The 288358-nt window shown below is 36.9% G+C and overlaps 7 protein-coding genes and 1 long non-coding RNA gene across 19 annotated transcripts; all 8 read right to left on the bottom strand.

The window, feature by feature from the left end:
* Positions 1-17867: 17867 nt before the first annotated feature.
* Positions 17868-21181, bottom strand: LOC117964220 (anti-apoptotic protein NR13-like). Of its 2 annotated transcripts, none has more exons than XM_034907035.2 (3): positions 21068-21181; positions 19653-20063; positions 17868-18051 (listed from the first exon to the last, which is right to left on the bottom strand). In XM_034907035.2, exons 2-3 carry the CDS (start codon positions 20058-20060, stop codon positions 17938-17940), a joined length of 522 nt encoding a protein of 173 aa, XP_034762926.1. In that variant the 5' UTR covers positions 20061-20063; positions 21068-21181; the 3' UTR covers positions 17868-17937. The 2 variants fall into 2 exon arrangements, with proteins under 2 accessions (XP_034762926.1, XP_058854698.1); XM_058998715.1 differs by having other exon boundaries at positions 21063-21121.
* A 3142-nt stretch (positions 21182-24323) lies between these two features.
* On the bottom strand, positions 24324-44200 carry LOC117964228 (guanine nucleotide-binding protein subunit beta-5). The gene is made up of 13 exons (XM_034907067.2): positions 44118-44200; positions 43250-43397; positions 42106-42217; positions 40244-40380; positions 39272-39313; positions 37897-37973; positions 36867-36999; positions 33874-34017; positions 33306-33397; positions 31419-31467; positions 29943-30039; positions 28594-28760; positions 24324-27691 (listed from the first exon to the last, which is right to left on the bottom strand). Exons 2-13 carry the CDS (start codon positions 43373-43375, stop codon positions 27680-27682), a joined length of 1188 nt encoding a protein of 395 aa, XP_034762958.2. The 5' UTR covers positions 43376-43397; positions 44118-44200; the 3' UTR covers positions 24324-27679.
* A 546-nt stretch (positions 44201-44746) lies between these two features.
* Positions 44747-69851, bottom strand: LOC117429044 (unconventional myosin-Vc-like). Of its 2 annotated transcripts, XM_058998716.1 has the most exons (41): positions 69616-69851; positions 66029-66139; positions 65342-65513; positions 64440-64584; positions 64079-64235; positions 63303-63446; positions 63012-63093; positions 62596-62703; positions 62281-62387; positions 61356-61621; positions 60790-60871; positions 60563-60703; positions 59748-59873; positions 59521-59604; positions 59135-59266; positions 58924-59021; positions 58109-58195; positions 57688-57799; positions 56819-57030; positions 56545-56710; positions 56197-56343; positions 55285-55449; positions 54935-55028; positions 54485-54548; positions 54014-54194; positions 53540-53633; positions 52938-53001; positions 52638-52718; positions 51855-52035; positions 51533-51626; positions 51295-51358; positions 50792-50960; positions 50048-50132; positions 49555-49653; positions 49150-49304; positions 48313-48402; positions 47948-48098; positions 47119-47404; positions 46489-46663; positions 46248-46328; positions 44747-46125 (listed from the first exon to the last, which is right to left on the bottom strand). In XM_058998716.1, the coding sequence occupies exons 1-41, from the start codon at positions 69640-69642 to the stop codon at positions 45973-45975; spliced, it is 5232 nt and encodes a 1743-aa protein (XP_058854699.1). In that variant the 5' UTR covers positions 69643-69851; the 3' UTR covers positions 44747-45972. The 2 variants fall into 2 exon arrangements, with proteins under 2 accessions (XP_058854699.1, XP_058854700.1); XM_058998717.1 differs by lacking the exons at positions 51855-52035; positions 52638-52718; positions 52938-53001; positions 53540-53633.
* Positions 69852-70656: 805 nt separating this feature from the next.
* LOC117427768 (unconventional myosin-Va-like) lies at positions 70657-137868 on the bottom strand. Of its 6 annotated transcripts, XM_058998718.1 has the most exons (42): positions 137646-137868; positions 116207-116317; positions 114745-114916; positions 113714-113858; positions 111868-112024; positions 107542-107685; positions 106327-106408; positions 104872-104979; positions 104361-104467; positions 103910-104175; positions 103405-103486; positions 101786-101926; positions 101119-101244; positions 99736-99819; positions 96023-96175; positions 95244-95341; positions 94692-94778; positions 94239-94347; positions 93002-93213; positions 92752-92908; positions 91589-91828; positions 90726-90974; positions 90246-90339; positions 89908-90056; positions 88749-88862; positions 88497-88634; positions 88064-88120; positions 87261-87488; positions 85541-85641; positions 84027-84083; positions 82636-82716; positions 81085-81283; positions 79857-79931; positions 79025-79118; positions 78677-78826; positions 78086-78240; positions 77605-77694; positions 77363-77513; positions 76576-76858; positions 75972-76146; positions 75512-75592; positions 70657-75187 (listed from the first exon to the last, which is right to left on the bottom strand). In XM_058998718.1, the coding sequence occupies exons 1-42, from the start codon at positions 137670-137672 to the stop codon at positions 75035-75037; spliced, it is 5682 nt and encodes a 1893-aa protein (XP_058854701.1). In that variant the 5' UTR covers positions 137673-137868; the 3' UTR covers positions 70657-75034. The 6 variants fall into 6 exon arrangements, with proteins under 6 accessions (XP_058854701.1, XP_058854702.1, XP_058854703.1 ...); XM_058998719.1 differs by lacking the exon at positions 84027-84083; XM_058998720.1 differs by lacking the exon at positions 79857-79931.
* Positions 137869-141132: 3264 nt separating this feature from the next.
* On the bottom strand, positions 141133-147283 carry LOC117429178 (cAMP-regulated phosphoprotein 19). Its single transcript, XM_034048415.3, has 3 exons — positions 147115-147283; positions 144424-144546; positions 141133-142116 (listed from the first exon to the last, which is right to left on the bottom strand). Exons 1-3 carry the CDS (start codon positions 147172-147174, stop codon positions 141946-141948), a joined length of 354 nt encoding a protein of 117 aa, XP_033904306.1. The 5' UTR covers positions 147175-147283; the 3' UTR covers positions 141133-141945.
* A 2414-nt stretch (positions 147284-149697) lies between these two features.
* LOC117429043 (atos homolog protein A-like) lies at positions 149698-176568 on the bottom strand. 5 transcript variants are annotated; one of them, XM_058998726.1, is made up of 13 exons: positions 176076-176568; positions 175622-175763; positions 158515-158699; positions 157878-158080; positions 157165-157290; positions 155373-156960; positions 154576-154701; positions 153893-153981; positions 153254-153353; positions 152580-152738; positions 151805-151873; positions 151321-151520; positions 149698-150731 (listed from the first exon to the last, which is right to left on the bottom strand). In XM_058998726.1, exons 2-13 carry the CDS (start codon positions 175635-175637, stop codon positions 150578-150580), a joined length of 3015 nt encoding a protein of 1004 aa, XP_058854709.1. In that variant the 5' UTR covers positions 175638-175763; positions 176076-176568; the 3' UTR covers positions 149698-150577. The 5 variants fall into 5 exon arrangements, with proteins under 5 accessions (XP_058854709.1, XP_058854708.1, XP_058854707.1 ...); XM_058998725.1 differs by having other exon boundaries at positions 175966-176568; XM_058998724.1 differs by having other exon boundaries at positions 175622-176568.
* A 6878-nt stretch (positions 176569-183446) lies between these two features.
* Positions 183447-199444, bottom strand: LOC117429081 (hepatocyte nuclear factor 6-like). The gene is made up of 2 exons (XM_034048254.2): positions 198139-199444; positions 183447-189929 (listed from the first exon to the last, which is right to left on the bottom strand). The coding sequence occupies exons 1-2, from the start codon at positions 199214-199216 to the stop codon at positions 189634-189636; spliced, it is 1374 nt and encodes a 457-aa protein (XP_033904145.1). The 5' UTR covers positions 199217-199444; the 3' UTR covers positions 183447-189633.
* Positions 199445-201426: 1982 nt separating this feature from the next.
* LOC131700656 (uncharacterized) lies at positions 201427-208833 on the bottom strand. Its single transcript, XR_009308464.1, has 2 exons — positions 208282-208833; positions 201427-202136 (listed from the first exon to the last, which is right to left on the bottom strand). It is a non-coding gene; the product is annotated as an uncharacterized LOC131700656 (long non-coding RNA).
* Positions 208834-288358: the final 79525 nt, after the last annotated feature.

A 288358-nucleotide genomic window follows, 5' to 3' on the forward strand; every position in this document is an offset into this window, starting at 1 on the left:
TGGATGGAGATTTTTTTTATTAAGGGTAATAACACTGGAAAAGCATGGATAATAGCATATGGCTGGTGATGGATCGAGATTTTTCCACATGGCAAATATTTTTTATTGTCCACATAGTTGAATCATTTATTTTGGAGGGGGGGGGGGGGGGGGGGGGGGGGTTCAAACCCCTAAAACCACCCCCTAGCTACATCACTGCCCATGCTGCCCCCTACAGGTGACAGAACCCTGCTCTGGACTTACCTTTCTCTTGCAGGGTCATGGGGACCAGTTCATATTTAATTTAATGGTTAAGTCCACCTGTCTGTGTAAAAGTAGTCTGTTTGACTGGAACTACAATGAAGGAAAATGTGAAACTTGAATACACTACTGCTACTTGTGCTATATTGATAGACAAATTACATTTATCATGACATCATGTTCTTCAAAACTTTTATTATTTATGGGTTTTCCAAAATATCATTTCTGGTTACCTTTGCTTGAAGTAGGTCAGTAATGTTAATGCCCTTCTGTTGATTTCAAATCAAATAGATAGTAGATACGATATCATTAACTGACAGCAATTTTACACACGCATTCCATCCATTTTCAACAATGATGATGGAAAATGTCAGTTAGAATCAAGAAACAACATATTTGAGAGAAATAACATGTTAATATTTAGTATTGTTTGGTTTTAGTTTCTAACATGTATTCTTCTTTAAAAAAAAAAAAAAAAACACCCTTGCAAACTCAGTCATTACTCATTAATACCCTGTAAAGGTTTTCCTTATCACAGCTACCTTTAAATGTTGCCTGCAGAGCTCAGTGTATATGTGATTCTACACTGTGCAGTATAGTTTCCTGATTCAAATTTGCATTGTTATCAGATGAAGCTCGCTTGAATCTCAATTTCATTATTATTCAAATTTTCCACTTATTGAAGCAACTTCTCTTTTCTGACATCTGTTCTTTTAATATAAAAGGGTATTAAAATGTTCCACTGCATAGTAGCCTAGGAAGTCATGTGTCTATATATATATATATATATATATATATATATATATATATATATATATATATATATATATATATATATATATTTAAAAAAGCACCTACCAGGTGCTGTACTCTCTTAAAATATTTCTATTTACATCCAATGACAATGTCTAGACCTATATATTTTTTTGAAGATAAAAGCTTGTTTGGGGTGTCACACTTGCTAACATGTATTATTTTGATATTTGTTTTGAATGTTTTTACCTTCATGGAAATGCCTCAGTTAATGCTTCCTTTCAATACTTGCTTCAGTGTTTTGTATTCTGAAACAGCTTGTTCTGAAGCTGGGTTTTGCGGCTCACCGCAGGGTTATCTCAGGTGTCCTGTTCTGAACAGGACGGTTCTGATTTGAGTCACAATCAAGACTGATATCATAAAAGAAAAAAAAAACTGAGATGTGTGGTAACATGAAAACCTGGACTGAAAAGGCTCTGGTTTTGGTATTTCTGATTTAGGGCCACAGCAAATCTTATCATCAAATTATAACTCGTTTATAACTTCAGATACTCCTAGTAATTCTTTGTCAGTGGCCCCATTTACCTACACAATCTAATCGGATTCAGACTGCCTGTTTAAGGAATTGGTTTCAAAATCCTACATGTAATGGTTGACCTGTTTTGCTAATTTTGGCAATATGTTTTTTTTTTTGTTTGTTTTTTTGTGAATTTATTGTCAGTCTTTAATCTAATGAGGTTTTGAACCTGAAACTGCATGGATGAAAAGGTATGGCAATACCTTTAAGAACCTCCAGGCAATGGGGTTCTATTTCAAGATCAGGGCTGAGGTTCATTAGACACATGACTGTAGGTGCATTCTCCTGTATAGTATCGGCAAGCAGTTTCAGTTAAATACTTAAATACTTGACGCGTCAAGCTGAATCTTTGTTTTCTTTAAGTTCCAGGAACAATTCCCTGTACTGTACATAGCACAGTATTCAACATGTCTTTCAAACTGAGGCCTTCAGTCATGACGTTTCCAGAGCCTGAGGAAAGCATTGCATTCCCAAGACCAGGAACAAAATACTTCTGCTTCTAGATGCTCCAAGGGGCATCAAAGAGGAAATCATTTACACACATTTGATATCTCAGGTTTTGAACAGTAAGTGATGCCAGGAAGATTACATCATTATGATAGGAATCTGCCAGAAGGTAACAATAAACTTCCAATATTAACTGCAATAGGGGTTACTTGCATGAATTGATGCTTGTCTTACAGTAAGAAACGGGCCATTGACTATTCAGCTGGGATAAAGATGCAGGGCCATTTCAAGTTGAGGTACTTTCTAACTTCTGGGGGGATTCCAGATGCAGTTTCAGTACTTTAAAAAAGGAAGTAGTCGAGGCTGTTTCTCATTCTTCACTAAAATAGTTTCTTAAAAGACATGCACCATTTCATTATATTGTAGATTGCACACTTCATGTATTTAGGTGAAGTTTAAAATGAAATACAAGAAGATTTTGTTTTTGATGCTTATTTAATAAAGTACCATGGGTTTCATTCAACTGACAACATTCGTTTTTTTACAAAGAGAGCTGAAAGGAATGTGTGTGAGGTATTCAGTTTGCAGTTGAAAACAATTGACTGTAAAGTAGAGAAAGTGACCAACAATGAACAAAAAAACTCTCAGCTTCTGGAATTATATCTAACCCCATGTTCATTTCTCTGGCTCTTGATGCAATTGTTATCCCCTTAAACTTTTATCTACACTTATTGAGTAAGTTGGATAAAAATAAGTTTTATAAATGTTTTAAACATTTCTCTTACTATTTTATGAATGGTTCTGGCTTCTGCTCTGATTGATTTTACCCTGATTTGAACTTATTACATGAATAGCCTTTCTCTTTCCATTCACGCCATGTGACAGCATGACCTTTCACCTATTCTCTCTCTATATATATGTAGAGTAAGCAGTGTTGGCAAAGGGGAACGGTCATACTGTCACATGATTTGAATACAATGAGGATGGCGGAACTTAGGATTCTCCAGAAAAGCTCAAAGCAAGATAATGGCAAATTTAGAAAAAAAATGGTAATAACTCAGCATTGATGCAAAAGAACCCAGCCACTCAGAGTAATTGCGGACACCATCAAATAAATAAAGGAAGACAAGAGAATGATACCGACTTCCAGTATTCAGTGGAAGAGTCTTCCTAATAATGCCTTAATAAGGAAGTTACAGTTTCAAATGATACTGGATTTGAAAGTGACATTGGAGAACACAGATGAAAAGTCTTCCTTTATTTTAGAATGATATTAACCACATCAGACCATCCAATTAAAACACAGTAATGAGGGATTACTCACAAGCTCTATTGAATGTAAGGGCTACTGTAGGAGTTAAATCTTCAGTTAAATATATAAATGACTAGCTGGTGCCCAGATGTTGTCAGCTCTGGGTGGTAGCTCCAGCAAGCGGAGGTATTTGCTCTTTTCAGATCCTGTCTGGTGACTTAAAAATAACTTTGCTTACCAGAACAGACATGGCAATTACTTGTCTGGCTTTCAGTCCTCTGAATGCTGTAGCCATTTCCGAACAGAAAGGGGAAATGCACACTCTTGTTGTATGTACTGTTACTGTTAGAATAGATGCTTTTTGTATCAAGACAGGCCATTAGTATATTTCACATTCCAAATCATATTTCTTCTATTTAATGCATCTTATGAAACAGAATGCATTTTTAAGTGAAATCTTTGACGTGCACAGTTTAATTTAAAGGCGCTGGGTTATTTTGAAATGGTAGCGTACCACACTGGCTTGCTGGTGTTTTACTTTGGCTGTTACTAACCTTGAAACCAAAAGCTGTTCATGTTTAATCAATAACATTAGGTCACATTGTGTTCAAAGCCTGAAGGAGATTTGTTTTTTTCCATTACACCATCCCATTGTGATTCACCCCAGAGTCATTTATAGGCCTCTCTATTAAAATCTCTAAAACCAATAAAGACATCCCAGTGAATTAAATGATTAAAGGCAGCAAAAGATATCAACATTAAGTTGTGTTGAAAATGTGTTTATAAATAACACTATTACTCCTGGCTCTCTATGGGAGGGTCAAGTTCACCCCCAAAGCTTAAACCACAGAGACCACTTCTGAACTCAAACCACTGATATCACTGATAAAAGCAACTCATTGAGACATTAGATTCTCCTATACTTTTCTTGTAGTAATACTGCAACTCTTGAAATGTGCCTATGGTATATATTTTTCAAAATGTCAAAAGAATTTTGAGGACAGCATGAATATTCTCAACACTGACCATACCACAAAAGTACATTGGAAGCAGTTTAGCCACTCGGCAGTACATTAGCCAATCAGTAGTAGACAGTAATGTGCCTTTTTTTTACCCAGTTTAAAAAAAAACAAAACAAGCCTGGCATTGTATTACACATTACATAGCAGCTAACAAAACAAAAGCTGTTCCCAGTGAATATATATTTCAAACGCTTTCCAAAAGAAAGCTCTGATTACATGATCTTCAAATACTTTGGAGCTGAGAGAGCTCGATGTTAAAACATCTTCAATTATCATTTTACACTAAACGCTTGACCCTGTTTTTCTGTTATTGTTCTATTAAAGAATAACTCCCTTGATGGTTTTCTCTGCAGCTGAACCTCCCTAGTCAAAACACCAGGGTGAGAGAGCCTGTGTGGGAGTTGAACTGCAGTGCCACCCCCAGTATCAGCTGCTTTCATGTGGTTTAGAAATATGAAGAGCCGGAGTTTCTACAATGAATCACATGACAGTCATGAACTTTGTTCTGATCTATGGATTGTGAAAAATTTATGTGATAGCCATTCAAATCCTTTATTTCCTCAGAAACCACTGCTGTGGAATACTCTACCTTTAAAATAGCAGCTCTTTATCGGTTTCGAACAAAGGCCGCTTTTTTTTTGCAGGGGAGCTGCTGTTTGGGAAAATCAAATGCTGTTGATCTTTCTTCAAATTCCAGGTCAACTATTATTATTATTATTATTATTATTATTATTATTACATTTAAATGAGGTCTAATTTTATATTTAGAATACTGCTAGAAATTCACAAAGCCATTTACTTTCTGGAAAGAGAATGTTAAAAAACTAACAATGAACAACTTAAGAATCCATAAAAGCCATTCAATTTCATTGTCGTTCATTCCCCCTTATAAAGGTTTACCACAGTGTATTTGCACAGAATTTGAACAGTTTCCCCATGCTTTTCTCATGTTTTATACTATGCATTTACCATAGTTCACCCTAGTTTGCCTTGTTTCTTATTATACTTTACCATGCTTTCATTATGCCTTATTTCACTTTGCTATGCTTTTACTATGGGGAAACTTTTATAAGGGTCACTTCAATAGCAGTTTTTCTCCTTTCAAAAAAAAAAAATGATTAATGCTTTTAGAATTTCATCCAATTATGTTTTATTGACAACTTGGAGCTTTTTACTAATTAAAATCATATATCACCTGGTATTTGCTTTGGGAAAAACTGCTGCTGTTGCTTAGCTAAGTGGTTTTGTGAAGAGGCTTATGGTCATCCAACTTTTATTAAAAAAGGAGGTTTGTCTTTCTCAGGTGTTGCCAAACCACTAATCCAGGTGTTTATACAATCTTGAAAAACATTGAAATGCACCAATGACTACACGTCCCTTATGGACTAAATGATGTAAGGCAAGTCGTTCTTGAGCAGGCTTGTTTTAAACGCTGCACTGCACACCCTATTAGTATCCTAATAGCAAGTCTGATTTTCCAGACACAGCCGCTGCATGACTCTGTGTCCTGTAGTAACCTTATAACAGAGGCACAGAACAGCTGACTCTGCCTCCATACACATACTATTTAATTTCTAAGTTGCCAATCAGTTAGGAAAAAAAGAGAGATATTAACATTGTGCCTGAAGCAGTGCATGTCAGCACTAATGTCCAGCCAGTCCTTTTAACATCTTATTGAAGTAGATTTAAAAATTCAATGTTAAATTCCCATCTATTCAGTAATCTCTTTAATCCATTCCAGCCATGTGTTCCCATCCACCCCACATAAACAAACAAACAAAAAAATAGTACAGTTGTTTTCTTCACATTAATCTTAATGGGTAAAGCATTAGAAAACCTCACCACAAAAACAATGTAAATAATAATCCTTAATCTGCATTTTCATTTTCACATAACATACATTGAAAATTAACAGGACATCCAGATTGCTTTGGCATATTGGACCTTAATCTTTAGTTCAGTCGGTGGTAATCCCTGTCTGTTGGGTTATTAAAATCATACAGTATGTATGGCTTTCTAGAAATGAGTAAACACTTCAGATCTTGGGGTGAAATTGCTTCCCTTTGTCATCGTTTACCTGATTTGAATGGAATTTCTACTTGGAGTGGATTCAATCCACCACGACGGCACATGATTTATTCTAGTTCTATGGCAGCATCAAATACATCTGTTCATAAATGAAGGGGTTATTGAGTGTCTATTGTTTATACAAGTAGTTGGCATTTTCTGAAACTTAATACTATAGTGGCGTGTTTGAATCAAGCCTTCTAATGTCTGCTATAAAACTAATGTAACACTATATCTTTAGATTGAGTTTATTGCACAACATGGTGACAAATGTCATTGGTTTGGCTGAATTGATACTGAAACTGCATTGGTTCCAAAATCCTGGACAAGAAGTCTTAAATATGAAGCCTTCCCTGCCTGAACATGTGAAAGAATGTCCTTGGCTACACTAACAGAGTCTATTAAAGGCATGATCGTTGTTTTGAGATATCTCTGACTCATATTTCTGTGGTGTGACGATAAATAAATACAAGACGGACAATAGTAATGGAAGTAAAACAATGATTATACAATTCGTATAATTATAATAACGTGTTTCTAATGGCAGGGCCAGTGTTCGATTCACAAGGAGCTATGGGAACTTCATTTTTTTTTCATCAGGGATTCCCACAGTATTGCAACATCACCTCTTTGAATGCTTACAAATATCATAAAATAGAAAGGGAAAGGAAAATAAAAGTAATTGAAAAATGACTTACTCTTTAAGTTACTCATTCACAACTTCAAGCAGTCATCAAACATCATAAATTATGAGGTAGAACTTGTAACTAGCACCAAATATAGAAAATAACAAAACCAAAGACTAATTCTCAGATAAAGTGAATATGACAAGCAGTCTGAAGTCATGCCTGTTTCTCCTTCACTGTGAGATGTTGTTTTTTTTGTTTTTTTTTTTCGCTGATTCTAACAGCGGAGCCCAGTTTCTGGAAAATATTTCTCTCTTGCAGATCTTGTGACAACTGCTTTGTATTAATTCATGCAAGGAAACAGTGCAGGCAAGCATTTCAAATGTGAAAAGCGCTGACAGTGGAAAAGTAAAGAAAGAACTGGTGAGTACAAGCAGGTTGTTGACAGCAAAAGGCTGGTGGAGATTAAGACTGCAGGGCCAATCACCTGACAGTCACTATAAAGACAGTAAGGACAGGTCATATGAGGGTGACTGCCCTGTATCGCTGCTAGGAAATGTTTATACACCATAATCCTCTGAGCATATTTACTTGTTTCCACAGAGATTTATTTTTTTCATGCTGGAGTTTAAAGAGGATCTACCTGAAAAATGACCTAATATACTTTACATAGTGTTTTAAGTCTGTTGAAATTTTTATATAGGTTCCAAAATGTTTAAATGTGGAATGGGAGCTCTGTTTTTTGCAATATCCCTTTCTGTTGTTTTCAGTCTTTCTGCCTGATAGAAAGAGATCCACACTGGCTCTAATGTAGCGAATCAAGATGAAAATGAACACTGACGTTGTTTATCAAGTTATGTGGTAACCATGTTTTCATTGCTCAGTACCAGGAGTGAAGAAATGAAACCTAACAGAAGACTTGCTTAGAACCTCTCCTCTAACCAAGATCAATTTCATTGGGCCTCTGCATGTCTGCTGTCATTAGTGTCCCCCGGAAACCTCATGTTTATGTCTGACTCTGTAGGTAGTCCATCTCTTCCAGTACTTCACAAGATTCTACAGTACAACCACTTTAGTTATTGACGGCATCAGTAGCTTGTTTTATTTCAGCAGCAACTTACTTAGCCCTTCCAGGGTAAAAAATAACCCCATATCCACCTGTCCCAGACATGTCGTCTCCTGTAGAGGCAAGTTGTCCACATGTATAAGTGATGTCATGGCAAAGCAAGTCTTCTGTTTCACTTTCTCAGTCATGGTTGTGAGAAATGAGAATGTGGGGTGGGTGGGGGGGTCTTTGTCAGCATTTCTCATCATTCAGACTCACATATTCCGGAAAGATGTTGTATATGAAAAAGGTGGGTGTATTGTTTCATGAGTAATTCCTCTATATTTAAGGAGGTTGTTACCTTATTCAAAATAAGAACTCTAACAGTATAACACAATTCTGGGTTACACATTGAGTCAGTCAGTGGTAGAGATGGGAGTGGAACCGGTGACCTTCTGGTTACAAGCCCTGGACTTTAACCACTGGACCACACTACCTAATCTTCTTCTTCTTCTAGTTGTGCTTGAACATTGTAGACATCCATTAACAGGACAGCATGGTACCCCCTGGTATGTCCATTGAAAACTCCAAGGACTAGTTATTGAGTCTATTTAACCTCCTCCAGCCTTACTCCTCTTGTCAAAATCCCCATAGCCCACATTCTTGTCATACTCCCCTGCCAGATTTGGACACAATCCAAACTCCCCTGGTGGAGTTGCCCACTCCTGATCTACACAATGCTGTGCTATTTGAGCTTGCAATACAGTCCCAGAAGATGGGTTGGGTTCTGACCACACCAAGACGAGCATTACATCATCTTTTTCAGTCACAGTTTTTTTATGCTGAAAGTATCCCAGGATTAGACATCTGTTTTTTCATTTCTTTGCTTGATGTAAATTCTCTTCTTGTTTTACTAAATGATATACACATTTGAATAATAAAAAAAAAAATATGAATAATACAAATACAATAACCCTTTGTCCTACAAAGTGGTCCAGACAACACTTTTGAAAGTGCTGATCTGTTCAAGAACTCTATTCATGTTTATTGTATGTTTCTCATTTAAAAAATACTGATTTATTTTTGGACAAAAAAAAAAACTGAAAAAAAGGAAACAATTTCTTTTGTGTTTGACCCATTTTGGTATATTTTTCTGTGTTGGTTTTGTATTATACAATATAGAGTTAAAACCCAAGCATGGCTGACCAGTAGGAGTATGTCATATTTGTGTTAAAATTGATGCTTCTTTAGTCTGATTGCATCTTTCCAGTGCGTCTTAAATGTCAGAGCTAAAGATCATTAAGGCTGATAGACCAGATATGAGATCATAAAAGGGCAGCTTGCACTGGCTTGACTGAGATAAACGACATTTCTTAATACAATTGTTAAAACTGTAAACAGACTCCTTAGCTGTTCAGAAGCTACCCATTTCAGTTCTCATTTAATTTTCAGTATATGATATTTACCTGTTTTAACAAGGACTGCTTCTTTTTTTCATACTATATATGTAAACAGACACTTAGCCAAATTAATGTTTTTGTGAATAGGATGGTGGTCTAATGATAAAATACAATGGCAGGCAGCTATTTTGATAAGTTGAATATTGTGGCCTTTAAGCAGAAATTCAAAACATCAATTCAAAGTGTATACACATGCTTATTATTCTCCAAACAGTTTGAAAGCTGCACAAAGCCCTTCAATTATAAGTGTAATCTACAGATAGATAGACTGAAAAACACTTGGTTAAACCAAACAAAAAGAATAAAAATAAATAAAAGGTGCTGCATCAGCTTGTAAAGCAATCCATAAAAGGAGGACAAGCCAAACTGCTAAAGCTGCAGCAAAAATGAATGACGTTTTTGTTTCACAAAACTTTATCACAGTCATTTCTTTGAATTTTACAGGAAACAGACTGAATGGAGGCCTGACCTTGGCAACGTCAGTGCCTGTTGCTATGCAGTGTGATCCTTGTTTTTTTTTTTAGCCTTTGAAAAATAAGGGGCCCCTCACTTTTCATACAGCTGCATCCCCCCTTCAAATACTGAAGCCACTCTTTAAGTGAGGGCAACGTGATGCAAACCATTTTGCTTTTTTTTGTGAATGGGGCTGATTACAGTAATAGATTGGCTTTATATGGAACCGCACCCCGTTGAAAAAGTTTACAACAGCATTTTGCATGTTATTTTTGCAGTTTTATCTTGCTTTTCATGTAGTTATAATGTGTATTTACCATAGTTTACCCTGGTTTGCCATGTTTGTTAATATGTGTTACTATACCTCACTATTCTTTACAATGCTTCTTGCTCTTCCTTGTTTACACTAATATATTAATAATTCACTAGGCTGGAGCAATGGCTGTGTCAGGGGACCTCGACACTCCAGAGCTGCTGTAGAGGTGCTGGAGGGGTGTAGGTAGTAAAAAACATACCAAAGTGAATGCTCAGACTGGGTATAAATATTGGCTCCAATTAATGAAGTAGAAAAGATCACTGACTTTTCAATGGATAAAATATTCTCTCACAGGTTCTGTAAGATTTAGAAATAACTGAATACAAATGGTATACTGTATGTCTGTGTCTGTTAAGCAGAATTACACTGACCCTTTTAAAAGAAGACGCTTTAGATAGATAATGCTCTGGGTTTCTGCCAACCACTTGTTTCCTGATGTTGATCAGTATATCATTGCTTATCAGTATATTACTGGAGTGCAACTCTCTCAAGTCTGTTGATGAGCAGATTATTTCTGCTCATCAACAGAGATTGGCATTGCTTAAGATCTTGTTGCAGACTTAACTTTGCACTTCAAGTGGAGTTTGCATTTACTTACCAAAAGCAGCTGTTAGACATTATCACAGGATGTAGATCAGATGTGCTGTTAATCTGAATTCTAAGAATTTGTAAAGCTAGAGGAAGCTGCAAAGCCAAAGCCTTTCTTAACAACTCGCTCTTGTTTTACAACTGTGAGGTGGCCAGTATGCTGAAATCATGAAGCTACACAACTTAAAGATATGGCACAAGGGTAATGTCTTCTGCAGCTGCCTGCCTTCAAAATACTCAACTTGTAATGCAGGTATTGCCTTGCCACTTGAGATCTGATAATATTCATAAGAATGAATACAACTGCATGATTAAATGCAATCTTTGAATAATATATTCAATACCTTCTAGATAATATACAATATACAGTACAAGCATCAGTCAAATCATCTTAAACTATACAACATACCTAAATGACTAGTAAGTAGAACTGCAACATAAACCCAGATTACTGTGTTGCCATAATTAATGCTTCAGCGTTCACATTACTGTGTGGTGCACAAACTGGTATAAACTTCTGGTCACAATCAAAACGGCTGTCTAGAATTGTGGTGTTTTTTGATGCGGTATAATATATACTAGGAGCTAGGCTGTTGGGTGAAAACAAACCCCACCTCCCTCTCACCTTGCATGGCCCCCCTTACATTGGAGTCTTTATTATTCAAAGGCTGAAAGGAGATAGAAAATAAAGACAACCCCATAGAGGTGATGTTTAAAACAAAAGCACCTTTTTAAATGCAGTCTAATTGATACAGTGATTTTGACATTTGAATTATTTTATCCACGGCCCACATACTGTATGTAAAACACTAATGATGGAGGCAAAAACCTCATTCAGTGGTACAGCCCCAGCTGACTCATATTGAAGCTGTTATCACTCTGGAAACCACATCACCCATATATTAAAAATGATAATAAATGAAGAGAGCGCTGCGTTTGACATGCAGGGTGGAATCCCGTGATATATATTGCCAAAACATTTCACGCTTATAGTCTAATAACATTACTCGATAGGGTAATGTTCCACTGTTGTTTCTAGATGACTAATTTGCAGTTTTTTTGCTGATCTACCAATTGCATTTCGCAGGTTGGCCACAAGAAACAAATGAGACCTTGCACTGTTGTGTATTTCTCATGTCACTCCCTGATTGGTTAATAAGTCCTCCAGGTATGAAGATCTTTGGAACTAAGTCATTGCTCTGAACATGTGCAGTGGAAAACTGTCAAGGGTCTATCTCCATCATAACAGTTTATAATTAGAAAGAGCTTGAGTCTTGGCCTCCACCCATGGCTGAAACAGTTTGCTTTCTTTAAGGACACTGGAGTTCCCTGCTGGAGACCAGAATTTATATTGCTGTTCCTACCATCAATGTGTCAGAAGCATGTAACATTGCCATTCAGAGACAATAGTGTGTGTGTGCGTGTGAATGTGTTGTCAGTGTTCAACAGTTCCATTATTTGCATATACAGGAATCCAGAACAAGGAGGGTTTGTTAGATTGTATCTCTAAGAGAAAAAAAGTCACCTATATATATGAGAAAATGGACCAGTATACTTTTTTTGGAATAAACTTAATATAAGTGAATGTAGTTTATTTTTTGTTTGACTAATATATCATTTATGACTCATGATCCACATCTTTATCAATCCAGTTATGTTTTCCTCTGTTTATCCAAAACCCCATTTAGTATGTGACAGTTTACCATGTTTATGCTATCCTTTAGCTCATAGGCAGCGCGTGAGTCTTTTGTTTTGGGAGGCTATTCCATACCCAACAGTAAGATACACACACACACATATATAATTAAGACTTGCATCATTTGTTTGTATTACTCTGTTACTAGTGAGTCTGAATACTAAATTTAATTAATTGTGCTGAGTTTGAAAAATAGACAAATAAAACAGTGGTGCATGAAAACAGACAGTATACTACGAAAATATTTGTTCTGTAAAATCAGATTCGGATCAAGCTGTTTGTATAGATAACAGCAATTTGAATACATCTAGAAATTGTGAAGAGGATGTTCCAGGCAAGGGAATGAGCGAAAATGATTCCGTTTTCGTCTGCTGCCTCCTGCTGCGGTATGGGGGGCTCAGATCAGTGGGAAGAATGGACGTTAAATCAGCCAAGCATTGTCTCCTTGAACGACACGGAAATGCAACTAAATCTTGTATCTGTACTACAGTGTTGATTTTGATATCCCAGCTACCCTAGCGGTCTGGCGGTTGAGCAGTAGGAAAAGGATAAATATGCCGCTTTGCTCGCTTGCGGGAAAAAAACAAATGACCTTCTTCACTCACAAATATTTTTTGTGTTGAGTCGGAACAATTTCTTGGGAGGGTTTGGGCAATTTATTTTGGCTTAGCCTCCCCAAGCCTCTTATACGCACCGCCTATGCTTTAGCTTGTTTTTTTACCAGACTTTACCATTACTTACCTATGCTTTGACAAGTTAGCTTTTACCACTGTATAGCACAGTAAACTCTGATAAGCTGAATGTCAGCTCATTAAAACTCTTCCCTCTTCCTAACTTCTTTATTGTAAGATGACCTTTAAACAAGGACATAACCCTAAATGTCATCAAGTAAGTGGATAAAACATCATTAGATACGATACAGACTTTCATGAAGACAGATTTCTTTTTTTCAGAGCTGTATTTGAATGCTGTCAGCAAACCAATGACTTTTGGCTCCTACACAATGGAATCTTTTCAAGATGAATATATCTGATGCATTTAAATGTTAGTATATCAAATGAAGTTGTTATTATTAACAAAGAATAATGTGCTCCAGAGTTTTATAAAGATATGTTAATGCAGCGAGCACCCATTATTATTTTAAGAAATGGGCCTTATTAACACAACATTCCTCTTTAAATAATCAAAACAGATTGGAAAAAAACAAAAACAAAAATAAAAACAAGTGGTTCCTGGAATCTTCTTTAGCTGCGTGAGAAAAATAACCATGGGATGTGAATGCTGGAATCAAGTCACAGGTCTTCTTGTGACTCCTTTGACACATGCTGTATAACACACACTTCCATGGAAAAACAAGTATGTTTTTAACCATTTTTAGATGTTGAACAATTATCATTTTAAATGTTCTAATTAAATGAACCAGTTTGGACTGTATGATCCTGTAAGTTGTTCAATTTTAGTTTAACCAACGTTTATTTATAGTATGGTATGTATAGTACTGTTCTGACTGACGGCGAATTGGTTCATTCTTCTTCTTCTTCTTCTTCTTCTTCTTCTTCTTCTTCTTCTTAATATATATATATATTATTGTACTGCTGCTATCAGTGAAGGAGTAGGGTTCGAGACCTTATTTTTTAAACAGCTTTAATGGATTAGATATCCTTTTTTTAAACACTTTTATTTGTCTTTTTTATTTAAAGAACATGCTACAGTTAACCTTATTATGAGTCATGTCTTGAGTTCAGTTCTTAACATACAATTCATTACAGTTATGAAAACTGTGACCTGATGAAGTACTTGTACTGATAAATGGAAAACACATATGAATTACCAGTTGCTAATTTAAAATGGCTTGCGTGGTTCAAGATAAAGTTCTGATGTTGTGAGGGCTCCTTGTTATTGAATTGTGCTAATTGTTTAAATCATTCAGAACTATTTTTAACTTGCGGTTTACCAAAGCCTGTAATGTGATTTGGGGTTTCTATGGTTGGCTGTTCTTGCTCTGAACAAAGCTTTAACTGCACTCCCTGGCTCTATTTGGATGATACCATCCGAATCACAGTGGACTATCTGTGGTGCAGAACAAGAGCAAGACTTGTCAAGATCTTAACCCTGCTTTCATCCTCTAAACCCTCATGACACATCACACATTACAATACACTAGAAAAATGGATTAGAAGCTAATGGTTTCAAAATTATTAATAGGAATATCCAGTGTCCCTATGAGGGGTGGACATTTAGAATAAAAGGATATTTGACTACTTGGAGCGCTACAAATTTCAATTACAGGATACAGGATCATAATTGTGGGTTCTCCTTGCTGCAGCCAGTGATGTATTTAAGATTTTTTTTTCTGTGAAATTAATATATATATATATATATATATTAGACAGTAGATCCCACAAGTACAGTGGCACCTCAGATGTTACCCAATTCCAGTTCAGAACGACTGGGTTAGATACTTGTTCTGCATGGTGACCAGCAAGACTGGTATTACATCATGGTATATTTTTGGAATCAAGAAGTACACACTTTGCCAGGTGGATTGAGAAAAAAATAAATGACACAATTCAATATTGAAACAACCGAACTCAGAATGACTGTGAAAAAATAAGAACATTATAACTCAGAATGACTTGTGAAAAAATAAGAAAATTATACTATTTGCTTACACTTTAAACAGGATTGACAGAGTGATGGTATTCCTGCCATGGCAGTGTAACAGTCACATGCTATTTATATGACTCATTCCAATGTGACAGCCTAAAGTGTTTCCTTGTAAAATATACACTACTGGATACCCTGCTGGAGGGTGTCTTGTGCTTATTCTATGTCACAATAAAAGGCATCAGTACAATTACATACCGTATCATCTCGAGTTCTGAAAGACTTGCCAGTGTGAGGCTTAAATAAACTTGATGTTTCATGTGTCACTTGACCAGAGAATTAACCCGTTAACTTCCACAATCACGTCCCTTCAGCTACATCCAAAAATGTTTCTGCTTTAAAAAAAAAACATACATGCACCGATGGCTTCAATAGTCTTAATGGACGCTCTTCCTCTAATTCCAAAGTGCATTATCTTCTGATCTACACATTTTCTTATAATTACAATTCTTCTTCTTTTCCACTTTCATATTGAGCATTTTGAAAATGAATTCATTGTTGATTCATATTGAATTATGAAATTACCAGGTTGTAACTTTCTAGTTATACAAGTTCTATTATTATTAGCAACCCTTCCGATGACACTTCTGTCCAAATGCATACTACTGTACAACAGTTACCCATCAGCCAGTGCCACATTTCAACAGCCCTGTCTATTCTTGACTACTGTTCAACTGGAATGAAGATGAATAACATTCCAATGGTCAATAGAGTTACAATCTTATTGTATTGTAAAGAGAATTCACCAGCTTTTAGACGTTTGGTTTATGCATCCCTGGAGTTAAAGTTTTATTTTTGACACCACGTCACACTGTGACGATCTCCCATATGGCTTAAGATCAGACATATCCCTTAATTATAACCACCACATTAACTTTGTACAGTTCAAAGATCAAACGCATAAGTTCACATTGTTATTTTGCAGAGGTGTGGTATACATAGCACAAAGCATACCTTCTAGCCCTACTGTTTGATAACACAGTAAAACATGACCTGCATTGTAAGGAATTTTTAAAGCATAACTATTCGTTTACATGCATAGACTAGCTTTTATCATGTACAGTTCCACGTACCAGGAATAGCTTACAAGCCAAAGGCTAGGGTAATGAGATCTCTGGCCATAGTTACTGATTTTAAATAACTTTTCACATAAAAACTGAAACATAAACCACTGTCTGGTAGCACATTAAAAATAACAGCCACAAATCCATATGAATTTCAAGAGTTTCATAGGATTGCATGGAGTAACATCTGACTAACAAATATTTTGCAGTTATTCTGTAGTTATATTTGTAGTCCTGAAGTGAATGAATTCAAGTAGAACGCCGCAGGAATAGCAGCTAATGCATTGAGGTCTTGAAAGCTTGCGATTAATTATTGCTTAGCTAGTCCAATTTAAGCCATCACATCTCCTTCTCTTTGTCTATCATCTCTGAACTGTTATGGCTACCATTTCATCTATCAAAATGTAACCTACAATTCTCAGCCCAAACAATACTGTGTGGCTTTATTAAAAAACATAAATTAAGGGGGGAGGGGGGTGGTGGCAAGAACATGGCTGCTGCATTTTTTTTGTATTCAATTTGGATTATTTACTGTGTGCTTTACAACAAATGAACAAACAACAGTGATTGAAGTTTTCGATGTTTTATTCTATTAAGAAAAAGACAGAATTGTATCAATAAATAACTTGGTGGAAAATAGGGGCTCTGTATTAAAAATATCCAGTATTCATAAAAAAAAAAAAAAGTTTCAAAATATAAATAAATATCATAGTGAGAAAGACAAATTCATTCCAAACAATTCTAGACAGGTTGGGTATGTTTGGTTTCTAAAGCGCAGCCATTCAAGCAGTTTAATGCTGTATTTAACAAACAAAAGTACATTAAGGGATTAAATAGGAAGGTTCTGGATATTAAATCAATGTTATAACCTTCTGTGTTTTTTTTTTGTACAGTAGCTAAACCATGGCTTTGTAAAATAGAAACTGATAAGAAAATGACATTACAAATTCAGACCATTAACACCAGTAAGCCAAATAGAATTATATTCCATTTAACAGACACTTTTATCCAAAGTGACTAACATAGACTTGGGGATGAACTGTGCATCACAACTGCTGCTGCGTATCAGGATCTGGCAGTACTGGCTGTAGAGGCACCGTGTTGGTCTTTCTATAAGTGAAACCTACCTGTACACTTACACGTAGTGGTCAACACTGTCATGTAATTGACGACTAACTTTGAATTTAGAGAGTAGCAGGGGACGAATGTCACCAACATGCTTGTTTTAAAGTGTGACTAAGTTTCTTGGTATCATAGTTACAGATTGCAGAATAGCCTAAAATACTACTGTACTTTAATACATTTCTTAATGGGCATTCATGGAGGAAAACTAAAATTAGACTGCTCCCAATAACCTTAAAAGTGCATTTTCTTTTACTTTTCAGCACTGATTTCAGGATCTGTATTAAGATCTGTGACCACTCATGCCTAAAACTGGGATGCGGATGCCAACTTTACCAAATTGCGTGGCTGTTTTGTGCAGTGCTATGGTTTTGGCCTGAACTTCCTTGACGCCCAGTGTTAAAAAGCCAGACTCTACTGCACAACCAACCACCAGAGTGTGTTAAAGAATAGAACACAAAAAAAAAAAAAACACAGATGGAAAAACATTTATTGCAATTTTTTTGTATTTAAGTAAGTAATATCATAATGGCAGAACTGGCCTATCGGACCAGGAGGATTGCTATCCCTGCTATTCCAACCCCAGCCGCAGCAAAAAGTGCAGTCTTCATTGAGGACTCATCTTTGGGAGTCTGGAAAAACTTGCAGAACCCATCCTAAAAAGAAAAAGAGGGCACATGTAAAAACATTGAACTAAAATACTATGGATGTATTTCACAAGCAATGTACATTCCCAAACCAGAGCAACACTGTATTCTTGTCTGACGTATTTTAAACAGCTCACAAGTAATTTATATGGATTCAACATGCGAGTACACTTTTTTCATTCAAACCCCAAATACAATAGAATGAGACAAAGGTATGCTAAAGGCCTACGGCAACGCCCTCCGATTTCATAACCGATTCACAAAGTGGATTTAGGCAGCTGCCCATTCACTGCAGCCTGTGCAGTCGTTAGGAGCCCAGCTGGTAGTATTTGCACTGCGCTTGCCAGATGTCAATGTAAATAACTAATGTCTTTTATTTCTTCCGGAGCCATTATACTTGATCCAATTCAAACAAGTGTTAATATAAAACTTCCTACTCTTGAGTTAACGTTTGTTCCACTTGTTCATTGGTGCTGCTTCTATTCTCCTTTTATATCATACACTCCTAGCCTATATTCACTTTTTTATGTCACGACTGTAAAGGCTTCAGTACACGTTTAGACAGGCTGGCAGCAAAATGTAATGCCAAGCTGTTACTGCAGACAAGGAGAAACAATTGGGGAGGAAGCTTTGAAGTCCTTTTAGGTTATCAGTTATTTTAAAAGTGTAGGATTAAAAAACAGCAGCCAAACAGATGTCCTGAAAACATCCCCAGTGCTGTGATACAAATCAGAGGTGGGATGCAGAACTGGTTTAAACAAACACAGTGTTCTGTTTTCTGGCCAACACTCCCCCAGAAATATCCTCACACATCATCTTTCCCCAGTCTTAAATGCAACTTCTCTTTAAAGGAATCACCCAATGCATGTCATTTTAAGACTGCAAGGCGGCCACAAGAATGTTGTGTAGTCTGTAATGCACATTCTTGTGGGGCACAGACTTTTCTGTATTTCTTTTTTTTTCTCCCCAGAATATTTAACTAGTAAATCAGCACATTTTTTCAGAAAGCTGATGTGAGAACTACAGAAGGGTCTGGTATCCATCTATTTATACAGCTGATCTAGCTCACTATAGCAGAAACTGGGGCATCTTACAGCTAAAGATTACCAGTAACCCAGGATAACAGAGGGTCTCAATTATATGGCTGGAATTCTTTGTTCTGTAATATTAAAGCTCCATAGATGCGCATCTCATCTCAAAACTGTAGTGGTCACTCGCATATTTCAGTTCCTGATCTACAAGCCAGATTGTATTTTATTAATGTCATGCTTTGTTAAAACCAATTCTGAATCCTCTCCAAACCAACCCAACTCATAATTGTTACACAATACAGGGTACACCACAACCAACAGACTGAACTGCAAAGATTAAACACTCTGTCCTATCTGCGGCAAGCAGAGGTTGTCTCATTAAATCAAAGAGAAAGGTTAATTTCATTAGGATTTAGTTCTGAGAAAACTGCAGGAAGGAAATGTAACCCTCTGGTGTCTGTTTTGCATATTTCTGACCAGTTTGTTTATATAGGCTACAAGGTGCTGTAGTTTAAAGCACACACTCCCATTAAAAACTAAACTTGTCCCTAGGTCACCAAAAATATAAATAAATCTTACCCAGCCTTCATTTTGTGCCAGCCATTCTTGTTTTTCACCCCCTAGATAATCAGCAACTGTTTTTGCCAGGCTTTTACAGCAGTCCAAACTTAAACCTTGTGAATAAAGTTCATTTGCCAGTAATCCTGTGAAAGCGAATAGACTGACAATCCGTCCCCAGTTTAACTTTCCATCTCCTACTAGCTCCTCAATGACCTGCAAGAGTGTAGAACAGGGATCAGATCTACATTGGGTAATAAAACTCTGCAGAATGGAGTTAAACCGAGGCTGGTACTGCTTCTCCATGTCTTCGGCCAGTCTGCGCATCATTTCGGCTTTTTTGCTGGGAGGCAACTGTTGGATTCCAATACGGTGAAGAACGTAATCCTCTGCCAGAACATAGGTCTGATCCCTCAACCTGAAGCCCATTTTCTATAATAAATAAGTAAATAAATCAATAAATATACACAATCCGGTAACACTTTGTCTCTCACCAATTGTATCGGGCTGCTTTGCTTTTAAAATACAGTTATTATACACTTTTGCCATGGTTTATAATCATTTATAACAGATACCTAAAGTGTTGCCTATAATCCTTAGTTATGGTACCCTAACAAACGTATATATAAACTATACTGCACATCATTAGAACACAGTACTGAATGAAACCCGGAGGACTGTCAGAAAAACAAATGGAAATTTAAGCCAAGTGGCAGATCAGTATTAGGTGCTGGGTCTTCAAAGACACACTGACTGGTTTAGCCTATGTGACATTTGTCAATGGCAGAAAACGAGAACTGAAGAGCAGCACCTGAACTCAAATGGAAAGCAGCTTAACACAAATAAAACACAGTATTTTAATATTTGCTATAAGAATAACTCTGAATGAAGCCAAACATGGTAAGAACAAGTTAAGCGTATGACACGAACAAATAAAATGACATTCGACGCGACATTACACTGAAGTTATACTAGAGATATGACGTTTTAAATACCAAGATATATCAATACGGGACACTCTACCTTTAAATCTCTCTGGTTAGTAAAATACTGAACTCTACTGGTAATTCTGTGAAAATGAATGAAACAAAGCCACAGGAATTCAAAATTGCCTAATATAGGCTTGTGCGGTACTCACTGCATTCCAGTTAAACGTTTTGAAAGCAACTGTTGAATTCATATTGACTAAAACATTACAGCAACCGAACAGAGGTGTATGTTCATACCGGCATGTCACTGCGAATGAATTTAGAATTAAATGACCACAAAGCCTTAGACAATATGTATGACCGGAGACTCGTGAATTTACCACAATCTAGACGTTCAATCAACATTGAATAAAAACAACACTACACTATGTTTTAATATATTATTATCTATGTGTTTATTTCACATTTCTATTCGAAATTTGATCATTTAATAAACACAAACCTTACCCTCCCAGCAACAGCAACCCTCGCTCCCTGTAGAAAGAACAGAAAAGGATGTCCTCTCTAAAAAGCCTCACTTCCTGTTCTTAGGTCGTTTTTTTTTGGTTTTTTTTTACATAATCTGACTCCGCCCCTAAACCAAAGCAAGTAATGTATTTTATTTAAAGGGCCTGTAATGGAACAAAACTGCACAAAGGTTTGTCCATGTGGATCAGCACAGTGTAAAGCCGTTTAAAGGGAGACCTTTGGTGAAAAATATTTTAAGCTACTGGTAACACATACAGTATCCACAACATGTTTTTTTTTTTTTTTTGTTTTGTTTTAATATCGCTTTTGATGAAAAGCTGAAAACTGTGCTATAGCTGAAGAAACTGTAGAATTTATATTGTACAGTATTGTACAGTCCAATGGTGTATCACATCTGGAAGGAATTGTGCTCCATACAGTCCTCATTACATAGACTGTGGTCCACATGTGGCTCAGGGGCCCAAATTGGCCTCTTACTATTTTGTTGATATAAATGTGGCACAGTACGATATCTGATGTCACAAGAACAGAAAATGATTCAACTCCTGCACAAACATGTTTTCATTGGAAACACACTCTGTACTAATTTTGTTAAAATGATGTGACAAACAAACTCTTTTTAACTGTAGAACTGGTCGGATGAATAGTGTCCATTCAGAGTGAGCCTGTAGTCTAAATATTTAGCTTCCTATGAAAATGCTTACTGCACACGAATGGAACTGTTGATAATAGCTGGAGTTGACAGTATCCTGACCCTCTGAGAGTGTTATTTTGACACAATTCTGCCAGTATAAATAACACTGTTTGGTTCATAATATTGTTTTATTTAATCAATCATCATGCTGGGTAACATATTTTTTTAGTACATAATGTTATAACCTTTCTGTCAAAACAAAATATAATAATAATAATAATAATAATAATAATAATAATAATAATAATAATAATAATAATAATAATAATGTTGGAGTGCTTTATTACATTTTTTAATTTTTTTGTCCAAGGTGAAGCAGCTTCAATGTGACAGCATTTTCCCCACTATACTATGTTATGCATTTCTATTTAAAAAATAATGAATGCTACCTAGATACTGTTGTCAGTAGAAACAAAAACAGGACACAGGGATAAATAATATGCACAATAATATAAGTAAAAAGACAGAAACGTACAGTACGTACATTGGAGGAGTCAAAACTGGTGTTATGGTAACAGAACAGAAACACGTTGCAATTTAGGGTGTCAACTGGAACATGTCTTAATAATACGTTGCCGGGCAACATAACACACAATTTTGCATCTATTTGGCTGCTGCGCAGTCACAGTGTCCTCTGTAGAGTAAGATTCTTCATCATGTGTATAGTGATAATACATCCCCTATACCAAACTTAAAATAAGATTAGCACATTTTCTGTGGGTGAAGAATAACAGAACTGGATAAGCATGTTGTAAAGAGGAGTACCACACGTATTTACAATTGGGATGCTTTACTCCATAGCAACGCTCATTAAGAGGCTCCCTTAAGACTTGAACTCCTTCAGTGGTAAAAAAAATTCTCCTTCCAACCTCACCCCAGGTATCGGGCAAAAAACACACACTTTTTTTCTGTAAATGGGTTTCAATGAACACGACTGATTAATTTATTATGCAAATGATAATCCTTACATGTAATTTGTAAAACAAAACAAAAAATTAAATAAGATTAATCCGTTTCAGTCATGAGGGCAAGAGAGAAGATCTTATTAATAATGTTTTACCAGGAACTAAAGTTATGATTCAGAATAATGACAGGCTTGTCAAGTTGAATCAGTGCTATCCTGGCTGCCCAACACCTTATTGACGGTGCTATGGCAGGAGGTTCATGAGCAACACACAAAACATGTCAGACTGCCCTGGTATAGAAAACACAATCAACAAACAAATTCACCAAATTAAAAAAAATCCCCTTGAAGATGTATAACAATGGCTATATTTACAATATATTATGAAGCTGCTCTTTTTCACAAAGGGAATTTCCAGAGTTGTTTTTTTTAAATATTCAGTAGATTCTCTGTCTATTAAAGTGTTTGAACTGACAGCCATGAACAACAAAGATCAGTTTTTATTAAAATTGTATTTATATTTTAATAACTATATATAGAAAGGTTTAAAACTCTGATCTCAAACAGAAAACGTCAGTTGAAAGAGTCATTTTGTTTGATGTTATCTTTGAACAATAGATCTCTTGCTTCTGTTGACTGAACAACACTAATGTCTTTTTTTTAAATTTTATGCGCTTGGAAAGATAACAGAGACAAAACATGAATGGGGAGCAAGCAGAAGTGAGACTGAGAAAACCTCCAGAGATCCCAAAATATGATCTTGTCTAACATTTATACAAAAGCTTTTGTTTGTCTGAGTTTTTTGGACCGTACAGTTGAATTCTAGTTTACACCATGATTAAATCGCGTATGTCTCAAATGATATCTACATGTCCTTTGTTCCCATACCAATAACAAACACTGAATATGTTGTAACAAATACAGTACATATTTTGCCAATGCAATGGTAAGAATCAATATATACTGGTTATCTGGATTTATTCCGATACTACAGTGCCATACCAGTGTGCAATATTTGTTCCAAATCCATTGTGTTCATAGCAGGGTTTTTTTCCTTATGATAATATTCAGGTATATTATAATGGTTTCTCAATGGTATTTTACAGACTTTTTAGTAAGGGTATTCCCAAAGGATTTTCTTAAACCTTGTATTATTATATTACAGTCCCTCTAAAATATAAAATACTTTTTGCGTGTGAAAGCACTTATATAAACACACCTCAAAGAGCTACTATCCCTTCCCAGAAGCACCAATTGTACTAACATGAGAACACTAATTTCGGGTATGAAGATGGATACTGTTCATTGTAAATAATGAGTACCGTGGTTTTTTTTAGCAGTTCTAGCACACTGACTTCACCAAAAAAAGCTTTACTGGACCTAAAAACACAAAAGGGCTGATTCCCTTGTAACCAAGATATTCTTTCTCCTTTGGGAAAAGTATTTATTATGCATACAATGCAAACCATACATCTGCAAAGATGGTCTTCATTGATTTTTTAAGAGCAACTTAAATCCATTATAGAAATACTTTAATAAAGAAAATCTTGGCTGAAAATGGAAACAATGTTATCATAAATACTGCCCATCCTATTTAAACAACTTACTTTTATTGAGAAAAAAAAAAAAAACAGAGGTTTAACAATATTTAAAATACTATTTTTATTGTACTTGGGTATATGTAGGTTCCAGTGTACTGGTTAAATATATACACAAAACAATTACAGAAAACCAGGACAACGTTACAATAAATACAACAATAAATGCGTTTACAGGTTAACCACAGCCTATTGTGCTATTGCATATTAACACAGTATTGCACATTTTACCAGGTGAAGTACAATATCCTAAAGTTTTATGGTGCGTCACATTCTATAGAAACCATATCATTCACACAAATAAAGAAATCCTTTTACTGTATATCATAAACAGAGAAGCGGGTAATGAACCAGTGTGAAACCTGGAAGGGAACTCTGTTCTATGGGGCAAAAGAGATGTACCATGGCAATTGTGCAAGCTATTTGGTCAAGTAATTAAGAGTCTTGAATAAAGTTTAATAACTCATAATGAGTGCAGATGCAAGTGTGTGGTGCTTTCTTTGGGCCTGCTATAAAACTCTTTTTTTTTTTTTTTTTGAACACTGTCATAGCAAATGCTACATAGCAGTGGATATCTACATGCATATTGTCTTTATTAACCAATTCATGATATTTGCTACAGACCAAATGTACTGGTACTGTAGTTGTACATTTCTGTGACGAAGCCATTAACATGTGTATTTTCATTATTGAGATCTATTAAACAATATAATTTTGTAGCATTCTAGTATGTGAATACTTGTATGCACATGTTGTCAGTTTTCAAAGTGATATGAGGAGTATTATGTACAGTTTCACACTGTTCAGTCCAATTCAGTGTAGATGTGGAGCAAAAAAATATTTTAGTTGCGTTAGCACAACACTAAATAATGCTCATTATATTCACTCTTTGAACTTAAAATGTCCAAGATTTTTTTTACCCCAAAGTTAAAAAAAAAAAAAACAGGTGGCAAGCTACATACTGCATAATAAATATACACGTATAGATAGATTACATTAAACTTGTTCCTTTTTTAAGTTGAACTCCCTTATCAATTTGTTATTTTCAAATAAAAACATGTACCTTTTTATCCCTGTTCAAATTTCTAGTAGTTTTGGATTTCATCTCTAAATAATTTAAATCATTTTTACACCTACATTGTTTTTGACAGTTCTGACACTGAATCTGTACACAAAATCAGTACCATTAAAGTGTATACGCCTGTATACCATAACAAGACAGTAGCATACTGTATACTGTGATAGAAGTAGTACTTGGGTTAAATAAAATGTCTCTAACTTAAGAAAGGCTAGAGGAGCATTTCCCTTATACTATTATGATCAGGTAACTTCTTCAGCAATGGGCAGGGAGTGGGGATTTCTTATTTATTTATTTTTTTTAATTATTTTTTTTTTTTAATTTAGTCGTTGCCAATTAATTTTTTATTATTTTCTTCCCAATTTGAAATGCCCAATTATTTTTAGGCTCAGCTCACTGCTACCACTCCTGCGCTGACTCGGGAGGGGCGAAGATGAACACATGCTGTCTTCCGAAGCGTGTGCCGTCAGCCGCCCGCTTCTTTACACTCTGCAGACTCACCGTGCAGCCGCCTCAGAGCTACAGTGTCGGAGGACAACACAGCTCTGGGCAGCTTACAGGCAAGCCCGCAGGCGCCTGGCCAGACTACAGGGGTCGCTGGTGCGCGGTGAGCCGAGGACACCCTGACCGACCTAACCCTCCCTCCCCCCCCCCCCCCCGGCAACGCTCAGCCAATTGAGCGCCACCCCCTGGGAGCTCCCGTCCACGGTCGGCTGTGGAATAGCCTGGATTCGAACTCGCGACATCCAGTCTATAGAGCGCATCCTGCACTCTAGCGAGCGCTTTTACTGGATGCGCCACTCGGGAGCCCCGGATTTCTTATTTTTAATTACGTATTTGTCTTCGGACAGACAGATTCCAAAAGCCATTTTTTGCTGCATCAATTCCAATCTCTAATTTGATATAAACATCGTTTGTGGAAATCCCCCCATTTCAACTGACCTGAACAGTTTGGAATGCATTCAGTTTTGTGATATTGTTTTCTATGAACACCATGAACTGTATAATCAGGCACTCAGGTAGTGTTTCTTGCCTGATCAGTAATAAAAACAGCCTGCTCCATTCATAAGATTAGTAACAAATTACTGCTTTGAATATAAAAAAGCTTGAGGGCACAAAGCAGCAGTTGTGTTATATTAGGACAATCAGCTACAAACATTGTTAGCTTTGTATCAGTAGTGTGATATCAGAATAACCCATCCCTCTACTTTAATCAGATCTTAAACATGATCTAGCACACACAATGGGGTTTTTTTCACCCGTTCTCTATGCCTTTATTTTAACACTCAATCAAGATTTATTTTCCTATAAACATAGGATTATTTCTGAATAACAAAATTCTGCTGTAAAAAATAATTTCAGCATGGAGAATCCGCAATGAATGAATGAATGAATGATTGCAATTGCAAATAATTTAATGAACTGTGATGGGTGCTCAGGGCCCGAGTGAAAGATAGATTTGGCCGGAGACCTCGTCCGTGGGTGCCCGACGGCTACCTGTGTGAGGCCGGCTGGAAAAACATGAACAGTTACATGCATCCCAGTGCCGCAGATAGGAAGTGGCTATGGGCCACCTCCCCCCAAAAAACAAGGCCGTCAAACCATGAATGGAAAATAATAACAAATGATTAATGCACCCCACAGCGGCGCACTGCCACCTGCCCCCCAAATATTGAAAAAATGAGTGAAAATGAGCAGCTGAGACATGGACCATCCCCCAGAGCGTGACTGCACTGGAGGAAAGAGCCCAGCCTCTCCAGCCCGACCACACACCCCGCAGAACTAAATACGAACCGCTCAGCACTCAGGTAAGGAAAAACTCCCTACTCACATATTGTTTATTTTTTTAGGGGGAAACCTCAGGGAATCCATGGCTGAGGGCAGCCCTTCCTCCAGGCTCTAAGCGGTCGACTCCCATTTCGGCTTCCCAGTGCTTGACTGAGCAGCCGAAACAAAAGAAGCGACACAGGAGAATAACACACAGAGCCTTTAAGTGCTTGCTGATGACGTGTTGGGTATGGGCGGATTCTCCTGCAGAAAAGCAACCAAGTTTACAATTCCCGTTTTAATGTACACTATTTTATGTTTTTTTGTGTATTGATTATTGAATAGCATCTCTGAACTGAAGCTATGTAAACAGTCATGTGAATGGTATAGTTGATGCCAGGGTATAGTTTAACCCATCTCGTACACAAGGAAACACATCAGTTGCAGGGGAGATAATAAATGCCTGTACAATAAGCATGTGATTGGATTGAAAAACTGAAATGAAATACAAGGGGATCTTCTCAGGCTTGATGGAAGGCCGAAAGACATTTTAGGCCCAAATCTGAAAAAAAAAAAAATAATTACATTTTGAAATCACTTCAAGTCACATGTAGGTATATAATTTATTATATTATTGGAACTAGTCAATAGTATTAACATAACTGAGGCTCTGTAGCTTGCATTCATCTAACCTTATGAAAATCAATTCCCAGTGCTTGGTAAGGGTTTTAATTACTGAATGGGTAGCTACTGTAACAGAAAACTATGTAATTGATCAGTGCAGAGGCATGGAACAGTAATGTGCTATGCAGTGTTACCCCATTGCATCAGCCATTGGTTTTAAATTGTGGAATGGAATCAGAGATCATTTTGATAAATAATTAATAAATCCTCCTATAATTATTTTGCATATATAAAAGATACTTGACAGCAAAATGTCAGCATATGTCATCAGTTGCTTTATGTAGTTACAGTGTTATGTAATTGGAACACACCTTAGAAACAATATCTGTAATAGTTTTACTGTTGCCAAAGCTGTTTGGAAATCCCTATTAACCCTGGAATGTTAAAGTTAAGTGATTCTGCCTAGCAACTGACAGAGGCTTTGCAAAGCCTTGGGGATGAGCCCAAGAGCAGAATTAAAGACAGCACTTTAACTCCATGAAACAAAACATTAAAAGTACATTTTTATACAGTAGCTCAATAAGAGGAATTGTAAAATGGAAAAAAAAAAAATGTGCAAGTACAAATGTAATTTCATAAAAGCAAAGCAAACCCATTTACAATTTTACTTCTCTAAAGGAAATAAATTGACTGAACTTCTAAAATAGATCCGGAAACCAGAATCACTATCATTTGGAATTGGACCAACAATGCCCATATAAGGTCTGATTTTGTTCCTCTGTAACTGACAGGAATTCCCCGAACCAGCCCAATGTTGACATACATCAGAAATCCCCTCACCCTCAGAGTGTGATCCCATGAGCCGGAGCAGAATGCTGTGCCATCCGGTGAAACTCGCAGGGTGCTGACGCGATTCTCATGGCCAAACAGAATGGACACCCTTGTGCCCTTCAGGACATCCCAGACATTGATAGTGTAATCATTGTAGCCAGTAAACAGCAGACGACCTACAGTATAAGGAGAGCACATGAAAAGCAACAGTGTTAAAATGGGAAAACATATGGAGGTCTATTTATAATGATGGATACAGGTGCAACTATACGGCAATTATATTAACACCCCTGCTTTTTTATCCTAAGGGGTGATTTACTGATCCTGTTAATAAATAACTGAATACAATAAATATTAAGAGGCATGTGTTTGAGAAGGTTTACAGGTTTTACACAGGCAGGATATAGAGAGGTCGCTGTTCCCTTCCATTCACATACATTTCTTTTTACTTGGTTGGGCACCCACATGACAAAAACTACACAATACCATCTTCAGACAAAATTTTATACAAAATTGTTTTTCGGTTTCTTTCTTGGCAATCATTAAGCAGGTAAGACTCCGCAGTACAGAATAGTTTACATAGAAAAGTTTACATAAAATTCCCCAAAAAGGATTCAGTTGAATTTGTTTTGAGGAAATACCCGCATGGATGGAAATTTGAAAGAATTACTGCTGTGCTATATTTAGTTGTGGTCATATGCCTTTCTGGAAATTAATAATGCATATCATATTGGCAAGAACAGTATTCTTTTGAAAGACATGTCTTATATTTTTGTTGTATTATTTTAAATCAAAACCAATCTTATTCTCTTTCAATAGTTCATAGAAAGAGCTATATGTTTTCAGACTCTTTTTAGAAGCCGGGGACTTGGGTTAGACTTTCCACACTTTACAGATCAACTAAACAGGAACAAACATCTTCATTTCTGCTATCTTCAATTTCTTTAGACACCAAAATACCATTCAAATATAATGTGTGCTCCTGGTTTAAAATTATTTTACAATCTTGCTTCCTTAATTAGAGTTGTTCAGTTATACGAAAGACATTAGACGTGCAAAATCTAACATCTTTTAGATTACTCATTACACTGGATAATCTGTTCACCATTCACGAAGACACTAATAAAGACTTCATCATAGAATTTTACTATAGTTGTTGCTTTTCTGGTATTTCTAAATATTATATTTAAATTTTAGAGAGAATCACAGTAAACATAAATCCTTTATGAATTACTTTAAATGACAAACGACTACATAATAACCACATACAATATATAAACACCAGAGGAGTAAACTAGAGGGGAACCTTGTAGGATTTAATTACATTTTGTGTAATGTTTGACATTGAGCATACTTACCACTGAGTGAGAAATCAACGCTGGAGGCTCCAAATATAATGCTTTCTTTGGAGTATATAGCTACTTCTCTGTCTGCTCGAAGGTCATAAAGACGACACTGAAAAACAAGACTTGTGTCTGAGGGTATAACGGGGGTGGAGGAGCCATACAGAATCCTAAACCAGAATAAAGTTGCTTCTATAATTCAAAAAAAGATCTATTGAGATCACTGTCGAACCAACAATCAGAACATTGTATCGATGAATGTGACAAGATCTAAATTAGGCAGCTTAATTTTCAATGCAGTTGATTCTTCCCAGTCTATGATGTGTACTAATAAAGGTGACTCCACAGAGAACCATCCTAGCTACACCACTGTATTTTCACGTAATTAACCGGAACATGCTATTAACAGTAACAGCTGTGTTCATTTGAGGCAACGTCTGAGCAACATAACGTCAGCAACTTATTAATGAGCCAGGCTGATCACAGAATGTCTTAGTCATGTTTCATCACCCCACAGTATGTACTAGATTGCTGTCAATTCCAACAAAACAGCTTGATCGTGGATTTGTCTCAGACTTTTGTTTATTAAAGGCTAAGCTGGGGTATCTTTTTGAGATTTTCTCCCCTAATTGTATTCATTAGAAACACATGCTACCAGTAGATACCTAGCTTCTGCTACCAGATTGTTTAAAATGTTTTTTTTATTTTAAGTGGAATATGAATAATTGTATTATTTTGACTTGCTGCCTTATCCGCAATTCTTTATTACGGATACATTGTTAAAATAAATAAATAACAAATAAAGGAAACATTGCTAAATAAAATGATATTTTCCAGAAGCAGCTATTTGAAACCTTTTATTAGATTTTCACATGACTTGTGCTTGACTTCTCTATGAATAGCTGACCAGTTATTACAGAATAAGTGTCTGCTATTCACAGCAAATTAACAGAATGAATTAAATCACTATTTGTCGAGAAAACTCTTGAAATAAAATCTTTCCATTGATATTATTCATTTTCTGAACTACAATTCTTATACCCTTTTCACAGTGCATGACTAGCTGTTTCAAATCCATTAACAATAAACTAATTTGTCTGTTTTGTACTAATTATAAAAATGAAGTTATACTGTAATTCTGGCACCAAATACATTTAGAATAAATGAATAAAGCATACAGAATTCCCTTTGAATTATTCACACTTATATACTGTTGTGATACTTGCAAGTCTATTTTTTGCCTGGATTAAGTACAATTAATATAACAAGATAGTTTCATTTTTGTAAGGCATAGCATGCCTAAAATTACTTCTTTAAAATGACAACCTTGAGGGGTCTACAGACTCAAACACAACTTGTCAATAATACTTCCTTTTCTTGCCTTGTACTTATTGTAACCTAGATATCCCAAATCCTATCATGTAGTGTTTAATTCTTGGATAAAGGCGTCTGCTAAATAAACAAACAATAATAATTCCAACAAACACTTACAGTTGCATCATCAGAAGCGGAGGCGAAGGCATCTCCACTGGGGTAGTATCTGCAAAAAAATTAAAACAAGTCTACATACAGCCTAAACTGTTGACTGATTATGAGTGCCAATTCATTATACCAGAGGATGAAGAGAAAGGCAAGTCCCTGCTTGAATTCCCTTCATGCTTTTACACAAAATACTGTAAAATAACAATTTGTTATAAGACTCAAAGGTATACAGACGTGCTCAAATTTGTTGGTACCCTTAAAGCTCATTGAAATAATGCTTCATTCCTCCTGAGAAGTGATGAAATTAAAAGCTATTTTATCATGTATACTTGCATGCCTTTGGTATGTCATAGAATAAAGCAAAGAAGCTGTGAAAAGAGATGAATTGTTGCTTATTCTACAAAGATATTCTAAAATGGCCTGGACACATTTGTTGGTACCCCTTAGAAAAGATAATAAATAATTGGATTATAGTGATATTTCAAACTAATTAGTTTCTTTAATTAGTATCACACATGTCTCCAATCTTGTAATCAGTCATTCAGCCTATTTAAATGGAGAAAAGTAGTCACTGTGCTTTTTGGTATCATTGTGTACACCACACTGAACATGGACCAGAGAAAGCAAAGGAGAGAGATGTCTGAGGAGATCAGAAAGAAAATAATAGACAAGCATGGTAAGGGTAAAGGCTACAAGACCATCTCCAAGCAGCTTGATGTTCCTGTGACAACAGTTGCAAATATTATTAAGAGGTTTAAGGTCAAGAGGAAAATCGACCCCAGAGTGAACAGAAGGATAGTGCAAATGGTAGAAAAAGAACCAAGGATAACTGCCAAAGAGATACAAGCTGAACTCCAAGGTGAAGGTACGTCAGTTTCTGATCGCACCATCCGTCGCTTTTTGAGCGAAAGTGGGCTCCATGGAAGAAGACCCAGGAGGACTCCACTTTTGAAAGAAAAACATAAAAAAGCCAGACAGGAATTTGCTAAAATGCATATTGACAAGCCACAATCCTTCTGGGAGAATGTCCTTTGGACAGATGAGTCAAAACTGGAGCTTTTTGGCAAGTCACATCAGCTCTATGTTCACAGACGAAAAAATGAAGCTTTCAAAGAAAAGAACACCATACCTACAGTGAAACATGGAGGAGGCTTGGTTATGTTTTGGGGCTGCTTTGCTGCGCCTGGCACAGGGTGCCTTGAATCTGTGCAGGGCACAATGAAATCTCAAGACTATCAAGGCATTCTGGAGTGAAACGTACTGCCCAGTGTCAGAAAGCTCTGTCTCAGTCGCAGGTCATGGGTCCTCCAACAGGATAATGACCCAAAACACACAGCTAAAAGCACCCAAGAATGGATAAGAACAAAACATTGGACTATTCTGAAGTGGCCTTCTATGAGTCCTGATCTGAATCCTATCGAACATCTATGGAAAGAGCTGAAACTTGCAGTCTGGAGAAGGCACCCATCAAACCTGAGACAGCTGGAGCAGTTTGCTCAGGAAGAGTGGGCCAAACTACCTGTTAACAGGTGCAGAAGTCTCATTGAGAGCTACAGAAAACGTTTGATTGCAGTGATTGCCTCTAAAGGTTGTGCAACAAAATATTAAGTTAGCGGTCCCATCATTTTTGTCCATGCCATTTTCATTTGTTTTATTATTTACAATATTATGTTGAATAAAAAATCAAAAGCAAAGTCTGATTTCTATTAAATATGGAATAAACAATGGTGGATGCCAATTACTTTTGTCAGTTTCAAGTTATTTCAGAGAAAATTGTGCATTCTTCGTTTTTTGTGGAGGGGTACCAACAAATTTGAGCACGTCTGTATACTCAGGTAACTTTTCATATTGATGGATCTGCTGAATACAGCTCTTTGACAAGATGAGTGCACTCACCTGACACTGTTAATGTCTGAGTCATGTGTTTCAAAAGACTGGATACACTGCCCGGAACGCAAGTCCCAAACCATTGCCTTCTTATCACAGCCCTGAAAGAAAACAGAATTCAGTAAATCATTATAATTATTATCCTATACACGGGGGTTAGGGTTAGGGTTAGGGTTAGCCCTAATTTTTTAGCCCCATTTTTTGGAAATTAGCCCAGTTTTTTTAATCGATAGCCCCTCTTTTGGAAATTACCCCAGTTAGACCCTTTGGTTATGCAGATTCTTAAAAAGGAATGAGTTTATTACAATAAAAAGAAGGTGCTAAAAGAATAGCGGCACAATGATTAAAATTCTAGTGTTGGCTACATGTTCTTATGACATTGTAATGATGTAGAATGTTATTAATAATAATGGTCTAATGTTGTTTATAACTTCCTTTATAACACATTTATAGAAGTATTAAGCGTTACCTACATTTTAACCAGAGAAAAGAAGCCACTGATTGTTGATCTTATAACAAACCCACTGTGGTGCAGCACTCACCTCCAAACCAGGAGAGCACAACAATGGAGCCTTACCCCAGACACAAAGGTGTTCCCTGTCTCTGAGGGGGCCAGATCCAAACAGAGTACGTCAGCGGCATGGCCATGGAAGCTCTGGAGCAGCTGGCCACTCTCCACATCCCACAGAGCGCAGGTTCCATCCCCGCTGGCAGTCAGGATCTGAGGGGACAAAACGGGTCAAACCATGGCAGACACAGGACCTGGCATGCAACAATATTATTAGGCGGATTTTAACAAGACTGGGATATCAGTTAAATAGGTTATATACACTACACTTCCTGGTCTGCTCCAATTTTAGTATCGCAGAATATATTGATGCACACTGCCCTCTTGTGGTAACAGATGCAAATAGACTGAAAGCAGGGCTGAAAGTGTAATTTTGTGCAGAGATTTTCCATTGACTAAGCCACTGTTGCAGAGGGTGCAGAAATTACATTTGTGCGGTCATTGCTAAAACCTCCTCACTGCTGATATATGTATACCTTATCTGGCATACCTAAAGTGTATACCTAAAATGACAGAAATGTGCAGCTTAGCAGTAGGGCAAGACTCCTTTTTTTAATCAATGTTTTAGGCTTCGTGTCTTAAGAGCCATGTCTTTATACAAAAAAACGAACTGCTCTATAACGTTCATTTCAACCCAAATTTCACCTTGAAGTTTGCTCACCCCGGATACTGCTAAAAACATTATTGTAGTTGATATCAATGAAGGAAAAGACATTTCCTGTTAATGATTAAGGAAAAAAAAAATCAATAAAAAGGTGCCCCTGTTTTGACTCCGTTGATAACAACACCTGACACTGGTGATAGTGCACACTACACAGTGTTCCCTTGTTAGTTTGCTATCTGTCTCATTGTTAAAAAAAATCATAAAATATTGAAACTAGTGAATTAATGAAGAACCCTTATACAGTACAGTGCATGTACAATTTACTGTCAACATGGCCTAACCATGAATGAACGAAAACGTGCGTGTTAGTGAATTATAAATCGTAAAAGTACTGCACTAGACTGGAGTAACAGCTAAACAGCACACAATACCCTGCCCCTTACAGTGCAGACAGTACCAGCCCTGTGTGTGCAGGCTTTTATTATCACATGCATGTTTACATACAGTATTTATATTGTGAAAGTGTAAGGATTTCATTGCTGATTGAGACTGGAAACCAGTATTTATAACGGTCAGAGAATGTAAAACAGGGGCCAGACTACTGCAACCAAAAATAAATCTAATTTGATGTGTGTACAAAGTGGCTGACACAGACCTGGTGGCTATACTGAATGTTGTTATCACTGTAAATGTTATTATAACACCTGTAAATTAAAATCCTGCATTTATATACATCACAAACTGTCTTATTTTCACTATAAATGTTTGCATAGGAACAGTGGGAATTCATTTAGGCACACTGTTTCCTCTGCCTTTAACAGTTAATGCAAGCTAGCATGAATAACTTCAGGTTTCTATGCTTTTATTAGCATGCTTTGCCACACTAGGGATTGCCTGAACCACAGTAATGAAATCAAACCACCCCCCTCCACCACACAAAAAAGCACTGCAGAGGCCTCTGGGTATCTCCTCCAGGATGCTGTGTTGCCACGGCAACACACCTCGATTTAGCATCTCTCTGCTAAAGTGTAATCTCAGAATAAGGAACACCAGCCTCAAGGATTTTACTGTCAAATAACAAAAGGCTTACAAGAATCTCTGATCCATGATGAGCAAATCACAGTGTGGATAAATGTGATGCTATATACCAGTAATGATTTCATTTTTAGGGTAGTTTGTAGATTTCTCTAAATATGGTGCCTGGATTTAACTTCTGTACAATCCAAAAACCGTAACAGTTATTCCTAGGAGAGAAGGGATGTTTCAGGTGACCATATCAATTATATTAGCTGAGTGGCCCATATGGTTGTTACACATTTCATAAATGTAGTGCCTTATAGAACCACAGTGCAAATACATGATTTGTTGATGTTTCCTCTATATAAAATATCATAGAGGGTGCTATATGATATAGGCTGATATCATCTCCTCAAGATAAACCAGCATGTGGGGGGAAAAAGGGATTGATTGTTGGGTCCCTGAGCGACAGTGGAGCTTGCTGGCAATACTCATAACCTACTGCTGTTGAAGGTACAGGAAGTTAGCAGGCTAACAAACATGAAAGCCAGCTTATAATTGTAAAGATGGGTAAACTCTGGAATAATGTTTTAAAACAATGGCCAAGGAATCAGTTTTATGTATAAATTTGAACATGATTGTGGACCTGCAGCTTTAAGTCATGGAGGCAATGCAAGCAGCTATGTGATCTGATCAAGGTGTTTCACAGCCCCTGCTCCTATTTCATCTTGATTAGGTTTGGTGTACTGTAAGTATTTCACATTTCGCAAAGGTGCCTTTGGGTTGCAAGGTCACAGTAGGTTCAGCCACCAATTTCAATTACTGCTACTTTACACGAGTGGGTAATTTATCAGTGCTGTTTTAGAGCAGCTTCTCCTGTTACATCTTTATTAGGTTTGGTATTGAACATTTGCTGTTAGCAGAGTATTGACACCTTGGCAGGTAACAGGTATGCAACCCACATCAGGTCTTTTTTCAGCTAGTTTTATTGTTTCAGTAATGAAACAAAGACCATGCAACTAAATCTTTTTTCTCCTTATTATAATTTCCTAAGCCCTGCTGAGACATGTTCTGTTGGTGCTTTGCTGCTGTGAACTATTAATAGCTGTACTTTATTTGCAACATTTTCAAGCCTTTTGTGTATATGTTGATATTTTAAGGAAGACTGTTGTTTCAAGCTCAAATGTAGTTCTTTAAATGTTTATTGCTGACTTAAATCCAAACTGCCCCTGTGACCTACAGCACATTGTTTGCTTGAAAAGTTTTAACAGTGTTTCCAGTGTGCTTGCTGAACAGCAGCAGACCTTTGCACACTGTAGGTCCCCAATCAATGCAGATTTTTTTCTTTAAAACAGCACTCATTCCTACATTATGCTCTTACCTGCATGTCTGAATTTGTGAAGCTGCAGGCCGACAAGTAGTTAGTGTGCATTGCCACAGATTTCTTCTTCGCGGCCATGTTCTCATTTTTATCAAAGGTGAGGGGATACACTGAACACTTATTGTCCAAACCTCTACAAAGCAAAAGCAAAGGATATGCATAAGACAGTGTGTACTTTCAGTTACAATCCTTCTGTAAAACATTTTATACAACATTGCTTTAATGTTATTCCTGATTGAGAAAGCAATGATAGTAGTTGCTAAAGTCATTCTATCAATGCATAAGGGACTTACTGTATTGGTAACATAAGGGGTTTTAAATGCGTGCTTTTGTACAGAAATCGACTGTTAAAGGGTTAATTTGGAAACACATTTTTGCTACTGCACTGACCCTTCTTATCATAACTGCATAAAGTGTGACTGATTAGCTTCTAGTGGGCTGCACTGGATATCACAATCATGACTAATGAGGCAACTATGTCCAGAAGATCATAACAACTGGGCCCTTCGTGTGCCAAGGTTTATAAAAATCAACTCCAAAAGTGCACATGCAGGGATTTTTGAAAGTATGAAATCCTTGGGATATTGTAGAATACAATCACAACCCCAAACTGCTGGACAGCAGATACATATTTTCCCTGGAAGTTTTTGCTGACACCGTCTTAATTCGGTGTAAAAATTAAAATAACTTTTTATGTTTTTGTATTTATGGCTTTTTGGAGTTTTCTTTTTTTTCTTCTTCTTTTCAATAAATATGAGACACCACAATGATCAGAAACGCTCTTCTAATAGGCCACCCTCCTGGCAAAAATCAGCAGCAACTATGCATCTAGCGAGCTGTATTGATTTATACAGCCTCCAGTTAGAGGCTAAGAAGGACCTTTTAATGGCTGCCCTGTAATGAAATTCTTATTTTGCCTCCATTTGATCAAAAGCTTTCGAGCCTGAAAAGGTAATGAATGCAACTGCCCTGCCATAGACATCATATACTGTCATTATTCTGAAACTGTAGCAAACGTCACATGACTTACCCACAGGCAATTGCACATCCAGAGGGCGCATACGCACAGGCCATCACCCAGGTGCATGGCATGGTAACTGCATGTTCCTGAAATAAAAACGCAACGTCATTTTGGGCAAGGAAGTTTGTCATAAGACTACAAGTCAAATCAACCAATTGAGCAGCTCTATAAAACACACCACAAAGATTACTGTAAAGAGCTTTATTATAATGCATCTGTAACAAGCAGATCAACTAATGAAATATTCCAGTTTAGTACGGTAAAGGAAGTAAAACATGCAAGATGTACATGCATTGCATGTAAAACTATAATATTCAGTCATTATAAAGTGTTTTAGAAAGGGCCCAGGACACAAGATGTACATTTTCATAACATGTCTGTAAGAACTATTCCTGGAATTCTGAGAATAGTGTTCAGGGAACTGCTGATTTAAATTAGACACTATTCTCTTTGTCCTTTCTTTCACCTTCCTGTCTAGCCCTAAATGCATGTAGAGATAGTCCATGTTGGCTTGTTTTAAAACCAGACACAATTCAGTTTAATTTGAAGAACTGATTTCATATAGCAGGTGTCAAACTACTAACTCACTTAGTTTACTGCAGTGAAAGTTAACTATCACCTACATCATGATGTAATTATTCACCCATACATCTACTTTGAATATCTCAAACTTGACTTTATAAACGAACATCTGCTGAACATGATTCCTATTCTTTTGTTACCCATAAAACAAATAAAACTGAGGCTTAAAATAATAAAAAAAAAGATGGTGTATCAGGTTTCTCAGGTGCAAGCTAAAAACACCTGTTCTGATAAAAATGTTTTCCTTTTTCTGGTAACTGAAGGCAAGCTGGCATTTTAAGCACGTGTGTCCTCTTTCAGAGTCAGGTTCAGATTAATCTTATCTCCTTCCCTATAGTGTAATCTCTTGACAGTTTAGCAACCATACAGAGTACATGGATTTCAAAAGGTGTCCACTTTAAAAGAAACTACCCATAAATAAATTATGCATGGGGCAATAATTAGATGAACCATGCGAGGTTTCAAGTCACATGATATAAAAATTAGTAGAAGCCAAGATTGGGGCAGGGCATGAAGCCCAACTGTATCTCAGACTGTATAGAACTGGGAGAGCAACAACTGCCTATTCACAGATCTTTAAGGTATGGCAAACTTTCATAACGTGTTGACGATAACAGTGTGTAGGTGGTTACACAAGCTAGACTTTCACCAATACATACACGGTTTATTTTACTGCAATAAAGAGGCATTTTTGCTAGTTAGGTAAGTTAAATTTAGGTCTATCTGAAATAGTGATTGTGATTAATGTTTGACAATTCTGTATTGTAATCATAATAATTGGCGAACAATACATTTGTTTTACCTTGTTGGTTGTGAAAGCATCCCATACAATCACTTTTCCATCCTGTTGAAATAAAAAGACAGGTGAGACCTCTCAAATATCGGCCAATTTAAATAACTGAACTGAAACAACTAAAGCAATTTGATCAGTATAATGAAAATAGAGTAGATGAAATGCTGTCTGTCAAACACTTTTTGATATTTTTTTAATAAAACCTCATATTTACGTAACAACGAATACTGATTTCTTATTCTTGACATCAATACACCTAATGTACACTCATTTAGGTATTAGAATTGCTAATATATACAACGTTATTTTTTTTACTTGATCATGTGCTTTAGTCTTAAAGATGATTTCATTACTTCAGCTCACCATTTATAATTTAAAAGCCCACCTATTACTCCCACTTCCTTTTTTAAATCTCCTTCCATTTAAAGGCTGCACTAAATGGATTTTACAGCTCCAGTACAACGATTGTGCCAACACTTTATTGTTGTGCTATCATGTCAATTAAATCATGGTCTAAAGCAGAACCTAGCTAATGAAAGCTATGTTATAATGTATATATTTGTATAAAATAAGACTGCTTTCAATAGCAGATCTTAAACAGATTTTTGGCATTCAATTTCTACCCCAGGCTTCTAAAACAAAATGTCTGTGAAAAACAAGCAAGCATTTTTCTCATTCCATCAAATAATCAAAACCATTTTAGAGACTGCTCCATCCTCATGAGGCGTGATATAATTCATTTACTGGGCCAAAACCTCTGTTTTTTGGTTGTTTGATGCAATTAGTGCATCTTTTTATTCAACTTAAAAGCTGGAGTCAACAGGAAAATGTTTAATCTATGTTGTATTTACAGCCCTTGCTGAAGAATCAGCTGGGGAAAGGGCAGAGTGCTCCATGTCAAATTGCCTTAAAAACCCGATCAAATTTCAGACAGAACATTTTAAATGTGTTTAGCGGCAGGAGATTGTTTGTTGTCTTTACCTGGGAAGAGCTCACAAGCCTTCTCTTGTCTTTACACCAATCCATACACAACACTTTGTTGCCATGTCCTTTCAGAGTCCTTCTCGTCTTCATCACAAACTGACCAAGAGCGTCCACACGATCGGCAACTTGATGCACTGAGGGACAGGGGGGGCGAGGGGGAGGAGTCTGTCACTGTGACCTTGTCCGCAAACAGCATATCATTGTTGATCACACAATAATGGTTGGAATTTGTTTGTTCAGAATAAATAAATAAAAAATAATTATCCGATGAGGGAACCTGTGGCAATACCTTTTGGTCCAATTTACACGTTTACTAACACACTTTTTGGGTTTCAAAAATGGCAATAGAGTCTGTATAGCATTGTGCCTGCTCCATGTGGGATTGGAAAATAATGTTTTGTAAAAAGTCTAAAGTAAAACCAAATATAATACAAAGCTATAATAATGAACACATTATATTATTTGCATATGTTGGATTAATGCTGGATTTTTAAAGGATCTTTTTTTTATTTGTGTACAAGTTCAGTAACTTTAAGAGCACAAATTCCATTACAGGTGCATTTTTTTTCAGTTGACTGCACATACAGTAGCCCTACAGTAATCAAAACGCAACACAAAATAAATGAAACAAATTGATTGCAAAGATTCTTGCAGAAATCACCCCTAGATTTAGGTGCTGCAGCATCAATTAAACTGTGCAATTCAAACATAAGAAGAACATAAAAACACTGACGTCATAGGATATATATATATATATATATATATATATATATATATATATATATATATATATATTTAGCTCAAAGAGCCAGCTGCCCAACGTTTCGATATGTTGTACATATCTTTCTCAAGGGAGCCTGTGTTTGAATCCAAACATTGGAGGTATTTATAGGTTTTTGACGGCATGACAACTACTTGTTATTGTTTACATTCAAATTCATGATTTATTCTTACATGATGTAATGGTGTTCTATATATTGTGACATCATTTTTACTTCTATCTTTGAATCTGTATTAATTCTAATTAACACTACTTTATATAAACTTATATTTTTATTATATCATGCAATGCTGGCTCTGAGGATCAGTCTAGATTTGGCCTCCCCAGCGCATCAGCATGCACAACTTTTGAATGAATTTTGTTTATTTATTTAAATGTTATATATTTATTGAAGTTAATTAGTTCATTCTTTTCTGTTGAGTCCCGCTGGCATAATCGTGTTCAGTCTATTTATCCATTTACTTTCTTTTATTCTTCTATATGTCGCATTGTCTAATTTGAGCTGTTCTAATACTACAAACTTCACATCATTTATGTCATGTCCCTGACTGGGGAAGTGCTGTACTATTGGTTCATTCATTTTTTTATTTCTAATTAATGAAAGGTGGTTCTGAATTCTTTTATATAAAGTAGTTCCAGTCTCTCCAACATACTTGATTTCATCACATTTTTCACAGGCTATTCCATAAACAACATTGCTATATATATATATATATATATATATATATATATATATATATATATATATATATATTAGCTCATAATAATAATAATAACCAATACCAAATTCCGCTATGTTTTCCTAAACGTTCTGCTCAAATTACACAGTTAAAAAGAATGCTAGGTGATACCGTAACTTCCCTTTTCATTGAACAAAAGAATTTCTAATAATCTAGTGAATAAACGCACCGTTCACATGCCGTGTTTAGTTTCATTTTGAACGCTACACAGCAGGGTTTATCTCAGCTGCGTCCATGATACGATTACCATAGCTCGGCAGTACTGACGTACAGTACGGTATTCAGCCAGCTGGGTGTTGTGATTTCTGAGGGCCCCAGTCTCATCCCCAAATACTCACGTTCCACATCGTGCAGCTTAGCTCTCTCCTCTTCCAGCTTGGATTTGAGGGTCTCCGACTCGTTCTTCAGTGACGACAGGGTCTCATTATCACGCAGCCCCTCGTTAGCCATCTTCAGATGAAAAAGGAAGAAGCTGTTATTGATGGTTTCGGTGAGGTGCCCGACTGTCGAGGCTGAGCCCAGAGTTTACAGCTGATGCAGCTGCGGCTGCGGTGACGTCACGCGGAAGATGCTCCCTCCGGCCGCCCGAGTGCATTAAATAAACCACGTTAGCAAAACCACTACTTCTTGACTTGTATTTTTATTTTTTTTAATCTGTCCTTTATATTGTTAAATTTAACATGTCAATACACTTTTACTACTATATATTTCATTGTGCAAGGCGGTGATTGATAGCATTATTTCCAACATATCTTAATGTGTAGAACAGCTTTGTATGTCCACATATTTTCTCTTATACATTGTGTCTTATATAGTTTAATTAAAAATATAAATATATAATATAAACCTAATGTCCATTGAACCATGCCAAAATCATCTGTACACTAGCAATAGGGCCACGTATTATATTATTATCACAGTATTAATAATACATTATTCAAAATAATGCATTAAAAACACACACACACAAATCCACAAATGACATTCCCTTGAATGCAAAAACAATATTCATGTTTAGTGTGGTTGTAAAAAAAAAGTACATAACTTTCAATTGGGAAAAAAACAACAACAACAAAAACAAACCCGAAATGATTTCGTCAGGGTCTAGCTACAATCAGTAATACCGGGCTTCCCGTGGAATGCAAAGTGAATTCCCCTCCCTTGCTGTAAAGCCGCATGGGAGCTCCACTCATCATTATCGCTATACCAGAACCTGCTGCACGTCAGTGTGTTTAACTATGTATGTAAAAATTGTGTGACCAAATTGTCTGCATAAGAATGGTAATAATCTGTGATCCATAACTCTGGAAGTCAGCAGGGGTGTTCTCTCTTTTTTATAGGTAAAACAAAATAAATTAATAAAAAATAGATTTAAATTCAAATCCAGAAAAGTGACACTGGGCAAGATACTACAATGTTCCATTTCTTTTTTTTGGGGGGGGGGGGGGGGGGGGGGTTCTTTGTATAAGAATATTGCCACACCATTTCCACACAGAGTGAACAGTAGTTGATCGGATCGGTTTTGATGTAAATGTTCATCAGCGGTTTTGTCTTCCCACATTTCTCACATGGGCCAAAGTTGATGGCCAAAAACGTTTGGTCGCACATCTTGAAGTCTCAGACGATGAACCTGACAGAAAAGAAAAGCTACATTCAACATTTTTTCTCAGGTTTGATCAGCCTCTGCACAGTGTACTTGCTTGTAAAGTAATTAGACAGCTGTATACTAGATAAGCAGTGGGTAATCCCCAGTGCTTGATTCCAGATCAGTGGCAGTGAATGCAAGAAAGAGAGCGCCAGCTCTACTTAGCGGTGTCACCTTCCAATGTCTAAAATACTGTAAATGTTGCATAAGTTATAATAAGTAACACCAGACTTAAGTTACGAGCTTTTGGTCACATTGAGTCCTGATGACATCATTCAACACGAAGGGCGCATTGCACTGCTGCTGGTGTTTTGGAAAAATATGAAACAAGCACCTGTATTTAGCACCATGAAGGCAAAAGAGACCACAAAAGCAAAGCCAGAGGATGCGAGGCCAATCAGGCACATACTTTGTATATTAATTTATAAAATCTCAGCAATATTTTAATGTATTAATTATATACTGTAATTAAAATGACAAAATTCCATCTTGACCGTTTTGTTCAAAGTGTTGAATTGGTGCTGGTTCACAGATTCAGCACTTTTTGTTCAGGTTTTGTGCATTCTTAATGTTAAGATTTAAAATAAATCTAAATTCTAATTTCATTAGTATTTACGTTTGATTTTCAAGAATACCAGTACAAATGCCTGGAAAAAAAAAATATCAATGATGGAAGATGAATAGGTTTTAATAGTTTTAACATACCTTGTTTCAGAGAAATTCCTTGTGTATGTCTGTAGCAGACAGAGAGTTGTGCGTTGTCTTCACAGAGGTGAAGCAGGTTGAATCTGAAGGACTGACTGGTAATCCACTTAAGAAGGTATTATAGTTTTGTACAGCTATATAAAAACCTGTATGCTGCATGCTGTAGTTAATAGCGACAGGGCTAGATTTACCAAGCTCTTTTAGATCAATCTGTTCCATGTTTTTATAATGTTAAACAATTAGAATGCCATTTAAATATATGTAAAAGTCTACAATAAGCAAAGCTGGTCAATTCTACTGCACAAGGGCAATTCTAAGGTGTGGCTGGTCTTCAAAGTAAACATACTGCAAAATACCTGTGATGCTACTAGCTGGCAAGAATCATATTGCTGTATACCATTATAGGGCAGTCCCTGACCAATGTTCAGGGCAATATTTAAACCATTCTGTTAGATATGCAGCGTTACATAAGTAGAAAGGCATATATTGTATATTAATAATAATATTAACTGAGCACAATAGCAAATAACAAGGACATAATAAGATTGTCAGACTGAGCCCCCATAGCAAGATGGAGTTCATTTACAATTAGATAACCTTGAATAAAGACAGTACACGTTTAAGCCAGTACAATACTGTATATGTTTGAGAACTGAATTACAGCACAATGGATTGGAGAGTGAAAAAACAATCCTTTTGGATTTAATATTTGGTATATACTGTACAGTTTGTCATAATAACTATTAACATAGATATTTCTTTTGTTTCTATGTTCAGATAGTGGCTAGTTGTGGTATCCAGTGGCAGCACTAGCTGTGTCTAACACATTGTTTCATAAATAACTATTAGGACACAATCTAGAACAAAATACAGTTAATGCATGAATAGTTTGCAAGTAGTGCACCCAGACACCAGTTACTGCCAGTTATTAAGGTGCTCTTATTTTGTATTAAAACAGTGTGTACATAAAGACACAAATAAAACTGCAGTTATTTTTTTTTATCTTTTCATTAAAATGTTATACTATTTAAAAACAATAGAACACTGTGGAGTTCGTTTTTTGATCCTACCATTCAAATATGTTACATTTTTTTAAAACAATACAAAAAGTTAATTAGTTTTTTTTTTTAACAATGTTACATTTGGACTTACATTACCTGTCTGTCGGTGTTCAGCAGCATGTTATAATAAACACATCCTTTGCAGATTACTTGTGGTCCTCACAATGAATGTCAATGCAGTTTTTGTGGTTGTGTTTTTGCACCAACAGCATACAGTACTATGCAAAATGTATAGCTTTAGAAGCATTTTTCAAATGAACAGCCTGAGCCACAATAGCCAAGGTCTGCTGGGTGAATTGGTCTCTATATGGAAATATATTTGTTGTAGTTCATATCAACATGCTTGAAACACTTTTCTTTGGCATGAACTGCGATTGCTGTGGGTAGGCATGTAAAATCCAGTTGTAAAACAACAACAAAAAACACACTAATTACTTTGTATTTGCACTGCAATTACAGATGTAAATACGACAATCTAAATACACAACTACAGCAAAAACCTTTAGCAACTTTCTAAAAAGTGTTGTAATTACAGTGCGTTATTAATGCAATTTAATATAAAATGTAACTTAAATAGCAAACAGAAAAACAACTTCTAGTTAAATCAATAGTACAAATTTGCTGTACAAATGGTTCACGTATTGTATTTTGGTCCTATCATTATAAAATACATTGAAAGTTCATATCTGCTTCCTTGAAACCAGAGGGTTGTAACAAGTGAAATGTTGTATGTTTACAAAGTGGCACAAGAACACCCATTCCTTTTCTGATATCCTGTCTTTATTCCTGGTCCTTCAGAGTCGAGTTAGGAATCCCACTTTGAGACTGCTGGGAACCTGGATCACTTCCAGTGCTTGTGGGGAGGGACTGAAAGGAAAGGTGACTTGGAAGAGATACTTGCTGTCCAGCATCAGCTGTGAAGAGCCCTCATTCCCCTGCAAAATGGACTACAAACAAAAGAGAGGAGTTTCAAGACATTTGCAAAATCATACTGTATTTTTCTGTACATACTTAATGTATTTTTCTGAACATACAGTACATGATTTCTAGCATAAGCTAAATGTCTTACCTGAACTTTGCGTACAAATGATGGAGCTACCCTCTTCTCAAAATCATCTATAGGTGTGTACGAGTTGAGAATCTTTACTACCTGTGCGAGATCAACAAGAAAGGAGGTTACATCTTGAGAGGGGAAACTATTTATACATTATAATAATGTATATACAATTATGGATATTGAAACTTAGGGTAATTGTCCGAATAATGTTGGGTGCCACTGTATCACATTACAGTCCAGTACAGAATGTTACCTGGATAGCAGAAAGCCCAGAACATCTTTCACATATTTCCTTGGCATCCTCGTCTGTTGATTTGTTGACCTGAAGTAACCAGGCCGTCTGACAAAGAGGCTCCATTGTGTCTATGGCACAGCTGCCCTGAAGATTCTTCTCCTTTAGCCATTCTTCCAGGTAACTGATGTTACACCTGTGAGGGTTATGGAAAAGAGTTTAATATATCTATGGGTGGCCTTATTGATGAAGGATACATTAACAACCCAAAATAAACTACGCTTGACAAAAGGAAATCTAAATTACTCAAGAAAATCTGATAATGCTAAATAAAACTACAGTAACATGAAAAAACATGGCACAGTGAATGGTATCCTATTTATAACGATTAGCGTGGATAACGTCTGCATTGTGTGCAAACATTTAAAGCAGAATAGAACTTCCACTTCACCTTTTTGTTTAGGTCTAATGTAATGCCGGGTCAAAGCAGTGAAGACATTAACCACCCAGTAAGATCCAGGGTCCTCTGCTCAGTCAGTTTCTTGCAAGTGTCTTGTCCGAATGCCTTTACCTGATCTGCATTCCCTTTCTGCAGGAGCACATGTCTTTACCTGATCTGCATTCCCTTTCTGCAGGAGCACATGTCTTTACCTGATCTGCATTCCCTTTCTGCAGGAGCACATGTCTTTCCGGAGGAAGATGCTGTTCAGCGTGACGGCTGTGATGAGATAGAAGAGCTGCTTCACAGCCTGCTTGATCAGCTCTGGGTCCATGCCGTGTTGACACATGGTGCTGTGGAAGTAGCCCAGCTGCTGCAGGATGCTGGAGATGGTGTACACCTCCGTGTCTTCATAGATACTGGAGGAGCGCTTGCGGAAGCCTGTGGGTTTCATACTGGAAATACCTTGGAGACTCTCATGCTCCAGCATTCCTGGCACTGGTGCATTCAATTAGAAAAGAAAACAAGAAGATAAGCTGCAGTTACAGCTATGGCCACAAATTTCGCATCACCCTATAGAATTAACACATTTTGCTTCATAAAGTCGAATGAAATCTGCTGAATAATGTTACGTTAACATATTGGATTACATAACGCTTTGTAGTTTTCCATATATATAGAACGAAAAACTGACATCATTATATGATGCTAAATAAAATATCTAAATTATGTCTATATATATATAGAGAGAGAAATTTGGCATCATTAAAATGTTATTTAAAAATATAATAAAAAAGTAGTAGCTAAACCTGCATATTCAAGAATTGTTCCTTCCATATTATATCAAGGCTTGAAGGATACTCAGTATTTCCACAAGAGGGAGCACTAAGTCTATAGCATCCTATTTACTGCACCTTGCACAGCTTCATTTGGTGCATTCATGAGACTAGAGCTCAAATCTCTGCTATAAACTGAAGAACGTATGCATTAGGCCTATAGCCCCTTCTGGGTTATTGTAAAGCTCTCACTACAGTTTCTCACCAATCATTGGCTGAATGCCGCTCTCCATGATGTTGATGAACTGCTGATAGATGCGAATGGCCAGGTCACTGATAATCTGCCTGTGCTCAGACAGGTCGAAGTTCTTCAGACAGTTCTTATTCTGACGTGGACTATTGTGTTTCATGAATTCCTTAAACAGAAACAGACACAATTAAGAGGATTACAGGTTGATATTTTGTAACAGTATGGGTGTCACTCCTTATACACTCCAGTGAGGATTAGGAGTGTACTACCAGCGGTCAGTGGACTGTCAATTATGCACTCTGGCAAGTGGCAAGATTTTTCCTTTGTTAGTTTGCGAGCTGCTTGTTTTTGTGTGGATCTTCTGATCAGATGAGTCTTACCTCCTCCCCACTGTATTGCTTTAAGCAGTTCAGCAAATGGCATATGTTGGAGAGCCAGAACGACAACGTCTCAAAATCCTCAGGGTGATCCTAGAACACAGTGCAAGAGTCTTTCAGGGAAACGTGTATGGTAGTGATGCTCTTAGAAGATTTCTGAAGATTCAAAGCTACAGCCAATAATGCCTTTACCGACTACAGCAGTATTTTAGTAACCACTGTATTGAATGTCAGAATAATAGAATAACCAAACCAAAAAATAGTAAGGTATGGGTGGGCAATGAAAGGGGTACTAAATTCAGTCACCACTTTGGGCCACTAGGTGGCATTATGCACTATATCTCCAATAAATTCAACCATAGCAACACCACCTCAAAGAGGGAGTAATAGTAAATGACATAGTTATTTAGAAATGCCTCCTACCACAGACTCTTAAATTCAAAGCTAAATGTATATGTTTTTTTAAACCCTTTACCTTCAAAAGAACACCTTGTTTGTAATTCTTATCTTCCACGAGGTGTTCTGTTGAAGGTTAAGGTACACAAGGAATTACGCGGTTGTTCAAACGGTTTCTTCTTAAAATACATTTGAGAGTGACTCGGGTATAACGAGAAAACTGAAAATTTGGATGACCAGGTGAAACCTGTCAGCAAATTTCTAACCCAGTTTCCTGCACCTCGTTGCAAAAAATAAGAAAGTTTGCATCATTTTATTTGTGGGACACGTATGTCCCTTGTACTTTAAGTTTCCATACACTTTATGTTCATGATTACACTCAGGAGCAGCTTAACCCATGCATTACTTGAAACTCTGTCTCCGTTGTTCCCAGAAGCAGCTTACCTGAATGACTTGCTTAACCCCGTTTATGATTGAGTTCATCAGTGACTTGAGCTTGTCGGCGTCGTTGAGGTAATCAGCATGCCTCACACACATGAACAAGATGTGCGCGGGCAGGCCTGGGATCATGTTCACCACCACGCCGCGGGGCTTCATATCTGAGACACAAGGGGCAGAACTCATGTCCTAATGAAACAGTGGCTGCACTGGGCTCAGAGCCACATTGAGGCACTTTGAACTTCTAGCATTCAGCATCATCATCACTGGGTTAGTGAAGCTAGTTTATAAATCACACACCTTACAGTATATCCTTTCAGAGACAATCAAAAAGTGAACAAACAATCCATGATAAACAGTATTGTTGGGTAACTAGCAAAATAATAATAATAATAATAATAATAATAATACCCAGAATGATGTTTTTAATGAGCCTCGATTCATCATCCTTTTTGTATTCCAGCATTCCAAGGTATTCCTTTGGTGCAACTGGTGCTTGGACTTGATTTACTATTTTAGAAAAAAAATAAAACATACAACATGTTATTGAGTGTTTTCAGTTATGAACATCAATTAACTTTTTAACAAGACAAAAAGCAACACTAGCCAGAGAACACAGACACACGACAAGAGGTTTCTCCTTGATTATGTGTGAACATGTTCTTATTGTCCTGTGCCAAGAAGTCAGCTGAAACACAGCATGCTGGGTAAGGGAGTAATGCATGTTTGAAGGAGATTGTTGTGGGGATGACAAGCTGACATTTCACTATCAACCTTAGTATGGAGAGTCTTTCGTGTCCGTGTGGCCCAGCCAGAGTTAAAAACAAGCTGCAGAACAATGCAGCTATAGCTTAACAAACCCAGAAACATAGCATAATATTAGAAACAAGTGTGCCTGTGTTACCTTTCTCAAGTGTCCGGAAGGCCTGGATTTGATTTTGAAGTTTCTTTATTAATCTGTCTTTCATATCAACCTGTTCTTCAAAGTCCTGAAATCATGAAATCATTACAGCATTACAAATAACAACAATAAAACAAATGGGTGGTCCATGTAACCTATATTGACAGTCTGTGAAAAGGGATTGTCCATTAAAATTGGTTGAATCACATCTGAGCAAGCTGTTCTTAAGCTCAACCAATAAAAGGTCAGAGGTAGATGAAATTCTGACACCCGCTAAAACTTAAAAGAAATGTCCATACCAAGTTTGATCCCACTTGAGTGTATCATGGCATAGTAAAAAGTACAAACTGTACGTTTACAATCCACTCCAGCCTTGTCCCTCAAATACATTTTAAATAGACTACTATTTGAAAAAAAAAAAAACATTTAACTGGGACAGCCCTTAGAAATGTTTCCCATAGTAAATGCATAGCAAAGTGTAATAAAGCATAGTGAAAGAATGGTAAAGCGCATAGGTAAGCATTGTAAAGCCCAGTCAGGTATGGTAAAGCATATTAAAAAACATGGCAAACCAGGGTAAACTAATAAAATGCATACTATAACCATAGGTAAAACTGCTAACATACAATGTAAAAATACTATGATAAACTTTTAACAGGGAGAACTGACTGTTGTGTATCTTAAGGCTGTTCTTTGAATATCACAGCAAGTAAGATCAAAGCCAGGCAGTCATTTATTAACACTAACCATGTTTTCTGCAATCAGTCGCGAGGCCTCTTGTCGCAACTTGTTTTTGGCTTGGCTCTCAGCTTGGAACTGTTTCTGCAGCTGGTCGTTCTCATCCTGTTTCTCCTCAACCTTCTCCTGCAGCTCCTGCACCTCCTTCTCATATGTTTCTTTCTGGTGCTCCAGTATTCTTCAATTGAAAACAGAGCAGATATGTTTCATTTCTGCTCATTCTGATTTATAAGGTAGCACTTACTGATGGCTGCGTGCCAGTGAACCAAAATGTGATTTCCCTTGTGGTGATGGGTGCTCCATCTTGTTAACATCACTAAATACAATTCAAATAGAGGAGGTCTATGAGATTTAAAATCCGCTGCTGTTTTGATTATTAAATACTGTCATGAGAACGGTGGTACTGCATTTTGTTGTGCTGTCTTGTCAATCAATACATTGATTTTCCTGTTAAAAATAAAACAAGCAAGTAACTTAAAATGCATTCCAAAGCATCGGCACTCGTACCCTACCTTCGCTGTGAGCCTTCTTCTTCAAGGTTATTGCGCAGCTCACAAGCGATTACTTCCATGTTCCCTGAAAAAGAAAGGTATGACATAGAACAAATATGTCTGTGCTGGTCTTTACAAGAGCTCTTAATATATAAAGGGCCGCATTTTATTACACATCTGTTAAAAAAAAAAAAAAGAACGAACAACTTTCAAGCCAGCATATTCAAGCTGCAACGATGTCCAAATTCTTTTGTTGTACCTCTCAGTTCTATAGCCTGGTCCTTCAAGCGGTTCTCCAGCTCTTGGCTTTTCCTCTGCAGTTCGGATATTTGCTGTTTATACTGCGGAATTGCCTTCAGAGAAACACAAAATATACTGGCCATTAACCTACCAAACAGTAGCTGTTACAATATGCTCTATATTTATGAGATATTTTAGGGCTAAAGGGACGTATTGATACTAATGTTTTATAATCAGGGCTCACAAAGTGTACAGTACATTACAGGCATTTTTTGTTCTTCTCTCAAACAATCCTTTAAAAATAACAGCTTCAGTGTCGACTGTTAAAGACGGCCTGCTACCATGTTTTCAGAGGCCAGCCGCTTGACCTCCAGGCGGATGTTGTCGTTCATGTTGTTCTCTTCTCTGAACAGTTTTTGCAAATGATCGGTCTCATGCTGGAGATGCTCGGCCTTGTAGTTTAGGCTCTCGATTTCTTTTTCGTAGCCCTCTTTCTGTGCTTGGAAATGGTTCTCCATCACCCTAAATAGGAGACAATAGTAACATTTGTTGAAATTGAGCAGGTTGCGGTCACACTGACACGTGGTTGCCTGAACTACCTCTTAATCCTGGAAGAACAGGACTTCTAGAATAACTAGTCAGTCGTGACTGCTCTATTTAACCCTGCTAGTGCCCAATACAAATTTGTCACTGCAGTATTCCTTAAATAGGGCAAGCCAGAAACTAACATCTTAACCCAGTCAACATGAGGTCAACAGAGCTGCAAGTTGACAGTGTCACATGACTTCTCTGGAATCAGGCAGTAGACACACAGTCAAACAATAAGGCTTCCAAACAAAGTGAATCCATTTCAGTATTGGCACAGCATGTTTCCAAGGAAACAAGGAAGAGTAAGGGGAATAAAAATACTGCTCTAACAAAAAAGGACATCAGCAGTAAGGAGACTACTCATGTTTTAATGACATAGATACACTTTTACTTGTGTCATTGTCCAAACATGTTCCATTCATTTTTTAAAAGCATACAGCAACCATTTTCTCCTTAAGCAAATTCTAACTTATGTTCTACAGCACAAATTTGCTAAGAGAGTGGCAAGTTAAAAATCAGCAGCCTGAACTATGGACCTGATAGCTTTCTTCAGAGCTTCATAAGCAAACAGTAGCTCTCCGTCTTCATTGATTTGTTCCAGATCCTCTTTCGATAACCTGAAAAATTAAAGGAAAGGTTCTTGGTATTGTCTAAGCTACTTTATGTATAAGAAGCAATACATTTTCAGACTAAATAATTTAACAAAGTCTTGTTAAAACATGTTGCACGTGTCATTTAGTATTTTGCCATATGTGAACTCATATATTCTACCAGATCGCTTCAAAATTGATATAAGGATGCAGTACAGAATGCAGTTCTAAAAAGTGGCTTTGTACCTGGAAAGCAGCTCTTCCTCGTTCAGTCCTCCAAGAAGCTGTCTTGTCACCTCTGACATTTTCGCTGCAAAAATATACAAAATCCAGTTACCATTTACTGTCCGGAAACAAAACTATTATATAAGGTTTAGCCAAATAACAAAGGGGCTACAATAATGAATGTGACCACAAGGTGTCACTAGGACAAGGAACAGCAACCCTTCTCTCTCTAGTCTGGGCTGTAGTATTTCTGTACCATCCTAATACCACCACACTGAAACGCATAAGCCTGCTCTATCACAATTAATTGGGCATCAAAAAAGAATCTCATAACAAACATCATGACTATTTAAATACAGCGAAACCTCGGTACAAAGGCCACTCCACAATTAAGGCCATATTTTTGCAATCCCAATTCTATTGGCTTTCCCTGTTGGTTCCTTGTCTGGCCCTAGTAGAGAGGTTTCACTGTAATATAAACATAGAACAATTATCAGAAAATGAAAAAAAACATTCTCATAACAATATAATTAGTTTTAGAAAACATGATCTTTATTTATAGGATATTCCTATTTGAATTTTGAAGCTTGGGATATGCAAAACAGTCGATGCGTCTACTGTACCTCTGGTTTCCTGCATTTGTTCCTTGAACTGCTTGTCTTGCTCTTTTTTCTGTGTCTCCAGAACCACAATCTCTTTCCGCAGCTCTGGGATTACCTGTGTTTTTCAAAGCGTTTTTAAAAAAAGAAACTCACAGGGTTCTTGAAGTGCCACTTGCAATCGAGAGAATCCGAGACGCATGTTTGAGTTTACTTACGGCTGCAATCAGCAACCCATTTCTTAAAGGCATATCGGAAAGGTATTTAGGTGGCACTGTACAACTGAAAACATGCGTTTGCATGTTATTATATGTAAAGGACTGTTTGATAGAAGAACAAATAATGTAGACAAGTCTGTAATGTACTACACACTTTGTGAGCCATTTTAATGAATTTCATTGCAAAATAAAAGCCACAGCCATCAAGAATAGATTAAGTGTTGCACCTCTGCATTGCATATATCTAGGGCTGACTAGGAGAAACACCTGCAGGGATTACCTTGGCCTGGTTTGTGAGCTGGGTGATGTCCTGCTTGAGTCCGTCATTAATGAGGAACTCCTCTTGGACCTGCTGCTGCAGCTGAATCTTCTCCTCTCTCAGACACTTCATCTCCTCTTTCAGGGCCTCTATCTGCTTCTCATAGTCGTCTTTTTGAATCTCAAAGCCATTCTCCAGGATTCTGAAAGCAGGCAAAAGATGTACTAGAACAGTACGGGCAATATCTCTCTCTCTCTCTCTCTCTCTCTCTCTCTCTCTCTCTCTCTCTCTCTCTCTCTCTCTCTCTCTCTCTCTCTCTCTCTCTCTCTCTCTCTCTCTCTCTCTCTCTCTCTCTCCTTATTCCACAATCTACAGTATAACAACAACATAAATATAATAAGTTATATATATATATATATATATATGTTTTTGGAAAATCTCTAACTATAGACAACCAGCGTGGGAAGTCAAATAAAGCTATTTGAGCCGTACTTTCTTTCCCGTTCCACTCCCGCCAGATCGTCAAAGAGTTTTTTCCTGATGTCATCTACGTTATCTAAAAATAGAAGCAGACATATGAATGACTTGCACAAGATCCATGGCTGTCATTAAATGTTGGTTTCACAGCCCTCGATGACCATTTTGCACTGGCAAAATAATGGATGTGTCAAAATGTAGCACACAGATTCGGATATGGTACTGCAGTGGACTACATCAACAAAATATTGCACTCTGAGCACGGACAGGTGCTCCCAAAGCTCCCAACAATTCAAAAGGACATGGCACACAATAAAAAAGCAAATGGATTTATAATCAGCTAAACAGCAGTGTGTACAGGTCCACTGTAGTACCATTTAATAAAGAGCTCATACAAGTGTAGCCATAGAGTGCCATTGTAGTGTGGTAAGTAATGAAACACAAAATACAGTATGCTGCTCCTACCTTTCATTTCTTGAGTCTTCTCTTGAAGTTTTTTCTCCAGTTTCAGCTTCTCTTCAGTAAGGTTGGCATTGTGGGTTTGCAGCTGAGTTATAACCTTTGGTGAAAGACAAATACTGTTAAGGCTTTTGAGGCATTCTGAGTGTGTTTTGGATGCTGACAACTAAGCCGTCTAAAAGGAAAACGGAGGCGATGAAACGATGAAAAAGCAGTAGAGAGGTAGAGATGGAGATGGAATCAGCCAGCAATGAGGTGTTGTAGGCGTGATAAGTTCCTCAAGGAATGACAGGGAATAACTTGTTTTCCATACACGAAGAGGCAAGTGCAGATCACAATGATGTTATATGCAGTACCTGTTTGGTTTCCTCCTTATGTTTCTTCAAGTCTTCCTCAAACATCTTCTTCTGTGCCGTGGATTTCTTAAGATTAGCCTCCAGTTTCTGCAGCTTGTCTACATCGTGAGAGTGAGCGCTGGCCAGTCCTGTCAGTCTCTCCAGTAACCCGTGGTTTTCTTTGTTCTGTGGGTTCAAAGAGATTTTAGATTGAAGTCGTAAAAACATCCCTCGGATGAGACGTAAAACCGAGGTCCTATTGTAAGTGACTCTGCAGCAGCAGTTGTGATACATAGTTCACCCCCAAGTCTCCTCAAGTCTCTGTAAGTTGCTTTTGATAAAAGCGTCTGCTAAATTACTGAATAATAATAATAATAATAATAATAATAATAATAATAATAATAATAATAATAATAATAATAATATAGCAACTACACAACCACACATTCAGTTACTAATTCTAGTGTTATTAATGGCATTTAAAACAAAGTGTTGCCCCTCAGACATATAGGACAACTAAAGTACCTTCAACTATTACCAATGACACCTTGAATATCTAATGTCACTATTTAAGTTACAGCCATTGACACCACCACCACCAATCCATTTAACCAGTGACCCCTAAGAAGATATATTGTAAATAATTGTGTGAAACTTCAATTTTCAGGCCTGTCCACAAGTAGAAACATACAAATAGATGTGGCAGTCTTTCTCTGAGGGTTTGAAGTATAACTACTGTAGATTCAAGCTTATTCTTCAGTTTCAAAGTAAGTAAAGTGAACATTCATAGGATAACATATATTTTTGTATGTGCTGTACACTGGCAAATAATTCTGCTAGTTTAGATCCAACAGTAAAATATTTGTGGCACAATGGCTCAGTTTACACAGCAGCAGTCTCCGGTTCAATCCTTCCAGGCTGTTAGTGCCTCACCTGGTCCTCCAGTCTCTTCTGCAGTCTCTGCACTCTGTAAGAGAGCTGCACATTCAGCACCACCCTCCGAATACTCTGAAACCTGCGTCTGGCTAGCCAGGCTCGCGCATGCTTCTGCAGGATTGTAGCCTTATGTTCTTTAAGAATCTGTAGGGAACAGAAAACGGGTTGATAAAAATGGGAGTCACTACCTGAACTGACTGTCCTGTACTGTCCTGGACTCTTGCACTAGAGGCTGTGAAATGGATTCCATAAAAAAAAAAAAAAAAAGTGGTTGTCTTCTCAGACCCCTGATAGAGTTAGGAATATGCTTCATTAATATCCCCTCCCTTCCCCCAAAAGTCTTACCTTCTTGAATCGTATTCGTGCAAGCCATCCCCGAGCATAGGCCTGGATGGTCACCGTGGCAACCTGAATAAGCTGCCAGACCCGGCGTACCAGGAGGCCTCGACAGTGCTTCTGGATAACGATGGCTGCCCAGCCCTGCTTCAGGGTAGCGGCACTCACCGTTTGCCTAAGGCAACAAGGAAAGACTTGAGCTAGTTCAGCTCAAACACACCACTGTAAAATGAGTGTGTAAATGTAACTGTATTGGGTAATGGTTTACCCTAGTTTTGCTTACCGTACTGCCCGCTTGCCTCGCACATACTGCTGGATGATGATGGCGGCATTTCTCATGCGGAGGTACTTCCTGCGCTGGGTCCAGCCGCGGAGGTTCTTCTGGATCGTAATGCAGGCTCCTCGCAGCCGGTCTGATCGCAGCTTCTCTAGGTACGCCACCTGACCCGCTCGGAAAAAGATCTTCGTTCTGCCAAACTTGTACTGGTTGGGGTCCTTGGGGAAGAGAACAGGTTGCCAGCCTCACTCATGATCACCACCAATAATCTACAGCAGGGCTGGGCCTGATCTGTAATTGGACTAGAAGTGCTGAGGGTAGTTGTGTTGGTAACTCAGAGGTTGGCACATTCCAGAACTCAACTAATGCCAAGCCATTTTTGTTGAAAGTACCATTTCATAGCACGTTTAGCATGAAGAGCTGGGATACCCTTATAAAAGCGTGCCACGATAAATTTGCATGGTAATTTTCCACAGAGCATGCTTTTTCCTGGTTATACTATACATTTATCACCGTTTACCATGGTTTTCCATTTTTTGTATATGCTTTACCATAACTTTCTGGACTTTACAAATGCTTACCTATGCTTTATCATGCTATCACTATGCTATTACTATGGTAAACTTGTATACTGTACACAGCTGCTCTTTCATGTATACTTTTATATAAACAAATTAACAAAATGTATTACTAACAAAATATAATTAACCAATCGATAACCAACAGTAGCCATTACTCTTCATAAGCTACTATTCATTACACTGATGAAGACCTTTTTTTACCATATGTTTTATGCAGTTGGAAACAAAGATCGCATTCTTTTTTCCTGAATCTGAATTAAACAGTAGAAGAACAAGGCTGATCAGAAGACTCACGTGAATTAACCTCTGCAGCACAGTCTTGCATGTCTGTTTCTTATCGTTCAGTGTAACCTCTTGCTGTGTCATTAGAATGCTGTAGCGACTGTAAAACTCAGTATACGTCCACCTGCAAACGGAAATACAAATTCTGAAACTGCGCGATGACAGACATGACAGAAATATGCCAAAACCATTCAATTAAAGCCCCACACCAACAATATTTACAAAAAGATCCTGACTTCTGGTATAGAGTACAATACAAGAAAACGAATCTGGATAGTAAATGAAGGTTTGTTCGATCTGATGCCAGAGCATAACTGCTGCTTTCTGTACTTATCTGTACTGCGTTGCCACTATGGGTAGCAGAAACCATCTCTTTGGGATGTGTTCCACCCCAACACTGAACAATAATACGGTTAATAATATGACAACTTACCTTGATGGATAGCTTTGAGCACTAATACGAATGGTCTCAAGAACCCCACAGGCTCGCAACTGCTGCACCACCCTCTTTGAATCATATCTATAAGATAGGATACATTCTAATCAGGTGGTTTCACCCGCCAACAAAAATACCCTCAAACAGTAGCGCAAGACCTTTATTTATGTATATAGTTGTCCATACTGCAGACAATCAACTGCTTAGTTGCTCAAAATGACATAACAAATGTCACCTAATTCAGATGCCACGATCCAAATTGCATAGAATTAGCAGATTTGCTATTGTCAGGATTATTTATAAATACATAAACAAATGCATCCCCCTTTAAGGTGTTACTATTAATCTTTGATTTAAAGGGAATGCTTTAGATAGCTTTCTAAAATGTGATGATGTGCATTGCACTTTTAAAGAGTAAATAACAGGGCTCCAAAAAATATAGTGTACTCTAGTGCACTGGGGGTTTGAGATCTGTCCTCTAAATCACTGCAGGAAGAGCGATTAAAAGACATAACAAGTGCTCTGGCTTTTCTGTCCCGTACCACATCATGGATCGTTATTACTGTGTTACCTGTTTGACAATGTGGGCAATAATGCTTACACTATCAGTGCACTAGAGCAGACATTTTGAAAAGAGACTTTAAAGTTATGAGTGTAAAAAGTTGTCAGGATGTTAACAAAATAAAAATTACAGATATGTTATTTAAACAGTTGTAGCAACACGTGGGGACGTGTAACGTTATAGTTTTTGGAACCCCGCGTTAAAACAAATTGAACAGCCATGCTGTGGCTGCACAAAGAGGTGCACTTACTCGAATGGGAGTTTTTCTTCATTTGGTTTTATGCATCGTACATAGTGAGGCGTTGTGGCATTCAGAGTCTCCATTAACAAGTACAGAGAGCTGCGGAACTGAAATAAAATATATGTAACTGTGTACAGATGTACTGTGATATACAGCTGTTTGAAATAAAATACTTGTAATACAGCAAGACTATCATTGGTGTAAAGCCTTGTTTCAATACCTTGTTGCCAACAGTCGTCCGCAGCTGTTTGTTTGAGGGCTTTATTCCAGGTGTGGCAGCTTTGAAATTAATGCTTTTACTGAAGGGAGAAGTCAGTTCTTCCTCTTGAAAGAAGTTTGCAAGGAGATCAAACTGAAATCGATAGAAAAGAAAAGATGCAAATAGGTTGCTGTTATATTGTACAAAAGAAGGGGCAGAAGGAATTAAAACATAATCACATACTAACTCAAATTCTATTTCCTATTGAAATCCAGTGATGTAGGAACCACTGAACACTTTCATCCACCAATCAGAAAGCTCCACTAGAGGGCACTAGTTCATGGTGGAAGATTTCTATTTTTAAATAAACAAAAGCATCTCCACATGGGGATAATAAGTGGACCTACCTTACTGGCCTTCAGTATGTCAATCAGCTCTTCATACATTGTATCTCTGTTCTTCTCCAGAAATCCATGGCATCTGTATTCCACCTGTTCAAAAAAACAGCAAGACAAGAACACATGCTGCTGCTTAAAGACATCAAGGGTACATTTACAATACTTGAAAGCCTTCAGTGCACAACGCTCGCTACTGGTTTGATTGTTTCTTTTATTCACAAAGTGTGTTGTTTTACCTTATCAGCAAAGTGCTGGATAACAAACGACTGGTTTGACATCCTTGGCTTCTCAAACAGAGGGTTCTTGTTCAGATAATTGTTATACAGCTTCTGAAGCCAGTTCTCATCTTTGCCCTGTGGAAACTGGAGAAAAGGGAAGTGACAGTCACTACAAAAGGGTTATCTGCGTAGCTAGGAGCTGCTGAAGTATTTATAAACATGACCCACAGTATTAGTGTCTACAATCCGAATAGGTAAACCAAGGACAGATTTGTGCAGGTGCATTTTATTTTAAGAAAAAATAAAACTGAAAAGCTACTAGTAAGGTTAATAAAAAGAGTGTCAAAGGTGTGCCTAAGTTAGTTACTAGTTTTGTAACATTTAGGGCCATATTATAAAGCAAACTAAAAGTCAAATTTTAAATACATGAAACTAGCAAGGTAGAATTTAGTAGCTGGAAGTATTGTACCTAGTCTGTTTTTTTTCTGCTAGTCTTTGAAATCACTCTTTGATGAGTGACCTTGATAAATCCGGCCTATTATTTTTATGATGAACTGAAGGCCAGGTTGACATTTTGTGTGGTTAATCTGTACCTTTAATTCATTTACAGGGTAAAGCACAGGCAAGCACAGTGAAATATCTGTATAAAGCGGTACAGTAAAATACAGGGTGATTAGAAAGTAAGTTTAACACATCAATGATATGGTGCATTTTTTCACTTTTTCATCAATTTGAGCCTCACACAGTCTTTATTGGTCTACTTTATGGTTCTGGTAAGAACTAGTTCCAAGCCTTAACCCACAATGTAAGGAGGTATTAGAGGAAGTTCATACCAGGCATTCTTCATCTAACAAATCCAAGATGCCCATCTTAGCTTCAATGAGGTCAATGACAGGCTGGTTGTCATAGAAATCAATCAGCGTCCAGGGAATGTCCTCCTTCATGTACTCTTCTTGTTCCAGTTTAAACACGTGCTGCAGTGAGTGTAACCAGGATCAGTCAATGCACATCAAATGTAAAAAAGAAACGGCCACGTTGGGAACAAACCCATCATACATACCAGGTTAAATTGCTGTTGCAGTTTTTCATTGGCATAATTAATGCAAAACTGCTCAAAACTGTTGGTTTCAAATGTTTCAAACCTAAAATACAGAAAAGCGAAATACGTTATTTGAAAAGAGTAGATGTTTGTACTTCTTTATTAGCAACACTAAATAAACCCTAACTATAGTGTATTATATTAATATACTACACACCACTTAGTTTGTTACAAGTTGAGCAAAGAGACAAGAATCATTTCAAAATGTCATCCTTTGTCCCGGTATACAACATGCATGAATGAATGGACTGTGATTACAGCTCTTGTATAATGCACACCTCTTGTAAAATCAAATAAAAAAATACCATAGTGTGATAAACAGAATACTATTACCGAGCATATTACATCTTATATATATTACACCTTGTATATAATGCTCAACCAGTATATAATAAGATTTTCCTAAAATCTGTAAAAAGGTTTATTTTCTGCATTGCTCCTGTATTGCAGGATGGCACACTGCTTGACGCTTCTAGATTTGAAATCCTTTATGGAGATATACTGTATTTCTCTAAAAAAGGCAATACCCGTAAATGTCCAAAACTCCAATAAAGGTATGCTTCTTCCCAGGAAACTGAAGAGCCTTGTTGATTCTGTCGATGATGCAGTTGAACAGGTGGGCATAGATCTGTTTGGCCAGGGCATCCCTGGCATTGACGGCTCGCAGCTTTGGCATGGGCTTCACCACAGTCTCAGAGACCGTGATGATTTTCCGATTGCACAGCCAGCGGGACACTCCATCAGGGCTGATGTTGAGAAGACCACAGAACACAGCCAGGTGTTTGTCACTCGGCTGTTATAACAGGAAGAAACAGGCCCCATCAGTGCTTAACCTGTTACTGCCCTGGGTATGTTACCCTACCTATTTAATGCTCTCAATGTCAAATATATTGGACACTGGGCAGCAAAGGGTTAACTAACAATGTTAACATTCAGTGTTTAATTATTCTTTCTTTTATAACATTAGATGAACAACACATTATCACACAAAAGACACTGACACACTTTTTTTTTACAGCTGTATATTTACTGCATGGTGAGTGTTTAAGTAATGGATGAGCTATCACTTCTCAGGGTCCCAGAGCGGTTAACTCTCTATGCCTGTTAAACCTGCTATAGAACGACCTCAGGGCCAGAGTCGCTTACTCCTACTGCTATATTATTTAATACTGTCTTCTTTTGTTCATGCTCTTACAACCTCGAAATGTAATATATACTGGGACGTTTTGCACTATATTAAAAATATGTCAAGTTACAAAAATACATTGTTGTTACCAAATACCAAATACTATGAAAGGGATTACTCTACATTTAAAAGAAGACTTATGTAATCTACTTTCAATTTATAAACAACAACCCCTCTAAGTAACATCCTGACTTGAAACAAAGAAAATCTTAATTCCTACAATAAGGGCTACTTTAGCAGCAGTAAACGATGCCCCCTGTACTCACATTGACAGAAGACCTGTCGTCACCGATGCCTTTGATTTCTACATTGCCTAAATGCAGGACTGCTGCCAGCACCTTAAACACGTCCATCTGAAAGTCCTCTTTTAAACCTTACAAGAAAGATGAAAATGTTTTAAAATGCACCCATTGCTATAAAATGAGTTTATGCTCCTCGTTCAAAGGTCAAAATGACAAATCATGTTTCTTACTACATTTCGAAATACAGTAATCACCTGCTATAGTTATTTTGATCAAACTAACAATTAACATTACATCCTACATTTCTATCTGAAATACACATGCATTGTAATGTCTTACCTAGTAGCGAGAAAGTCCTCTGGGTTTCAATCATGTCAGCCCTGTCATCCACTCCATCAATGTACATTTTGCCACCCATGCAGGTATATCTAAATTCATCAGCACTAACTGTAAAAATAATAAAGACGATTGAAGCCAACTTCGATAGTAATAATGCAAGATCTGCTTTTGAATGCCTAACAACACTGAGTAAGGTATAAACACAATACAAGTAAGCTCATGCGTTTGTTTTACAATTTCATGTTTCAAGGTATCAAGTACTTGCACAAATGTTGACAGTTGCTTTAAGATACATGTTTACTTTTCATTGTGGTCTTTACATAACTATACACTGCATCCTTAGTAAAGGTTTTTCTTTTTCTTTCTTGCACTCACCACTGTAATCTGGAATGATGGTGAGCTCAGCACACACTTACCCAGCTTCAAATTCTTGAACTCTGGTTGGTTTGCAGAGGCGCAGAGCTGGTAGAATATATGGTAGTTTCTCTCATTCTCTGACTGAAGAAGACATCAATTAGAAGAAACATTTGCAGTTTGAAGTACATTACAGAATATCTCATTTAAAGCTATTTTTAAGTGTAGTAAGTATAACAGCTCATAAATGCCATACAAAATACATGTTTAAAATTATAATTCAGTTTGAAACTAAAATCGATATATTTAATAAGGCTATCTGTGTTCATTGTAAACAGTTTCATGCACCTTACCTGAAAAACGACTCTTGATTTTTCCAGCAGATACGTTCTCATGTTTGCTCCGATGATCTGATAGCGTCGGTCAAAACTGATTTCAGTGTATTTTCCAAATCGACTACTATTATCATTTCTTGTTGTTTTAGCATTGCCGATAGCCTACAAGAGATCACAGAATAAAACTGTTATGGTCACTGATGGGCCCTGTTCACATCACTTCTCAGTTATTTCAATATTTCTCTACAGTGTGATGAATTACTTTTAAAAATGGAATTCATGAAACATTTCAAAGCTGTTGTTAAAGAATCCAAGAACAATGTACAACAGTTTGGTTTTCTCTTTCAACCCTACAGACCGGTATAGAGGTCTAGGAAAGACAACTCAAAACTGCAGAGTGCTACTGTGGTCCAGGAAAGACAACTCCACTCAGAACAGCAGACCAGTAAAGATTCTTACAAGACACTTAAACTTTTAAATAGCATCTTAGGGTTATCTTTCTGCAGTGCTACATAGCGCTGAAATTCATCCAAATAGACTTAAAAAAATATTGTGATTAGTAACATATATTGCATTTCCCAAATGTATATTTTTTATTAAAATGTTCACTATGGCAACCAATGATACCTAGAAGTTCAAGCTATGCTCTGTTATTGGTCAGTGAATAACAATGTATGCTGTGTTCTACCACCCTTTTAGTAAATAATGAAATCTTTCATCAAAGTACAGAACACAAGAAATGCAAATATATATTTAAGCAATGTCACAAAGACAACTTTGTTTTTTTTGCATACCTCTGTTATTGGGTTTGATGCCAGGACTTTATCTTCCACGTGCGTCTTACTGCCAGATTTACTAACCGTGGCAAAGTATCTCATGGCATAGCGAGCAGACACTGTCTTTCCAGCTCCCGATTCTCCACTTACTATAATAGACTGGTTCTTATTGTTCCTAAAATCATATAGAAATACATGCTAAAATATGATCAAATGCATACAGTAGTGCTGTAAGTCCTGTACCTGATAGTGCCACTAAAACCACCACTGTACATTTCAACTTAAAACTGGCTCTTGTGTTACCCAGCTTATCTTCCAATTTCTTACAGGTTTAAACTCTGGTGCTTGATGTGCAGGTGATTATATCTTAAAAACTCACCTGGCCATCTGTTTGTACGCCTCCTCTGCTACAGCAAATATGTGAGGGTCCATATCTCCCATATTTTGGCCACTGTATGCATGTATGATGGCATCTCCATAGATTGGTAGTTGTTTGTACGGATTAATGGCCACAAGTATAATACCTTAATGTGAATAGGGGAACACAACGCGCACTGGGATTACTGAAAACACTAAACCATTGAATAATGTTGTAAACAGGCACCAAGAAATGCTGGTTTTGTATTAAGCTGAACACAGGCATGAGCCACTGCTTCATTAAATCTTCATTTTGTCACACAGTAATCCAAACAGACTGTAAAAGAAAAATGTTCTCTTTTACCTTGAGCTGTCAGAAATGTTTTTAATCTGATAAAAAAAAATGTTTTTGAATGACGGATTTCCTTTAAGGGGAATTAAAAGGCCACTTGTTAGCTTTACATGTTATTTGCCTTTTATCATGCATTATCTGAATGAGGTAATAGGGAATGAAGGCACATTCTACACATGGAGAAAAATCAGCTGTTTGCTGGCTGTCTTTAAATGAACAGTTTATTCATTACAAACCATACCTTATGCCTAACCTCCATCTAGAAAGTGAATTAACTGTTTTATATTTATTTTTATTTTTTAGAACAAATATTTTTGTTCTTCGTGCAGTTTAGAATTACTAAAAGAAACGTAATAAATTCAGCGACAAATGTTTCGACTAAGTCTTTTTCAATGTCTTCAGTGCTGAAATCAGTTTTGATGTGGGGACTCCACCCCCAAGTGGTAAAGTGTGAAGGATCTCTAATGGTCTCATTAAGAGGAATATGCTTACTGTATGCTGACTTTGCACATATTAGATTTTAATTGCAGATGTATACATGGGCTGTTTAACAGTTATGGATGAATATTCACCACAGTAGGTGTAGATAATCTTGGATTCCACGAAGCGCACTTTGAGGTTATGCAGGACCGCAGGCTCATGGAGGTAACTGAGGGCTGTGAGGTCATTTTCACCAACAAGGATGTCAGGGTTACGTAGATGGGGCAGGTCCTTGGTAACTGAATCAAGGGGGTATTTTAATTCCTAGAAGAAAATGCAATTGGGTAAAGCTAGTAGCTGTGATGCAATCATTTTTCAAAACACAGGGATTATACACATTGAGGTTCACCCTTTTGTTTTTATTAACAGCAACACCAGAACATTTTACACTGTGCATTAAAAAAGCCAGAGGTCTACTCCTTGCAGGAATAAAGATGCATGCCAAAAGACAGAAAGTCTGGCAATTCAGATGTTAAGAACTGTTCTGGGAACAAATGCAGTTATTCTTTGTGCACAATAGTAAATACAAGCTTAAAAGTTTGCTTAGATTTTTTTTTTAATTAGCAATTCTCTCTAAACAACTAAGAACATGTGGAGGTCAAATGTAGGCACTGTAAATATTGACAATAGTTTTAAGTGTAAGCCCCTATTCTTAGTGCTTTAAAACAACAATTATTAACATGCATATTCGTTATTTTGTTTAGATTCATTAACTTTAATTAGCACAAACATAATTTCTATTTAGGAAAATAATTATGAAATAAAAACAGGGCACTTACTGTGCCTTCCTCCAATAGCAGTTCAAGCACATTTTCCCCTGGTTTGTAATCTTTGGTGATCTCAGCTGATTTCCAGACATCTTCTGGATCAGGGATCCACACTCTGTTGTACTATAATACATAAAAGAAGCATGAACAGGCCATTTAAGACAAGGTTTTTCTTGTGTTTTTATTAATCAACACTTCCACAATAAACCAACATTTCTGTTTATTTTTCTGTTTCTATTTGTACTGATTTTTTAATTAATTTTTTGTAAAAATCAAAACAAAAAACAAAACACTGGCCTTGGTTATCAATGTAACAAAATCAGCTGATGGAAAAAAAAGATATGAGTTTTGCTTCCTGAAACCACATTACACTTTGCAGAAGACATTCATACAGTAACCTCTTCATGACATTCATACAGAACCCTCCTGAAGACATCCATACAGGACCCTCTTCATGACATTCATACAGGACCCTCTTCATGACACTCATACAGGACCCTCCTGAAGACATTCATACAGGGCCCTCTTCATGACACTCATACAGGACCCTCCTGAACACATTCATACAGGACCCTCTTCAAAACACTCATACAGGAACCTCTTCATGACATTCATACAGGACCCTCCTGAAGACATTCATACAGGACCCTCCTGCGGTTCAAGGTAGAAGCAAGAACATGTCTGTTTAGTTCATAAAGTGGCTGAGTGGCAGGAAGGCTTGAATATGTTCTGTTGCTGAATGCAAACAGGATCTGATTTCTGAAGTACAGTGGAGTGCACATGAGGGTAAACTATGAAAAGCAGTCCGATGTCATACAGGAATAATGATTTAGTGATTGTGGGAGCTTCTTCTCATTCTTTTTAACAGACAGTAAAATGTTAAACAACTAGTAAAACCAGTCCATTATCTGAAACCTCACAATGAATTGACTCACAAGGGAAGTGAATACTACACTGAAAACAGACTTCCTTGGTAAAGGGAGCTTTGCTCCAATGCTTTCAGTTTTAACCACTTTTTCTTTTTCCAAATGGAGACCAATGCCATTTTTAGGCTTTTATTTAAACTGCAAACCACTTGCAAAGCTTCCAAGTGTAATCTTCTTTTGTGGCCCAGATAATATTCAGAGGAAATACAATCCCTACACAGTTTTATGGACTGGCACACATTCATTTTTACTTATATACTGTATACAGGAGCATAGTTAATTTTTATAAATAGTGGTGGGCATTCTAAATGTATAAATCATGTTGCTAGGAAACAAAACATTTTGATTGTGTATCTAAATAAGTTCATGCTGTAGGGTTTTTTCTGCTTTACCTTGAGTGCTGAGTTGAATACTTCTTAAAGCAGAAAAAACCAAGCCCTACAAGCAAACATAGGAAGTTTACTTTATGATAAGTCTATTACTGTGTACTGTTCTAAATATATCATTTTAAATGTATGTCAACTATTAAACCAAGAAAAGTAAAAAGCAAGCATTATTTTGCTATAACTCACGCACACACATTATATATATATATATATATATATATATATATATATATATATATATATATACACACACACTACCGGTCAAAAGTTTTAGAACACCTCCATTTTTCCAGTTTTTATTGAAATTTACGCAGTTTAATGTCTCAATGTACTCTGAAATTAAAGCATAGAACAAATAAACAATTGGAGATAAAAAAGAAATCATGGAATCGTTTTGTTTAACAAAATTTAATCTAAATTTTTGACTCCATCAAAGTAGCCACCTTTTGCAGATATAACAGCCGAACACACTCGTGGCATTCTTTCTACAATGGAAATCAAATATTGTTCGGAAATGTCACACACCGAGGAACCATCCTTTCGCCTACTCGACGGCGTACAAAAACCCTGCGTGATGAACCGAAGATTTCAAATTTTGATTCATCGGTCCATAAGACCTTCTTCCAGTCTTCAGTAGTCCACTGGCGGTGCTTCATGGCCCAGGCAAGCCTCTTTTTCTTATTTTGCCATCTTAGCAATGGCTTTCTTACTTCCACTCGACCTGTCAAACCTGCAGCTCGAAGTCTTCTCTTCACAGTTGAAACTGAGACTTGCTTACTTCGACCAGTGTTAAGCTGTGCTTGAAGCTGTTGTCCTGTGAGCCGCCTATCACACAAGCTGTTGACTCTCAGAAACTTGACTTCTGATTCTGTTGTGGCTTTGGGTCTGCCAGACCTCTTCCTGTCAGAGTTTCCTCCAGTTTCCAAGTGCCTTTTGATGGTGTAGGAAACTGTACTCACTGACACCTTGGCTTTCTTTGCAATTTCTCTAAAGGAAAGGCCTACACTTTTAAGGGTTATAATGGTCTGTCTGTCTTCCTTTGTTAATTGCCTTTTTCTCGCCATTATGAGAGCAATATACTACTTCCTGCAGTACAATACTGTCCAAATAATGCTTAAGAGGGTGTAGTAACACAGTCTGTTCCAACACTGCTTTTATACAGACAGAGGGTTTGTAAGTAATCAACAAAAGTTGGGACACCTGTAGGAATTGTTAGCATGAACTTTCAAGGCTTAATTTACTTCCATTGCTGCAGAACAGCTGTAAGTTGTTAACCCATTACTTGTTCCCTGAAAAAGGCCTTTTTGTATAACTCTGAAATGTACATTATTTTTCAGTTTTTGGTAACCTAAACTTTTTTTTTTTTAACCTCTGGCAGTTTACCGCTTACCTTTGTAGCATTTCAGGTTATTCACTGGACTTGAACTGCTTAAATTTCAATAAAAACTGGAAAAATGGGGGTGTTCTAAAACTTTTGACCGGTAGTGAATATACACACATATAATTGTGTGCGGATTTGTGAAAGAGGTCCGATTATAAGATTTTTTTTGCTTATATTGTTACAGTATTTGCTGTCCTTCTTGAATTCTGTTTTGAACAATGTAGGAGCTATGCGATTTTTTTCTGTAGAGCAGCAATTATTATTATTATTTATTTCTTAGCAGACGCCCTTATCCAGGGCAACTTACAAGATATCACATTATTTTTACATACAATTACCCATTTATACAATCTACCTTGCTCAAGAGTACAGTAGCAGCGTCCCCCACCTGGGCTTGAACCCACGACCCTCCGGTCAAGAGTCCAGAGCCCTAACCACTACTCCACACTGCTGCCCAATTGTACTACATTTAATAAAAAGTGCATTGCACAGCAAGTAAATAATCCAGGACCATAATACGAATTATTTATATATTTTCAGGGATTTTTCATATTTACAGTAGGCTACTTTGAATACATGCATCTATTTTTAATTAAATAACTTGATGTCCAATTCTCAAATTAAATACTGTCTCGTTAAATTTCGCACCATATGGTGCTGCATTCCTTAACGGTAGACGAGGTAACTTGTCAACGGTTGCATATTCCAGCAACTTCAAGTTTTTTTCTGTATAGCAACATCAACAGAAACTGCATATAGACGTTGCAAAAATAAAAATAAAAACTCTGTGAATCCCCTTTAACAGACAGGTAAGTTCCGGGTGACATTTCCGACGTCCATATTCTTGCGACAGGTGCACATACTTCCCTTCAAGCACTTTATTCCCAAGACAAAAAACCGTCCTACCTTGGTGTACAACTCCGCCAGAGCCATGGTAACGGGTCGCAGGGCTATAGAAAACACAATTATCCGTGTAATGTCCTAAAATCCAGATTTTGAACTATATGCTGGTACAAGCGTCTTCCTTTTTAGTTTGAATGGGAAGGCTTCCTGGTCGATTCGTTTCCATTCCACTAGAAGTTCAGGTTACAGTAATGTTGTTTACAGTAGGAGGGAACTCCCAAAAAGTTTCTACTACATTTCCCCAGTCAGCTCCCGGACTTTGGAACCTCCCTCTCTCCGCCCATAACCCGTCTTGTGACAATGGCTTAACCGATAGGTGTGTTAATTTACACATGGATCGAGAAATTGAAAGCAAACAAAATGCCATCGGAAAAATAACTTAATGTCTGTTACATTACTGGCGCATCATCTTTGTATATATAAACAAAACTAAACTAAAATATTCAGTAGGTTACCTTTTACGTAGGTATGCATTTTGTGTAAAAAAAAAAAAGTGTACAGATACTGTACACTACCATTGAAATGTAAGTAAGCCTCAATCCTGAGACCACAATGATAGGATGGAAATATGTCACTTACTGTACATTACATAATGAATGTGGGAAAAAAAAAAATCTTTAACAATACTATGAACCATACATTGAATTTAAATATCATTTATACATAAACATAAGATATATGCTTTACTTATAGTAAATGTTTTCTCCTAAAACATCACTAACATTTATATACAATTTGATCTGCATTAAAAAAAAAAAAAAACAGATAATCAAGAGACCGATAGATACATATTTTTGGTTTAAATGAAATGGACTATCGGTTCTTCGCATTTTCATACTGTGCTTGCTAATTGCTGAAGGAATCTGCTTCAGTTCTTGGGTATTATTTGTTGTAGGATTTCAACTGTGTATAGAAATTGAACATTTTGTGAAATTAGACATTCTTCCTCTGGGGATGGTACATAATATTCATTGTCTTGCTAGAACACAAAACTACCTGAGATGTTAAGAAGGCACACTGAAAAAAAAACACAATAACTGTATATACAGTGCTGAATTCCTTTATTTGTTTATACAACTTTGACATTTGTTCATACCTTATTACATTTTTATGGTGCACAATTACTTCATTACAGCTACCAGGAACTAAACCAGTTTAGAGCTTGACTTAAGCACATTAGTCCTTATTTATGGGTTATTATTTGAAGGTACACACGAGTTAGTTGGGAAAATGAGTCTGTCGGGAGCAGATACGTTTCTACCAGCTCCAGTTTGTTCCGCATTCTGTTAACCACACGAAGAGTTACAGCAATATTATCATTTTATACATTCAGCCTCCAAATAAGAGTGTTTGCAATCTCCATCATGTAAAACAGTACCTTTAAAAGATGAGCATGTATAAACCAATTGTCAAGGCAAATAACATTGTATTAATTAACCAATGCCTGCTGTAATAAAAAAAAAAAAACACAGCTTAATTTTTACTTTTCATTCCTAAAATTGGGAAGCACAGTCCGATCATCAACATCAGTCATACCATTTGCTTGTAGTGAACAGCTGTAGTGTTGAGTCTAATATCACACATTCACCATATGTCATAAAAACCTTTAAAATATAAATTACTTGAACACCTTACAGACTAAGTGTTTGATGTAACATACAGCAGCATGTATTATTTATTGGTGTCAACATAATATATGCAAAGTAAAATGCAGTTTTAAAAACAAAAAATAAACACAAAAACCACATTTTACATGTACATACTGTGCGATCCCAGTCATGAAAGGGTTAATAAGGTGTTTTGGATATGCAGTAGGGGTTATCATTTTCTTTGGCAGTTTCTGAATGCCTCTCGCATCAAGGTTTTCAACAGACCTGTAGATACAAATAAACCTTGTACTTATGGTGCCAGCAAACACACCCATTGGAAGATGAAAGCATACACTTTTCTGGGGCTAGAACGTGTTCACTATTAACTATTCAAATAAGCAGCAACACATTTGAAACCCAAGCAAAACACCAATTGTAGTGGTAACTGTGGAGCACAATTAAAATCTCTTTATCTAGCGGAACTGCTCTCTTGCAAAGTCCTGATATGATTCCAATAATGATATATAATAAATATTTGTGTCACTGGACATGTTTAAACACACAAAAATTAAGCTGTACAGAAAACATGCAAACACATACAACTTAAAGGACATATGAAGAAATAAAAATACACAGCAAATATCCCATACAAATAACCCAAGAAGGTTTGTGTCTCACAGACCTCCTTCTCTTTCATTTCTGAAAGGAAAAAAAAAAATACTGTTGCTGGTAGCGCAGTGCCCAGAGGACTGCACTTATTAGCTGTTTATTTAACAGATATAACAACATTTGAGAATTACCCTTTAACAGAAACACATAACTATCTCAAAGACGCACAAACACTGTATCAGCTGCCAACTGTTGTACTTGACGTGCTGTTATCAGGTAAGGCTTTATAAAGACATTTACGGAGTGTAAATAAACCAATACTTTTATAAAAATATGAACATGAATAAAATCAAAGCATTTAGGTAGAGAAGACTTTAATTTAGTTTCTAGTATAGTCAGTATTTTCCAGTTCTGTGGATTGTATCAGAACACCATCAATCCATTCAGTCAGTAGTTCCGAACGCAATATTTCATTATAAATATGTAGAGTTCCGTTGTGACAATACACAGTAGGGACAACTTACAATGTGCCTGTGCTGGTCCCAGTGGCCTTGATATGTACCTCTAAAGGGATTGAGCAATAAAAATATGCATGGATCAGAACCTTTTTAGTTGAAGTTCAGTAGCCAATTTTACTTTACAATGTTTTGAGCACATTTTTTTTTTGTAATCAGTTTTCTTATTGTAGTCCCTGGAGCTCAAGTGCCGACAGTGAGCAAATATCTGAATATCAGTGAGGCAGCCAGGTTGCCCCTACAACCAGTCCCTAGAAAAATGTACAAAGCCTTGTCGTGATAGTGCAAACGCAGCTGACAATTAAGGTGTATAGTATAAATACAGTATGTTCCAGGAGTGCTTCACTGCTAATTACCATTAGTGTGAAACTGTCTGCATCAGCTTGGGAGCAATCCATGGTACCAATGCTACTGAAATACATTCTATAAAAAAAAAAAAAAAACACCTTGCCAATATTACAGGCATTCATGCAGTGTACAGTGACCCTGGAAAGCAAGATCATGAGAGTGGCTAGGCTGCTTTCTAAGCTGGCAGTGATCACTACTTTGTCAGCTTTTGTCATTGTATCTGCAAAAAAAGGTCATAAGCAATGTCAAGTTTTATTATTATTATTATTATTATTATTATTATTATTATTATTATTATTATTATTATTATTATTATTATTATTATTATTTATTTCCCACATAAATCCTTCTTTAATTGGCACACAAATTATACCAGCAAAAAACTATCTATAAAAAAAAGAAAGCTTGGGGGCAATTGGTCAGAGCAGCATTCACTGTGCAATTGAAAGAATGCAGGCAGCATGATATCAGCTATGCTGTACAGTCAGGGTTATGTTTATATTCTCTTAAAGAAATGTCTTCTGTTACACACAACCTACTAACAATATCCTTAAATCAAACATGCTAGAAGCGGAGAAGGTCCAGTGTAACAGAACTCATGTCAATACTGAAACAAATAACTTAAATCTGTCCATACATTTTTAAAGACCTCCATTAAAAAAAAAGTAACCTTTATCTTATACATGAGACATCCAGTGTGCTTTTGTGCTTAAATGAGGCTTACTGTACATGGTAAAGGCACCAAAGAAGTATCACCTGGTCCTTTCAACACTGGATCTGGTTGTGAATAGTTCAGCATTAGATTACTGGTATAAGGCAAACCGATTGAATGATTTTAGCAACAGCATTGTATTTCAGTGTAGACTGTGCATTGTAACCCTATGCATTTACCCTTAACGTTAAGGAGTGTGCAGTCGTACTACTCTCAGCACATTACAATAAATAGTATTGGACAATCAATATTATTTCTTTGAGCCTTTACCATGGAGAAAAAACTTTTTGAAGTGTTACAGTGACACTCACATAAAATCAAGCTAATGTTTTAATTGTAAACAATATTGATATTCAAGAGATGTCTTAATACTCTACACTGCAGTGCTAAATTAGTACATTGTTCTAGCTATGCAAGTTACACAAGACACAGCAGCTATCTAGGCATTCTAAGTAAACCCACAATACTAACAAATAAGCATCTATATTAAATAGTAGGCTAGGACCATCTGTATTTCTACATATCTTAGTGACATAAATAAGAAAGCTATTTGACAATGTATTCTATATATTACCAGTTTACTTTTCCAGTTGATACATTGTTTAAAGCATAACCAGTTCCAGTTCCTGTTCTCCTCCTCCTCCTCTTCTTTTTTACAATTATTTTTGGGTGGGAAATGGGAGACAGCCCCTCAACCAAATCAATAGATTATATTTAAGTCTGCCTTATCATGTAAGAGAAATTTACAATGTTCTTAAATGTTTTACGATTTGAGCATGACTTTTCTACATGTTCACGACTCAAATCTGCGCATACTGTACTCTGTAACCTACATGCTTTAGTTGTCAGGTCTTGACCTGAATCGGAATAAGTGGCTTTCTTGAGATCTATGTTGCAGGCAGTGTCTACAATGCCCGATCCAGTCAGGCAAAGTCATATTTCTAAATTCAACATTTCCAATTTCCCACAATGTGTAACTCCTTCCATGTGAAATTATTGACAAGAAAACACAGGCTGATTAATAAAAAAGGAAAAACAAGTCACCAAAAATGATGAGGTGTTGGAAAAAATGCAAGACATACATTTGCTATTGTAAGAGAAGCTAACTGTACAGGTCAGCTTGCGATAGAGATGGGAGGCCACACTTCTCCCTAATAATGCTTTCTCCACTGCTTTCATTTAAAATAACTAATAGACATACAGTTTAGTATCCTTGTTGTTTTCAAGTTTGGTAACATTCACCCAAACTGTTTAATTTGTAACTGACTGCCTGCTTAACATCCATGCATCATTTGGAGTGAGTGTTCAAATGACCATTGTAAAAACAAAAGCATAACCATAAAAGTATTTTTTCAGATACCGTACATTACAATTTGTGCAGCCAGTCTCAGAAATGATGCCAAATACTCATTAAGGTGACATATCTGGCATATCTAATAAAACTTGTTACATGCATTAGATTGGACTGGGCTTATTTTGTTATTCCTCTCAATTATCAATTTTGAAGTGCATGATTTCACAGCTTCGCCTGCTGCTAAATCCAAAATAACTCCAAATACTGAACTCTACGTGACTGGATGTAGGGCTGTTCCTGCAACATATACATAAACTGGCTGTCAACCAAAGCATGAGTTTAGCAGTCACTTCCTTTAGACACGAGTGAGGAATAACAGGTTGAGGCTGCTGGGGATCTGAATGGTTTCCAGTGCAAGGGAAGAGGGGTTGAATGGGAATGTAACTGGGTAGATGTTTTTGGTGTCCATTAGTAACTGGGGCGATTCTTTCCGGTCTCGTAAACGTATCTGCCAAAGAAGAGAGAGAAATAATGATTTACTTTTCTAATCTGTGTTCCTGTCCACAATGGAATGTCTCAATAATCCTATTCCTAGTTTTAAATATACCTTTTTTTTCTCTGAAAATGTATAACCTGGTGGCTAAATGTTACAACTGCATGTCTTTTTTCTTACAGTCTAATTTCTGTACCTTGCCTCGGCTATGTTCCCAGGATTGAGCATTACTCATTGGAAAATCAAAGCATTAGAAAAGCATGGAAATGGAATTAAAGGAATATACAATTGAAAAAGCAGGTGAACTGATGAACTCTACAGAATTCAAAATGATCTTACCTGTATGGTACGTATAAACGCTACAGAAACCCTTTCTTCAAACTCATTTACTGGAGTGTACAGATTCAGCACTTTTACAATCTGTTGGAGAAAAGCCAGTTACAGAAATGAGAAAACACAAATCATGCAACTAATATACAGTACTTCCCGGGAAGGATATAAATATCACAGTATAGGTATTGGCGGCTGAAAAATGTATGCCTGCATAACACTTGCAGCATACAAAATATAATTTTTTAAAGCAATTTTTAAAGAAGCATAAACAAAAATTTAAAAACACATTTTCTAGAACTAAACAATTAAAGGTCTTTGCCCTGCTGTGTTATAACATTCCTTTCTCCTGCCTCGAAGCATTTATTTGAAACAGTAAATAAAACATATTTACGTTTTCCAAATGTCATGGCAACTATTTCTAAACTGAACTTCTGCCTTCTACTAAAACTAGTTTAAAAAGGTGTACCTGTGCAGTTGAAAGAGCATTGCACATGGAGCAGATCGCCTCCGCATCCTCATCGGTCTTCTTCTTCACCTGCAACAGCTGAGCTGCTTGGATCAAAGGCTCCAGTGTCTCCTTAGCACCACTTGTCATTAGATTCTTGTCCCTTAGCCATTCCTCAAGCTGGCTCACATTGTACCTGAAAAGGAAAGCAATGGAAGTCCTTTATACAGTGTTCTTCCTACTGTTTGAAGCCAAACGGTTTATCATCTAGCCTTGGAAATTACCCAGACTAGAAACATGATTGAGGAGCCACAGGTTAGAGCCTGCATACTTCCCTATCAAAAACACCACAGTATACTGTTTAGAATCGTATACCGGTACCCCAAGTATACTGTGCACTTTGTATATACTGTAACACTGCTTGAGAATGTATGTCTTGCTTCAACTGTTTTGGAACAAGCCTTATGGAATAAATGCCTAAATGCAGGTCCACCAGAAATAAAAAAAACAGTTCAAACTAATGAAAGCCTACAGAAACCAAAATACCCCAATGTGAAACCCACAGCAGCTATTGTATGCTCTGCTCTGGCAGTAAAATGACAGAGAAAGTCAGACTGGAACCCACCTAATCTGCATTCCTTTGCTCCAGGAGCACATGTCCTTGCGTAGCAGTAGGTTGTTGAGGGTGACGGCCCCAATGATGTAGAACATCTGCTTGACGACCTGCTTGATGAGCTCCGGGTCCGTGCCATGCTGGCACATGGTGGAGTGGAAGGAGTTCAGCTGACGCAGGATGGAGTCCAGCGTGTAGGTGCCTTCATCCGCAATACTGGAGGTCCTCTTACGCAAGCCAGTGGGCTTCACTCCCGACACACCCTGGATCGTCTCATGTTCCAACATTCCCGAAACTGCAAACATACACAGAGATGACACACAATTCGTCTGGGTACACAGACACTGTATCTCATTCTAGCCCTCACTTTTAATCCATTAAAATGCATGCCTGGCTCATCAATGACACAAGTAGATTTCATCCAAAAGAACTTAATCAAGTAGTAATTTAAAAACACTGAAGAAGTGTCTTAAAGCACAGACTGTAATTTATGAGAAGATCAGCTATTAAAAAGTACATTTGATAATCAATCAGTTGAACCAAAAAATACTTTGAAAAAAAGTGCATGAATTATGCAAAGTAGAATGCAATGTGGTTATACCCACGGAGACCTTAATCACCATCATCATTAATATGCTGGGAGTGTTTCGACCAATCATATTGCAGCGTTTCTGTGCTTTACCCAGAGCATGCAAAACAGTAAAGACATTCCCTTCTCAAGACAAAAAAAAGGAAAATGTTCATGTGATCACACGCTGTTGAATTCTTAACGACAGGTGTATATGTTATTAAGTCTCACCTATCATTGGCTGAAGGATGTTCTCCATGACCTTCACGAGTTGCTGGTAAATCTGGATGGCCAAGTCGCTCAGGACCTGCCTGTACTCTGCCAGGTCGAAGTTAGAAAGGCAGTGTTCATTCTGTCGGGGGGTGTTGTGCTTCATAAAGGACTGTGGTAATCAGAGAATGTGTCAATGTCAATTACAGTAGAATACAGTTAAACCACAGAGCAACTTCCACAAATGTACAGAATGGTTTTACCTCTTCTCCGCTGTATTGCTTCAAACAGTGCAGGAACCGGCAGGTGTTAGACAGCCAGAATGAGACTGTTTCATAGTCATCGCCTCTTTTCTAGATAAAATACAAGAATGAACAAATAAGCAGCTTGAACACTTTCAGCACTAAGTAAATCACAAAGAAAACAACACATAGTTTCAGTTTCTTACATGGATAAAGTTCAATATAAAATATCAAAGGGCACACCCAAGACCTAAACCTCTTTACAGGTCTGCAGTGTTGAAAGTGCCAATTCTATAGATCACTACACCATGCCATTTCAATACCACACTGTTATGTATGGTCCCCATTATAAAACATACAGGTACAGTATGGGGTCTTGATTCATTCAATTTAAATTGCTTTTACCAAGATATTCCAACATTTACACTTTCAGTTTACACAAACCTTATTTAAGAATTATTGTACCTAGACTTGACTTGGTAATATTAAAACAAACACTTACCTTTAAGATCTTCTTGATGCCATTAATAGTTGAGGTCAACAAAGTGCGCACTTTCTGGTCATCGTTCACATAATCTGCATGCCTGAGACACATGAAGAGGATGTAGGCCGGTAAGCCAGGAATCAGGTTTACAGCCACACCCCGTGGTTTTAGCTCTGAAAAATAAATAAATAAGAAAAGACAAATACTGACAACAAGCTTAATGTCAAATACGATTTGCTCTGCTTTCTAATGTCTGCCACTTTCCGACTAAATTAACTTTAAGTCGTCACTATTTAGCTGTAAGAGTTGTGACTTTTGAAAAACTTTTTTTTTTTTAAATATTGAAATGTCAGACTTAGGCCAACTATCAACCGGAATTATCCTAACTCAAGTTAGAAATAATGCTGACATTTTTAGTGGTAGTTTTACAGTAGTTAAGCTTTTGACTGTGAGGCAGACATTTGGAGATGAGGCATTTAAGAAACGGAGAAACCAATGCCCACAACAATTCGTGACTATGTCAGTAAAGACCAGAGCTTTGACTGGTCTGGTCATCTGTATTAAACGCCAAATGTACTGTTTGCTTATCGAATGCCTGTCTTCACTTGCCTAGGATGAGGTTTTTCACCAGTTTGGATTCATCCTCCTTCTTGTACTCCAGCATTCCCTGGAAATCCTTCTCCTTTCTGGGAATGTTGACCGGGTGGATCGGCTCGTCGATGATCTGGCCTGGAGACACGTTCTCCATCTGACCGCTTACTGTGGAGAAAACAGATGACAACATAACACTGAGATGCAAAACACTAAGACTAGTCACTGTAGAACACGGGATGCTCTTTAAATACTGTATTTAGTACATTACTCACCTCCCACAACAACCAGTATATCTAAAAACATCTTTAAAAAGGCACATCTTTCCAGCTTTTAGTTCAGGACCCAATTCAAGCATGTACGTACCTTCTAGCTCCCCAATCTTCTTTGCAAATACTTTCAGCTGCTTCTTTAGTTTGCGAACAGTCTTGTCCTGTTTTTCCAGCTGTTCCATGAGATCCTATAAGTAAGAAGGCAATATATTATTCTCATTTAAGAAACTATCCAGGGCAGACTTACTGGGGATTTTCAGCTGGGATCGGCAACAGCACAACAGGAGGGGCATTAGTAAATCTATCGTAGCATAAAGATGCCATTTTAGAAAGGGTGGAGGTCGGGGGTTGCCATCTTGTTAAAAGTTTAAAAGCTTGATTCAGAACAGCTTTCAGCACTCTAAAAATGGATGATGGAAACAAAGCGTTTCAAAAACGGGTATCATAATATAAATAAAGTTTTCTAAAATAAATATGTAGTGCTATGTTATAAAACTAGAGAGCCAGTCCCTGTTAAAAAAAAAATTAAAAGACTGACTAAACAGCATAGAGGTTCAATACTTGGTTTGAGAAGTTGCAACAAGGAAGACTTGCTTGTTTATTCAAAATAAAATGCCAACTCCATTCTGTAAAATTCCAAAAGAAAATACATATAAGACATAATAGAAAGCCGACTGTGCTTCCATCACCCTGTGACGGTGTATTAGTAAAGCGCCGGGTGCTGAAACAACACGAGACGTGAACAGACAGGACATCGTCGCTGTGGGGTGAAAAAACAAACAGAATCACAGTGTCTTTAGTTTCAGGGAGATTCTTCCAAGGAGTGCAGGCAGGCCGCTCTCCGGTTAGTGCATCCAGGTCAGAAAGAGAAGAGAAGAGAAGAGGGAACGACAGGGAGGACACAGAGTCCAGTCAGCTCTACATACAATGATCCGTTTGTAAAGCGAAATCCGGTAGAATTGATACTTCGTGGGGTCATCTGCATATAATTCCTCAAAGTACTGCAAAATAGGGGGAGATGTCTGCTGTTGTATGTTCTACTAGGCACTGGGGCAGGTCTTGTTGCCAGGTTGTTGATTGTTTATTCTTTATCACCACCATCCAGGATAACTTCTAAATTGTACATTGTTTTGTGTGTGTGTGTGTATGTGTTGTTTTTTTGTAATTGGCCTTCCCCATAGGCTGCCCCCATGGAGTACTGCCTTGGTTAATTTATAATTAATTATTTTATTGATAAACTTTTAAATCATAAAATAAAATAAGCAGGCAACAAAACCACTCTCTAAATCAACAAACACATTCTGTAGCAAAAAGACAACAGCACGTGCCTATTCATTTGATCTAAACAGCATCAAACCTAAAACTACTCCAACAACTGTCATTGATTAGATTAAAAAGGTGCTTTGTGTAGCAAAATGTACAGTTATACAATGCAAACACAACAGTGCCTGTGTTTCTCTGTAACGCCAGGGAGGGACGTATTTTAATGCTTTAAATGATTTCTGTATTTAGATACAGTAGATCAATTGAATAATCTTGTATTAAAATAAGGTGTAGTAGTTTGACCAACACTCAAATAATAGATTTGATCAAATATCTATTTTTAACTTTAAAACAAAATCTGTACTGTAGGAAAAATAAAAGAAGAAATTAGTTTATAGAATTGATTTTTATTCCATGAAAATCAAGAAATAGCATCTGCCACTGGACAGACTGTTTTCTTTTTGCATTTTATTTATAAATTAAAAAAAGACTATGAATATACATACATACAGCTATGGCCAAAAGTTTTTCATCATCTAGATTTTTGGGATTGAGACACAAATATAAAATGATATGATCATAATTTAGATATTTTGTTTAACATCATGTAATCAAATAAAACTACAACATGATATTGCCATAAGTAGTAGTACAGTACTTCATGTTAGATTTTGAAATGTAACTCAATATGTTAACCTGACATTATTCAGCCAGTTTCATTCGACTTTATGAAGCAAAATGTGTTAATCCTATAGGGTGATGCAAAACTTTTGGCCACCGCTGTGTATATTCCTACTATCGCACTGGTATATTTCTATTGTAGTGTTGCAGTCTCCCTCATACGGGATGTCACAGCAGTGTCAGTGCCCGTGGAAGGGCTGCTCTACCTACCAGGTTCTCGTTGGTAAGCCTGGTGATCTCGTGCTGCAGGCTGGCCTCGATGCGAGCCTCGGGGGGCAGCTGGAGGTTCTGAGCCAGGAGCTGCTGCTGCCGGTTGTTGTCCTCCTTGACGCTCTGCAGCTCCTCGCGCAGCACCTCCGTCTCGTTCTCGTGGCTCTTCCTCAGAGTCTGGAGCTGGGACTCCAGGAGCCTGCACAGCAGCAGGGGCAGAGAAAGAGACAGACACACACATTGAGCGCAGCGTTCACAGCAAGCCTCCCGGGGGCGCGTTTTAAAGCTAGCAATAAAAGAAAGCACAACTCTGAACCCTCCTTTGTGTGTTTGTCTAAATTAGTTATCGCTCCCCCCCCCCCCCACCCCACCTTTATCTACGACTTGTCACTTAGGCATGACAGGCCATCTCTCAAGCTGAGTGACAGCCTAAAATCACCCAGTAATTACGATTCTTGATGACTGTATAAAAAGGCCACTGTTGGCGTTTTTGATGCTGTAGCAGGTTCAAAGAAGAAAAAACTCCACTGGTAAACGTGGCAGAATTCACAACGAGAACCCATGCTACTGTCTATTAGAGTGCAGATGCTGTTAAGAATCCTTTTGAGCACCCTCCCTTTGTAATTTTATGGATAAACAACAATATACACTATTAACATGATACCAGATAGCTTGCATGTGCCATTCCTATGCTTTGCTGATAGGAATTCCTTTTCTTTAGCATACAATGAGAAGTAATAATCTGCTTTCTAGTTGAAAACACAATTGAGGGTTTAGAGGAATAAGGCTGAAACACCACTATAAACTTTTTATTAAGCAAGTGAAGGTAAATTGGAATATTTACCTTTACAAATGAAGGCATTTGCTCTGTTTTCACCACACAAAACAATTCTACTGCACTCATCTACAGACTATAAACTATATACCTGTATGTATTATTTGAAATTTATTACGTTTTTTTTTTTTTTTTTTTATCCTGTTAAAACTTTAACCTAAATAGGTTTCAATAAACCTGAGCTGACTGACTGTGATTGATTGACTACATGCATATAAAATAGGTTCTGGTACAAATGGGGATTTTTAAAAAAAAAATTTAGTGTATATTATTCAGTACAACACCTTAAAACCTCTGGATATTTCTGAATTGGAAATATACGGTTACATGACAAGAACTAGTAAAGCAACTCTCTAGTCTTCCAAAAAATGTCCACAAGAAAATGGGAAGTGATATTGTAGAAACTTCAATTATACTTAACAGAAGTTTAGATCGACAAATGTGTTACTGAAGATAATGTGGTGCGATGCTTGAAATTGTGGATTGATATTGTGAGAGAACGTTTCTAATGTGGAACTACAATGAAACAAACAAAAAAAAACATCCAGTACAGAAGAAGGTTCTATGCTGCAGGCGAGCGAGGTCCTGTACCCTCTTCCTGAGTTCAGCTGAAGCCTCTCTGGGGCAGTGCAAGGTCACGCTGGAACAGTGCGAGGTTAGTAAGAGACACACAGCAGACAGGGGGAAAAGCCCCATGCTTTAAAAATTAGGTTAACCTGTTGGTTTCCTTTAACCCTTCATAAACCAGCCAAAGCTCTCCGTCCTCATTCAGCACATGGTAGTCTTGAGGGGGTGATCTTCCAAGCAAACGAAAAAACAAACAAAAAACAAAGCAAAATAAAAACACAGGGACACATGAAGGAGGTGAGGTGGTAGGGAGATGAGAAGGACAGGGATGACACATGATTGCAGAAGGGGAAGCTTCTCTGTATTAAACCTGACTTGTATAAAAACCGTCCACAAAGAAGAACAAGTAGCTTTCTTCAAAGATGCTTTATTGTATCCATTTAATATGCTCACTGCTCCGTGATGTTTGCAAATGAATTTAGAACTGCAAATAAAAATTGATGACAAAAATAAGGAAAAGTAAAAGGAACAGTAAGGTGATCGACAGAGTAATGTTGGTTTTTTTTTATTGCTGATGCTAAAACACTTACAGTATAATGAATACGTGTGTTAGGTTGACATACCTTCATTCATGGTCACTCCTGCTTTATATAAAGTGTTACCATTAAACCCCCCCCCCCCCCCCCCCAATTACTTGTATTTAGTCAGTACAACTTTTAAACACAGCGGTGTACAACTTATGCAGTACCTAAACCTCATATTACTACATGACATACAGTATTGCATAACCTGCCACTATAGCAAGTTATTCAGTGCCTTACATTTTGTCTGTATGTAGCAGCCATCATTGAGAAAGCTTTGATAGGTGGTTTAGTGTCACGTGGTAAAATTGAGGCCATCATGAATACTCTTGCTATGTAAAGGGCTGTTGAAAGCGACTGCTTGACACAGTCCTCTTGGTGTATTCTGTTATCATGCTCCTTCACTCACACTGATGTAGTTCAGATACTCAGACCTTCCAAACAATGTCAAACCATGCTGCCATGCAATAGGGTAGATGCCTTTTCAACACGGTACCCTCCCTGAATTAATTATCTTGCAAAACAGTGCCACAAAAGCACAGGTTAAATGTACACAGGTCCTTATTCTTAACTTGTTTTCAGGGGACTCCGGATCGATTAATAGCAGGTTACAGCATCTGTGTCTCCGTTATTATTTGTAATTTGTTACAATACAGTATACCCTTGTCTACAGGTAGAGCTATTGTTTTTTCCCCCTTCAGAATCCCATTTGTTCTTACACCACACAAGGGGGGTTAGAGTCTAGTACATTGGCAAGGTTTAAAACATCCGAGCAGCCATTCTTAAAGTGCAGCCTCATTTACATTTCACTCAAGTCATGCATGTATAAATGAATGGCCTACTCCTCAAAACAAACCTGCGGGGAAAACAAAGGCGAGAATGCACTTGTTTCTTTCCCTCCTTTAAGAATGTCATGTTCATGCACAATGCACTGACACTGGTTTTTCTCAATGTGTTACCTTATCCTACTCATGAGATCACTGACTGCAACAGGCTTAGAGGTGAACTTTGGCGATCTGGACGAAACAGAGAATAAGATACACAATGTGTTTAATGGAACCCCCACATACTACTACACTGGAAGTCCCCACTTCCCAGAAGCCTGTGATGTTCCAGGTGTGAGCATATTGATTACAGTATCTTATCACAAAGCACCTGTAAAGAAACATTAGAAAGACATGCTAACCTCATACTATTTGGACATTAGGGAATTCAAATATTGTAAGGCCTCTAAAATATGAATGGATTAAGCTTTGCAAGTCGATGATCCTTCCTCAGCAGTTTCATTTTGGCGCAGAGATTTCCTTAAAGTGGCCATAATGACTCTAGCATGGCATTCTTTCTGATCCAGTGTAACTGGTTGTAAGGGGTGTGGCTATGTTTGGAAGCCCTGCCTCTTGTATGTAATATTAATGAGCTGCTTTAAACCAGCAAATCACAAAAGACACCAGGAAGATCATAATCCTCATTCAGATGAGTTTAGCACAAAAGTAGCTGAGGAGGCTACTGGTTTGTCAAATTGTAAATGAAAATCATTTTAAATTAGGAGAATTTAAATTACATTGGGTGCTAAAAATTGCTATAGGTCGCATTACAAAACGTGATTCACGATTTTTTTTTCCATGACATGAGAATCTAATTAAATTTTACATCCTCTGCTGGGGACTTACTGTTTAGTTAAAGCGCTGTTTATGTACAAACTGTACAAAAATGTAGTTCGTTTACAGAATTATTGACTCTGTGGTCATGTGACCAACTTGATTCTTTGGAATGTGGAAAAACACATTTCATGGGACAAATAAGATTGGAGAATTACCGAAGAAATTGCTCATTAAACCTGAAAGGTCTAACGGATATTGCTCGAGTTCTCAAATAAACACCTATTAATTCTAGATATGACTTGTGTAGATACGATTTCAAAAGAATCTGAAAGAAGCAAGGAGAGTTAAAAGGTTTGCATGTGACCATCAGATTGTGAGCTCTGTTTTTGAGCTACAAACACCAGGACTGTCATTCTTGAAATTTGCCCCCTTACTAATTTTAAGAATTACAAGCATGAGGGAAGAGATCATTAAATATGGAGGGGGTTAAGTAAACTTTGCATTATTTTATTACTGTTTGTATTCTCATCATTTTCATGCTCAGATTAGCTGTCATTGTTTGTGCCGGTGTCTGTGTTGTGATACTCTTCTACATAATGTAGTTTATCGTCCCAGAAATATAATCTTAAACAAAGCTCTTTTTTAAATATTAAACCCAAGCACTATAGTCACTTTAGTGCCATGCGATGGTATGTACACACAATGGCTCCAGGCCTTTGATAAATGAATGAATTCTGAAAGAAACAAAAGAGTCACTCAACTAAAATAAGCACCACAATGAAAATGGTTGCTCACATGTCATGCCAAATAAAAACAGACATGAGCATTTCATCGAAGGCCTTGCACTAACAAAAAACAAGTTGAAAGTGTACCTGTTGCTCTCTTTCAAGGCTATGTATGCTTGAGTTATTTCTCCAGCATCCTTCATCTTGCGTACATCCTCCATGCAGGGCATGGCTTCTGTCATGGTTTGCTATGAGAGGAGACAGGAATGAGCACGCTTTCTTTTTCTAACCACATTACAGGTGATTTCTGGTGTAATAAAGATTGAGAGTACAGAAGGGAAGTGTACAAAGGTTACAATCTTTACTATCCCAAGAGAAACGGCTGCACCAAAGCAATGACAATTTTGCAGAACTGTTGTAAACATAAGTAGCAGATAAAACAACCAATCAGGAACGTCATAGTGCAGCGGGGGTACAGCAGGAAGAGAGGTTGAAAGAATTGGGAATAATGTCATTTAAATGCATATCAGTTATATGCCCATGCTGCAATATTGGAATCTGACGGCATTGTGTAACATAATCAAGAACAAGCTTCATGTGAAACAGTCTGGCAAGTCTTAAGACAAGAACACAACTTAATGATCATGCCTGCCTTTTTTCTTTAACAGCAGGCAGTTGACAAGACAAATGACAGCGAGGCAGAGATACAAATACAATGAAAGGGCTCAGTGTGGCCAAGCAAGAGAAAAGAACGAGAGTGTGATAAAACAAGGAGCTTTTGTTTTCCCGTAAGAGTGGCATACTTATGGTACACAGTTAAGAGACTACAGGACTACTAGTAAAGAAAAGGGACATTAACGGTGCTCACTCATTTTCCTTTTGACATTCACAGGTGTAGCTTGTTAGCTTCATATTTACACTTAAATAAACTGGAAGACTTGTTAGGAGATGTAACAATCATCAGGTCAAGCAAAAGACAGCTGCTACTATGCCCACTGAAAGCAACTCTGGTTATTAATTTCCTGTTTCTCAAGCTCGAACAACAGAGACTGGGCTGCACATGCGTGACAGTTAGCTAGCTCATGCAGAGTGGAGAAAGCACAATTCCAACCAACGGTTAAAACATCAGCACGAAGAAACGGATTTACCTTGTTCTCCTGGACGCAAGGAATTGATGGAAGGAAAGAATAAAAACATAAAAGCAACAATTAAAAGGTATCACCATACAGCACACCAAGGTTCAAAAAGCATTTCCACAGGCCTGATTTTAATGTGAAGCATCCTATAAACTCCCAACAGCAGAGAAGTGGGTTATTATTATTTGTTGTTAATATTTGTTTATTTAGCAGACGCCTTTATCCAAGGCGACTTACAGAGACTAGGGTGTGTGAACTATGCATCAGCTGCAGAGTCACTTACAACAACGTCTCACCCGAAAGACGGAGCACAAGGAGGTTAAGCGACTTGCTCTGGGTCACACAATGAGTCACTGGCTGAGCTGGGATTTGAACCAGGGACCTCCTGCCCTTTTCTTTAACCACTGGACCGCACAGCCTCCTCCTAAGGGTTCCTATTATCTCATCTTAAACAGTGCTTGGCAACTCTAGTTGTCAACAGCTGTTCCATTATTTAATTAATCCTGTTCAACTTCAAAGCGGACCAGAATTGCCTATCTTTAGTTGAACAGTATTTGAACACTGACACATCGTAAAAGACACAGCACAGTGGATCGTTTTATTTTATTTTTACTTTTGAAAAAGATCTATTGAAAAAAAAACAAACATATATACTATAGTCAGTATGGTCCCAACCCCTATGATCCATTACGATGATAATGTGACTGCAGCATTTCATTTCCTTGGCATACCTTCTGATGAATGGCTTCCTTCTGGCTGACCAGCTGGGAGCGCAGGATGAGCACCTCCTCCTTGCGGACCTCCAGCTCCTCGTTGGAGGAGTTGAGCTGCTCCATGATGACCTTGTAGGCAGGGGAGCCTGGCGCTGTGACCCCCGGGGGAGACTTCTCAGACAGAGCTTTACGCAGCTCGTTCAAATCATTCTTCAGCTTCTTGTTCTCAGAGTCCAGTTCCTGACGCTACAGAATGAAGCAGAACGTTCTAACGAACTCCATCGCTAAAAGTCCAGATTCACACCATCTACATTTCTTAACTCCTTATTATCCTGCTATGTGTGTTGTGTTTCATTCACCAGTGCTGTTTCAGCTTAGAAAGCTTCCTAACTAATTTCCCTTTTCGTCCACGGGGGTGCGTCTTTAAAAAATACTTTTAAAAGCGGAATTTCAGAAATGACCACTAGGGTGTGCAACTGTAATTCTTGTCCCTTTGCAACTCTGACATTTTCATACAGATTTCCCATTTACAGTTTCAGAGGGGACAGAACTCACAGCTGTACACCCCTAGAGACAATGTACCTCACCTGTTCAAATCCTTATCTGGTTAAAGAATGTGCTGCAGTCAGGATGCATTTGTGTTGTCTAGACTGGACTACTGTAACTCACTTTTTATAGATCGACCTCAATCTTTGATCTATAAATCTCTGGCTGGTATTAAAACATCCTGGCGCCGGTCCTCTGAGTTGTTTCTGACTATCACATTATCATGTCTACCTAACTATCCCCCACAGAGAGACTGAAGTCCCCACCCCCTTCACCTTGAGAGACTCGTATTCCAGCTCTGCCCCTCTCACCCTGTTCTGCTCATCTTCCTCCTTCAGTGAAAAGAAAAACAGATGAGGAAAAAGGTGGAAAACAAACCCCTGCACCTTCAAACATGATTAATCCTCATCTCCGGGACAAACACTTTTATAAAACCAGCAGTGGTTTCCTCCAGCATCAATAAAGTTAGATTATTTAACTCCACAGCCATATATCACTACTGACTATCAGTCACCCATTATTAAAAAACAAAAACGGACACAAGTTCTTCTTCTGGTTAATGCAGCAATCCTTGAATTTATATTACATGCCTTGGGTGAACACTAGCATGAAGGCATTAAACCCCCAAAGGCGCAGGCTCTCATAGGGAGGCGCAGCCGGTATTTTCTGCAGCCTCTCGGGTTGTCGCCCCCGGATGTCCATCCTTACCCTGGCCCTGGCCCGGTAAGCCTGCTCCTCTTTCTTGTCCAACTCGTTCTGCAAGGACTGCTTCTCCTGCTCCAGCTCCGTCACCCTCTTCTGCAGCTTCAGGAACAGGGACATGTCCAGAGGAGCCTTGGTAACATCCTGCAAAATCACCCCGAGAAAGAGAGGTTAGAAGCATGCCACATGAGGGGAAACGAGGTGGGATGTCAGAAAATGGAGGATGGTAACTCATATAAAAACATAAGTATTCCTTACCTCAGCTCCCTGTGCGTTCTCCTCGGGCTCAGCGAATTCAGAGTTGTATGTGTACTCAGACTCATTGCTGCTGTGAGTGGAGTCTGTCCTCCTGTGGCCTGGCTTAGGAATGTTCTGTGAAACAGACCAACACATTTGATACTACATACAAAAATAGTCCCACAGCAGTTCACAAAGTACTCAAAGTCACTGTGTCCTTGAACAAGTACTACAGAGGAGTTAGGAAACAGCTACAGAGCAACAACAGAAATTACACTACCTTACAAATCCAAACCACATTGGCGAGAATCGTAAAAGTATTTTTCGCTAGAATTCTGGGGAGGGCACAACACTGTTTTTCTACAGCTGGGATTTTGAGAAGCAGAATGATTTTTATCACCAGAAAAGAAACAATTGAGACCAAATTCTTTTTTACAAGGGGGTCATGACATGACAGCAACACAAAGAGCAGCAATTAGTTCATCAGCAGATAAAAAAAAAAAAACATGCTGCAGTTCTTAATGCAATTCATACGCTACTTAAACTGATGCGAGACAATGAAATGCAATTCAACACATTTTCTAAACCACGGCACAAACAGTGCCATACATGTAGATGAATGCAATGATTCTAGAGTCAAGGGATGTTATACTGTTAAGACCTATATATATATATATTTTTAAAGCCTCAATTCTCCTTGTTCCTACCCTGAATACATTTTTCATTTTTACACAATTCTAACTAGCTTCTCAGAACTCAGTCTTGACAGTATTATTATTATTTGTTTATTTAGCAGACACCTTTATCCAAGGCGACTTACAGAGACTAGGGTGTGTGAACTATGCATCAGCTGCAGAGTCACTTACAACTACGTCTCACCCGAAAGACGGAGCACAAGGAGGTTAAGTGACTTGCTCAGGGTCACACAATGAGTCAGTAGCTGAGGTGGGATTTGAACCGGGGACCTCCTGGTTACAAGCCCTTTTCTTTAACCACTGGACCACACAACCTCCTATGCATTACTTATGCACTGCCACAGCCTTGTACAACCTTTCTGAAAGTTTTTTTTTTTTTTTACTACGAATAAGAAACAGAGTGGCTATGAATTCACACCTTTGGGACCAGTACAGAATTCTTTATACATTCCTGATCCAGCAGGGAACTTATTTGGTTCGCTCACCACCATGAGCGTCATCTCCTCCTTGAGGTCGTCATGGCGATCCTCCAGGCGCCGGTGCTCGGTCAGGAGGTTCTGGTATCGGGAGCGCTCTTCATTCAGCTCACACTCCAGCTGCTTGGTTTCCTCTGCCAACGCCTTCTCCATTTTCTCTGTGAGGGATAGGGAGCACAGCCAGAATCAGCAAGGAACCGAACCACAGCCCCAGGGCTTGCTCACAGTCCAGTATCTAGTCGATTTTTTTGTATTTAATCACCCAACTTTGCCGTTTTAAAAACAAATTTAGTTAGCAGCCCTTAAATTGTATAACAGTCTGACCGTGCTTTATATCGCATTTGTACCTGTCATCTCCTGGTTCTGCTCTTGAATAAGGCGGTTCAGGTCATCTTTCTCTATCTTCAGAAGCGAGTTCTGCTCCTTGAGCTCAGCCACCAGCTAGCAACAGAAAAGAACAGGCTGCCAAGTTAAACAAATGAATTAAAACAATTAGGTTTCACATAAGGGTTTTGCAAAATTCCAAATATTCAAGAGATGCATTTCAGTGGAGCCGGACTTGCTTAATAAGAAACTGGAACTAACGTTTGTTAAAAGGTGCCAAAGACTATTTGCTGCAGAACTATATTTGACCACATGCTTTAAAAAAAAGTCTTAATTCTATTTATTAAAATAATAAGGCTGTTCAGAAGGGTTAAAGGGTAATGTACTGTTAAAAGACATTATTACTTTTGAAGAAGCAAGTTGTCTCCAAGAGTGTCCTACAATTTGAACCAAACAGCCTTGGCCAAGCCCTGAAACTCCAGGTTCTGACACAAAGCTCTTACCTGCTCAGTTTCCATTTTGTACGTGTCGGCCCACTCCTCGATGATCCTCTTGTCCCTCTGCGTGTCGCACAGCTCCTTCTTCAGCCTGGCCAGCTCCTCCAGCAGGGTGTTGATGCGGTTCGAGTTGTTCCTGGCCTCCTCCTCGGTCAGTCGCAGCCGCTCCACCTCGTTGCGAAGCTTCTCGCTCTCCACAGAGTACGAGTTCGCCAGACTATTCAGACGCTCCGTCATGGCCTTCTTGTCTTTTTGCTAGAAACAAGGGCCGCATTCTCTTTACCAACCACGTAATAACGCATACACAGGGGAGCATGCTGCTGAGTTTCAATCAGCCACAACATTTCTGCAGAGTAGCTGAACAAGTCAGGAAGACTATAAATGGACACTGCTGTGATTGGGTTGAGTTATATAAAAATTTGGATATTAGGGAATTTTAAATTCTGTTTCATATTGTATCTGATTCAACAGTTCCTAAATAATTCAACCTCTCCCTGTGAAAATACATTAATTATTAGTGTTCTTTGTGTACCAAGCTCATTTCCATTTGAGATTCATTCATGAAAATGCCAACATTTCATATAAAACAGTTTTCTTATTTCACACTCTCATAAATGACAATGATGAAATACTTGTTCTAACATAAAATGTGTATAGTACTTTTCAGAATATTACACTTTCCTTTTTACAAATATTGGGAAAAATATGGATTGTAAGTTTTGTACAAGGTGCACAGAATAAAAATTACTATCCAATAACTTGTCTGTCATTGTGTCTTTCAGCTCCAGATAGCACACGGTGTGTACGGCAAACATTACTGTTGTGGGCCACAGCGACCCGCTAGGCCCTGTTCCCATGGAAACGCTTACCTGCTCATCCACCTTGCGCTGCAGCTGCATGATCTTGTTCTCCATGCCAATGTTGAGCTTCTTGAAGTGCTCCACCGAGCGGGCCTCGATCTTCAGCTTCTTCAGCTCCCGTCTGGCCCTCATGCGCCGGATGCAGCATTGCAGGTAAACAACAGCTTCCAGGGACCTCTTGTAATACAGCCGAGCCAGCCAGCCTCGTACCCTCTTCTGGATAATGATAGTTTTGTGCTCCCGCAGCATCTGTAGTAGTGGAGGGTGGATAGTACACAATAATATTAGTATTTAGGCACCTATAAATTACTATACAGCCTGTTTTTTCCCTGTTTTGTTCCAGAGACAGACCTATCAAACTCCATTACCCTCACAGTGACCTGTTAGAGAGAGTTAGGACTGGGACAGCTGTCGTTGTTTCTCACAACCTGCCCAAAGTTAGGTTTGCTGGCTCAACTGTTATGGGATACCTTAAATATCTGTCCTCTCATCCAACACACGTAGACACATAAATACACACGAGGGTCCGTCGCTCTCCCTGCCACTGTGCAGTTTATATCTGACCGACCTTGCCTTATTTATACCTTAACTCTCAGCTTCTTAAACTGTGATAAAAATCCCAGTAATTTGGAATGGTTTAAATGGACCCTATTGTATTTATTTAAATAAAGTAATTTAGACAAAGTTATTTATGATAGTGTTTGTACCATATTGTAGTTGACTGCTTATTCTGGCCAGATACTTTAAGGCTTAAAAAAAAAATTAAAAGACAACAGTCCTTATTTTAAAAGATGAATAATACAATTTAACTAAAAACTGTGGATTGGTTCAAACTCACAGTAACTATAGCCAATTTGATATAAGTGACTATTCTCAGGCAATTACCAAGTAGTCAACTTTATAAATTGGGCTTCATCAGTTTTAGGTTATCTTTTGGAGAAGGTCAACAGTTTATCAGACACTGGCACCTTCCAAAAACTCCACTTAAACTGTTTAATATCTGGGGGAAACTAGACACCTACCCAGAGGGCAAACAAATTCAACAGCCATGCCTTCCTAGACTGGTAGAAGTATAATGCCAATACCAAGAACAGCATGCAGATTATAGCTAGGCCTCTATACAGTATTGCTGAAAAAAAAAAATGAGAGCGATCGAGAGAGTAGCTTCTTACCGCCTGGTACTTCTGCCGGGCCATGTACGCTCGCAGCATGCACTGTACGACGAGAGATGCGGCCTGCATGCGCCGGTACCTCTTGCGCTCCCTGTACATGCGCTGAAACTTCTGGATGGTGATGGCAGCCTGGGTCCGGCGCAGGAACTTGGCAAGGCTATAGGAGAGGGAGAGGAAGAAGGCACAGCAACATCAGCAGGCGAAACAGCCGATTCGAAGGTTCTTCTATAACCACTTCAAAGTCCCTTACCATCGTGCCTGGTAGCCGCGGACGTATCTCTGGATGGTGATTGCTGCGCTCCGCATGCGCAGGTACTTTTTGCGCAGCAGCCAGCTGCGAATGGTCTTCTGGATGCGGATGCAGGCGACGCGCAGTTTGTCAGCTCGTAGTTTCTCCAGGTAGGCCACTTGCCCGGCCCGGAAGAAAATCTTTGTTTTACCAAACTGATACTTGTCTTGATCCTGCAAATAAGATAACATTTAGTGTAAGGCAATCCTTAAGTAGGACTCCACAAAAAGACCCAATAGCGACACCTGCTGGGGGTGTTGGGAGTGGTGCAGCCATGAGCTCACCCACAGCCACTAGTTTTCTCCTCCTGGTTGGGAAGCTGGCTATGCTGCGGCAGGATACCTGCAAGATACCTCACAATCTATTTTTTCTTTCCCCAAGGGACAACCCCCCTCCTTATGACTGTAGAGGACAGTACCAGAATCATGTGCAGCTGAGATACAGAAACACTTTCTATCCTTATTGACTTTTAATACACTATTGTACGCCTGGACTTGGATGTCCTACTGGATGTGCAACTGAATCTTCATCCAACCACCTCTCAGATTAACTATGAATAGCCGTGTCCACAAAAATAAAAAAAAAACATCCTGTCACAAATAAAAACATGAATGTAAATTCATAAAAAGTACCTGAAGACTGAGATCTCCAGCGCCTGCCCAGTTGACAAAAATAGATGAGCTTTAAAAAGATTCGCAGGCTATGAATTGCTCTCCGTATTCCCAGTGCTAATTACATTTTAAAACTCCCCTGCACAGAAGCAGAAGCCATGCACACTAAAAAGAGTTAACCAGCAAAATGGACAGAGTATTGCTGCCAATTATGGAAAGGAAGGGGAAGGCAAAATGTAATTGCTTGTTAAGCCCAAAGGCCTTGAATAATAAACAGTTTGATTATTACATTTAAAAAAGCACACAAAAAAACAAGAACTACCTGTTTTTTTATTGCTTACCACAGCAAACTCGTCCATAAACGCTGCTTGTAGCAAGGTAGCTATTGAGGATTGAAATGCAAAGCTCTGAGATATCAAATCTTTGCCCTTAAGGGTCAAAGTTTTAAAGCGTCTTCCAGCAACGTTAATGAATAACGGATATGAAAATAAAGGCCCTGTGATTCCCGACTGGAAGACTGCTCCTATACACTCCCATTCAACGTCACTGTGAAGCGTCACCCTTGTTTTTACAATATTGAGGTTTACCTTGATCAGTTTCTCTAAGACATTCCTACACGTTAGCCTCCTGTCGTTCAACACATCCTTTTGCTTCATAAGAACACGGTAGCGGCTAAAAAACTCCTGATACGTCCACCTGGCAGAGAAACAACACAGGGTTAGGCGAGGAACCGGAAAGCTGCGGTAGCTTTACACACAGAGGACCAATCCCATTAGAAGCGCTCCAAAGAATCAGGTCCTGTACTACAAAACACTCAACGACAGGATCTGTAGTAACACCAAAACAAAATTCAAAACCAAAAGTAGAAAAAGACTTCTGATCAAAGAATTTCCTTTTGGTATCGCTCTATACTGAGAACAGCTGGGGGAGTTGGGAACGCATGGAGCTGGGGAATGGTTCTCTCACTTCTACAGTTCATCAGTCATGTGATCACTAGTCAGTGAACGCACCGAGCACAATTTAATGTAACCACACTGTACCTGGATGGGAAGCCTGCAGCAGAGATCCGGATTGTTTCCAGGACACCACAAGCTCGGAGCTGCTGCACAGCTCTACTGGGATCAAACCTGTTTGAATAGAAAAACAGGATGACAGTTCAGATTCTATTTCTCTTTTTATATACTGTACTGAATACACCTTCATGTATTTAGACCTACTCAAAAACCCTACAGTGCTAGCAGCCGTCTTGCCACCGTGTTTTTCTTTTTCTAAGTAACACAATTACTTTTGTTTTCTGTGCAAAACCATTTGATTTGGAATCAGCTTTGTGGTATTGTTTCTATTAAAGAGAAATGCAAGTACAAAATGTAAACAACATCAAAATGGCAGGTCCACCATCTATTGCAATCCACCTTGAGTACTGTCCGTAATCACTGAAACAGAAACTATTTGGGGAATTATCAGTATTGAAAATGAACTATAACTGGACATGCTTCTTAATGTATACAGCTTTAACCCAACGACCCATTATTCCTTACTTGGCAGTACTGACTGTCACAGCAGAAGGTGAAGGCAGCATTAGATTAGCTTACGTGAAGGGGTGTTTGTTATCATTCGGTTTGATGCAGCGCACATAGTGGGGGGTGGTAGCATTGAGCGTATCCATTAGCAACTGAAGAGAATTACGAAACTGCAAAAATAAATACAATAATATTACATTTGGAATTGTTAAATGCAAACAAGCTGTCTGTAATTGTTTAAGAACCCTGCCTACTTTCTCTCCCTCGCCTTTATTTAGTGCTGATGCTAATGAACAATGTGTTTAGATTAAACACTGGAAAAAAAACACTGCAGGAGAAATAAGTGATATACCTTTTAAATGGCAGGAATAATTAAAAGTGCAAGAATAACTGTACCGGTAATCATCAGGTCTATCACAAACAGCAGTTTTAACAGCAATACCTGGCTTTCTTTTAGCCCTTGAATTCAGTGAAGAGTCAGTAGCTTCAAATGTCATCTTCATTTTTTTCCCCTTTACTATTTTATTGTGTTTGTTCGGAGTGGTTCTGTTTCTCCATGACTGAGTTGGTATCCTTGTGTCTCTAAAGCAGCATTTACCTGCTCTCAGCTTATCTGGAGAATCCTAAGTGCCGGGACTTCCTCATTCCATTCAGATCACATGACAATGTCCCAGCACTTCCAAGGATTCTTCAGACAAAGCCGCTCAGAGCAGCTAAAGTCAGACATAGAGAAAAAATGATACTAACTCAATATTGGAATAACAACTCCAAACCACTAAAAAAACATGAGGGGTGAGGGATAGTTTCCCTATCCAACACAGACACATTTATCACTAACTCAATGGCCTTACTTGAAGCCCCACGGTTTTCTTGTGGTCCCGGCTGGTTTGTCCAGGGCGTGTTTTGGTCTGTTTGATGCTGAGTCGAGTGCGACCGCCTGGGGGGGGCCCTGTCGGGGTGGTCGCCTTCTCCTCATCCTGAAACAGCTCCACTAGTAACTCAAACTAAAAATAACAAACACAAGTTACAACAGGTTTATGAGAATAATAACCGATATTCTACAGTATAGCAGTTGAGTTATCCCATAGTGTACATGAATCTGGGAAATCTGTTTAGGGAGCCGAATGTCTTGGTGATTCGTCCTGGATGCCTGCGTCAGTAAAATTCATGTTGTATTTTTTTTTTTTTTTTTAATGAACGAGAAAGGGTGCATGCTTGGGGTTGCTTTTTAATTAACTGTACTTATGCTTTTAGTCTTTTATGTTTTTGGGGTTTTTTTTGCACCTAAAATGCACCAGACCATTCCCTCTTATCTGTCTGTTGAATATATACATACACCTAGCAAAAATGTGAATGTGAACAGAAAGGTGCTCTTCTATGTAACAGACAGGCTTGTCGCACACAATTTATATGAATAATTTTTAAATATTGTGCACATGAAACTTGATGCAAAAGATGCATAAACTATCTAAAAATATTTGTTAGTTTTCTTCAGAGACCCATGCTGATTATTAAACTGTTTAAAAATAATGTTTTATTTATCTTCCCTTAAAGCCTTCACTGCAGATCATAGCCCTAGCTTCTCTTGCTGAGGCACTTGGTATTATATAAAAGGATCCATCAACAAAATAAACACAGTTTGTGATCCAGGAAGGAATGTATTAATGTCATCAAGATTCCTGGAAAAGTTTCAGAAATGATGCTGTGAGCTATGTGACTGACAGTTTTTGGGTTGATGACTAATTCGATACTGTTAATCAATGTTCTCATTTAATTCTGTACGACCAATCCTAGACTAGACTAGACTAGACTAGACTAGACTAGACTAGACTAGACTGTCTCCTTGAACAGGTATGACAGCGTATATAACTGCATTAATTAGAACTTACCTGCTCAAATAGAGATCATTTAAAAAAAAACTATTTAGCATGTTAAACTGCTGTTAAAAAGCAAAACAGAATCCCTTTTAAGCACATTTAGAGAATTCCAATAACCTATGGGGTGCCTTATTCTTAACAATGACATGACCAGTATTAAAACATGAAAATGTGTAAAAAATACACTTTTAAAAACAATGTGCTTTGCCAAAAAATCATATTTTTTGCTTTGAGAACCTTCTGGAAATGCTAAAGCAAATCTTTCATATTAAAAGGGATACTGTATACTTAGCATGTTGTACAATTAGCATATGAGTCATGTTATTCACACAGGGAATAAATTAATTGATACAATTGACATTTTCACAGCTAAAGTGTTACCCTTGCTGTATCTCCAGGACGCATCAACTGCAGCGTCCAGTCAGGAGACGGTATAAAGTCACAATTACTGTGTCATTATTGTATAAATCCATACTATATTGCTCATAAAGAAAGCAATACAGAACCGGAAATCTAAATTATTCCCAGTTTTCTTTAAGGTGTATATTAAAGCCAAGTTTATAGTTAATAGTTACTAATTTACAGCCCATGCTTTAAGTGAATATGGTCAACAGCAAAAAGCCTACAGAAAGCTAGAACATGCTGCAAAACAGTGAGGTATATTAAAACTAAAACAAACCTTCCGCACCCCCACCCCCCTCCCCTCCTCCCCTCCCCTCCTCCCCTACCCCCCCCCCCCCCCCCCCCGACCAGCTGCTCACTAAGCTGCTGTCATGCATATTACAACAGGGCACAGCACCCAGACTGGCTGCCCATGTACACATGTATGCAACTGCAGTGATGCAGCAGACGAGGTATTAGACATATTCCAGTGAGTTGGTTAAAAACAGAATGTGCAGCTTGTATGAACACTCAGGTTTACCTTCTGTAGAACAAGGAATTCAAGTTGGAAGATACAGAACCAAGGAACACCAAGTGGGAAGAAAGATTAATTAAAAGCATGAATCTCAAAAGATAGTTATATAGTATATATTGTAAATAATACATGCTCTGTTCAACCCCTTATAACCCTTAAGCCACCAGCCACCAGTTCCAATTCAGATAAATGGTGTCAAGCATAACGATTAGGGCTGCCCAATGAAGGGAAGCAGTGAAGGGAATCACAATGAAATGGGCTGGATGGCAGCAGCACATCACTCATTCCCAATGTAAGTGAAAAGTTGATGAAGGGTTTTCTGCGGGAGTCCGATATGACCACAGAACATCACGGCAGAAACACGGGACATGGATGATTTACCCTCAAGGACTGGTTTATAGAGTTACTATTATGCATGTATTTAGAAAAGAACACAACAATAACAGTTAAACAACGTGCTGTAAAGCAAACATGTCTCATGGAACCTACACAATGGAAGTCACACGGGGGTCTAGGGTCAAAGGTCCTTCCTCTTGATGGCTCTGTTCTTTTTTGCAAGCCCCAGTTTTATAAGAGCTTTTTAGAGTAAAATATATATCACTTTGATCCCATATTAAGTTTGGAGTGAGCAAGCTTCCCCTTCCATGAGTTTATTAAAACAACTGTTTACAGAAAACAAAAGATGATTTCAGTCTGTCCTTCATCTTTAGACGACCAACCAGTGCAGGGATCAAAATAGTGGATTTAAAGGCTTATGCCTGTTTCCTGGTAGATATATAAACCTGTGTGTATAGCTGGAGCCTGCAGAACAACAGCACGAAGGCTAAAGACAAGAGTGCAGGATCCCAATAATTGAATAAACAATTTGAGCTCCTGAATCGGAATAACAGTATAAATTGAGGGTCTACTGTTCAGTAACTGTAGTATGGATGATGTTTTAGTAAACTAGACCTCATCCTTCATTGAAAAAGGGATATACTAAAATAGAATATGCCATCACTATAAGTTGACATATTTTTCCACCTTGTGTCAAATAGACCAAATATAACCAGACATGCCCTCATAGAACTGATTATATATATATATATATATATATATATATATATATATATATATATATATATATATATATATGCTCCTTATATGCTCCTTTATATATTAAAACACATGTATGAGAGAGTTCATATCAGGCAAAACATACATCCAGTGAACCTGAATGAACCGTTCACCAAAGGGACCGTCCATTTTTGGCTGCTAAAGACAGGTGGCTGGCTATTCAAGGGGTCTCTTCCATTCACTTGCATTAGAACTGTGTAACAAACACACACAGTTCCAATAACCATCACGTCTGTGAGACAAGTGTATTTTAAGCATAGCAACAATTTTATATGTATCACAATGACACCTGTCACATTGGAGTTTTCAATTATTTACATTGACCTCAATGCATGCTTCTCCCTCTAGTCTACAGTACATAAACCTGTATGACTGAATACGTCAATGCATCACATAACCAGCAGGCGGTGCAATAGTACTTGACCTCCGTGAGACAGCCCTCACACTGGAGGTTGTATCAATACTTCAAATTGCACAGGCATTAAATATAATTACATCTCAACAGGAAAAGCAGACATTCAAACCATTTTAATAATATACCGCTATTGCCTCTGCATGCTTAATAGTATCATTTTTTTTCCTTAAAACCAAATCCACCCAGTTAAAAACTAGATGATCAAACTGTGATAAAGCAGACCACTCTGGGGATACAAACCTTGCTTGTTTTCAGCACAGTAATCTGCTCTTCATTGACCGTGTCTTTATTCTTCTCTAAAAACCCATCACATTGGTATTCAACCTAGAGTGGGACAAGAAAAAAAAAACAACATTACTATTTATAGCAGGGGGTCAAGAAGTCAGTTCTGTGAATATCACTTCATTGACATTAAAGCAGACAAGTGGGTCTCTTAAAGACACAAGGCGTATAGTGTACAGTGTTTGAGGGTTTGATTGTAGAACAGATCCCACAAGGATTTTAACAGGTCTCCATATCAGCTGACGGAACAGAAGACAGAGACAAATCTCTCCAGGTCAGAATGTTTCAGACTCGCTTCCATCAGCAATACTTCGAGATCAAATCAATTTCAAGCCCTGGTTAGGACTGTAGGATGGCCGAACAAACCTTTTGTTTTCAACTGTATTTTGTATAAGCAGCAAATTTAGGGGCTGACAATACCAGCATCTGAATTCAGGTGAGGTCCCTGTGTAACTGTGTGAGGGTGAAGTAACAGCAAGGGCAACATTAAATAAGTAAGTGCAGTATAAAAACCCTTATTTATTCTACTCACACACACACATTACCTCAACGCGTACGCATTAAAGATTCATGTAATCAGCACTTAAATCATCTCTTGTGCACACTAACATCAGCAATGCTCTAAACTCAAGCTGACAAGTAATTCAGCAGTTTAGAATAGTAATTCCACTTAAAGAACTGCAGTATATTTTGTAAAGGCCATCTTAGAACTGACTAGATGAGCAATGTTTTTGTCAAAAAAGGTTCAAAACGTATTAGAAGTTTGCTAGCCTTATCAGCCAGTGTGGTCAATGCCCCCATTTACAGTGTCACAAACCAGGACTTGATAAGCCTTACACATGTGAAAATGTGATACGAAGCCAAGCTAAAACAGGCTTGGGCACAGACTGTTAGCCATGCAAGTGTCATTATTCTTTTCAAGTTTCACCTTGTCAAGACCAGGAATACAAGTGTACTCTAAAGCTCTAGGTTGTTTGGAGAATCACTAAGGTTATTATCTTACAGCCACCGTATATCAGTGTGTTAGTAACATACATTTCTACCACGGCACTACAATGAAACAGACCCCCAGATTCTGATAAACTACAATAAATAAAGAATGCCTTGAACAATTTTGTGTGGTGGATGTACAGACAGACGCCTCCATTACAGAATGCCCGGTCACTGGGGACATGAATCCTCTACTGGGCCTATAAGTAAATCTATATACTGTATTTGACAATAACCTGCACAGAAAACCCTAGTTAGTGCAACTCTTCTAGCTTCTTCACAAACTTGCTACAGAAGGAAGAAGCACTGAATAGGAAACCTTGAGGCATGTCTTAGGAGGAAATCCCTTACCTTGTCAGCAAAGTGCTGGATAATAAAAGCTTTATTTGAGAGGCGAGGTTTATGGAACAGAGCACACTTGTTCAAGTGAGTGTTATATAACTTCTGGGCCCAGGTATCATCAGATCCTTTTGGCATCTGGACAGGGAAGGAGAAAAATGGTTATGAGACTTGATGCAACCACCCATTTTAAATCCCTGTACTTGACATCCTAATGATGCGTTTTCTTAAACATACCAGAAGACTTACTGTATACTGTACAGATTGCCCAAATATAATCTGTTTGCATTACATACCAAATTTACATGGGCTGTATTTGAAGATTGCACAGTCAAATTATATTTTACAATCTGAAATAAACAGATGTTCTGATTGGGATGCATATTCTTGTTGCAAGTAACACATCCTCAGCAAGTATCATAAAGTGTAGATCTTCAGGACCAACATCCATCGTAAAAACATGTATGAAACATGTAAGGGTGGCATACGGACAGACAGAAGGACAGGTTCTACAATATATCCCTTTACCAACCTGCGGTAAAGCATGTCTTAAATAATGTTGTATCCAAGTTTTTTAAGTGTAAAAGTTCACTCTGCATCCCTGTCTGAGATGCACGTCCCCAGCTCATCGGGGGATAAGAAGTATCCGTGACGTCTCCAAGGTCATGAAGACCCTTACCCTGCACTCCTCATCCAGCAAATCCAGAATTCCCATTTTGGCCTCTATCAGATTGATACAAGGCTGATTGTCATAGAAGTCTATCAAGGTCCACGGGATCTGTTCCTTCATGTACTCCTCTTGTTCCAGTTTGAACACATGCTGCAAGACAAAGAAAGAGCGCGATGCACACAGTATATTGTCACTCAGTCGGAGTACACTACAGAGCTCATTTATTTACCCCACTTGTATAGCAGATGCCCACTAAGTCGTTCTTCAATGTAAACAGAATCGGACAAAACAGTTTGACCATCTGTGTCAGGATTCTAGCTCGATCCCCTTGGATAGACTGCTTTCTCAGTCACAGACTAGAACTGCTTTATATTAAAAAGTAACACATGCCTACTTATAATTTCAACATCAAAAACAACATTGAACTTTAAACTAGAATGGCTCATGACCATTTATCCAAAAATCTCGTACTGCGTAAAAAGTTAAAATCATACATTTTACTGATTTTAATACTGATCTCAAGCTCCTTATTAAAAATGGATAAGTCTCACTTTAAAAAAAAACAAAACTTTCAGGTGACAAAATGTAAAATGTACATTCATTTTAACTTCTGCCTTAGGCTTGTTTGAAGTATCATCAGAAGATTTAGATTAAAATTTATTTCTGGAATTATTTCAGTTAGGAACATGAAAGCTGTACAGCATCAGAGCATTGCATAAGAAATAACAGCAAAGTGAATGATTTTAATAAAGCAACCGTGTGTCCTCAGGCAGAGCAGGGGTCCTGAGCTCAATATATTCTACTAACACGCCTCTTAAAACGGAGGTGCCTTTTACAATTCTCTTCAGATGAAAAACGGATATAATCCATGTCGAAACAAAGTCCTTTACAATACACTAAGGAAGCAATTTTGTTTTCTTGCATCAGCAGTTTAAATATGTACTGTGGCATTACAAGACAAAGCAAACAATATCTGACTAACATGTCAATACAGTAACAACTCTCCTGGACCACCAAACCCAGTTAATAACCAGTATTCATGTTTAACATGGGAATTTATATGGAGAATATAGTCAATAACTGATCAGTATGTTTCATTTCATTTTAGTACAACATTTAGCCTTTAGAGGTCGACAGGTCCCAGATTAAGATTCTTCAAATTGTGCACCTATAAACATTACTGTATACACTACCAACTAAAGAACTAACAGTATTGAATCATTTTCACAGCTTATTCTCACCTGTCTGCTAAACATTATCAAATCTAACAGAATACAAGTAAAGTTGATGATTAAAAACATTAGGCTTAAAGGATTGAAAAACAAATGGATCAAGACTGACAAACATCTCATAACAGCCTCCCCTCATTGCTATCAAAGCCATTAGCAAGACACATTCAAACTGTGACTTCAGCTGGACTTCCAGCTTTTAAATACCTGGACCAGCACATAAAACATTCATTTTTTCAGACTGGGTCAAAACCTGGTCAACCAATCAAACATAAGGCACCTGAGAATCCTACATTGCAATCCACTAGCATTTACGGTAGCAGTTTTTAGTGGGTTTGTTTTGCGATGCAGATTTGAAAGCCCTGTAAATCATTCAAAAAAGGGATACACATGACTTACCATGTTAAACTGTTGCTGCAGTTTCTCATTTGCATAATTTATACAGAACTGTTCAAAGCTGTTGATCTCAAATGTCTCAAATCTAAACAAAAATAAAAAACAGAATAGTTACACTTTACGCACAGGAAAAAAACATTATTAACCTATTGTCAATACTTATAAATGCCACAGAATCACCTCTCATTTGGTGTTAGTTGGCCGGTCTAAACATTGTTATTATTATTATTATTTATTATTTTTTATTTCTTAGCAGACGCCCTTATCCAGGGCGACTTACAATTGTTACAAGATATCACATTATTTTTACATACAATTACCCATTTATACAGTTGGGTTTTTACTGGAGCAATCTGGGTAAAGTACCTTGCTCAAGGGTACAGCAACAGTGTCTCCCACCTGGGATTGAACCCACGACCCTCCGGTCAAGAGTCCAGAGCCCTGACCACTGCTCCACACTGCTGCTATATCATTAAGCTGGTACTGCCCCTAATCCCAGACAGCATACCCATAAATATCAAGCACTCCAATGAAAGAGTTCTGGCTGACAGTGGAGCGCAGGGCCTTGTTGACGTGGTCCACTATCCAGTCAAAGAGCTTGGCGTAGATATGCTTGGCCAGGGCGTCTCTGGCGTTGACTGCCTGCAGTTTGGGGATGGGTTTGATGTAGGTCTCTGCGGCTGTCTTGAGCTTCTTGTGACAAAGCCACTGGGACATGTCCTGATATGTCACTCCCATCAAGTCACAGAAGACAGTGAGGTGGGCATTGTTAGGCTGGAATTAGAATGAAAATACATTGCTACAAACATGTCCTCCTATTTCAATATTGAAAAACATTATTTTTTTGTTGTTCCCAAAACCACGAGTGTGTTTATTAGGAAATGCATGAATCACTGAGCAGTAAAGGGTCAATGTCTTAGCAGGACTAAAGGGCATCCATTTCTCCTTTTGCAACTTACAGGGACTATGCTGCTGTCAGAATCCCGGTCTTTAATCTCCACGTTTCCAAGGTGCAGGATAGCAGCAAGAATCCGGAAGATTCCCATTTGGTAGGGTTCACTGATACCTGAGGAGAGGAAGCATACAGCACACTGCTCAAAAGAGCATGTCCCACTGTCCACACCATTCTACAGCAGGGCACCAAACAGCTGGGAAATATTGAGCTTCACATTCAAAAATACCACCACTTCAACAGATATTTGAAAACATATTTATTACCTCCCCGGAGTCAAAATTACAATCAATAAATCTGGATAAATACAAATGTGCCCGTCTCACTGGGTGAAAAATAAATAGGAAAACAGTTCTCAACTTTTTGACTATGAAGACAGTAAAATATGACTTTTTGTGAATTACATACATGTGTATATATTTTAAGGGCACTTGAAAAAGGAGATGTTGCATTTCAGGGGTATATCCTGGTACACAATGAAATACAAAATCTCTTCACTCCCTCCCTTCAGTGGTTACCTAGTAAAGTGCAGGCGTGTCTAGTGTTGACCATCTCCTTTGCATCATCAACACCATCAATCACGGGGCTCCTCCCTTGCTTTGTGTAGTGGAAGTTGGTTGCCTGGCCTGGAAACAAGAAGATTGCACTCTTTAATTTCAACATTCATGCCCCTGTCTTTTATACAGTACTGTACATGCTGTGAAAAGTAGGCTAATGGCACAGGCTGACACTGAACTACAGCTTCCTTGATGAAACTGTAACACCAAATGGTAAGCTCATAAACCAGGGGTGGGCAACTCTGGGCCTTCCTGACCAGGTCTTGCTCCAACCTTCTTTCGGGTCCAAAAGCACTCTACTTCATCATACCTGTTAAAGCTGGTTTAGAATTGAACTCTAGGACCTAAGTTGTCCATGCCTGTCATAAACATGATTAAAATATCCATTTATCAATATTATGATGGGCTGCTTTAAATTTCTTGGGTATTTTGACACATCTGGGTAGTTGCCACAGCAACGGCTATTCACCGCCACAAAGCAGTCAAGAATTCCTTCTTCTGAAATAATAATAATAATAATACACCTACTAGACAGGAACCCCCAGATCTCATTTCCCATCATCAATCACGGTTGCCAAGTAACAAGGCTCAAATTTGATAAAACTCCCACAAACTCCGGACTGTAAATTAATTTTCTGCCAATATGGCAACAGAACAGCACTGTGCTAGCAGATTGAGTGAATCCTGGCAACAGCACGCCCACTTGCCTCCTCTCTGTAGGGGAGTTCTGAACTAGCTTCTCAGAGTCAGTCCCCCTTAAACAGGCAGGCTTTCTGCCTTTTAAAAGTATGAAACCTTCACTAATATTTCACATTCAGTTGGCACATTTCAGATTGATATCGGAAGCAACCAACACGATCTATCAATGACCTACAGTATGACTCTCCTAAGCAGTTAGCAAAGAGGGATTCTCTTTACCCCCAGTTACAGTCATGTTGTCACCAAGCCATCGTTCTGGTATCAGATGGGGTTGGCCTAACGATGGCAGCACAGGTACTCAGGTGGAACTGCTGCCAAGTAGTAAACACTACTGTGCTTGTCTACATTAATTTATGAACTGACTGAAATGGGCAGAGAACTTACTGACCCTAAGGTACTTCTTGTATAATAGACACTATATGATATTGTGATTTAATGCAACATTTTCACAGGTTCAAAAGTCTTTTTCTGATTTAATAAAATATACATCTATATATGTTTGATGATTGGGGTCCATGGGCTTAACAGAGAAGTCTAACATTCCTAACAGGGACCATGCCCTTCCTCAATGACTTTGGACTCGCTGCAGCATTTTGTTTTTTTCTTGACGTCAGCCTTTTCACCTCACTTGTGCGGCAAGCGGTTTCTTGGATAAATGAACGTGAACGTGGCGTTTTCAGCACATTGATCATGAAAAAAAACAAATAACGTGATTACCGAGTTTAAGGACTTTAAGCTCCGGCAATTGTGCAGAGGCACAAAGCTGGTAGAAAATATGGTAATTCCTTTCATCATCTGCCTGTGAAGAGAGCAGATACAGAGACGGACACGTTATAGTGCATGAAGAGATGAGAAGAAGCATTCCAGACACCACTGTGCCTCCCCTGATAAGTTACTGACTCATCCTCTCGTTCTTTAGTGTGTTCAGACGGTTCTGTCAGTTTGATCTGAAACCAAATCCAGTCTACTTCATGACTTATTTTTAAAGATCAAAAAGAGCTGGTGTTGACCTTCCATTCTCCTCACTAGACACTGGACATCTTGTCTAGTTTTTGTTTATTCCAACCATATCCTAAATATACTCTTTAAACCTTAACTGAAGGTCAAAAAACAGCAGTACCAGGGATTAGGTTTGGGCACCACTGTATACTACCGTGTGTAAATATCATATAAAGAAATCTCCCTTTCATCATCATCATCATCATCATTATTATCAGCAGCATTATTATTATTCCATTTACACTGTAATAGTAGATCAGAGGAATAACTCCCTTTATAATTAACATAACATTCTGTTCCATTCTTGTAGATCAACACACTCATGCAGTGCAATCTAATCCATCAAACCCAGCTTCACTGTACTAGCTGGAGTCCTAGCCCTGGCAAGAGACTGCATATCGACATGCCTAGTAAAGTGGAAATGCTCAGTCTACATAAACTCTGGTTTAAAGCATTAGAAGATTCAGAAAAAAAAAAAAACATTGCTGGAATCAAATTACTGGAATTCAGATTTAACTTAACATTTTCATTTCAATTTAAAACACGAGTTTGTGTTTTCTATCCAAATTAAATGTGTCTATTAATCTTCTCAAATGAAAGGTTGGCCAGTCACAGGGGCTCGCCAGATGACTAAAAATGTCTGTCATATGTAGCACAAACTTTTGTATAAACTGGATATCCCAACATGACTGATTCATTGATTAGTCTGTAAAAAGCATATCTGCAATCTATTGTGTAATACAAAGCAAAGACGCGGTTTACAAACTAACCAGTGAATCAGTCATGTTGGGATATGTAGTGTAGTCAGTTTCACCACATGCAAGCTTGCACATCTGGCAGACTGATCTTTTCTCCTCTATGTATTTTTATGTATAGGCAGTTGAGGAGACACACACTGTACCAGCTGTAATGCTGCATCTTCTGCACACGCACCTGAAACACCACTCTTGATTTTTCCAACAGGTAGGTTCTCATGTTGGCTCCAATGATTTGATACTTCTTGTCGAATCCAATCTCAATATACTTACCAAAACGACTGCTATTGTCATTTCTGGTTGTTTTGGCATTTCCTATAGACTAAAAACAAAGATTAAACCAATCAGATTAGAACTAAAAACCATATAAAAGATCTTCTTATTACAATGACATCTCTCTTGTTTAAAGCTTCCAAAATGTTCAGTTTTACACTAAAATAATGTTCTTAGGCGTAGGGTTAACAATGTTCTTCTGTGTGTAGATGTCATTACCTACCAAAATGATCATTTAAAAAGGAGAGTTTGCACAGCCTCAGTGCACAACGCTTCAGGAGTTAAGCTTAGTAAATAATGATCTACTGTAAGCATGAACAACAACAGAGAATCATGCACTATATGATATTAAAAGGTAAAAAAAAAAAAATGCAGAAGCTAAATATGAGGATGCCATTTTTTACCCATATAAAAGCAATGAAAAAAACATTTAAAAAAACTTTAATGAAAAATATATTTATTATGCATTCAACATTCCTTTTTTTGTTTTGTTGCTATTTTCAATATTTCAGGCATTACAGGGTTAAACCGGACTGCTTCTTACAGCAGTAGGAGGTTATAACAATCAATGTGGGGCTCAAGAAGAGCAAAAGATAAGGGAATTTTTCCTTTTTACCCCAAAATGTTTTTGATGACATTTTACTGGAAGCACCTATACAGCCAACACATTAATGTAAGAACCAACCTCTAAGGATCCTTGACGTTTGCTCTATTGACAACAGTAACACAAGGATTAATAATGATGAAGCACAGTCAGCATTATGGAGTTGACCTGTGATCTTTTAGCTTTAGGCTGAAAGATGCAACCACTCTGGGGAAACAATTAGAAACCCCTAGAGAATGTAATTTAAAACACACACATCTATAAATCAGAACCACTGCCTACGTAACAATCCATCAATATGCAAAGTACATTAGAGCAGAATACAGCTTGTTAATAATGGGAGGCCCCCAGTTAAGCAAGACAGTGCTACTTAGCTGAGAAAACAGAACACTGCCGGGAAATTTGCTTAAGACATTTTTAAAATGTATTTGAATATTACAAGATTCAATTTAGGTGATTTGTTAAATTAAGGTTGCGCCAGATCTGTATTTTCCATTGAGATATGTTTCCTCTTCCACCATTTTTCTGTTTCTGTTTTTTCTGCACTTGCATTGCAAAATAATTTGTATTTGTATCGCATACATTTACCTTTGATCTTTAAAAAAAAGACATACTGTACCTGTACTGTGCTGCCTAAAAGTATTGACACCCGCTATTACGGTAATGCCAAATTATTCCTCGGAGTAACATGTTCTGCATTGAATTTGATTAGATGTCTTTTTAACACTGGGGTGGAAACAACAATGTTCTTAGTCCATAGCCCATCCCAGAAGAAGCCATCTTCAACACATACATTGCTGTTATACTGTAAATCCAAAGAGGTCAGACCACATTTTAACAAAGGAGACCCTGAACAGGTGTTAAGACTGAGCAAGACTTCTTTACGAAGTGTATTTTGGTATTGACAGTTATATCCCTTTGATTACATTATGAAGAGAGTTGAATGTTTAAATGGTCTTTAACCTAACAGATATAACTACAAACACATCATTTTTTCAAGCAGAGCCTTCACGTCTGGCTTCAGTCCCAAGATATTTAAAAATGGGCGGGTGTGCAGCTCTACAAAATCAGGAGCAACCTCCAGGGAGATGACACATATAGCAGCTAGACCGGATTGAAGCACAGTCAGAAAAGTGCTTCCCTGTGAAAAGCTGTTGTACTGCAGTCATACACTGAGCACCGGCAGGGCATTCCAGTATTACTGCAATGATACAGTGGGTAAAAAAACAGCAGTGATGGATCAGCCAGCAGTAAAAGCAATACTTCGCTATTCAAAAATAAAAAAAAAACCCTATTAGGCAAAAAGTGATTGCATTTTAGTTTTGACAACCCAACAAAATAAAACCCATGCAAAACAAAGTAAGAACATGAACAAAGCAGCACATCAACAGCTGAAACTCATAGCCAGATCTAACAGAGCCTGAGGTGTGGCTTCCAGGCATTGGGTTGAGGAATCCATTATTAGCTTTCCAGTTTGTTTTTTCTCAAGTCAGCTGCAGTGCAGATGGCAAGAGCAGGCACATGGTATTCACATGTGAATTAAGGATTTGATAAATTAGTTTATTAGGCTGCTCATCTGTGCAGAGGCTTGGCTATAGACAGATATTTCTCTTTATCTAAACCTTTTTAGACATGAAAGCCATTTTGGATACAATGTATTTAGCTGGGGCACAGCAGGTACTTTACTAGTATCCCCTTCACCTCTGGAGATTCTGGGCTTGAATGACTAGATTTGTCCCAGAGGACATCACAGCAGAATCATACAATGTGCTTGAGAGAGAACCAGGACTACAGGTAAATGGAAGTGTGTTCAGGTCAGGACTGAGGTGCTTTCATAGAGATGTCAAGGGAAGCTGACTGAATCCAGTGCAGTTGTGCTTCACCTTTCATGACAGTGTAGCAATTCTGAATAGATCACAAACAAGAATAAGCTTTATATTTGTGTATTGAAGTGTATTGGTTCTTCAGTTCTCCACAGCTGAAGGAAGTATACTTGACAACCTCTATGGAGTCAACGCATGGTGCCAACCAAGGAACATGACCTGCAACAGCTATGGGGCAATTTGCAGAAGTTTTGCCTCTCCCAGCATTAATAGGCAGTGTCATTTCAGATGTGCTTTAACAGGTTTTAGGTATAGTACACTAACTGCAGATCTTTCAAGATCCCGACAGAAAATCTGTAGCCTAATCAATAGATCTGCCACAAAGAGCTACAAGGTAGGCACCAAACACATTATTTATGAGGTGAAGTGGAGGGTGGCGGGGGAGTTGAGAGCCATGCTCACATAATATAACTTCTGCACAGCTCTTTCCCCAGAGTCTGTTAGGGGAATCAGATTAGGTTTAATTATAGACAAGCAGTCTCAGACTGGGTCAACCAGATTAGAAAACCCGGCTAACAAAAGATTCTCTTGGGATCTTAAGTGGCCATTTCCACTCTCTCTAATAAACTACAGTTGAAACAATTATTATTAAAAAAGGGCAAAAATTAAAACAGTACGTGATTACCTATGGTAACATTTTGGACCTTTTGAAGAACAATATTGACATTTTTTTCAGAATTATAATAATTTAGTCATCGTGGAGTAAAAATCACCAAAACATGAAGAGTTTCTAGCCATTTGATTTCGAAAGAAATGCAATTCTGTGTAAAATAGACAACTGAAATGGATGCTGTTACTGATGTAGTGATTTTAAACCACAGGTGAAAATAAACATTTTCTGTCAGGCACCCGCACATACCCCACTCAGCAGATACATTTGAATTCTAAATAACATTAAATCATCAAATGTAAAGTTGGGAACTTGGGTTATAATCAATGATAAACTTTCCCGTCCATTTTATAGAAAACCAACTTTTGCCCTAGAAAGGCAGCTGGTGATGTAACAGCCTTGTTTAGTGACAGGCACAGCAGCTAGACTATCAACCATCTGTGCCCCGGGGAATACGTTTTATCTCCAGGCTGAGGCCCTGCCTTCGGCCTCCCACACAGCAAACCAGACACTGGTATCATGCATGGCAACACAAGAAACCAGTATCTACCATCTTAACAACGATGCACTGAAACAGCACTGGCACTCTGGCTTAATACGAAACGCGAGTGATGAAAACGGGGAGACAGAAAGCAAGCACAACAAAATGTTTTGTCCGCGTTTCCTTTTTTGTTGTAATCCATTAGCTACAAAGGTTATCGTTCTCATTCTCATCTCTTCTCAGTTTCTTTTTTCCTACACTGCACCCTAATTCCACAGAGAATCATAATGTAATGATAATTTTCCGGAGTTGTTTTATGAACTGTAAATGTTTACCTCTCTGTCTATGCGGCACTGTAAGGTCTTTGTGCTAGTCACAGGGGTACAGTAGGCTTGTTATTTCAATCATACAGTCTTGGGGCTTGTGAGACCAAGGAAAGCTACAGATCCCTGGGGGACAACATTAACCAACCCTGGATTGACCTGAACCAACGGCTGCTTTGTGTTGAAGGAGTCTTCTGAATGTATTGGCCAGGTATTCTTGGTTCCTAACACAGCAGCATTCAACGTGGGGAGTATGTGCAGAGCCTGGTGTATACAGCTCTAGGAATGAAATTCAGGAGGGACTTTTTAAAATCAGTGAGGGAGCCTCACCTCCATGATGGGGTTGGATGCCAGAACTTTCTCCTCCACATTGGTCTCGCTGGCTGAACCACTGACTGTAGCAAAGTATCTCATGGCATACTTGGCAGACACAGTCTTCCCAGCACCAGATTCTCCACTCACAATGATAGACTGGTTCCTCTCATCCCTGAAACAGAAATACACAGATGTTTAGGGCATTGCATTATTCTCTAACAGCTATGCTTGTCCAATATATACTATATAAAAAGCAGAAATAAAAAAGATCATAGGGTGCTGATTGTAATCTATGTTTTATTACAGGTTTTATGCATTTACAACAACAAAAATATCCTAATGACCCAAAAGAGTGAATAATTAGGTCTAGCTTTACATTACTTTTGCAATGGTACTGTACCTCTTCATAACATGCAGGGTACAACAAAGGAGATACATCAAATCTACTTATATAATTAGACAATTAAGATAACTGGTCAAACTTAATTTGTAATAAACCAATGTAACAAAGCTTGGAGTATTTACCAGGATCACTGTAAATTAATGCTGTCACCAGTGCATGGCACTATTAACCCATAACAGCAGCATCAACTATCTCCCCCCAGAAGCCCTGCTGTGGAAACTATTAAACACGCCTCTTCATTTCCCGGCAAGGTTGCTGTTTTCTCCTAGAGAAACAGCTATTTTTGGTGCAGCTACAAAGAGCTGATAATGTACCAAGCATCCTTATCTTGGGATACAACGCCTTTCTGAATGACTCACAGAGATGCAATCTATACAGTGCAGCAAGTTGTCCAGAAAACTATTTAAGAGAAACAACAATACAGTTAAACCCTAAACAGCTTCTTACCAAAGGTACTGGACTTTTATGGCTGCTTATTAGCTAGTCCCCACTGCTTTGAGTTATTGACCAAATGCATTAGTCATTCAAACTGCTGAAGTACTTTCATCTTTGATTTTATGTACTTCATCGTCTTGAAATGGTCTTATTGTGAATATAATATAAAAAGATCAGTTGCTGTGCTCTGTAAACAAGCCCTCCACCTGGAAAAGACAATTGAGCTTCTCCAAGTCCCCTAACAAAAACCTGCCTGTTATTTAGCTCCACGGTTCCAGGTGGAGATCGAGTCCCGGTGATAAACCCAAACAATCACAGAGCTTTCTGTGTACCGTCTAGCAATTTACCATAATGGTATCCACCTTTACTTAGCTGGGCTTTAATCTCAATTGGAAACGTTTCACAGGAAGGTCAATAGCTATTAGTTCCCCTGCTAAAGGCGTTCAGGTAAAATGAACACTCACTCCCAACGATTGCTAGCCATCCACTGATCTCTCCGACACACTGTAGTGTACATGCATTAGGGAGGATTTCCTCAAATCAGGATTTACCAAATCTAATTTCTGGACTGAAGGTAATGATACAGGCAACATGGAACAGGGAATTTCAGAATAGGAATTGTAGATAGAATTAAGAACAGAAAAAGCTGGAAATGTATATTATAATATTTTAGAAAAGATTGGAGGATGTGTACTGGTGACCATTAAAATGGAACTAATATATAAAACAAAGTTTATATAGCTGAATTAAACAGCTTAGGGCCATTAAAGTTCAGCTAGATAAAATAGACCAAAGGTTCTATCAAGATGAAGAAGTTAATTTACTCTTAACCACCAGCCTCTGTAGATTCTTCACAGTAACCCCACTCCTCCCCAATCAATACATTCAAGCTAACAACAGGACAGAAAGACATCAAACACATGCAGTCTTGCAGGGATCACACCACAGCACTCTGTGTATAGGACACGTTAAGGAAAGTGTGAATTACATTTTCCTCATTGCACTAGAGAGAGATTTACAAACCTGGCCATTTGTTTATATGACTCCTCGGCCACTGCAAATATATGGGGATCCATATCCCCCATGTTCTGCCCACTGTATGCATTGATGATGTCCGCTCCATAGATGGGGAGCGTCTCATAGGGATTAATGGCCACCAAGACGATACCTGGAAAAAAACAAACATAGTAGACAAAGAATTAATTTGTGGAATTAAGAAATCCAATGTGATTCTGTTGTATTATTAACTCTCAGCAAGTAACTTTGTATTTAGATAACCTAACACATTTTTAAAATGTGTTAGGTTATCTTAACTTAACTTAAAATGGGCACACACAAGACTAGTTTAGCGATTCACTGTTTGAGTGGAGTCAACTTTTCTATAGTGCAAAAGGTGTTTTGAGTGCAGTTATCTAGACCTGTATGCAAGTGTTTATCCATACTGTAAAATGTGTGGTTATAGAAGAAACATTCTCATTGAGAATGACGTCTCGTTGCAACATGTGTCAAATCATTTTAAAGCTTATTTTACTGTATACAGGTTTGCAGTGTTGAGAGTTAATAAATATTAATGCTCATGAAAAAAGAACACAGCAGACAGCTGCAAAAAAAGCCCTGGAAGGGCTAGTAGTTTGCCGTAATAATTTGACAAAAACAAATATATATATATATTAAAAGTGTGTGTACATTTCTCTCAAAATATATGCAATAACAGTCTTAAGTTAATAACAAGAAGCAACAGGCAGAAACAGAATAAGAATTTGGTATCTGCAGTTTTGGAGCTGAACAGCCTTCAGGCTGCAGAGTTCATGACAAACAGTAATGATTAAAGAACTGGAAAAAGCAAGCGCCCCTCAAAGCTATTCCGAACAAGCCACGGCAACCTCGTCCAAGAAATGAACAGGGCAAAACAGCAGAAATCTCACAAGATACACAGCAGACAATGTCATTTTCCTTCACTTAGATCATCTTTAATTAAGATGGAATATTAAGGCAAAACTTTAAAATAAATCAAATAAGAGGATGCATTACAAAAGTGACATCATCATGCTTACCACAGTAGGTGTAGATAAGCTTAGAATCCATGAAGCGCACTTTGAGGTTATGCAGGATTGCAGGCTCATGGAGGTAACTGAGGGCAGTGAGGTCATTTTCACCAACAAGGATGTCAGGGTTACGTAGATGGGGCAAGTTTTTGGTTTTGGGGTCCAATTTGTGTTCCACATCCTGTTGAGTAGAAAAAGAAAAATGTGAATTAAGATTTTTAAAACCAACAAAACACTAGTGTATCTACAGTTAGCAGGGAGTATGCTTGTTTCTCATTTTCTATCCAGTAGAGCTATAAACCTGCAATGCAATAGCCTCACTGCCTCCTGAGGTCCACACATAGACTGATACTGTATAAACAAGCAATATGTTTTAAACACCCCATGCTCATGTAAGAGTTAGGTATGAGGTCTTTCTCCTTTTAACCCTGGAATGTCTTACCACATGACAATCAATGTTCTGTCAGTGAATCAATTCTGTCTGGCACGCTCTACGTTGTGAGCGTGAGTGTTTTTCTAATTTTCCTTCTGAAATCGTTCTGCTCTTAATCCCATAATGTTTGTCTCTTTGACTGAGCAAACCTTTGCCAAAACAATAGGGCAGTGCCCCTTCACTGGTCCAATGGGATCTCTGAACCCTATATCTCCAGAATTAAATACCCTGGGTAAATATATCTAGTTCAGTTATATAAAACATTGGAATATTTTATTAAAACACAAATACAGTAAGAATAAGTGTGAAATAGACAATATAAGCTGGTGCAATATTCATAACTACTGTATACCTATATTACTTCCAGCTTTATTGTGAATGTGGCGAGCTGGCAGCAGCGATGCAGCATTCTTTGTGTTCTGTGTTAGTTTAAGTGCTGTTTTTCATTCACTGTCACTGTGGCGTGGTGTTCATTGTCTAAGACTATAATACAAGGACCATATCAGTACTTGCTAGCACAGAGGCTCACGGCACCACCTTAATACACTCAGCTTTCAACCCTGAGTTCATTGTCTGAATATAATCCAGAACCTAACCATGAGAACAGCATGAGACTTAGAGATCACAAAGCGAAGTCACCCAAATATCACCGATTTGGAAATTAATAGCTAATTGCCAGTATTTGTTTTCATCACACTGCATTATATTTCATAAAGCATGCATTATTTTTTTTTCTAGTTCAGCTTATTTCACATCCATATTAGGTTAGCAGCAGCCTTTGATGAGATCTCTGAAGTAAAATGTACTTTATAAAAGCTCCTTTGGGTAAGGAATGCAGAAAGGTTACATCCTGAGGACCCTGAGCAAACCAAGTCACACTGCTCACAGCATGTTTTCAATTCTCACAAGACTCCCAGCCAACCCCCCTTTCCAATGACCGCATGCACAGACAGGCCCAGAGAAGCTCAGATTTGCACCAAGACTCCCAGATCCAGTCTGCCTCCTCCCAGACCCCTCATTCTAGGGTGTCATTCTTACAGTGCCATCATCCAGTCTGAGCTGAAGCAATGCATCTCCTTGCTTGTAGTCTTTGAGAAGTTCAGCCGACTTCCAGACTTCTTCTGCATCAGGGATCCATACCCGGGCATGCTGAAAGAAAGAAAGAAAGAAAGAAAGAAAAGAAAGAGCCAATTAAAAGAGCTATACAGTGGGTTCAGTTAGACTGAAGTAAGATGGTTGATTAGAAAGGCTACACAGTGGGTTCAGTTAGACTGGAGTAAGATGGTTCACAGATATGGCTTTATGGCATGAGTAAACAGGTTTCATGGTTACTGAAATAATGTGAGATTTTAGGAAACCAGGTATGTTTCCGGTCTTGTAGTTGACCACTCTTCTCACAATATTGACAGCTTTATAAGACACTGAAATTCTACAGTATTGGAATACTGTAGTGTTTCAGCCTGTTGGCATCTCCCACTTTACAGACACAATCCATTTTGTCCATTACAGACTAATTTTGTTTGTGTTTTACATACTGTAGGGTAGGAGGCTGTGTGGTCCAGTGGTTAAAGAACGGGCTTGTAACCAGGAGGTCCCCGGTTCAAATCCCACCTCAGCCACTGACTCATTGTGTGACCCTGAGCAAGTCACTTAACCTCCTTGTGCTCCGTCTTTCGGGTGAGACGTAATTGTAAGTGACTCTGCAGCTGATGCAGTTCACACACCCTAGTCTCTGTAAGTCGCCTTGGATAAAGGCGTTTGCTAAATAACATATAATATAATAATAATAATTTTCATATCAGTCATATACAGTACCACCAGTATTCAATCACATGTGTGCCAGTTAATTCAACTAATTATTCAGTTACAGTATATCCTTTAGTAATGATGTGAATTTACGAGCACAGTAATTTAGAGCCGCATAGAAATTGGCAGGTCAATAAGGCTGGGGCTAAAGGCTTATCTGGAACAATACCATGTATTATATCACAGCTGGTTTTCATGCACACAATGAGGCTCAGGCACTTCAGAAGTATTACTAACCATTTGTCATTGGTGAAGTAATCAGCATCAACGCTCCAGGGAGCAGTAGCTTTAATATCTCAAGGAAGCTACACTGAGAGTACTTCCTAGTGTATCTACTGTAAGGAACTGCAGCAGGAAACCACAGAGGTAGCTTTAACATTCATTAATAAAATACATCAACTACTTTATCACAGTGAACTGTAGCCTTAATTCTGGGATAGAAAAAAGACTTTCACAAATTACTTGAGCACTGCATATAAGTAAATAGAGTCGCTACAGACGGGTTTATCTGTTGCTAGTCTATTGCATTTTACCAATGGATAGTTCCTAAATAAAGCCTACATTTGATGTACATAAATACGTCACCTTACATGTCAGAATATCAGGTCAAAAAGTGAAGTGATTTAGTTATTTTATTTTCTAACATGTGCTGCATCAAGAGGAGTACAGAATGGTGTGTATTTTATTCCCATCATTCTGCTTTCTTATATAAATACAGGTATTATTTCCAGGTATAGATCCAATATAGCTAAATGTTTAGATCCTCTACTGTTATTACTGTATTAATCATGTAAACACGACAAACTGATTTCACAGAACATCAAGACAAACCAAAACGAACGAAAACTCTGCTACATGGCAAGGTTATTTTTGCTATTTTTAGTTCAATGGATCAGCTGATATTGAGACACATTGATTTATGGTAACATTTCCATCACATGTCTGAGGGACTCACTGCAGCATTAACACAGACAAGGCTGACACTAACTGGTACAGTAAAGTTGTGTCCTTCCTAATGGGTCGTTCCCTGTTGCGTCGTAGGACAGAGGTGACCAACATTTCAAACATTGCTAAGATTTACAGGAAAAAGAAAATGGTAGTTCTTGTCAAATACTGAACTGGACTGTCAACATAGTGAGAATGTAATAAAACAAAGTCCCATTGAAATTTGTTTCAGTATAAAACTGAACAGAAATGCAGGACACAGACTGCAGATTTAAACTCTTGTAGAATTCACTGTGAAATTTCATATCCAGGAAACTATCAATTTGGCATTCTCGGTGGTCCTTTCTTATCCCTTAAATAAATCCTCCTTGTAACTCAATCATTGTCATCATTGTGCATATGAGTCGATGGAAGTTCTAACCTGTAAATCAATGTACATGTAGTCAGCCAAGTCTCTCACAGTTCTTAACACGCACCGTGTATGAACAAGGTTGAAATCGAGTTGTGTACATTTTTAGCTTTTGCAAGTCTTGGCGATTGAAACCATTTAAACAATTCTTGCAGCACATTCTTCCCAGCCCCCAAGCTCACAGTGGATTTAGCATCCAGTCAGAAAACAAGAGATTAGAACTGCTATTCATTGTATTACTTAAGACTCTTTGATGTTTACGTCACTTTGAAGTTCTGAGTTTTATGATGTTTAATTTAATGATGTTTCTTTTTTTAAGACAGGGATGGAACTAATACTTCTATTGCATAGCAGTTTCACCAAGTCCAGGTTTTACTACGAGCTTGATTAGCCACAGTTTATATTCAACAAGCTCTGGTGTGTACTTAGTAAAACCAGAATCTTTCTGAGCTCTAGCTGGGCACATTGCACTATTGACTCACTGTGCTCACACACTGAAGTATGAAATCAGTCTTAAATACAATTTGGTTTTCATGAATTTTTATAATTATTATTATTATTATTATTTTTATTTTTTAAGCATTCTTAAATAGCCAGGATTCCTACTATACTTATTAGGTTTGAAAATAAAAAGCCTTGAAGACAGCAGCTACTGTGGCAAACATTTTAAAATCAGAGTACAGACACACAGCAAGCCAGTCAATTTCTCTCTCTCTTGGATTTTTGGGTAGACAATTACTCTTTCAATGTAATTACTGGCAGGAGAAATGTCACAAACCCTCTTGCCCTATAATTAAAACCCTTGATTTGCCTCTAAAAACATTTGCTTGACAAAGGAACGATGTTGTTAGGGGGTTATGATCGAAGCAGCAGAATAAAACACCTGGGGTGTCTATTTTAATGATCTAAACAGCAGTGGATCTAGCCATCATTTAACTGGGTATTAATCCTATTGAGATTAAAATCTGTTTTTCAAGGGAGACCTGGTCAAAAAGGTGGCACAGTAATACAAAAAACACACACCCATCCAAATGAGCACAACCAATACAAACAAGTTAACCAAATTACAAGTAACAATTTAGTGACATAGATGGCATTTTTTTGTTTGAACTCCTTTAAAAGGTAGACAGTACATTTAGTTCTTCCAGAAGTTTATTCCAAGACCATGGAGCTTGAAAAGTGAATGCCTTTTTTTGTAAATTCCGTACAAACCCTAGGAACTGAAAAACCAGGAGTGATTTATTGGCTTAACGTTACCTCATGCAAAAAAAAAAAAAAAAACAACCTGTGACAAGCTTTCATTTGCAGGACTATACCAGACACTGCTGGCATCAGACATTCAGAAACTATCTGCCCAGTGTTGTGGATTATAAATCATACCGTTAATACTCAGGCTTTGTGCTGCTTTTACTGCTCTGGAACAGAGGGCGGTACAAGTCCAAATATCACACCAATTAAACCAACAAACAGTGAGAAGCAGATTTGTGCCCAAGCACCTGCAGGCCCACTTGTACCACTAGGTGTTGTTGCTTGGCAACAGTGTTTGAAAAAGAGAAAGACGAAATCGAAAACCAGAACACAACTGTCAAATCCTTTAGACTCAGTAAAGCATTGTATACTATGTATAGTAATATTAATGAATTCTCTAGTGTACAAGTGCAAATACAAATAAAATAATACATTTATTTTTTTATAAAACTTACTTGTAGGCTCAATTGGGAAGGCATAATATACACATATATTTGTATCATTCAAAATGTTAAATCTAAAATGTATGCATTTCGTATTATAGAAGTATTTGGTTTCATGGTTTAAACACAGTTTAAATGACCTGCCACATCAGCTGATTGTGTAGGCATGTTTTGTTTTGAAAGAGCAGCCATGGTGCAGCTAAGGCATGTAAAGACAGAGGAAATAGATGCCTTGTGCACAGTAGACTGCATACCCAAGCGGGGTGGTGTTTTTTACAGACTTCTTTCAAGCAGTCGGAAGGAACAAAATGCTTCTTCAATCTTAACTTTTGAACTAGCACTTTTGAACATTCAATAAGAATCTGTTTTATAACCCCAAGCTCACTTAAGAAAAAACAATTTAGCCTCCCAGTACAGCACAGTGGTAAAGCACCGTAGCACATATCACTATACAGTATATAGAGGTCTACTGTTTGCATCTTGAGGTCTTTCTACTTATCAAATACATGGGAGTTTAAATAAACACTCTACAATCTGAGTTGATTTTAATTGAAAGCTGTTAATTCCCCATGCGGATTGCTTACACACTAAGAACATTTACACTCATAATAAGCTTACAAACTATTTAAAACTATTATTATAGGCTGCTGAAGATGGTGTGACACATCAAAACCTTTACCATGCATTATTCTCAATATCTCTACAATTGATGTCACATGCTTACACAAATACATACCTGAGGAACCTCTAAGAATTTCTTTTAACCATCAGTCAAATACCTCAGCCACTTAGCAGCATTCCCTTCACTAACACTTTCCCTCTTTTGAACGAAAGTGCTAGTGTACTAAGACAGGATTGATAAGATTAGAAACACTTCTATCTATGTATCTATCTATATATATAAAAAAAGTAAAGCTGCATATAACAGTTACAGTAATAGACAGCAAGCGTCTGTATGGGGTATCAACACTGCGTAAACAGTATGCATGCATTCACTGTAGTATTGTAAACAGATACAGTATGGCTTTACACAGTTTAAATCATTCCTAGTCCCCTATACACTCAGTTACTGTAACACCCATAACCATGGCTAACCCTTTCCAATGAGGAGTCTGACATTATCACTTTACAAACACTACCCTCGTGGAGATTCCTGACAATCCGGTAACAATCAGAGTGCAGACAATCAGATACTTTTTGATTTCAAGCAGTATTGTAAATTTGAGCTAATTCCAAAGAAGAGCTTCCATGTTTTAGCTAAAGGGGTGTTTTATCAGCTGGAAAACAAGTCAGGTCAGAACATATACATTCAGAACACAAGCTCGCTGGCAAGAGACTTCACCTTTCAGTAAACAGGCATTCACATCAAGGGAAGTTCGCAGGAACAGCTGTTCAGTTAAATCACAAGCGAGAATGCAAGCACGCTCTCATACCCAGGAATGTTATTAGAACGTGGTTACTAATCAGGGAACGAATAGTTGGATGGGCTGAAGCACAGTGGGTACTGGGTGGGAGAAAAGTACTGTAGAACATATGGATGTTGATGACTTTTTGCTTGAACAAAACTTTTAAAGCGATAACAAGCTTCATTGTGTGTGACCAACCTACAAGGACCATGGAAACCAGTCTAAATTACCATGGAAACAAGTCTATGTTTTCATTGGAAACAAGCTTGTTATTCCATCTTATTCCTCCACACAGTATAATTCTGGGATATTTACTCAATGCTTATACAGATTATACAGAAGAGCGGTTTGCTCATCTTTATATTATAAATAATAATGGAAGTAATGTATGAGTAATATGCATAGTTTATTCAAGGTCTTAACAAGCATGCAAATAACCTAAAATACTAAATAACATTAGTTAAATTTACTTCCAGTGCTGAATATTTTATTGTTTGTGAAGTGGAATGTGTCAGATTTGGAGCCTCAATCTGACAAAGCCTAGTTGCCGATTCCTCTCCAAATATTTCTGAAGCTTTAAGCCATTATTGAAATGTAGGTTTTAAAAAACAGACCATTTTTAACATGTAACCCACACTCATTGTATATTTGAATGCACAGCACAGCTAGCCTACACTTTCCAAGTCAAAGTAAATGTTCTTGAACAAGGAAAGCCCATAGCGTATTAAGCAAAGTCTTCCTCTAATGTATTTATAAACCCTCCTTCACACCACTGAACCTTGGCTATTAATTAAGCCGATTCTCCTTTGGGTTTTGGATTCATAGCACCCCTTCATCCAGGCGAATGTGAATTTTAAACTCCCTGTCCTAAAGGATAAACTAGTGATACAGTCTCTCCAGAACAGGGGTTTACTTACCCTACTGAAAGCACACAGCCACACACTAGTCTTTCATTCAAGGTTGCAATACTGGATTCAGAAATACAGGTTCAACAAACCCCCTATTGACAGAGGTTACAAAGAAAAGTCTGTATACAACTCAACCCTGCCGGCCTGTTTCGTTACCACCATCACCTGCTCAGCAGTTGAAAAGGTAAATGGAGTTGTTATGGTTGCAAAGATAGACAGTACTTTAGGTTTTGATAGTAATGGCATAAAACAACAGTAACAGTACTGCTGTTGGAGTTTTTCTTTAAATTACACATTTAAAAGCAAGATAATCCTACTTCTATATATATATATATATATATAGTCTAGTCTATGGGGAACAAGGTGCAAAAGAGCCAGTGTACAGTACATCAGCAAAGAACAAAAAGCCATGTTTTTTTTCCCTGATCCCTGAACAAACAAACCAGTATTAACATAGATTCTCTCAGTTCTTACAGTAACTAAAAAAAATAAACACAAATAAGCATAAAAATGAACGCTGAAATATTTACAATAAATGCTGAATTCAGCTAAAGTACTGCATGACTGTTGTAACAAAACTATAATTTAGAGCTACAACTATTACATTTGGAATGTCATTAATATTTGAATGTCACTGTTGATTATAAAATTCCAGACCAGGTTTACAGTCAGTTCATATTTATATTTTTTTCAGAAGACAACGTTACTACCCTCAGCAGCATTGGTTGGATTCTCCTGAATTCTTACTGTAAGAGAGATTCTTGATTGAAGGATCTATGTTAAGGATGAATAATTCTTTCCTGGCCTCTAGGGCTAAAACGCTTCTAATAAACATCGGAGAAGCAGGCCTCATCTGATACCCGGCATAACTCCAATTAACTTCCTGGTTTTGACACAAACATCTGGCTTGAGCATCTCTGCAGATGATGCAGCAATAAAACCAAATTAAAAGTTCAACTGTTTCCCCGACAACTAAACTACACATTTCTATGCCAGTGTCATCATCTGAGCTTCATGAGCTCATAAATCAGCAGACCAGTCACTCGTTCCTATAAAGAAAACGTACTTGGTCACGAGACAAACCAGGGCCATTCAACAAGAAACGTATTGTTTGTGTTGACGGCATGAACTAAAAACAGCTGTTGCAATCACCAGTGATACTGTATATATGTTTATTTCAGGAGTGTTTAAAACATAAATTAAATACAGTAAGTCGCTCTCCCTAGTGGATATTGGACTGGCTCAACTTCTTTTTGGATGTTTAACAAATAAAACTTATTTTCACAATTAGTAAGAATTGTGTGTGACTACAGTATAGCCAACATCTGCTGTAGTTCACTTCTCTGCAGGCAGAGTAATTTACAGGGAGAGAAGATGACAGGCATGGCGGGAGACCTACTGTGCAGTAAAAAAAATAAAATAATTAAATCATTTAAAAGAGATCCCCTACCCCACAAGAAAGAAGTAACTGACATACAGGTAGGGGTCGATTTGAATAATTAAACTATAAAGCAAGCTGTCAAAGCACTCATAAGAGTTAACCTGTCCAGTAGCCTTTACCAAGACCACTGAGTTATATTACCATGTCAAATTAAATATTAAGTGAAACTGCATTCTTGCCAGCTTGAATGAATATATTTTACGGTATTTTAGAAGATGACCTCCAACTGAAAGAAGCCGCATTCCGGGGAGCTACACCATCCTAAATGATTTATTTCACGCTGGCAAATCATTTCAGGGAGGCATTCAAAAGCTTTCAAACGAATCTACCAGGATAGTCGATCGTGAATCTGCATTAACTGAACTAAGAAGCACATGTTGTTAACTTTTAAAACACTGCTCAAAAAAAGGGCCGTGAAGTCATTCACTTATCAAGTATCACACAACCAGTAACAAAACAGACAGTTTATTATGTTTGTTATTTTTGCACATAGCTGGCATCTGCAGTTCTGTAACTGCAAGAGTAAAACAGGCTGGCTAGTATTTGGCATTTGAATATCAAATCATCTAATAGCATGAAATCATATCAATTCATTAGGATTGCGTGCAATTTGAAGGGGTCACCAAAAGGTAGATGAAAGAAAAAAAAAGGTCAGAATAATCCAGCAAATGGATCAAGGACACAAAGAGTGCGGCGTAGGGCTGAATCAAGCGGTTGTAGGAAGTCTTAAGAGGAATAGCACATGGGGTGGCTTCCAAGGACGCCGAAAGGAGCCCACATCATGGTGAAGCAGTCATGAGACATTCCTGCCGGACCTCGTGGTGGATCTCTTTTGTGAACTTACATTCAGGGTGCCTGAGTGTGGAACAGGGCATCAGTCCTCATGACTCACAGGTCAGCACAGAGGACTGACCCCTGTGCTGTTGTTATGAGCGTCTTCTTTTTTCTGTGCAGTAATTTGCACCGACCCCTTTAGTGAACTGAGAATACCGTCTCCTCAAGGCTGAATTCTGGCAGAACAAAGGGAATCAGCAAAAGAATAAACCAACCATTACTATTCTACAGGGCCACAGTGGGACTGGGAATTTCATTTGAAATTATTAAACCGATATTTACTATATAGTATAACTGTATTATTTGTACTCATGCTACAGTCTGTGTCCTTGTACAACTGTGCCAGTAGTAAGTAGAACCATTATCAAATCTATGAAATGGCAACAAGTCTGAGTCCATTTTGTTTAGTGATGGCAAGGTAGAAGCCGCAGTTAAGCCAGTTGCCTTCGAAAAAGCAGCTGTCTATCAGAGCCACAGAGGAGAACAGCCTTAAATAAAATGAGGAACAATGTAAACAAAAAAAAAACTGCTAGAACAACTTCATTGCCATGGAAACAGCCTCAGCCTGTTTCCTTCAAGAGTCAGGCATAGATCTCACACAGATTGGAGTGGAAGGTTAGATTGACTGCTGGTTAACTCAGGAACACCACAAATAAAGTTTGAAAAAATGTTCTGTGTTTAAACAGGATGTAATTACCACACAAGTGACTCAGAAAGAAAACCAGTTTCTCTGAACATTCATCATGGCTGCTGTACAGCCACAATTCCTCCAGTACATCCACTGCTTGCAGAGAACAAAGATAACAGAAACAGAAAGCAGTATATCATCCCAATGATGTCACCAGAGAGCGGTGGTATTGGCTTATAAAAGTAACCACGAGAAACCACCACTACTAATCCTAATTCAAGCTGTAGATAAAGTAGGGATCAGGCCTAGGAATTAGCAAAGATTTACTAAAGGCTAATCCAGTATCCTTGATGCCAGACCATTCTCTGAGCCCTCTTACATTGCATGCCCAACCAACTACGATTTCACTAAATAAAACCGGCCAAAGCCTATGTATAGTTAAAATGCTGTTTATACTGACACATGTTTCAAAAGCATCTTCATGAGATGAAACTCTTTTCATTGTGTTTCATTTTATGCCTAGCTTCAACTTCATCCATCTTCGCATGTTTACATATATTCAATCAATCCCACAATCCAACGTGACCTTTACTGACAAACTACTACTTCCTCTGTCAGCTAGACCTGACAACATTCCACTGGAACGCAGACAGCCATCTTTAACTACACCTCGCCCAGACCGACCAGCTCAGCTATACCTGGGAAAAGACAGCGGAAACAAGGCACTGCACTGTCTAGAGGCCTGAAAAAAAATGAAAGCAAGTTTATTCCAATGTAAAGAATGACCCAATTCACTGTCTCCAAAACATTACAACCAAAATACAATTAAAAAACTGCAAAGGGAAAACTGCAGTCTGACGATAAAGTACATTTGTAGTGACTAATTCTAGACCATAAGTATGTCTTATTTCATTATGTCTATGGCGAGTCATCGCTGTGAAACATCCCATAACATAAATCTGACAATATTAATGCAAATGCATTCCCCTAGTATGAGCAATTTCACAAGCAAGTGAAACATATAGGCTCATGCTACTTAGTTAAAGAGATATCACCAACACAGGCTAAAATACTGTGAAATATTATCAAAGGCTTATAAAAGTAAAATTAGACTTAAGGTCTACCGTAGACTTGTTACTTGTTGATATTATCTTTAGTGACAATATAAATATAGATTAAAATATAAATTAAACCCCATAAGAGGCAGGTGAAGAAACAACCCCTGGATACTCTAGACAGGCTTCTGAGAGACACACATCTAGAGGTGAAGAGGCTGTGCAGCTTTAATGAAAGTAGGCAAAAAACGTTTTATAAAAAAAAAATATATATATATAAATATATATATCCTCAACTGTTTACACATACATTTTTCTATTGAATATGCCCTGAAAATATCATCTGTAACCAGTATGACCTTGTTTGGCTTTCAGACTGCACCGTTTAATTAGAAAAAGAAAAGGCCTCAAATGCTAAGCAACACAGATTAAAAACATTCCTGATACTCTGTACTGGTGACTATCCATCAGCCATTCTATACAGTTTTGTAAAGAGCACAGCAAACTGAACATTTAACCTTGACATTTAAGGTTCAGATTCCCAGTTACCGCATAATTAAGTGTATCGAGCCAGCTGGAGCCACACGAATTAACCTTCTTAGCCTCACAGCCTTCATTTCAAAAGTCAAGGCTTGGTATTTTTCTTACTCTTTTTATAACTGCTAACTAATATCCTATCACTGCTAATGATTTCTGTGCATAGATGCAGCTTTCTGTCAATGTCAAAACACTAAAAGCAGCAGTGTTAATAACAGCTGTACCTAAAGCTGCAGGGTGATCTAAAATCATCATCTACTGACTGTTTTACAAGCCGATCAGTACTAGCTCTTGGCGTTTTGTTTTCAAAATACAAAAAAAAAACAAAAAAACTGCAGCACGACCCTTAACAGTAGATAGCATACGTTTCTTTTCATCTAAGATACCACGCTGAGCAAAAGAAGATTGTTTTTTTTCCTCAATTAATTTTTTTTTAAATTTGTGAAGAATGTTAGTGCTTAAGAAAGCTGCTGGACAGCACAGGAAAGGGAAGCTCTGAATAATGTATTGGTAATAGCAGTGCAAAATTCCTCAAGTTGCTAACCAATAAGCCTTAAAGAAATACATACCATTGTGCTTTATATTACTATTTAAACAAAAACTCAGCACTGTTGGTTGGTTATTTATCTTGCAGTTCTGTAGCCATATACATGTGCAATAAAACCATTTTTAAAGACAGATTCATGACAAAAAGCCATATATGGAAGTACGATAGCAATGTTATGAGTTCAGGCAGCATTTCTACAGGGATGAACCACAGCTGAATGCAAAGTGTACACATACCATTAACGAAGGCTTGGTTCATCTTTGTTTCATCACGTTCATGTTTCATTAATGATTTTGCAGAATGTCTTTGAAACATTTGATCAAAAGGTAAATGACCCTTAAATTCAACTACAGTAGTTGCACAGTGCACAGCTTAGTGAGTTTTTGTTTTTGAATGTTTCAACATTTACCAAGAATTAATCAGCAAATCCACAAATTATGAAAATGAGTTGTACACCTTCAGTTAAGCGGTCCCTACCACATATCCTCCTTCTTTCAAGATCACTCAACTACCCGCGTCTAACAGTGTAACCTGTCCAGACTTGAAATCGTGATGCAACTGTGCTCAGCAATAAGCTGTCTCTGGGTGCAGTCAGCTGTTGCTCAGCTCTATCCCCGAGGGGCTTCCCTGTCCATTTAGGAAGAATGTGACTCTTCAAACATGCAGGATCAGGGTCTGTAAAGCAGAGGCAACGCACCATCATCTAGAAGTAAAGCTCACATTGCTTGAGTACAATCTAATATAAAAGCACTGACAGTTTGACACATTTTCAAGCTGGTTTTATTTTAAATGTGTTTGCAGAATCCTAGTGTAGATGTTGAGGACGAACCAATCTCAGTTTGTACCAGGCCGCGGTGCTGAACAGCACAGTGGAATCGTTCTAACACACTGGCCTCCATCCATGAGATCAGGTTTAATTCCATTCCAACTGATCAATGATCTTCAGAGTTCGTTTCTGTTCAGCCCTTTGCAAACATCTGGTGTGGTGTAAAACCATTGCTACTGTACTAACAATGAAACAAAGTCAGTATGAACTTAATGCGTTCATGAGAAACGTTGCTGGCCACAGCATTTTCCCACTTGGAACTCACCTTCTTTGAATAATAAATAAGAAAAAAACATTGATAGACTTCTTATAAAAAAAAGTGTCATTATATTTACTTGTTTCCTTAAATATTTCTATAATATTCAGTTGTCCTTTAAACAATCGCTATACAAACACCTTCCAGGTCAAAGAGAGATCAATACAATGTGTGCAGTATATTCCATTTATTTTCCTTTTGATGTAACCCTCTTGGAAATTCAAACTCCCATGCTTGCTCAATCGATTTTCATGGAATTTCTTATTTGTACCAACACTGTACTGTTTTGTGTCCAGCTGCAGTTTTTCTAACTGTTGTCAAAAATTGTTTAAGCATTTAAAATGAAGATTTAATGAAGTCTGTTTGCAGGGATGGAGGCTGTTGCTGTGTACAGCAATGGCCAAAAGTTGTGCAAGTTGTGCGGTGAAACGCTTGAGAGACCAGTAAGGTAGCCCGCTTTCCCACAAGCACTTCCTGATCACTATTTACCAATTTACACACTGTGGAAAAGGGGAGGGGGTCCATGCATTAGTAATCATGTAGCAGCAGCAATCTGCTCAGCCCTGGTCCCATAGACAGAAGGAGGCGGAGCCTCTACGTCTAATCAAGTGATGTAGACTCTACTGGGGCACCTGCATGGGAGAGACAGGATTACTCAACAGCTTTACTGCTGTACTGCTGTGATTCATGCCTTTAATAATGTATTACTGACTGTGAAAGTGCATATTTTATGCAACAATGTGTGATACAGGGGCATGAATTAATGTTTTACACTGAATCACATTTATTGTAGAAGGATTTCTTCATGCATATGAAACAGGACAATTTGTGTGGATCATTCTCACACTTCACTTACTACCAGGGAATGTAAAACATGCAGGGCCAGCATCTATTTGTGATGTATCTTCCTAACTTAAAAGTATGAGTCAGACACTTTTTTCTTTTGTTTATTAACTGATAACAGCTACAGTAGCTTACTGAAATATTGATAATTGTTTTATTGAAATGGGATTCAATCTGCCTAAAACAGGTTTCTGTAGTAATGTTTATCAAATGGGATCTGTTTTTATTTTATTATAGGTTCCAATATAATAATAATAAGGGCTTGAATTTTTCATTTTTTATTTTTTGTTTAGTTCAGGTTTTTTTTTTCATTTTTTATTAAAATTTGGCAAAATTGGTTATTATTTTTAGTTATTAAAAATAAACACCACTCTAACACATCAATTTTCAGTTTCTATAATAAATTGCATGTACGTTTCACTAACAAATATACAAAGTTTAACTTACTGTGTTGAAGTGAGGATGTCCACATTTAGGATTCAGGCAATGTTGAACTCTGAATGCATTTTGAATCCAAGAATTGTGAGAAGTAACAGATTTCATTTTAGGCCCCATGCCCGCCCACGTATCTATCACACTACAGACTAGTTTATGGCGGGTTTTTTTCAGCCCACCCCAGCGTATGACTACACCATACTGTAGTTATTCATCTCAGCCAGCATACAAGAATCAGGGACGGAAATAAGACTCCCATTGCATAGCCTTTTTTTCCAATCCTGGTTTTACTAGGAGGTTAATAAGACTCATCTGAGCTTGTTACCTATACACTATAGCTAATCAAGCTTGCATTAAAACCTGGAATGGGTGAAATAGTTATGCAATAGGAGTCTTATGTCTTATTCCCATCCCCTGCAAGAAGTTATTTAAATGTTTTCCTAAGATTGAACATTCATCATGGTACTCTGAACACCGTTTGATATTTATGTAGCTATACTAATAATGTTAATAATAATAATAATAATAATAATAATAATAATAATAATAATAATAATAATAATAATAATAAATTAGGCAGTTGTTGTACACAAGAAAAACTTTAATACGCATTAGTAGAAGCATCTGTACAGCAGTTTTATATTTACAATCACTTTTTCATTTCAGCACTGAATAAAACCTTTATTCTTACTGGTTTGTTTACAACCACATTCGTGGTCGTTAAGCCTGTTGCTAAGCAAATGACGCATTGACTTTCCTAGCGCATTACGTAGGTCCACAAAAGTGATGATTGGTCAGTAGCATGTCTTTGAACACTGCCCGCCTTCTGAAAGCTGTTTTCTTTATGTAGAAACAACAGTGAATTAGACATTATTAAAAAATAGATTGCCAAAACTCAGGTTTATCGGTTTTAAAAAATAAAAAAAGAAATTTTCTAAAAAGGTCTTTGGGGGTGTTTTTTTAGTTATTATCGGTTAAAACTGAAAACTTCAAGCCCTAACAATAAAACTATTAACACAAAATTAACAACATTTGTTTATGTGTTAGTAAGCTGGCTGTTAATAAACTAAAAAAAAGTGCCTTCTCAAACAAAGCATGGGCAAAGTATGACGTACTGACCTTGCGGGTTCAGGTTAGTATTAGACAGTAAACATACACTCCTTTGGTATCCTATTAGTGCATATAAAATGCAAAAGAAATGACCAGAGAATCCATCAACCTCTTATTAAAGCACAGTTAACATGCTTCCCTTTCCATGCTGCGAGATATCAATCAATTTTTATTTTATATAGCACCTTTCATAGTGGACCACCATCACAGAGTTTAAACAAATTCATTCAGTTTTTATCCTGTTATGTACTGTAGGTCGGCATCATTTTATAAGACAAGGCCTCACAACCCATGAAAGTGCAGAATGTTTAGTTTAGGCCTTAATATAGAACGAAAGCATCTTCTGCATGCTGCCTTATAAATACTGTATACATGAAACATTTCACTTTCATTGTACATGTGTAGTGCAACATCATTCATTTGCTGTAGTACTGTAGCTATACCTTTAAAATTAACAAAAAAACTTCTTTTGCATTAACAGTGTTGTGTAAAATTGCAACACTGTATTTTACACAAGCTAACTAACTTGCATCATCAGTTCTATGGTTTACAGTAGCTCCTGTTGAAATTAAGTTTGTCTACAATTGCGAGTGAATTCCATTCAGCCATAGTGCTTATTTTCTTTTTTTTATTCTATTCGTACAGCTTTGTACTTCGTCAATTCGTGTAATCCCAGTAACCACAAACAATGTGTGAGAGAGAAAAGGACTGTCTTTCTGTCATGGTAGCAGGGAAGGTAAAACAAGGGGTTGGCATGTATTTGGACTGAAGACCGATTACCCACTCGTACTTTGTTCTGTTCTAAAACTGGGGGGGCATATATTCTTATTAAAAGCAGGTGTTAGATGGAGAGAACTCATTAAGAAATAACATATCTCTCAACATCGACCGTTCAAAATGTGCTGCACACTGCTTGGACCTCAAAAAGTATCCAGGAATCTCGTTGGGTTCAATTGAGCAGGTAACAGTGATAGCAACTGGCACAAACAGTCTAGAGAACTACTAAAAATGGCAATGCAAATATAATAGGCTAGTGCAAATCATGCATGCACAGCACAGAAATTAAATTCTGGAAAACTTACAAGTGCGCTATTATGAAGTCAGAAAAAAAAATCTAGTCAGGGCGGTGTCCAGGACAAAACAAAACAGCAGAGGCTGTGTGGTACAGTGGTTAAAGAAAGGGCTTGTAAACAGAAGGTCCCCGGTTCAAATCCCACCTCAGCCACTGACTCATTGTGTGACCCTGAGCAAGTCACTTAACCTCCTTGTGCTCCGTCTTTCGGGTGAGACGTAGTTGTAAGTGACTCTGCAGCTGATGCATAGTTCACACACCCTAGTCTCTGTAAGTCGCCTTGGATAAAGGCGTCTGCTAAATAAACAAATAATAATAATAATAATAATAATATTAAACATGTCTAACTTCCTAAGACACGGCAAAAGAAAAAAAAGGGTTGTGTTTCTGACAATGATCTAAAATTAAAATTAGCTGCTGGTACTTGTGCTCATGGGAAATTGAAGAGGCCATTAGAAAGCTATGATCATCCACAACAGACTACAGTAGGAATTGGTTATGCAGGATTGCAAACTCAAAGGCCCTCTATAGACAAAGTGATTGGTGAAGGTCTCAGGAGTTTCACAGAGCTGGTGTCTGGCACACACACCGGGATTGGGTTACCAATTATCAGTGAATGTTCTGTCTGCTCCCCAGGATGAGCTGTGTGCTTTATAAACATAACTCCTTCAGTCCCACCTGATCTTATAAACACACTATATCAGAGACTTGGCCAGTTACACCCACAGCCCATCAGCCGTCAAGTGGCTAACTAGGATCTAGCATCTTAAATACTACACTTCCTTGTCCTGACAAACCGAAGAGGCAGCGCTCCGTGTAAAACTGTGGAGTCGTCCATCAGACAGGAAACACCTGAGATCAGATACAGGGGACAGGAGCAGAGGTTTATACTGAATATATCGACGCAACGACAAGCTCAGTAACTCTTTACCTAAATCCAAGCAATATTGAGAAATAAGAAATTAACACCAGAGAATAGCTGTTTGGTGTTTTCTGTTGCATTACTTTCAATAACTATACATTTCAAAATCATAACAAAGGTTATACATCTAAATATTGCCAACCAAACATGTTTTATAACCTAAAAATATCTAATGACACTCATAATTGCCCTTTTTTAAAAAGCTGAACACTTACTTTTAAGAACATAAAATCCAACTCTTGGTGCATCCTCAGGTTCTTGCAGAGCACTATGTCATTCCAAGACTTACAGTAGAAGATTGTGAAGTGCCTTCTGCACACGAAATTCAGCCAGCTCACAGAAAATGGATTGGACAGGATAAAGTCACACTTGATGAAAACCGTCCATGGTAGCACAGAGGAGCCTATATTTTGTTCTAGTAGGAGGTCAGTTTCACAGCAATCTAAAGCATAACTGACTGGGTGTTGAATCTGTACTGGATGTAGATACTTCACTGGTGTTTCTGCTTCTTTCCTTACATGCACAAAGAGCAGAGTGTATTCTAATCAGTTACACAGCAAGGAAAATTACAAATACTGCTGGTCTTATGACCATATCTGGTCTATGTGATTCTAGATTATCAACAACCCTCTGGGCACATTTATGTTTAAACCCATACAAATCGAAACATTTTTTTTAACCTAAGGACTTTAGATTTCTTGGAAAATGCATCACAGAAAGAAGGAGGATTTCCTTGGGCCAAACTGCACAAGCGCTCTGTCATTTATGCAAATACACAGCTGTCTGCTCTATCTTTTGTTCTAATATCCCGCCCCTTGGCAAAATCCAACCAACACCTGACCACAGTGATCATTTTTTAATTTAGCAGCTCTGTGGAAGCAAACATACTAACATGGTCGACTGTAATAAGTTTCGATGGTGCACTCACAGGTGTCCTGTTTAAATGATTAATTAGCTAAACCTGCATTGTAAATACACAACATATTGAAAGCTGAGCAACAAGACTGGCATCACTAATTGATGCACTACACGTGTAGTGACAAGGTGTGATAGACAGACAGGCATTTGGACACACAGCCTCCAGACTCCCCAAATTACACTTGACAGCTAATGCTAAAGCAGGTCCTTAGCGACAGCCACTATTATCCCATCACTAGAAACAAGCATTTCCTTAATGTATCCTTTCCAAGGCAGTGATGAAACTGGATTAGAGAGCTCACTGTTGTGTCTGAGGTTTTATAGTCACCTTTACTTCGATGTCTTGCAGCAACAGGACTGGAGTAGTATGTTACCTTGGCAGCCAGTTTATTGGTCCCAAGTGCTTTCTTGGCTCTCTCTGGCTGCTAAACCACCCTTCTCTAGAGAACTAAGACAAGAATAATGAAGGCTACTGTAGAAACTGTGTGGTAGACAACTTACTTGTTATCCTAGACAACTAGCATAGCAGTCTAGAAGACTCACAGATATTAGCTCACTGATTCAAAAAAGGATGGAGTCTCAGGTGACTACAGTAGCATCACAGTAGCCTTCAAATTAAGAGAAAAAAACTAATGAATTAGGCTTATAATGTTGCATCCCTGATACTTTCCACTGCTTTATGTTAACCTAATATGAGTTTTAAATGTATTTTAAAAGGCAGGTAAATGTATCCAGTCTTCCTATGTTGTTTACTGTAACATAAGTACAAATATGACGGAGGCTGTATTGTATTGTATTCTATTCTATTGTAATTGGTTCTTTGAAATGTATATGTCATTCAAAGCTAAGCTCTGGCACACGCTGACCATTATATTGAATCAAGGTACCATGTACAGTAGGCATTTATGTGCCAACCTTCTATGAGTCTGAAACCAAATTCAGTTTCAGCTCTGCTTCCCTTCCTGGAAATATAAATCTGCAGAACACGTTATTCAAAAGGACAGACTGCTTGTCCCTCGTGTTTCTGCTTGCCTCAGGCTTGTATCATCTATGCTGAATGCCTCTTTGTGGTGGGGAGCTGGGGGTTGTGTAAGATGAGGATTGCTCTGCTACATCCCAGAGCAGACCAGATACAGCCCTGCATCTTTATGATGTCATTTCCCTTCCCTAGGAAATGCTTGAAGCAGGTGCCTTTAGAAACAGCCAATCCTAACAATAAAGCTGTTTAAAGATAATGTTGCGTTATGTATGATACGGTTGTTAAAGCTGCATGCATTCGTCACATGCTGACCACACGCAGATTTGTCCTTTTTGTTGCACTTTATCATTTTTTATTTGAAGCTACTGTTGTTTTCTATATGTTTGTCCTTGTTGCTTCAAAAAACGATATTAAAACCCTAATGAATAACCAGTACGTTTTCTTCTGAGGGTAATATTCTTTGCAGCATCCAGTCAGTGTACCTTGAAGAACAATGAAAGAAGCAATTCATCTAACCAAGTAATTAGTTTCTGGCTTGAAAAAAAACCAATAAGCATGAATAATAAAGCACTGTTAACGAGGATATCACCACATTAAGACCGAGAAGTTTCCTGTGTGGGCTACATAAAGTCCAAACAGTTTAAAACCACTGTATAGTTTCTATTTCACAGGTCATTAACTGCAGCAGATTTGTAACACTTGGCTGTGTTTATTTTTTATCTCCAGTGTCTCATTCCACTGCAGCTATATTGCCACTTGCGAGAATACAAAACAATTAGGAAAAAAAAAAAAAAACTACTCCAATCCTTGCTTGAATATTCACAACCTCATTTTAGTTTAATATACAATATGTACAAACAGGGTTGGACAACACGTCATGTGTCTGCCATACAGTAACACTCTTACTGGGCCATGATGCACTATGTCAAGTCTGCAAGCTCCTTCAATTTTTCTGGATGGATATGTCCTAATACCTCAAGCACTACTGCCTTGTTATTGTGGGGTAAGGGCTGGGTCAACAGTGAAGGCAGTTCTCTACTCTGTATAGACTTTTTTGTGAAACACCTGTAATTTATGTAGTCGAGAAGTCAGAAGCATTGCCAACTGAATGCATACCACCACCTTTGTATTAAAGTCTATCAGTTATGCTGTCTAACCCATCCTTACTGAAAGTTGACTTAAGAGATTCGGAATTTATATATTACATGTCAGAAACTGTTAATGTGAAGGACTTCCCATTAACACTAAATCACGTGCTACATAGTGCAAGTGTTTCTCATTTGCTTGTCCTTCCTTTATAGCCTGAACAATGAAAAACACAAAGCAAGGATAAGATTCACTTTCCTTTTTCCTGTGAGTGCTGTGTATAACCTTTTGTTTACGGATGTTGCCAGTGGCATATAGGTTTAAAGAAAGCACAGTGTGCCTTTAAATTTCAGAACTACAACATTGCTCTGTGGCATCTGCTGACGCTAGGGGAGGGTCTGGGGTACCACTTCCTTTGACATTACCAGCGGCCATTAACTGGAGCATGCAGTATTATTAACAATACCCCCCCCCCCCCTTTTTTTTTAGTTTTTACTGAAACTATCAATAAGACATTTACCAAAAACAAAAAGGATAACCATATATGTGTGTAACAGCACCCAGTGACAAAACACACTGCACAGCTCCGTTAAACAAACCAAATCAATTCATGTAAACTGCATCAGTCTGACACAGCAGGGAAACCAATCAAGAACTGATACCATTCATACAGTATGCTACAACCCGCCAAGGAAATAGCTTACAGTATCCCATTTAGGAAGGGCTATAATAATAATAATAATAATAATAATAATAATAATAATCTGGTTACACTTCATATGCATTGTTTTGTTTTTTGTACAAGTGTCTGTGAATCTAACTACACACAAACCTTTCTTATGCACAAATCAAATGCTGTAATTAAAATCATGTAGCGAACACATTTGCATATACAGCAGTCATTAGGAAACATCAATAGCTGGTTTCTATACACTAAAGAAGCATTTTTCTGTACAGTACCACAGTGCCCATTTTGCCCCTGCCAGATCCCGTATTCTTCATTCAACTAACACAGTCTGCGTCTTGCAAACACTGTATAATCAGTAAACAGCATCAGATGAGCCTCAAAACGCAGCCATTCTAAAAATACAACCTTATTAAACTGTGTTGTATTTGTTCGTTGACAAAAGTCTAAATAAGACCGCAGAAAAATACAAAATAAATCACCATGTCGTGTAAAATATTATTAAATAATATTGCATTGGTCCACATTTTGGAAAATGTGACCTTGCTTTACATTCTGCATTGTCTGCACATTTTTAATATTGACAGTTTTCTCCAAAGCATATTGCCGACAATAACAGACTAGTGTACTGTAATTCAGTTAGAAGATGTTTATATTATCTTCTTTCTGCTTTTATTTAGTTTAGCAGAAATACCTGGAAATGTACAATTTTTTCATCCTCCTGCAGCATCTGAAGGACACATATTTCATGGGAGTACCATTTTGTCAAGGGGTAAATATGTCGAAAAAACCGCAACTTCTGCACTGAGCCTTTCAACGTAAACATAACCTGTACCATACATCACTACAAAATCTGAAGCTATTATAACAGCAGACACTACAGTAAAATAAAAGTATATCATTCATTCATTCCACATCTGCCCCATTGTTCGTTCTGGCGGCACAGTTATTTCTCATTCACAGCATTATGCAAAACTAAATAGACAGCTAAACCTACGTTCATATATATATATATATATATATATATATATATATATATATTACCAACATCAATTCATATGCAAAATCAGCAACTGCAATCAGAACACCGCATTACTTAGATGATCATGTTACATGAGCACATTTTCCACGGTATTACCTTTGTATAGAGCTCAGACGCTGCCATGATGATCACTTCTGCGTTTCTGTAATCTAGATTAGCACAGCATTGAGATGAGCACGATTTTCTATCAGGATTACTTGAAGCCGATGCTGTGTATAAATCCGTGCAACGGAGACAGGAGATCTCAAGCAGAGATAGCAATCGCCATGATACCTGAAAGTCTTGCTATTTTGGTGTCTCTCTCTGTGCATTGTGGGTATGAAGGATGGAAGGGTTCGGTGAAAATTTTATGTATCGCCTTGGATTGGAATTGATTGCAAGGGCAGGCTGCCTCCCAGCGGCTAAATTGTGATTTACTTCGTAACAAATTCCTCCTGTCAAATGATTAACCGCCGGTATGGACAAGAGAATGAACGAAGTCAAACGGTGTAGTGTACGTAAAACCGCAGTGTTTTACAATTATGTTTAATGTATACAGAAATATAACAGCCTTCTGTGCTTGGATCATGCGCGACTAGAGATCAGACCATTCTGACTTCTTAAATAAATGTAAATACCGATATAAAAACCTTCCCCAGGGGGAGGGCAGTGCCGTTTGCAAATTGCATGTTTCAGACCATGTATTAGGAAATACCGGTAATTCACTCCTCCAACATTGACTGGGGAGTTAAAAATGTACATTTCAAAACATTGTCCATTTTCCACGTGTCTGTTTTGATCTTTTAAAATCTGACTCCTGACTTGTAGTTTTCTTTTTAGTCAGCAGAGGGAGATTCAAATAGCTGACAAACTGCACTGCAAATGCAGATTTGACAGATAATTCGAAACCTACAGTTAAAGTGTGACAGTGACAATACAAAAGAAAGAACGCTTTTTTGGAACAACAGACGGTTTTTCTATCAGGCTCCTGTAACACGTTGTAAAAGCGGGCCTTCAAAAATAAAAAAAAACACATGGCTTCTTTAACCTCCAGAATGTCTGTATCTTTTAAATATTTCATAGAAATAATGTATTTTTGAATAAATCACATATATTCTACATCTACCTGCCGTAAATACAATTGTGTCCATTTTAATTGCATCACATGAGATAACAGTGTTTGCCATTGCGGTAAATAAACAGGGAAACCTTTTGGAACATCAGTCTGAAAAAAATAAAAAAAAACCTACAGGTTTCACAACCGTTGATAATTTGTCAGTTCGTGGGTTTAATTTGACTGTATAAGCTTTATAAATGGGATTAAAACATTACTATAGTATTATTATTGGAATTATATAACCATCAAACATTCATCTTCAGTTATTATTAAATCCGGTTAGGGAAAATCATATATAGGGTCAAAGTACAGGGTCAGCAATCCATTCAGTTGGCTTAAATGAATATGATCATTCCCATGTGAAATAAGCAAACAACATGGATAGTTGATGCTCTCTAAATTGAGTTGTGAAAGGGCAACTCTCATTCCATAAAGGGTGTGGTCTTGCCAGTTCACATTTTCCAGACTACTTTGCTTCTTAATATATCTAAATAAGGCATCAGGATAAAATGCTCTAGAATTATGGGAAAGCTGGAACCAATTACATTCAGTATGAAAAATAACCATACACTAGAAATATATCTGGAAATGTAAATCAGTGGTATCAACAGTGGCATTTAGCAAAAGTGCCACGCTGTCTCTACACTGCAGTAATTTGTGGTGCATTTGATAGCTAAAGGTTGTACTAGTGTGTACAGTACTGTATGTAATGGGATCCCTATGCGTCTGTAGATATAGTAAGACACTGAAAGAGAATGGCTGAAGTAAAGCTAATTGAAAAAAGCCCAATGTACAAAACATGCCAATTCCATACTAAGTGAAGAAAATTGAAGTTATTTTAAAAGTATGACCTTAAAAAATGGCAGATACATTTCCCTATATTTGCTATTAATCTACAACAGGATAAAAGGCAAAGGGTTTGTTTAAACAAAGTAGACCTTTTGTTTCTCAGTTAATTATATTGATTTGATAATAGCCTTTGTTAATCTTTTCAGGTTAATTAATTTCTGCACAATGAACAGTGAATGAAGGAAGAATTGAACTGTAACTATTGTATGTGCCTTTCACACTACCATTCAGATTCCATTTTCTACAGAATTAAGAGTAAACCCAGAAAACTAAAGCTATGCAAAGTGTACTAAAAATATTATGCTCAGAAGAAATGTTAATTTCCAAAACAAGAAAACATTACGGTTAATTGTGAACGCTGTAATACTCTACACTTATCCATACACATTAATTATGTCTTCAGAACATGAGCTAAAAATAATGAAAACAAAGCTCCCAGTAATCTCAAACGCCTCCCCTATCTGCCTCCAAATTCCAATTGATTTAAATACCATTCTCTCATATCAACTGTCTTAGGACTAGTTTATTTATAGATTTTCCCCCTTCCCCAATAACTTCTCCACACAGTGAACCATGATATACTGTAACTGATCCTGCTCCAAGAAAAAATATAATTAACTGTTGGGTTGGATACAAAAATCATAACCACAGCAGTACCATCCTTTATATTCATTATAATTTTCACATAAGCACATTGGGATCTGTATTCCAATATGTACTTGCGCTAATGAGAAGTAAATACAAGTTTCTATTTAGACATTGTCCAGGTATTTAAACCTAAATCACATTCTATATAGATTGCATTCTGTACTTCTAATCAAGAACACCCCTGAAATGACCCATGCAGCATTTGCATTTTTTTTTAATTTGCCTGTATAAACCTCCATTTTTTAATTTTTTTTATGTATAGAGCATGCTTCTCTTATCACCAACTTTACGCTTGTGGTCTGTATTGTCATCAGAACCTATGTTCATGTGGCCAATAGATATAGATAGCTACAATGGTTGATAGACATACAACAGATGTTCAAATTTCAAATGTTGTGTGTGTAAGGCGCATTCTGACAGTCAATTGTTCAGTTCTGATTATAAGAGAAATGTGAATTATACTCTCCCACAAAATGTGTTGAGGCTTCCACACAGGATACTGAAGGAGCTTGTGCATGATGACCTGTAGCCCTATAGCAGGCATTGCTGAAGTATGCCTGAATTAAGTAATATTAAGATGTTTTGATGTAATACTTTTTTACAAAGATAATAATGCAATAACCACGTTAATGAAGCCTCTTAAAATAACATTTCATTACCCATTGTTACATATGCCAAATTACAACCCACGACCCAAACACAGACACCAATTTTGGTCTGCAAGGATCATTTTTGATAGCCACAATATTTGGGGGAATATTATTTCTTGGTCACAAATTGCATTACCTGTAATACATTAAAATCAAAACAGGCATACACTACAATTGCCTCAAGCTACAGGTATTCAGCGTTGACAGGTAAGTGTACAATTCATATATCCCAGTGCAAAGAAATTGCCAGTATGTTTGACTACCAAGGTAAACATTCATCCAAGGTTCCACATTGTAAAAATAAACAATATCCAGAAAACAATAAAGCAATTGGAACACATTTGTGCAAAACTATTTTATTTACAAAAATGGCACAAAAGTGACTGCACAGTCTATACACATGCACACTTCAAACATTTCCTTTAGTGAGCTACCAACTACAAAACCTAAAATGATACAGGTTTAAATAGGTAAGGAGTTTTCAGCACACATTCAGCACTAGGTTCACATATATTTCTCCAGGATGGACAAATATTGCCCAACAACATATGCAATTGATAAAGCCGAATGAGGTTTAAGGCCATTTTAAATTCAAGATTTGAGGCAAGCAGACACCAACCTTTCACAACCCAGTTCATTTTCACACATGCTTTTTTTTTTTTTTAAGCAATCTGTGTAGTCCATTCTTTTATTTTTTTATATAAAACAAAGAATATAGCCGTAACAAGGGAAAAATTAAGCATGGACATGACTGAAGATTATATTAAATAATTCAAGCACACTACTTCATTTAGATGAAGGCTATAAGGAATGATACAGTAAAAATGTAAAACTTTCTAAAATGTCAATTCCTGCCATCACTCCTACACTAGGAAATAGTTAATATGTACACTTCACCCAAAACTACAGTATACTTAAGCCATCAAAACTTTTGCAAGTTTGTGGGTCTCACAGACATTTTTTTTTCTTCAGCAGTCATTCCAGGTACTACACTTTTGTAATTCCTCCACAAGCAGCACTATTAACTGGAATCTGCCTACTCATCAGTCTTTCCAAATGACTTTAGTGTAAAATAAAGTTAAGAGATGAATAGGGACAATAAGGGTGAAAAACAGGAATGAGAAGAAAAGGGTGCACTGTCATATCTTATAAATCAACCAGCCAGCTTGCTGGCAACCAGGGAAGGTTTTCTCTGAGGCAAGTCTTGTGGAGTGGGGATGTGGTCTCCAGTGACCTCAGCTTTCTCAGTGGTAGCTGTCGGCAGCTGTTTGTTCTTCATCTTGGCCTTAGCCATATTGTAGTCACCAGAGTCAAAATATTTTTGCTGCAAAATACAAATAAGACAATACAGTTATTCAGTACAGGCCAATGTTAAACCCCAATAGTCGTAAATTAAAATGCCAGGTTTGTTTTTCACTGAGCTTTTTTTATTTAATTTAATTTATATTTTTATATATATATATATATATATAATATACAGACGTGCTCAAATTTGCTGGTACCCTTACAGCTCATTGAAATAATGCTTCATTCCTCTTAAAGTGATGAAATTAAAAGCTATTTTATCATGTATACTTGCATGCCTTTGGTATGTCATAGAATAAAGCAAAGGAGCTGTGAAAAGAGATGAATTGTTGCTTATTCTACAAAGATATTCTAAAATGGCCTGGACACATTGTTGGTACCCCTTAGAAAAGATAATAAATAATTGGATTATAGTGATATTTCAAACTAATTAGTTTCTTTAATTAGTATCACACATGTCTCCAATCTTGTAATCAGTCATTCAGCCTATTTAAATGGAGAAAAGTAGTCACTGTGCTGTTTGGTATCATTGTGTGCACCACACTGAACATGGACCAGAGAAAGCAAAGGAGAGAGTTGTCTGAGGAGATCAGAAAGAAAATAATAGACAAGCATGGTAAAGGTAAAGGCTACAAGACCATCTCCAAGCAGCTTGATGTTCCTGTGACAACAGTTGCAAATATTATTAAGAAGTTTAAGGTCCATGGAACTGTAGCCAACCTCCCTGGGCGCGGCCGCAAGAGGAAAATCGACCCCAGATTGAACAGAAGGATAGTGCGAATGGTAGAAAAAAATCCAAGGATAACTGCCAAAGAGATACAAGCTGAACTCCAAGGTGAAGGTACGTCAGTTTCTGATCGCACCATCCGTCGCTTTTTGAGCGAAAGTGGGCTCCATGGAAGAAGACCCAGGAGGACTCCTCTTTTGAAAGAAAAACATAAAAAAGCCAGACTGGAATTTGCTAAAATGCATATTGACAAGCCACAATCCTTCTGGGAGAATGTCCTTTGGACAGATGAGTCAAAACTGGAGCTTTTTGGCAAGTCACATCAGCTCTATGTTCACAGACAAAAAATTAAGCTTTCAAAGAAAAGAACACCATACCTACAGTGAAACATGGAGGAGGCTCGGTTATGTTTTGGGGCTGCTTTGCTGCGCCTGGCACAGGGTTCCTTGAATCTGTGCAGGGCACAATGAAATCTCAAGACTATCAAGGCATTCTGGAGCGAAACGTACTGCCCAGTGTCAGAAAGCTCTGTCTCAGTCGCAGGTCATGGGTCCTCCAACAGGATAATGACCCAAAACACACAGCTAAAAGCACCCAAGAATGGATAAGAACAAAACATTGGACTATTCTGAAGTGGCCTTCTATGAGTCCTGATCTGAATCCTATCGAACATCCCTGGAAAGAGCTGAAACTTGCAGTCTGGAGAAGGCACCCATCAAACCTGAGACAGCTGGAGCAGTTTGCTCAGGAAGAGTGGGCCAAACTACCTGTTAACAGGTGCAGAAGTCTCATTGAGAGCTACAGAAAACGTTTGATTGCAGTGATTGCCTCTAAAGGTTGTGCAACAAAATATTAGGTTAGCGGTCCCATCATTTTTGTCCATGCCATTTTCATTTGTTTTATTATTTACAATATTGTGTTGAATAAAAAATCAAAAGGAAAGTCCGATTTCTATTAAATATGGAATAAACAATGGTGGATGCCAATTACTTTTGTCAGTTTCAAGTTATTTCAGAGAAAATTGTGCATTCTTCGTTTTTTGTGGAGGGGTACCAACAAATTTGAGCAAGTCTGTGTATATGTATATGTATATGTATATCTCTCTCTCTCTCTCTCAAAACACTCCTAAAACAATTTGAAATACAATTACCAAAATGTATAGCGTTTCATACACTTAAGATGTACAGACTGGCTGTTTGTAGAACACTGAGGTTTTATATCCCCCCATCCCAGCCCCTCCTCAAGACCAATATAAAAGCAAGCACCATGGAAGAAGTGAATTAATTTATTAAACATTAAGGTTAATTCTAAATCTAGATATTGATATAATACTAATTTCAACAATTTATGCTAGTGCAAGTTGTGAGAGCATTCACTAGCTAAGAATTAACACCACTGTACTTTAGGTGAAATGTCTTCCAACTTTTTAGGTATCATAACTCATACACAGAGTTTACACATTGGACCTAAACAATTACACACACACACACATAAATCATTCTGCCCATCCCACCCCTGCCCCCCACACCCCCGCCCCTGCCCCCCACACACACCATTCCTACCATACTCCATTTAAAAAAAAAAAATTTGTAAAAATACCCCTTTCTGAAGTCTTTTCCTTAAAAGATCAGAGCCACCCGGCTTTGAACCAAGATGAGGGTATCTAGCTTTCAGCTTGGCTTCTTCTACCTTTTCAGGGCTGACCACTTTGTCCTCCATTTCCTTAAAAAAAAACATCAATTATAATTTGAACCTCAAGCATTTAAAAAGGCATGAATAAAACCCAGCAAGGTGGATCGTCAGAGCATAGCTGACTAATGGATGAGATCATCATGTCCTCACTGAAAGGACAGCTTGAAAGAGGAAGAGCCCATAGCTTGTTTTAAAAAGTCCATTAAAAGGCAAAGTTATTTTTACAGTTTTGATGCAGTTTAATCTCTGCTGACCTTGTCTCTAATCAGATGGGGCAGGTACTGTCACTGCACACAAAAGGAGTACTAAAGCTTGCTTCAACTCATCCCATCCAATTCTAATGTTAGACTTCAACAGCGGAAACCGATTACTAAAGAATAACTGTGTTACTTCATGCTTCATCAATGTGCATTTTCTTCAGAAGGTATTCCATTAAACCTTTTCATGGCCACCTTTGATCGAGACCAAGAAGCATCAAAGAGCGTTCTATGAATACCTAAGATTTGACACTGCATAAATATTTTAGAAGTGATTGGTGCATCTACTTAAAGCTTGTACAGCAATAACAGCACTCCCACATACCACTAAATCGGACCCAAAACAGTCTAGGAATAGAATATTTCTATTGCAGCTATGCAGACAGCACGAATATAAAAGCCCCCTAACAATGTTAACTGACCAAGAGGCTTACCTTTTAATAAACAAATGGATCTTTCTGTAATTGGGGCAAGCAATTCACTTCTATTTGTAAATGTAACTGTAAAGAAAAGTTCTTGGTACAGTAATATGTTAACATGTGACAGGAGACATGGTCAGAATGACAGAGCCAAACAATTGAAGCATTTGTGTCTCGGGGGCGGGGGGGGGGGGGGGGGTGGGGGGGGAGAATAAACTCTGTGAAAAGGCTAATGTTTTAATCAAAGACTATTCATTGAGAGAAAGCACTGCCAAACACCAAGATACTGAACTTCAAGCAAGGATAACTACTTTTTCATATTTTGCTAGACAGTAATACCGTATTTTAATTTGTGGGTCTCTAGACTCTATGGTATCTGAACAGATGTTGTTTAAGTCTTGCATTAGTTAGAGGTTATTACATTGTATAGGACTTAGGGCTTTAGCAGAATAAATGAACAGAAATCAATAGTGGTAGAGATCCCCAGCGATATTCTTTTGAGAGCGCTTTTAAAAGACTTGCATGCTTATGTTAATAACAAATCCAACCTCAAGCAAGGACCTGCATGAAGCAAACAGAAGAAATCCATAATGATTTGAATGTAGAATTTCAGATTCTAGATAACACTGCTTAAACAGTGTTCAAATATTAAGCTGGCTGAAATGTTTCAGAAACAAATGCAATTATTTTTTGTTTGAAGATTCTACCACTAGTTATACTAGCCATACCCAAACCCAAACCCAATGAGCCAACACAAAGTATTGGTAAAGTATCACACCTTTGTCCCACCCAGACAATCCAGTCTTCCTTTCTCGGTTTCAGTGGGTGTGACAAGCTGTAGCTATTACAGTATTTTCAATGATTGGCTATAATTTTTTACTTTAACCTTTTTTGATCCATGCAATTTAACATGGGAAATAAATGGGGATTCGTCATGGTGTTACTATCCGTGGTAATTCTACACGTTTGGCAGTAGCTGGAATTGATTAACGGATAGGTTAATGTTGGAAATATCAGCTCTAGAAGCATTTTTACTTGAGAAATATTTTCAGCTAAATATTCTACTGCATGCAATACAGGTAGCATGGGCCGTTCTAGTTCCTGATGCTGTCAAGTACATTTGGAAGTTCACAATAATCTGCTTTCTAAAATAGCATAATGATCAGTTTGCCGCCCATCACTGTATAACAGTGCATCTTTAAGTGACTATTTTGCAGAATAAACTGCACCCTGGATTAATCATCAATGTGATTACGCGTCGGGTTAGTTTCATAATAAAGTCTAGCTTAATTGAGCACTGAGTCTTAATACTTCCGATGAGCTTGAATCAGTAACCGATTTTCAGTGACCTTGGTTTCAAAACAATGCATTTTTCTTAAAACGCATATGGCATTTCACCGTTTATTACCACAACCAACGACACTACTAATACTGTAACACCATAGTTTCAATGCATCGAGCAACAACAGAAATCTAAGGCGGCGACATTTTCGCTGGTAATATAGACCAAGCCCAAAACGGCGGTGTCACATCAAATTACTCGGGACTGTACTGTATTTGTATACCGGGGATCCGGACACAATCATCACTGTATTCTGCTGAACCAGGCCCTCCCGTCTGTGGAGCAAAGCAAAGTTTAAACCGTCCATCATTTTAGATATAAAAATACCACCACCCAACCAGAGATTAATTTCATCGTATATGAATACAACATATTACAAACGCTCAGGCATTAAATCTGAATTATATAATAAACACAAACCCCATGCGGGAAGACATTCAGTCTGTGTCCGCTTCATGCTTGATTTGGACTGACTGAATGACTGCACAACACAGTTCATGCAGACAGTGCACCAGGCAGACGGAATCAAAAAACAACCACTCTGTCTCACACATAAATACTAGTCCTAAATCTGTATTACCCGCTGCTCCTCGGTTGATGCCTCTTCGATGGTCTTCGTTCCTTCAGTTTCATTTGACATGACTGTAAATAAATGGAAATAAACAGCAAACCCGAGCCGTTCTCACTACTACCCCCTTCTCCGTACAGTCTATCTGTACCAAACACCTCCTCCCGCGGAAAGATGGCGGCCGGTTTAAGACGTCATTTCCATCTGGATTCTACAAACTTAATTTTGTGTTTTATTCGCGGGGGAAAAGCAAAAGGACAATTTTTACAGACATTGTGTATAATTACACGTAAATAGGGGTATATAACGTATTCTATATATGTTCCATAGTATTTTACATTTTGATAGAAAATTGTAGTTTGTTACGCGAAGTGTATTGTGGGAAATGTAGTTTTGCTGCCCCCCCCCCCCCCCAATTATTTATTTTTACCAATGTAAAAATTACAGTACAAATGAGTGACATATTGGAAAGGAACATAAGAACAAGAAATACAATAGACATTACAAGGGGGTGATACATTACATTCAGATTGCAATTAACATGACATGTTAAGGAGATGAATAACATGAAGAAATTGTAAACTGTTTAACCCCATTAAACAAAATGGAATTGCGTTAACAAATCATGTGACTTGCATGCTAGTTTAGAGATTGTACATCACGTTTTATCTCATGAGTAAAGGCTATGACCAAAGGCTTCAAGCTTCCCCATTTACATTTGCGAATAAAAAAATGTTGCTAACAAAATAATAAGATTTACAATAAATAAAATATCACTATTACAGGTTGGATTAAAATACCATATAATGCCATCATAAATAAAATCTGGTAGTTCTGAAATTGTTATAGACAACCAAGTATGAATTCCATTCCAAAACTGTTTAGTACAAGGCCAGGAATAAAGGTTGGGTAAGTAGGATTAACTTTACAATACTGACGTGAACCTCTAATGAGAAGTACTAAAGCATTGAGTATGGCTTTAATAATTTTATTTATTGTTTGTTAGTAATTAAGAGATTTGTGCAGAAAATCATTATAAGATAGATATAAACCCTCAGAATCCAGTAAATCACTTTGATAACAATGGTTTGATAACAAATATAACATTTTGTTATCAAACCATTCATTTTTAAACACCGATTTCTTGTTTATTTAGATCACTCTGTTATTCCATAGCATTGAGTTGTGAGGTGAGAAACTGTGACCAATTTGCAATATACCAATGCCTGTTTGTAATAGATCATTTAATGGAAAGATTGCTGATGCCTTCCTGATTTCTGTCAGCTAGTTAGAAATGGAGGAGGGGGCTGCTCAATAGTGTAGCTTCAAAGATTGTTCAAAGTGAAGACAGCAGCTTAAGCAATGACGCCTGGTAAAGAGTAAGACAATTGATTTAGAACCTTAGTGATTACACCTTTAGCATACCAGCCTCTCCCAACCTCCTTAATAGAAGCTGTTTTCAGAGCTACCATCCAGGTATTCCATTTAATGGTCCTGATCATACCCTCTCAATCCCAGCCATATGCACTGGTTATTTTCCCGTCTAGCATTAATGTTCTGCTTTATACAGAAGCTTGCATCACACCACAAGTTTATATATCACAGTCTTACGTCACTGATCACTGGCGAGGTGTGGGAGGAAGAAAGGCACCATTAGATACTGCAGGAGACAGCAAGGCGTTATACTAAAGCTTAGAAAATGAATGATTTAATAGTGGCAGATCTAAACCACCTGGAATTTTCCACTGGATGTTGTGACCTGTTTTTTTAACATCTCTGAACATAATAAAAGATTCTAGGATAGAGTTATTAATATCCACCACTGTTAAAATCATTACAAAGACATCTGGACATGTACAAGCACATTAGGACCAGCATTTTACCCCACATGTAATTGTCCTATTATAGTTCCTTTTCTGGACTTAAAATACAATTGGAGTACTGGTTTGAACCACAACTAAAGTTTTTATCCGTGTGTGGTTCTTGTAAATGAAATGTTGCTTCTAAATTCACTTTCCTGATCTGTAGTGGAGTCATCTTTTGTTGAACAAAACATCATACTGAATCCAATTTTGCATGTTAGATGGCATTTAATATCCAAGAGTGTATTTTTTGTGTTAATGTAAATCTTCATCTTGACAGCAAGACATAAATCTTAAGTAATTCTAATAAATTGGTAGATCAGTTTTTGAACAATTACCTATACAGCAAGAATTTTAGTATAAGGCAATGTTTTTTGTTCAGTATTTCACAAACACTTACTTTAATTCACAGTAGAACAGAAATGTATTAAAAGGGGTTTCTTAGCTTCACAGCTTACATATTATACAAACTAAATATCCTTTTAAGTTTAATATGTCTTTTTTTATATCATTATGATTTAGCCTAGATATCTCAGACAATCAGGTGCCAGTACCATTGAAGTCTGTAAAGGGAAGAATGCATCAAATCGTGATCTGAGCATTATAACAGCACTTCAAGGCCACCATTCTTTGGTCTGTAATGTGCACAGAATAATTGCTTCTGTACATCATGTAGTCACAGCTTGGATTAAGAGGTGAGGAGTGTTAGGATGCATTTTTAAACAGCAGAGGATAAAAGTCTTTGTACCATCACTGAATATAATAAAAACACTTCAGAGTTCATGTTGCAACGTGTTTACCTGTTTAAGGTGGTATTTAGGTTTGCCAATGTCTTATATAGGCCTATATGACAAGTTACCACCTTAATTCAGTTGAAAAACACAATATGTGTGTATATGTCGGGTGTTCATGTGGGGGGAAAAAAAAAAAAAAAAAGATACAAAACGGAAACAAAGCTACTGATTGACTTGTTATTAAAAAAATATTCAGTTTTCAAATATGGTAAGTGATGTTTTTTGATAAATCTCTTAACCATACTGTATTGGGCATCAAAATGTTACCAGCATGCTTCGAAGAAAGGTGTTGGAGAAAGAAAAGCATAAACAGAACACAACATCCAGGTTTAAAGTTTGCTTTATATATATATATATATATATATATATATATATATATATATGTTTTAGATCTGAATATTAATGTCAAAAATACATACTATGGTTTTACATATATAGCTTTTACACTACATTACAATGCCTAACATGACAAACATCACATGTGCAGTAAATGAAACATTAACTTAAATATTAAATAACTGACAAATAAAATAGAAGATGTAAACACTAAAACTAGTTAAGGTATTTTCTATTGCAACACTTCTGATAAAGTGGTTCTGTAACAGTACAAAACAAAAGTTATTAGGATATTACTATTTTAATTTCCAGTCATCTTGGAAATACACAGTGCTCTTGTGATGTCACTTTTTTTCAAAACTGGTCCATGGTCTGATGGGAGCACTGCAGCTCTTACAGAACATCACCAAAGTATTTAAAAAGTGTCATGAATTAGTTTAACTAAACATATGCCTTAATACAAAAAGGTCTATTTTACAAAGATCAGCATCTCTGTGAAAAAGGAGGGTTTGCTGGAGCTTCTGTATACGATTTGAGCTCATATGCTGCACCACTATCAACTTCCATGGATTTGCGAGAAAACAGGAGCTTTATGTCTCTATGGAGGTAGATCTTTCCAGATTTGGAGCTCTGGAACCTAAAACAGATCAAACAAAAACTTGTTAGCAGATTTGCCCATGTAGGATAGAAATGCTTTACACTTGTATGTTTTATCTGTAACTAATCTTTTATCAAAGGTCTTGTCTATTTTCTTTATGCATCAGGGCGTGATTATCAGGAATTTTGGGCAAGGAAAATTAAGTGTAAAAAGTAGCAAGGATGTCAATATAAGGAAGAAAAAGAAATACGTTGGTGCAGTCATCCTTTTTTTGTGTTTATTATTTTAATGAATTCCTGTTGCAGAAGTTTTCCAGTGTTGTTTTTCCTCTACACACCTCAACAAACCTGTGAAGTAACAGCAGCTCCACTCTATTTTGAATGTTTCCAAGGAAATACTCTGCATGCAAAATTCAAATAAAGAAATGTTTTCGTTTCCCCGTCTACATCAAGTTATTCTGTTATTATGACTCAATTTCCTCCAGTAATTAACTATAATTACTTCAGTCATCCTCAGGCCCTTGTAAAGGAACATGGGAAAGATACATACAGTACACCACAGTATGTTAATCAAAAGACACTCAAATTTCTATACTTGGTAGACAAGGGTTCTGCTTTATATCCCTCACCTCAGATGGATGAGGTAGCGCAATATTCTTTCCTCGGTCTGCAGGAGGTTTTTTTTATTGACATTTCCATTCATGTCACGTTTCATGGGAATAGAATATGTCCTTTGTCGAAGGAATGTCTGGTGATTGGCTGGCATCTCTCTCAAGTCATAAATCACAACAAACATCTTCACCACAGTCTTGCTGGGATTGAATAAGGTCTAAAAAGCATAATGTAGCAGTGTGTTCATTTCAGAGCATAAAAAGTCATTCAAATTTAGGCTGGTTGTTTTACAATGATTAATGCAGTATTTATGAATAGATTCACTTTAGGATTAAGCCTTGCAATAATAAAACGGTTGTTTTAAAATTGTATCAATATAATAATAGCATTTCTAGGGACCGAAGTTGGATTTTTAGACTATTTCTCAATTTTTCTTACTTTTCCCTAATTACACTGCCCCACTCCCACTCTGGGACTGCAAATTTTCAAATCTGCACTTACCACTTGAATTGTTCCTGAAGGAGGTACTCGATAACCCCTTTTTCCTAGGGACTCCAAGTTAATTACACCCTAAAAACAAAGAGTTGAATATATGTATTCATTTCTGCACTAATTTTGCAAGGCACGAGAATTCGTGAAATGAATGGCCGCCAAAACAGTATTGTACTAATACTGTACTGCAATCCAATATGGAAAAATTGAAGTAATTTGATCCCCGATCACCTGATCGCCCGATTTTTCACCAGACATCAAATATTGCCTTGATAACTGACATTTATAGCTCACAGCATACTGTACTGTATTATAAAACTTGGACTGAGAGACTGCAGTTGTGTTAGTTATTGCATTTGTACTAGGTATTAAATACGGTACATTGTTATTGAAGTTGTACTAAGTATGAATTGGCTTTTATTTATTTATTTTCTGTACAACGCTTTGGGATGCTGATCATGAAAAGCGTTTTATAAAGTTGAATGTTGCTGAATAAACTGTCAATTCAACTGAGCTATGCCTGTGCACTCCGCAAATATAAAGGGCGCTAATGTCAACCACATTTTCTGGCTGTGAAAATAAGAGGTTTACAGTACCCCTTTGCTTGTGCCAGTGTCAGTTGCTAACAGTGTTTCTTTAAGCAATTTTACAATACATGTGGACAGATAATTAAAGATATGAGGACCAGTTCCTGAAATTCCAGCAATTTCCTACTTGTAATAATACATTTGACAGGAAATACCTCCAGATCTAATGTGTTTTTTGACACTGTAGTGGATCTTACCTTGTATGGAGAGGGCGCATTGTCATCTGAAACACTGTAGAACGACACTTCCACTGGGAGGGTCATATGACTGGGACAAAATGTTCCACTCGCTCCAACCTCTGTGGTGAAACCTTCAATGGTGCCTAGTGGCTCCAATCGGTGGTTCAAGACAGATTCCTGTAGACATGAAATATGGATTCTGTTCAACTTGGCTGATCCATTCATAGATTGCATTCAATTCTCCTCTCTTCTGGCTACACTTGTGTGTGTGTTTTGGATAACCGAGATGACAATTCTGAAGATCTATATACTGCATAAGGCAACATGATATCTGTATGGATTATCAGGTCTTGGAGAACAGTATATAAGGTTCATTAGTTAACAGGGGTTTACAGACCATTAAAAAATATATAATAATAATAAACTACTTCAAATACTTACAGCACTGATGAAATATTATTGTATAGCAATTATAAGGGAACTGAGCATCACCAGAGTTACTTTCCATCCATGTCATTGAGCCAGACAAAGGACATTCAATTCTACATGCAAACTGATTGGCCCAGCCCACTATGAAGTGCTGTTAACCTTAAGTAACCTACTGTAATTCACCACAGTGAATCATACCAAAATAGCAATGACACAGACATGTATTTTTAATTTGAGCTTATAAAACATGTATAAGTACATACCTCAAAATTTCCCAAAAGGCTGAGACTTGCTGGTGGAGCACTTGTACTTAAGAGTTGTTGGCCTTGTTCTTCTTCATCATCTTCTGTTTTCAAAGACACTCTGTTAAATACAAAACAATATGTTTAGCATTGAATTTTCTCTGGTTACCCATACAGGATGTACATTTCATTAAAACGTAATAATGCTGTTAATTGTATATTGATTTCATACTGAACTGTTTATAGAGCCAATCTGTCATTGGCTTGTAAACATAAAAGCTGACAGCAGGTGGCAGTGCTTCATGTAGCTTCCTTTTGTACCAAAGCCTGTGCAATGTAAAAACTGCCATCACAGATCAGAAAATGCTTATGGTAACTAAACATGATACTTATTAGTGCAGCAAGTTCCAAAAAGCAACAGGACGGGATTAGTTTGTGATTAGTTTACAGAAGAGCCTAGTACTGGTAAAATCTCAAAGACTTGAACGGCTTAACCCAACTTAAAACAAGAGCAAGCTTCCAGTTACTGTTTGAATCCAGTCAGAGCTGTATTTAAACGTTAAGCTAAACAGTTCAATTAATTAAATTAAATATTCTAGTATCAACCTTCTGCCCATGCATACCAAAACTGAAAAATATCAGTTAAAAGAAGAAAAATACCTTTTTGTGCTAGACCATGGCAGGCCTTTACAATGTGATAATGACGTAGCCAAATCAAAATATCCAGTTTGTGTTCTTCTTTGAGGAACCTACAAAAACAATGCTACGTTTAATGCATGTATCTGTGAAATTAAAGTATGCTTTTGGAAAACTCTTGGTTCACAAAAATCCATACAAAAAGACACTTTACGGACATATGACTAAGTACAATAATTTAAAAGGATCATATGCACTTAAAAACAAATATATTTAACAGTATATACAAGATGGTGAACAAGGTGGTACAATGTACCTTCAGAAAATACATATCAACTAAAATAGTAACCCACCCAGGTCCAGGTCTTCTAAAATTCCATAGACAAAATGCACCAGTCGACTAAAAAAAAAGTATTTACTTTACTTTACTGGCTAAACCAGTCCACGAAGCATATTGCATGTCAGCATCATGTTATTTAAATATATGAAACTGGTGGCAAGCAGACCACTAAAGGGCTGCAGGACATTAAAAGATAAAGACTCACAAGTTCAAGTATTTTTGGACTATAATAAACTATCTTGGCTTTCAGGAAGGCCCAGCTTTGATTTTCAAGTATTGAATTTATTTGAGAATTTTTAATGCAATAACGTTTCGCATGTGGTTTACAGAAATGCATCTCAGTTTAAACCATGAGATTAGAACTTACTGGACTTGAAAGCAGAGGCAGCCCGGTGCACGGGTGGAAGGCTTTTGCTGCAATCCCATCTAAAGAGCGACGGTTCTGCTTCTTCCAGACATTGCAAGGCTTCAGGGGAGACGGTGCATTAACGTTCTGTGTAAAACAGAATAAAAATGTTCATTAAAATGCATTCAAATTAGGCATTTCATGGTACAGAATAGGCTTATTTGTTTCTAAATAAATAGCAAACACTTAAGTTTGAAAGGTTCATGTTTTTTGGCATTTATTTTCTTACATGCAGAGTTTCTGAGCTGACTCTCCTGTATGAAACTTTCTTAGTCCACATGCAAATCTGATGCAGTATACATCTGAACGTGGATTGCATTGTGTCCAATAGCAGTTTCAAGCGATTGGCTGTGATTGATTAACAAGGCCTGTAAATAGGCCAAGTGGATCCCCATGGGCTGTGAAACCAGTCCTCCCCATTTCAGTCCCCTGCACCTCAATATGAACTACACTGCTCCACACTTGTGCAGAAAGCATTACGTCAAAATATCCTTAAGGGCTGATGTAATTATAAGAGTAGTACTACAAGCTTCACCCTACATGCAAACCCTTCGCCCCCCTATCTACAGTTATTTCACAAATAATTGCTTCTTAATGCTAATTTAAAGGTTGGTTTCACAGTCCTCATTTAGCACTCGTCTTGGACTACCTATTGTTATTTTGCTAAAATCGGGGTCTGTGAAACCAGCTGTTTGTTATACAAAAACTGTTTATTCAATGTGTAACATAATGTCCCATTGTGGATTTAAATGACTTACCAACACATTCAAGTCCTGTGCTCGTTCAGCCTTTCCTTTCAAGTCTTCATGAGAACCTCTCAGTATAGGGATGGTAAAGGTGCTGGGGTCTTTGTTTTCATCCTGCAAAGATGTGCATTTCTCTGCTTGATCCCGACCTTTCAAATTGTTGATCTCTTTATGTGAACGGGTTTCTGTAAGCTGAAACTTGTTTTGTTCATACACTTCTTTAGTTCTTTCAAAACAGTCTTTATACAGAACGTTATCTGGGCCCTTTTTGGCATTGTGTAATCTATCTGACGTTTGTAATTCAGATTTGGGTCTTGTGTCTTCAAGTTTTTTGCAGGCCTCATACTGCAGGTTTAAGGAACAGTCAGGTTTATTATTGTCAGGAACATTTGTTCTGCTACTTTTAATGTTTGTGCAAATGTGTACATCAGTGCTGTTTGTGTTAATTAAAAGTCGAGAGGTATCTTGGCATGGTACCAGGTCTTCCTTCTGACCCTTAGAACATACTCTATCTGTTTTATTTGGTTCTTTCACCATGCCTTCTTTGCAAATTTCATATGTGCTATTTAGCAGACCATTGCATTTGTTTTGGGACTGCTGAATTGTGTCTTGTACTAGTCTTGAAATATCCTGAACAGTTTTGGATATTCTAGAACCCTCACTTGAGTCTGGTAAAAGCAGCCTTCTCCGTGCCCCTGGCATGGTGGAAGACCTGAGCTCACTGTCAATTTTGGCTTTGCTACATAAACTCACAGGTGTGTCGGAGGAAGAGGACCTGCTCTTTCCTTCACAACTGTTTTCTGGGAAAGCACCATCTTGGGGGGTACAGTTGGTTGAGGAGGGATCTTTGCTGTTTTTAAATAGGCTGTCTTCTTCATGAGAACTCCAGAAGGAATTTGAGCCGAGCAAGTTTGGTTCACGGTTGCTGAATAGGCTTCCAGGGATATGCGGTGTAGTTGGATCACAATAATTCAGATGCTGGGCAATGCGTGCAATAACCTCTTGCCTCTCTTGAAGAAGGGACCCAATAAGGGGGTTGGTTTCTCTGGCAGATAGTCTAGTACACTGGCTCGCAGGTACATGTGAATCCGCCAACGACAATGACTTGAATGACTGGATTTGCGTCTCAGAGGGTTGCATCTTGGAACTTTCTCCACGGCTTGTTGAACTATAGTCCTGATTCTTAGGCTGCCTTGATCTTACATCAGAACCATTGTTTAATTTGGAATAATACCACCTTACAGCTTTGCCGGGGGAACTGGCCTCAGGTGGTGAACATTTTCTTGGGTTTACAACACTGTCTGGTAAAGGTGACCAGGTTGGTTTACTAAAAAGCTGTGGAGAGCCCTGCAGACTGCATTGGTTTACTTCTGTGATGTCACAATGCTTAGAATTTTCCTCCTGTTCCTGGATCTTCTTTCCATAGACAGTTAGGCTGGTGTGAATGCTACATTTTAAAACTGGGTAATTAGGCTGTCTAGGTAGGGACTGGACGCGCACTTTCAAGGCAACACTGTGAGAAACATTGGGAACTGGAAAGATGTGTTCGGTTGGGGGTTGGGTGAAATTCCAAATCAATTCTTCTTCCGCAGCACTTATCCTAAAAGAAAGGACAACAGATGTTGAATGTGCTTAAAAGGGGGTCTTTAAATGACGACAAGTACACTGACATTTTTTTTTTGTATCCACTAATTGGAGTCTACATCAAGAATGCAAAATAAACACAAAATTTACAGCAGAATATACAAAATGTTAACACATTACTTGCAACAAACAGCATGCTAGTATGTATTCCTTTTCTTACCTGTACAGAATATTTCGTGGAACAACTCCATGTGATGCACTTAACCATGCACTCAACTGTGAGAAGAACACATATGAGCGGACTGCCAACAGAAGGGTCTTTTCTTCAATAAACCGATCTCCACTTCTAAATGGTAAAAAAAGGACACAAAACATTGACGAGCATACTTTTTTTTCAGTATGATTTGCTGTATCCTCCTCCTTAGGACTTTAATTAAATTGACTATCTGAAGAAATTGAAAACCAATATATGTAAATCAACATGTTAGTTTCCTGTATACCTTCAACCAGGAAGATGCAAAATCCATATTTACCAAACAAACGGATCTAAGCACTCTTGAAAGCTTGTTGGTCCGTCTTTTTTATTTCTTAACCAATAGCACTTAATACAGAAATAGGTTTTTTCACACACAATCATGAATAACTTGTATATAGTACTGAGGTAGATATTATCCTTGATTATGTCGAATGACCTCGATATACATACCGCTTTGTGTTTTATTCAAAGTTGGTTCGTTTTTTTTTTTTGTTCTGTATATGCTTTGTAGACATTAATATGAAAACATACATCTTGAGGAAAAAGTGTCACGTGCTTTTGTTTTGGGATTCTGGGCATTGTTGTCATCAAGATACCAGTCTTGAGCTTTTTCCAAATGGTATGATTTGACAGATAAACTAAGAAACCACAATACCAAGGGTGTAACCAAGACTTACTGTCTGGGAACTGGCTGCAAGGTCCACCTTTCTAGCAACAAAGCATCCTGTTTGATGGCAGGATCATTTATGTCATTCCCTTCAGAAGTGGAACCTTCATCACTATAGCAACAGTCTGGAAGCAGCATCACTTCAACCATAATGGGAATATTATTCCGCCAGAGAAGCACCACTTCAGACCTTGTCCTTCTGGCTTGTCGGCACTGTCAATGCATTAGACATCACACATATTTACACAAAGTTAATAAGTAAATAACTTAAATAACTTTCACTATTTCAGCTGTTTGTTCTTTTATTAACTATGTGTAGGCCAGCACATTAAGTCGATTCGTTTTAGGGTCCCGGCAGCAGGCCTAATAGGGTTACAGTTTTTTTTTTTTTTTTTAAAACATGTACAACTACCCCAACAAGTACAAAAAGGGACACAGGGTAGTGTATATCACAGAAAAAAATACTGTCTCTAAAATTACAATGCACATGAAAAAGCATGAATATTATACTTAGTGGCAAACACTTGGTGATAAAAACAGCTTTGAGACTAAAACGTATTCTGCAAGTACAACTCTAAGCATTCCCATTCATTGCTTAAAAAGGTATTATCCAGCTTGATGCAGTTTGGTTTGCTTGTGTAATGTACCTGTGGTAATTTATCACTGCATTCATGCTTGGTGTTAACCGGCTGACCCGACTGTGCTGGAGGGCAGTGGAGTCCTTCTGTTCTACCCTTCACAGAGCATTCTGGCGTTCGGCCTTCAGTGATCAACAAGGTCAGGAAGACCAGCAAGTCTTCCGCATCATATTCAAAATATTCCTCAGAGGCATCTGCAAAAAACAAAACAACATCAGATTTAAAACGTACGCTTTGCTTTCAACAGAGCCTTTCCACTGTGGAAATGCCAAAAAGGTGACCACTCTGGAGTAGGGCTTATTAACATCGGTGTCAAGCCAGACACATTTTATTATCCAAAAATCATGGCAAAGGTAACTAAACTGATTCTGTACTAAAAAAATCAATGTTCTCTGCAAGCTTTATCAGAACAAAATGTTGCTGCAAATAGAAATTGCTTTGTTTTGGAGATACTATTGTCAGTTGCAATAGTGAACAAAACAGTGGCCATGCCAGCTCCAAGTTAATGATACAAAACTGGTATACAATCATAAAGAGAATTGCTATAGACTTCTAGCTGGAATCCATCCATTAAAAAGAGCTCAGACTTTATTTGTTATGAATAAAATCTCAGTGACCTACTCTGTATATCCCTATTGACTATACTGTAGCTTTAATATGGTCACTTGAGCTTTGACCTCACAAAACATTGCTGGATTACTGCTTTACACACCAAAAAAAAAAAAAAAAAACACACAGGCAAGAATAAAATGCTTGGCGATTTGACATGCATTCCAGCTTTAGTCAAACAGCCTTAGGCCTATGTTAATTCGTATGCTTTAAGAAATCTAAAAAAAAAGTGACAAAGAAACAATTAAACAAATATGTGCAAATAATTAATGAAAATACTTTAAAAAGAATCAAAACTTGCAGTGTGCTCTGGCTAACCTATTTTATTCACATTTACCTTATTGTACTGTGATGTACAGGGCGATAAAGTAAGTTTATCATATCACGTTGATGTGGTAAACTTACTTTCTAATCACCCTGTACATTGTGACAAATTGCTATTTTTGTAACAATACGAAAGGTAAACACTTCACGATCTACAGTTTGTGCATTAAAAAGGGAAGAGAATGCATAGGGAAATACAGTGGATCCTTTGTTAGTCCTGCTGTACAAGATTCAGGCAAAGCTAGCACAAAGAATTTAAATTCAGCAGTCCTCTGTGAATCAGGCTGCAGCTGCAGGCATTCTTTATAAACTAAACAAAGGTCTTGGATAGTCCGAAGCCAATTAAATGTTTCACTAATACCTACATTGGAAGGCCTTATTTGCCTATCACAGAATTAGACATGTATTCAGTGGGATATTTTTGGTACATTTCCACTACAAAAGACACAAATAATTCTCAAGTACTCGCTGTGGAAGGCCGATTTTCTTGATTCATGTCATTGCAAAACAATCAAAAGAGGTGAACAACGTAATTTTGGAATTCTATAGAAACACCTCTTGCACTTATATTAAAAACACATTCAATGCAAGTCTACATCTTCAGTAGTTGAGAGCTTTATTTCAATAGAAGTTCCAGCATGTAAAGATCTTATCACTTCGAATGACCTAACAGTAAAGAAAACAAAAAACAGACTGTACAAATTGCAGTCTTGTATAACTGTGTACAGTATTCACAGCACATACTTTTTTTATTGAGGCACACTTCCATGGAACACTGCACATACACAGCTGATGTTATTTAAAGATCTCCAGCCAGCTGGACTTGCTTTGGAGAAGTCAGCATAATCACAAAAGTCCAAAAGCTTTTTCTGTACTCTTAATAACAAAACAAAGTTTGCAAATGATTGAATACCTAGAATCATAAACTACAGGCTTAAACAAATTTACACAAGACAGGAAGAAGTCTATCTTAAAGCACTTGGCCCAAGGAGCTCCACCCATAAAGTACAGAAACCACAGGCTGACAAAATACAGCAGGCACAACAAAAATGTGTTATTTTCAGTGGTTACGCACCTTTGTCTATAATAGAAAACTACATCTGAGCAGTGGGAACAAGACACTATAAAGCAGATCCAGGGATGGATTCAGACAAGAGTGCTTAATTACACAACTTACTTCATTTCATGTATAGTGACATGAGATTAACTGGCTGTATTGGCTGTATAGAGTTGTAGGAAAGATGACTCCAGTCAAAACAACTGACCAGAAAACAAATTCTTTCTCTGCTCATATACCAGATATACTCCTCTCTCATTTATTTCTCAGTAAAAAGCACTTCAACACTTTTTTTTCCCTGTATAAATCACCATTTGGACCTCTTGGTAAAATACACATCAAATGTTACATGTGTAACAGTAAAGTACAATGTTGGAATTTTCCTGATTAAATGTTGTGGTACAATACTTCTGTTTAACACGTTCCTGTTCTACTTTTTAGAAGTGATAATTGTCTTACTATCAATGTAACAAGAGTCCCATTCCTTAGTTCATGCAGGTTTCCAGAAGCAAGTTCCGCTGTTGCAAATCCTTCGGTGTGAACTTAATGGCTAGCCAGTGAGCAATACAAAAAAAAAACAACGGACTTGAACATGGATCTGGTATATTTGTGTATGATTCATAGGGATATGCTTTGTAAATTCTGTGTGTATATAAATATACTTTGTGTTACGTGGAAATTGAATTAAAATGCAAAGATGACTTCCTTGGCAACAGAACAGTGTTTAAATGTATATAAATTATTAGACAGCACCAGCAAAACATGGTGTCATTTACATGGAGTCAGGCGTGTGTGTGCGTGTCATGTGAATGCATGCTGCTTGTTAATACCCAGTGAAACAGAAATCGATTTTTAATGTACGGTTTACTTGGCCAGTGTATGCGTGACTCAGAGAGTTAGCCAATTCCAGTCAAAAGGAGATTGATTTTAGACTTGTTTTTATTACACACAAAATGAGAAGCCACTGATGCAAACAGCCATAGTGACAGACTCTCCAGTTCCAAAAAGCCAAGGCTTACTAAAGTACATTAACTTATTATATGTAATTAAACACGGATATGTGTACAAACTCAATGCCGACACATCTATGAAAGACTATTTCCTGTATCCAGCGTCTGTACTAATTACAAGCCATCTGAAAACACCATTTCGTTATTTAAAAGAAAACAAAACAAAAAAGATTTCGTTATTTATGTTCTTTCTGTACAGCATTATATACAAGTGAACCTGCAAAGTTTTAAAAACAGTGTTGAAACATTACCTCTTTTCCATATAAAGCTGAAAACTTTCTCTCACTGTCAAAAAAACAAGACACCTTCTTCCCTGCTGCCTGCTGGTCTCTTCCGAAGGAATGTACACAAACCAGCCAGCTGATGCAAGCTGATGTAACCAAGATCTGGGGCAGCTGGGAACGGTTAGTGAGAGGCACAACACATCCTGCGTTTGTCAGCTGAGTAGCACTGAGGCTTTCAGATGAAGTTTTCCCCCCTCTTCCCTTTAGCACGTGATGAAACCTCAGTCTTCCACTGGACAATGGGGGGACTCGAGGATACTGGCTCTACAGTGAACAGTGGTGATCACACACTGCCTTGGCTGGATTCTGTCAGGGCATTATACTCCCATCCAATGTTCTTTGTGATTTTTGTGCATTGAGTGAACTGGGTTAAAGGTAAAGCTTTCTAAGCAGGAAAGACTAATTAAGGGCCTTGGGGGGGGGGGGTATGTAAACAGTTTTTCTCTTTTTACTTCAGTCTACCAGGGAGAACAGGCCCTAGTAATGCGAGAAAAACTAAACCAGGGGAGTTAGTGCAGGAAAAGTGTGAGACATTTACACCTGTTTTAAAGGCTCAATAGCATGTGTACACAGCAGGATATTGTTTATTTTAGTGTGCTTGAGATGTATTTCCCTTCTTCAGTTATTTACCTAATTAAATGTCATTTTGAGAAGTGTTTAATGTTATTCTGAGGGATGTCCCTCTTAGATGCTGAAGAAATTGCTAAAGATGAACAGTTTGGCTGTGAAAATAAAATCTGAATTTGGTCCCACCTCCTTTCCCATGAACGCTTTACTTAAAGGGGACTACACCATAGCATTTCTGTACCGGTTCATTCCCTACAGTATTTTCATTGGTACTCATCATGGCATATGTCACCCACTGGTCTCCTCTTTAGTCACTTTGTAGCCCCCTGAACTCTAAACAGCTAAAAATGTCATCTGTACAGCAATATATTTAATGACATAGTAGGAGTCTCACCAGTAGTGGACTACTCAGAATCAGAAATTAAAATGGTCAACGGTAACTAGAGAATAAATCAACTGCTGGTACATGAGCAGGCCTTAGAAGCAACCACAGGTAAAAATACTATACAAGCTACTACTACAAGGAAAAAAAAAAGCCTTGGGTTGATTAACTTCTGAGTATTCAATCATGCCATAACAACATTCTTCCGTCTCCCATCGTAAATTCTATATATGACAAAATCATATATGATTATACAAAAGGCAGACAATTATCTTTGGTACTTTTTTCTTAAGTATACAGGCACTGTTAGAGTAAAATAGCTATTTGGAACTAAACCTTAAGCCCAGCATACATGAGGGCAGACAAAATATTTCCTTGTGTGTGCTGGATGTTTCCGTGTTTCTAGAAACACGGAAACATGTTTCCAGAAGCAGACCAGGGTTCTATTTTGAGAAACATCTTCAAAAAACATTTAGCCTTTAGCCAATCAGGAGACACACTGTGAGCATGAGTCATCGGTCATCGGAATTGACCTCTACAAAAGATGACATGGTTTGGAATCCTGCTACAATTAATCGTTTTATTGATATGTACACTGATGCACAGCAGTGTCATTTCGGGATATTCGTAGTCCTATAAGCCTCAGCAGCTCCTCTGAAGTGTCTGGATCCATACGAACCAAATTGTGATAACTTAAGCATAGCTCATTTAAAACATTAGGGTACGCTCCTCTCTCCTCACAATTTCGGATCCATTCCCTTGTCCAAACGACTCTGTTCCTGTGCTTTCCCATTCTTTTACAAAGCTTTAGCGCAATTATAAGTGCCGCACCACTCAGTGCAATAAGGCTTTCCTACACTTCTGAAGCGTGCTGCAGGAATTCTCGTGTGTTGCTTGAAAAAGGGCTTTAGGAAAAATTAAGACATATTCAATGTTTTTGTTTTTTCTGAAAGCAGAATATGGAATAGTATTTGCCATCTTTACTCAAAGTACGTATATTACTGATTGTTGTCATGGCAGTTACTGCGTTTGCCAAGATATCCTTTCATTTCAAGTGCCGTTACAGAGAATTTGCATTAGCTAAAGTAATGAGGGCCTTGCCAACAACATCTCTGTGATTACGAGTTACACAATACACACATGCTCAATACAGCTGTCCCTTTCCAGCAACATATTTCTGAAGGCAGGGGTTGTGGGGGGAGGGGGAGGGGGGGGACGACTCCCCAACAGGTGTCATGTGTTCATTGAAGAACAGCTCTCATTAATAGATAATACTGTTCTCGAGACACACAGTGCCCAAATAAGATCACTACAGAATTCGTTCTTGCTGTAGAAACTAGAAAATACTGATCTGATTTTTCTTTTCATACATTCAGTGTGCGTGCTTGAGGGCGTTTACTAGAGAGTTTTTAATGTCAAGAAGACAAAACAGTTACAAGCACAGCAATTCAGCTTTTGAAATGCAAGGGTGCATGACATTATCAGGGTTAAAAATAGTTATTTTGAAAACAGTTTTCCTTGTGCATTTGTTAAACTGGACTGAAGCATAGAGTGGCAAATGTATACTTGATAAGAGAACAAAGAATCATGACTGTTTTACCACTGCTCATTTGCCTGCCTTTGCATGTTTTAAAAGACACACAGACACTATAGATACTAGTGTTAGTGTGTTTGCTGCAGTACACCAAAGGGCAATCCATTGTGCTGTAGGTAAGAGAGATACGTGAACAACAAGCTTTTATACACAACAGTAGGCTGAAGGCTGCAGAAACTGGTTAAAAAAGGTCAAACAAAAGGGCTTGACATAAGGGATTGATTGACACCCTTTTCAATATCCCTAAATTAAGGTTTATCCTTCCTGAATTATTATTTTTACTTTACCGTCCATATTTGTATTAAACTTTATTTAAAATAGGAGGTTTCATTGAGATTAAAAAGGCAGACCTGGTCAAGAAAAATACCTTGAAGCAGAAAATCAAGCCAGATGGAAAAGTTTAAAATGATATGCAGTCAAGCAGCTTCTCTGTTATGCTGTAGGTATACACTGTGCTGGTTCTAGGCGTGTGTTATTGTCATCCCCTTTGGTAACTCGGATGAACTATTTTTTTATCAGTTGTCCTTAACCCTGATAAAATGTTTTTATCTCCAGAGCACAGACAGCTGACTCACCCGATTGGGCTCCAAGAAGGGTTAGTTGCATCACTGTTTTTAAGCTGCATGCGAATAATGATGAAAAACGAGTTCTGTTTTTGTAAATTATGATTTATTATGACTGTTCATTCGGCCATCGAAGACACGTAGGTCCTACTTATCAAAGCTGTTTCCTCCAGGGAGAGATCTGCCTTATTTATGTGAACGAAATTCAAAATCCAGTAAAATGTTACATGACTGAACTGGTGCAAACTTTTTTTTGGTTCTTAGAGGCCATTTACTCTGGAATAAATTGTGCTCCTGGTTAACTGTAAAAAAATTACTATATATTCATTATCTAATCGATTATCAGATTTTATAAACATTTTGATGGCCAAAACATCCCTTTCCAAAAGAGCTTCAAAGCAGAAATGGCGTAATACATTAAAAAGCTTTCTTATTTGACAGGTAAAGATAAATGCATTGCATTTGTTTTATAATACAGCTTTATGATTATGCAAGCTTATTCAAACAGGCAAACCATTTAGAAATGGCAAGATAATCCAAGAAACCCAAAAGTGTGACCAACAAAATGAATGGACAATGCATTAAATCTTCAGTCCACTGATTTACTACTATAAAAACTGTGTGCTGCAGGCATCTGCAATGTATTACTGAAAGAATGAGCAAATCTTTTGAGATTTCCATATGCCAATTGTGAAAATATTGCACTATTCTTTAGATTGCAAATTTAAAAACACAAAACTACTAAGTTGCACTAAGTGTTACACATACAATAATGAAATGTGTACATTTCAGTGGTATAAGAATGTTCTTTTTATTAACAAAATACAAAAAAGTACCGGACTGGAATACCAATTAAAATAAACCCACACAATAACAGTGCTTTGTATACTTTTGTACATGTCTTGTCCTAGTGACCCATAAGCAGAACTCAATTTCTTTTTTTACAGTTCGTACTGATTGGCTGTGCAGTAATGGCTTTCAAAAGTGGGCCACAAAGCAATGCTGGCAGGATGTCAAAGATCTGCTTTATTAGGTGCAATCCAGACTGTGTGCCTTGCCTAGCGGATGGAGAAAGTTATCCAAAGGCCTGTTCCTGTTTTTGCTTCTATCTTTAGCAAACATCACTTCTCAGTGGCTCTGCTTTTCACAACTGGAAGAAGGTTCCTAAAAACATTCATATTGAATACCCTGAACTTGCATACACATTATATAATAAACAGGAGTCTTTGTGAATGCACAGACGGGAAAATAATAATAATAATAAAATGGTCTAATGCACCGTTTTTCAGACCTGTAGTTAAAATTGATCCCTTCCAAACCAGTTTTGTGCAAATTTGTTTGCAGGAACTGGCTATTGAGAACCTAAGAAAGAAAGTTAAATGTATTGACTACTCTACATATTGTGTTTATGTAAAGTCCATTTATTAGTAACTTTTCCAAGTCAGATTTAAAAGAAAAAAAGGCAAGTTTTGAACACTATACAACAAGTAAACATATGGAATTCTTTGATGTAACCACCCTAAGCTACATGTATTCTACCAACTTATTCTTCACAATATTCTTAATGAATTGATGCTTGACCTTTAGTGAACAACTTGGAGTGTCTTCAATAAGCAAGGGCAAATGCCCAATTTAGGCAAATCAATGTGTTGACTAATTTGAATTAGGCAAATTGTTTTTAGGCAAATTGTCACGCATTTGTGGTTAATTCTACTGTACACAGAATATATGAACACATTAAATAAAATGTCTACCACTTGAAACGATCTTCACCTCAACATTGTTACAGTGTAGTAATGTTGCTATCAACTTTTTAACCTTCTAATAAGGCCAAGGGGGTGTGGACTAATTAAAAAACAATGTGTGTTTGAGTCTGACCTTGCAGATAGAAAACGGCTGACATGAGGCCTTCATAGTTCAAACATGTGCTGAAAAGAGGGTCACAGTTCAGGGTCCTTTGGGCTCTGTGAATAGAAACTTCTGTAAAACATCTGAGCCCCACTTTTGAAGCACGAGACAAATACCCCTGGAACAGAGAGCAGACCACAGGACACTGCTTACTCAATCCCTGGATCCAAGTATATTGTGAAGTAGTGAAGGACTTGACATGAACATCTCAAGTTACCTACTGCTTAGCTAAAGCCGATGTATACTCTCAAGCTCTGCACGCCAAAAATAACCCCACTCTTCTATTTAAAGCCACAAAGGTATGGCATTTTATATCATTCCTGGTTCAACAGTGTTTTGAGTTTAAACCTTAGAACGTTCTACAGCTATTGCCAAAAGTAATGTGGACAACAGATACAAATAAGCAAGTGTACTAGGTTTGTGATGCAACCCTAATCACAGAATTCTATTAGTTTGCATTATAAAAAGAATAAATAAACACAGAAGCAGTATTATTACACTACTCAGTTGAATATAATTATTTTCACTGTAAATAATCTTTGTTCAGAATTAACAATGGATACCAATTCATATGATTTATGTTATATGCAACTACTAAAAGTCTGTTAAGGTTGCTTGTACAACAGATGAATTAGATTAGATATACAACTGAAATGCGTGAATGCTGTAGGTACGTTTTTCAGGTATGTTACTAAGGATATATACCAAAGCTTGTCAGAGACTGAGGTCAAGCATTTAATAAATAACCAATATATTGCAGCACAAATATATTGCAGACCTAAGTCTGGTTATTGCAAAGATAACTACGAATTCAGTGTTACTATTTTTCTCATCTTTAAAAGCTTTGTTTATTTCAACACAGATGTGCTGGTTCAGCCTTATTTTAAATAATTGTAAATCTAGTGAGAACATTATTTAGTGATGCTTTTAATAGAGTAGTGCATTTAGAAGGTTTAGCACCCATTTATAAGCATAAAACACAAACAAATATATTTTCATTTTACAATCAAGGTTCTGAAAATAGACTGTAAGCTATTGTATTGGGTACTGGTAAAATATATATATATAAAATACATTAACATTCCATCTTGAATTGCATTACAATGTGCTTGTACTTCATAAGGTCTGAGACAGATTTCTGCTGCAGTGACATAACTACTGTTGGCTTTAATCTCTGCATTAACTAATTTGCCAGATAAAGAATGAAAGTCACTTTTGTAAGGCCAGTACTGTACCTACAGGCAAAACAATTCTATAAAATGCTGTAAACAAACACATCTGAAGTCATCAGTTGTAACAGAAACCACATAAATCTAAAATTGCCTTGAAAGATCTCTTTAGCAGGGGTCTACTGGTTCAATGTCATTTGCATACAATAAGCTGTTTCTGCCCTGCAGCAGTCAAATAATGACACAGTATTATTAAAGCAGAGGACATTTGTTACTGAGACAAAGTACACTCCTCAACTTAATGTCAAAGGAAACATGACCTACATAATAGAAACAAGACACAAAGGAATAGCACAAGCCTGCTTCTGCCTTGTGCGTTAGAAACAGAGAAGATTAATTGGCACCAAATCTACTGGATTTCTGCACATTAACAATCAGATGTCAGACAAATGGAAAAAACTACACAGATTTTGATAAATAATTTACCATAAGAGAGTTATGGGATATTATGGGGGATGAAACATTATCTTAGCACTACTACAACTATTAACCAACAATAACAGTAGTAATACTATTACCAGGGCAGCAGTGTGGAGTAGTGGTTAGGGCTCTGGACTTGTGACCGGAGGGTTGTGGGTTCAATCCCAGGTGGGGGACACTGCTGCTGTACCCTTGAGCAAGGTACTTTACCTAGATTGCTCCAGTAAAAACCCAACTGTATAAATGGGTAATTGTATGTTAAAAAAAAAAAAAAATTTAATTGTATGTAAAAATAACGTGATATCTTGTCTGCTAAGAAATAAATAATACTACAACTGCTACTACTACTACTAATAATAATAACAAACTATATACAATGCTTTTATGTATGATTCACTTCATGTGAGGACTCCATTAAAGCTAGTTGTCCTTATAAATGTATGGCCTTCACTCAATTATTCCATGGTCACTAGAATATAAATACACTTTATCACCTGAGGTGCATGAATGATACTGGCACAGACCAGTACATTCATAATCACTGCTTCTGAAAAACAAATAGCCTGGCTGGCTTTGTACAAGTGCTGGGGAGAAAGGAGTATCGGGAACAAAGAGATGGCAAGGGAAATGGTTGAACAGGCACAGGAAAATGTAGTAGTCAATTCAAGGAATGAGGGGTTATTTTCAAATTTCAGATCCTATTGACCGATTATGAATGCACCGCATTTCGCTGCATTTACTCTGGTGTGACAGTAAGCAATTAACATTGTGAGCTACATAAAATCCTTTAATAACATGACACAGTCTGGCTCCTTTGTGAATCTGAAACAAAATACAAATGTAACCCCTAATGTAAAAAATGACAATGCAACAATAAGAGCTCACTGTTACATCCATGTTTTAAAAAAAAAAAATGCTAAAACAGCTATGAACATCCCACTCATGAGAAGTAAGATTGCCAAAAACAAACACAACTGCACAGATGGTTACATACTAAAATGACAATTGAAACTGAAAATGTATTCTAAAAGAATGCTGATTTTAGCCATCAATGGGTTAAATGAAAAAGGGATAGAGAATGTGCTGTATTATCATGTCATCTATTTTCTTTGTTCATAAACAATAAAAAGGATAGCAAATCATACATTTACATCATCTAAGAAACACGGCACCCAGTACACACCTTCTCTGTGCAGCCTTTTGTTTTCATTGTAGACCATACTGGACCCCTTGTGTAAAGGAAGTTGCCTCCTGGCTACAACTAGGCTACACTGCATGGATCTGAGGGCTCCAGCTGTCTGCAGTAGTCTGTTCTGGCTGCATGTTCCTTTACTGCTATTGCTCTGAAAGGCACACAAGTCTTTTTTTTTTTTTTACAAAAGGAGGCAGATTCAGAACACACATAGCAACAGATCTCGAATCCCAATTGGCTGGGAGGCGGGTTTATACTCCTTCACCACTTGTCAAACGACACTACTGTTTCCTGTCTGTTTGGCAGCTGTAAATGTGTTCTTTCTTCTGCTTTACTGAATTCAGCTGAATATCGAGAATGAAAGTGCACAGCAAAACACAGGGCCGGAGCTGTGTGTGCTTATGAGCCACATTAACGGTTGTGCATTAGAAACTCATGACAATAAAGATAGGTTAGGCTTCTGAACTTATCAGTCTAATAATTAACTGAGCAACTTTCGGTAAAAATAAATAAATAAATAAAGCCTGCGAAAAGCAAATACCTCAAATTGATTTGCTTTCAAATGAACCAGAGAATTGAAATGTACCTTTTGCTAACTTACATTATCCCACCCTATTTCAACACAGTGGCATGTGTTACTGTATGTATATCTGTATCAGGAGATAGGCCTATACCAATATGTTCATTAAATACATTGTTTGAGACGGTGTTCACATGTTTTTGAAATACAAAGTCATGTTTATAACAGGAAACTTTTGACCCTACTGTAACTGCATGCTGTACATTTACATTTTCAGTAGGAAAAATGTCAACTTTAAAAACATAAAAGGCTATATTTACTAAGCTTTTGCTCCAGTTCAAGTTTGGCTATTGAGTTGATTAAGTTTGGGAAACTTAATCAACTCAATAGCCAAACTTCCATTAAGAAACACAAAAAAAAAATGAGTAAAGCTGGCTCTATCTACTTTGAAGTAGCATACTTTTTTTAGCCAAAATTAAATAAAAGCAACAGACTGCTTCCTTCCCTTTTTATCTGTAACCACAAGATTGAAACATCCTTTTAAAACATTTATTGATCTGTGACTCTCTTTAAAACCAATAGAAACAACATTAAACAGTCTCTTATACTAAAGGAACAACAATTAGAAAGGCTGACATTTCTCAAAGACATTTCGGACTGCAGGTCACAAACAGAACAATCCCAAAGTCTACAGCTATGGCCAAAGGTTTTGCATCGCCTAGAATTTTAGGATTGAGACAAATTAAATGTTAGTTATTCGTTAAATATATGAAAATCTACAAAGTGGTATGTAATTCAATATGTCAACGTAACATTTTTCAGCAGGTTTCATTTGACTTTAGGAAGCCCAATTCATTACTTCTATAGGGTGATGCAAACCTTTTGGCCATAGCTGTAAATTCTGGCACACTCTTGGACCATATCCACAGATTAGTTACTGAAAATCATCGAGTGCTTCAGTTAAAAGCCAGGCTCATTCCAACAGCAACTTTGGGTTTGGCTAGGTCTCTTCACGGATGTGCGATTGCTCCAGAAGAATTCAACATGAAAAACCTGGGTCTGTCTGTCGCATTATTTTACTTATGTATATAGAATTAAAATCTTTCCTTTCCTTTTTTTTTTACCAAAAAAAAAAAAAAAAAAAATAGGCAACAGTACAAAAAAGGAGGATTTTATAAATAAAGACTAAAGCTAATTTAGATACAGTTGGTACCACTACTTGAGGCAACTTCAGTGCTTCCTTGTTAGATTGCCAGCAGCTGGGGGGGGGGGGGGGCTCTTACTCTTGTGTCATAACATAACAAAGCCATACATGTACACTGTTCATCTCACATGCCTACATTTTTCTTTTGAGATCTTCAAGCTCCAATTACACACACACAATGTCCTTAAAAACACAGGAAATTAGACCTTCCATTGTTGGACCACAGACCATATTAACAAGTTAAAAACATAAAGCATACAGTACAGTGAATAACATTAGATAAAACTGTTTATCAAGAACATATTAATACAATACTGATCTATAAGAAGCCATGTACTGTATTACCTTCCCTTTAATAAAACAAAAAACTGTCATGGGCTTATTTTGTCAAATGAACATAGAGTATCCTTTATTTTCCGGGTAACATATTCAAATATGTTCCAATAGACTTGTTTGCATTGAGGCTTAAAATATGTGAGGCACAAATGATCTCCAGACAGAGGTAAAAAAGAATTTCACCAAATGTAGCTTGTACTAAAGAAAATAAGAGACCTGCCTTTCCCATATGCTGCAAATCTAAAGTGCTTAGGTAATTCTTGGCAAATTTCTCCTAGTCATATGTATCTGCAATACAACAAAGATTTCGACGTACAAGAATTTAACACTCTTACATACCACCGTATCAGAGTGATGCATGGTACTGCCCATGAGATGAAGATCTTCTATAATGCACAAATTGACTACAGCTTTACTTTAATCAGCCATTTCATTTGGGGATCAAGGAGGTTGCAGTGCATGTCTGGCAAACACAGTGAAGCTGTTATTTAATCTAAAAAGTGCCACAGAAACAGTCCTCCGGCCAAGGGCCAGGCAGTGAAATGCAGTGAAATGCAGTGAAACGCTTCAGCAGGATCATTTCATTCATTAATCAATCAATTTCTTGGGGGCTGTTTCTTTTTTCAATCAGAAATTACTGAATGCAATGAGTTTAGCGTTATTTTGACATACGACACTTCATTTGTTATTACTAATTCTAACAAACCTAATGTAAATAAAGTGTTTTAACTCAGTTTAAAAGCTATAAATGTCTAAACATCTATTTTGAGATAAGTGCTCATATGTTTTTAGCAGAAGGTTTGATTACTTTAGGCTGTATCTGAAATAAAGTATTGTATGTCTACCATTTTTTAATACCATTTTTTAATTTCTAAGAAGAAACCGCTGAAGAAACAAAAATAGTTTCTGATACCAAGAGACCACAGCACATCGTGGCATCATGCTTTAGGAAACATTCTGGTTTAATTCTTATGAATTCGTAAAGTACTACAAATACTGCATTGCGATAAATGAGTCAACAGCATTAGACTTTATACCAGCATCTACAGGTTACCTGCTATACAGGTATGTCATGATCTGATCCTGTACAGGGTGGTGCATGTAATCGTAAGCGTTGATGAAGCTTAACTGACATCACTGTAAGCAAACGCTGCTATAAAAAGGGTGATGCTTTAAATGCTATACTAATGTTTAGTTTTTAAAAGCCTGCTGACCTATCTGATCCTTGGGTGTTTGGATCTATTTGCTATAAAGGAGATGTAATTATGTCTAACAGATACCTTCAGCTTATGAATATTTTACAGAAATCCAAGTATCTTATCTCATTTTAACTAGTCCTGACGGTGAACTAAATTAGTGTGTTCCATGAATAGCAGTATAAAATACATTTTAAAATGGCACAAACAAACATGTGCTTTTACAAAATAGGCCTGATGTATATTTTTGGGGAACACATACAGTACACAGCTTATACAGTGTCATTAAACGTATGAAGAGCAACTCTGAACTTACAGTACAGAAGATGGCCACAAACTGGGAATGAGCTGGGTATGAATCCTAGATTAGTCACTGACTGGTGAGGCACAGCAATATGGGACAAGTCATGTTAGATACAACCCACATCCACCCCAGATGTTAAAATGATCAGCACCCCTCTGGCAACAGAGTGATTTCATCTAAAGTTTTTTTTGTGCACAATTCACAAAAAAAAAAAAAACAGTTTGTTTATTGGAACTACTTTATCGGAACTAAGGCCCAGCCACACTTACTCGAAACTCACTCTGTTTCTTCCCTCTGACACATCCAGTTTCCCCTTGAAGAGGAAGTGATTTCATAATAAATCCTGAAGGAAGTCAAATGTCTTGTTTTCAACTGATAATGCTCAGTGTTCATCTCAATATTTTTTACTTCATTAGTAATTGATAGGTACCCCTATAACTACATTGTTCACTATACAGTCTACACATGTCAGCTGCAGTAAAAAACGATGGGGTCGTATTTCGGCTTGGGGTCCCAACATATGCAAAATATAGTCTCATCCTAAAAATGTGCAGACAAAATAACATCAAATACAGTGGCTGCTGTACTACTGTAAATACCACTGCCTTATAAACAAAAAAATTGGAAAAGCTCTGGTCTGTGGTTTATATTTAAGGAACATGGAGTCCCAAACAGAAATAGTGCAAAGTGTTTTTTGACCTGTGAACTATTCCAGGTTATATAAGGTAATTATGGGGCTGGTTTTAACCCAGAGGTTTACATTTACATGGAGAAAATCAGTTACTGTCTGTATCAGCAATGAATTTCTACCAATCCCTTTGTGTAAACAAAAACCCTACCCTGGCCCTTTATTCATTGTATAGCAAAAAATCTGAAGAATTATTACCAAAAATACCATAGCCAACTGTAGACTACTGTTAGATATCATAAATATTTGTACATGCTTGCCACTGATCTAGTGTGGGTCAAAGTTTTAACCAGCATCTATTTTGAGCCATGTCTGAATAAGGGATAACTGTATTAGCCTACATTTCAAGCTCTCAAGTCAAAATACTTTTATTTATAATTTCAAGAGACAGAAAAACTCACAACCATGGACACAGATATGACCCACTACATGATAACATATTATAAAATGCAATGCAGTTCGCTGGCAATAGGCTTAAAAAGCTTATGAAAATGTAGGTTCAACTGGAAACTGGAACTAACACAAAGCTTCCCCAAGGGCTTAATGTAATGGGAATGACCTCTCGGTTTGTTTGTAAACATGAAGTAAAATGGACCTGTGAAAAAGAGTATGGTCTGTATAAATGACATGGCTAGAGGTCTTTAAACAATGTTGCAGTGAAAAGGTTCTTTACTGGACAATGGCTGCAATGGAGCATAAAAGTGAAGGCTGTTTACCAAATGTGAAGATAAATTAGACACACATTCTACTAAAACAAACAATTTTATAATGCATACCTAGTATCTAAGTTTTTTTTAACTAATACAGAACAGATACTACAGTACAACAAAGGAATGCACCGATTGTGCAATAGTTTTCTTCAACATTCTAATGTTTAAGGCTCACAGCAGAATGCAATTTATCAGATGATCTTGGGCCTGGTTCGATAAAAAAACATATGCCTGAAATTTGGAGCAAGCAATGCTGTTGCACCCAAGGGAACCCATACTGATAATGCTACAGATCTTAGGAACTGTCCACATAGACTTGAGACAGTTGTGATGGCAAAAGAAAGAACTGTGAACAGTTGGTAACAGCTTTAAACTAGTGTGTTTGTTTTGTTTTGTTTTTTTTAACACCTAGAAATAGTATGTACTGTAGTATCATCCCTTTTGGAAACTGTTAGTTATTTAAAAATAAATAAATAAATAAATAAATAAATAAATAAATAAATAAAAATAAGGTACTGCAATAGCCTGCATCTAAACATTCCAACCATGGCAGTTGAAATGGTCTAGTAAACCTGACAAAGAATACGTTAATAAACCAACACATCTACTTTAGCTTTTCAACCACCGTTTGTCTTCGAATGTGCACAAATCAAATATTGACCAAACCCCAAATACAATAAATAAGTACATCAAATAAAAAGCCATTGTTTTATCTCGGGTGCATTTCATTGTGAGCCCTTTTAAATATTTGTGGAAGTTATCGATTACACGTGTATATGTGTTCTGTATTCTGATTGTAACTTAACTATTACGGATGATGCATTGAAACAAAGACGTTGTTGTTTACATACATTCAGCTGCGGTTACACAGCTGCCAGAGCACTTTTTTTTCACTCGTCAATTCCTTTGAGTAACTCAGGGAAGAGCTTGAGACACGTCTCAGCGACAACCTGTGAAAAACAGCGGTGACACCAAACGAGGTCAATCTTAAAATAGAAAGAAAGTGTTCGTCCATTTACCTCGATCAGGCTTCATGTTTGTTCCTCGGTGGATTGCCCTCCAAATCTCACGAAAGCGGCTGTGTCTCTTCTTTAAACTGTGGACTTCTTGTCTTTGGTGGTGTTTTTTTTTTTTTTGGTGGGTCTTATTGTCCTACACAACCTGAATCGCAGAAAAACAAACTATTTCGATATAATCGACTACTTCTCTTCAAAACAAACACGTATGCCTTTGTTGTTGCTAACCAAACATATCCATTACCAGATAATATCCCTTTCAGTAATTTGCTAACCATGAGATTACTTTCGTCAAAACATTAAAAAAAAAAAAAGTTTGCTCACAAAACAATTGTTTTGCAGTTTACCTTTTCCTTTACTATATTGTCTAGCCTGCCATCTACTTCAGTCCCCGCCAACCAGCCCTTATTTCTGTACAGGTATGCGCTTCTCTTCCGAACTAAAGCAAACCACTCACGCTACACAACACGAATCCCTGTGTATCGAGAAGAAAGCAATGTTCAGCTGGTGAAAACATGCCTCCTTCTTCCTCTTCTTCGTCGCCTTGATGGTATATCATCTCTCCCCTGCTCTCATATTTAGTTATCTTAACCTACAGTTAATCATCAAGTCTCAGTTTGCTGCAGACACAAACGACCTCAGGTGTTTCGAACTAAGCTCGGTAGCTGTGGGCAAGCCTTTAAAATAAGAAGTCATTTAGTTGAAGCTGTACTCCTACAAAAATAGCTGATATAAATAACACTCTCTGGTCTCTCCTCCCCTGCTCTCACTACAGTAAATATATCTGTGGGTCTGCCTCTGCGGGCTCCAGCTGCTCTATCGCTTGTCAAAACAGATCAAGGCAGACCGCTGAAGTCACGTGTCCCAACAACAGCTTGCCTCAATCGTCACTTCCCTAACTCAGCCCTCGGATGAACCTGTTACCATGGAAACCGCTTTTTTTCGTCACTGCTCAGGTAAGACCGTCGTCAGTAATTTCTGGCCACGTGCTTTAACATATAGGCTTTTTAATAGAAGACGCATAATAATTGAGCGAAACTTGAGAAGATGTAAATATAGAAATACCGTATTGTACAAATTACCCTTCCTGGTGATAAAGTTATTGGGCTATTCATGGACCTACTAATAAATAAGCCAATATACGGTACTACAGGTAATAAACTTCTGTTATACGTTTTTTTTTGTTTTGTTTTGTTTTAAAATTTGTTCAAAGTGTATGTTTAGTAATAAGACCTTTTCACATAGAAAGTCCATTGATCATATGTTCAGAGTATCTGAAAATCATATTCTTGTGACAATAAATCATTCATTGTACAGTAGCATGATGTTATTTTAGCAAAAACACCGTAATCACTAGTAATTGAGAACTTACAACCTTAGTTTTCCCCTTTTTAACGCACATTCTAGTTTTATTTCCTAGACTCGGTATCTTGTGTGGTCTGTACGGCTGTGTAACGTAGTACAATTAACCACTTAAACCTCTGAGTATTGACGAAAGCCACGTCGTTACACCCTTTGCTTCGGTCTGTCAAGAAATCAAAGAAGTGGTATCGAATGCCGGTTGTGTAGGATACTATTGGTATGTAGCCGCACGCCTCAAGTTTCTGCTATCTAATGTTATTGGAATGAAACAAGATTAACCTGTTTTCTACAGGACAAACTAACTTAAATAAGGATTAACTGAATCATTTGTTGGGACAGTCTTGGGTGTGCTGACGTGGCAGTGTTGCATCTCAAACAAAAAAAACGTATCATTTGTCTCAGTACTAAAGAGGGCAGTCACTTTCAGGTGGCTATTGTTATTGTGATACTAAGAATAAATCCACCACAAGTGTTTATTAGAATATGAATCATGTTGGGCAATGTTAATGCATGTAGGCTTATTGTATTTTCAAACACTGCAAAAGCTTTTTAACTGTGCTTTTGTGCGATCTGTTCAATAAATGATAACAAAAATAATTATTGGATATGCTTCAGTTTTTACATTTTTTTTTACACTTTTTAAGTAAATTATTTATATTATTTGTGTTCTTTGATGAAATCCACAATGTATAAAGAAATGGTTAAACTGAATTGTTAAATGCAAGCACCAGATATAAATGAAAAAAGTGGAAAAGAGGTTATCTTTGCTTGGCTTATATTTTTGAATATATTCTGGCCTTTGTATGTCTTTAAAATACATGCAAATGACTAAGCTTGAGGGAAAGTCAGTGTTTTTACTACAAACAGTACCAGCCTCTTTTTAAACAATACGTTAAGTACTGTATTCAGTTCAGCTCTTTCCTCCTTGGTTACATAAGAATCTCCCATTACAAATATTAGGTGTTTACAGATGTGTACAGATTGTTGTTACTGTAGCTGATGCATAGGTTTTTAAATGTCAGGAACAATCTGGATGCATCATAATTCTTGATTAATGGTAAAACGGAAAATAGTATAATTGTGAAATGCAGACGTGGTCTCATGTTTATCATTGTTTTGTGTTTTTAATACCTAAAAGCAAATGCTATTGTGTTATACAGTAAACTCTTATTATTAGGTCCTATTTTAGGACTATCGTGTTGAAATATAAGTATCTAAAACATAAAACAAAGACTAGACAACAAGGCATTTTTAGCATTGTACAGATTCTAATCAACGCTCCAGACAAATCACTAACCTGAACAGGGTTTTGATTCCCAAGAGTATACCATGTACAATTAGTTTGGAATTTGTTGCACACATCATTTCTTTGAATGAAAATATTTGTTTTACATATTTATTCAAATGTGTATTTCCCCCACAGTCCTTGTCAACTTGACACCTTCTGCCAGACTTCAGATGTTAGCTAGTGAAACATGTTTACTGCTGCAGCATAGGAAAGAAGTGCAGTGATGTGTAAATATCAGTAGAGATGTCTTGGGAGATGTTGGAAGAGACATCATCTCATACAAATTGTTATATAGTTTTCATTTTACTTTTATACCACCTGTTCTTATCTTATGTCTTGCTATTCTTGCTAATTGGCACAGGCTGGGTCAGAATGATTTTGTTGTAAAGCAAGTTTGGTGACGCTGTGGAGCCTCCATTGCATGTTGTCATGACTCACTTGTCTAACAAGGGTTAAGAATGCAGTTCAATAACTTTTTAATTATGTGGATAAACAAATACTTGCCTGACATTTAAAAAAGATTCATTCCTGAGTCAATGTTCATTCATACTAATATTTATTTGTATCCAGCAAGACTTTACCTGCCTAGTCTGAAAAGCTGCAAAGCTAAATTATAATGTATTGTATTACATATATATATATATATATATATATATATATATATATATATATATATATATATATATATATATATATATATATATATATATATATACACACATATTAAAAGCTACCAGTCATTTAAATGTTCACAAATCAAACACTGCAGATAGTAGCTTGGCTATTTTAAGACGGTTTTGAATTATCACAGTTCTTCAGCAGGATAGTGCACGGTTATGAAGAGATATACAGTATAAAATACTATCCAGATGTGTCACACGTAAGTGCATCATTTCACAACTTCCTTTATGCTGGAATTAATGTTATTCTTCACAGAGATAGTTGTTCACTGCTTCACTGTGTACCCCCTCCCCCCAGGATTTCACAGTTCTGATTGGTTAATATATGCCCCAAAGGAGCCAGTATGAGATATTAGACAGCCTGACATTAAGACATTAATCAAGGGAATTCGATTACAGGCATGCCCCAGGGGAAAGGCATTGTCTAATACTGGATGTGTGTATGCTGTCCCCCTGTTATGTTAGTTTTGAGGACTGTGGGTGTATGAAATGTGAACTAAAGTCACCTCACAATGTTTGTAGGTTTCTGTATATGTATAATCTAACAGCAGTGTCTGTAATGTATGCTCTAGTGTAATGCATACAGACAGTACTGTGAAAGGAGCCTTGTTCTTTGTAGTCATGGAGTTAAATAATCAAACGAATGGATTAAATACAGTAGTATCTCAAAGGAAAGCTTTAGTGTTGATAAGATGGTTTAGAGCAGGGGTGTCAAACTCCAGTCCTCGAGGGCTGCAGGGTCTTCTGGTTTTCATTCCAACTTAGGATCTCAATTGACTTAATTGATCTAATTATTTGTTCAATTGGACATATATATATTTTTTTCTTTCAAGGTCTTTGCAGTTGATGGTTTAAAAACTGCACTTGATGGAAGGCACACTAACTATAAAACATTTTGAGGTCTGGAGAGAAGTGTTAAATGTGTCCAGTTAATCACATAATTAGACCACTTAAGTAATTGAGAGCTCGGGTGGAACGAAAGCCAGAAGACACTGCGGACCTCCAGGAACTGAGTTTGACACCCCTGGTTTAGAGTGTGCATTATAAAGTGGTTCTGTTGCTAAAAAGCTTTTAAGACACTTTTTACTACAACACATTTTTGATAGTTTACATCAAACTGTTGTACATAAGACACAATTAACTATTTTAGAACATAACGAACAACATTCTAATGTATACCACGTGCTGCGTTTGTACCATTAAAACATAGTCATGCGAAAGGAAACTCCAAAGAAATCAAAGCAAAAAACAGTAACTATTTAAAGCCTGCCATCTAATGGCAAAATTAAGAACTGCTGCAGGCAGTCTACACATTTTCAAGCTATTGACACGATACAGCATTTACATTCTGACCCAGCGCGACGTTTCTTATTCATCTTTAAAGACACCAACCAAATATGTATTTGTTTCTAATAATTGTTTTAGGATTTACATGGAAATACAAATCATTAAAAAAAAATGTCAGAATGGATTACCCAATATATATATATATATATATATATATATATATATATATATATATATATATATATATATATATATATATAATATATAGAGATAGATAGATAGATAGATAGATATAGATATCTATATATATATAAACAATATTTACTACGTATGATTTTAAAAGGCTTACTAACAAAATAAGCACATATTCTATTTTGATTTTAACTTTATTTCTTGCAAGGTACAGTAAAAAATTCTTAATATAGGGCCAGAATGAATAGCTAATATTTTTGTCCGTACGACTTTGTCATTTGCTACCACCTTGTGGTGAAAGTGCTGAGTAGTAGAATAATGAAGCATGAAGCATTTGGTGACAGGCACTGCCATTGACTGAACCATTGTGGTAATTTCCTCTACACCATGAGCACCCTGCTACAAACTGGAAAGCCAACCAAATACTGTGTCATGATTGTAGGACACTGGGGTTTTAATAGAATAGACTATATATCATATCATAATATGTATTATGGTTTGCTAAATGCCCATCATATCTTGTGGTTGTTTTTACAGTGTTTTGATGCTTCGTTCCTATTCACATTCATTGGAAGTGATGTCACATGTTCTGCAGATGATGAAATGGGATATATGTGATGTATGCAGTTGTGCTGAGATGGGGCTGAAAGGAGAATGTTATTATCTCCATCCAGTGGCTTCCCAGCCCTGGTCCTGGGGATCTCATGTGTCTTCTGGTTTTCATATTCTGCTACCTGGTGCCTATTAACAAAAGCGTTTCTCAAAATCCTTAATAATCCTGGTTGTGACATGTTTGGTATCTGTTAGCTTTTTCTATGATGAATTCTGTTAGGACCGCATTGCATGACCTAGTTTTATTAAAGCATTGGTCCCATAAATGCAGTTTAAAGTTTGGCATGTGTGTGTACAGTTCTGAATTCAATTTTTCACAGTCCTGTTTTCTAGCTGTTGACATGGTCACCACCAGACATCATTTTCCATCAGCAGCATTTGTGCATCATACATGGCTGCATTCCATTTATGATATTGATTTCTGGTACAGCACTGTCTCAATTCCACAGTATCTTTTCTCTGATTGCATTTGATCTTTCCTGTTTTTCCTTTTACTGCTGAACTCTCTCTAAACCTTTTCCTTATGTTTGTAATTTTATAATGTAACCTTCTTACTCCCTGTATGATTTATGAGGTGTCAGAGGTTGACACATTTTTAGCACTGATATTGAATATTTCAAGCAGTTTGCTTATATTTCAGGTTTTTGATTGTGTCAGTATTCACTGAATGATGTATGTTTACAGTATCAGAAGTTGTTGGCATAAACAATACATGTTCAAAGCTGCTGCTTCAGGAGTGTTTATTTAAACATTTTCAGGCTTCTTAGTACTAAGTCCTTTGAAGTGTTGGTTCATGCTTCGCTAGCTGGGAAGGTTTCCATGGAAACAGGATTGGTTCCTTATAGTAGTTAATAAAATATCCCCATATTGACCCATAACGTCCTTTCTTGAGAGTCACCGGTAATATAAACCAGGGGTGTCCTGGAGGGCCGGTGTCCCTCCTGGTTTTTGTTCCAACTGTACCCTGAATTACTTAATTGGACCAATTAAGTGCTTATTAAAAGCTTAATTGGTCCAATTAATTAATTTAGGGTACAGTTGGAACAAAAAACAGGAGGGAAACCTGCCCTCCAGGACCAGGATTGTACACCCCTGATATAAAGCATTGAATCTTGACATGACAGTTCAGTCCAAGCTATGTTTTCTTGTGGGACGTCGGCACTGTGGGTTTATACCCATTGTTGGGAATACGTCTCCCACAGGGGGATACAATAATCTGACATTCTAGGAGCAATCGCAATGGCACGACTTAAATATAAAGTAACATTAAAAGTCTGATAATCGGCTATTTCTCATCAGATCCAAACCAAAATCTATCCACTGTTTTAAGAAAATCCATTTCAAAGAGGATTGTCCCAGACATAAAAACAACTCGTAATACATTAGATAAGGCCACAGACACGTGAATCAGTGGGAATGCGTAATGCATTCCTACATTGCCTTGTGCTGGAATTCTGTTTGATAGAAGTTTCTTCTCTTTCGTATTGTGCTTTAAAAAGTGAATGTCGTTGGGATGGCAATTTTATATAGACAAGCGAAATATTCTGTTAAATTGAAAAACACAAATGCAGTATGGAGTAGTGGTTAGGGCTCTGGACTCTTGACCGGAGGGTTGTGGGTTCAATCCCTGGTGGGGGGACACTGCTGTTGTACCCTTGAGCAAGGTACTTTACCTAGATTGCTCCAGTAAAAACCCAACTGTATAAATGGGTAATTGTATGTGAAATAATGTATAATTTGATATCTTGTAACAATTGTAAGTCGCCCTGGATAAGGGCGTCTGCTAAGAAATAAATAATAATAATTTGATCATAGTATTATGTGTTATGAAGGTCATTGTTAATATGGGCTTGAAGACCATCCAGAGTTTCGTACAATATCCAGGCTGTGGAGCTGTTTATTTAAAAAAAAAAAAAAAAAAACTTTCCATACATTTTCAGTATTTGAAAAACTGTGAAAATTGCTGGCCCTTTTTTTGCATCAGGGTAAATGAATATTCTAAAGTCAATGTGAATAACCTAAAAATAATGTAGTAAGTAGCTTAGAAGTCAGCTATACCCAGATTTCACTACAATGGTGTGTTGCTTACTCTAAGTGGACTCAGTTCAAGTGAAGATGCTGCTGATTTATTTCTCATGTTGTGTAGCATATGTGTGTAGCTTACATTACACCCCCAAAACAAACATTAGAAACATTTGATTCACATTAACATGACCCATGTAAATACATTTTAAAAAAGCAATACAAGGCGGTGATTGAAGAGGATTATCAGATAGAGACAAAATGACAAGACCAAATTTAAATTTAAAGTGCTGGAAAATCCAACCTTTTATTTACTACATTTTTGTGACTACATAAACGCTGAAACATTTTAACACTGAAAAAGCATGATGACATCATCACTTGCTTATATTTTTTTTTTCTTTTTTTTTTTTTTTTTTTGCTTAGCAAACACAGCAGATGATATTGCACGGCATTGAGTGAGAACAGCAGCAAAGCTGAACAAAAAATAAATAAAATTACAAATGAAATATTAAAGCATTACAGGAAAAAATACATAGAAAGAAATGTGAATAATGCCTAATGCATTACCCCTTTGTAGCTAAGCACAGAAATACATAAGAAGCGCTTGACTAAGAGGAGAGATTGACAGAAATATTAGCAATAAACTGTAATCGGATACAGGAATCACTTAGTCTGAAATGCAGATGCAAACGTATAAACAACTACTGCCTTCTAATATGAAAAATGTCAGCAAGTTTTCTTTTATCAAAACCTTCTAAGCCTCTTCGTTTTTTTTTTGTGAAGAACTCCTTCTTGCTCTTGGAAGAGAATCTATACCTACCACCTTTTTCCTGATGATTGTCTTAGGCGTTGTCATTCAGTTACTAGTAGTCAAGCTATCTTGCATGTGGGAAACCAAATGTGAAGCTGCTTACATAGCAGGAAATCGCAAGGCCTGCTAAGCTTTGGTTTTAGAATCACCATATTCTTGACCAATGGAATGAAGATCGAGGTCCAGTTTTCCTACAGTACTACAATACTTTGGATTTCAAGATGAACACTTCAGCTGTTTCCTGTAATTAAAGCTTGAGCTAACATACACTGAGAGCTAAATGCATTAAGCCCTGGGAAGCTGTTTTTTTTTGTTTTGTTTTGTTTTTTCTCCCCATAACTATAGATTATTGTCATATGCTCTTGATATATATTTACTGAGTTAACTGCCTTAATAAAATAAGAAAATACTAATTAAAACTTCTACGTGGCCTGTTATGTGTCTTAATTTTAATGTATGGAACTAGATATGCACAGTGGTGATCTATCATGATTTATGTTTCAAATTATCAAAATGCTTTCAGAAGTCATTTTCAATTTGATAAAAATCTGCTTTTTGAATTCTGTTCACTGATCTTGACATTGTTTATACTTGTTGTATTTTATACAATATTGGTTAGTATGGGCTTTGTATGCAAGAAAGTGTGAAAGGTGTGCTCTGGTTTATTCTGAGCATCTATGTTTTATTTCCTAAAGTGCACCTCAATTGGTCTTTGAAAAAAATATGATTGGCGATTTAAACATTTAAGCTTTAAAAGCATATTACTATATTCAATTTGTGCTGCCATTGGTTTAAAACGGGCAACAGATATGTGGCATAATAACTCTTAGTTTTATAATACAGTATAATTAGTAAATGTTTTGTTCTATGTCAGATGATGAAGACTGATGAAAAATACAAGTAGTCACATTTTGAGTGCTTTTACAGGTACTGAACTTTGATGGGCTGAGAGCTAGTAAAGGTACATTTTTCCCTCTTTGAGGCCTAACTTTAGATGGAGAAAATCAATCTCACTATGCTATCATAGGTATGAAAAACACTTAACAATCCCACAGTTTTTAACATTCACAATATTAAAAGTGAATCTGTAACCAAGCAATTCACTAAAATTCAATGAAAAAATGAAGGATTATTTCTTTTTTTTTTTTTTTTTTTTGGTTCCAGTTTTTATCTGAATTTATTTTAAAATGTTATTTAAATAATAAAAAAGAGGAAAACAGCACAGCCTTAAAAACGTGCACTGATTCCCTGTAAAGTTTCTTTACAGATTTATTAGACTTTGCTATATATCATTACACGAGTACGCACCAAAAATAATAGATGCTAGATGGAACTGGACAGCGGTGCCACATGAAAAAAATATATACCCAGCAATGTGGCACGGCTACCTGGCAGTCCGGCTGCCCTACCCAGTCCGCATCTCACTCTGTGCATGTGAGCGCAAAGTGACCAGGACTTGGAGTCCTAATTTAGAAAGCTTCAGATTGTACATTTAGCAGGATTCCCAAAATCAAGTTAGCTTGCCTACAAAGTTCTCTACGCCCTCTAATTTCTATACCCGTGCGAATGGCAAATAAAAACTCAACAGTTCTATTTCACAAATGCCAGTGCTTTTCAACATTAAACAATTTTTTTTTTTTTTTTTTATAAATCTTTGGATGTGCAGTCTTACCCATAAAATAACGCTAATATAAAGTCAAAATAATTTTAAAAACACATACACTGCCTTCTTTGCCTTCTGACTAACAAAGTAACACCTTTGAACCTTGTTTACATTGACAATTTCTTTTGGGATCTGGCAGTGTTTTTAACACTATTGAAGTGCCTTGCTAAGATATTTCTGAAGGTACACCCTGCAATAAAAAAATCCTACTCCTTCATATCTCAGCATGAAAAAAATAAGGTTGTAACATAAAGCTTTGGCTGTTTTTGTTGTTGTTGTTGTTGTTTTTTTTTTTCAAAACCTACTATATACAAATCTATATTTTTCTACAAATGCATAAATGAAAGCAGTGATTAAATAAGCAATACAAAAACGCAATTAAATTAACCAAATCACAACACATAGGCAGAGAAAAAAGGGTAAAACTATAAACACATTATCACAGCAGTTGGTTTTACCCTGTAAAAAAAGAATAGTCTACTATCATTAGAATAACACACACAAAAGAAACTTTAATAAAAAATAAGTCTGTTTTTCTTTCCTGCAACCCTAGCCGATCTTTGAAACACTTCAGTGAGCGTAACAGAGCAGTTCTGCCAAATCTACAAAATAAATAATTATAAAGCTTTTTTTGAAGTAACGTTAACAATTATCAAACTAGTTAGCTTCTGCCTTAATCACATAGACTCTCTATACAACATAACCCTAAAGATTTATTACTATGAGGTATTCGGAGACATTGGTAAAGAAATGCACGACCTGCATGGTAGAGATGCCCAGGGGCGACACATAGGGCAGAGGGAGAAGGTGGGGGGGTGTGGAGAAAAGAGCTTTGGTTTGTCAGCAAAAAGGTGGAAAAAAAATTCCTTTGGTATCAAAGAATGTTTTCATTGCATGGTTGTGAGGCAAAAGCACCACGGTGAAAGAATTATTCCTTTTTTTTCTTCAATGGTGGCCTTTCTAGAGGCTGAGGTATTCAAAGAGTATAAGGTAAGATCATAGAGGTCAACAACGGTTTAACACTTTGGTTCAAGCAAGGCACTCGTCCTGTGAGTTTACAAAGTTTGCAACATGTTTGCCTATAGCTTTATTTTCAATGAAGAGAGTTTATACTGAGTGAGGGTCAAGGGGGAAGGGGAGGAGGAAGGACGCCAAGTATCCACCACCTCATTCATGAAGGCCGTGCAAGAAAAAAATCTTTGGTATTCTTTGGTATCATCAATGTGATTAAAATCACGAATGGAAATCGAGTGAGGTAGCGTCTTTGGTTCACACTATAAATAGTAGATCTTTACACATTTTTTACATGTGGAAGCAGCTATTTCTTAACTTTGCTTCTTCATCGTAATACTAGTAAATGGTTACCAAATATATTTGTAAAGCTAACCACACCACAAGAAACAACAAGGCCAGAAAAGTGGTAAAAATGTGGACTACCATCCATTCATCAGGCCTCTTGCATTTGAATACACCTGGTCATGATATATGTATGATAAGGCATACATAGTGCTTTCTTCCCATTTGTTAAACGCATAGTTTCCATTTGTTTTCCAGAGTGGTAGTTTAAATGTAAGTAGTATAAAATACATTAATTTAGAAAAAGAAAAAAAACTACAATACTTTAGTTTATTAAAAAGGGAGCTTGAAACACAATTATTAATGAGTAGAATAAGTTCAATGTCCAAACACTGAGGTCACTTTGTCTTTGGTTAAAAAAAAATACACATTTTACTTAGTGTACGGGACTCCATAGTACATTAAAAAGGCCTTTGATTCCTTGTATGGTAATTGCATTTAAAGTTGTCATTTTGGATCATTGGGGTTTCTTATAAGATCGTAATAAATCTATCCTCTGGTTATACTCTGGCAATGAAACATCTTTTCCTGAAACATGGAGAAGAGGCAGCATGTGCTCAGGCTTGCTGTTAAAAATGTTCTTGGATGTCCATGTCATAGCGTATCAAACATAAAGTAGTACTGTGGCTTCTATTATTAACTTGGGCAATGCTACTTTACATTTAAGATTACCACGATTTAAATGCATGTATATATTTTACTAAATACAGTTGAATCCCTTTGCAATCAATTCATCAGTATATATTGCCATTGTGTAGGTAGGGCCTTACACAGTCCAGATTAATATTTGGTAAATTCAGCCTATAGTATAGCAGTTTGAGCCCTTCTGGGTTTTATTATGAACACAGTCAAACCTTAGCTTAATTTGACAAATCATAGAGGCCACAAGCTCAGGTTTACATACTTGAGTTCATAGTAAAGCCTTGACTAGCTTCAACCTGCAATTGTAAGGAATTATAAACTAACATGTTAGTGTGACGTTAAAGGATGTACATTATCTTGCAAATCAAACAATGTACTGAATCTTGCTTTTTGGTCATATGCTGTAATGTCATTATTACATCAATGTTTTAATATGCATAATCCTAAAATATTGTATATTGTAAGCCACTGGCGCATTTATTTTATAGAAAGGTTTGCCTTTACCTAACAAAAATAGGTATTTTTCATTCTGTAGGTGAAATCTTTGATTGTAATTTCAGCTGGTCAGTTTGAATAGGGTTGAATGGCTTCCTTAACACATTGTTTTTATCCTAATGGCCAGATTTCAATTGGTCATTGAATATCTGATGGTGGTACGGGGAACTATTAGAACTTTGGTTTAAGGTGATTTTACACTTGCACTCCAATAGTATTGTAAAGGCATGAATAACATATTTTACATCCATGTCATGATAAACGTTGAATGCTGGTGAGTCAGGTTATCTCTTTGGTCATTAGCAGCTGGTATTTCATAGTGTCTGTAATATAACATTGAAAAGAAAATACATGTTTATTATATAGGGCCTTAATTTTCCATTAACACCTGATGACATGCACCACAAGTAAATAATACACCCTTTCCATGTGTCCTGAATATATTGCTGTTATATATGTGTTAATAATAATAATAAAGCAGTGTATGGAAAGTATATTGATACACAATGAAATATGATCGAAATTGTGCAGTAAAGTGTAATTTTAAAATGTTAATTCATAAACAGCATGGTATTTTGTCTGTCTGAAAGAAGTGCTCTGTATACATTGACCTATAAATGGTACACTAATAACATTGTCATTATTGGTACCTATATACAAATATGTGAATTTTTTTTTAATAAATAATGCAGGGAGACTTGTTTTTGTATATTTGGAAGTATCTGTTACAATACCTAATGCCTTAATATGAAACTGTTGGTCAAAAGTATATGTAGGAAAATGTAATGCATTGTATTTAACAGTCTTACTGACCCCCTCTGTGATAAAGACTGCACACCTAACCAAAAACTATTGGTTCTTTGTAAAAAATACTCTTTGGGTTATCTGCTTTGAAAAATAACTTATTTTTTCTTTGGTATGTTATAATATTTTAAGTTATGTTTTCTATGTTTTGTGAATTTTTTTCCCCTCCTGGATACTTCTTAACAAACAGTGAGAAAGCACTATTAGGCGATATTCAAAATGGCTCCACCAAGTTTGAACACTATAGCCAGATCTTTGAGTTCCCAGCTTCAAGTACCGACAGACTGGAATCGAATGAATATTCAAAGGTACACATACGACTCCACAACATTCGAGTTATACCATTGTACAGCCTACTCTGCAGACCAGTCCTGACAATGTCTCCAACCACTGGTATGTACACAGTGTTTTGTTTTTGTTGTTTTTTTTTGTTTTTTTACATCATACACCTTCATATTATTTCAAATGAAATAAAATGGCTCACATTTTGGGGTAATGTCCATTCAATGACAAGAACCACTATGCTGCAAACCACCATAACAGCCAAATACGTTGTACGATGATCATGGATGAAGGTGTACGGACCAGTGTTTTTTTGCAAGATGTCCTACTAAAGTGTGTTGCAGAACAACATCTTAATGCAGATGAAAGAAGTCTTTGGTTTTCTTTGGATATTATAAATATCGTAATGTCTTTTTTTTATTATTTTAAACAGTTTTAAAGGATAAACCTGCATCTTGAGGTCCTGGCCTTTGTTTTTAAAGCTTTTCCACCGAGATTCAGTCCGTGGTTATTCCTTCATGCTTTGGTACAAGTGCTTGATGAGGAAGAGGAGTTGGCTGAGTTGGAGCTGCCATCGTCCAGCCACTTATCCAGGCTCCTCCTGCGTGCATTCATAAAGAAGTTGCTGACCGTGGTCAGCTCCAGACCCAGCTGCTGGGAAATGGTTATTTGCAATTCTTTGGATGGGCGCTTGTTTTCTTTGAATATTGCATGTAGAGTTCGACGTTGAACATCTGTGAAGACCAGCCTGGGCTTTTTGGACGCGCTTCCTCTGTCCCCCTTCCCATGCTCTTGTTCTTTTCTTTTGCATGCTGGAAAGGAAACACGAGAATGTGTAAATTGTCAATATTCTGTTAGATCAGGTACAAATAATATATCACAGCAAGAAAGTATTCATAAATAAATACTGCAACACACCGAGTTCAAGCTTCACGAAAAGAGGATCTAAGAAATACATCATGAGAACACTGATGAAAATATGCAGATGGTTTAATGAATATAAGACATTTGTAGACCTTTTTCATTTCAAACCACTCATGGATATTAGTCTGCATGACTTAGTTTCTTGTAGGTTTTACACTACCATGTTATTTGATGGTGAATACATCATAATGTCATACTTAGTCACGCTATTCATTGTGTGACATCTTAAAAACTGGAAACTGTTAAAGTTACTATAGGTGCCTGCTAAACACTAGTTCTTAAAAACGAGTTTCTAAAACAGGTAAGCACTTATTGGTAAGCTACTGTATATTCACAAACTTGTTTTAATTGAGCTAATGCTCAAGGTTATGTATGACTGAGCTTAGATAACAATGTTTACCTAACTATTTCTCCTTATTCAAACCTGCTGTAATGACACATTTAAAAAGGTGAGGGTTAGCCCTTTCCGATAAACAGGTGAACAGATGCAAAATATTCACCTAATCACTATTTTTTTAAATGCCAAGGCTCTTTGCCCACAGGGATTACTACCCAATTGAGCATATTACAGTTGTAATACTATGTGAAGAAACATATGAACACAAATTCCTTCTTTCTGTATGTTTTATTTATAAGTGCTCTACATATTATTGATGGTATTCCTAAAATTAGAAGTCCAGCTAATTTCTCAAAATGCAGTTTGGACCATAAGGAAATAAAACAAACTGGTGTGTAAGGTTTTTATAGGTTTGTGCAAATGTAGCTTTAAAAAGGATAGGTAATGAAAAGGGTATTATGCATTGAAATAACCAGCAAGAATATCTGACAGTCAATTAATAAAATGTTTTATTTGGTTTAATGACACTTAAAATGTAAATATTGATTGTAAATGTATTGCTCATGTGGTTTTCCCGCATAAAATTGTACAGCAAACAAAGTTAACTAAATTGTCTTGGAAGATAATTCATTGCTTGGCATCAATTATGATCAATATATCAAATTAATTGGATCTTCATTGCCGTAAAAGGATGGCGGTATACATTTTATAACGAATAATAAATTAAAACAGACGATTTTATCTGCCCTTCAGATACACTGCTGCAATGTGAAGTCTTTGGACATTCACAGTTTAAGTTAAAATACCCATCAGTTAAGTAGCCCTCCATACCGACCCTCTCTTACCTCAAGCATTTACAATGGGATTCGAGCCTTTAGCGCAGTTACACAGATATTCAAAACTAGAGTCATACTAAATAAAGACCGGTGTGCATCCAGTATTTAAATAAATACATAAACTATAGGGATACATCACAGAGTATGGGTGGAGTATATATCGCCAATGGTATTTTGAGTTAGGACCTAAAAAAGATTCAGGCATTTTAACAACAACAACAAAAGTTATTTATAAAAATTCGTGCTACAAATGTATATTGGGAGTTTAATTTATCCACTTAAAATGTATACACGCCAGTTCGATGTTTCCGCACATTATTGGTTCCATCACTGCCAAGAGCAAAGCATACCGTGTATTTATCACATTAAATAGGATACAAGGATTGGGGAAGTAATAACGTCTCGCTTTTCAATTGATTGCCATGTGTAACTGTGGGAGTATAGGTCTGTGGTTTGTTTGCATAGCCTACGTCAGAAAAAGTGCTCTCTGTACCTGACAAATCCATAACAATGGGAGGCGCATTACCCTGCAGCAAGCAAGAAACGGGATTAGATTAACAATAGGTAGCAAAATCTGAGATTTGTACAACCAACCACTGCAATAAACCGGGGGGATTATGCGCTGTCCTTACAAAGGTACCACCAAATGTTCCTGTCACGACACTGCACTCTGATTGGTTATCACATTATGGTTAATAAAACAATAAATAATCCTCTCCCAACACCGAACCCCTAAACGTAAGGTCAATATCCTATACTGCAGCCATTACACATCTAAAGTAGTTCATGTTTGGCAGTGAATAAGCGTTTTTGTTACTTTTAAAAAAAAAGTGACCGGAGGTGCTGTCTTCCTCAGTTCTCCTGACAGGAGCATTTCGTAGTACTTTTGTAAACACTGATTATGCTGCTACAGAGAACTGTCCATGGTGCTGAAATAGGCAACACGCTGGGATGGGGAAATCCGGGCCTGGAGTTCTGGTCGTACATAATTATAGCATAATGTTGAAGTGCTTTTGGGCGTGTGCAAGGGTTTAACTTTACAACTAAACAATTAATCTAGTCTGTATGATTTGCTTTTTAAAAAAAAAAAAAAAAAAGATAATTTGAGGAATGAAATGTCACAAGTAAATTAGAATGTGTGCTCTTTTTTTTTTTTTTTTTTTAAGCAGGTGAGCGATTAAACCAGTATTTACCAACATACCTTACTTTATTAAGGACCTCGGTCATGGTACGTATAGTTGCATGAGCCACAGATGCCCGGCAGATGCCGCAGTTGTGCTGTGAAAGAGTGACCGCTGTGTGTGTGTGTGTGTGTGTGTGTGTGTGTGTGTGTGTGTGTGTGTGTGTGTGTGTGTGTGTGTGTGTGTGTGTGTATGTGTGTGTGTGTGTGTTGAATACTGTAAATAAATAACCTGAACCTGTCCCACTAAATGTAGGCCATGGACACAAATACAGCACGCGAAAATGCTGTAACTATGTTAGTTATCTTGTTATCCAGTATGGGAATATATATATATATATATATATATATATATATATATATATATATATATATATAATACACACGCTTTTTTTACATCAACCAAACGTTTAACCACCTGTGCAAGCTATTATGTAGTTACAGTACATATTATAAACTTAAAGCAAATTTTAGTAACAAACAAACGATGTATAATTTGTTGGTATTATATTAGCCGTTTAATTTATTGTGCTGTATTCTACGTTCAAGAAAACCTTAACAATCACACATTAGCACCACCGACTTTATCGCCTCCTGTATGGGGTGACCTTTTCTAATTGCTTCCACGCCATTTTACAGAACCAATCACTCCAATCAAAGTAGATATAAGCAGATAGCGCTTTAAATTTAATCCATCGCGTATTTGTTACCGGCATGTGTTCCCAGCATCAAATGCCTAGTTATTCTAAATAGTTACTGTAAACCAGCTGAATTCTTATGTGTTTTACGCATATAAAACGTTCCACCGTGTTAAGCTATGCTTGGCCTCTATTTATAATATTCACGAAAGAGGGTTTCTTTTTTCCCCTTGATAAAGGGAATTTTAATAGGCAGAATTGTAATTAAATGTAAAATTATTTTGAACGTCATCCACGTTGAGGTTATCTTGGACTGTGCAGGCGCAAACATTGTGTATAGATATCCCAGGTTTAGATAAATATTAACAAAAAAAGCAAACGACGCTTTATATTAGCTGGTTATAAATCAAGCAGCCCGCAAGGACACTGTGACAGAAAAATCAGGAGTCTCCCAGGTGGAGTATTTTCCCAGAGCCAGTAGGATAACTGGGTCTGTACCCCGCCTCGCCCCACCGCGGACCCCCATACGTCTCATAACTGTTTTTCTGCTTGATTGCTACCAAATACTAAGAAGCTTTACATTTATTAAGTAAGATTGTGTTGCTAAAATGATTATTGTTTCACAATTTCGCAGGCGATTTGTATGTCAAACGCTTTATCTCTAAGATATACCGTGAGCAGTTAAATATTAGCTTACAACAGAAAGAAAGAAAAAAACACCTGCTCTTCTACATGAGTGTATGTATTAAAACAAATGTAATTCACAAATGCAGCTACAATTTGGCAAGAATTGTTACAACGGATGTGGTTGACAGAAATGAATGAGGTGTATATTATGTTCACATGCAACTACAGGTTAAAAAAATTGAAGCAACACGATATAAAATGAGGTAATTTGTTAAAATAAACATATGTTCAAATGTAATGTCGTGTTTCCTGCTAAGCCTTATCAAGTTAGAAAAATGGAAAAATGCTTTTAAGGTAACTAAAAAAACAAACTTGCATTGATAAAGCAAATATATGAATGTAAACACAATAAAGTCGTGTCTAATGATCTGTTTTGAATTATTATTTACCCGCACCACGAGGTATATCGACATAGAATAGATACATTCCAATAGCAGTACATATCAACACATATTCATATTATCTATATCGCTTAGAATTGAAACATACCGGGAATTCAGAGTGTAAACAACTGGTAGGCCTAAAGTTCTAAAACCATAATCTGGAATTATTTTAAGTTTATAAATGTTGTTTTGTTTTCATAATTACAATATATTTTGGCGGATTGTTGTTTAATTAATTTATTTTATATATATATATATATATATATATATATATATATATATATATATATATATATATATATATATATCACACACCAATGAAGAAATAATAACAGAATGTCAACTCACAAATTTTAATATTTATTAGGCCTACTAACTATTGAGGTGCCATGTCTACTGTAAGGTTGTAATACTTTAAAATAAAGATTCTCTCTCATATATATATATATATATATATATATATATATATATATATATATATATGATGTTTAAATACATTTGCATAGAAAGCTTAGTTCGGTTTTTAAGGAAATAACTAATTTCTAAAATAATAATTCATATTAAAAAATATTTATAATAAATAAGCTTAAAGATGCGTTATATTTTGTTATACAATTAGAAAAGCGTGTTTAATATACTTAGATATGTTACGTTAAATCTGGTGTGTCCCTGAATATACACACAAGCATGAATGTACTTATTTAATTTAATTAGATTTTTGTTTTACTTTTTATATAGACAGTGGGATATTCTCTATAATTCACCCCTTCTCAATACTTCCATTTATTTTAAATCATTGAAATCAATATTAATGATTATGCTAACGAATTAGATCACCGTAACCTTAAAGCCAACCTTTATATTGCTGACGGGAGAAAAGAGAGAAAAACTATTAAAAATAATGATAATAAAGAAAAAAATGAAAAGATATTTAAAATGAAGAAAAAAAATCCATCGAAGTCAAAGTAGTTATGTTAAATATAGCAAGTTTATTGAACTTCATATTCTCGTTCGATTACCTAGTAAGTACTACTGTAAACGCATTTATAACAACCAAATTGAATGGTGTACAGTAACACGGTTTCTATATAGAAAATATACATTTTGCTTCTCAAAACGTGCCAATGCAGACATTATGTTAAAGCTGTTGTAGGAAAAGTTATAGAGCGATATGAGAAAATAAAAGGACAAGATGGAGGCTGAAAGGGGTCAGTCTTGCAATTAGCAGCGTTGTTTACATTTGGAGAGACAGCCCGGGAGCTGTCGAGACCTCAATATTTCTTTCGTGTAACTACCCATTTTTCTCTGTTTGCAGGAGCTTCCATTTAATCTTGAAGGTAGGGTGCCCTCCAGGGGTTACTGGAAGGGGCAAGCAATCAGCAAAAGAGATGAACAACACCGTTGGACTACCGGTGGTGCGGATTGGTTTTCGATCTTTTTTTTAAGGGAAGAAAGGAAAATGCAAGTAAAACAGCTTCCTTTTGAACAATGCAGAAAGCCAAACAACTGCGTATATTCCGTGCCAGCAAAACATTACATACATGGTGGTAAAATCGAAAATGTGGATTTAAATAATCAATATTAATTTTATATTTTACCTCTTAGTAGGCTGATCACATACTTTCTGAACTCTGTATATCAGATCAATAATATCTTCTATATGTCTGCGTCCTGAAGGCTTGCTACTATAGGAAATGGTACCTTACATGTTACGTGTACTTTTTGTCATTATTTTAATCGTCCAGATTTTTTATCTTTGCATTGTTTATGGTAAAACATTTCCAGGTCTAGAAATACAGATTATCCTATTTGATTCATTAGGATCTCACTACATTTAATGAACCACAGTATTCACTTACGTAACTTTACGCAACGTGCTGGAAAAAAGGTAAAGGTAATGTCATGCAGAATTGAATTATTCTAGCATTATATGTATGGTGCATACATATAGGATCTTATCTGTTTTAATGCGTGATTGGTGATAAATGTTATAATATTAATACATTAATACATGCATGAGTGTTCATGTATTACATATGATTGTGTGTGTATATATATATATATATATATATATATATATATATATATATATATATATATATATATATATATATATATATATAATTGTACTATTTTATAATACAACACATATTAAGATTAATTAAGTATTTAACAAGCCACAAATTGGAATGCATTCTATAAGTGAATCAGGTTTAAAGCGAACAATAGAAACACTGTGAGGGTATCTCTCTTTTTGAAAACCGGGACTTGACCCTATTCTTTATTTAACACAGGGTCAGATAGTCTGAATTGCCAGCGTTTACCTTCTGATAACAGCAACAAGAGTCTCCAACAACATATTCTAATTCAAGTGGCTGTTTCCAGTATTGATCCATGCAAATGAATGGAGACTGGGGTCCACCAAATTGTCGTAAAAATATCCTCAGGATCAAAGGAAACAAGCTTGAGTGCTGTTATGCTTTAGTGGGCTGTTTTGCAGTCTATGAGGTCGCCGTTCTACATTTCACATTTCATGTCAGCCGCCAAGGTTATAATTTAAGGAGCAACTAAACTCCATGATTAGTTTCTCAAAAGGTAAAACAAAAAGCATTGCAAAAGCTAAATTACTCAAGCTGAAAAAATGACTCTTTCTGTTTGGAAAACATAATATGAGTATATGCTCAAATAAAAGTAAAAATCTGAAATATAATTTCAAATCACAATTTAAGATTCAGAATAGACCAGAGCCACACGTTTTGCATTTCTAAATATAACGTTACATCGAAATAAACACATACAATTAAAAAAAAGGTTTGCGTAAATTGCATTATAGAAGAATTTATTTCCACCAAGACGCGAGTATTGGGTAAAGATTAACTTTCCTTTGTGCACATGAAGGAGAAATGGCTCTCTTTCTCTCTGTGAAACGGATCAGTGCCCCTGACTCGCGCTCAGATTGACTGTCTCTCATTCTCCAGGGACAAATTAATGGAGACCTATCAGTTAATTAACAAAACCTCACTCAGGACCACGTCACTGGATCCAAACATGCTATCCACACAAGCAAAACAACAAAATTAAAAAAAAAATGCAAACAGCTAACACGTGAATACGGCGCGCGCCAGTGATTTGAAAAGACCAGGAGAGCTACAATGTCCTTTGTCATCTATCCAACTACATTCAAACAACCAATTACAAACTCAGGTTTCCTAAAATAATAATAATAATAATAATAATAATAATAATAATAATAATAATAATAATAATAATAATAATAATAATAATAATACAAAAAAATGTATTTTAAAATGTATAATATGCCTTTAAAAACATTTTAGAACACTTCACTTGCAAAAAGCATTTAATTTCTAATTTGCTTTGATGGTGTATAAACATATTTTCGACAATAAAAACACACAAGTCTGGTATTATATGCATATATATATACCCCTATCCATAAGAAGATACTCCTTAGTCTACCCAATGTTGGATCTAGGACCAGCTGTGAACAATAGAAAGATCGTACACCGCAATAGACGAAGCTATATTGTACATGACGAACAAATGCACATCAACATTAAACAAAGTATCTTGGGTGTTTTTATTAGTATTAGTATTTATTTATTTATTCTGTTCATTACCGGTTTATTGCTAAATATTTACTATGCCATGTAGCTCACATATTTAAAACCACTCAAGTTGTATATAAAGCAAGAACCGTCATAACGATTTATAGCTGTAGTATCACGTTCCAAAGAACCCATGGGTCGATATTTCAAATTGAAAACATAACCTCAGGTTTTTGAGAAGACAAGCTACAAAACTCTCGAAAACGCTGCAACGCATACTAGATTGCACTGTAGAATTTCTAAAAGGAAATCATTACTTCACAGAACTTTAATAACATGCAGCTAAGAAATGGAGCTTATACTTTACCATGTCCTTGCTTATGTTACTATCCTGTTCAATAGACGGAAACAGCAAGTACAAAACAAAATTGTCACACGTCAGTAAATGTCAATTATTATTCCCTCACCTGCAAGCCTGAGAGCGGACATTCTTTGGAATTCCGGCTCTTGAAGCCACTTCCACATTCTCCGAAAAGTCTCCCGGCCAGACTTGAGCTTGCTCCAAGGTTTGGGGTTCCTTAGCAGGTCAGAGAGGGTCCCTTGCGATCGGCACAGTACCCTCTGGGCAAAGATGGCCTGGGGGATGCTGTACCTTTTAAGCTCGGTGGTGATCCTCTGGGCTACTTCTTTGGTATTGACTTCTTCCATTTGCCCTGAATTGCCCCCATTGTTGCCCTGCGATCCAGACAGAGAGGATGCATTATGCTCCCTGGTGGAACCCAACACCTGGCCATGACTTTGGGCATTTAAGTGGTGGTGATGATGGATTCCGTTGATTTGCACCATACCCGCTGAAGAAGCGGTCATGTGCTGATCCCCATGCCTTGCTAGCATGGCAGGGTGGTGGGCTTCAAATCCGTTGGGTGTCAGCATCTTCTCAGTGGGCATGGTGGCGCCAGGGTGGGCATAAGGTGGTAGACCCTGCTGGGAGTTGTGGATGCCTCCCAGCCCGGACCCTGACAAGGGAGACAGGCTTTGCCCCATGCCAGTGACATCCTTGTGGTATGGGGTGTAAAGATTGTTCATAGAAGCCAGTGCCCTGTCGTCCCTCATCAGTGTAAAACTGCCGCTCACGTTGCCTGGAATCCGCTGGTGAGGGTGATGATGATGATGATGGTGGTGATGATGATGGGGAAACTTGTCGGAGACCGTCGAGATGGGAGGTAGCGACTGCAGAGGGGTTAAAGTGGTGTAGGTGCTGCTCATGCTCATACCGGGGGGTGCCTCGCAAGCCATGGTCATGGTGGGGTGCAGGTGCCCCGTTAAAGCGTGATCCGGGGGCCGATGGTGATGGTAGTCGCCGCCATCCAGAATGGATGCCATGCCCATGGAGCGAGCGTGGACTGACAAGTGGTTGCTGCGATGGGCCACCGAGCTTCTGTGATGAGGGCTACTGCTGCTCATCAGATCAGCCGTAGTTGGCACCTGCTCATGGCTCACCCCGTGCAGATCGCCAATATTCTCCATCGTCAGCTGAGCATTCATTATTATTCGTGCAAGCGTGTGAACAAAACATCTATCTTGTCTGTTTGAGAAAGGTCCAAAGAAGTCTTCACATTAGAACAGCGGAATTGGTTTCCTTTGAAATGCTTATTTTTTATGATTACTAATATGGTGGGTTTTTTTATATGAATTTAAGGCCCCCGTTTGTTTAAAACAGCATCAGCATCCGTGATCGCAGTCTGATCGTGTCCCTCGCCATCTCTAGCCATGTCTCGTACTGTTTCGATTTCTTTGGCCACAGCTCTGCAGCTGCGGCTCCAACAGTATGAGCATGCGCATTGGGTACATTGCGCCCCCTCCCACAACCCACACACAGACACAGAAGCCGCTCCTCCAGCGTGACATCATGACTTTTATGAAGGAGGATAGCTACCTGTCTAATGTACAGCTTGTGCATGTTTTAACCTGCAAACTGTATTTTTGTATGAGAGACGCCATGCGCCTAAATATGATAGCATTTAATTTATGGTTTTAGTTTTTCATCATATATGCACTATACGACAACAAATCCATACGGAAAAGGGTCGAATGGATTTTTTTTCTTTTTGTTTAGTTGGTGTTTCAGTATACCTTACCTGTATACAATATCTTATTAAGCAATTCTATTTTATTTAAGAAAATTACATCAACATATCATTGTATAAAACACGATTACCTTCAACATAGTAGCACTGCTCATTAACGCTTGTTCCAGTGTTCCATTTTCCATTATATGATACAGCCTATACAATTTTGCCATTTAAAAATCCTATTTCAAGACAATGTAAGTGTGCAAATATTTGAACTAATTGACAAAGCACATTCGCTGTTTTAATCGTGGTAACACTGACCGTGTGTGTTTAGGTGCATTTACAAGCTATACAGTGAATGCAAAGAGCAGGATTATTTCTTTATAGATTGCACGCATCTCCTCCACTGATGATACAGCGACTGCCTCAAGACTCCTTAAACTACATTTTAATATTAGCTTCCGGGTTCACTCCTTGTGTTAACACATCAAGGGTGGACGGGGGGGGGGGGGGGGGGGGGGGGGGGGGGGGGGGGGGGAGATCACGGTGTCCTATTTAACCAACCACATCATAGTCAGACTGATTCCGTGAAAATGAATAGCAAGCGAGCAGCGGCGACAGACCCGTCAGTGAGTCACAAGGACTGGGCAGCAACGCTCTCAACTTGTAAGGATTTTTTTTTCTTTCAGTTAGGTGTTATAAATGAAACTACAGTGTTTGTATATATGGTTCCACCCCTTACAATGAAAAGAAAGTGCTACATCATTTTATAAAGCATGTATGGTATTTTAAATAATATATTCTATACATCACTGTAAAACTGTGTTGAAATAACCCCATTCAAATACAACTAATATATATATATATATATATATATATATATATATATATATATATATATATATATAATGTGTGTGTGTGTGTGTGTGTGTGTGTGTGTGCAATTTAAAAAGACACACAATTATTGTGGCATGATGAAATAATAGCCTGCATACAAACCTTGTGTGAAATGTGTATGTCAACATAAAACGTTGCTGACCTAATAATAATAATAATAATAATAATAATAATAATAATAATAATGAGTGTACATTATAAACCAAACACCTTAACCATGCGTAGAATTATGTTGTTGCTCTGTTTTTTTAAGTTAACTGACTGCTCTAACTTAGTTTATATGCCGAATAAATAGGACGCCCTGGGCACCAAATGTCACTGTTGCTGTTGTGTTAAGAACTGGTCAGATAAGATACTTTTTACAAAAGGCAGGGCAGATGTGTCTATTGTTCAGCCATTAACAATAACGAACCAAGCCGGCCAAAATATCTCCTCACCCAAACTGAAGCTGCAGGAGGGATGGAATTATGACACAGCACATTATGATATCTGAATGCATTTCAACAGATCTACAGATAATTCTTCAAATTGATTTCTAAACATTATATATATATATATATATATATATATATATATATATATATATATATATATATATATATATATATATATATATATATATATATCCTTTAATTGTATTGTTACATTAAACACACCTGCTCAATATTATTATTATTATTATTATTATTATTATTATTATTATTACTATTATTATTATTATTACATTTGACGTAATTTCAAAATACATGGAAATCTTTATCACGAATAAAAACAACAATGCAATAATATAGTAAAACAAAAAGTGCTTATTATTTTATTGTTTATACAGAGATATAGACATAACATTTCAAAGTACTGGCCATATGAATTGAGGTCACTTTTTAAATCAATCAATGTACCAAGAAGCTTTCATTATTTACCAAATGTATATAGACTGCTTTTGAAGATAAAAAAAAATAAATACAAAACAGCTTTATTATGTAGTCTATACTTACATATTATAATATAATAACAAACTGAAAAACACATGTAATTTCAGCTATGCATCATGAATACAGACGTGGTATCAATGAACATATTTACATTAAAGGCAAGAATGATCAAAATCAAGTTCAAAATTAGGCATTCGTACATTTTGGATTTTAATAAACAAGTCGCACAAACATACATGATTATATGTATTTATATATGGCCTTTTTTATATAGGCCTACATAATAATCCTGTATACTTTTTCTTTTATTTTCTGAAATGGTCACCCACAACCTTTTGTTACACCGTGCATTTGAGTAACTTTTGATGACGTTTGGAACAGTTGTCAGAAGGCGTCCCTTTTCTCCTCCCGCTCGGTGTGACAGCTTGCGGTGGTCAGTGTTTGGACTCTCTCCACTCAGAAAGGGACATGTCAAAGGTGACGCTTCAAGACTCCGAAAGCCAACAGATGCCACTTGAGCAGATTAACTTTTCTGGACTTTGCCCTGGTGAGCTTCTTGGGGACCTGCTCGGTGACAAAAACACATACATCTGTCAGGGTCAAGAAGAAAAGTGGCGTTAAAGACAAGTCATTTTATTGCACTTGTTTTTGGTAATTTATATATATATATATATATATATATATATATATATATATATATATATATATATATATATATATCCAAAACCTGGACATTGTCTATATGTGGCCTGTAGTACAAACTGCACCTGTTCACATTCTCATAGTGGTCGATATTTTTCATTCACACTCGTGTCTCAGTGACTTGCAAAAGGAAGAAAAAAAAGTCATTTTTGTTGGGATTCACTCAAGCGACCCCGATTCGTGTTAAAAGCCCAGTTTGTCTCATATGTTTTGTGCCTCAATTCAATGGCAAATTGTCGTGAGAACGCTTTGGTTCATACTAAAGAAACACCTCAGAAGAAAGAATGCGAAGAAAAGGCGCGTGGCAGTGATTGTGCTCGAAATTAATTGGTATAAATACAGGTTTTTATTAACAACAAGTCAAGCAGAATGAGCGATGAAATGGGCTTGTGAGATTTCCCGCAGCAACCAACAAATGTATATCCGTGTTGTGAACAATTTACAACTTATTCAATGATATAATTATTAATTATCTCAATTAGTTTGAACTCACTTGCAACTTTGCTTACAATTGAAATACAAACCAGCTTTTTATCAATTAATAATACCATAGTGAAAAGAATATTTCCTATAAAGGTAAAATCATGCAGCAATGTGAGTAATTTCCTATGGTTCCAAAAATCTATTTTCTTGTAAATGTAATAAATATTGTTTTAATCTTGTTTTTACAATCAGAAAAATCCTTAATAATAATAATAATAATAATAATAATAATAATAATAATAATAATAATAATAATAATAATAATAATAATAATCAGTGAGTGGAATATTTTCTATTTATTTTGTAATCATTTTATGTTACCACATATTTAACAACCAGTCCGAAATTTGTATTTCAGTCATATATAAATCATGCAACACTTACTACAGTACTTATCATAATAATAACTTTGTCAGAACGACACAATTAATTTGATGAAACAGATGAAATACAGGGTCGGTATATGGTCGCCAAAACAAAGATTGAGATAGCTTTAATCTACTGCAAATAAAGTTACAGAACTCCAACTAAAAAGAAAAAAATAACGTCTAATTTTAAATTCTTAAAAGGGCTATGTGCAAAAAGGCATGGCTGTTGTATTAATTATTTATACGCTGATGCCTCCCTACTTTTCAAAGATATTATTAATTAGGCGCCTCTGGTCTTTTGCGGGGAGCTCCATACCACTTGCAGCTTTAAATATGAATTAAAAGCAAATCCGAGTTGCCATAATGAGAAAATTATTCCATGTCTAGCATGGCAGAGATAAATAACTGTATGGATCAATACTTTGAGACTCTGCTCCAAACGACACAGTTATTGATAGCTTGTATTAATGACGTTAATGGCAGTAAAGGCACAAGGAACATTTCAAATCAAAGCAACTAGAATATTTTTGTTTTATCAAAACGAAGACAGAGTAATCTGTACAATATGCAACACGTTTACATTCATATAAACTATATCAACTATGAATAGGTAGATGTTTTTGTTAGACTGTGATTTTCAAAAGAGCAAAAAACAGGTTTGCATAGGAGACAACATTGTATTGACTGCCATATTCTCTGCCACTGCTCTACAATCAAAAACAAAAATCAATTTTAGTAACATAAAATAGCCTCTACTGTACATACCGGACTCTATTCAAAATACATATATACTAAAACTAAAGACTACACACAATCATATAGAACACATGTAACCACATTTTTTTAATGGTTATACATTAGACGCACAACAAAATATAAATGCTAAAATGAGTGTACAATCTATTGCATGAGATTCCTAAACTGGTTTACAATGCATTGAAAGGGCTCACAAGGCGCTATTTAATGAAACTATTGCTAAAACCTGTGCATTGATATACGATGATAATGATTTATTATTATTATTATTATTATTATTATTATTATTATTATTATTATTATTATTATTATTATTATTATTATTATTTAAGTAGCCTATAGAGATGCCCGTTTATAAACTCAGTAGAAGGGAATATCTGATTTTTTTGAGTGAATACAGATTGGCAGATTATTCACTTAACAGAAATCGAGGTATGGTATTAAGTGTTAATTTCGATCCGAGCTCTGGCAGAACGTGTTTATAGTCTTTTCATCAATAATTGACTTCACTTCAAAATTTTCTTTTCTTCCTTTTTCTTTTCTTTTTAACTTTTATTACATAAGCAGCGTATTTCTAAACTACTCTCAGCTCAACCTGTTCGTTGTATTTGACAAACATACATGTAAACATGAAACGTGGAAATCACAGGCTAATACTACATACCGAATGTAGGCTACTTCAAAACGTTACACAAAGAATACACATACAATATATGTTAAATTTCCTGTGTTGCTTTTCCAGGTGTAGCCTATTTAACCCTTTATGAATTATAAGATTTGAGGCGCGAAACCAAAAATATTATTGTTGATTTGTAACTTAAATAAAGTTTAGAAAGTAGATCTGTTGAATTCTTGAAAAATATGGCAGAGGCTTTAACAGAAACAAGCGAATTTTAGAATATATATATATATATATATATATATATATATATATATATATATATATATGTTTAAGTTTTAGTTTTGCTTTCGTTTAACTTCATCAAATAAAATAAAAAAAAAAAGAAATATATATTTTTTTATTTCTTGCATGATCACAATGAAATCCCAAATCCGGAAAATAACTTTCTATTGCACCATGCCAATGGCGATGTCACAATTAACGCGTTTCAAGACGGATTGAACAACTAATTTAAAAAAAAAGAAAGTAGCAGTGCTTATGATTACTACTAGCCTGCCGGACCCTGCTTCCCACACTACCTAAAAGAAACACAACATGTATTAAGTTAATGAACACACACATGGCCGTACAGGACCCCAGTGAATCTGCTTGAACGGTGTTGATCAAGTCCCACAGTTTATGCTAACGACCTATTAGGGGCCACACAAACATAGTTGAAAATGTATATATTTAAATATATTTATCCTTTACTATAAAGCGATTTAATACTACTGAAGCGTATGTGGACTCTTTTTCAACTGTTGAAATGGAGAAGAGGCACAGTTAAACCAATATTTACTGTAATTAAAATGGAAGTGTTGGAATTAATATAGGCTGGATGAGTATTGACGATACAGGTATGGCACATTTTTATTTGCGACCTTATAAATTCATAAAGCTAAAAATATACACATATTATATTATATAATATATTAGATGGATATTAGATGGTCTATGTATAAAATATTACAAACTTCATTGTTAAAACAAAGAAATAAACAGTGAAACATCGGCAACTAGTACAGTTCTGTATAAAACGTTGGCTTTGTTAACGTAGCTAAGTTCCATCCTGACCCCACCTGGGCTCGTGCCAATCTCCAATAGGCCTACTTATTTTTATTTTTTTTTTGCCGCCTCACTTCCTTTGCTCAGCAATCAGTCTTTATAAAATGTTGATTATTTAGCTAAAAAGTACCATATAAAGTTGATGAATAACAGTATTTTTAATATTGATGGGCCAACGTCTAAGATTTAAGTGGAATATTAGCTCCCAGGATGCTAATTAAACAATTGTCATAAAAAACATAGGCCTAATAGTATATCATAATAAAAAAGGAATAAAGTATATTTTAAATATAATACATACAAACAAACAATTTTAGGAACAAAATGGATGCGTTACATGTTCAATTTCAATAGATAACATGCGCTGTCTAGTTTATCAAAAGGCAGACATTTTGGCAGTGTGCCAGTTTAAAGGTAAACAGAAATATATGTATTTGTTTGCTAAATATTTACCAATATTATTATTAGCAACTGACAATTTTCAAATTTCAAACAGCTCCCTTTCACTTGAAACACACTATTCATATTAGTGTGCCTATGCTATAGTGTATGTATATTTGTTATTTTAAATGTGGAAAGCAATACTAGTTAATTTGTGAAATTGCAAATTCCGGGAATGTAAACAGTGTGAGAACTATACATAAACAGCTCTCCAAATAGATTTTTATGTCTGGCATATTTTTAGTCACGCTAATGAATAAAGAAATACAAAAAGCATATTGTGGATTCTATTTAAATGAAAAAGGATGCAGCGTTTCAAATGGAAATGCTTTCTAAAATCCCTGTAAATCCCAGATCAATAAGCTGCATGTAAATGAAGTCTGTCTGTCAATGAGGTTCTATTTTGTGAACGTTGTTTTGCAATATTTTAAACATTAACATGTAGCCTAGTATTTAAATGTTGAATTTCAATAATGTGGTTTAATACTAAACTATTAATTAATCTAATCTATCTATCTACCTATCTATATTACAATATTTAATAATCCTGAATTATAATGTGTTAATGTCAGTTAATTTAACATAGGCCTAAGTGTAATATATTAACAGTGTGACGTACAACTCTTGAATATATTTGCATAGCCCTAGTACAGTAGACCTGTGTATAGTGATTCCAGTGGAGAATTGGTCTCAACACTCAAAACGCGTGTCCATTTCCAGATCAACAATTGGAACACCTTGCCTATCATTTCCATGTACTGCTTACATGCTAGCAACATGATGTTTTCCTTACACAATATGTTACAGTAGGCTACTGTTTCTATGGTGCAAGCACTGTTCCTGCAATGCACGTCCAAAGAGACGTCACTTCCCTTTTCTTCCACCAAAAAGTTGGAAATATAAGTTAACCGGTCACATGACAGCATATAGAACTAATAATTGAAGCAGGGCACAGTAGCCTGCACCCTATACAACTCCAGATACACTGTAGATCAGCAAAGAGTAACCACAACAGTAAACTGAATATAGCATTTCTATTTCAAAAATCGGAAACTAAAATATTTTATTATAGCCAGACACAGACCACTATAATAGAATTATTTGCTTGAATATAAATATTTACGGTATGCGTTTACAATCAGTAAAGTAAAATTATGCTACATAATTGCTATATACACAAGTTGGGCTATTTCTTTGAGTCATGTAGCAATCTCTATTCCTTTTGAATTAACTTTAGGCTACTGACTTCCAAGGATTGTAGGGAGCTGTAGGCTAAACTAAACTACAGTCGTGAAAAGACAACTACATTTGATCCTAGCTTAGCCCAGACAAATGATCATTAGCAAAATATGACGCTGTACACCTGTATGTTTATGTATTTATGACGATCTATTTCTAAACTATATATTTATTAAAATTGTAATTAATAAAAATGAAGCTATTCACTATAATACAAGCCTATGTTCTTTAGAAACCATACTTCACCTGGAATAAACTGTTTACAATTGTGATTTGTAAATAATAAAACCAAAAATAATGTTTACATTTTATACTGGCTTGTTGCTTAACATACGACAATTTTCTAAACAGATAATCCGCATGCGATAATACTAATATATTTAATCCATTAAATTCAACACAATGCAAATATAAAGATATAGGAACACCTTGTAAAACATATGCCTGCACTGAAATATTGTTAACGTGTAATAATAATAATAATAATAATAATAATAATAATAATAATAATAATAATAATAATAATAATAATAATAATAGCATTTGTCCGGACATGTATTTACATTTCCATAGAGCAATTATGTTGGCTATTTAATTTCTCAAAAACAAAATTAACAAATGTAATTTGCGTCATTATTCTTTAAATGCTATCTTCGTAAATTATTATTATTATTATTATTATTATTATTATTATTATTATTATTATTATTATTATTAATAATCATAATAATAATAATTGCATTTTAGTCGTCACAGCAGTTGCCGATCCGCTCTGGTTTCTCCATGCTCTGACACTGCTGAGAAGATTACTGTATTCTAAGCTTATGACGATACTGCTGACCTCTCCAGAGCTTTAAACCTTGTTTCCAAGTCCACTAAACTCTGCTGGGTGCCAAATGTCACTGCTTCCCTTTAACTCGCCCTTCTGATCACCGTATCCTTTAGCTGGTTTTAAACACCCTTTCTATCTTCATGGTCTGTTAGATATGCTTACCCCAGGATCCGTGGCATATTAGCTAATTTCATGGCATGTTGAGTCTTTTAACATCCAGAGCTGGACGGACTTGCCCCTAATCAAAAATCATCTGCATAATTTCAAATTAAAATGGAATCTTGTCCGTGGTTTTGGCGCAGGTTTGGTAAGTTGTATTAGTCCCTTGCTAGCCTTGTCGCCTTCCCATTCACCGTCTGCGCACCCAGGTCAAGAATCTCAACACCCCTCCGTCCATCCCTGAGTCCGGGGGAAAGATGTTCGCTTTCTCCTCCATTTTCAATAACAGATAGTCAACATCCAGCGAAAAACGCAGGATCCCCTTATCCTCTGGTCGTGGGCAGCGCTTTTTGGCCGATCTATCCTTGCATTTAGGGATGCTGCTTGCATTTGAATTGCTGCCCGGCTTGTTATGGATCTGGAAGGCTATGAAGGGGAATCAGTATGCAAATTGTTTCAGTTACAATCGAAAGGTTCGATCTGGAATAAGCTGCCTAACGGAAGTTGATGTCAGCTATCTCTGCATTAGCCTGTATTTGCCTGCCTTCTTTGAGGCCTTTGCGTGAGCTTTTGTTTCTTAATTGAAGAGGGGAAAAAAATCAAGGTTTTCTATGTGATTACCTTTAAGGGGCATCCCATTTGACTGCAATTACTATGCAGCAGGTGTTAGTGCATTAACACAAAGGCGTTTGTAAATCTATAGATCTTATAGTGATAAAAAGAGATGCTTTTTGCGATATTATTGTGCCATATTCTTTCACAATAATGTAATAACATTATGAGTTCTGAGTTCCAAATAGAACATATACCCAGGATGAAATACAGCTAATGTAAAATCGCATTTTATTTTTTATTTTTTTTCAGACTGGGAAGGTTCAGTAGTGTGGAAACTAAGGTTAAAACACACCACTAAACTACTGGTTTATAAAATAAAAAAGAATATTATATCTGAATGGAATATCACATAAATATCGAGTCTATATATTGTTTTATTGTTATTAGGAAAGTATCCCTTTGCCCTTCCATCAACCAAAAAAGCAGTCTCTCTGTCACTTTGATACAAATGCTGTTAGGATTTAAGATATCAGGCTAACTAGTAGTATACGTTACTCTGTGTTTTCATTGCAAAATGCACACAATCTTGTCATATTTCGTTACTGTATGAATAATAGATCTATAAACATTGATCTGTGGTGTTGTGCCGTTCTCCATTTTTGACACGGAACATCAATGTAATATGTTGTGTTTTATTCTGTACATGTACATGCAATACATATCTAACATGCTTTTTACAGATTTATTTTGATACTGTTAAATAACATTCTATCTGGATGGATGTATACTGTAAAAATAAATGACAACATTGCAAACAAGCAATAAAGGAAAACACCTATATCACATCATACAGCATCCTTAAAACTGTGACATGACCTTTTTGCTATTTAAGTAAAGAAAATAAAATTGAAAAGGAAGACCATGTTTACGCCTCATTGTTCTAGCTTCTGAAAGTACCACTACGAACAAAGCTGCCTATTGCATACACATGTGTAATCAGATTAAAGATGAAAGTGGTTTAGCATGCACATCTGCTTGGTAAGTAGGCTACGTAATACATATAATCAGAACAGTACACCTATAGTCACACAGTCATAGACCAAAGCCAAGAGAAAACCTGTTTCTATGGTAGCTACAGTGAAGAAATGTTTTATAACAAATTATTATTGCGTCTTTGTTGAAAGACCTTTGGTCAATTTAATAATTTTAAACATAATTTGTTTTTCTTGCTTTCAAAGTTACATAACGTTAAGTATAGGTGGTTTTAAAATGACAAATAATGCCTACAACTAAAAAAACATGCACGGAATAAACCCGTTTGTACGTGGGTTATTGCTGTTGACTGGGTACCGGTATCTGTTATTTAAATGAGCAAGGTTTCGTATCTTCTTCAATTGGGTGATAGTACATACTGCATGTTCTATATTTTTAAGATACTGACCATTTTCTCGCCTTGAGCTTCTGGCGGCACTGAGCTGACCATCTGTCATTCAATTAAGGTTTCAGTGCAGCTGACGGGGGAGCAGGGGGTCAGTGACCCCAGGACAAAACGTCCTGCTGCCACATCAAAGAAGAGAAGTTCAAATGCTAAATGCTGCACCCTTCCAGACCTGTGCTCACCCACCAAATCTGCGGGCGCGAGGCACGTTGCGTGAAACCCCTTGTTTTGTTGTTCGAAAATTAAACAGTCCACTGAACAAATTAATTTAACCCTTTGGCGCCGAGCCATTCTAATTTCGGTGCTTAAGCAGAAGGACCACTTGAAAATCTCAACCCCCATATATAAAAACAGAGGCTAAATATCAACCCAGTCACATGTATGTATATATAAGCTTTCTAAAACGAGAAATCAGACAATCCGAAGCAACACATTTTTTTTTATCACTGTCCTAACATTTTACATTTGTGCAGTTATTTGATGATTCACTTTCCAATGAGCACACCAGCTGATAATTTTGAACCCGTTACCCAGTCACATATTCCCTACACATGACCAAGCAACCTGGAGCTTTCTTATCTATATATAGGGTTCATACTACGAAGTTAATTTAAGACATTTATCAGGCGACACAGAGCCGTTTACTCGCAAAGCCGAACAAATTGACAAATGAAGCTTTAGTTTTGCATGTTTAGCATTACACAATTTAGAAGCAGCATCCCTGTAAGAACGACGGGACCTTTTATTCCATTTGAGCCAAGCCAAGCCAATTCTCCTGCAACAGCCTTTAAAAACCGCAGCTACAATTACCAGACTGTATGGCTGTTTGGTACGTTTTAAATATACTGCTTGGATGCTATAACAATATTGACCCATGTTTTTAACCCTGTCGTTTTACCCTGTGTTATGTTTCTCTTGTTAGTTTCTCCTATTGTTGTTTTCTCCATTAGAGTAGCCCACATTACGATTTCAAACTAAAATAGCAAGCTATAGTAACTGGATGCTCCATTGACATTGAAACGTTCAGTTTGTGTATTGTTTAGAAGAATAATCATGTCTGAAATCTAATGATAGCGGACTTTTTTCTGATACCTATTTCCCTAACAGGCGCAAATTCTGACAACGTGTAAGTAGGTGGAACAACTCGCTTTGTCAATGTCACGTGTATACTGTAACCTGTTCGATTGCCAATTGTTTTAACATATCGTTTAAAAACTGCGGTTTAATTACTCAGCGGGAACTTTAGCTACTGTTGCTAGACACGTACATATACGTGTTCATCGGGATACAAACTATATGTATTCTTTTCTGCCTACATTCATTTGTAAAGAGTAAAACCAAAGCTATTAAAGAAGAGATGTAGCACAATCTAGCAGCTAAAAGGATGGAACAGCATTGAAGAGTCAGTAAAAAGTAATCCAGGTCAGATCATGCGACACAGTTTTTTGTCATAAAATCCATCAGTAAGGAACATTTATATTAATAGACACAGAAATCCTATAAGCAATATGAGTACAGTAGTGGAGACAGTTTATTGAACATTATATTGTTGCAATCGCTTTTACTGCTTATAATGTATTCATTTTCTGATGGAAATTAATTAATTCTAAAGACTTTTCCTTACTAAATAAGTCATAACAGAAGTGAAAAAACAAGTGTTTATGTGGCATGTTGTCTAGTTTTCTAGTCTAAATCCAGTCTTTTTTATATAATGCATGGCATGACAGTGGTTATTTCAAAATTAGTATTACAAATAATAATAATAATAATAATAATAATAATAATAATAATAATAATAATAATAATAATAATAATAATAATACATTTAATTTATAGAGTGCTTTTCACAACCCAAAGCACTTAACATAGCCGAGGCAAGACAACACACAAAACAAAGGGGCAAGATAAAATACAGTGATAAATATACATTCAACAAAATAAGGAACAGCATTAACACAGATCCTTGAAGGCCAGTTTTTGCATTCCAGAGACATGGAGCAGCACTGCAGAAAGCTCTGTCTCCCATGGACCGAAAAATGAATATGTACATTCTTTAAAGAGGCACAAAACACATTTAACAATAAAGTGTTGCTGGCAGTTTTATAATTAATGTGTGCTTTTATAGCCCCAAAAAACAATGGGGTCTATTCAGTTACTGTGAACACTGTCAGATCTAAATACCAACTTCGTTTAAGTCATTACAAGAAGAGTACATTGAGAAAACCAACATCTAACATGTGAGAGTGTTTCTGTGGCGTATTTTTGTCTTTAAAAGTAAGTACAATGCAATATTTGGTCCTTATTGAATATTTAAACTGTGGCGTTATTTAGATCTGCTACTGTTTAGATCAACTGTATCTGGATAGATGACAATTCTTTACATGTACATGCAATGGATGGATAGCAAGTTTATTATCATATATACAATAAGCAGCTTTATTGGCTGGGCTAACAAATCTAGAATGATATGTGCATGAGGTCATTATTAAATAGGGCAAAACACTAGAGCTTTTTATAAGGGACACTGATAGCTGTTATTAGAAAGCAATTAGACAGATGCCAATGTCTTGTTTCCTGCTTTATAGGGTTATTTACACTTGCAAACTACAGATATCCATTTATCACTTAGGATACAAGCTTCATCAAAATGTAAAGTGCGCTAAAAGGCTGGCACTGTCATAGACGAGAGTGTGGTCTTGAGTACAGAATTGAGTTATATTGTCATGGAGGCAACTGACTTTTTGTTTTCATACTTCATCAATAAAGTTCTGCTGAATGAAAACGATATCAGTTCACACAATCCGCAAAATCCACTATTGCTGAAGACCAGATTGATCACTTAGAATTTGTGTTTAGCTGCAGGTTTTGCTGTCCAAGATTGCTGTCAAATTGACTAAAAAAACAACTTACCACAGCATTTTGTTTATGTGCATATACATCCTCAGCTCCTCATTGATCTGTGTGTATGCTTTGTCAATGCTTATCTGAATGCTTGCGCAATTCCCATGCCTGTTCTTCTCACAGGTGGCTCAAAGTAAATAACGTAAAAGACCCTATACTATCACAATTTACACTTCGATCACTGTTATCACTGCACTTTAGTGATAACAAACACTACCGTATACCAAAGTTACAATGGTGGTATGTAAATACTAGCGACCTAACAGTTAGTAAAAGTGTGTCAATAACAATACAATAAAATATTCTTACCTGAAGTGTCATACTACAGAATGGATTTCAGTAGCTACCTAATCTATGAGGTTCAAATGCATACACACAGATGCATTTATATAATTTATTTTAAAATATTTTACTAACATACTAAATAAAACATTTCCTTAACCTTCCAAAATGTGTATAAGAATACAGATCTTAGAATGACACCTACATGTAACTATATTTACAATCAATATCAAATAAGCAAAATCACCTTTTTTGGTGAAAATATGCATGTTCAAAAATGCTAAACGTTCTGCCATATCCTTAATTAAAAAAAAAATAGCTTATGCATTTAAACGAAATCAAAGCATGTTCCTATACTTTAAACATATTCATAAGAGACCCACAATTTTATGAATGTTATGATTTCATATTATCTTGATGGGGAGGGTTTTCTATTTACAAGAGCATTTTGCATCTACAAACATACAGATATGCAGTGCTATGTATTTTCCCTTTTCTGTCTGGAAGCTGATAAAGAATAGTATTAACCAGCATAAATCATATAGATAATCCATAGAGTGCAGGCTCAGAAAACCAGCAGAACTCCACTGGTCACCAGGACACTGTCGCTTGTAAGCCAATGCTGCATTATCAAGGTGGGGTGAATGTTGATGTAGAGGTTCCAGTTATTTATTTATATATATTTTTTTACTAGTGTACACTGCTTATCTTTTATCCTATCCTGACATTAAAGAAGCCTGCTGAGGTATAGCTAATAAGTGCTGAAAGTGTTTGTCGGAATGCGTTATCGGGAAAAAAAGATGGAGTGAAAAAAAGGGATCAATTTTGTAATCCCCTCGTCAAATCATAAATCTTTCACCAGCAAGCTGGAAAACTGCTAAAACATTCCTATAATCAAAATGTAAGTCATTGGTGCTTTTAATGTCTAAGAAACCTCTCAGGCTACAACTCTTGATTTCAAATACATTTTTCTTTAATACTCAATAGAAATTTACTGTTTTTAAAAAATACATTTTTTTAGCTTGTTAGGTGTATTTGAATGTACACTATTATTCAATATTATCCTCTTGTAAAGCCCAATACTAAATAATATACAAAATAAAATGAATTACATAGGCACCTTGGGTTATTCACATTTATAAAAACAGCTCATAAACATAAGAATTATATTAATGAATCTTATTAACTATTCCCATGTCCTACAAATGTGGCTTCATTTTGTATGGTATCTATGAATAAACTACCCATCTCCTGCCCCAAAGCTCTTGTCCCCCCACAGCCATGAATTCCTGTCAAGTAGGCTTTCAAATACCTGGGGCTGTTGGCTAGTCAGCAACTCAGGGACTCGTTATAAAGATTATAATGAGCATAGAAGGAAAAGAAGAGATTGGAATCAGAACTAAGGAAGATGCAAGATTAAAGAAACAAAAATACAATAAAAAATGAAAGATTGTATAAGGTTTCTGTAGTGCAGTAGAACCGTGTGGATTTGCTGGTGATCCAAGGATTCACTGCAACAGCTGGGAAATACAGAGCCAATTCTATTTGTCATGTCTACTGTTACAAGCATGCAAGCAAGCAAGACATGGATACATTCAAATATAACCCATATCCATAAACATTCAGAACATGCAGCTTTTTACAGCAGTTATTACAAAACAGACATACGATTGCAGCACTCTGCACACATAGTTGTATTACTGTACATTTACTGACAGTTTACAAATACTTTATATATTACATATGCTGAAGTTGCTTTTATGCACAAGCAAATGTACCACAGTCTTGCCTCATTATTTGAAGGGAAGGCTCACACTTTTTTCCTAATGCGGTTAGCTCATTTTTATGTGTTTGTTTAAACAGGAAATGGCCCATCGAGGCATCATTTACAAGGTGGGCGCTTGTATAATGAATATTGATTTGTCAGCCCAAGCCTGTCTACTTCATGAAATTTGATCGGCTGAAAGTGTGCCAGATTGGCTTAATAAGCAGAGCATTAGTCATCAAACTTAGATATAGTATTCATCAAACTTTGCTTTAATGGTACTCCTTTCATCTACATAGAGAATGGAAATACATGATAGGTAAGATTGACATTAACCCCTTAAAAGTCAAGTTGATTTAAAAAACAATATTAACTCAGCCATTACATTCAATTCATTATGCAAATTACGATGTTAATACATTACATAATGTAACCCCAAAAGGGTAACAGTTAAGCCACTCAGTACATGCAATTCAACAATTTGACTACAATGGTAAGAAGACAATATGACAGATCCACAGCCTGTGTGAGCAAACAAATAAAACATCCATTACATACATTCCAATCAGAAAGCCTGCAAGCAATGCACTATTATCAAGCACAGCACTGGTTATACTTATAGTATCGTACTTGGCTTGATTCATGGGTTTGCAGCGATCCTCAATTTCTAAAAGAGTGCTCTGTCGAAACTGACGGGTTTCATTTGGCATTGTGTTGTTGTCTGTAGCAGAAAAAAACTACTAGAGTGTATTTTGAGAAGTGAAAGCATGTTCAGCACGCAGATGGTACAGCAGACTAGATGCACTTCTGTGACACTGGAGCTCACTTTGACAGTCGATACAAGTAACCCTCTTTCTATCCTATGAACCCTCAGAAAGTATTAAAAAAAATAAACGTCCCATTCACAAGTCCTTCAGTTTGAGTGCTTTGCTACATAATACGGTTCCGTGACTAATGACGACACGCATTCAATCCTGGCATGCACCAAAATGGTGCTCGTATTGTGGCTGTTGAATGGACTGGTTCTTATATTGCCTCATGCAAATTAAGGCCTATGGAAATTGAACTGGGGCAGCCATGGTAACTGTGACATTGGAGAGTACTGACCACTGCTCAGGTAAAGGAGGTTCACACACAGAACAGCACATAGTTCTTGGCATCATTTTTCAGATCATTGAAGACGCCCTTCGTTTACAAGCACCCCTTACCTGTTTTTTTCAACCCACTCTGCCTGCATCCACGGGGTTACTAATGAAAACACAATCTGTAAAGGTATTGCATGTTGTTTGCAGAGAACACAGCAAGGCGGTCGCACTAAAAGTGTTACACTAATAGATGACACCAAGTTAAACTGCCAGACCTAGTGTGATGCGGTTCTGTCAACCTTTGACACATTTTGATGTGATTAAAAGACTGGCTGTAGTAAACTCATCAGAGGCAGCTCATGACACATCATCTTTACATATCTGTCCATCCCCATTCATCAGCAACAGGCAAGCCTTCAATGGTACAGAGATCACTCAGAGTGCAGATACAGCATGTGGCTTGAGAGACACATTTCATCTCACAGCTGTTTAACTCTTTTGTCAACTGGAATCACAGCCAGTTTGGCTCCTCTGCTCACAAATGGTTATGAACGGAAGCCAGCATGACTAAAATGCAGAGATTTGATAATCATGTCAGTTGGACTGAGTACACTGCAATTGGAGTCATAATACTTTCCCATCACAGCAGTCACCAGTGTTTTCAATACATGTTCATGTAATGCAACAAACCATACAAAGCAGGTCTAAAATCAGTGGTACCTCAATTGTTGAGGTACAAGTTAAGTTTTTTGAGAAACTGATTTTGAATAATGAGTGGGTTTTATGGAAAGGATGGTGTGGTCTAATCACTAGACCTAGTAGATACAAAGGTCTTATTAACACTGTCCTGTGTTTAAAATATATGCTAGTACTGGTAGTTTAAGATAGAGATGCGTCTTTTTGCTGGCAGTAATAATAGAGCTGAATATTTTCATCAGAACATGTATTAACTAAACTCTTTTATGTATAACAGAAATAGTAGCTTTCATTATCCAATTAGCGCATTGCAAACCATACTTAAATACATGTTCATTAGTCCATTTTATGTGGCGGCATAACAAATACAAATAGTATATTCTACTACAATTTCCTCGGCGGAGCCAGATTTAAAAATTGTTGTTTTGAATCCCAGCCCAGTTATTGACATACAGCATAACCACAAGAAAATATTTACCACTGCCTTGACATCCTTCTGTAATATGACTGAACATCAGAGCTGCGGAACTCGATCATGTTTCTGTACCTGTAATTTCTAGGACGTGCCGCAGTCTTGATGTGAAGGATTGTACTTGTGATACTGTCAAACCATCTGATGATGTGCTATCATTAGAGCTCCTTCTCATGAGGGAGATCTATGAGTATACCACTCTACACCATACTGAACTTTAAATCCTGCTCTTATTTTAGCAACAGGCTGCTGTGAGTTTGCTCTCTCTGTCTATCTGCAATGCATTACAATGTATTGTATTTTATCTATTTGTTTATATCTGTCTAGTTAATTAATTCCATGGTAGTAAGTTAATTATTCCTTCATGTACTGAATGCTTGATATGGATATTGAACCTAGGAAGTAATGGCCTGTATTGGCCTTCATAACTCGTTCAGATAACTTGTTCTTCCCTCCAATATCCTAATGAGGCGCCATCATACGAAACATGCGAATAAATACCAAGCACCCAAAATTAAGAAAACAAGTGTAATAGGGCGAAGGCTCAGTGCGAACTGGTGACCCCTCACCTCATGTCATCTCACAGGACTGAATCCAAAATGCAAACATCTCACAGGACTAAATGCAAAAAACAAACATACCTACAGCATGCTACAGAATGTACTGTGCTATATGAGTTTCTGATACACTACCAAGCCAGGGTAAAATCAGACCAGAAAGGATTTTGTTAAAGTTCACCCTCTTCTTTGTTGAGCTACAGTGCGCCTCCAGACCCATCTGTTGTCTCAGGGTCTTCTGAAGGGGACTCTGCATTGTCTGGCCTTGCTTCTTATCTTGACTTGGTACAGTTCATGAAAGCCTGTGCTAATTTGTTTAAGAACTTCATTACAAACCCAAAAGATTAGATTAAACTGCTACTAAACTATCAGTTGCCAATGTTTGTTAAACCAAAACAGCATAGACTTTTTCTGAGATACCCTAATAAGAATCATTTACAAGGGAAATAAAAGTAGATTACAGTATGGATTGTTCGTAAAAGTCTAATTTATGGGTGTCTAAAAATGTAAACATATTTTATCATTTATTTCTTAGCAGACGCCCTTATCCAGGGTGACTTACAATTGTTACAAGATATCACATTATTTTTACATACAATTATATAATTTTTTATGCATTATTTTTTACATACAATTACTCATTTATACAGTTGGGTTTTTACTGGAGCAATCTAGGTAAAGTACCTTGCTCAAGGGTACAGCAGCAATGTCCCCCACCTGGGATTGAACCCACAACCTTCTGGAGTCCAGAGCACTAACCACTACTCAACACTGCTGCCCTTAAAGATTATCTCTTAAAGCTTATGGAAAATGACCAGGTGCGCAAGCAGCAGCCAAATCGGACAAGTAATCAACGTTAATCGTGGTATTGAGAACTTTATTATTCAAAATCAAGAACACATGTATAGGCTGTTCATGAACGCCTTCAAATACAACTGAAAGATGTCTATGCCAGTAATATAATATGTATGTGAGGCTCCATACAGGGCACCAGGGCGATTCATTGATTGGCACAAAATCAGTCAGCTGAGTAGCTACATGTACTGTATCTAATTGGTATTTAATTGAAGTGTTTCACATTCATGATTGACACAGGTCATAAATTAATATTAATATTGATCATTTCAATTCTTGCAACTTCTTTGTTATTCTAGGGTAATCAATACAACACACACCACCATGTGCTGTATCTAACTCAATTGCATACCATCCAGTTGCACAAACACTAAATTGCCCCAAATAATTTGATAATACTGTTATAGCAGGCAAATGGGCTACAAAACACATGTGTATTCATAGTATCAATGTAAGTGTTATTCATTATTTGTCACTTGCTTTGATTTGTCTGTTCATTTTGCACATATTACTTTGGAATCATACAGCCGTCAAATAAAACACCATTTTAAATTACACACGCAAAGTCATCTTTACAAGGGTTGGGCCATAAAAAAGCAAATAAAAAAATACATTCAATAAAATAAAGACTGAGTCCAGCACTACAAAGTTAAAATTAAATTCCACTGTGGCTTGACATTGTTGTGCAAGATGGGAACAGGTACACAGTGACTTGAAGTATTTACAGGAGCCGAGGCCTGCCATGTGAGATGTGATAAGAAATAATTTGTAATAAGAGAGCTACCTTTTTCAATTGTCTTCAGCTGAAGTGGAGAGTCCCGGTAATGATTTATTGCTCCGCTGCCTGGTTGCTGATAACTGGACACCAAAATGTCTCCTCATTACTCAAATCTCCTACGATCTCAAGAACCAAAGTCCTTTCCCATTAGTCCACTGTTGTTCAGAGGGAAATTAATTGGTAGACCTTTCTGTGTAAGCTCATAAACTATTTTAGTATAGAAATATATCATAAATAAAGGAAGAGAAAATCTTGTTTACAAGGACTGCAGGATCAACTGCCTCTTGGCCTTTTGATAGCTTCTCTGAAATGGAAATGGCCAGCTGGCTGACCTTCTGATCAGTGACCCTTCTACACAAAGTCAAATCGCCTTGGCTTTATGGAGGCTAGGTACCTGATGGACACACACTGCAATGCAGGACACGCTGCTAGCATTAGCTTTTAAACATTTTAATAGCCTTTTTTTTTCTCAAGCTCAAACCGAGATTCTAGAATAATTGTGATCTTGCACAGACCAATATTACCAAAGTGCAGTTCAATAACAATAAGCTAGTGCCATTAAAAAAAAATGACACCATTTCAGTTACATAATTCCAGATGCACTATATAATGATCAATAGTATGCAGCAGTTTCAGATTCACGCTGTACTGTGTAGATTTGGCCCAGTCCACACTGTATAGATTTGATCTGGATGCTGCCCTTTTCTGACTGCAATTGCAACACTAACATATTGCTCTTATTCTATTTAAATAAGGTTTCAATGAACATATATTCTGATCATTAAGTTCAACATCTAGTTCTTCTTAAAATGACCATGCATGTTTACTACAATGGATTTTATTACCTCCCAAAATAAAAAAAAATATGTATTAGAAATATTAGAAAGCATGTTGTTTCATTTCAGAAGGCATGGGTTTACTATATTGATTTTCATTAAAAAAAAAACATTCCTTTTTTTCTCATTATTTGGTGGTATACATTTCTATGTTGGGTTACAGTGAATGAGTGTGAGTTGTCATTATTTGCAGATTTGCCATATGCTGACTTTGCTACCTAACAGACGATGATAATAATAATAATAATAATAATAATAATAATAATAATAATAATAATAATAATAACAACAACAACAACAACAACAACAACAACAATAATAATAATAATAATAATAACGACACATTGCAAGCAATCTCACAATTAAAAGCATGCGTTTATCTATCGATTAAAACTTACTGTGAAATGATCCACTGATAAAAATAGCAGCAATGCCACTTCATATTATAGCAGCTAATCTGTAGAGCTGAGTTTACATTGGCTAAGACCCTAATGTCAATAAAGTCACCCTGAGCGAGATTAGTTGACAGCCTGCAGAACCGCAACACATGGTCATTATGGAAATGAGGTTGTTTAATGCCCCGGTGTTTGATTATTTAAGCCTTATTACTCACTTATGATATTGTAAAGGGGGATCACTTTGTTTAATTTGTGTAAGTGGCATTTGAATGGAATGTTTAATAGAGACCAAGAGGAGGGCTTGGCAGTGATGTAGGGTCTCCCATTGGTTGTTTGATGTGATGTGGATTGGAACCGGTGGCAAACTGCCCAGTCCTGTAGCACACAAAAACTAGTTCATAATTACACCATAATTCAATCTGAAGTCTTTTGTTTCAAATAAATCCCTCAAAAAATTAGTATTCTACATGACAGTGGCAACACAGTGCTGACATACTTGAAACTGTACAACAAAAAGGACTGATTAAATCACATTGGCACACCATGTTCATGTTTGCATGTCATAAATTAAAACTACTATTTAATGGCTGTCGCTGTATGTTATTTCTGGACACTCAAGCAGATTGAACTTTGAAATGGAGGCTATGATTGCTGTATGTTTTTTATTATTTTTTTATCTAGTCTTAAGGAAGCAGGGTTTTCCGTGACAAGAAATATACAACACAAAAGTATTTCATTCTGAGGTTGGTATTTTATTTGAGATTAAAGTTTTCATGGTTTTGTACTCTAAAGTGTAATGTACACCATATTTATTCAAATATAAAAATGCCTGTTAATGTTCTAAATTGTTATGTTTATTTTTAGTTTTGCTTAATGGCTGAAAAATACAATTTATTAATGAGTATAGATAACCCAGAGACAGCACTGAATGAGTATACAGATATATCTGCCTAAATCCTCTGTGTCTGGGCTCAAATCCGTACACTTGTGTTTCTTGTGTAAATGATATGCGACAGTGTGCATATGGCATTATTTGTTTATGTGCATGCATGCATATTATAAACGCACATGTGTGTTTGCATGTGCAGTGCAGACATCAGCTTGTAAAACATAATGACTAGCTTGAGTTTCCAAAGATATCTTAGTAAAAAAGCCCATCTCAGTTAGTTTAATCTTCTTTGGTTTCAATTTGCAAGTCTCAGCGTCTAAGTAAATCACTGACAGTAATTTGAATAAATGGTACGGAAAAGTTAAAAATGACTAGCATAGAATTAGACAGGAAAAGGATGACTTGAAATCTAAAACTAAAACACATTTATATTCTTCTAAAATTAGTTTAGTCTCATACGTGCTTTGCATAGCACATTCAGCAATATTTCTCAGTTTATGCATTTTAAAGAACACGCTGCAAAAAGAGGGGACTGTTCTTTCAACAGTAGATCTTGCAGATCTAACTAAAGATGCCAATTAAATCATTCAAATGTGGTCATTTTCCATATTGTAAAATACATGAATTTGACTTCCATGCAGATTGTTTAATATCCTTGGTACAAACAGGGCCCTACACAAATCTGCAGTGCAGCTGTATTTTAATCTGCCACTGTTGAGATCAAGTACCGGTACATTGTAAATACAATCTACTTATATTAGATTTGTCATCCATAACTTCAAACAGTGAATCATAAGCTCTGTAGTTTACTGAAGCATAGCTGCAAATCAAGTACACCCAACAATGCTGCATTTGTACCCTGATGGGTATTTTCCAGATCACAATGCACCTATCAACCATGGCAGAGTTGTGCACAAATAGTTCTAGGAGCAAGACAGAAACTTCAGGTATCTTCCATGGCCACCACAATCCCCAGATCTCAATCCAATTGGACATGTTTTGGATGGACGTGAATGACACAATTGTCATTATGATCCTTTGTCTACCTCTCTGCTCTAATTGCATGTAATATTATTAACTGACTGGATTAACATCCCTCAAGACACCTTCATGCACCTTGTAGAGTTTGTGAAGTGTCAATGTGATGAGGACAAACAATGTCCAATCTGATATTAGGTAGTCCTAGAAGTGTATATATATATAGCAGCTTGGTTAAGTCATCTAAGTACCAATGTCATCAACTCAATCACATTAAAACTCTTCCCCCTTTCTGTGGATCCAAGGATTGTCAGGGCTGACATAGCGTGAATTGATTTAGTATGTACTCTCTCTTCTGGCACTATTTGCAATGCACTTTGTGGGCTCTCAAGCAGTTCAAAATTAAACTGTGAAGAATAAATAACACATGTTTCAATCAGCAATACAATATAGTACACATCCTATAAAAATCCATAGGGACTTGAATCATCCTTTTACCCCCAATCTGCTTGGAGGAAAATAGGAGCCATTCTTCAATGAAAACCAAATATATCCAGATGTATTTTCCACATAATAAATAAATCACATCTCTTCACTGAACATGTAGCAAATTTGTATAGTTGCAGGAACAAAGTTTAAAGTCATGAGCTTAAATACACCGTCTGTCATGTCACATCATATAACATGGTACTATGAAAATGGTCTTCCAACTTGTCTTAACTAAGAAACTGAAACTCCATCAAGATCTTTTGAAAGAATAATGCTGATAGATTTTCCCCCTTCCCTCCCAAATAGTGAAACTGATTACACCTATTATTAGTCAATATCAGTCAATTTATGGATAAATGATTGCATTTCCAATATATATATATATATATATATATATATATATATATATATATATATATATATATATATATATATTCCAAGCAAGTCAAATACCTGTGCTAACTAATCCCTTAAATTCTCTGTCCAAGGTCCTGAAATTTCATTTTACGCTGAATTAGACGACAAAAAATTATTTTCAATATTCTCAGGTTTAGATTAGAGCTATTAATATACAAAGACCCTTTCCTGCACATCTGCACTGCAGGGTTATATGGTTATCAGGGGGAGCTTTTTGTTCTCTGTACCTGATTCGCATGTGATACAGCCTGTCTTCCAGAAAGCTATTCTTTCATTCAGCCGTTGCACCAGCATTGATCAGTGGAAAAGTTCAAGGCAGCAACTCATCAAGCAGCTTCACAAGGAGCTTCAATACTGGATTCCAGATGCAGTCTCTAATAAATAATCCTGCTGACTGAACAGAATGTTTTCTGCTATATAGAAAAAAAACAACTGCACTTGAAATTTCTGAATGAAATATATTTTCTGGTGCTAAATTACAGCATGCAGATTTGTTGACCGTTGTTATACAGTTAAAGGCCCAGGGTTACTACACTACCTAATCAACAGAGCATTGTGATTAACGTCACTGGTTTACCTAACAAGAAAAGCATGTTTTTTTAAATACAGCAAAACTCTGTACTGTACATGAATTATTTTAAAATACCTTTTGCAGATAACAATTCAGGTCATTATTATTATTATTATTATTATTATTATTATTATTATTATTATTATTATTATTACTGAATTCAGACAAAGGTATCTCTAGCCCAGAATGTTATTTTAGCAATTACTCGTGGATTTAATGTTATCTAACGGACCTAGTGTTCTATAGTAGCTGGAAGATAGCAAAACGAATCACGAATAGTACTGTGATAAAAAAATACACCCTGTGAGTCTCTAGCAGAATATTGCTATTGATTTTTTTTTCTTGGAGACGTGGAAATGTTACCAGACAGACTATTTGGCTTGAAGTGTGCGTGAGGGTGCAAATGCTATTTACTGCTCATTCTGTGCAAATCACTAAACTCCTCAAACTGTTTGGGTTGGCTTTCAATCCTATATGAATACAAAGAGCTGTGCATGATGTATTATTATCCTAATGTAATTCTGCCTATAGCTAATTAAAAAGGCATATTTTTTTACACACTTTTAATCAGGCACCCCACAAATGTTGCCGTCATCTATAAAACAATCCAATATGTAACTTGCTATGAAGATGTTTTTAATTGCCCATTTTCAAATACAACAGCACCATTTGTTGTAAGGTTTGATACTCAAGCCTTCAGGTTAGTAAATATCTTAAAAGGTATCTGGCATCATGAACTCTGTCTCTAAATAGTGTTTCATCCATGCACATTACTGCTGCTTTGGAATATGCAGGGTTAATGGCTTAAGAATAGAGTTGTTGTAATCAATACAGTCCTCTGGCTCTATTGATTAGAATTGCCTGCTTATTTTGCTGTGAAGATTTTTTTCAGCCCATTCAAAACAAAGACACCCAAGGGGACCATCAAGTAAATAGGCATTTAAGATTTTTTCTTTACTAAGAAAGTAGTTAATTATTATTAGTGCCTAAAATTCTCAACTTGAACCGAATAGCACAATATCATGAATGTCTTTTTAAAGGGCTGTCACTAAATTTCCATTACAAGAGGACAACAAGGCCAGAAAAACAGATATCAAGAACAACAGACAACAAGGCCAGAAAAACACGATTGCATAAAAAACAGATATACTGTGTATCTTATATCAATGTTTAACAGTGAGACAGCAGTCTCAACATTCATGGGGTTTCCATGCGGGGCAATTTACACGTGAAATGGCGATTAGTGTGCACGTTTCAGAGAATTACTCGGGTAAAACAGGCTTGTGGCCGAAAAAAAATGGCCAAAGAAAGGGATAGGGTAAATCTCATTTACTTGTGTAAATGACAAAACACACGGGAAAATCCACGCCCAGTTTCGCGTGGAAACCCGCATTTCACGTGTAAATGTTAATGAGCGTGTTTATCCTTAACTATAAATACTGCAAGGCAGCAGGATTCCAAGATGGCAGAGAGCAGTGGCTGACGGACAGTTTTAAAGTTAGCAGTGGTGTAGTTCACCTTAATGATAATGCGGGAGGCTTTTTTTATTATTGTTTTTTGCTGAGTCTGGTCTGTCATGTTGTATATCTCTTGTGGGTTTACAGTTCTGTATAAAACCACTTACCATGAACTGCGTTATGCACTTGTTATAGTATTAATGCAGCTGTTTGAGAATACCCTTGCTGCTCAAATGTCTAACTGAATTAATTCCCATCTTTTTTTTTAATCCCAGCTAAGTCCAAAGACAACGCGTGTCTGCTCTCCACATTAATAAATACAGTTGGTGAACTGGATGTCATGAGCCAGCTCGATCGCCCAAAACAGCGCGACAACATCCAAAAAGTTGTTGATGCCCTTTCAGAACTGACCAAATAAAATTGCAAATGAACGCATTGACTGTGTTTTATTTGTTTGCATCATTAATATTTAACACAGCAGTAAATCCAACACAACTTAAAAGAAAGGAGAGAATCTCTGACAGCACGAGCCTCCTCAGATCGCTGCTGTCCAATTGAAACTGGCGGCTGAGCTAACCTTCACAGTTGCCAATTCTGCTTATAATAAGCAGAATTGGGCTTGTTTTTTGAGAGTCGCGGGTTGGAATTTGCATAAACACCCATACTCTAACATGGGTTGTGCTTGTTTTGAAAGGCAGTCAGTGGCAATTTTGGGAACAAACTAATGCTGCACTTCAGTCCATTTCATCAGTATCCGCCACCTCCCTTTCAAGTGCCCACTACCCGTATTTGCCCAAGCGTGGTGTTGAATGCTTCCTCAGCAGCTGTCAGATGTCCGGTAAGGTATCTAAGCCAGGGTACTATAAGCAGCATCACCTGATCCCCTATATGCTGTATTGCCTGAATGAAAGGGAAATATATATAATGTCTCCACTGGTTTTCAGCCATGGTGATCTGCAATGCCTGTTGGTCAGTTTCATTTTATACCTCCAAGTTTATTTTTAATTAATGAGTTGTAAGATAAATTAGTTGAAACTACTAACGACATGACACCCCACTAATGACATCTGAAAAACAATTTGGGCAAGAGCAGTAAAACCCATTATTAACCAACCAGGCACAAGGTATTTTGCTTTATTACAGCAGCTTAGATTCACTCGTGTACCTGTTCTCTGCACAGAGAAACCACATTTTCACAAAATGTCACTATTATTATTATTATTATTATTATTATTATTATTATTATTATTATTATTATTATTATTATTATTATTATTATTTTTTGTTGTTCTTTATTTTTAAAGACAGCACTTACCTTTTCTGTCACGTGATCCTTCATGACCCGCATGTCATTTGTGGCTGAGGCTGTTCAGTTTCAGTGATGGGTTTTGATTTACTTTGGCCTAAATTAAAGCCATTTCATAGCCACAGAACACATTTCTTCATTTGCCATGGATCTATGATTCTGTCAGAATCCTGAGAAAAGAAAATCAATTGCACACTATAAACCATGGGCAGCCTCTGGTCAATATGGTGAGCACAGTGCAAGGGAAGGAAATGGCAGGGACATAAAATCACACTGCAGCAATAGTGAAGTCCACGTCTCAGGGCTAATAACAGCTTGTAATTACACATGGAAAAGCAGGGCATGCAGAGCACTGATCACACAGAAGGTGTGTTGCTGCAATTTACTGAACTGTCAGGTTACATTATAGACACACTCTAGAATACAGTAATACAGTATGTGTGATCAAAAAAAGCTCAACCAGGGAAACCCATGCAATAGAAAGAACATTTATTAAAGCTTAGACAACAAATACTATGTTATACATATTTCATTATATCTTTGGCCTTTGGCCTCACCCTTCAAGGTACCCCTGCCCATAATTCAGCTTGCTATTAGTGGAAAGGCTGACTGTAGGGAAGCCATGGGCAGGGGGGCAGGATAGCTTGCCTCCCCCTTAGATGAAACAGGTAGAGGCTGGGGAGGAGGAAGCGAACTCTGACGAATGAATTAAAGTAAGATATAAAGCCCTTTCCAGCTGATCATAGGACGTGTTGTTTATCGAATGACGAATGAGATACTAGCCATTGACTGACGGATGCCTGGTAATGCAGGAGCCTAATATAAGAACATAAGAACATAAGAAAGTTTACAAACGAGAGGAGGCCATTCAGCCCATCTTGCTCGTTTGGTTGTTAGTAGCTTATTGATCCCAGAATCTCATCAAGCAGCTTCTTGAAGGATCCCAGGGTGTCAGCTTCAACAACATTACTGGGGAGTTGGTTCCAGACCCTCACAATTCTCTGTGTAAAAAAGTGCCTCCTATTTTCTGTTCTGAATGCCCCTTTATCTAATCTCCATTTATGACCCCTGGTCCTTTTTTCTTTTTTCAAGTCAAAGAAGTCCCCCGGGTTGACATTGTCTGTACCTTTTAGGATTTTGAATGTTTGAATCAGATCGCCGCGTAGTCTTCTTTGTTCAAGACTGAATGGATTCAATTCTTTTAGCCTGTCTGCATACGACATGCCTTTTAAACCTGGGATAATTCTGGTTGCTCTTCTTTGCACTCTTTCTAGAGCAGCAATATCCTTTTTGTAACGAGGTGACCAGAACTGAACACAGTATTCTAGGTGAGGTCTTACTAATGCATTGTAGAGTTTTAACATTACTTCCCTTGATTTAAATTCAACACTTCTCACAATATATCTGAGCATCTTGTTAGCCTTTTTTATAGCTTCCCCACATTGTCTAGATGAAGACATTTCTGAGTCAACATAAACTCCTAGGTCTTTTTCATAGTTCCCTTCTTCAATTTCACTATCTCCCATATGATATTTATAATGCACATTTTTATTGCCCACATGCAATACTTTACACTTTTCTCTATTAAATTTCATTTGCCATGTGTCTGCCCAACTCTGAATGCTGTCTAGATCATTTTGAATGACCTTTGCTGCTTCAACAGTGTTTGCCACTCCTCCTATTTTTGTGTCGTCTGCAAATTTAACAAGTTTGCTTACTATACCAGAATCTAAATCATTAATGTAGATTAGGAATAGCAGAGGACCTAATACTGATCCCTGTGGTACACCACTGGTTACCTCACTCCATTTTGAGGTTTCTCCTCTAATCAGTACTTTCTGTTTTCTACCTGTTAACCACTCCCTAATCCATGTGCATGTATTTCCTTGAATCCCTACTGCGTTCAGTTTGAGAATTAATCTTTTATGCGGGACTTTGTCAAAAGCTTTCTGGAAATCTAAATAGACCATGTCGTATGCTTTGCAGTTATCCATTTTCAATGTTGCATCCTCAAAAAAGTCAAGTAGGTTAGTTAGACATGATCTCCCTTTCCTAAAACCATGCTGGCTGTCTCCCAAGATATTGTTACCATATAGGTAATTTTCTATTTTGAATCTTATTATAGTTTCCATAAGTTTACATATAATAGAAGTCAGGCTTACTGGTCTGTAGTTACCTGGTTCGGTTTTGTCTCCCTTTTTGTGGATCTGTATTACGTTTGCTTTTTTCCAGTCTGTCGGTACAACCCCTGTGTCAAGAGACTGTTGCATGATCTTTGTTAGCGGTTTGTAAATAACTTCTTTCATTTCTTTGAGTACTATTGGGAGGATCTCATCTGGCCCAGGGGATTTGTTTGATGTTTAAAAGTGAGTTCCCGTCTGAACCACCGCTTTGCTGAATTACTGTATATTACTCAAAAGTAGTATTACCTAAAACATTTACAGGGTACTATAGGTATACACCTGTGTAATAGAGACAACTATTATTGATGTCAACACTACGGAATGTTAAAACATTTTTCAATCCTTAGTTCACCTAATCAATATTGTGACCATGTAGATAGTGACCACTTAGTAATTAAACAAACTTTGAGGTTCTAAAAGACTGCTATGGTTATGCAGCTCTAACTTCTTCCCACCCTATATTGCATCTATAAAACTGTGACAATCGTGAGTTTTATAGATGCAATATAGGGTCGTGAGTAAATGTCAATTATCTGTACAAAACCACAGTTTCAAAGGAGACAGAAATTGCACACCCCAAGTTGAAAAAGCAAATTTTTGCTGGAATCTAGCAAGCATGGTAAATTATGATCTAAGCATAAACAAGTAAACACACATAATAGTATACTAAACAGATGAGACATGATGTATTCTGAAAATATAGATTGTATAACTTTAGGGCCAAGCACTTTCAGTAAGGTGGAGATGCCGGTGCTGTGTGCTGTGTGAGTCTTTCAGTTACACCTCCAAACTGTTTTTCTTTCCCCTAAGACAAGCAGCATTTGTTTATATCCATTTCAATATTGATTCCCAAGCTGCTTGGCTGTCAGATCATCTTGAGAGCCTGTTTGATACAATACAGTTACTTTGAGGAGATAATATGAAGACAGTGCCTGTAAGATCAAAGGTTAGCTTGAGTCTACTCGCTTCCAGGCTGAAGTCTGATCTTATTGATTGTTACCTTGATTGGCTAAGATTTTTTTCACTTCAATATTCACCATTTTTAGAGGTTTGGTTTTATATGATGACACACACTGCTCATGCTTGACTAAATATTAAATAAATATACTTTACCACTAGTCTAGAATCAACATGAATACTAATACCTTTTGTAAAAAATAAAAAAAAAGTAACTTCCATGTATTTTGTACATAAAATTGTATTTCCCCCAAACTCTCTCTATTCAAATGTATTCAACCTGTTTGATTCAATCCAGCAATCTTGATGGGATTCAGTATGGGAGATAACTTATGGGTATACTGTATGCTGTCCTTTGACAGTACATAACAACAGCAGGCACAATAAAACCATCATATTAAAGTCACCAAAGCAAGTGTTTGAGTTACAGTGGCAGAGATCTGTATAGGCATACATGCATTATGTCCTTTGGTCATAGAAGGTATAAAACAGGAGGTCTTCGCACCCCTATCTTGTGGTCTGGCCTAAAGAGTGGAGAGGTGCCTTGACCAAATGGCAATGCCACTGCAGTGAGAACCATCTACAAGCTCAGCACCAGGCGCTCTATTTCTAAATGCTGAATCAAATTAATCTAACAAAAGCAGATGACCTGTAAGCGCACTATGCCTCACAGCAAAGTCAAGAGAATGGGAGAGAGAGAGAGAGAGAGAGAGAGAGAGAGAGAGAGAGAGACAGTGTGTATGTGTGCGTGTGTGTGACAGAGAGAGAGAGAGAGAGAGAGAGACAGTGTGTGTGTGTGTGTGTGAGAGAGAGAGAGAGAGAGAGAGAGAGAGTGTGTGTGTGTGACAGAGAGAGAGAGGGTGGAACCATGTGTGGGTGTGTTAACCATTCATAGTGGGGCTTCAAAGATCCCTCTTTGATATGAATACAAAAAATAAAAGGATTACCTTTATTTTTCAAAAAATAGTGACCACTTTAGCTTTTTTTTCTTTTTGCAACACTCCCAATGAAATACTCGAACAAAAGATAAGCTATTCAGTTGTTACTCTTCCTTGCATCGCAACTCAAAAGCATTTCATTTTTAAGTTTGGTTGTCAATTTTAAAAACCGGAAATATCAACAGCCGTTCTGGATCTTAACAATGTGTGTCAAGCTCCCATGTGTGCGTGCGTGCAAGCAGGATGCTCCGGCATTCAAACACCTCCCTTTATCTGTTGTTCCCACTCACACTCCTTCACACACACACACACACACACACACACACACACACACACACACCCTCTCTCTCACACACATTTAGGGATCTAATGTAAATATTCCATCCAGACTCCTGTGTATGAATTCAGTTCCCACCTTTCTGGTGTCACTGGCAATCTACATCTCTCTCCCAGCTCTGTATAACCCCTCTCTCCACAGAGGCCACCCTAGAGGTGTGAGCCACTGCACAGCTGCTGCTCCTCTCACATTAATCTATGGGAATCAATGGACATTTCATTAGAGTAATCAAGTGTGGAGGCGCCCTGCATTTCTATCCTCCACCTCCACTTCTCTCGCTGACTAATTGGTCCAACAGCAAAGTGAGAGGAGATATTTTCTCTCTTTAGATGAGCGTCAAAGGCTCCCCCACAACCCCTCCCCTTCTTTTTAACTGCTCTTCAGAACACCTATCAATAGAGTGCTGCTACATAAAAGTGTTTTTCTATCAGATCTGCTCTGGTCTTAGCAATGTGTTATGTACTTTCTGTTTTAATGCATCCCGCTCACTGTATTTTACCTGTTTTTTATACACAGTCATTACTCATGCTTGTCATATATATCTTTTAAGCCCTTCCAAGAGATGTTACTACAGTACTACAGTACCAATGGACAAAATAATTGACAGTTGTCGAGTAGCTGGCATTATTGCTATGCATATGAATACATACTAGACTCAATACAATCTCGATATATGTACTGCAGATGAGCAAAGACAATTGCTGAAAATGGTCCTCCCCAGTCCATGTATTATTTTATATGTATTTAAAACTTAAAATATGTTGTATGAAGAGCTTTGTATGATCCATCACAAAAAAAAAAAAAAAAAAATCGACAGCATGTCTTATAATAATGTCTATATTCCCTTAATGTCATTTTTTAAATAACATTTGGCGGAATGAAGCTAGGACATGTGGATTTTATACACACCTTTAGTCAACAGTACGGTCCAACAAAATGACATTAACTGATACACTGGTATTGCAGGTCAGCCATGCTCAGCAGTTAGAAATCCAATTGTAACGCTTGATGATCCTGCTGTTATGTGAAATGAGAATTAAATCAATGAAACAACTGTTTTGTTTACAGCAGATTACATTTCTTGAATCAGTCAAATAAATATGCAAGTCTCATTCAGTGGGCAGTAAGACTTTGGTAGCCTTTATTCATTTTATTGGGAGACATTTATTCAGAATAGATCCACTGAGGTGCAATGTCTTTATATAATGCATTTGAAAATGAGTTATAAAGGAAGTTATAAACAACATGAGACAGTTATTAATGATAATAACAGCCCGATATTAGAATATAGTCTTTTAAGACCATGTAACTAAAGCATTAATAATAAACCTTATAACAGGACATTAAGATTTACATCAGCAAATTGTAATACAATATTATTGTATTTTTGCTTGCTATTGACAGAAGGTATATATTTATTTACAGAACCAGTATATTTATACTGGTAGTTCCCTCTTCATTCAATGCAGATGCTGTGGATTCTGAGGGTAGTGTTGTCAGAGCAGCAGAGTGACTGCTGGGAGATGGTTACTGACCTCCAGGCCTGGCTCACTCTAATTTGCAGAGTGTTGCAGGTCCCAAGAGCCTTCACTGGACAGGTCATCCAATCAACCTGAATCAGCAGGCTGCCTCTGTCCAGCTGTACTCGGTCTCAATAGGACCTGGGGATATGGTTAACTAGACAACCAGCGGGCCTCGTACCTCTGGAATAATGGAATATTTAACGCATTGACATACACAAGGGGTTACCGCATTCTGATGAGTTAAATGTGAAACTATAACCTTTAAGCTTGTTTAATATTGGGAAACACTATTTGCCACAGTGCTGCTAATCTCTGATGCTCTTCAAGTGAGAGGTTTTGTCAGCATCAAGGACAAAATTAGATCTTATTAATTTTTATTTGTAAGGGATGTAATTTTGTTGTTCAAAAATATATTCTAGCTTATTAACATTTTTTTAATTTTTTTTTTTTGACAATGATGTCTAAAACATGTGTTTCTTTTTAATGTTTTCTGGTTGGTCACAATATTTGCTTAAATCAACTTTCATGGTCTTAGTTCAGCTGTTTTTTTTAAACATTTTAAGTAATCTCTCAGGTACTGTGTACTGTGCACAAATTACCATTATTTTAAAGATTACGTAGCTTCAAATTTTACCTTTCCCTTATGATATTTGTTATCATACTATTGCTCAGTTTTATTAATTTTTTTCCTAATGTAAAAACCTGATGCTGTTTACTCTTAATATAAAAAACAATATTCATGTGGTTTACTCATCAACATATAATAATAGTTAACGCAATGGAAAAGCTACTGGTATAGGAGAATAAAAATGATTTACATCTCCTGATGTGAACACAGGTAACTCTTGTCATAAATATATTTGTATACATTATTCTTTAAATGAATTCAATTTGATAGGCCTGTTCTAATACTGCCTAATAAAAACAGCTAATGACTTCTCTTTCTCAATGTTACCATCTATTTTCAAAGATAGCTAACAGCCCTTTGTTTGTCTGAATATATACAAACACATCTAAACTTGAAGGCTTTCCAGTCCAGACCTTGGCTCTCACAGCAGCCTCGTAGCAAAGAAATAAAGATGTGGAGGAGGAAGGAAGCAGAAAAAAAGATTACATTAATCCTCTGTCCCATTTACAGAGCAGAGCTGCTCTTCAAAAGATGCTCTTGAGTTGAAGAGATGGAAATAATTTCTGTCTCTGAGCTGTTAAGAGGCCCTTAATAAAATATCAGAATAGCTGATTCAAAGAAAATGGATCCAGGTCCTTTCATCTGTTTAGACCATTCTTTTAAATGTAGAACGTTCAAGGAGACACTAATAGCTAAAAGGTCTTAAAGAAAGTGTTGTATGCATGGAGTTTATATTGAATTCTACCCATCACCAACTTCAAAACTTAAAAGCATAATGCACTTTTTACCTACTTCTCCACAAAATGGATTTTATAATATAAACTGTGGTAGCTACCTTGTCAATTATCTGTATTTACCAAGACCTTAACATGGAAACTTTATATAAAAATAAAAGGAGTAAGGTTTACAAATTATTAATTAAAAAACCCTCAAATGAAATGTAACTTTTCTATTGTTACATTTCCATTTTCATTAATTATATTTCATGTACCGAATGGATACAAAGGCCGGTCTATTACATGTTTAATAAATCTATATAAAAATATAAGATCTACTGTATTTCAGTGACTTGAAAAACATCATGGGTAAAAGGCACACACATTTACAGAATTCATAGTAATAGAAATATTATTTTTTAACAGGTTCAATAGTTACTTGAGTAGACTTCATCAAGGATTTTCTGGGGAAAATATGACCATAACAAAACTCATCAGCGACCCCTATGATGCAAGGTGCAACATACCATGCCTTCCATGGCCTGTTGTTGCTAACTGCCAGTTTCATTACTTTTTCCCTGGAACGTCTGTGAACTGGTCAAGTCCTTTTCACCTCTGACATTCACTGTAAAGGCTTCAAAATTGAAAGGTGTTGTTTTGCTTAGTTTTTGTTTTGTTGTTTTCTAACAGAATTGATATGCTGAGATTCTTATCAGAGACTTCATTACACACAGTCCTTAACTGGACACAATGATGAATCATGTCATACATAATAACATCAATAACACAGAACAGTAGAACTGGAGGAGAACCCCACTGAAAACTCTGTACCTATTCCACCATTCTAGTGTTTCTATAGTTATGGATGCAAAATCAGAATCTGTTTGAGGCTGCATTTCTTGGCTTGGCGATTCGGGTAACATTGATGATCCTGTACATTGACAGGCTATCCAAATACATAATCCCTAAGAAACGAATACCCATGTAGAAATGGCATTTATCAAAAGCTGAGATTTTGGAATGAAGATGAATGCCTGAGTTTGGCCTGCTCTGACCTTTCCCCTTAACCGCTGTATAATTTGTACTGTTTACAGGGTTTTTAAACCAGCAATTTGCTTCTATCCAAAAAAAAGGTTTCCCACTGTCCTTTTCCTAGGTGAGCAATGCCATAGAATAGACCAGCCCTGATTAGTGCCGTGGGGTCAGAAGGAATCAATTTGGTTTGTTTTTCTACCCTCCCCCGATCCCCACGTCCCATTCCCAAGGGAATCTACTTGTCTCATCAGTAAGAAGATCGACCTTCCTGCTGTGATTGCAGTAAAGCCCCTTCCATTTCTGCCTCCCATAGGAAGGAAGAATGAGTTTGTCATATTATATGGTATATGTAAACTTAAATACGACCCCATTGCAATCAAATAAACCTTCTGCTTTGGGTTCATTGTCAGATTCAGAAAGCCTGTTTGTTTTCAAGGGGTTTGAAACCTTGTTTTTTTCTCATGCTATCTGTGAATTCTGGGAGATGAATGCATTCCTGGCTTAAAGAGTCATGTAGTCTGATCTTCTCCAACCTGGATATGAAAATCAGAGACTTCAGGTAACTTCCATGTCCTCTAAATCCCTGGGTCTCCATCCAGTTCAGAATGATTGTGTGAAATATGAATGACTGAATGGATTAACATCCATTGAGACACCTTCCAGCAGCGTGTGTAGTCTATGTCACATCATGATCAGGGCAAATAGTGTTCCAGTCCGATATTAGGTACAGGTCTTAACCAGTTGCCCAGGCTGTGTATATACATGGTGTTTCCATGATGTTTGTATGTCCACAAATAGCACAATCAATGATTTAATGATTTTCCTTTCTTTCAGAATAAAAAAAAAACATAAATCATACAATAGGGTGTTCTTCAAACAGTATAATATCTTAACTTCAATGTTCAACAAGTACTTGTAATATATATGTGAGTGCATCAGTGCATTAAAACTAGAAAACGAATGCACATCATTGTTGAAATGCTGCCGCTTCAAATCCCATGAAAGCCCTCTTTATGCTCATTAGCCTGTGGCACATTTTGACTCATCAGTACATTTTCAACAATATTACGGCTCGTTTAAATCTTGGTAAATAAGTGTTATGTACAATTGATATTCACTCTTCTTTCTTATTTGTTTATTTAGCAGACGCCTTTATCCAAGGTGACTTACAGAGACTCGGGTGTGTGAACTATGCACCAGCTGCAGAGTCACTTACAATTACGTCTCACCCGAAAGACGGAGCACATGGAGGTTAAGTGATTTGCTCAAAGTCACACAATGAGTCAGTGGCTGAGCCAGGATTTGAACCGGGGACCTCCTAGTTACAAGCCCTTTTCTTTAACCACTGGACCACACATCCTCCTCATTATCACATAAAGGTGACAGATGATATAACACTAATGAGCACACATTGCCTATTTGTGCTTGATCAGATTCAGAAATAAAATCAAGGGTTATTTATAAAAAAACAAAAAAACAACAACAACAAAAAATACAGAAGGTGGTCATATATCTCTTCAGATTACTCTACAGTTGAAAATGTCAAGGTACTAGGTTGGTAGAATACATCTCCATTGTGTATGCCACACTCCTCCTTTGTTGGGGTTGAAGCTTTTAGATTGCATTTAATGCACACTTGTTTACATTGCATATATATATTTTAATGAATTCTAAACTGAGGCATTAACAAACAATACTACATTAAAATACAAGAGGATTATTTGATTTCTTTTACTTTTTAAATGCAATTACTCTGTCATGTATTTTATTTGTAAAATACAAATAGTCTTAAATAACAGGAGAAACAGCATTTTTGGTAGCTGAATCTACAGTAAATATAGTCATTTTGAATTAATTTGAGCTGCCGTTCTCCATGTAAATTCATACTGCAGAAAACAATGAATAAATAAATAAGCAGTAATGGTAATAGACTTGTAAAGACACCACCCTGAAAGGAGGGCTGTTGATGCTAAAGTGGTGTTTCTTTCTATGCAGGCAGCCATTATTAGTCATATAGATATCAACAAATAAAACTGGTTTGAAAAATGGGGACCATCATAGTGGCATGGCAGCATGCAGTATGTTTTATGCATTCTTCCCTACCTGCTACCTTTCAGGGAATAGCATTTAATGGACTACTAGGGAGTTCTAAAATTCTCGGATTCTGCACATTGATCAAAAGAAGGCATCTACTAATAAAATTACAAACTTTAAAAGCTAATGCACAAAGTGCTCAAAATCAATTTTTTGTACAGCTAAAAGTTTCCCCTAATGCAGAATAGCAGATAGAATCAAGGAAATATATATTTTTCCTATAGAATCATCATTTTTTACTATCCGTTAACCAAGTTCAGTATATCTAAAAACACATCGCTTTGATGCATTCCCACATAATCTGGTTTTCACATTGCTCTACTTACCGTCTGTAAATTTTAGCAATTCTAGGCCTATTATGAAGATGGGACCATTAACCGTAAAACACAATGAAATCATAAGCACTGAAATGTATTAGAGAGAAAATTATATATATGTATGTAACCTGTATAAAAAGAGATACAAAAAAGGTTTCAAGTGTTTAATGCAGAACACTACATCACAGAGCTGCAGAATGCCCGGAAAGGTGTAAGGTTTTTTCGGATGGTGTAACTTGCTCGGAACGGAAACCGTGATGTGTCTGTATGTATGCACATTACAATCTAAAAGCTGCGAATCTTGTGGGAGAACAGTCAGGTCTTGCACAGCATGCCTCAATGAGTAGAACACTACTAAGGTTCCGGTGCCTTAGGTGTGACCACAGGGGGATACAATTAATAAAGTGACGTTCTAGATACAGTGATGGGTGGAGGTGATCGTCGAGTGAGCTGAGTGTGACATAAGCACGCAATGTAATGTCAGTACCCTGTTAAAGATGGGTCTTCAGGTACTGATTTTCAGTAAAAAAAAAAAGAAAGAAAGAAAATTTAAAAATAAATCTGGAGCTAAACAGGATAGCTTTGAAAGTAATGTGTATTGTGTGCGCGGTTCAACTGTTAAGTAAATGTACAATCACATTTATTTTATAGATCCTTAAAAAATAAGAATAGCATTATATTGACATTTAGGCCAGTATTCAGGTGATAAACAGTGGCAGATTTAAATAAAGCTGCAGTTTTAACTAACACAGTACATGTGAGTCTCAAGTGTATTTTTGTCTTTAAAAGTAGATTCAATTACAGGTGGTGGTATCTGTGAGGTTTATATAATTTATTACAATAATACTAATACTAATACTAACACTAATACCAGTCTAAAACTATAGGAATAAACAAAATGCTCAGTTTAATGCTATATTTCTATACACTCATTTTTTATATTTATATCTCTAATTTTTGTAGCCTTAAGCAATTTCATATTGCATTCAAGTGAGCATTTTATTCTTTGTGAAATGTATTTATCTCTCAAATGAAATCCATTAATTCAAAAAGGTTACTTAGGTTCAGATTCAGGGAACACTTTGGCACATCGACATTTACACTTTCACAGATGAGGCTAAATTCATCCACTTTTGTTCTGACACAGAAGCTTTTTCAGGCGTTTAAGAGCTACATGTTAAAACTGCTGAGGTTGCTAAACAAAGAAATACAAGTACAGTCCTTTGTGTTTGACCTTTCTGACCTTCTTGTGAGACAAAATTATGATCTATTTTTTGGCCTGTGTTTCAAATACCACAGAAATGAGCACCATCAAAGAATTCAGCTAATTTGTTAATCAATTGCTTTTTTTCTTTTTGTATTCCTAAGAAACTTGCAATATTCTAATTAAGTAGGACATACCATATGCTATTTCATTTCTTTAACCCTAACCCTTTTTAACCTTCTAAATACAGTAGTTCTGAGTTCTGTAGCTACATTTTGTTTGTCCATTTTATATATCGGTCAGTCTAACTGGCTGCCATCTTGCTTACAGTCGTGAGGTTCTACTGGATGAGACCAACACAACACATGATAGCTTGCAGTGTAGCCACAAAATGAGCTGAAATAAATTGTCACAGAATGATACACAAAATGTGCTTTGGGATATTATTATTTGGTCATTTAGCAGACGCTTTTATCCACAGAGACTTGGGGGTGATCTATGCATCACAACTGCTGCTACAGTGTAACTTACAATAGGACCTTGGTTCATCTGAAGGACGGAACACAAGGAGGTTAAGTGACTTACTCAGGGTCACACACAGTGAGTCAGTGGCTGGAATTGAACTTGGAACCTCCTAGTAACAAGTCTTTTTTTAATCACATTACCACCAAGCCCCCTTACAGTAATTAAACAATATTATATCCGCTGTAATTCATTTAGTAGCAACTGCTGTGGCCGCACTGAAGGTAAGGGAAGGGCATTTATATCTTCTGACTTTGGGTCTGAACATCAGAAAGAGTGCAAGGTAGTTTTACATTGACATGAGAAAAACTCCCATAGTTTATGACTGTTGTTGGGCCCTTCAATGTAACGGGAGCTTGGGTCTGCCTGTTTGAGTTTCTGGAAGCCATTCAAATTTGAATGCACAGGAGATATTTTCAAGCCTGCAAAGTCAGATAATGAAATTTCCATCATTTAAATACAGCATTGATGATATAAAATCAATAGAATGGCTTGTGTTTGAGAACTGAATATCCAGCGTCCAAAACAACTGTGCAATGCTTCTGTGTCTGTTTTTACTATAACTATAAGGAGTAGTCTTACCCTGAATTCAAATTAAAATCATTTAACTATAAGAACCACTAGCAGTGATTTTACACAGGAAATACCAGTAGGCAAATTGTAAGCATACGCTTATATATGGCACCAGACTCCAAATAATCTATCAGGCTCTTCAATTATTTAAATATCCATTTAAAGTGATACATTTAAGACAACACACATAGCTTCAAATGAGTTTGTCTTAGTCTTGTTGTGGTTTGTTAAAGGCATACGACTGATGCTTATAGATTGCCAAGAAGAAGAGTTTGTAATATCTGATCCGATGAAATAAAATGCAATAGCAACACTCATTCATCTTGTTATATCTTAATTGTTTCATATTACAGCGGAAGCATTTACTGTAGAATGCATTATAGACCGGAAGTGCATTAGCATTCCACACAAGTAAATACCTGAATATCCTAGAGAATAAAAAAGTTTAAAGACAAAATAATAAAATGTAGCTATAAACAAAGTGTCTCCTGCCATATTTTTGTATTTTTTAATATAAAAATTAAGAGGAAAACCAAAGAAAGTTAGTATACATCTGTACAAAAGATAAGATGTACGAGAATTCTTCAATACATGGAAATTGTAAGAGCCCCCTAAAATTAGTATTGTAATCCAGAAAGTATTTGGTTAAATAGAACTGAAATAATGTAATAAATGAATACATTAACTGTTATATTCTATATAAAAAGTTACCAATATTTACATTGGTGTAATAGCACAGTGATAGAAAAATCCACTGTGCCTAACAAAAAAAAGCCCTTAATTCAAAAGAATAGGTTTAGTTTGGTGTCTTGGACAGTGTGAGCCTGCCTACCTGCCTGCCACATTTCCCAGATTAAATCACTGCTTCTTACAAAAACACAAAGCCTGAAAATCCTATGAGAAGGGCAACAAAGTTAAGTTAAAAAATGCTGCATATCAGAGATGAAGCACATCAGGTGATTTTCCAGCCGAGGCAGTCTCTGTAAAATGGGGGTGTCATTCGAAAGGTCATAATTTCCAAGGAATTCTGAAAGTGTCACACAGAGTATTGATCGAACAGTCTTGCCGTCAGCGTGACCAGGACCAGCAAAAAGCTATCCTTGTGATCCAATTTTCAGAGCTCACAGACACCTTCACTCTGAGCCAAATGGCGTCAGTGAGCAGCAGAGAGGGGGAGACACACTTTGTGTCGCAGCCTGCTTGTCTAAGCATTAAATGTTATTAGCTGCAAGCATGGCGTCCCCTCTGTGCAGCAAGCCTGCTACATATCCGGCTGCTGTGTCCGAAACAAAATGAACCCGTTTCAAAACCTGTATTGGGTTCCACCTCGTGAAAACAAATATTACCTTAAAAGCAACCTTTATATCGATTTACCACTTCTGAGCAGCAAGACAAAGGAAATGCAACAGTCTTGTCATGGAGATTGGTCTGGTTAGTAAACACTTCTTGTGCTTTTCTCATGATTGTACTGCTGTTAAAAAAACAAAACAAAACAAAAAAAAACTGAACCTTGTGTGTTATACAGGAGTATATGATATATATATATATATATATATATATATATATATATATATATATATATATATATATATATTAACATTACTTTTCCAATATTAACACAAATTCAATGCAGTAACCTAGTATGAAAGGAAAAGTATGAATTGATCTAAAAGTGTTTTTTTTGTTCATCTTACTTTTTATACAAAACACACACAGGCATTCAACTGATGTGGTTAACATTATAGTAGAATGAGCATAACTGGAATGGACCATTCACATGCTACAATGCACGAGGGTACAATCAAGCTTCCAGCATTTCAGCAAATTCAGGAGGGTCGACACTTTTACTTTCTGTTTTCTTAACAGCAGTGGCTGGCACTTTGAGCATAATGTTGGGGATCTGAACCTCTGTGGGACCACATGCCTCCGGGGCATGACTGGGACTAGCAGGAGGTCAAGCACTCCAGAGTGTTTGCTTTCTCTTGATGTGAGGGGAAATTTCTAAGTAATTTAGCCACTGTTGAGTGCTTAATGCCAGCCCAGAAGCTATGCCTGTTCTACAGGCTGTAAACAATGGTTTATGAAGCCCATCCCAGTGTTAATTCAGATGTACTACCTCGCACTGTGCATAAAAATCAATGAATGGAGAACGCAATAGAGTTAAGCATCACCTTTTCTTCCACCATATATTTGCACATATAACATTAGTGAAACCAGGGTTCTATTTTTGCACTTAGAGATGGGCAACGCTATAATATTGTGTTCTGTAATGTTAAAATCAAAACAGCGTAATATTTTGTATTCTACAGTAGTCTCTGCATATAGGAACACCTCCTAAGAGAACACTTTGGCTAACAGAACAACTTTGTGGTGAAACTGATTTTTCCCATTGTAAATGCTTATCCTAAAGAACAGGAACTTCGCTTAAAGGAACACCTTTTTTTGCACCAATAGCGATTCGTTCACAACTGATACAGTACTGTTTTGTAACCTCATCATCATCAAACTTAAATTGAAATGGTTTACTCAATCTTTTCAAAACTGAATTGTCATCACGAGAGTGTCTTGAGGCACACTGATTGGTTTATTCAATATTTCCAGAACATCCGTCATTTCTTATTGGCTTGTTTTGCATTCCGATTTCCACGAGTGCACCTCATACTAAATGGCATGTAAACAAATGGTGAAACAAATGAGTGTATTCAGATTACTTATTACTCATGACTTGAATCATTTGAATCACTTTTGAGGATGAGAGAAAGACATAGAGGTATTCCTGGGAAACAAGAGGAGAGAGAGAGAGAGAGAGAGAGAGAGAGAGAGAGAGAGAGAGAGAGAGAGAGAGAGAGAGAGAGAGAGAGAGAGAGAGAGAGAGAGAAGCTGATCTCCACTGCCAGCAAATTGGGCTCCCGCATGGTCTAATTCCTGCTTCAGCACAGACTGCTAACACGGCTTGGATAAAAGAAAAAAAAAAAAAAGAAAGAAAAAATCTATGCGGGGAGAGCACATAGAGTCTGCTCTGAGCTGCTTCCAGAGGCAGACAGCAATCAATAAATCAATAGGGAATGTTCGTTGGCTGTAAAATGTGTAGAGAGGCCAGTGTCAAGCTGCTTTAAGATGGATGGACAGAAAGGCTCACAGTCTGCAGAAAGGCCAGAGGTGACTATCACCTTGAGATGAGATCGGAGGCCACTGGCCTAACAATGCTTTGAACCTCCAGTTTATTATTAAGTGTAGGGGTAGAGCTGTAGTAGTAAAAGCCCTCTATGCCGTCCCTTTCCTTGGCTTTGCCTCCCCTACTTTGTTTCACTGGTGCTCTGCCAGCCCAGGCTTGGCACTTCCCTCAACTCTGCCTGCTGTGCCAATCCATTGAAGTGCAGCTACTGGAGTCTAAATCAAAAAAATGTCTAAATGCCTAGTGCTAGGTGAGAATCGATCAGAGCGGATGGGGATTTTCTATGCAACAGCTGGACTTTCACTTGAAAAAGGTTTGAAATTATGTAGTAGACATCTGTCAGATATTTGTCACAGACCTTTTCACCCATATACTGGCATACACGTGTATAGTCGCCATAACTGGTAGGACAGAGCCATGTTAAGGTCATTAGTAGTATATAACATCAAACATAAAAGGATTTACATTGGCTGCTATTGCACCACTGCTTAAACATGAGCATATATCTCCTGTCCTTTCTTCTTTCCACTGGCTGCCACTCAAATATAGGATTGATTTTAAGGTTTTATTACTAACTTATAAATCCTTACATTCTCAAGGCCCTGCCTATCTTAGGGATCTCCTTCACATATATTTGACTGGTTTCCTTTTTTGGTTTATACTGTGGCATGCTGCTCTGTCAAAAGCCCTATTATCACAGATGGGTTTCTCAACGCTAACAAGATTCCTCATTGACTTAGCAGGCTTGTTTCAATACAGATTGGTGCCGTCAGTCAATAAGCCTTATTTGAGTGCCACTGATTGGTCAAACAGCAGAACAGGACTTTTTTCATTGGTGTTCCTGACTGAAGAAAATAGCGAATACTGTTTAATTTCTCTAAAAACAAAAGTAAATCGCTGGACTTTTACATAGGAATGAAGATTGTTAGTTTAGATCAGGAATCTCCAACCCTGGGGCTGGAGAGCCCTAATCCTGCAGGTTTTCTAGGTGTCTTTACATCATCATGGCTAAAGATCTGGAACACCTGTTAATCTTGACTAATTAAGCCAACAATTGGTGCACTTAAGTAACTGAGCGCTCGGTTGAAACGAAAACCAGAAGATGCTGTGGCTCTCCATGACTAGGGTTGGAGACCCCTGGATTGGATCATAAGGTAAAGATGCAGCGGGATGCTATTTTATTTTGTTGTTATTAAACTCTTTTATAGTCACCCTTTTCTCTTTTCTTTTGAACATACATTTCCATTTTGAAATGTTTACCACTGCTCTTTCTATACTGTCAATAAAGTTTGGGAGATTTAAAAAAAAATCTATTAAGCATGTGCCGCCCGGAGCAAAGAGGCTGTCTTTTTTTCTTCACTTTTTTAATTTCACAATTTCAAAAAATGCCAAAAACTATGATAGCTGTGTGGAATTACTTAAATGCATAAACTGTATAAATTGCCAAAGCCCAACCGGTTATCTTCATCACATAAATCACAGAATTATTCAAATGTATACTATGGGTATGAAAAATGTATACAGGAATAAAATAGTTATTTATAAAGAGAATTCACCTTTAAAATGAATAGAATGGCTAAGAAAAGCTGTAGCCACCACAAACCTACTGAAGAGCAAGACCATTCTTGCAATACAATATGATGAAAACCCATAAAGATTTGTTTTTTCTGTAGAAAATAAGTTCTTTATGTTTAAGCACTCTATACATTTTACATGTACATTGATTTCCATCACAGTAAACCCACTACGGACATATCTGCAAAGGAAGAATGAGAAAGGAATGTGTTGCAGTCAATGTGCCACACTGGAGCACAATAAAGTATACATTGAACACTCTACAATTGCTACACTTAGGATTCTCATTCATACTGTAAATACTGTTCGAAGGATCTAATTAAAACCTTGGAAACAACATGGCTCCCTCTCAAGGGTGTATCCTGCCTAAACAATTTAAATAGATCAATCAATCCATTCAATACATCAATCCATTCTAATTTTAAAATTTAATCTCGTTTTTTTTAAGCCTTGCAGAAAAAAATGCCCAGCTATTATTTCCACAAATATTGAATAAATAAAATGTGATAATCTAGAAATAAAAAATGTTTCAATGTTTTTATCTACTATAATAATAATAATAATAATAATAATAATAATAATAATAATAATAATAATAATAATAATACAATATATAAGGTGTATATTATTACACACATAATTACAGTAATGCTACAATCATTACACAGGTAAGTGTTCAGTTGCAATAGAACAACAATGTTTATTAATACATTTTAAATGTTAAGCTGCTTACAACATCTTTTGTAAGAACACACTATTCATACATGCGGTTGTGTTTTTAAAATATATTAACCACACATGCAATTGCAGTTTCTTTACCGACACATAAGTGAACTAAGTCAGTACACAATTTAAACTCTATAAAGCATTTCAGACAAAAAGAAACAAAGAAAAAAGCATTAAATAGATGTCATAATCATAAAAAGTCATGTCATTTCTAATTAACTTCCAGAGTCCAAAGTTTGACTATAAAAGCTGCTTGTGCAGATGAAGACAGGTCATGCTTTTGAATGTGCGAATTCTTAAGAGAATGACCTGTATATAACACATAAAAAGACTATACAATATATATCTTTTTTTAATGTACACAAGGCTCTAGAAATGGTTTTGAATTATTCATCAAGGTACAAAAGCAACAATAAAAACACAATTTTAAGGACTGTCACCGGCCGTAATGGGTATTTATATTTTGTAAGACAGAGGCTGCTGAATTCTCTGTGGATCCTTGGCTTCTAAAACAAATGACATTTGTAGTTAAATTTCCAGAAAACAGACAGAGGCTCTTTCTTTCTTTTATGAATCCATTAAGGGGTAAGGCTACTTTGAAGCATTAATTTTTCAGCAATTGGAAAATAGGCTATTTACTTTGCCGGAAACAAATCCAATTGAAGCTGTCAATCTGAGCTGAATTCACCTGTATTTGAGCAACAAAGTATCAATCATATAATGCCGCAGCATCCCAGTATTTGGATAATTATGATTAAATCCTGGCAACCATGGACTCAACATTATGATTTCTGCTTCAGCTCCCGCCAATAAAGCAAACTTCTCATTTTCTGTCTTTAGGATTTCATTGTTCTTCCCGGTGGATCTTTGGCCTTGTCAAAACATATCGTCCAGTTAGAGATTAAAAATATTTTCCTATCGATTGAAGCTATTGACTTTTTTTTTATCTGTACATTGGCTTAGAGAGCCAGGGGTGAAGGGTGAAAGTTCACCAGCTTACTCTGCGGTTTTATCTGGACAGTGGGAGAATGTATTGCCAGTAAATTTGATTTACCTCGCTGGTCATTCGCAATATCCGCAGTACTGCAGGGTCTTCATAGAGATTATTGGAGGGAGACGGTTTCTTTTTTCATTTAGTTTTTTTAATTTAACCTGTAGACTGCTAATGAGGTGCATGTACATTAACCCTACAGCGCTCTGCATTCTATAAGTTAATTTTGGTACCAGGCATTGTTTGCCTTGAAGATGGCAGACAAAGGTAAGTAGAGTATTGTGAATAATGTATAATTCTAAAGACTAATCAATTATTGTTTATGTTTGTACTAAAGTGTTTGTTATGGAAAACATACTTTGTGTGTGTCTGTCTACCTTTATATGTACATATTTTATTATAAAGAGATCATAAAAAAACAGACATAGATACAAGCTGTTCAGTATAGTGTTTAAAAATAATAAGATATCGAAAAATCAATATGTTGTGTAAAGTCATTATCAATTCCTTGTGAAGCATTAAAGCCTTTCAATCAATGCTCAGTTTTTTAGGATGAAAAACCTACAGGAAAATTCAACAACCTATTAAATCAAACACCCCAAATAAAGACTCTATTTTAATGATCTAAGCGATGATTTAGATTCAGCCACACTGTAAATCTGCTCTACTGTGGACACCTCCCCAGCAATTAAAAAAATATATTGTATTGTATTTACTGCTCTTAATAAAGACCTAATTATAAATACCCTTTAGGGGTAAAGAGCAGCTTTTTAGAGCCACTGCTGGTTATTACACAGACCCCCAAAATGATATGCAAGAGATAACTTTTGGAGACGAAAACCCTCTACCTATATTTAAAGGCAGGCAGTATTTATATTCACAGACTGTAAAGAAGTATTTGGAAGCAGATCGTTTCTGGGACAGTGGGCATGTGCAGTGTGGTCTGCAGTGCAGCACACTGTCAATCAAAGTTTGCAAGCAATGTCATTCAAGGTCAGAGAAGCATGTAAACAGGGCAGTAGTATAATTTATATCAAGGCAACCAGTGACACATTCCACTAAAAATAATCAGCTCCTGGATGATTTTTTTTCCCCCGTTGTATATAGAACACAGTTTTAGAGTAACAGAGAAATACAGATTTGATCTTTAATGCAATACATGGACTCCCTTCTCCTCATTTCTAAATAATATGTGTAAATATAAAAGGGTTTACTATAAAAAAAATGTTTTACTAGTCCTGAGCGATAATTAATGTATTAAGTTGTCATTTTTTTTAAAAGAACCATATATCTTAGCCCCAACCCTGAGTGGTCGACTCTGAAGGTACCTGTAACGAATGTTGGAAACAATTATAAAATAGTCTCAATAAAAAGGTTCCTAAGATTAGATTTGAGTGAAGTAGAAAATGAGTGCCTGTCAAAATAAAAGGGGTTTTAAACCTTAATGGTTTAGGATCATATCCTTTTAGTATGTTTGGTAAAGCTGGACAATTTTTAAAGAAAAAGAAAAACAAACAATATCAGTAGACACTTCTGCTTCATCAGGGATTTATTTCCCCTGTAATATGCTCCCAATTAACCTTTACTGAGTCTTCTGTTGTTGCTAGGTAATCAAAATGAATTTTGAAACTTACTAATCAATCCTCAATGAGCCCTATCCTGATGACATCACTGAGTGTTTACCAAGCAGCATTCTGGTATTGGTAAGGCTGATAAGTCACCATTTTGATCAGCTGAATCTAGGCAGCTTTTCTTGGAAAAATGCCCTTCTAAAATGCTAGTGAGATTTTTTTATTTTAATTAACACATACAGTGGGGACCTGTTAATATGAAGACTGTTTAACATTCTGTGTAATTCCACTCAAAACCCATATTGTCAAAAAAATGACCACCTTACAATATAAGACAGTGCAGAATATCTACTATCAAGCCCTAATTTCGGGGATGGGCGCTGGGTCACATGGTGTGTTAATGCACTGGACTCTACCTCCGTACTAAGGTTCAAATTCAGAAAGAGATCAAAGTTACCATAAATCATTTCAATCTGACAGCTGTGCAGGTCACATGGGGGGTGCAGTTTAATGGTTTCTGCCCATCCCCTTGAGTACAAGAGCTCATATAGCTAAACCATTCATAAACAGCAGCCTTTCAGTGGCCTCCAATTAGGAAGTTCCAAAGTACAATAGACAGAAGATAAAATACGTGTCATTGTAATAAAAGCAGCAAGAAACACTTCCTAAAATATTTACCCACTGGCATGGAAAATGTATCTGAGCAAAAACTGAATCCAATACTAGAAGTTGCCCCCAGGTTCAAGGCAGCTCAGATTTCTAACACTGGTTTGCACCCATCCCAACTATAAATAAGCCACCAATTATTGTACCTGTTTGTCATCTTGTCAATCAGTCTTCTGTCTTGTCGACTGGCCTTGTTCTATGAAGGCTAGTTAGACCACCATCCAGACTTGCTGGTAGCATTAGGAGTTGGCACCAGTGCTCCACAAGGATGAGGGCATAGGCCAAGGGTATTGAGTGCATTCTAAAATACTTTGACTTCTGCTTCAAATAAATCATGAATTTCATTCAATCAGTTGTGTTTGCTATCTGAATCTCTAAATACAATATGGTTCTAGCAAAATACTTTAATGTATTTTTAATGCAAAAAAAGCTTTAGTATACTGAATACTGATCATGTACAGTACTTCATTGATAATAATTATATATCACAATAAAAACAAATGTAAAAAATGTCCTGACCTATGATAACCTGGTTGTCTTGTTCTTTTAATGTCCTAGTGAAAACACACTTTACAGGTTTATACAGAACACAGGCATGCAGAACACTTTGAGGTGTTAATTCCATACTATTTGGTGCATGTACAGGTTCACTATATTGGTAAGCTAGTATATTACTAACAAATAAAAAATATTATTATTATTATTATTATTATTATTATTATTATTATTATTATTATTATTATTATTATAATATCAAGGTGTAGTGTCTGCTACATTTTTTTAAATAGTTATTACTTTTCAGATGGAATTACATAAACACAAACAGACTTCTGAAACGGCAAATATAAGTCTGCGTTTTTGGCTCACAGTATGATGTAGTGGTGCACAGAAGACTGTTTTGTTGAAGGCAGTTGTTAACAGACACCAGGAAATTATGTTTTTGTTTAAAATGTATTTTGACTGTGGGATATTGCAGCTTTAAGTCTGGTTTAAAGAAAGAATGGTTCCTGTTTACTTTGATTGAACAGCGATGGAGCCTCACCCTAGCCTCACCGTTGCATTCCCTCTCTTCTTTCGAAATCTTCTGTTGGTCCCTCATTTAAAAAGGATTTTAGAAGTAGTGACATAAAATGTATGTTAATGGTAACTTCATGTCCTTGAGGATTAGAGTCACGTATCTGCAAATGTATTTATTTATCTATCAAATATATGTTTTATTATTTAAAAAATATATAACATTTTACATCATGTAGTGTTCTTATAGGTCTATGACTAATACTGTATTAGTCTTCATTACGGAGGTCCCTTGTTTCAGTCAGCAGTACAATAAGCTCTATGGAAGCAAGAAAAAAATGTGTTTATGTAGCATTCTGATGTATTTAATTACCTCATGTTATGGTTTAGTTTCTCCAATCCCTCATTCCCAGGTTTTCTATGCAGACCAATCAAAATCCTGTTTCTGCTTCAGACAGGTGGTGACTCAAAGAGTGTCACAGAATAGATCATCATGAAAATCCTTCTTAACAAGATAATATGGCTTAGGACTGGGGGGCATTATGTAGCGATGTGTTAGTCCAGGCTAAAGAACCAGATCTGGTATTAGATTAACAACATCAAACAAACAATCCAAACCATTTACTATGTTTATCCAGTAATCATTCTGAAACTTCATATTTGCCATATTGTGCTGAGCAAAATCTCAGACATCCATTAATATATTCACATAATAAGTGTGTTTGTGTTTGCTCAGTCAGAATTCTAAATGCTGAATTTCAGTGGAACTGTATACTGCTGTTAATGGTGTCCATCCTGTTTTCTAACCTGTGTTGTTTAAAAAAAAAACTTAACCTGCCTTGTGGGGTGGATTCAATCATAAAATACAGCACTGATTTATCACCTGAATGATTTCCTTGTTTTATAAGCGCTGTACAATCATGCAGGTAGACGGACATACCACAGAAATGCTAGTGTTGACCAAAATGTCAAAAACATGTGGTAGCCACATACCTCTTGATACAGAGAAAGAACGGTACCACTTTACAGTGTGTCTCTAATTACTGTGTATTTACATAGTAGTTACATAGTTACACATAATTACAATGTTATTATGCATAGTTACCATGTACTTAATGTGTACATCTTTTTGTACGATATATGTAAGTACACAATTGTATTAGAAAATGGCTAGGGTTAGGATTAGGAGAGTTTATTTTACACTTCATAAGGCAGCTTGATCACAACCCTGAGGGCTGGGGCTTGGGTAGTTACATGGTCTTCCATGGCCTTCCTCCATCAGGCACTTTTCTTTTTAGGTGACACAGACAAAATTTATTATTTAATACTCTTAGCATAAAATATGTTATTTTTTGTCTTTATTAAATGCAGAAGAAGAAAAAAATTCTATATTCGTGTGAATCGTGGAGCTCACATATCGACACAGTATCGATTGCTTAGGATGATCGCATCCATTTTGCCCTTTGTGTTGGTGAAATCCATGCTGCAATTACAAAGACAGGCTGGCAGCAAAGAGGCTCAATCGGGCTTTCAGATCCACATTAATCCTAAACTCACTATTTCAATGCAGATATAGATTGCCACGAGTCAATAGCTGACTGCTTAAATTGTGAAGTAGCTGCTCCATGCTGTATCAACTGTACACACTGTTACAGTAGGTTCAAGTACTTTTGATTCCGACGAAGGCAGTCTGTATATGGACCCAATAGCAAGGAATCGACACCTGATAAAAGAAAGTATTCAAGTTGAACACGTCGGTGAATCTTGATAAGGTTTACCTAATGATTTACTAAGTTTACAATAATGTTTTAGAAAAAAAAACAACAACAAAAAAAAACAGTTACAAAATGAAGGACAGTTTGGTAAATCTAACAAAGTTTGTTCAGTCCAGGCAGTGATCTCCAGGCAAGAGAACAATGCTAATAACTCCATATTGGGGCAACAAAACAGCCTGTTACCCAGGGAAAGAATATTTATCCAGTTCAATTGGATTTTTAAGAACATCACAGCTGAGGTCACTGCTATTGAAAACAATATCTGTTGCCAGATATTGTTCATCACCTATGAGGAAGCCATTTGAGATTCCTTGTGTAAAAAAATAAACTCAAAATACTGTTATCACCACAGTCTGTTTGGAAGGAAATGTAAGATTTGCCACCGACATAACCTCTTGGTATACAAGTATTTCGTTCTGACCACACCAACATTTACTTTTGTTATATATACAGACGTGCTCAAATCTGTTGGTACCCTTACAGCTCATTGAAATAATGCTTCATTCCTCCTGAAAAGTGATGAAATTAAAAGCTATTTTATCATGTATACTTGCATGCCTTGGTATGTCATAGAATAAAGCAAAGAAGCTGTGAAAAGAGATGAATTATTGCTTATTCTACAAAGATATTCTAAAATGGCGTGGACACATTTGTTGGTACCCCTTAGAAAAGATAATAAATAATTGGATTATAGTGATATTTCAAACTAATTAGTTTCTTTAATTAGTATCACACATGTCTCCAATCTTGTAATCAGTCATTCAGCCTATTTAAATGGAGAAAAGTAGTCACTGTGCTGTTTGGTATCATTGTGTGCACCACACTGAACATGGACCAGAGAAAGCAAAGGAGAGAGTTGTCCGAGGAGATCAGAAAGAAAATAATAGACAAGAATGGTAAAGGTAAAGGCTACAAGACCATCTCCAAGCAGCTTGATGTTCCTGTGACAACAGTTGCAAATATTATTAAGAAGTTTAAGGTCCATGGAACTGTCGCCAACCTCCTTGGGCGCGGCCGCAAGAGGAAAATCGACCCCAGAGTGAACAGAAGGATAGTGCGAATGGTAGAAAAAGAACCAAGGATAACTGCCAAAGAGATACAAGCTGAACTCCAAGGTGAAGGTACGTCAGTTTCTGATCGCACCATCCATCGCTTTTTGAGCGAAAGTGGGCTCCATGGAAGAAAACCCAGGAGGACTCCACTTTTGAAAGAAAAACATAAAAAAGCCAGACTGGAATTTGCTAAAATGCATATTGACAAGCCACAATCCTTCTGGGAGAATGTCCATTGGACAGATGAGTCAAAACTGGAGCTTTTTGGCAAGTCACATCAGCTCTATGTTCACAGACGAAAAAATGAAGCTTTCAAAGAAAAGAACACCATACCTACAGTGAAACATGGAGGAGGCTCGGTTATGTTTTGGGGCTGCTTTGCTGTGCCTGGCACAGGGTGCCTTGAATCTGTGCAGGGCACAATGAAATCTCAAGACTATCAAGGCATTCTGGAGCGAAACATACTGCCCAGTGTCAGAAAGCTCTGTCTCAGTTGCAGGTCATGGGTCCTCCAACAGGATAATGACCCAAAACACACAGCTAAAAGCACCCAAGAATGGATAAGAACAAAACATTGGACTATTCTGAAGTGGCCTTCTATGAGTCCTGATCTGAATCCTATCGAACATCTATGGAAAGAGCTGAAACTTGCAGTCTGGAGAAGGCACCCATCAAACCTGAGACAGCTGGAGCAGTTTGCTCAGGAAGAGTGGGCCAAACTACCTGTTAACAGGTGCAGAAGTCTCATTGAGAGCTACAGAAAACGTTTGATTGCAGTGATTGCCTCTAAAGGTTGTGCAACAAAATATTAGGTTAGCGGTCCCATCATTTTTGTCCATGCCATTTTCATCTGTTTTCTTATTTACAATATTATGTTGAATAAAAAATCAAAAGCAAAGTCTGATTTCTATTAAATATGGAATAAACAATGGTGGATGCCAATTACTTTTGTCAGTTTCAAGTTATTTCAGAGAAAATTGTGCATTCTATGTTTTTTGTGGAGGGGTACCAACAAATTTGAGCACGTCTGTATATATATATATATATATATATATATATATATATAAATGATTTGGAAAAACAGGTTTATTTTAAAGCTGCCTGTTCCTAAAAGTATGTGGAAAGGTTATGAGTCGAGCCCAGCTGTAGAATGTTCTACAGAAGTTTGCTGATATAATTCAGACAGTACAGAACACGCATTAATAGTCAAGCAGTTCACAGAGCATGTGTTGTGGGATGTTGTTGCGGAATGTAGTAATAAAACAATAATTTAAAACTGTGCTATCTAATGTTGTTCTTTGTTAATCATTGCAAGTGCCAGATACAATTTATTTTCTCTTAAGTATAGCAAGTTGGGCAATTCCACTTCCATTAGCTAAATCTTGTGAATGTAGAACTGTTTAAAGGCATCATCAATAGTCATTGCGCAATTAAGTAGTTCTATTGAAGCTTTATTAAATTAAGCCTTTTAGAATGTCTTGTCAGCTTCAAAGTTATAATACTAAATGGCAAGGCAAACCAACTACACTAATCATACAATTAGGCAGTTTTGATGTACTGGTATGTTTTTAATAGGGTGTAGAGCTGTATCCTAAATTCTGTAGTAGACATTTTTTGTATTATTGTTTTAAAATTTGACTTTACTTTTTACTGGGCTCCATGTAACTGATTATTTACCTTTAAAACTAGTGTAGAATAAAACAAATAATGTAGGTATGTGATATCCTAAAGCTACCTGTACCAGAGTCTAGGGTTCATTGAAGGACTAAAGGATGACTATGTTGTAAACATTACCTGTGTAACTCCACACGACTGTGTAAAAGGTGAGAGATTATTTTAATATACAGACCTATTTGTGCATTTGATGTGAGCACCCCTGGAGTTTTGTTACTAAACTGTAAGAACTTTAATATAACTAGAAGAAAATAATCACATAGACAACTTGGATCAAATATTTTTGCAGCAATAAAAAAGATAAATTGCATATGTTTACCACATAACTGAAAGTGACATTGTACCTTTTCCAAAGTTAAGCCCCTGTTTGATATTCATATTGAATCCTAATGCAGCATATCTAGTTTCGCTTTGAATCACTATCACTGGGGATCTTGTCTTGAAGTGATTCAATGCTATCTGTCACCCCATACTGTCTGCTGAGATTTTTCCATAAAAGCCAACCTCCGAGACAGTGTCAGAGTCTCTGTAGTGGCTAATATCTGACCCCTCTCTCTCACATTACATCTCAGAGTGGCCATTTTCAAGCCATAAGGTCACCAGCAGCCCTGTCCCTTTGGAGCTGACGTGCATCAGGCTTATAACCTCTGCCACGGAGAGCTGATAGCCATTTGGGCTGGCAATCTCTGCATTACAGATGGTCCATATTTTAGATTTAGCATAGAAAGTCAAACTAAGAAAAGGTCATCCCTTTAAAACTGGAGAATCAATCTGCCAATTCCTAAAGGTGCGTGGAAGGGAATAAAATAATGGACCCAGTCCAGCTATAGAATGTTTGCATCACAGCAAAGCAATAGCTTTATGGATATGTGGGCTCTATGGACCATTGCAAATTGCAGAGCGTAATGTTTTGATAATCGAATGACCAAAGCAAAACTGCCATTGAATGCCCTTATTAACCTTTCTAGGGCACACACATTTTTAATACTCTTATAAATATTTTAAAATGCCATAACATGACCTAATATATTAGAAAAATGACTCAAATAGAAGCTTTTACTTTTGCACTCTCTGAAGTAGTCAGCTAAAGCAACAACCACAGATACACACAGATAACAAAAGACTACTACAAGTTTATAGTCATCCAAATCTGACACTATGTATTTACATTTTCTGAAATGATTAAAAGATTCAAATACCTATTTTTTTCTACAATACTCGTTTTTGTTTTAAAACGTGAGCAAAAGAACATGTTTATACAAATACTGCTTCACATTTGGCTCCATTTTGACAGGTGAAACTTGCATGTAGCTACCCATCCTAAACAGGTTGCACTGTCTAGCACAGCGAGCTTTGCAAGTGCCCTTTGGGACTGAAAATTGTCATCTAAAATTAAATTAATAAGTGTTTTTTAAGGTTAAAAGATGATTAGTGACATCACGCATGACAGGGGCCATGCTTTATTTAATATATCTTTGATGTCTCCCGTTAAATCACAGAGCCGAATAAATAGCATAAAGAGAATGTTTAACCCAAATGTTCTTTCTAGCATTTCCCCTCCTTTATTATGAAGCAACATACCTAGTGCACATTCTTCATTTAAGAAGAAGCACAATGGGTGCAGACAGAAAATAATTTGTTATTTCAAATTCTGTTCGTTTATCTTGAAACTCAGTTAAGTGCTATTCACTTTAATTGAATTACTGTAGCAATGTATTAACATTTTCCCAAGGTATTATGACAAGAGGATAAAAGAGTGATGGACCAAAGGGAGGATATTTGTCATTGTCTGTTGGTCTGTGGAGCGGATGCAATTCAATTACTTGTCAAAATGATCAGACAACTGCTTCTGCCATGATGTCAAAAGTCATGGTCAGATTGTATCAAAAATGGGTAAACGGTACAAGCAAAGTGTATATGTTTAATAACCCAACTTTAATTACAAATAACTTGATTATATTCTATTAAGAGTTTCAATAAAGCATGCTTCTGTTGAAATAGTATACTATTGAAGTACTATATCATCAGCAATCATCCCCAGATTTTGCCGGTTAGTTAACCAGCAGTAATTTCATGTAACAATCTTATTTCAAACATTTCCTAATTCAATTTCTAGTGCAAACATTCCTAGACAACAAACAGTGCATCTGCATAGGGCTGCAATAGATTTAGTATTGGCTGATGCTCTATGAATGCAGGCTAATATGTATTGCTCTGTCTGGAGGTTCACATACAGTTCAGATTAGAGAGACAGATTCAGAGGATGACTAAATCAGACTTTGACACGCAGAATCACATCATATGCAAAGGTTGCACACATGAGAATGCCAATAAGAATCATGTTATTATATATCAATTTCAGAATCCGATCAGAAGAGTCAACTCAATGTGCAAGAGAAAGGGAAATCTCACAATCATTCATAACGCTCACTGTGCTTTACTGCTCTATGTTATGCTTTTACCAGCAACACTATACTGCAGTGCATTTTAACATGGGAAGCACGCATTGACTGATCAGACTAAAACAAAATCACAAGAAGTGAAAAGCTGAGGCTATGACAGGAGAAGAGTGTATCAAAAAGTGTGCAAACTGGAGGCATAATAATGCCTTATTCACACAACTTAAAGGACTGTTGTGTGGAATGAATTGTTTTTTTTTAATTATTTTGATTAATTAAATCAAGTTTTAGAAGTTTAATGCTTAGAAGTCCATTTTAATCTGTCAAAGCACTTTTTCCTGTGCTGGGGCTGAGGCCCTGTACATAAAAATGTATGTTTGTTTGTTTTCAGTGTAAATTTGGCATGGATGGAGCCAAACCCATGTGCATGATATATGATATATAAGCAGATCCTTTGTTCCAGGTTGTTGGTTAGTTTAGGGAAAGGACCAAGAGCAGCAGCTTGTGAATAGAGCCTGTAATGTGGTCTGCAATGACAGGGCAATTGCTATTTGTATGTTTAAAAATGGAAAAAAAATGATTAAATAAAAATAAAAATAAAACAGTATTTGCAGCAAAATTAAAATAATTGCTTAAATACAGCATTAAAACAGTATTTGTTTAACTTATGATTTGCAAAGTTCTAATCCCTGTTTACTATTTCTATTTAAATCCACTATTACTATTTGAAGGGCATTTTGTAGTCTTGAGAGCGTGTATGTTTTTAACTTCTATATTGGGCCAACTTCAACACTGCTTTTTTAAAAAAAATAATATATTTGAAAGTTCCAATGTTATCCTGAATTTTGTGCCCAGCTGTCATTCACTCAAAATTTAGAGCTTTGGTCGACTATGATGTAATTAACCCCTGACCCCCTAAATTACACAAACTCTTCATAAGGCTCCCATAGGAAATATAAAATAATACTAAAACATTTGAGAGTCAGGAGGTTCAATAATAAACTGCAGCATATGGCCAGAATAACAATCAAAGAAATAGATAAAAGGCTGAGGCTTCAATGAACAGAAAAATATTTGTTTTTTACTATAGTCGGCTTAAGCAAAGCCATGCAATCACGCATCTTATTTAAAATGTAATACTGTCTCCAGTATTAGCTAAAAATGAGTATATGAGCATATATGGACTTCCAAGTAGGGGAGAGGGACCAGATTGGCAATATATTGAGAGAGGCAATAAAAGGGCCATTAAAAATACAAGGGTCATTGAAACTATAAAAATAGTGCTGTAGGTGCAGGTTTTTGCTAAAAAAATGTTAGCTTAGCCTTACACCAGGGGTGTCCAATCACGGTCCTGGAGGGTCGTTCCACTCCAGGTTTAACAGGTAAAATGAGATAATTAACTACTTCAGGGTCTGGGTAGAGGTTTAATTGGTTCAATTAAACAATTTAGAACAGGGTTGGAACACAAGCCAGGAGTGAAAGAGCCAATTATGGACACCCCTGTCTTACACTGTACTATTTACACCAATGATAACAACATCTCGCTGGTGTAGTAGTCAAAGATACAGCAATACCTTTCTCAAGGATCATTGGCAGATGAAGGTCCACAAGGATGGCGGTATAATGTGTGAACATACATTGGTCTATGTTGGTGTACATGGGTTTGCAATATATTTGGTGGAATGCGGAGATGGCTTACAACTGAATCAGATAACTAACAATACTCTTTCAAACAAATTAAAGGTCCACCTGGCCCAGATCCTTTTTTGGAGTCTTGTTTCTATGCAGAAATGGATTTAAAGTAGTTGTAAACTCCAATGTGTCGTGAGTACAGCACACATCATTAAAAGTAATATCCTGTAATCAGCCCAAGCAGAGCAGAATCCATTCTAATGAGGACAGAGACAGAAGGGATGAGGATTTGCTAATCTTCAATCATAAAGGATTTGATGTGTCTGAATACAGGAATGGAACCACTAATTTTGCAGTATTTTGGCAAATAAAATACCAAAAACAACAGTAGAAAATAAAATTTAAAAAAATACTTGATTGATCTCAAACACTGTTATGAGTTTAACCCTTTAACATTCCAAGCATCGTCTATGCCCATTGAAAGACACTACATGAGCTGTCATCTTATGGCGACAATATTGATCAAGCATTAATTTATTAGATCAACTATGCTCAAGAAAACAATTCCTTTTCATGCCCATGTGGTTTGTCCACAATGTGGAATTAAAGCAATAGTGTGGAGCAACTCCATACTCCAAATCTTGCACAGAGTCAGTTTTGAAACAATGTTATTTAAAATGTTCCCACTGACAGATCAAGCCATGAAATCTATCACAAATCGAGTTACACCTTGAGGTGAGTGTGTTGTTTGTGAGTTTGAAATCCAGTTACACTAATAAGGTTTCGAACTGAGAGCCTCCTGTAGAGTGTCTGAGTTCCTTCAAAGCAGGTGGAGGGTATTCTCTCTCTCTCTCTCTCTCTCTCTCTCTCTCTCTCTCTCTCTCTCTCTCTCTCTCTCTCTCTCTCTCTCTCTCTCTCTCTTAAATTGGTGAAAGGTTAACCTCCAGTGACAGAAAGAAAAAACTCAATTAATTATCAAAAACACAGGCTCACTTCACAAGGAACAGTGGAGAATATAATGCCACGCACTGGTCATAGAAAAGAAAGGGACACTTTTATTGAGACACAGCTTAACAATAGCAAGACAATAACATATGTCCACTCTCATTTAATAGTGATGTATCACACTATGGTAAGTACAAATATTAGTAGAAAATAATATGAAAATGTAAATGCAAAATTAGAGGCTGTCTTAATAATTCCATAGGCTTGCAGACAGTTTTGGGGATTGATTACAGAGCAATCCCTCTCCCGTATTGGCAAACAAAAAACTGTGATCAGTCCTAGTGGTAACCAATTTTGTACAGAGCCCCTTGCTACAGTTTAATTGTGAGGCTATTGCTTTGACGGTGTTCACTTACACCAAATGTTTTATTCTTAATGAATATCTTCATATGTCAACAGAAGAAAAGACTATTCAGCTGCTGCAGCTACAGCAACACAGACCTCCATTTTGGACCCCACTTTCAAGTCACCACTAAGCTTTATCCTAAACTGCACAGTAAATCAAAATGTCCTTGCTTGCAGTTCTTTGACGACCAGCCGATTACAATCACACGCTCCATGCTATTTGTACAGAGACATTTAAAACTGCCTATAAGACAGAAGCTAATTGCTGATCTTCTTAATTAGAGGGCCTTTGTTATCACTTTTACAAAGATAAATTAAATAATCAGCTTTCGACTAATGAGAGATAATTAGATTATGCAGCACTGTAAATAAAGACAATAATCCTAGAGAAAGACAGCATTACACAGTAATACAGCCCCCCCTCCCCCCCCCCCCCACACACACACATTTATATATATTAAAAAAAACATATATAGTTTATATGAACCATAACAAATTATTTTGTAATATAAGTCCAGATGTCACTGTTTCTTTAAGGTATAAAAGGTAGCTTGTTATTGTCTGTCTGTCACGTGCATTTGAATATGTGAAATTCAAAGAGTTGTTTTGATTTTCAGTATATACTTTATAATAAAACAACAAATTATTACATAACATGCATAAAATGAAAAGTAACATACAAAAACTAATTTCATACTTTGACAAAAGTATGTGGGCACCCACCCTTTGCTTCTTTTACAGCTTGCAGTCTTTTTTTGTATTTGGAAACCAGTTCCTGGCATCTTTTTGCCCAGTCTTCTACAGCTTTGAGTTCTGCAATCGATTTTGGTTTCCTTTTTGCAACAGCAGCCTTCAAGTCAATCCACAACATCTCAATGGGATTCAAGTCTGGGGACTGCGATGCCAATCCATAACTGTAATCTTCCTTTTTTCAGAAATTCCTTTGTAGACTTTGCAGAATGCTTAGGGTCATTATACTGCTGGAATACAAAATTCCGTCCAATAAGCCTTCTAGCACTGGGTAACAAATGAGAGTGCAAAATTTCTTGATATTTTGCAACATTCATTGATCCTTCTACAATGCAAAGGTCGCCAGAGCCTGAGGAAGAAAAACAAGCTCATCCCATCACACAACCTCCACATTGTTTAATACTGGAATGAACTTATCTTTAAATTATTCTCTTCTCTTCCCCCAAACATATTGTTGCTTTCTTGGTGAAGAAAGTTGTATTTTGGATTCGTCTGACCATAAAATCTGGTTGAAAAAAACATCAGGCTTCTTCAAGTATTCAATATGTTGATTGCCAAAATACTTTTGTCAAAGTATGAAATTAGTTTTTGCATGTTATTTTTCATTTTATGCATGTTATATGATAATTTGTTGTTTTATTATAAAGCTGAATCTCTACTTTAATTTATAACTTTCAATTTTTGCCCAAATACTTTTGCATGCGACTGTAGAACAATCTATTAGACAGCTCACTTTAAAATACAGTCTTCATATCCCAATAAACGATCCCTTCTGAAGTTTTTCATATTTTCTAACAAGGAGTTCAAAAAGACTAATGAAGGCTTTGATCACATTTCAAATAAAATAGAATCAAACCCTCTAAGAGAATATTTGTTGCTGAGGTTACATATCCATTAATACAAGTATAATGATTTGAAGTACTAAAGAAATAACTTTTTTTTTTAAATAACCACCCTATTACTATTCAAGAATATCCTGCTCATTTTTTATTAAAAGTGCATTAGTACGTTTCTCAATAGTTACTAAATGTAACCATTGTACTCAATTGAGTTTATACTACTATACTACTTTCTAGTTAGACACACATTTGAATGACTATACCAACAGGTACCTTCTAGTCTTACCTATATACTGTAGTATCTACATAGTATATAACTAATGATATATTTTAGTATGAATTTGATAATAACTGCAAACCTCATTCTAGCTGTCAAATCTTAAGGGATTTCTAATAACCTGAAACTGGGTCACTAAATGCTTTGGCAAACATGTAAAATCCTTCTAGATTGTCAAATTGATCCTTTAAGATTTAACAAGGAGAGTTAAGATGGGGCTTCTTTTGTCTCCTGGATTTTATTAACAAGGAAAGTAGTTATCCAAACCATTTGAAGTGATTTAACAGTCTTATAGTAATGCCTTTCTGTGAAGGAGCTGAGGAGGATGCCTTTGCTTAATTAATACCAACTATCTTGTAAACTGTATAATTAAACCTCCTTTATGAGTTTCCAAAGGAAACTACAAATTCCTGCGATTGCCACTTTGCATGCTCTGCAACCAAAGCGCAAAAATTAATCCATCCAATCCTAACCTAGGGATGCTAACCCCCTGTTTAGATGGTTCCTTGCATACAAATAAAACATTACTGGACAGCTCAGGCAATTAAAGTGTGTCTAAATGTCACTTCCAAATTAGATACTGCTGGGGTGTTTGTTCATAATAATCTTAGTTTAATTGTATAAATAAAACATTCTGCTGAAATGCTTGTTTTTAATATTCCAATAACACCAGAACAATTGTGGACTGTTTACTTGCTGCACTACTTCTAATTATGCTGTGCAGATGTTTCAGCAAAGGAATATTGATCTGCCACCAAAACCTATAGCAACCACCCATGTTAAAGAATACCCTGCATGATTTTCAACAGAAAAGGTTACAAATATCTATCTCGGCTGATGAGGCTGTGATCAGGGTAAGTGGTGGTCCCATCCAATATTAGCTATCTACACCAGATCGTATGAAACAAAAACAAAAACAAAAAAATGGAAAAGAGAGAAACTGTGGACTCAGAGCTCATTCATAATGGTGATTTCCAGTGACTTGCTCGGTCAAGAACTGACTGGTCCATCTCCTGCCATGTCACAGTTTCACACTCTGAACACAAACCTACTCATGACCCTGTAACTGTTACACTACGCCCGTTCCATAGAAATGAGTTCAACATCAAGTCTCTCCAAAGGTCTATTCATTTCCAACAAACCCTGGGGCAAGTGAGCATTGAGCAACCAACACCATCAAAGTTCTAATCTCTGTTTCAGAGCATGGTTCCAAATAGGTAGGGTCAGTCTGAATGACTGGTAGAGATCATCATAGTCAGTTGTAACTACAGAGAGCAGTGAACTATTGAAAACTTTGCCTTATATTTAAACTGAAGCTTTGACATCTTGGGAATAATTAATCAAAAATCATTTTTCTTTTACAGGGGATGGAATCAGCTAAAATTCTAAGAACTATTTCATTAGTGACTAATTTGTCTTACCTCTTATTTGCTATTGACAAGAAGTACTGTTTTCATTTTGACTGAGAGCTCAATACATGGAAGGATACACTGTTTTTTGTCTGTATATAACAATGTTAATTTGTTTCAAACTTACATACAAGCTTTAATAAACTGCACAAGCAAATGTCACTGGTACCTTAAAATAATTGTAGTAATCTGCTGCGTATTAATTGTCCAACATGTGGTGCTGGAATAATGTGGTTTGTACTGGCTGTAATCGACAGTGGTCAAGTCAAGTTAATGATTAAAAGGCAGGAACTCCCGGGTTTGAATCCACGCTCAGTCATTTTAATATTAGGTTATTTGAATGCATAAGGAGTTCCTACCTGTCAACATTAAGTGGCACATTTTCAAACTCATGTGTGCTTTATGATTGACCCAAAACAACCCAGTAACAAACCAAAACGTAGAGGATTCAATTTAGCATGGACCGAACCAAGATTATACAAGTAGTCACACTACGCAAGACAGCGGGGGAACGACTGCTCAGAGACTGAACTAGCACAGCCAAAATTCATTACTCACTAGCTTCTTCCCTCCAGGCTTGCTACAGTATTGTGTTGTACAAGACAGCAATCTAAAAAAAAAGTTTCTTGCTAATGCGTTCTCCATAGCATTACAGCTAATTTGTGCAGCAGGACATTTTCTGTGAGCCACTAATTAATGCCTGAGAGGTGCTAAATATTCTGTCTCTGATTTGTTCACCATGGCCCACCTCTATGTTGTCTATGCAATATTTCATTTTGCCATGACAGGAAACAGAATCCTCTCTGATGGTTCCTTCCAAGCTATTAATACAACATACCGTTACTGTTAATATAAATGAAGGCTGTACGTATAATGTGTTTTGAACTTAAGATCTATTCATTAGAAGATTCTTATCCTCTTTAATTCTTTTCAGTTTAAAAATAAAAAATAAAAACTTTAATTATTTTATTGTTTCAACTAAACCCTTGGTTTTCAGTTGAGTATTGCACAAATTAGATACCATGTGATGTGCCAAACCATCTTCAGCCTATAACTAAGAAAACACAATCAGGAGGTCAGGTGCTTAGAAGTCAGGTGATGCGGATAAAAACAGCCTACTGTTTCATTAGCAGCCTATCTCAGTAAGGCTTGATTGTAATATCAAGTATCTTTTAAACATGTTGTTAAATCCTATAACCAATAAAAAGTAAACAATAACTGCAACCCCATTGTTGGCTGCCTTTGTCTTGTCAAGAGAAAGGCAATTTTGAACCACTGTATACATTTTTGATAAAAGGGGGATTTATTTTTTTTATTGTCTGGAAGTCATGTGACCTAAATATTGTAATTGACCCTCACAGTATTGATTTTTCCTTGTGCATTGGATCATGGCAACATGTTTTCTACCACATAATAGCTTTAAAAAATCAGTTTCTTCCATTTATCATCATTGGTGAGGTTAAAAAATGAAGATCTAGAGTGGAATATTTCAGTAATGATATCATGTTCTAAATGAGCTGAAAAATGCTTGTCATTTTTGTAATGATGGGTATTAATATCAGTTAAACGGCAATAAAATAAGCTTTGATTCCCATGCTTCACATATCATACAGATCAAGTAAGTTCAGTCTTGAAGGTAAGGAAATAGCTTGCGTGAAACCTGCTTCAAAATTAGGACTGATGGCTCTAAAATAAACATTACCATGGCTTGTAACCACTGTTACTCTTCAGCAAAAAGTTAAAACAGGAAACATCCACACGTCGCTGAGCAGTGAAAACCTTTAATTTGTAGAATGCATGTAGCTACAATTTCTATCGTTTAAAGCTTTTAGGTATTGGACTGAAAGAAAATGTAATGCTGCAGGGAAAGACATGACCTTGTGCTGGCCGTGAACATTTCTGCAATTACTGGCTCAATGCTAGTGACGGGTATTGTTTCTGATGGCAGCTCACTACATGTTCATTAATAACAAGAGGCTTACATCTCTGAAACACCAGCTTCTTTATATGCACTGTAAATATAGATAAATAAAATCAACCACAATTAGCTGTGCAAAAAATAAATGCACAGGATGCTGGTAATTTTTATAGGTAGCGTAAAATACGGCTTGAATCCCTTAATGTGTGGGAAACCTGGAGAAAAAAAAACAGTGGTAAACCAGAATTCACAAACATTGATGTATGACAAGTTCCCTGATTGATCTGTGGGCTGCCTTTAAACTGAAGGCATTTCTGATTTCGATATAACAATCCAATACTAGACCTAGGTCTGAATGAAGCTTGTTCCACAAGCTTATTATTTATTTATTTTTTATCCAATTAAAAAAAGGCATAATAAACAGCTTCCTGTCTTCCAACCCCAAAATGATTTGGTCCATTATACAGACAGATGTTTGGTAAATAATTGTCATGTTATGAACCACCAACGACATTTGCTATACGATGCTAACTGTTTCTGGTGGCTGCTTTTCTTCTATTGAAGATGTAGTGAGTTTTATTGCTAATATTTGAAATATATAATTTCTAATATGTATTCTTATCTGAAAGTACAACACTATTCAGCAGTCTTCTTCACCTTACTGGTCTGCACCTTTTTATTCATGCAGGTCAACCAAACCTGGATCTGCATTCTAAATTGCCCTTGTCTTTGAAAAACAGAAACTTTGTTAAATAATGTAGGAATATTCACTAGGAATCAAAACACAAAGCAATAAACTCAACTGAAGGGTTTGCACGACATCATTCTATCTAACTACAAGATTGAATTAGTGTCTTGTAGTTGGTTCAGGTGTCCATTTTGGTTTGTGTTCCATACTTACAATGTATTCATTCGCAGATTCTGCTTTAGAAGTCTAGAGTTTCTGTTATTTATGCATGTCTTTTATGGATGACATTTAGTAATGGCCAATTAAACCATTTTCTCCTCTTTAAAGTTAGGAGATGAAAGAGGTACTCAAGAATTATGACTGCCTGTCTTGTTATGTGTACAGCAGAAGGATACAGTTGCATTGAGATGTACAGAGCTCTAATGCCGGCTTGTATTTCAATGCTGCATACAGAGGAATAACTAGACAAATTTCAAATATATACCTATACATTATGTCTACCATAATTCTATTCTTTATGATAAGTAAAGCTGGTTCTTACTCCAAAACCTAATACAAATTCCATTAAATATTTTACATATAGCAAAGTAACACATATTATACATTATTATTACTCTTACAAATATGCAGCAGTGTACACAAATAAACACAGACACACACACATGCACGCACGCACGCACGCACACACACACACACACACACACACACACACACACACACACACACACACACACACACACACACACACACCTTAACAGTGCACCTCCCAGAGGTATACTTGTTAATTGTCTGTGTATTGTTCTAATTTTCTTAGTAGCTAGCCGAATTGGAGCATGTAACTGGATAAAAACCTGCCTTTAGTTGCCATGTACTTATTCTGATTATTATTTTGTTGATTGATGGCTTAGTGAGTTTTGAAACAAAGCCAACATCAGCAGTTGTATTGTTTTTTTCTTTTCATTCTTTGGAGAAGCACACATGACTTCTGTTTGCAGCCTTACAGCCAGCTTCAGGGCCTGCAGCATGAGGTCTGCCTCAGTCATTTTAAAAATCAATAGTACTCTCCAAGCCCAAGATAATTTAAAGAACATAATTCAGAAATCTACCTTTCAGCAAGCATCCTCCATCAAAGGTGGGTTTTTGTCTGTAGTCAGCACAAATGCACATCTTAGTTTTTTAAGCATATCATACAATTATCATTTATCGTTACAGAACCATTACATTACCATTTATTTTATTTTAAAACAATACAGTTTTATTTCCCCAACTTAGCTGTACAGCTAAATAACATTTCAGACCTCAATAAGCGTTACTGCTGAAACCTTGCCTATACATTTGGATCAATGTTTTCAACATCTCACCACCTGCTAAGGATTCTTGTTGCCAGTGCTGGGCCTTGTGGTCAGTGAGGATGACATGATGACACCCTGTCCAATTTGTGATGGCCATTTGGCTTGTACCCCTCCCACTCCAACAGACTGCAGCCACTGCCCACTCGAAAGTCTATTGTTCTCTCAACCCCTGCTGACCATCAGCGGTTCCTTCTGGGCTCATCTCAAGGGACCTGCTGCCTTCTCAATGGGGGCAGGGCTATCCTGCATTGGTGGCTGTGCAAGCTAACCAATTTATTACCTATATACACAGCTTTGTTTTCTTTTCCTCCTTTTCTTCCCTATGTATACATATACAAAACAAATACCATTAACTACTGATTTCCAATAGCCTTCAGTGTTAAGAATAATTGCTTTATTATAAAGTATATCAAACCCTAATATGTTAGCCAAGTACTTGATGATTCCAAGCCAATTATTACAAATATAAATAAAAACCTTTTTTTTTTTTTTTTTTTAGAATAGTTCCTATTTTTTTTTTATCTGAGAAGATTCAGTGCATCACTTTTTCTATCTGTTCTTTATGGAATCCAATCCAAATGAGACTCACAAAGGTTCTGCTTTAAAGCTTATATATATATCCATGCAAGTTACACCATCATAAAAAACCTTACACCTCTCCGGGCATTCTGCAGCTCTGTGATGTAGTGTTCTGCATGAAAAACTTGAAACCTGTTTTGTATCTCTTTTTATACAGGTTACCTATCTATATCTATATCTATATCTTTTTTACTGTAACAGTGAGATGTGCAAGCTGCATCATGAAGTTTATGAAAATCTTAGCATTGCAATTTAGAAGCTGTTCATATTGAATCAGTAGGACGCCTGCCTGTGCTTGCAGATAGCTCCCTCTAGGCCTTGATATTTAACACAGCAGGAGAAAAATGGTAAGAAATCAATAACCCAGGTCTAAAAGAAGTGCGTTAGCAGAAAACAAAGAAAAGAAAAACAAATCTCAAAATGAAAATAAAGTATTCCTTTAAGTATTATACTACAGTCTTGGTATTTCATACAAACATTGCTACATAGCAACCATATTCAGAAATAAACATGTTATTGGTGCATTGTTGTGTAAAAAAAAAAAAAACTTTTTAACTGTGTTCTGAAAAGGTAGAGTGAGTGAGACTTTTGCTTTTCCCTGGAGACCAGGTCTATTGGATCTGTTAGGTCTTGGAGGCTTGCTCTGCCCAGTCCTGTAGCAAGTTAGTTATCTAGTACTGTGCTCTGTTTTAGCCAGGTGATAAGGGCCATGGTTTGAAAAGCTCCCTTGTGCCTGAGCTGTCTAATAAGTATGGATGTAGCTTAAGGCACTTTGCTGGGTCTTGTTATAGCTAGGAACTAGGATGACTCAGAGGCCTAGCAAACTCAGCATTTTTAACAGCAAAGTTAGGCAGTGGTCTGTGGAAGCATTAGGGTTAGAGGACAGTACATCATGGGATTCAGAAATATATGTTTAATGTAAAGATGTATTCTTTAACTGATGCTGCACTTTAGAACAATCTGTAAGTCTTGAGCTGCATAAAAATAAGATTTGGATGCTTCAGGTGTCAAAAAATCTCCTTCTGAAATGCAGAGCCTCTGGCAAGTTTATTAATATACACACAGAAGCCCTCTGAGACACATCATTTTTTTTTTCTACAAAGTGGAAGACAGCATTTTATTATGATTCCATCCAAAAGCTCTGCTAATCCTTCTGAATGCAGAAGAAATCATTTTAATCAAAGGGAAGAAAAATGAAGTGGAATACTTTGAAACCTTTTTCAATGTCAACATTTTTTTTTTAAATGTGACTAGAAAATATCCTTTCTTTATCAGATCCCAATTAATTTAAACCCTTTTCCCGCATACCATGTTGTAGCAATGGATTCTGGCAATTCTATAACAGAATTTTATTAGGTGTCAGTAAAGTCCAGAAAATAAGGATTGTGTCATTCTAGTTTATGCAAGGTGTCATGCTTTTTATATTTAAATATTTATCCAAGCATCAGTCCACAACTGCAGACATAAATGAGTTCAATGAGAGCTAACACATAAAACTGGATTAATAACCATCAAAGCACTATGACTTAAAGATATGTTATCAACTTTGAAGGTTAGCGTCCATATTCTCTCTATTTTAAGCTTTTTCAGTGAACCCCAAGTTGACCCGTTTCATCATCTTCAAAGTGTCATAAGATAAAAGCACATCACAAATGTTTAAGGTTACTGTGAATATTTCCTGACAGTATTAAAAATTTCATGTATAATTCAGAAACCAAGCTATATATATATATATATATATATATATATATATATATATATATATATATATATATTATATTTAGGATGATAAGTTGAAAGGGGCTATGAGATTTTCAGGGGTCTTTTTTTTATATTGTCAAGTCCAGACCATGTAGCTAATATTGCACACCCACTGTAATAAAATGATTTCCATTACTGGGTGCTGCCTCCGGAAACTGTTTCCCAAATATCCCAACATTGATCGCAATTGATGGAAATAGAGGTGCAACACCATAATAATAGATGGTAGATCACATTTCCATTCTTTATTATTTATTATTTAAAAATAACAGTTCAAAACGAAGCAATGTTTTGGCTAGACGGCCTTCATCAGGATATTTTTCATCATTTTTACCATCTTGTCCATAATTTCATTTGGAACGTACAGTACATCATAATCACAATGAACAATTCAAAGAAAACGTACCCAGTCAAAAGGAAAGTCATTGTATTTCTTGTCCTAACCCTATCAAACAGTATCAAGCCAACCTTTCCTCACAAAGAAGGCCTGGCTGATATCCAGACAAAATTACAAACCAAAGAAAGAGATGAAAAGACTGAGCTCCCTGCAGTTTGAGATGTTCATGTTCTGTGCATTTAAACTTAAGACCCTTGGGACATGTTAGGTTTAATAGGATAATCTCTCTTTTTCTCTCTCAGACCATTTCATGGGCATACAGTACTCTACATCCCCTGGAAACATTTTCACAAGAGACTGCATGTATGAAAAAAAACAATGCATTTCTACACTGTTATACTGTGTTGCCATTTTAAAACAAGCTTTCAGGAAATAGGGTCTATTTCACTGTCAACGCTGTCAAAGGTAAGTTATTAAGCCCCCTGATTAACAATATATCTAAATACAATGAAAAATACAGTAGAAAGCAGGTTTACAAGTTTTATGGCAGAGGTATGGAGATCCGCCTCTGTTGAGATCATTAAAGTAGACCTCTCTGTTGGTTATCTTAAATAAGTACTAAGCATTAGGAACCTCAGATCTTTCATCCACCAATTAGGAATTTCCATTCCAGGGTACTACCGCATGGTAGAACATTCAGATAGAATGTCTAGCTTTAAAAAAGGGAAATAAATACGACAGGTCAATAAGCTCAAACTTATGGAGAGGATATGAGGAGAAAACCATACATTTGTGTTTTTGGTCAGGCAGTTCACTTCTTTTGCTTTTGGGCTGACATCGTAAAAGAAATGCCACTATAATGTTTGCTGAAACATGCAATAAAGAAGCATTAAAAAAAAAAAAAAAAAAAGTACATCATCTTTCAGAAAGAACCTTGCATTTAACACAGGCCCTAAATAAAGGGAAAACCCAAGTCAGCAAATATCATACCTTGATGTGGCTCTCCTTTCTCCAATTCTTTGTTCTACAGCCTGGTTGTTAATAATACCCTGTGGCAAACACTATTCATGAAGCTGAGCACGGATGAGGGAAAAGGTCACGACCCCTGGTGTGTTCATCAGCCAATGGACACAAATCTGGAAAATAAGAAGATACTCATCAATATGCTGTGAGAGGCACCAACACAACGTCAAATTAAATCCGATCAATGCTCCTGCAGTTGTTAGGGTCTCCAGCTGTAATAAAAAATCAATAATCAGTGAGGTATTATGATAACAAGTGGCTGAGTCATGGGGTTACTGTATGACAGAAAAGCATGCTTTAAGATACAGTTACCTATACCTATATGTATAACAGGACCTTGATTTATTGCTCAGAATTAAAATGGCTGAAATGTCATGTGACCAATTATATGTACTAAACAATATTGCAACAGTAGTGGCCTAGAGTTCTTTCTGTATCAATCTGACATCCCACAACTATATTGCAAATGTCTCTTTTTATCATATCTAAGTTCAAAGCCAGGTACAGTAAAGGCTGATTTAGAAAAAAATTATGAAAACTCAGAATAATTGCAGACCATATAATAGTAAGGATAAAATGGTACCCGCTTTAACAAGGTGGGTTTTGTTTGTTCAGATGCAAAGAAAGGCTTTCAAACTGAACATCTACAAGGAAAAAAAATGAAATGATTGCGTTTCCTTGACCCAAGTTGAGGCTAAGATATATCTTCACTCAACGACACAATAAGACAGAAAACTCAAGGTGCAAAAAGCAACAATTCAAAACACAGTACAGCACTTTACATCTCAGATCTGAATGCCTTGTCTGATGTCACTAGTGCATGGTGTCTAATGTCACTAATGTACATCTAATGAGTGAACAAAACAGATGACCCTGAAAGTAAGAACTGAATGAAAAAAATGCATCGTCCCAGTAAAAGCTCAGTTCTTTTATTTTGTCAATGACATGTAGAGCTTAGCATTGACACCTCATGGTCTCTGATGAGGAGCTGACAGGAACAAACTGCTTGTAAATAATGTATGTGTGGAGGTGGGTTAACACTGTCCTTACAGACAGTACTGAAGAAGAATAAAAACATTTGGAATCGGGGATGGACAGGGCTGAACCAGCACTGGGTGTGGGCCAATCAGAATGGACCTGGCGATATATAAAGTGGACAGCACCAAACAGATGTTGTGCAGAAATGTGTTTCTGACTGTTAACTTGATCTTAGTAACAAACAAGACTTTCCATAGGCTTCTTATATTTAAATGATACAGGTACAGAGATGGCCCTTATAAATGCTACCACGGTATTTTTGTAATGTATTTTCCACTTTTGACATGCTTTCCCTGTGATTATAATATTCATTTACCATAATTTACCCTGGTTTGCCATGTTTTTGAATATGCTTTTCCATACATCTCTGTGGTTTACAATGCTTACCTATACTTTACCATGCTTTCACTGTGCTTTAATAAAAAAAGCTATTACACTCTGTCAGTGTAGACCTTTATAATATTTGTTTTTTTAAAACAAGCAATTTTATGTTTTTAAAATTTAGCAGAAATGTTCTAACAATAAACACATCACAATATTGCTGTTTACACTCCGTGTAAGTGCTATTTGTTGTTTGAAAAGTATTTTCTGTTTTAAGGGGTACATCAATTATTAGCAAGCTCAAAGCTAAGTCTGTCTGAATCATTATGATAGGACACTGGGGCTTCCAGCAATAGAGTGTCTCAACAGACAGCATAAATCTAAACTGAGCAGGGATCATCTCAAAAGTCCAAGGCTTTTAAAACGTTCCTGTAAATATTTTCAACATTGCATCTTCTTTGAAATAGTATGGAGATACATGGTGCGTTACACAACCTTGATAAGCCGGTATTTTAGTAAAATACAGACTATATTGTATAAAGAAAGCTTCTTATTGTACCCTTGACACCAATGCCATTTACTTTCACAATCCCTGTGCAATTATCTGAAGTCAATGAAGTGCCCCCCAAACCCCTTTATTGCATGCTTTTATAGCTTCATGTCTTTAACCTCTCCCCTCTTTGAAACAGCAGCAACAAAAAAAGAAGATTCTCCATTAGGCACAACAGCTGCATATGAAACAAAATGTCTTTGTATGTTGCCCTGTTGTAAATTGTAATTGTGGGCTGATAGGTTTTCAAAAGTCTTCATTGGGTGCTACCTGTCCTTGTGCTGGATAATGTTGTAGCCTTAGTTACATAGTATATGGTGTTTTTCATTATTGCTATGGTTTGTTTTTAAATAAAATGGGTTTGATACATTTTTAAAGCACATGAAGATAATATATTAATTTAGGATCTAGGTAAGTGTATTAAACTGTTTTTTTATTATTATATTTTTTATTAAAGAACCACTCTTGACTACCTAATATCAGTACTGTTGTTTTTGGCTTTCCCCACTTCCTTTGATGCAGGTCAGCTTCACTTCCAAGGTCAGAGTGAAGCTGGGATCATGGAAGCGAAGGAGTGAGGTCAGACCATAGAAGTGAAACACAAGATGTGATAAAGTACCAAGAAGCGATCGTTTAAATTTCTGTTGTGTTTGAAAAAAAAAATGAATAAAATTATTAAAGAAATAAAGATTACAAATAACTACAGTAAAACCTGTGTCTATTGCTAATATGAGGTAAGAAAATGAATTACCTCTCCTTGAAATACAAAACTAGTAATGCATGAACACATTAAATAAATTGAACACAGGCACATACCTTTTTGATATATATCGAATTTAAATGTGGCATGTGCAAATACTGTACGCAGCTGTAAATAAACATATCTATTTTTTTTACTGTTGTCTGTTTTATAGAGATTTTTTTTTAGATTTTAGAGATTTTTTTGGGGGTTACAATATTTGTTTGCTTTTCAAATAACTTTTTGCTTGATCTATTTTCAATCTTTTTAACCATTTCTCACTGGAGAAAACATCCTTACTGGCAATTGTTGTACTTTATTTATATTTTTGTCAGCAAACCCCCTTTGTCATTACGTGAGCCCAGGCTTGTGATTGAAATAGTGACATTCCAAGCGAAAAAAAGGCAGAGTGTCCCTTCATGTTGGATATTTAGTAATGATAGGACTGCCCTTACCCATTTGGATTGATAGTGTTTATCAAAGGAACATCTGCTGGTTTAATTGGATTGTGACTAGAAAGAATGGAACCCCATTAGTATAAAATGGAGTTGTGCACAGCAATCTATATCAAAAATATATTCCACTGTGGTTGAAAATGTTCACCACTAGATAATTTACTTTTTGTGGTCTAGTGTAGGATTTATATCCAGTTTGTCTGTTTTATATGGTCTAGAAACAGTTGGAGTTTCAATGGCAATATAACCCACTCTTTTGTGTGACCAACCAGTTGAAAATGTTATTTTTTAGCTTAACTTTAGATAATCTGATGTTTTGCACACTGCAGCTACTCACTGGTTTCAGACTCTTAATAACAGATGACGAAAATATGTTGAAACTGAAGCAAGAATTTCAGGAACATGTCGCTTTCCCCTTGTGTCCACTGCTGGTGTAAGTACAAGATAAAGATATTGCACCAAAAAAAAATCACACTCAATAATTTGCTGGTTCTGTTGTCTTCCGTTACAAACATTTTACATTAACTATTTTGCTGGTTCTAAAGCACTATCCAGACAACACAAGTGAATCTCAAATAGCAAACCAAATCATTGTTCTGATTGCTGGGACTTGCTGGTGGGATGTCATTGTTTTGCAGTGCATTGTGGCAAAGATGACCTCAACGTTTAGTTGAGGCTTTGCTTTACTTCATCTACAGTACAGAGTCTGTAAAAAAAAAACAGTACTGTAAATACTTCAAAAAATTGTATTTAAAAAACAAAACCGGTTACAACTTGTGCGCTCAATATGTGGTTTTAATATTGTCGTATGCTTTATGTGAAATTCTACTCTAGTCTAAAGCTGTCCAGAGTCAGCATCTCACCTCAATAAGCTGTATTGAACAAATCTCTGCAATGTGCTGGTTTGGATTCCTGTCTGTCTGCACTATCTGCTGGGAATGCTGAGTTTTTTAAGCAAAACATTACCTGCTTTTGATACAGCTGGTTATCCAAATTTCAGAAAAAGAAACCAATTGTATATATTTTTGACCAGGGGGTAGAAATCATTGGGATTTAGCCCATTGCTTGTGAACCATGTAAATACATGTACAAATACATTTAACATACTCCCCTTTATTGTGGTAGTGGTGGGGTGAGTTTGCAGTTACTGTACCAGGCCCTCATGACAATAATTACAGCTCCCTGGGGTGAGTTTGGGGGTCTTCTTTGGAGACCACTTAAAGTCATTTCAAAGGGCAGACCAATAATAATTGGTCACGTTCATGGTGATTACCTAATCATTTTGTATGGCTCTACTTTGAACTCATGCCTGCTTTCACAGCATACTGTATCCTGTTGTCATATGTTTAGTCAGATTCCATTGTTCCCATTTTGATAAAAGCAAATATGATAGTGATAGTTATATTGAGATGTTGTCTAATTGGATGTCATGCCACATTGTTTAGTTTCACAGCAACAATTTGCTTTTGGTCTATCTATATCCTTTACATTCTACAGACTGAAGAAGTGCACTCTTAATCGGCAACAAACAGGAATTAGAATTAGAACTTGCCTCAATGTACAGAGAAATCAATTCCATAGGCTTGGTGACATTCTATTCTGAAGGTCCTGCATATTTGTTTTCTGGACTTTGGAGATGATCCCTAAAGTAAAGCAGCACTGGAGGACCCTAAAGATGAAGGCCATAAATGATTTTTCCTCCCTCCCCCTCCCTCCTTTCCTGCTGAAACAATCACCAATTACCCTTATCCACCTGCACTATCTCATCTCAGTTCATTTTCAAGATGAAGTTTCCTTGTTGGATGGTGGCTGTCCAATCCTCTTTCTGTCCATCACACAGCGCTTTGGAGCTGTCTCCTGATTGACAGTCTGTGAGCAAATCAATAATAATTATCAAATTGCAGCCAGTGATGCTGGGATCACTCAGAACAAACAGTCATGTCTACCACTGCCAATTTAAATATGCAGCCATTCAGCCCACTACATCAAACAACTGGTTAGTATACGCATTCCATATACTGATTTTGAGTAAATGTTTCCTATTATATCATTGTCTGGTTCCATTTTTATTAAACAGAGATGATAAGGATTACATGTTATATTAAAATATAAAACAATTAAGTAGTTATGTAAAGATAAAATTAATGGATTTTTTTTCTAATAAAATGCATGGCTCATACTCATAATTTAAAATAATCCTGTTCTCTTGAATTTGGATGGGTCAACTTTCATTTATTAAAAGTACATTTTAGGGCTTGCTGTACACATATAAATGCAGTTACACAATGATAACAAATACATAGTTGATACCAAGACAGAGCAAGAAAGGTCTTAGCTGCACCCTAGAAAGATTGTTTTTCTTATTGACTGTCAAAGAAGCTGCCTAACTGCGTTCTAAGCAAACAAGCTACTCCATTTCTTCTACCAATTGAGGAGTGATCTTTGTCAAACAGTTAACAAGGTTCAATTAACAATATTATCTATTAAGTTAAGAGACATGGCTGCCACTCAGCCACTTTATAAAGACAGATCAAAGGGGGAAGGTTGTAGGGGAAGCTGGCAGAATTATTGCTGGTGCGGCAATCAGAATTACAATGAAGGCTGACAGCAGGGTGAAGGCTTAACAAGGAGGAGAGGACAGTGAAAAAGTGGCCAAGTCACACTGATGAAACCTTAAAAAATAGAGCCTATATATAGCCTATATGTATACCGGCATAGTGTTGTTAATGCAATCAGAGCTTATCAATAGAAGAATATTGTTATGTTTTATTTTTCATATTATGAATAAGGACGCTTAGGCTGGGATTAAATAATAATAAAACATAATAATACAACCATATTATAAAACATAGCTCTGGCAGCTCTGTAGACTTTGTTCTAATTCAGGCCTTAAATTGTTCAGTGAATCATTTTGACCACCGTGCAATAGTGTTCTTGGATACACTTGCAAGTAAATTGACTACACTGTACTTACATGCATTGGTAGTTGATATACCTGTATTTGTATCCTTGCATTTCTGGTTCCAATTTAAATAGATGGATATCATGTTTTCATGATACCCCCGTTTACATTCCAGTGACTGCTGATTATCTTATGATTGACAGTATTCCGGATTGGAAGATACATTAATGTGCGGCTCATAGAACCACAGTATTGGCGCAAACAGCAATTAAAATATCTGTTGTCAGCAGTACTCAAGTGTTGGATTTTACAGTAAAAAGAACGTTTAGTATACCAATACCGTCAGTTTCGGTTCAGCATTACCATCTCTAGAACCAGAACGACCAGCTGAAAACCTATATATACAGCACTGTCCAACTTAAAAGCATTAATGGAACTTTTTACCAGGAAGCTCACTCAGTGTGGCGTGGTCCTGTGGTGAAGCAAAGTTATCCAATTATATTTGTTTGCTTATTTTTGTTAATTAAAACTAATGTAGTGCACTGATACAAGAGATCTCCATGCAGGATCTCTATGGTTCCATGTCCTGGTGATGATAACAGCAGAAAAAAATCAATAGAAATGATGTCATTTAAAGATACTTGGCAAGAAGCTCACAGATGAGTGCGCCAATTATTCTCATTTCTAGAAAGAACTGACAGAGTACACTACCTTCCATGATCAATGGATATTTAAGGGCCGATGTAAGGATAGGTGCAAAGTGATTTGCGGCTACAAAACACCCATATTGCTGCCAAAAAACGTGTTTAGCTGGAGTAAAATGGGCGTATGTAAAGAATGGTTTTCATCTGACATTATGCAAATTCTATCAAATTTTGTCATCATTAATCTATTTAAATGATATTGAAATGTATTTAAATGAAGAAAAGAACATGGAATTGGCCAGGGATCTGGAATACTAAGCATGCACAAACATTATAATGAGATGTAAGGATTTTGCCTTGAACTTGGGCAATTGCTGACCCTCCAAAAACTTTGCACCTCCTCTGACAAGGTGCAAACCATTGTAGAAGCGAGCAATTAAGAGCTGTACAAAACCACACACCTGCAGAGACCTGTCATTGGCCTCAGGATGGCTGCTGTGGTACACTTCCTGATGCGGCGACACTTGGCTCTTGCTAAGGACAGGCAGAAAACCTTTGGAGGAGAAGGGCAAGACGGGGAAGACCCCACATATTCAAACCCAAGGTCACTTTGTTTGAGATGGATTGTCCTCTCTGCTTGCCTCTCCAGTGGTGTCAGCTGTGATGTGGATGGCAACCCTCCTCCTTTTCCTGCTGCATGCCTGTGCTGCATTGCAAGCTTTGCTTTTTGTTCGCCCCCGCAGGTCCTGCCACCTTTTCATCACCTGGTTGACTGTCCTCCTGGTAACACCGACAGCATTGACTTTCTCCACTGTAGAGGACCATATGGCCTCTGTAGTAGCATAACTGATGCTGGTTGAGGCTTTTCCAAATAACTCGGAAAACTCCTCAACTCTGTGCGCCAAGAGGACTTTGCTACCCTTCCTCTGACATATTTTTTTGTTTAGTTTGATTTTTGTGCTGTAAGTGCAGCCACAAAATAGCCAGATTAATTTATTAGTTATTAGGCTTTTATGCATTCAGTGTTTTACGTCATCAAGGCCAACATTAAAAGCAGTTTACTGACATACAGTATATATTTTGGGAGAAGAAAAAAATCAATTGGAATAATAAAAGAAAATGTAGTGCTGTATGCAAGTACATTTTGGTCACTTGAAGTTGATGCAATGTTAGCTATTGTATCACAGTGGGAAATGGCCTGTGGTGTGCCATGAAAAATACCCCACAGAGAGAGACATCAGTCAGCATGTAAAGAAGTCATGATGGTTACACGCTAAGTTGATGGTCAATAAAGTCACCATTTCTGAAGTTCCCATTTTGCATAATTAATGCAGGTTGTAAGTAGTCGGGAGTAAAAAGAAGATATATCAGATAGATTAATCACCATACCAAGATAATACAGAATAAAAGAGATTCAGTGAAATCCATGTTGGACAGTCCATAGTGTCATTGATAACACTTTGCAAGACTTGCGTCCTCCTCCTTTACAAAAGGATTACACTTGGCTTTAATACTTATTGAATTTGATTTGTTAATTGGAAACTGCCTTTCCTCCTCCACCTTTGACTGGATGGGGAACCTGCTCCCTTCATCCACACAGCTATTCATCTTCAGAGTATTCTTGTACTTCCCAATGCATTAGGCACTCTGACATTGCATTCTATTAGGTCAATTATTGCACCAGAATTCAATTTAGCCTTTAGCTTTTTTCCAGTTTAGATTGACATTGCTTACACTATAGTATCTAAGTAAAACATTATTCCACAGTAAACCCTCGCTGTAGTATCAAACCATGGTAAGACTATACTTTAAAAATCTAAAATGTAGTATTTAGTAAAAGCAGATATTTAAACAATATGCTATTACTCCTTTATTGAAGTTCAAATATAATTCTTCATAAACATCATCAACATAGAGAATATTGCACAACATTGAAAGGATAGTCTAATGGCAGGTGCATATAAGCACATCTGTATTGCGAATCCATTGACTGTTTATTAGCATGAAACTTTAATTTAACATGTACAGTATTCATACCATTTAACACAATGCATTAACAAGTTATTTGTATTAGGATTTTTTCAAAGTAATACATTCTTATGAGGGACAATGTTATCAGGCTGTACACTTAGCAATGGTGACTATACTAGTGGTGTCACAGAAGGTACACAGCCTACAGCAGTTGTTAATTATTTCTGTTCAATATCTTTCTGCACTAAGACCTAATACACAAGTTCACTTGCAGACTAATACAGATCAATACGCTTTAGTACACTTTATGCATAAATTATTTAGCCACTCATCTTTATATATGTTTTATTTTTACTGGTCTGTCAATAGAATTTAACTAGGGAGGGAGCAGTTAAAGAAATCAGTGTGTGTGTGTGTGTGTATATATATATATATATATATTTCCCTCTTTGAACTAAGTTCCACTACAACATTAATTTGGTAACAATCTTGCTACATGACCCAAACATAACCTTATATTGAGCTAGCAAATATGAAGACAATGTCATTGTCGATTCCTCGGCTGCAGTGGCACAGGTTTGCCACACAAACACACAAGTCATACCCTGTGTGTAGAGTAGCTAATAAGCGGCTGATTGAAGTTTTGACTTCTATTAGTCCAGCCAAGGCTGTCCAGGGTTTAGGCAGTCTCCCCCAAGGAAGGGAAGGGAATTCCAATAGTTAGAATTAAGAGTTGCTCTGTGGCTTGCTGCCTCTTATTAATACACTGACGGAACTCTACTTGTGACAGACTCTGCTGCATACCACTTAACTTTAACTGAAGTGGCTGGATGCCCAAACTTATTGGTGAAATCACTTTGAACACGTTTGTATCACATCAGTTTGTATATTGTGCAGTGTTTAGGGTAACCAACATTTTTTCATTTCTTTTTTCAGACTATATAAAGCAAGGTAGAATATGGGTTCGAACTTAAAAAACTAGCTAACAGGTGTACAGAAATAGTGTGGGTGGAGAGCATAGGTTACCTATTTCTTCATGTTTTACTTCACACAAAGACACTGTTAATACATTGGAGAGGATAGATTGGAGAAGAAGCCCAGGAGTGAGCGAGAACAGTGTTTTCTCATTCTCCTTTTATTACAGATGATTTTTGGAAACACAAATAGTATATACAGACAGCAGGGACCAGGATAAAACCCAGGGTTAAAAGAGGTGGAGCAAAAGAAGGGTCTCATTGTCAACTATTATTTTATACAAATTATTAATATTAACAGATATAATATTAACAGATATTAACAGTTGATAACATATATGTTATCCCACGCGCTGAAATGTCTTTTGTTTACAGCATATAGTATAAAACCTGAATGACCTAACTAGCTACAGGACATATTAACTGTCTCTTTGTCCCTTTTTACTCAATGCTTGTTTTTTATGCATCTACACCACACACCCAATATTATTCATGGGTGATTTATGCTCTGCTCTCAGCAATATGGAAGGTCCATGTCTGGCAGAAAAATGCGGAAATTAGGTTGCTCAATCTGTCCATTTTGACACTTATGTCAAAAGAAAGGCGAAAGCAAATTATATGAAATAATTGTTTCACAGACAATTTGCTTTACATTTTATAGAATTAAGTCCTGTAGCAGAATAATTATCATGCCTCAATTCTTCTTTTTGTGTGTGATTGTATCTGTTTTTCTATTGACCTTTAGACATACTCTGAGCAGAAGAGGGAGCGTGTCTTCTAACAATGGTGCTGACCTTCAACCTTTCTGGGAGAGATATTCAAAGCCATCTTCAGCTGGAGTGACTGAAAGCTATTTCCCTTGGATGACTGGCTGGAGCTTAAGTGAATACCCTTGTTTTCATAGTGCAGATCCTTCTCAACAAGAATCTGTCTCAGAACAGGCTCACAATTGGCACACATTTGTTTCTGTATTTCATACATCTCAGGTAAAAAAAAAGGTTTGAGGCGCAGGATGGGTGGTCTGTTTTCCAAACCTTGACCAGGAGGAAAGTACATAGCCTCTGTCCTTGAACTTTATCATGAAAGTACCTACGGGTTCATTCTCCACTTCTGGTATACTATATATATATTGCGTCCCACTATTGCAAGTATGGGTAGGAGCATCCTTATTTGGCTTACAGAGGGATGTGCTGTAATGGCAAGCAGATTTTAAAGGGCGAGGGAGATTGAATCACAGAATGGAAAACTTGGGATGAATGTAGTAAACAGACACCAAGGAGATCACTCTTGTATTACAATGTAACATGAGACACTGCTGCTTTAAACATCTTTATATCCTCAAGTGAACACCTGTACATGATACTGTACACATTCTATAGGGGTCTGGGATCACAAGAGGATATAAGCTTAGCCTACTGAGATGTATCATCTCATGTGCTGTTTGTTGTAGTAACTGTATAGTGGTGGTGGGTTTTATGGTTAAATTAGTTTGGTTAAAATAATGCAAACAGTATAAAGGGTCCAAATGCAATGCAGTGGACACTGCTTGTCATCTCAAACCAGAAACACAATCAATAAAAAATCTGAAACAATCCATTTACCATTACAGCCTACAGTACAGTACACGGCATAGAAATTTAGTATTTAAAAAACACAACATTATTGTACATTATTACTTCAAAGTCACTTTACTTGTATACTGTGGATCATAAATTGCAGTTTGGAGTTATGATCTACATATATATATATATTTTTAAAATTTTAATCAGAGCGTTAAGATCCAGTTTAAGGTGGCTTTTAACATCTGGCCCAGAGGTCAAAGGTTGATGCCCTTGTCAGATGACAATTCTTTTAAAGCCATTGTGCACGGATAACCCTCGATAGAAAAACTGATTTTAAAATTGGGATTGAATCATATTTGTTATTCTGCAAAACATAATTAGATTGTATTTAAAATTAATTAAGCAAAAGAACAAATCCCCACTTTTTAAGGAACACGATTTCAATGGATCAGGGGCATTTATTGGGTTTTTTACATAAAGCAATATCTTTACATCATATGAGCCTACTGTATCCTGTACCCTCCACATCCAGCATTCTGTATATCAGCACTCTATATGTACCCTCCACAGCCAGCATTCTGTATATCAGCACTCTATATGTACCCTCCACATCCAGCATTCTGTATATCAGCACTCTATATGTACCCTCCACATCCAGCATTCTGTATATCAGCACTCTATATGTACCCTCCACATCCAGCATTCTGTATATCAGCACTCTATATGTACCCTCCACATCCAGCATTCTGTATATCAGCACTCTATATGTACCCTCCACATCCAGCATTCTGTATATCAGCACTCTATATGGCTACAGACTGGAAAAACAAAAAATCTATAAAATGTTCCTGATCCAGAGCAAGGAACCATGGGATGCCGTTCCCAGCAGGTCAATAAAATGACGGATGGGTCTGAGGCAAGCTGTAGCAGAGGGCACCGGCTCTATTCTCTGTTGAAAAGACAAATTAATACTGAAGTGGACAATATTGAATTGGACTGTCTTGCAATGCACCGGAATAGACTGCAGTAGATTACCAAAACTAGGCCTCCGTCAGCTTCAATCAACTGGTGTGGCTTTGCAGGGTAAACATTAGACTGGGGAGATGTAGATATGGATACATTATGATACAGAACATTAACCGTGAAGGGTTGCTCTCAAAAGATTTGATTATAATATGCATTCAGCGCTGAATGTGTCAATAAAGAAGGGGATGAGGGGGAGGGGAGGGGGGGTGTCTTACTTTTCCACAGATATTATTGAAGCCCCTGTGCAAACAGGAACACTTTCATATTGGGGGCTAGGGGATTTCTGGTTATAGCTGAGTTGATTGAAAATCATTCTGATTTGGCAGTTTGAAAGGTTAGCTATGAAATGGGTTCAGGAGGGGTCTGAGCTTAGCTCCCAGTGTAAATCTGACTGGATGTAGGATTGCTGGCCAGAGAGACAGCAGGGAGAGGAGAGTGGAAATGTCTACTTGGCGTTATCTCGAGAATGCAGTCCCCAGGTTCAGATGGAAGACTGTTGTGTGACCTCATGGTTCACAGCTGTGGGGCTGGGAGTCAGGAGATCCTGGTTTTGAATGTCATTGACTCCCTGTGTGACCTTAAGCATTGAGCTCTGAGGTTATTGATAACCCTCCGAGTGAGGCTGAGGGGATAGACATATGATTGCATATAGCTCCAGGTTACCACAAGCCACTGATTAGAAGTGGACATTGCTTGAGTTCACCAGGAGACACTTTTGCTTGGTAGTCAAATGATCCTTTTCGAACAAAGATGCTGACTATGGGCTGTATGTATCATTGATTTTTCTTTCGTATATTTTGACTTTTCTTAGGTATTTGTAACTTCATAGACCTACCCGCGATGTATTAAAGTAATGTTCACTCCCGTAACTTAGTTTATAAATTACCGTGCTGCGGTAGTTTAATTACTACTGTTCATTTCAAACTATTTTCGTATGCAAATGTACGAATCTCATTATAATATTGAAGTTTCACGCTTACCCTTGATGTATCATCATTTTTTTCCTGATTTACGACTTCGGTTTGTGTCTGTTATTTTACGCATGCCTCTCACTGGTGTAGATTCAACTAGCTATTTATATGTGAAACTTCGTGTTTAAATGTTTACTGGCTTTTAGTTACTTTAAAGTAAAGCACCTTAAAATATAAAATAAACCAACAAATGTATTTATTAATAGTCTATATTAAATAACAATGGCAATAAATACATTTTGTTTTGGTTTCTTATATATTTTCGGGTGCTTTATTTTAAATTTCAAATTAACAATGGAAGGGAAATACAAAAACAAATCATTGCAGAGTTCTTTAAACACAAACTGAAGTAATAAATTATGTAGTGCATAGACAACTGAAATACAACGAAAAGTATTTACTTGCGTAGCCTACTGTATACGGTACTTTTTTTTCTTTAAACAACTAAAATATACATAGACTGAAACAAAAGTTTTCTGCGGTATTCCTAAATTAAAAGCACTGAAAGCATAGGGAATCATGGTTAGGGTACAGACGAGTACACACATGGTAAACTGCAGAATTACCATGCAAATTTACCATATATAGAAACAAGCTTAGTTTTATTTATGCTTTCCGTTTTTGTGGACCCTTTCTTTTAGATCTATGTTTTGGTTTGTTTTCGCTGTGCCCAGGGTCTGTGTTTCGTTTAACACATCACATTCAGTTTGTCCTGTTGTTTTTTTTTATTTTCTGCTGCTCTCTTTTTTGTAATCCTCCTAGGTCATGCCATTTTTTAAAATGTCAAGTGTCAGTCGCTTACAGTGTCCCAGGGAATTTATTTTGTTAGTTAATTCGTTCATTATTTCTTTTCTTAATGTTTTTTGGCCCTGCGAAGTGTTAAATAATATTTCCTGATTTTTAAACTAACAGGTCAATTGTGTCTTTGTGGAAATGTGTTTTCCCTTTCTTTTTGGCCGGTGTCATAGCTGCATCAAGGCTGGAGTGTGCAGAAGCCATAGCTATTATTTTTACCTACTACTTCTTTCTGTTCACTACACCCCTCATTTATCTTTCCCAGAAGGAAGTTCTAATTCTTGATTTTTGGCATTGCAAATCTATTTATAATGATATGCAAATTCCCATCTCTCCTGTATAATGAGCAGTAATGTATGCAGTTCGTAAACTTGCAGTGATATTACGGTGGTTGTTCACGAAAAAGAGCTGTTTAGTACATCGCACGCAAAAATTATATGAAGGAGGCTACGAATTTGGAAGTAAGTAATATTTGTACATAGAGTATTTATGACAGTACTATAGAATGCCATTTTTTCTGAATAATACATTGCTGTGAGCTGGATTTGGCCTAGATGCCCATACTGCAGAACAGAGCAGCTTTGCAACAAGTACAAATCACAGTCAAAGCAGGAGGATTTTAAAGAAAACCATTCAAGAGCCGCAGTATGCAGTATTATTATTGCTATTGAAAAAAAGTGTGCAGGCTTTACACAGGAGAAAAGCATAGTACATCTAGCCCATTACCATGCAAGCATACAGAACAATATATCTGAAAGGGTTTTTGATGAGGACTATGAGCCAGGAGCATGTGACTTTCACCTCTCTTCCTCCGCGACCCTCGAGGAACACGCTTCATCTGTGAAACTCAGAGCGTGCAGCACCTCACTTGTGTAAGAAAAACATGCATTTCACTTCACATCACAGCTCTCTTAAATGAGTTGATTACCAAAAAAAGGACCTGCATGAAAGGATTGAAAATGTTTTGTTTTTTTTTTAATTGGAACATGTAGACGAAAACATACTGCACGCATTCCATTCTGGGGTATTTTTTTTTTTTTTTTTTAAAGATGTAAAGATAGGGAGCAGGATAATAGCACTTGCAGAATTGGTTTTCGCTATGATGGTGTAGTCCTGAGGATTGCGTGTTGCTAGGGATGCGGTGCCCTATCACGGATGATCTTGACAGTGAAAATTGGTGCCTTAATTTCCCAGAGGTCTGTGCTACTCTTGACTTAGGCATCATTCTGGTTAATCACACTGTCATTCCCTCTACAGACTGCATGTTGACATCTTCATCTGCCTGCAGAAATTAAAGGTGTAGTGTTCCATACGGTCTTACAAACACGACTTTAGAGGGTTAACAGGGTTGTTGCCTATCAAGGACATGTTAAAAAAAAAAAAAACAGCTCTTCGGTGTTTCCTGTATAATGCTATTGGTATAACAAAACCCAATTTAGAAGGGAAATCCCCTAGTTTTTCTTCCAGAGCTGTAAGAGAGATTGGAGATGTCACTGTACTGAACATCTTCTACTGCTTGTAGTATCACAGAATGACATACAGTAGCAGCAACCGGGTTTCAAGGGGGGGTGGAAGTGGGTGTCAGGCTTCAGCTCTGTAACAGAGAGTAGCATTGCAAAGTTTATGTAAAAGAGAATTACAACGACATATGTAAAACCTTAGGACTACTGGACTGGGTCTGAGGCACACAAATTCCCTTCAGTTACTATGACCGCAATGCAATACAGAAATCATCCATTAATAATACTTTCCAGAAAGTTCTTAGAATCATGTTTGTTATAAACATTTTTATTAAAAGATGCATTTTCAAAATTATGATTAATATAGGCAAGATACAATAGTCAAAGAGACAGTTATAATGTTATAACTAAAATACACTTTTATGAAAAAACAATTAACTGTTTCATTTATGGCTGCCACAATATACAAAAAAACATTTTTAGGGACGTTTTTCAGAGCTGTAAGCGTAAGTCTTTTTTTCTGTTATTACAGTAACGTTACTGTAACATAAAAAATGAATGTAGGACCAAAGAGCCTATGCAAAATGACAGAATGACAGTTGAAAAGGACTATGCTTCTGGTTAGGAACCAGGCATGAGATGACAACCAACCACTAGTTCTGAGCTCAACTACCAACCAGAGCAGTTTGTGGATTTTACTGTATACAATTACCATTGCAGTTGGTATATTATAAACATTTACAAATTATGTTTTAATGGTGTCTAAAAATACAAAAATAAAACATGTCAGAAACCTATAGGCTATTGCGTTCGTTCATCCCAGACGACATTGTTGCAAGTGACGCCAGGCAGACCGTATCCTAGCAACCTGAGCAGCGCCTGTAAAAATTAGCTCGGGGGAACTCTCGAGTGAGAATAATAGGTGCATTAACTGCATTTTATTGGGGTGCACCTGGTACTTCCTGACCGGATAGAATGAATATGCTAATTTTGGGACTGTAGCCAAAAATGTAAATATACCACCAAGCTTTGGGATAGATTCAAGTTTCCAGAAGCAGCTCATAATGCCAAAAAAGTATTGAAAGTTATTTCGAGTGATCCAGGGAGATAGGAAACAACACGGCAAGGTCAAATGCATCTAACATGTACTGTTATAAGTTATATGGACATCATACTGTCTCTTTAAGCATTAGGGTCACACCGCTATGTTATGAATACAGTCCATGATATTCACAGTAAGTGTGTTGTTTGAGAGCTTTTATTCGTTTATCTAGTTACCCACCCATTTAATGCCGGTAAGTCAAACTGAATTGGCACATTTCAATTACAATAGGGAGCTGCTTCAATCCTGTTTTATAGCAGCAAGTGTTTGAAGTACAAGATAGTAAAGCAATTTGCCTGAAGTCATACAGTGAGTCTTGGGCTGAGTTAGAGGTCGAAAGTGTGATCTCTTGACACACGCTCCTCAGTGCTTAAGAAAACGCTCATTGCATTAGGAATACATTTCACTACTGTGCTGACAGTAAAGGGAACTCAACTATTGCATTGCTTTAGCAGGTCTAATGCAATATGTTAGTATCAATAGAATTAGAAATAAAGGGGAAAAAAGTTAAAAACAATAGTGCATAATGTAAGTGGTCAGTTTTGTTTTATATACAATGATTTTACATTTATATCCTTGAGGTCTGGTTTGGCTGTGCTGTCTCTTAGAGACAGTGGCCCCATGGTGAGTTTGCACAGAGCTTCTTCAAGCTAGCTTGTAGTCCACCTTCCTTATTTACCCTCTTTGATTTACAAAGTGGCACTTGAGAAGAAAGAAACATGGCTATGACAACATGTCCTGAGCCCTCCCCCATGACTAATGACAGATAATGGAGAGTGTGAGTGCTTCATGGCTTAAGGTCAATGGTAAACACACCTAACAGCAAACAAGTAACAACAAGCAAGACAAAATAGGAGGCTTATACCTATTGTGTAATACTTTGACTTTAGAGTTCACCCAAAGAATTCAACAAGGTTTATAATTTTGGGATAAAATGAAAGGGATGAAACTACACACATGTAGATTTACTTTAGGATGATAAGAGACACATTGGCCTAACCTCTCACTGTGTGCTAGTAAAGATGTGTTATTAAGGCAAACCTCACATGCTCTTATCTGATTAAAGCAAAAAACAAATTACAGCAAAAAAAGGCCATTGGAATGGATGTATATCTGCACCAAGGATTTGTAAAGGAAATAATGTTATATTTTGGAATAGGAGCTGCTCAATGTGTTTCCCAGTGGAGGGGAAATCTTAGACTCACATAAACATGTACTGTTTGACCTGCTGAGATTCAGAGCACCCAGTCTGCTTCTGAATTCAAGGACTGCTTCCAGCTAACCA

Source organism: Acipenser ruthenus, chromosome 24 (assembly GCF_902713425.1).
Source record: "Acipenser ruthenus chromosome 24, fAciRut3.2 maternal haplotype, whole genome shotgun sequence".
In the NCBI taxonomy this organism is placed as follows: domain Eukaryota; kingdom Metazoa; phylum Chordata; class Actinopteri; order Acipenseriformes; family Acipenseridae; genus Acipenser; species Acipenser ruthenus.

Excerpts from the sequence above, each read along its gene's own strand:
- LOC117429178 (XM_034048415.3), bottom strand. The coding sequence starts at position 147,174 with ATGTCAAATGAAACTGAAGGAACGAAGACCATCGAAGAGGCATCAACC. Across the intron at positions 144,547-147,114 it reads CATCAACCGAGGAGCAGCGG|GAAATGGAGGACAAAGTGGT; the intron begins GTAATACAGATT and ends TTTTTTTTTAAG. Across the intron at positions 142,117-144,423 it reads GGAAAAGACTTCAGAAAGGG|CAAAAATATTTTGACTCTGG; the intron begins GTATTTTTACAA and ends TGTATTTTGCAG.
- LOC117964220 (XM_034907035.2), bottom strand. The coding sequence starts at position 20,060 with ATGGGCTTCAGGTTGAGGGATCAGACCTATGTTCTGGCAGAGGATTAC. Across the intron at positions 18,052-19,652 it reads TGGCACAAAATGAAGGCTGG|GATGGGTTCTGCAAGTTTTT; the intron begins GTAAGATTTATT and ends TTTTCTTTTTAG.
- LOC117427768 (XM_058998718.1), bottom strand. The coding sequence starts at position 137,672 with ATGGCAGCGTCTGAGCTCTATACAAAG. Across the intron at positions 88,635-88,748 it reads AGAACGCACAGGGAGCTGAG|GATGTTACCAAGGCTCCTCT; the intron begins GTAAGGAATACT and ends GTGATTTTGCAG. Across the intron at positions 76,859-77,362 it reads CATCCTTCAGCCAATGATAG|TTTCGGGAATGTTGGAACAT; the intron begins GTGAGACTTAAT and ends GTATGTTTGCAG.
- LOC117429081 (XM_034048254.2), bottom strand. The coding sequence starts at position 199,216 with ATGAATGCTCAGCTGACGATGGAGAATATTGGCGATCTGCACGGGGTG. Across the intron at positions 189,930-198,138 it reads GTCCGCTCTCAGGCTTGCAG|CATGCAAAAGAAAAGAACAA; the intron begins GTGAGGGAATAA and ends TTTCCTTTCCAG.
- LOC117964228 (XM_034907067.2), bottom strand. The coding sequence starts at position 43,375 with ATGTGCGACCAAACGTTTTTGGCCATCAACTTTGGCCCATGTGAGAAA. Across the intron at positions 40,381-42,105 it reads TAAGCTGCACGATGTGGAAC|TGCATCAAGTTGCCGATCGT; the intron begins GTGAGTATTTGG and ends CCTGTCCCTCAG. Across the intron at positions 31,468-33,305 it reads TCAGACATTAACAGTGTCAG|ATACTACCCCAGTGGAGATG; the intron begins GTGAGTGCACTC and ends ATTTTTTTGCAG.
- LOC117429043 (XM_034902409.2), bottom strand. The coding sequence starts at position 169,729 with ATGCAGTGTAGCCTAGTTGTAGCCAGGAGGCAACTTCCTTTACACAAG. Across the intron at positions 156,961-157,164 it reads CCACGAAATATTCTGTACAG|GATAAGTGCTGCGGAAGAAG; the intron begins GTAAGAAAAGGA and ends CCTTTCTTTTAG. Across the intron at positions 153,354-153,892 it reads CCATGGTCTAGCACAAAAAG|AGTGTCTTTGAAAACAGAAG; the intron begins GTATTTTTCTTC and ends TGTATTTAACAG.
- LOC117429044 (XM_058998716.1), bottom strand. The coding sequence starts at position 69,642 with ATGGCTCTGGCGGAGTTGTACACCAAG. Across the intron at positions 65,514-66,028 it reads TGCTATTGGAGGAAGGCACA|GAATTAAAATACCCCCTTGA; the intron begins GTAAGTGCCCTG and ends ATTTTCTTCTAG. Across the intron at positions 59,022-59,134 it reads GGACGACTGTTGGCAACAAG|TTCCGCAGCTCTCTGTACTT; the intron begins GTATTGAAACAA and ends ATTTTATTTCAG.